The sequence below is a fragment of the Ursus arctos genome, unplaced genomic scaffold (genome assembly GCF_023065955.2).
Source record: "Ursus arctos isolate Adak ecotype North America unplaced genomic scaffold, UrsArc2.0 scaffold_28, whole genome shotgun sequence".
Classification (NCBI taxonomy): domain Eukaryota; kingdom Metazoa; phylum Chordata; class Mammalia; order Carnivora; family Ursidae; genus Ursus; species Ursus arctos.
In genome coordinates this window covers 9,234,230-9,463,424 of record NW_026622963.1, presented here as the reverse complement: position 1 = coordinate 9,463,424, position 229,195 = coordinate 9,234,230, and the positions used below count along the sequence as shown (strand labels likewise).

At 54.1% G+C, this 229,195-nt stretch overlaps 7 protein-coding genes and 1 long non-coding RNA gene across 20 annotated transcripts; 3 read left to right on the top strand and 5 right to left on the bottom strand.

Moving 5' to 3' along the window:
* The first annotated feature begins 12,525 nt into the window (after positions 1-12,525).
* On the top strand, positions 12,526-33,112 carry STRA6 (signaling receptor and transporter of retinol STRA6). 2 transcript variants are annotated; one of them, XM_057303685.1, is made up of 19 exons: positions 12,526-12,653; positions 16,185-16,251; positions 16,593-16,678; positions 17,914-18,053; positions 18,645-18,668; positions 18,845-19,011; positions 20,335-20,457; positions 22,738-22,805; positions 22,978-23,054; positions 23,313-23,374; positions 24,211-24,373; positions 27,576-27,651; positions 28,720-28,853; positions 29,992-30,109; positions 30,203-30,304; positions 31,061-31,224; positions 31,485-31,634; positions 32,241-32,412; positions 32,522-33,112. In XM_057303685.1, the coding sequence occupies exons 1-18, from the start codon at positions 12,547-12,549 to the stop codon at positions 32,387-32,389; spliced, it is 1,977 nt and encodes a 658-aa protein (XP_057159668.1). In that variant the 5' UTR covers positions 12,526-12,546; the 3' UTR covers positions 32,390-32,412; positions 32,522-33,112. The 2 variants fall into 2 exon arrangements, with proteins under 2 accessions (XP_057159668.1, XP_044247907.3); XM_044391972.3 differs by having other exon boundaries at positions 32,241-33,112.
* Positions 33,113-35,642: 2,530 nt separating this feature from the next.
* On the bottom strand, positions 35,643-38,776 carry ISLR (immunoglobulin superfamily containing leucine rich repeat). Of its 2 annotated transcripts, none has more exons than XM_057303787.1 (2): positions 38,473-38,776; positions 35,643-37,671 (listed from the first exon to the last, which is right to left on the bottom strand). In XM_057303787.1, exon 2 carries the CDS (start codon positions 37,661-37,663, stop codon positions 36,377-36,379), a length of 1,287 nt encoding a protein of 428 aa, XP_057159770.1. In that variant the 5' UTR covers positions 37,664-37,671; positions 38,473-38,776; the 3' UTR covers positions 35,643-36,376. The 2 variants fall into 2 exon arrangements, with proteins under 2 accessions (XP_057159770.1, XP_048078630.1); XM_048222673.2 differs by lacking the exon at positions 38,473-38,776 and adding an exon at positions 37,871-37,974.
* Positions 38,777-67,229: 28,453 nt separating this feature from the next.
* ISLR2 (immunoglobulin superfamily containing leucine rich repeat 2) lies at positions 67,230-75,617 on the bottom strand. 4 transcript variants are annotated; one of them, XM_026478495.4, is made up of 4 exons: positions 75,448-75,617; positions 75,030-75,125; positions 72,348-72,461; positions 67,230-70,960 (listed from the first exon to the last, which is right to left on the bottom strand). In XM_026478495.4, exon 4 carries the CDS (start codon positions 70,950-70,952, stop codon positions 68,712-68,714), a length of 2,241 nt encoding a protein of 746 aa, XP_026334280.1. In that variant the 5' UTR covers positions 70,953-70,960; positions 72,348-72,461; positions 75,030-75,125; positions 75,448-75,617; the 3' UTR covers positions 67,230-68,711. The 4 variants fall into 4 exon arrangements, with proteins under 4 accessions (XP_026334280.1, XP_044247916.1, XP_026334281.1 ...); XM_044391981.3 differs by lacking the exon at positions 75,030-75,125; XM_026478496.4 differs by lacking the exons at positions 75,030-75,125; positions 75,448-75,617 and adding an exon at positions 73,064-73,283.
* On the top strand, positions 74,892-77,542 carry LOC130541974 (uncharacterized). Its single transcript, XR_008956141.1, has 2 exons — positions 74,892-75,717; positions 76,012-77,542. It is a non-coding gene; the product is annotated as an uncharacterized LOC130541974 (long non-coding RNA).
* A 9,496-nt stretch (positions 77,543-87,038) lies between these two features.
* Positions 87,039-127,828, bottom strand: PML (PML nuclear body scaffold). Of its 4 annotated transcripts, none has more exons than XM_026478483.4 (9): positions 127,572-127,828; positions 125,150-125,616; positions 107,701-108,281; positions 106,142-106,212; positions 100,464-100,601; positions 99,825-100,083; positions 98,707-98,759; positions 90,699-90,849; positions 87,039-89,625 (listed from the first exon to the last, which is right to left on the bottom strand). In XM_026478483.4, exons 1-9 carry the CDS (start codon positions 127,704-127,706, stop codon positions 88,838-88,840), a joined length of 2,643 nt encoding a protein of 880 aa, XP_026334268.1. In that variant the 5' UTR covers positions 127,707-127,828; the 3' UTR covers positions 87,039-88,837. The 4 variants fall into 4 exon arrangements, with proteins under 4 accessions (XP_026334268.1, XP_026334270.1, XP_044247884.2 ...); XM_026478485.4 differs by having other exon boundaries at positions 87,039-89,620; positions 127,572-127,800; XM_044391949.3 differs by lacking the exons at positions 87,039-89,625; positions 90,699-90,849 and adding an exon at positions 96,862-98,065 and having other exon boundaries at positions 127,572-127,800.
* Positions 127,829-129,745: 1,917 nt separating this feature from the next.
* On the top strand, positions 129,746-141,176 carry STOML1 (stomatin like 1). 4 transcript variants are annotated; one of them, XM_026478479.4, is made up of 7 exons: positions 129,746-129,970; positions 131,661-131,767; positions 132,656-132,805; positions 133,121-133,324; positions 137,189-137,384; positions 137,798-138,010; positions 138,555-141,176. In XM_026478479.4, exons 1-7 carry the CDS (start codon positions 129,838-129,840, stop codon positions 138,746-138,748), a joined length of 1,197 nt encoding a protein of 398 aa, XP_026334264.2. In that variant the 5' UTR covers positions 129,746-129,837; the 3' UTR covers positions 138,749-141,176. The 4 variants fall into 4 exon arrangements, with proteins under 4 accessions (XP_026334264.2, XP_026334265.2, XP_026334267.2 ...); XM_026478480.4 differs by having other exon boundaries at positions 129,756-129,970; positions 137,801-138,010; XM_026478482.4 differs by having other exon boundaries at positions 129,772-129,848.
* Positions 141,177-156,339: 15,163 nt separating this feature from the next.
* LOXL1 (lysyl oxidase like 1) lies at positions 156,340-180,144 on the bottom strand. The gene is made up of 7 exons (XM_026478478.4): positions 178,631-180,144; positions 164,962-165,070; positions 161,935-162,072; positions 161,335-161,491; positions 160,723-160,818; positions 159,000-159,115; positions 156,340-156,677 (listed from the first exon to the last, which is right to left on the bottom strand). Exons 1-7 carry the CDS (start codon positions 179,796-179,798, stop codon positions 156,671-156,673), a joined length of 1,791 nt encoding a protein of 596 aa, XP_026334263.1. The 5' UTR covers positions 179,799-180,144; the 3' UTR covers positions 156,340-156,670.
* Positions 180,145-211,850: 31,706 nt separating this feature from the next.
* TBC1D21 (TBC1 domain family member 21) lies at positions 211,851-224,312 on the bottom strand. Of its 2 annotated transcripts, XM_026478612.3 has the most exons (11): positions 224,253-224,312; positions 217,893-218,000; positions 217,657-217,760; positions 216,338-216,432; positions 215,700-215,810; positions 215,485-215,585; positions 214,442-214,538; positions 213,971-214,071; positions 212,961-213,077; positions 212,258-212,341; positions 211,851-211,883 (listed from the first exon to the last, which is right to left on the bottom strand). In XM_026478612.3, exons 1-11 carry the CDS (start codon positions 224,310-224,312, stop codon positions 211,851-211,853), a joined length of 1,011 nt encoding a protein of 336 aa, XP_026334397.3. The 2 variants fall into 2 exon arrangements, with proteins under 2 accessions (XP_026334397.3, XP_057159796.1); XM_057303813.1 differs by lacking the exon at positions 217,893-218,000.
* Positions 224,313-229,195: the final 4,883 nt, after the last annotated feature.

Below are 229,195 nucleotides of genomic sequence, written 5' to 3'. Positions count from 1 at the left end.
AAAGCACATGTATGGATAGCATAGGTTTCATTCAAGAGTTCATTTGAAGTCACCTGGACAGGAATGCATTATTTCCATCAAGTAAAAGATAATCAGTCTAAAGATGGTATTGGCCAGCCCTGCTAAGAGTCCCAACATATGTGGTAGGCTTCCTTTGCAATGATCGGAATCCAGTTCCTTCAGATTCCCCCAGGGAGAACCTGAGGCAAAGAGGGTTTAGAAGACCAGAGTTCTAGTCACCTGACTTGCATGTGAACTTGGGCAGATCCCTTTCCCTCTCTGGGCGTCAGCGGCCCCATTTGTACCCTAAGTGTGAGTTGGGTGGTAAGTCTTCCCACAGCTCTGGCGGTCTGCGACTCTGTAAGTCATCGTGGGAAGGGCCGGAGTCTGGCCATCTGGGGAAGAGAGGCCACCTGGAAACCTTTGCCTCAATAGTTGGGCCTGCCCAACCAACCTGGGTCTAGAAGCCATGGTTTGTCCACGCTAGGTCTAAGGTCTTGGAGATTCAGTGATTCCATTGAAGTGGCTCTCTACCCTTACATGTTTGAAGTGACCCCCAGAGACGTCACAAGATGAGAGTCATTCCTTTCTGCCTTGGGGCCAACCTTTGCTCTGCACCCAACCCACGTCCCCTCGAGCAGATCCCATGCACACAACTGTTCTTTCTAGTCAGTTTACCCTGAGCCGCACCACCCGTCCCTCTTCCTGCTTTCCTCTCTTCTTTCCCTCCTTCCAGCTTTCTATAGCAGGTCTGAGGTGACCATGTTGGTCTCAGCATGGTTTGAGGCCCTCCACCCCTCCAACTTCCGGCCTCCCCTCCCCAACTCAGTCTCTGGGAAAGGCTCATTTTTTTGGTATGCGTGTGTGTATATTTACCTGTTAAAATGATGGTAAAATGTGTGTATATTTACCTGTTAAAATGATGGTAAAATAGATACAGTGTAAAATTTACCATCGTAATCATTTCTGCGTGTGCCGTCCAGTAGCGTTAAGTACGTTCACATGATTGCACAGCCCAGAACTCTTCTCACCGTCTAAGACTGAAACTCTACACCCAGGAAACAGCACCTCCCCATTCCTGCCTGTCTCCAGCTCCTGGCAACCGCCTTTCTACTTTCTGTCTCTGCGAATGAGACTGCTCTAGGCTCCTTATCTAAGGGGAGTCACACAGTATCTGTCCTTTTGTGACTGGCTTATTTCACTTAGCATAATGCCCTGGGGAGGCTTCCTTTTGCCCCAGGCCAGGCTTGCCCCGTCTCCTCTCCCCTGCCTTTGCAGGGCTCTTCTGCCCTGACTGCCACTGCGAGGCCACACCTGGTGTCACCCTACAAACCCTGCAGCCTGGCTAAAAGCCTCCTCCGGAACCGGGGCAGTGACTCCCTCCTCTGCCCCGCTCTGTGCCTTCCTCCTTCTGTCTAGAATGATGACTTGCCGTACTCAACTGAATATTCCTTCAGGGATCATGTCCCTGTGTCCAGGCCAGCGCCAAGCAAGGGCTAGGTCCTGGGGGACCATTAGAGCATTATTGAGTAAATGAATGAGTGCGTGAATCAATGAATGAGCGAATGAATGAAAGGGTACGTGAATGGATGTTCGAACCCGATCCAGCGTTTGCTTGTACAGAGAAGAATAAGAAACGGTTCTTTCGCTACTTCAACTGGATTGCATCTGAGAGAAGCGAAGACCATTTGGGGCTTTGGACTCATGCGTGGACTCAGAGATGCATCCTGGTGCCTCACTGGGCAGGCTGGTGTCCGGGAGGGAGGGCAGGGCTAAGTGGCAGGGCAGGAAGTAGTGGTTTCTTTTTTTTTTTTTTCTTTTTTCATCAAGACTTTTTTTTTTTTTTTAAGATTTATTTATTTGAGAGAGAGAGAGAGCAGAGGGGCAGAGGGACAGGGAGAAGACCACTGAGCACAGAGCCTGATGTGGGGCTCGATCCCATGAACCATGAGATTATGACCTGAGCCGAAATCAAGATTTGGACACTTAACCCACTGAGCCCCCCAGGCGCCCCAGGAGGTAGTGGTTCCTAATGCTCTGACTTCTCTGGGCCTGGCCTCAGTTCCACAGAGAAAGTCTGGAAATCTCAGCGAATTTCAGCAGGTCAGGGCTGGATAGCGCTCCCATTTTACAGATGGGAAAACTGAGGCCAGGGTAGCAGACCAGGACCAGCTCCCTACTCCCTTCCCAGGATTCTCTCTACTCCTAGCTGCCTCCGTGATTCAGGCTTCTGCGGTTTTCAGAAGATTTAAACTTCAGGCAGAGGCCTGACTCCCTCAGAAGTCAGGAAGGGGCAGGGTGTGGGTGAGGAGCGGAGGCAGCGCTGACTTCCAAGCCTCCCTCCTGGGCCCCAGCATGAAAAGCTTTAATGGAGTCCTCCAGTCTTCTTTCTTCCCTGGAAGAATGGCCACTCAGAGGCTGCTGGCTTTGTCTGGAAGATCCTGGCCTGTAATTAGCCCATCCCAGAGGGCCCCTTCCTGCTTCCCACAATGGCTCCTTTTAGCCTCTTCTTTTGACACCTGTGAGCCCTCAGACCCCCATCCGCATCCCCAAGGAGCTATCTCCAGCTCCCCCCCCAATCCCTGGTCTGTGCTCAGAGCTGAATCCTCCCAGCAGGGACATCTGTGAGTTCCTGGATCCACCCAGTAGCGCTGGCACAATGATCCCTTTCTACAGATGGGGAAACAGAGGCTCGGAGAGATCAGGTAGGGAAGTGAAGGGATGGACCTGGACCTCAGGCCTCCTGATTCCCAGGCCAGTGTGGTGATTTCAGTTGCCAGCCTCCCTCCAGCAGCCTCTCCCTCCTGCCCCTGCCCCTCCCCACCCGTGGAACACTCTCAGGCTCACTCCCTTTAAGTCCACAGCGCCAGAAACCTACGGGGGTGATAGAATCATAGACTCAGCACTGGTAAAGTGAGGCATGGCAGCCAGTCTCTCTCCATCACAGATAGGAAAACAGGCCGAGAGCAAGAAAGAGCCTCTTTGTGGTCACTCGGTAACTGGTAAAGGCAAAATTAGAAGTCCGGTTTCTCCCCTCCACTGAGAGTGGGGGTTGGGGCTGGGGCCTGGCTGCCTTGAGACTCTCCCTTTTGAGTGGTAAGTGCTCCAGTCTCCATGCCTCTGGCACCATCGGGCTGCATATCCTCCCCTTCCTGGCCTCCTGCTCTGGGCTTTGGCACGGAGCACTGTCAGGAGAGTCTCGGGTCATGCCTGCAGGCCTCTAGCTGGCCTTCAGCTGCACAGGAGCTGGGGCTGCCCCCGTGACCCCTGGGCTCGCCTGACAGCCCCTCTCTGCCAGCCGTGGCTCAGAAGGAATAAAGTTCCTGAGGTAGCAGAAAGGAGAGGGTACTATTCTCACTGGCAGCATCAGCAGCACCGACCTTTGCCTTCCATGGTCGCTCAGCTGTTCTCCCAGCTCCAAGGACTCAAACTCCTGAGCCAGGTGTCCGGCCTGCTTGGAGGCCCTGCAGACTCTGGGGGTTTGGAGCCCAGCGCCAGTCCTCCTCTGCACTGGAGACAGACAGGGCAGGTAAGCGGGGAGGGAGAGACAGGGGCGGGCAGGGGCAGCACCACATTAATACACAAGGCCCAGGAAAGGTGCTGCCTAGAACCTTTAGGTGGAGAGACAGACTTCACAGTCGGGCTCAGAGAAACAGAAAAACAAGACAAGGAGCAGGAGAGAGGAACAGAAAGGGAAAGACAGAGGAGAGAGTAACACACAGAAATTGACAGAGAGTAAGGCAGAGACAGAGAGGTAGAAGGAGACACAGAAAGGTGGGAGACAGGCAGACTGAGCCAGACAGGGTGAAGGTGGGATAAAGAGAGACAGTAACAGGGATGGAAAGAGAGACTGATGGACTGGGACAGACAGGCAGCAGAAGGACAGGACACAGAAAGAGGGAAAGGGGCCAGATGGGAGATACTGACAGACAGACCCACCACTAGGCACCAGTGGGCAGAGCTTCTGCTGCGTTCTCATCAGACAAATGCTGAGAGGTATGTCTCAGGTGGGCCACTTAACCAACTCTGGGGCCTTCGCCCAACTCCAGGGACTGGGTCCCAGACAGGGTCCCCAACCACAGAAGGGAGCAGAGTCCAAGACCTGGAAAGGGAGGTTTCTGGACAAAGAGCTGTGTGCTCTGTGTGTGCGTAGGGAGTGGGAGGAGGGAGGATCTCTGGCAAAACTTCTCCTAGCTCAGTCATTGCCTGGCACATCACGTGGCCTCTCTGGGTCCTCAGTTTCCTCTAGATGTGATGGTGAATATGGGTAGAGCAGGGGTCTCTGAGATCTCCTTCTGCCCTAAGATCTGACCTTGGCTCAGGCTCGCTCTTTGCAGCTAATTTACTGCTCTATCCTACTTAACTCATGACCTCTACCTCATAGTCCAAGACGGCTGCCTGAGATCCAGCCATCGCAATGTCATTCCAGCCATCTGGAAGGAGGAAGGAGTAAAGAAAACATCATTCTTTTAGAGAACACCTCTTTTCAGAAGTTATAGCCAACACTTCCTTTTCCATCTCATTGGCCAATACCTAGTCTCAGGGCTATATGTAAGCTTCAGGAGAGGGTAGGGGATGTGTGGCACCAGCCTGGGAACAGAATCCATTTCACACAGCTCAGTGATGACTGCACAGCAACTCTCACACAGCAGGCTTCAATTCAGCCTTACAGTGATTTCTTTTGATTTACTAGATAGATAAATAGATAGACAGATTGAGAGATTTTAAATATACATTTCAAGCAAATGAAAATCCCCCTTCATTTTCCCAAAGTCATTCTTCCCCCGAGTGTGACCACTATGAACAATTTGCTGTGTGTCCGCTTGATCCATTTCCTAACATATTTACACACACACACACACACACGCACACGCACACGCACACGCACACACATATGCATGCATACCTAGCTTAAAGGAACATAGAGTAGGACTGTGACTTACGTATAGCTCAGCAACTTGCATTAATGGTTATTATACTTGGCACTACGTCTTGGAGGTCTTACCATGCCAGGCCGAGAGCAAGTACCTTACAGCACAGACTTATCAAAGCTGATTCGTGAATATTGGGCTCCTTGCCCGGTTTTGCATCACCAATGGCCTTGGGAGCTGCAGGGCATCTTCCCTGCATATATATGCAAATGTTCTTTGAGGGTATATTTCCGGAAAATGGGCCAAAGGTGAATTCTCTCTTTGAGTTGTGGGTTCACCCCTTTCTAGGTCAAATCTCTTCTCACGGCTGTGCCCTCTGTTTGGGGTCTTCACCCTCATGGGAAACCAATCTCACATCCTAAAGCCTGTGTTCCTTAGGCTGCCCCACCCTTTTGTTGACTGTACCCCCTTCCTCCTTGGAGGAGGAGGAAGGTGCCTCCCCAGGTATCCTTCTCCTGAGGCTTTAGGACTCTGCTTCTGGTCCCCATCTTTATCCCATCCCTGCCCTTCCTGCTTGCCACAGCACAGCATGTTAGCATCTTCTGAGCCCCCTGCTCCTGCCCCAGTGCTGTTTACCCCTCCAGGGCACCCCCTCTAGGAGGGGGAGGAGGGGGAGGAAAGAATATGACCCTAAGCCCGCCTCCAGCAGACAGAGATGGGCCCACTGTGCCTGTGGCCTTGGGGGTTGCAGGAATGTGCTTGGGAGGAACAGCAGGCCCCAGAGCCCCCAGCCTTCTTCTGGATGGAGAGTGGGCCATGAGCAGTTAGGAGAAGGCTCTCCCCCTTGAATGGATCATTCCTGAAATTCAAGCTCCAAAGCCCCGCGAAAGCGTCACAAAGTCCCCCTTCCCATGGTCAGGGCCCTCAGCCCAGCTGGGCAGCAGCAGGAGGCTGATCGGGTTATTAAAAGCTTAGCTGGTGGTTCCTTTCTGGCTTGGCGCAATTCATCAGGCCATGGCCCCCCGGGAGTGATGGATGGTGACAAATGAGAGTAGGTAGGGGGTTCCTGAGCCCATCCGGGGCCACAGCTGGGGAAACTCAGCCATCAAAGCCCCGCACAGTCTTCTCCACCAGAGGTGACTCTGAGGGCCAGGGAGATCAAGTTTCGGGCAAATGGTGTGGGGAGGTGGAGAGGCTCCTCCAGAGACAAGCCGTTCTGTGTGCTGTGTGGGGCCCAGCCTGGCCGTGGGCCTGAGCTGGAGAGATGGGGGTGGGGTGGGCTTCTCTGATTCTGCTCGGGCAGGCGGGAGGGCTGGGGTGGGGGGCAGGAGGCCTGAGGGGTGGGAGGAGGGGCAGGGCCAGAGCAGGAGAAGGAGGGAGCCGCTTTTCTGGGAGAAGGAGATTAAACACCTTCTGCAGCAGGTGCTGGGGAGCCCGCTTGGGGCCCCAAGCAGCCAGCCCTCCGGATCCCGGCCAGAGCTGGTGCTGGCGCTTGGAGGAGGAGGCCTCGTTTGTTGGGGAGCACCCTGGGGCTGGAGCCGAGCCTCGCGGGCCAGGTAGGACCGGATGAGGTGGGGAAACAAGGACAAGGCGCTTCAGCAGAGACAGAGGCCCAACAAAGGCTTCGGAGGCAGGAAGGAAGGTGGAAGGATGGTAGGGGCAAGCGATTCTGAGGGATGAAGTTGGAGACCTGGAGATGGCTGTACCTGGGAGACACCGGGGGGGCGAGTCCCGGCTCCAAAGACAGGGAGACGTCCGAAGAGTCTAGTCTCACTAGGGTTTGCTGGGAGAGATTGATGGAGAGCCCTCTCCTGCGGCCAGCAGGGAACAAGGAGAGAGAACTCAGAGTAAGAGAGAGAACTCAGGGGATCTGCCCAACAGTCAGTTCCTCAGTGAGGAGGGAGGGCAGCACGAAGCCTACATCTCAAGGCCAGACCGTGGTGGCACCACGCCAGGAAGGACGTGCCAGCCAGGGAGAACCCGGAGCTCCTATAGCTGGGGCAATCTTCGTGGCCTTCTGGCCAGTCCTCTTTTGAAGGCAGGAAACCCTCTGTAGCATCTTGATGTTACCACCCTCTTCTTGATTGCCTCCCCTGATGGGGGGCTCACTCCTCTGTGAGGGTCAGAAAGCTACCTTTGTCCTGGGCTGAAATCTGCCTTGCTAGCTTTCCTCCTCTGAGTCAGTTCTAGCCTAGCTCTCTGGGAGGGGAGGGACATGCTGCTCCCTGGCACAGACGGCTACCTTCCTCCTACTCCTCCCCCGTGTCTACACTCGCACCAGAGCAGTCTGGCTGAAATCCCTCGTGTCCAATGGTGGTGGTGGTAAGGGGGACAGGAGAATTCCAGGAAGGGCGTGTCAGGTGACGCTTCTGGTGCTCCCTCGTGGCAAGGGAGGTAGGAGGTAGAGAGCCATCCACACTCTCCCCTCATAAGCTTAGCAGCCGACAACATGCCTTCCAGCCACTGAACAGGGTCCGGCTGGGTCTGGGGCAGGTTAGGCACCCATGTCAGTTGGACACACGGGCATCGTGTCAATGGGGCAGACCCGGAGCTCACTGGCTTGCATGGGGTTGGACCTGACTCGGCTGCCTCTCCATGGGGGACCCACGGGCAGGACCCAGCTGCACAGGCAGCCACCTCAGCCACCCGCCCCACTCCTGGACCAGACCGCCCTTGGGCGTTCTCGGCTGCAAAGCCAGGCATTAGGGATCGGGCTGAGGCTCTCTGAGGTGTCCCTGAAGTTTGGGTGTTGTGCAGCTTGGGGGGGGATGTGCCGGACTCAGAGAGCCCAGGGCTGGGCTGGGAGGGTGGCGGGCAATGGGGTCTCTGGACCTTCTGCCACTGCTCACCGTGGTTCCGACCGTCATGCCCCAACCCGTGCTGGATTCGCCCATGTCTGAGGGGCCTTGGAGTGTGACCAGGGTTCTGAGGTGTTTCAGAGGTTATGGTAGGATACTGACGCTCTGGGGGTTCGTGGGGGTGACACTGAGGTTCCAGGAATTTTTGTGGTGTTGCTGTAATTCTGGGGTTTCTGCTGAGATTCTAGAGGCGCGCTGGAGGCTCGGGGAATCCTTGGGGGTGTTTGTGAGATTTGGGGGTTGCTGCTGGCCTTCCCCCATCCCCTCTGGCCCACGGTTAGCTCCTTTTAAGCCTAGCACTTTGCCCTTTGAGGATTTTGACAACCACAGGCTGCTGAAGGAGCACACGTGGGCCTCTGTTCCTGGACGCAAACATTCCTCAGATTTAATCAACTTGAACAAAAACATGGGGAGGAAGGAAGCCCTGTCCCAAGGCCTCCATGGGCCAGCTCCAGCCCTAGGGCCAGAGCAGAGCAGCTTGGTGCCAGGCCCAGGTAGCAGATGGCTTTTGTCTTCTCGGAACCCAGAAGCTTTTTGTGACGCCCTCTCGGAGTGAGCAGGGCTTAGGCAGCCCCAGTCTGGGCGCAGCTGGAAGCCCTGCTGGCCTGGCCTGCCACTCGGGTATCGGCCCCAGCCTCTTCCAAATGTACCCACAGGGGCTCACGCAGGCCACAGCTAGGTGGCCCTGGCCCCTGCCCCGTCTTCTTTGCCTTCTGGACTCCCCTTCTTAGCTCTCCTAAGGCCCCTCATTCTTACTACCATTGCTGACCCTGTCTGACCTTGGGGCTCTGCTCCAGGCCCCCTCCTCCAGGAAGCCTCCAAGACTGTCTAAGACGTCTCCTTATTCCCCTTCCCCACCTGCCTTCTTGAACCTTCGGGCTGTCTCTGAAGGCCCTCCACTCTCCAGCGCCTCCTCCCCTGATGGCAGTACCGGTCTCTGAGTCTTCTGAGTGTGAGTCAATCTATAAAGCCAACTCCCGTGGGTCGGCCGTGGACCCTGCCACCAGGTGGAGAAATTCTTCAGGAGCACGTCATTACCATCTTTCTCCTGTCAGTACGTTTCCTGGCCTGCCTGCAGTCTGGCCAGGTGGCGTCTTTCCTAACACCTTGGCGCCAACCCTCCCATTTTACAGATGCAAGCACCAAGCCATTCCAGCTCCAAGAGGAGGAGCTACTTTGAGCTCAAGAAGTGGGGTCCCCCTCCCAGTCTGAGCCATGCAGTCACCCAGTATTCATGGATCTTCGACCCAGCCTGCCTCCCTCCCTGCCCCCGCCAGCGTGTATGGGGGAGCGGGGGTGGGGGAGCGGCAGTGGGGGACAGGAGGGGGGGTAGCAGACAACAGAGGACACCTGGGTAGTCACAGCCTCTGTGGCTTTGACCTTCTCTCTACAGCCAGTGCCTGGTATGCTGGCTCCACATTCTTGAGTCATGAAGTCATTGAGGGCAGGGAGTAGGGGCCCTGGAGAGAGCAGAGCCCACAGTCAAAAGATCTCCAGGGTGAAAGCCCCACCCCTCCTGGGACAGAGGAGGGCTTGAGACCCAGAGAGGCCGAGGGAATCCTTTACAGTCACACAGCCAGCCCCAGGGTTCAAACCCAGGTGAGGCTGCCTCCCCAACCAGGACACTTCCCATTGCCATGTAGGGACTGTGTTCTTTCCCCCTGGGCCTGCTCATCTCCGCTGCCAGCATGGCCCCCATCAGGGCACTGCCTTCTGTCCACCGTGCCCACGGCCGAGCAGAGGGACGAAGCTCCCAATTTCCTCACGTCTGGTTAGGGCCTCCCTGAAGGCGGCCTCTGCATCTCCCCAGGGAGGAGGGAGGTGATGTCATGGGCACCAGGGGAAGGCATGGGCAGCTGGAAGGCATCCCCTGGAAGTCCCTTTGGGGACAGAGCGGGGTTTGGTTGGGGAGAGGTGCTGTGGGGAAGGGACTGGGATGGGACTGGGTCTGGGCTCGGCTGGGCCTCTCCCTGCCAGCCTGGCTGCAGCCCCTAAGGCTGATCAAGGCTCCTTCTGGCAACCTTAGTGTCTTTCGTCAGTGCCCAGCTGGGTACCCCCTCTTCCTCCAGGTCTCTGCTCAAACATCACCTCCTCTGTGGGGCCTTCCCTGACCATCCAACCTCAAGCAGCCACCTCCCGCCTGTCTCTCTTCTCTTGCCCCCCTTGATTTTCCCTCTCTGGGCCATGACACATTTGTCTCCCCACTGCTCCCTGTACCCGTTAGAGTCCCTCTCTTGCTCATTGCTACATTCTCAGCATGCAGAACCCTGCCTGCTGTATAATTGGGATCCAATCAACATTTGTTGCATAAACGAATGAATGAACAAACCAGACCGGGGAGGCTTCCTCCAGGGAAGGAAGCAGTTTCTGACAGGCAGAGCTGCCCAGCAATGATCATCTCTGCCTTGTATAGAGGGAGTGAGCTCCCTGTCACAGACTGCACTCTAATTGTTGGAGGCATCTCTAGGGGGATTTAAGACCAGATAGAAGTTAGTTGCTCTCTAGGCTGGGGGTCCAAACCTCCTGAGCAAAGAAAGGAATGCGGGGCTCTGGTGTGGGAGCAGAGGGCTCTGGAATGTCTGGTGGGAGACATGCATAGTAGCCCGCGCAGGACAGGCCAGTGGAGGAGTGACGGTCACTAGAACAAGCAACGCCTCGGCCAACTCCAGTTTACGAAGTCCTTGTCACCCACGAGCCCCATACCGTGTGCATCAGTGGAATCAGGGAGGAAGAAGAGAAGAGGCAGAGTTCTGCCCCCAGGACCTCACAGCCAGGCTTAGGAGGCTGGATTTACCCCAAGTTCCCAGGATCAGACGGGCAGTGTGGGCTCCTGCATTGCATCAGGGAAAGTTCAGGTTCAATTCTGAGTCAGCTGCCACTGACAACTCTGCAGGGTGGGGGAGGGGTGGTCTGAGCCCTTTTCCTGGAAGAGGGTCATTTGGGAAGGAGGGGGAGCAGCCAAGGTTCTAATCCTGGAAGGCCTTGTGGGCCTGGCTGCAGGACTGGATGGGGAGCTTTTAGGATTTCAAGCTCTATCTCTGCTGAGCCCCTCTGCCACCCGGGGCTGTTCCCTCTATCAGGAACACGCTTCCTTCTCTCCCACTCCCATTCTCAAGACCCTCACCCCCCACACAGCTGACTTTTCTTTGTCCTCAGAGCTCTGTGAAAAGGTTTGTTTTTTCGGGAATCCCCCATTTTTTTCGGACTAAATTCAGCTCCCTATGGGGTACATCAGAGCATGCGGTGGCTGTCTCCCCTTTGTAGACAAGATGACTCAGACTCCTGATTATTTACCTGCTTCTCTGTGTCCCCCCCGAAGTGTAAACTCTCACAAGCCCGGGCCCAGAATAGTGCCTGCACTTAGTAGTTGTTCAATGAACTGATGTTATAAGAATAAATGGATGAATGCCTTTGGAAAAACACTTTGGAAGAATGCCTTAGCTCAGGAGGGCTATGGCCCAGGGCGCCCCGGGGGTATTGGAAAGACGGGGACCTTCAAATGTTCAGGGGGCCTGACCCCTACCCAGGGACAGGGGGCTGAGAAGGGCTTACTGTCTATCTGCATCTTGTCTCCCTTCTGAGCTGGGGCTCGGATGGGGAGGGGGTACAGCTTCTCAGGGGAGGGGGGTGGAGAGGAAGCCCCAGCCCCTGCCTGGGCCCTGTCTTCCTCTCCCTAACCCCGCAGCATGGGAGGAGCTGTAGGCAGGAGGCTCCTTCTTGCTTACCCGTGGGTCTGGTTTGTGTTTAAAGGACTCATCTCTGCCTCATGAGGGTGAGTTATCTCCTTGTGAAATCAAGTTGGAGAAATTAGAAGGTTTTACCAGTGAGACACATGTTGTCTCCTTCATGGGAACCCAGGGAAGGAGTGGACAGGCTCCCCTCCCCGCCTCCGCCCCTGGTCCAGCCCCAGCTGTCTCCTGGGTTGCCGAATGCTGGCCTGCGCGTGCGTGGTGCCCTGCAGATGCGGTGGGCAGAGGTGTGGGCACTCTGGGCAGGCGCAGGAGGCAGGTACGCGTGCGCAGCCAGGTTCCGGACCCTCCTGGCCACACCCCTCCAGGGCTCAGGCCACAGTGGAGCTGGGGCCTCCTACCCTGAGAGGGACACTTTGTCAGGACCATGATGTGATCCCATAGGCGAGGGCCAAGGGAGCCAGAGCGGGGCAGGCTAAGGCCGGGGGTGGAGGTGGGGGAGGTCCCAGGGGAGCTGGAAAAAAAGGGGGATTGGACTGACCCCTGAGGGCAGGAGGGACCTGGAGCCCAGCTGGGAGGGTCCAGCTGTGTTGGGCCCGCCTGCTGCCCGCCCACCCTTTCATCTCTGCAGCTCCTTCCTCCCTGCCCTTCCTTGAGTGTGTGTCTGTGGGTCCGTTTGGGTGGCTTTGGGGAGGGGGAAGGAAGGGGGGGATCTCTGTGGGCAGCTTGGATTGGACAAACTTTCTTTGAAAATGGTCCTTTGCACAGAGGCTGGTGGTCAGACGAACAGACAGGTGCTCCAGCAAGAGCCCCAAGGACCCCAAGGGGCGCACTCTTCCCAAGGGGATAACTACCTCCTACAGGAGCGGGCAAGACAGGGCGGGAAGGGACGGGAAGGGACACGAGAAGCCCTTCCCCTTTTCCCGTGCCAGCCGGTCCAGGCCCTCTCTCCCAGACCGGCTTTTCCCAGAGAGCTAAAAGCAAGAAAGTAACCTTTAGGATTAAAGAGAAACGTTTCTTTGTTTGGGTTTCTTTCTTTTTTTTTTTCTCCCTAAGCTGCTTTTCACATCTGTAGTGGTTTTTCCCCACTTGTCCAGGGGAGGGGGGGCAAAGGAGAAAAGCCGGAGAATGTCGTCCCAGGCCGTGGGGAACCAGACCTCCTCCGGGGCCACAGATGACTACTCCAACTGGTACATCGACGAGCCCCAGGGCGACCAGGAGCTCCAGCCAGGGGGGTAAGTCTGTCTGCCGCAGAGTGGGGTGTGGCAGAGGTCACTGATGAGGGAATGGGAAGCCCCTGGGCAACGACTGCTAAGATGAACCGGGCTGCCCATGTGCTGTGTGACCCTTGGCAAGTCACAACCTCTCTGGGCTTCAGACTCCTGTCACCTGAGAATAACGGCCCTTGCCCCAGTGTTGATCCTTGAGGTGTGGGATGTGGGCCAGGCTGTCACTTAAAAAGCACCGGTGTGGTTTGTAAAAATACAACTTCCTGGGCCTTCTCCTTGCAAATTCAGATCCAGCCGGTCTGGGGCAGCTCTGGCCCTTAGCTGGGACGCAGAGCGCTGGCTGAGTGGTTGAGGGAACCCTGCCTTCAAAGGGTTACTGGTCCCTGTGCTGACAATCCGGGGTACAGTGTTTGCCAGCTGTCAGGCTCTCTGGGCAGCCCGGGGCAGGGGGACCCCTGAGGAAGAAAGCCTGCGGGGAGGGTCCTTGAGGAAAGATGCTACCCGTCGCCTTTGGCTGGCTCTGAGTCTCCACGAAGATGAGGAAGCCCTTTCTCTTTTGCAGAAGTGCTCAGGCGAGCTCAGGGGAGGGAGGCAGCCTCGGACCAGTCCAGTACGGCCGGAGGCCTTGGCGCACGCTCCCTTTGCCAGACCCTATCTTTGTTTAGTCTGGGCACCCTGGCAAAGGGGCTGGGCCTCCCTGGGCCCCACATGCTGCCAAGGACGCCGGGCCTGTGTGGGCCCCAGAGCCCAGTTCTCCCCTTATTGTTCCCAGCCCTCGCCCCATCCCCCACCTCCATGCTCTGTCTGAGGGTTTGAGGAACTGGAAAGGTGAAGCTGGGGGGTGGGCGAACCAGATGTGCACACATCTGCTCTCCATCAACAACCGAAACTAGAGAAGGAGAAACTCTGGCGTGCCTCCCCAGGGGCTGGGGCTGCGGCCTGGCCAGGCTTGGGTCACCCGGCAGGGACAGAGGCCCCGTCTAGGCCTCCTGCGGGGAGGACTCAGGGTGCTGGCCACCTGGTCAACAGCTCTGTGTCAGCAAAGGGGTTCCCACCCCCTTTCCTGGCTGATCTAGACAGCCTGCGGGCTCCCCTTGTCCCTCTTGCATATTTTTGGAGTGGGAGAAGCAGCAGAGTGGGAAGGGGCCGGGGAACCCACGGGGATATGGATCCCGACCTGGGGCAAGACCTTAACCTGCAGCTGTGTCCTTGGGAGCCTCAGGGCCCGGGCCTTGGCTGGGGCCCAGCTCTTCAGATATGGACCCAGAATGGAGTGGGGTACATAGCAGGGCCTGGGTGATGGGGAGCGCTGCCTCTCATGCGTGAGGCATCTGGAATCCACAGCTGGCTTCTCCCACTGGAAGAATAAGGAGGGGTTTTTTTGACTCTGCTTACTTGGCCAATCCAAGTTGCGCTGCTTGCCCCCCAAGCCCCACCCCCAAAAGTGGAAGCTCAAGGGGAATCCCAAGGGGATAAACGTGGGCCCACCTCTCCCTGAGTGAGTCAGACACGCCAGGGAGATGGTGCACCGAAGCTTTGAGGAGCTCCTGATGGTGGACCCCCCCTGCACCTCAGGGTGCCCCAGCAGGCTGGGGATCGGGCTGGTGGGCACTGGTGACGGGCACTGGTGACAGTGGCTGGCCGGACTAAGTCTCCTGGTCACACTTGTCCAGGTGCCCTCATGGTGGAAAGACCTGGCTGAAAAGTTTGGGAGGGGAGTGAGTCTGAGGGGAGTGAGATGTGTCATCTGGGGTCTTCTGTGGGCACAGGACCGATCCGTGGAAGCCCAGCTGGCCCTTTCCCATGCCGGAGCCCCCCTGACCCGGTCATGTGCCCAGCCTGACATCTGCCCGCGTGTTCTCCGCTTATCACTAGTACTGAGCTTCTCAGCCAAAGCCTGGGGACACGAATGCCTGTGGCAGCTGTCCAGGATGACACTCAGCTCCCCACCACTTCAAAGGGCTGCCTGGGGAATTGGAGGCTTCCCTCCTGGCCTGCCCTCCCAGCATGAGGCCAACACCGGGGAAATCTGCAGGCCCTTCTGCCGTGGGGTTGGGGGAAGGGGGGTGGGTATCAGGGCCCGCAACCCAGACAGTTGGCCTTCTCCTCCCACCCAGAGGCATGTGCTCTGCCTTCCCTCTGAGTGGGGCCCTTTTTAGGCTCCTGCTCAGAGACTAACTTCTAGAAACAGTTATCTTGCTCCTTCTTATCTCAGTGTCCTCACCACTCTGCAATCTGGCCTCTGTCTCTGAGTGTCCGAGACCAAGCCTCACTTCCTTGGCTACATGTGATTGTGGTCCTCACCTCTCCTCTTGGAATAAGGACTAGAACTCTGCGGTCGTTCTGGAAACCCCCCTTCCCTCTGCTTGTCCACCTCCAGGCATATGCATTCTTCCTCCTGTATACCTCTGAGGTACAGCCTGTCATCTCCCTTCCCCAGCCACTGCTTATGCTTATGAAAATGCGAATTTTCAACTGTTTTTTTATGTACAGAAATGACACTTTCATATGGTTCAACTTAAAACTTCCTTCCTTACCTCCTTCCCTCTCCCCTCCTGGCCAGATGTGGGTGCTGGAGCCAGCCGACCTCAGTTCAAATCCTTACTCTGCTGCTTTCCTAACTGTGTGATTTGGGCAAGATACTTAGCTTCTCTGAGCTTTGGTCTCCTTGTCCACACAAGGGGGATAATAATAGCACCCACCTCGTCAGTGATACCTGGGTTAATACGTGGAACAAACAGCCCCTGGCACATAGTCCATTCTTAGTAAGTACCACTTACTGCTGTTATTATTCAAATCGAGCCACGGAAATCTCCCCAAATCCAGAACACTGGCCTGCTCCAACACCCTCAATGGCTCCCTAGTGCTTCCCATGCGGGCTGTGACCTGCTGCCGGCCTGCCCGCAGCCCCACAGACTGCAGTCAGACGGCACGCCTTGCCTGGCCCCAGCCACACCGACTGCTGCCTGTCACTTGGCTCCCTCACACTCCTCCCTCTGCACAGAGCTCCCTTTCCCCTTCTTTGTCTCAAAAGACGCTGACCATCTTTAAACTCCAATCAAATGTCACAGGGCAAATTGTAGGACCAAACGCTCGACTGTTCCACTCACGTAAGACGCTTAGCCACGTTCTGAGAAGGAGAGGTCTGTGAGGCCCGGAGCAGTCAGAGGCTTCCTGGAGGAGGGGGGGATGAAGGGGCCTTGAAGGCTAGGAAGAATGGGTGAGGAAGAAGAGGGGCCCGGGTTGAGCTGGCCCACTCTTCTTCTACCATGCCTTCCCCTGGGAGCCCCCCCCCCCCGTCTCCTTCAGCCCTGTAATGTCAGAGCTTGGCATGGGGCTGGCACACCCCAAGGGTCATGAAAACCCTAGAAAGAGCCTGAGAAGGTGGTGCTGGGCCAGCTTGCAGAGGAGAGATTGGAGGGATGAGGGAGGTGGTGGGTGGAGCCCCAGTGTAGACAGCCTGGAACCCCAAACCTGGCTGCTGCACCCCTAGGGGGCCCCTACAGAGGCCTGACCCAGCCTTCCCTTGCTCTGCAGAGTGGGGCCCGTCTGCCACCCCAGCATGCTGTCGGGTCTCCTCCATGCCTGCCTGGCCGTGCTGTCGGTGAGTCTACCCAGAGGCCGACCTGTTCGCCGCCCCCCCCCCCCCGCCCGGCCACCTATCACCAGACTGGGCAGGGGACTTGTATTCCCTGCTGGGGCTGGCGAAGGGGGACCCCAGGAGCCCCAACTCTGGGAGTTCTGCCAGGGTGGGGACCCAAGCCAGGATGCGGGCCAAGTCCATCCTCTCTGACTTCTGTCACCATTCTCTTGACCAGTCCCCAGTATGCCCCGTGATTGTGCCCTGGGTGGTAGAGGTGTCCTGGGCACTGAGGCCAAGCCTGCAGACTCAGCCCCTCGGGAAAGGCCTGGGCACCCAAGGCCTGCTCTGTGCTCTCCTTTCAGATCCTTGTGCTGCTGCTGCTGGCTGTGCTTGTGAGGGGCCGCCGGCTCTGGGCCCGCTGTGGGCACGGAGGGCTGGGACTGCCCAGGTTAGTGCCGAGGCCCGGGGGCCCCCACTCAGGTGGCCCAGCTGATGGGCCACTCTGGGACGGTGGGGGTTTGTTAGGTACCTAGAAGTCAGCTCTGGCCTCAGTGACACTCTCACTTCTTTTGGCCCGGGGGCTCTCGCTACCCCTACCTAGATCTCCAGGTTTAGCGGGAGCCCCAAAGGGAAGGGGAGGGCCCCACTCAGGCCCACCTGCTCCCATCCCAGACCCAGAGAGACACCAGCCCAACAGGGCCTGGCTCCAGGACGCATTTCCTCAGGTGGCCCATGGTCTGGACTGGCGATGGCCACCCCATGCCATCTTGACCCTCATTTCTCTTGAGGGCATCACCTGGACTCTGATGCTTAATGACAGATTGTGAGGGACTGATCTCCAGTCCCCATGGCTAGAACTTTCTTCCCTGGTCTCCTTCCGTCCTACAACCCCAGAGCCTGGGACAGGGATGACTGAGATGGAACTGGGCAGGCTCATATGGGAGAGACCAAGGGTTGGGGGAGGTGGCAGTTGGAGCCCCCGTGTAGACAGCTTGCACCCCAGACCCAGGCCACACACCAAGATGAGTGAGTCCTGCCATGATGGTTTTGTGGAGAACTAGCCTGGGTTTCTGTCACTGGTGGGCCCAGGTAAGTGTTGGTCCTGCCCTGGAGGGGTGGGGGGAGAAGGAAGCAGGATGGAGAAGGAAGCAGATGATCTCAGGGCAGGAGGTCAAGCTGGACAGAAGCAGAGGGTCTGAGTGGCCTGCCCTGAGCCCAGAGGGTGGATGCCTGGGACAGCTGTGCCCGCGGTCTGCCCTCTGCCCGGGGCCACACCCAGGCCATGGCCGTGGCTGTTGCGTAAGGATGTTGTGACTCTCCGAGCTCTCTGAAGATTTGCCAGCCCAGACAGACTGATTTGTGTGGAGGCAGCTGTTTCCTGGAGCTTCCAGGGTGGGCGGGGGGGGGGAGGGGTTGGGGGGAGCAGCGCTCAGGCTTGTTCCCGCGGTGTGCCTGTGTACGGGGTGGGGGCGGGGTAGTTCTTGAATCGCTTTGCCACAAGGCCCAGAACTTGGTACACAGGAGGCATGGCACAGATAGCTGTGGAGCGAATGGATAATGGGGCCTCAGTCTCCACCTGGAAAGTTTCCATCTCTACCTCCTTGATGTATGGAACATGGCGTGGGGGAAAAGGGGTGCCGGGCCCGGGCGACTCCCTCCTGTCCTGTCCTGTCTCTGCACCAGCCCTGTAGATTTCTTGGCGGGACACACGACCTGGACCGTGCCTGCGGCTGTCTTTGTGGTCCTCTTCAGCTCCTTGTGTTTGCTGCTCCCTGCCGAGGACCCGCTGCCCTTCCTGACCTTGGCCTCGCCCCCCAGCCGAGGTACCCAGCGCAGCCGTGGCCCTGGGGCTGGATTGGTGGGAAGGGCCGACTGGGAATCCAGAGCACGGGCAGGGCTGTTTTGTAGTGAGTCAGGTGGCTCCCATCCCCGTCACGAGCCACTGCCAAGAAGATGCTGTCCCGCGGACCTCCCAGCCACAGTGCCCAAAACCTGCCCTTCATTGGTCCCAGCTGTCGGGTCACTACTGCCCTCTCCTCCTCCTCTGTTCTTGTGCCAACCCCTCTCCCAGAACAGCGCAGGCCTCTGAGAATGGAAGAGGGGGGGAAGGAAGTAGGAGGGGTTCTGGAGAATTGAGCTGGGCTCAAGGAAGTGACGATCCAAGGACAGCTGCCACCAAGAGGGGCCACTGTCCTCAACATGACCTCTTCAGATCACCCGGTCCTCACAATGACTGCACAGTGTGGGTGTCAGCCTCTTTCACACTGGAGGATGCTGGGGGCCAGGAGAGGGGACAATAAGAAAGCCCAAGCTTAGTTTATTGACAACTGACTCAGCACCGACCGTGCCTAACACTGTATGTCCACCTTCTCCTTTGTCTTGGCTAATATACAACCATGATTTCCATTTTACAGATGGAGAAACTGAGGCTCCAAGAGGTAACTTGCCCAAGATCACAAACGCTGGTACTAGTCAGAACCTGAATGTGAATGTGGGGCTCTTGCTCACTGAACCAGCTGAGGGGCTCAGAAGGGGGAGACAGGGGAGGGGCCTGCAGGGGCCCCCATATCGGCCTCTCCATCACATGTTTCCCTCTGCCCGCCTTGCCTTCCAGGGCCTTGGAAGATACTCGCCCTGCTCTATTACCCCGCCCTCTACTACCCTCTGGCCGCCTGTGCCCCCGTCAGGCACGGATCCGCGCACCTGCTCGGCAGCATGCTGTCCTGGGCTCACTTCGGGGTCCAGATCTGGCAGAGGGCAGAGTGTCCTCAGTCACCCAAGGTAGCCACCGACTCACAACAGTCACAACAGGCCTCGGCAGAGAGGCACGAGCGAGTGGCTGCGTAAACCAGCGGGGCTCCTTTCCTCTTACTTAAGTGCTGGACTTCTCGGCTGCCTCCCACTGGGCACAGAGCTCCCCTCCTGGAAACACAGCCCCTTCCAACCTTGGGGCCCCTGTGGCAAGAGCAGGGGATGGGGCAGCTGGGCCTGCCGTCAGGAGCTTCCAGTCTGGGAGGGGGTGGGGGAGGGCCGAGGTGGAGGAAGGGGGAGCCTGAAATCCCTCCATTATTGATTCCCCAGCCTTCCTTTGGCCTGGCTGGAGTAGGAGGGAAGAGATGGGGGAAGGGGAGCCCTGAGTTGGGGGATGGTCTCGGAGGGCTGAAAAGAGAATTCGAGAACCTCAGAGCCTGCTTCACTGGCTGCTGGCTGGGAGTGCCCAAAGGGTGGAGACAGGCCTCAGAGCCAGACAACCTGAGTTTGAACCCAGCTTCTTCCTCCCTCCTCCCTCCCTTCCTTCCTCCCTTCCGTCCACAAACATATTTGAAGCGCATTTCTGAGGACTGGAATATAGCTGGGAACAGGACAGATGAAGTCCCTAGCATCCCAAGAGCTGCCATTCCAGAAGGGAAGATACAATAAATAAATAAATATACTGAGTGATGCCGGGTGATGCTAAGTGCTTTGAGGAAACTGTCACCACTCTGAGACTCAGTTTCCCTTCCTGTTAATGGAGTTGATAACACCAGTCCTCCGGGGTAGAGATGAGGATTAGTTGATTTCTTTGAGAGCAGGGACCTGGTTGGTCTTTTTCACCATCCAGAACCCGGCACACACTAAGCTCTCAGTAAAAACATATTGAATTAACAAATAAAAGAGCGAACGCAGAAGGAGCCCGATCCTGGGAAGGCCTCAGTGCCAGGGGGTTGGGCTTGTACTTCCCTGATGCCCGGGTCGCAACTGTACACAGTTAAATTAGGCCTTTGTCTGGTTTTCAGGGGCCTGTGCCCAAAGCCCAGGAACAAAGGAATATAGCAAGTGGGTATCTCGGTTTCAGACCCCACGGCAGCCCCGTGGGGCAGGGAGGAGGGGATTACATAACTTCCTCTAAGGCCTGTGGGAGTCCAGGAGCCCAGGAGAGGGGGGAGCACAGCAGCAGGGCCTCAGAAGGCGACTGGGGTGTTTGTGCTGAGTGACGGGTGGGGGGGGGCATGAGAGAACCCTCAGCCCGGTGGGAGTCAAGTGGGAAGGGAAATGGATCCTGGTCTTCTGTCGGGGGAGGAAGGCAGAAGGCGGGTGTGTCTGGCTGTCTGTCCATCTGTCTAGATCTACAAGTACTACTCCCTCCTGGCTTCCCTGCCTCTGCTTCTGGGTCTCGGATTCCTGAGCCTTTGGTACCCGGTGCAGCTGGTAAGAAGCTTCAGGAACGCGGCAGGAGCGGGCTCGGAGGTAAGGGGGCAGGGCTGGCCTGGGCTCCTGTTCCGTACCCGGGATGCCCTGAACTCCTGCACGGCTGTTGGTTCCCTGTGCACGGGCACAGCACACAGCAGGTGCTCAGAAAATATTTGCTGAGTCACCAAGTGACTGGTTAGTCCTCCCTCCTGGTGCAAAGGTTAGGCCAGGCCCTCAGCCAGCACCCGGGATACTTGGGGTACCCAGCTGCACGCACAGTGGGGATTCCACAGAAGAGGGGTGGGCCAGAGGACAGGGCAGTCCGAGCTCTGCTTCTGGAACACGGAGGCTCCAGCCGGAGAAATGAGACAGGCAGGAGCCTCGTGCCTCCTAAGAGCTCTGCAGGTGCCCACGAACTTCAGGACCCTCCCGGGCAGAGTCGCACTATGAATCAGTTCTGGGCTGGGTATGGTTGGATAAAGTCAGATAAAGGGGTGGGCTGGGACAACTGAGGCAGGCTGGGAGGGCTTCCTGGAGGAGGTAGACTTCAGTAGGGGCCCTGAAGGACAGGGAGGATCTGGAGTGGGGAGAGAATAAGGAGAAGGCCTTGCAGAGATAGGAAAGAGGGGCAAAGGGGCAGAGACGAGTTGTCTGTTGTGTTCATGTGTAATTTGTAGCACTGGGCAGGTCTTAGCACGTGATAGATACTCGGCAGATATTTCTGAAGTTTTAGATAGAGGTGTGGGTACCTCACAGTGAGAGAGAATTCCTACAAGACAAGGCAACCTTATTAAGAAGGCTTCTAAGGGCTTACCAGGTGTCGGGCCCTGCAAGGGATAGTGGCTTCAGAGCTCTTGACCTGTGTCTGGCCCCCAGGGGCTCCCGGGGTGCTGGGGGAGATGCTGGCAGCAACAGATAGCTACAGCGCAATGTGAGAAGTGCAGCCGGGCCCAGCCCAAGGCCATGGGTGAGGGCGGAGACAGGGTCAAGTACTCTTCTTGGCGGGAGAGGAGGAAGAAGGAAACCACCCCACAGAGGCCCTCAAAGGGAGGGGGACAGCCTCAGGAGAGGCTGAGGACACAATGTCAAGGGGCTGGGTTACCCTTCAGTCTGGGAAGTGAAGGCGAGGCTCACAGGGTGGCATGGAGGACAGACAGCAGCGAGCCGCTCGTGCTGGGTGCTGAGAGATGAACGCGGGATGTGGGCAGGTGAGGGGGGGCTGATGGGGACTCGTGGGGTTGTGGTGGGCAGCTGGACCGTGGGCCTGCAGCTCAGGAGGGGCTGGGACGGAAGCCAGAGAGGTCCCCGAGAAAGGAAGGAGACTGAGGGAAGAGAGGCCCGTGGGCTCAGGTCCTTCAGGGGCCACCCTGGGTCCTCCATGCGCCTCCATGTGCCCACCCGACTCTGGGTTTGGTAGCAGTAGGGACCTCCAGTACTGTCGCTGCTGCCCTCCTGACATTCACACTCCTCTGCGGAAGCCCGGTGTCCCCTCATTTTTATAGCTGGCTCAGAAGAGGGGAGCGGCTTCCCCAGGGTACCCAGTGCACCGGTCACACCTCTACCCCCTGGGCCCTCTCTCTCCTCCTCCAGCGATCTTCACTGCCTCACCTCTTGAGAAGTCCTGGGAGAACTAAAATTCTCCTTGGCCCTGGGGCAGAGAGGTTTAAGCCTCAGAGGACCCAGTCAAGCTTTGAGCTGACCCACACCTACTGTGGGTGGTGTGTGTGTGTGTGTGTGTGTGTGTGTGTGTGTGTGTGTGTGTGTCTGTCACATTGCCATGTCACCAGCAGATTACAGGCTTATATTTTCCTAGTGATCAAGGGCAGGGGCTCACCCCATCTTACCATGGGCCTCTGGCACTTGGCAGGCAGCTCACAGCCTGGAACGTGGCTGAGACAAATCCCGTCCTCCTTGGGATCTCCCTGGAGTAGCAGGACAGGCCTGGGGGATGTGACCCGGAACGGCCCCATCCTGTGCCCTGTTCAGGGATGTGCCATGGGACTAGGCTCCCTTTTGCCCCAGTCTTTGCCTGGGGGCCGGGGGGAAGCGGGGAGCAGACGTGACTAAGTGAAGCAGGAGAGAGTTGGAGACAGCCCTCAGGACGAACTGCTCAGTGCTGAGTATTCTTAGGAGACTGGTTAGTCTCCCAGTTGTGGAGGAGAAAGGGCAGCTTTGGGGGCATGGACCTCGTCCCCACAGGCTGGCCCTTCTCTGCACCCCACCATAGCCAAGAGGTTTTTACGGAGCCCCATGTGCCCACTGTGGCACCCCGAGCCAGGGTCCCAGGGATGGCTCCAGGCAGGTCTCATCTGCTCGTCCATCTGTCTGTCTCCACAGGGGCTACAGAGTAGCTACTATGAGGAATATCTGAGAACTCTCCTTTGCCGGAAGGAGCTGGAAAGCGGGTGAGGTCCTAGGCATCCCCTCTGGGCCAGTGGGCAGGGCTGGTTGGCAGGCTACTTTGGGGGGCTGGCCCCAGGCAGCTGGTGGGGCAGAGTGAGGAAGAAGCCAAACTCTGGGGCCTGGGCTCAGGGTGGGGCTCCTCCTGAGGGCACCTGCCTGCCTCCGTCTCTGCAGCTCCCACACCTCCAAGCACGGCTTCCGATCCTGGGCCTGGATCTGTTACAGAAATTACATCTACACTCCACAGCGAGGTACGGAGTGGGGAGCTGAGGTGAAGAGTGGCGGGCGACCTCACCCTCACCTTGCATAAAGCAGCTGCTGGGGAAGGCCGGCTCCCGTCCCCCAGAACCCTTGTCGGGAGGAACAGCCCCAGCTGGGGATAAGGGCCGAAGCCCCTGGCGCGGCTTTGGTGGTCTAGGGTCCTGCAAGCCCCAGCCCTGGGAGGGAAGGGGGGTCCCAGGCCTGGGTGGGGCTGGGGCTTACCATATCCCTCCTTTTGGGGACCGTAGGATTCCGACTCCCTCTGATGCTGGTGCTTTCAGCCACCTTGACAGGGACAGCCATCTACCAGGTAGGTCCTGCCCCTGTCGTGCCATTTGCCTCTGGATCCCTGCCCCCAACTGCCAAGCGTGGGACAGCGTGGGCCCAGCTCAGCGCTCCAAAAGCCCCAACCACAGTCCCGTCTGGCTGCTTCTGGACATCTGGGGAACTCTGGCCTACCCAGAAGAGAGGGGGTGTCTAAATCCTTGCTCCATTATCTACCTCCTGTGTGACCCTGGGCAAGTTATTCAACATCTCTGAACCCGTGAGCTCAGCTGTAAAATAGAGTAACTAGAATTACTTTCCTCTTTGAGGTTTAGGCAGATTTGGGTAGTTCGGAAATAATATGTGTTTGAGAAATGCTCCCCTCTATTGCCACCCCCAGAAAACCGAAAAGCCCAAGTCTTGGGAGGTGAGTATGATATTTCTCCATTCTACAGATGGGGGAAATTGAGGCTCAGAGAGGTGAATTTGACTCGGCCACGTTCCTCTAGCTAATACCTCAAGGTAGCCAAGATGTGAACCCAGGTCCGTCTAGCTTCAATGCCTGAGATCGTCTATAGGATACTTGGCTTTTGCCAACGTGGGAAATTGGAAATTTTACATTCCGCAGCTTAAATAGATGATCGATAGACAGCTCAGCTGGGGCCTGTTAGGCTCAAGTCGTATCTCTTTGCAACGTGCTGGTGAGGACGCTGCTTCGGGGCCGAGAACTCTGATGGGTGCTGGGCATGGGGACGCAGCCCGTGGGCTGCCGGAGTTTCCGCCCTGAAGTCTCCCTGTGAGCTGAGGACACGCTGCATCCGGGATGGGGGCCTGGTGTGAGCACAGCCAGGTCCTGGCACCTTCCTTGTGGGGCTTTTCCAGGTGGCCCTGCTACTGCTGGTGGGCGTGGTACCCACCATCCAGAAGGTGAGGGCGGGGATCAACACGGACGTCTCCTACCTACTGGCTGGCTTCGGGATCGTGCTCTCAGAGGACAGGCAGGAGGTGGTGGGGCTGGTGAAGCATCACCTGTGGGCTCTGGAAGGTGAGGCCTCCTGGGAGTCCCGGAGGGCGCCCAGTGGGGACACGAGCCGGACACCCGAGCTCAGTTCCAGCCCACCAGGGACATGTGGGGTGCTCTGGGCCATGTCCCTTCCTCTCTCTCTGGGTCTCGACTGCCTCCCCTCCAAACTGGGGTCATTGCAGCTTCCGGTTCCAGGTCTCTGAGACCTGAACGAGTTATCCGAGTGGCCCCTCAGCTCATGTGGTGTCTCCCACCCCCAGCTCCAGTGTCTTTGCTCAGCTCTCCGGACAGGGAGATGGGCAAGGCTTCGGGATGTGTGAGCTGAGGGTACAGCCCCTTGAGCTTTGCCGAGGGTAGGGAAGTAGGAGTGATGTGGGACACTGGGCCGGATTCTGAGCTAACCGCCATGGCCGGTGGGTGGGGTTGGGCAGGGCGATGCTTCCTCTTCCCCAATCCCTGTCCTCCTGGGCCATCTCCATTCTCCTTCCCTGTCTTGACAATGAGCCTCCAGGGCTAGGGAACCATACCAGCCTCCCCTTCTGGGGTCCGATGCCTCCTTCAGCCCTTCGTCTGGTCATCCACCTCCCCGGCCTCCCAGGCCCCCCCAGTGGCCCCTGTGGAGGAGCCTGAGAAGTGTCTGCACCTGACACGTGGGGAAGGATTTGCTTGGGGTCATAGAGACGGGCGGAATGGAGCGAAGAGAGGAACACGGTCTCCTGACACCTTGCTGGGGTTCTCTCCTTGAGACAAAGCCTGGGGGGTCAGGAGTCCTAGGCCTGCAGCCTCTGCTCACTGGGGAGTCCCCGGGAGCTTTCTCTAAGCTGACCGCAAGCCGGACCACAGGCAGGAGCTCACATGGCCCACCTCAGCCTGCATCCAGCGCCGACCTCCTGCTCACAGCAGCCCTGTTCCGTCGGCTTCATCGGTCCTCATCTCACAGAACAGGAAATGGAAGCTCAGAGGTGGGAAGTGAGCTGTCCGGGACGGTGGGCTTTGCTTCTACCCCCCACACGAACATCTAACATCGCACACTGCGGTTTCCAAGCCTCGAGGCCTCCACTTTGGATCTTCTCGGATTCGGGGGCCAAACAGAGCAATGTTTACTCTCCTAGTCCACAGATGAGGACAACTGAGGCCCAGGAGGATTAGAGCTATGCCAAAGCCACTCAGCAAGCCAGGGTTGGAACTGAGATTATATCCGTTTGGTGTGCCCTTAGTTAGCTTAGGGAGCTAATGTCTTCTGAACCCCGAGAGCCTGTTTCAGGCGGCCCACTGAGCACCTGGACCATAAGCCTGGCATCGCTCACAGAGGGCTCAGCCTCTGAGTCAGGCGGACTAGATTAGAACTCCTGCTCTGTCACTTACATGCTGTGTGACCTTGGGCAAGGCACTTCACTTCTCTGGACTTCCATTTCCCTACTGCCAGACTGGTATCGAAGCTACAAAGGCAGCCTCATCCCTGAAGCCCTCCATCCCACGGAGGAAGACAGATCTATCCATCAAGCGGGGTCCCAGAGGAAGCAAAGAGCAGGAAGATTTTATGGGTATCAGGGTTTGGAGAGACCCGCGTTTGGAACGAATTGAGGGAGAGGGAGCAGGAGGTAGATGGACGAAGATCAAAGGCCAGGCCTGGCGCCAAGGGGGCTGGCTTCACCCCGTGTTAACCAGTTCACTCACCGGCCGGCTCAGCGGGCGGGCTCCCCACCTGGCAGGAAATGGTCCAGAACGCCCTCTTGCTGGTGCCGAGCTGACTCCTGAAGGGCAAGCGGGGAGAGCAGAGCTGCACATGCCCAGTGCTCTCTTCTGTAGCGTTGTTCTCAACCCTGGCCGTGCCTGAGAATCGCCTGGTAACTTCCTGAAAATCCCGAGGCTCAAACTGCTTGCTGGACTCCAGAAACGCTGAGGGCGGGGGCCCTGCCTCTAGGATCCAACAAGCCCACCTGGTGATTCCGATCCAAGCCTAACTTTGAGAACCGCCGCAGCAGGCCCTCGATACCCGTCGGTGGGTTGGTTGATTTCAACCAATTGCTGATTGAAATGAATTACGACGGCTCTGTCTTTGGGAAGCCCCCAGCACAGTGGCTCTCAACTCAGGCTGAACACAACACAACAAAAGCTAGGGACTGGCTCCCACACCCAGAAAGTCTGATTGGATTGGCCTGGGGTGCCGCCTGGGCCATGAGGGGTTTGCACAGCTCCAGGTGGCCCCGCTGTGCTGCCAGGGCCGACCTCCCCCCGCCAGCCACTGGGCACCGAGGCTATGTGGGACTGGTGCGTGCCTCTCCACGTGTGTTTGCTCCCACTCCCGAGTCTCTGGATGGGACACAGGCACCAGCAACACTTCCCCGGGATGACTGAGGAGATCGGGGGGCAGGCACCCGGGGCCGATTCTGGGTGTGCTGGGAAATGGTGGCAGGTCTCAGCTCCTCACTTGCCAGCAGGGCGACTGGCGGGTCAGGCTCTCTCTCTGGGCCTCGGCCTCCTGGTTGGCCCAGTGCCTCTTCGGTGGGGTTGTTGTGAGGGTGTGGACTGAGGCAGGATGTGGATGGGGGGCTGGAGAGCTGCAGCCTCAAATCCCTGCTAGGCCTTAATAGCTCGGCGCTCACGACGCCCTGTGCCTTCTCCCCGGCCGCTGAGGCTGCCCCAAACTCGTTCGTGTAGGCATGGTCGGGGGGCAGGGAGCTGGGCAGCAGGGGCCACCCCCGGAGGAGGTGGGTAGCAGAGGTCACTTCCCTCCTTCTGAAGGACACAGACCTCACTGACATGGACTCACACCCTCTGCGGGCCCACACGGGCTTTTATGGCCCATGTCATGCTGGGAGATGGGCAGCCCCGTGTGAGCAAGCCGAGGCTGGGAGACCAAGGGGCCCCCTGAAGGCCATATGGGCAGGAAGCCGAGGAGATGGAGCCAGTTGCCAGGCTGGATAGTGTCTCTGTCTGGGGATCACACAGCAGTGGAAGCAGCAAGACAAGGGTGGAGACCAGGTCTGCAGCCTCGGAGCTGGCCTCTCCCTGTCCTGGCCACCATGTCGCCGGGCAGGACAGGAGGGCTGAGATCGTTGAGTTATACTTCATCTGAGAACGAGGTGGGCAGGGGGAGGTGTAAGGGGTCTCCGCTCAGGGCAGAGGGTGGGTATGGGCAGGGGTAACTCCCACCAGGGCACCACCCTGGGGGAGTTCACGGGCTCCCACCTCCCACTTTGCCCCCTCTCCACCCCTCCAGTTTGCTACATCGCGGCCTTGGTCCTGTCCTGCTCCCTCACCTCCCTCATGCTGATCCACTCACTGGTCACACACAGGTCAGTGGCAGTCTCCGACCCCCGGTGCAGATGTGGGGAACAGGTGCGGGAGCTCTGGGCCAGGAGGCCTGTGGGGCAAGCCCTGGGGCTGGATGAAGGGAGAGCCACTGCAGGCCCAGATTGTCCCTGGGTCCCCTCCGACCAGCTGCTCTGTGGTGGGTGGAGAAGGTAGGGCCTTCCTGTCTGGTGGGAGAGAAACAGGGCTAGGCTGCCCAGGGCTGGGGTGTGGACCTGGCTCTCTGAGAAGGGACCACCTGGGCGGACTGATTCAATGAGGAAGGCAGCCTGGAAAGCCAGCCCTCCCCCCGGGAACAGAGGAAGAGGCAAGAGCTGAGGGAGGGGAGGGCGCTACGGGCGGGAGGGAGGACAGCGTAAGGAGCAGCAGAGGGGTGAGCCTGCCACAGGCCAGGGTGGGTGTGGAGGGGACCCTGCTGGTGCTGGGGCGCTGAAGAGGTTGTGATGGGCCACTGGCTGCCAAACTGCCTTGCTTGCCCTTTCACGGGGAGTAATATGGAGCTGAGCTGTGAGTGGAGAGGAAGAAAATGTTCTAGTTGTGAGCAGGGGCATGGGAAGGGGAACGATGTCAGAGCATGCATTTGCCAGGCCTCAGGGTTCTTGCGCGGGGATTTCTTCCCACAGGGTTGGCCCTACTTCCGCTGGCCCTTAGGCCCTCAAGCCTCTGCCACCCTGGAACCTTGCCTCCTGCCTGGTGGCTGATCTGCGAGTCACTTTCCATTCCTACTGTTGTTTCCTCACTTTTCTGACTTGGCTCAGGTTTGAGCCTTCTGCCTGAACTTGTCTCCCTTGATCCCGGCCTTGCCTCTTACCTTGCTCTGAAACTTACTCTTCTTCATCCCTTAAGACTCGACTCAGACACCACCTCCTCCAGGAAGCCCTACCTGACCTCCCAGCCTGGGTTAGTAACCTCTGCAGGGCTCCCACAGCCCCTGGCTTTCCTGTCCGTGGCCACAGGTTGTAAGTAGACAGGGAGTTCCACCAGAGGAGGAATCTAGGGAGTGCGTGTGGGCCCTGAGATCCCTGTCTTCCTCACCCGCGTCCCCCAACCAGGGCCAACCTGCAAGCTCTGCACCGAGGGGCTGCCCTGGACCTGGGCCCCCTGCCCCGGAGCCCCCAGCCCTCCCGCCAGGCCCTATTCTGTTGGATGAGCTTCAGCGCCTACCAGACGGCTTTTACCTGCCTTGGTGAGCCCCCCTTGCCACCCCACCTGGCTTCAGCTGGCCCCGGAAACTGGCCCCGTTGGGGAGGGGAGAGTTCTCCACAGGTCTTGACTGCCCCGGGGAGCCTGCCTGTGCCGGGGCAAACTCCGGGGCGAGAGTAAGAAGAGGGACCTGGCCTTCTCTACCTTCAGGAGGCTCGCTCAGGTTGGGGGGGGGCAGATGCAGAAGCCCCTGGGATACCCCTCACGTGAGGACAGCCCCTCAGTGCCACCAGCTGTTTGCACAGAGGGCAGACCCAGGGCTGCAAGGTGGCAAGTTCAAGGAGGCATATTCCTGCTTGTATAAGGGAGCCTTATGCCTCAGTGGGCTGCCCCGGAAGTAATGAGATCCCTGTCACCGGGGGTATGCAAGCAGGGTTCTGTGGTCATTGTTGGGGCTGCAAAGGGGGTCCTGCCCTGAGGGACTCAGGTTAGATGAATTTCCAGGACCCCTCCTAGCTCCAAGTTTCTGATTCTTCCCAGGGCGGGGGGCAGGGGAATGCAGTGAGTAAAGCCGTCTGAAATGTGAGGGGGCCGGGGTCAGTGTTGCAAAAGCAAAGGCCAGATTCCCCTCCCTGACGGTTCCTTCAGTCCTCACCTCCCTGGGGAAGGAGGACAAGAATGATAAGGGAAAAGAGGAATGACTAGCATAAAAAGTTGTAATTCCTCAACTTGGTCGATTTTATTCCTTCCACGCCATGTAAACAACAAGCCAGTTGTTTCCGTAGATGGCTCTCTGGCGTCAACTGTGTGCCAGGCTCTGGCCAGTAGGAATGCAAACATTAATTTAAAATGCAATCTTGTCCCCAAGGACTCAGGGGCAATTGGGAGAAAATAACGTTTGCAGAGCACTTTGTGGTTTTCAAAGAGTTGCCCCAGACATTACACTGGATCGTTCCAACAAGCCTTCCGAGGGAGGGGCCACTACCCCATTGGACAGAGGAAGAACCGGGAGTTCAGAGAGGTAGAGTAACTGGCTCCGTTGGCACAGCTAGGCAGTGGCAGAGCAGGGATCGGCAACCAGGTTTGTGGCATCCCTAAGCCCTTGAGTTCCTGGGAGTGCCAGGGTGGGCTGGGTCCCACAGAGCCTGATGTCCGTCCCTCCGCACCTCCCCATCCTGCAGGGCTCCTGGTGCAGCAGATTATCTTCTTCCTGGGGACCGTGACCCTTGCCTTCCTGGTGGTCATGCCCGTGCTCCATGGCAGGAACCTTCTGCTCCTCCGGTCCTTGGAGTCTTCCTGGTGAGAGAGGCAAGGAGTCGAGGGCTCTGGGACCACTTCCCAGAGGGTTACTAACAGTGACATCTCCCCCACCACCACCACCACCACCTGCAGGCACTTCTGGCTGACCTTGGCCCTGGCTGTGGTCCTACAGAAAATGGCAGCCTACTGGGTCTTCTTGGAGACTCATCATGGACACCCAGAGCTTACTAACCGGTGAGGAGGCTCCTGGGCTTGTGGTCCCCTCGGGACCTCAGCCTCTTCTTTGATGTCTTTCTTGTTGTGTCCTTCTCCCTCCACTGCCATCTCTCCCTCTTCTCTCTCGGGAAGCCCAGTGGGAAGTAGGCGAGCTTGCCTTACCCAAACTGAAAGGGAACAGTGACCCAGGATAGTGGGTCTCCGGAATACCTCTCCCAGAATACCTCTCTGTTCACCTGTCACAGTGTCAGAAATATGAGCCATGAGCCTTTCCTGCTTTGGGGGTCAGCACTGCTCTCCCCTGGATCCTCTGTGTCCCCCAAAACTATGTGCCTCCCCCTTTGCAGGAAGGAGATTAATAGAAACATTTATTCCATGTTAGGTGGAAAGGCTGTGGGAGGACCTCAGCTCCAGGAGGGACTCAGAGTCAGTGGACAAGGGACCTAGAGGAGGGAGGTGAGAGACAGAAAGATCCAGGCCATAAGCCTCAGCTCTGCCACTGACTAGCCAGACAGCCTTAGCTAAGACACCCGAACTCTCTGGGCCTCAGTTTCCCTTCTATAGAAGGGAGTACCACCAGCTGTCTCCCAGGGTGGTGGGGGCCAAGCTGGCTTGAGAGAGCAGGCCCAGCACAGGGCAGGGTGCTTAGGACGTGTACTCGACAAATGGTAGGTAGTCAATAAACACACAGCAGCTCTGCTCATCCAGGTCTGAGCCTGAGCCTGTGTGTGTGTGGTGGGGGCCGGCCTAAGCCTTTTCTCTCCGCACCCCCAGGCGAGTGCTCTACGCAGCCACCTTCTTTCTCTTCCTCGTCAACGTGCTGGTGGGCGTCATGGTGGCTGCCTGGCGCGTGCTCCTGTCCGCGCTCTACAATGCCGTGCACCTGGGCCAGATGGATCTCAGCCTGCTGCCGTCCCGGTCGGCCACTCTCGACCCCGGTAAGGAGCAGCGGTGGCTCGGGCTGTGCAAGCCGCGAGCGAGGGACTGCCCTGACCTAGGCCACGTGGGAATGTGTCCCGGAGCCTGTCTGTGACCACGTGGGGCGGGCGTGGGCAGTGGGCCCACATGCCGGGCACACGCCACCTGCTCGAGAGGCAGGCGCTCACGGCCGGGGTGTGCGGGACACCCCCTGTGCGTGTGTTAGGGGGTGGCGGAGGGCCCTCCTCCCCGCAGCGCTGCCGTCCTCCCCCCACCCCAGGCTACCACACGTACTGCGGCTTCCTGAAGATCGAGGCCAGCCAGTTGCATCCGGCCACGACAGCCTTCTGTGCCCTGCTTCTAAAGAGCCGGCGGGCCCGGCCTCCTCGGGCCCCCCAGGACGGCCTCAGACAGGGGGAGGAAGAAGAAGGTGCACCTTCCCGGGGGGGGCTGGCGGGAACTGAGACCACCCTCTTCTCTGAGGGTCGAGGCACGCCTCGTCCCCACCACGTAGGATGCATGTCCAACGCACAATGGAGCGCGTGCCAGGCAAATGCTTACCTCCTCTCTCCCTCCGCCGCCTGCGGGAGAAAGGAAGTGAGAAGTTTCCTGGTTCCTCTGAGGCTAATTTTCTTCCCCGATACAAACACGCACTGTCTCCCTCGCCCCATTCCACAGGCAAGCACACACACCCCCCTTCTCACACACAGAACGAAATGTCTTCCCCCTTCCTCACGGACTGGAAAGTGTGTAGTAGGGAGGGGGCCCTCAGCTGGCTGTCCCAGCACTTCCTCCAGTCCTCTCCATAGAGCTGTCCCCTCCCTCTTCTGTCTGCCACCTGAAGGACGACATCCTGAGCCTTTACCGACCCCGCTCCACAGCCCACACTTCTCCCCACCTCCTGCTTAGTGAGCAGGCCCCGGGAACCCCAGGCTCCCCAGCACTGCACGTGGGATTTTCAGATGCTCAGGGCTGGTGCCAGGGGGGCGTGGCAGGGTGTTTGCTGAGGGACTCACAGAAAGTCTCGCCCTCCCAGGGATACAGCTGCTGCACACCAAGGACCCCACGGCCAGGGGAACAGGGCCCAGGGCCCGCCAAGGCAGAGTCCGCTGGGGGCTGGCCTACACGCTGCTGAACAATCCGGCCCTGCAGGCCTTCCGGAAGAGGGCCCTGTCGGGGGCCTAGGTCCACGGAGCCCAGCCCTGAGGGTGGGGAAGCCTGGTGTCCATGTCTGTGCTGGGGTGCTTCCCCTCCTCCCAGCCCCCTCCCTCCCAACTCCCCCAGCAGCCTCCCAGCCTCAGCGGCCTCTCTCCGTAGGGGGCAGCTCCGCGGCAGGTTCCCTGACCAGCAGCAGCCGCCAGCACCGGAAGCCAGGGGGCGCTGTGGCGGGGTGGAGGTCGGCCCGCCGCCTCTCAGGAGGACTCTGGTCTGCCCCCTTGGCCTTGGGAAGCCAGCAAGGGCTCTGGAGGAAGTACTGTGTGGTTTAGGCCCTTGGTCTGGGCATCAGTGGAGCTGGGGCGGCCACCTCCAGGCCCCTCCCCACACTGGCTGGGCCACCGGCTCACACAACCTTCTGACCGGGGTCGGTGAGTCAGGCCAGAGCAGCCTCACGCCCAGCTCAGCCCCACCTCAGCCTTGGATTCACCACCAGGGACCCAGACGCGGAGCTCCCTCTCTCCCGCAGCTTCCCCCTCTCCTCTCGGCCTGGGGCTTCCTGCGCGGCAGCCCAGGAGGAAGCCACGGGCTCCTACCAGGCCGCAGAGTCAGGGCTCCCGCCAGGCCCCACGCCGAGCTGGCCACACTTGAGAGCCTGGTGTTTTGGCAGTTGGCATGTCTTTAGACATTATGAAAGAGGGTAGTGTGCTCCCGGTAATAAACTTGTCCCTGAGAAACAGTCCTTCTCAGGGGGCGGGCTACGTGGGGGAAACCTGCCCCGACTGCCAGTAAATCAACACTGCGTTTACGCGGCTTGGGGGGATTGGGGTGTTCTGGTGGCACGTGGGGCTGGCCACGCGGTGCGGGGCAGAGGAGGACCCATAGCTGTATCCCTTTGGGTGGTAGAGGGACTGGAGACCCTATGGCGCCACCCCTGAGCTATGTGGACATGGGCTTTGGAGGTTGGACATTTTCTGGGTCGTCAAGAATGGGCGGGACTTGGGGAAGGGAGATTTCGGGGAAAACAGGGAGCATTATGAATAAAGGTGTGGAGGTGGTGGGGAGGCACAGGGCGGAACTGTCCTAAAAGGAATAGACCCCGTGTGTTGCGAAGAAGGACAGCTGGGGAGGGGGTCCCTTGCTGGGGACTGGTGGAGGGGCGGGATGTATGACTGAGGGTACGGGCTCCACTGTGGACCTGGGGGCTACCGAGAGTGGGGGAAAACGTGGCCACCCACAGATCGGGGTCAGTGGGGCCTTGAGAAATGTCTACATGATTAGTAGAGACCAACCTCTCTCCTCGCCCGCACTCCTGCACCCTCAGTACACCCTCAGATACACATGAAGTGAGGGGTGGGCCCGGGGAGCTCCCACCCACCTTTGAGGCTGCCCACGATGGGGCAAAGAGGGCAGGCTCTGCTCCCACTGCAGTCTATTGAAAAATATCTTCCTGGCCTGTGTTGGTGACTGATGGGGTCACAGGGATGAGAAGGCGGACTGGGTCTCTGCCCTTCACAAGGAAACGGACACAGGAGAGTGTGATCAGGCTGGGACCCCAGACGTCCAGGGCTGTGTGAGCCAGAGGAGGGGACCTCATCCACACTGGGAGGTAGTGGGTACGGCATCCAGGAAGGCTTTCTGGAGGAGGTGGTGCTTGAGCCAACTTAGCCAAGTGAAAAAGAGGGGGAGGGTGTCTGGACCAAAGGAGTAACATATGTAAAGCTGCAGAGGGTAACGCATCATAGACCACTGAGGGGACACTTAATTAGCAGGTCCAAGAGAGGCACAGAGCAGTGATTCTCAGCAGAGAATCAGGCAGAGGGGCGATGAATGGCTGGCTGGGGGACTTGGGCTTCACCCTGAGGGCCGGGGGAGCCACGGATGACTTTAAAGCAGGGGAGTCGCTAGTTCATTCAGAGCACAGCTGTTCCCCAGCTGCCCCTGACGCATGTCTTAAGCCCAGGCCCCACTTCCAGAAGACAAGCCTGTTCCGCTGTGAATGGAGCCACAGATGTCAGGGGTCCAAGCCTTAGATAATCAGAGTCAAGCGGACCCTTAAGCATCCTACCCGTCCTTTGTTTTCTGAGGAAACCGAAGCCCAGAGATGGGCAGTGATTTGCCCAAGGCGGCACAGCACAGGGGACTTGGCTCCTCCATCTCTCTCTCTCCCTTTCTCTCTCTCTCTCTCTCTCTCTCTCTCTCTCTCAGATGCGCATTCACCCCTGATGTGTGTTGCTGGTGACATCAGCTCAGTCAAGTGGTGAGCTGTTGAGGGGGTTGGGGAAGATGCTGCCTGGGGACCAGGAGGAGGGGGAAGGGGAGCTGGCCAGCCTCCAAGGCTCACAGCTACGACGCCAGGCTCCTTGGCCTCCCTGCCTCCACTTTGCTGGGCTCAACAGTCCTGAGCGCAGAGCTTAGGAGGCTGCAGAGCCTCTCTTGCAGGGAGTCTTGTCCCTGTGGGTAGCACCTTTCAGTCTGGAAAGAGGTGGGGATGGAGACACATCTCTGACTGGGCACAGATAGAGGGATCAGTCTCCAGGTTGTGACTCCGTGAACGTGCTCCCTCCCCACTCTATGAGACCCGAAGGTCACTGCCAGGACCTCACCACCCCCCCCCCCCCCAGTCAGTCGCTGATCCACCTGCTATGTGGGGAAGACTCCGAGGGCAGACTTTCCTCCAGGAATACCATTTCCTCTTCCTGGAAAGCGCTGCTCATCTCCTCTGGCTTTCCTCTCAAAGACGCTCTCTTATTCTCCATCTCTGGGTCTTTCTCTCTCTCCCCCTTCTGTCTCCACAGCCCTGTGTCCCCATCTCCTCCTTTCTCTTTCCTCTCCACCTTGCCTTGTCAGTCCCCCATTTCCTCTCCATTTCCTACCATCTCTTCCAGGAACAGGACCGGGAAGAGGGGCCATAATCCGGGTGCTCCCATTCCCGCCCCCTTTCCAATGCCTCCCCCCCACTGCTGGCAGGAAGCCCTGCTCAGGGTCACCAGGGCCCTAGGGAAGACTCAGTAATGGTTATCAGGCCTGCACCCGCATTTGTCCTGTGGGCTAGTTTGAAGAGAGGGAACACCTGCCGTCCAGCTCAGCTTGAGGCCCAGCCCCTGGCCCCCCACGTGCCCCTCTCGAGCTGCCTGCTCCTCGGCCTGTGTGCACCTCATGGGCCCCATCACGTGTGGACAGGCAGGCTGGGCATCCTGATTCTCCAGCTCCCTGTCCTAACCCCAACCAGGGTGCTACAGAGGGGTCCTAGATTCAGACAAAATGCCAGGCAGACACAAGAGAGCATCAGAAATGCTGTTTATTTCTCGGCCGCCCCCCAGGATGGCTGGCCTCTTCGGAGGGGCAGGCTACAGGTACATACTTGGAGAGAAAGGCAGGACAGGTGTCCAGGGTGGAGGGGCACAGGGTGGGAAAAGCTGAAGGCCATCCTGGATTCTCCAGTCCTGTCTGAGGTGAGGGCACAGATTCCTGAGCCCCCAAATCATCAGAGAATGCCAAGAGGCAGCAAGAGCTCAAACCGGTCACCAAGAGCCCAGAGCCACGCCAGCCATGGCGCCTAGACCCTATTTCTCTCTCCCGTGCCCTGTCTGCTTCAGGGGCCCTCCCTGCCGAGACCCCAGCCCCAACCCCGAGCCCCCAGCCTTGGCTAGCTTGTCGGTCCCAGTGCCTGGAATGCCGTCGGTGAAGCTTCACCCAGCTGGCTGGGGTCTCGCCCTGATAGGGGGGCATGGACACTGTGGTTAGCAGCACTTAGCACCGTAGACGGTGAGTATGGAATCAGATTCTGTTCTAGTCACTAGCTTCGAGCAAGTTCAGAAGTTGGGGTGGTGAGTGTTCCAGAAGAGATGAGAAAGGAGGTAGGAAGACATGAAGTCCCCCATGCAGGCCTCGGGAGTTGTCACCCTCAGCCCCTGCGCCACCTACAAGGAACATCTGCGGTGTCAGGGTGCGGGGGGAGTCAGGGTGGCCCTGGCGTGGCTCCAGCCTGGCCCAGGGTGGGGGCGTCGGGGAAGGCTAGAAGGAAGTGAGGAAGACGAGGAAGAGGCTCTGGCCCAGCAGGAGCAGGCCGGGGGGCTGCCGCCCAGGGACGCCTTCTCCTGCTACCGCAGCCTCGGGCCCCCCAGTGCGGCCGAGGTAGATGATGACGACGTTGTCCTCCGGCCCCGAGGGCTGCACCTCGTTGTCCACCGTGTAGCAGCCCTTCCCCTCGGCTGCTTTGCCGTGGAACCTGCGCCCCAGCGCGTCCTCGCCGCCCTCGCCCGGCGTGGCCAGCGCCACGTTCACCGAGCTCTCCGCGCTGCCCAGCTCGTTGGCGGCCAGGCAGCTGTAGGTGCCCTCCTCCAGCTTGCCGAAGTCCGGGACGAGCAGGCTGCCATTGGCAAAGGCCCGGAAGCGCGGCCGGCTGCGGGCCGCCGGGGCACCGGGCAGGGCCCGCCCGTCGGCACCCACGTTGGGGCTGGCGATCTCCACGGTGCCGCCGGGTGTCTGGATGTGCCAGTGAAGCTGGGGTGCCGGCTGCCCGTCCACGTCGCAGTGGAGGGCCAGCACGAAGCCGGGCCGCAGCTCGGCGCCATCCTGGCTGGGCTGGTAGGTGAGCTGCACGGAGGGCGCTGAGCAGGGCAGCGGCAGCAGGCGGCTCAGCGGCGTGCCCTTGAGCACGTGGGGCGACGTGCAGGTGATGTTGTCCTGCTCCGGGATGGACACGGCCGTGGTCAGGGCCCACGTCTTGAACCACATGATGCTGCAGGTGCAGTCGAAGGGGTTATCGTTGATCTGCAGGTGGGACAACGTGGTGAGCGGCGCGAAGGTGCCCTCAGCCAGCGTGTGCAGGCGGTTGTGGTTGAGCTGCAGCGAGCGCAGGGCACGGAGGCTGCGGAAGGCGTCCCGGGGGACGAAGGTGAGCTCGTTGCTGTCCATCTTGAGCAACTGGAGGGCACTGAGGTTGTGCAGGTCGCTCCAGGCAAAGTCAGAGATGAGGTTGTGGCTGAGGTCCAGGCTCTTGAGATGGCCCAGCATGGCCAGGGCGCCAGCAGCCACCGTGCGGATCTCGTTGTGCGCCAGCCACAGCGACTGCAGCAGGGGCACCTCCCTGAAGGCCCCCTCGGGCAAGCTCGGCAGCCGGTTGGCTGACAGGCTGAGCGTGGTCACGTTGGCCGGGAAGCCGGGCGGCACGGCCTCCAGGTCCCGGTAGGCGCAGTCGGCGATCTGGAAGCCGTACTTCTCCCCGCAGTCGCAGGGCTCAGGACAGGCGTGCGCCAGGCCCAGGAGGACCGCCCAGCACAGCAGACGCAGCTCCTGCATCCTACCTCCTGCAGAGAAGGGCATGCCGCCAAGGTGACCCTAAGGACCCATGCAAGGCCCTCGTCCCTCTTGGGACCCCAGCCAGACAGAGCTCTTCCCCATCAGAAGGTTCTGCCCCACAGAATCCAGCTAAGACCCAGCACCACCTAACCCGCAACCCATTCTACAGAAGGAGAAACCGAGGCCCAAAGAAGGGCCAGGACTTGCCCGAAGTCATGCAGCCAGAAGAGGCGAAGACGGGGAAGGAAGAGGACCCCAGCTCCTCCTCCGAGCAGAGAGCTCTCCCTGCCTCGGCCAGCTCGGAGCTGACTTTATGACTTGAAATCTGTTTTCAGCCACCCCCTCCCCCAGCACTCCGCAGAACCTCCCTCCTGCCCTCCCACATCCTGGCCACAGCCCCTCCCACCAGAGCCCCCCATAGGTGTGTTTTGCCCCGGCCCAGACAAGGCCCCTTGTGCAGTGCACACCACCCCCATCCACCCCGTCCGCCCCCCTCCTGCTCCTTCGGGCAATGACCACAGCAGACACCAAACCCTTTCTACAGAATCACACCCGTGGCCTGTTCCGTTCAAACTACGCCAGGCAGCTGCCTAAATAAACCCCCGCCAGGACCTTTCAGCTGGCTTGGGCAAGGCCAGGGCTCAGCCCAAACGCTGTTGGGATTTCCGGGGATGCGGTTGCTGGCGGGGCAGATGCCCCGTGCACAGATCCAAACAAGGGATTGTCCCAAGCACCCTGAACCGACAAGAAGGTAACAGGCGGTCCAGCCCCTGTGCCCAGCCGGCCTCCCCCTTTTCCCTCTGGCTTACCTTCAAACTACTCTTTCTTAGCCAAGTGGATCCTCTCCTAAGATGGGACCAAAGAGCAACAAAGGACAGAGTCAGCCCAGGGCCGGCTGCAGGGCCAAGGGTGCCCGCGGGAGGATGAGGAGGCTGGAGGAAGGAGCAGCCTGGTTCCTGCCCCACTTTCAAGCTGCTCACCCGTGCCCGCCCTTCCCCAGACAGGGTGCCTGGGGCCTCGCTGAGAGGAGGCTGCAGGAAGGGAGCCCAGGCAGCCTGGACACTCCCTCGTTCTAGCAAAACAACTCCTTGTCTGCAGCAACAAGGACCCGTGTTTCATAAGTGACACCAGAAACTTTAGGGGGAAAAGATGCCAATTTTTTTCTTTTTTTTCCCTCTCTCTCACTTTTAGCAGCTTCAACTTCCTTAAAGACACAGCACTAGCTGGACAGGACCCAATAGAAGATGGGGCTGGAAAGATTTTTATGGAGCCAAGAGTAAGAATCGAATCTCACGGAAGGTGGGAAACTTTTAACCGCACTTCGAACCAGAGAAAAGGCGGGACGGTGGGCAACTTCTCCAAGCTGGGGCCATAGGAGTGATCACGTATGCACATGTGTGTGACTTCTCGATGTGTGGGTGAGTGTGCATGTGGTTGTGGGGGTGAGACCGTGTGTGTGAGTCTCTATGTTTGTGAATGGTTGAGCTGTGCTTGTGTCGGCGTGAGACTGCTCCTTTGTGTGTTGTTTCAGCGTTTGCCCGGGTATATGTGAGTCTGTGTGTGTATTCGGGGTGGGGGTGTGTCTGTGTGTAGAAGTGTGTGTCTTTGTGTCCATGTGTCTGTGTGGGTGATGGTGTGTTTCAGTGAAAAGCTGAGAAGGCCAAAGTGTGTGAAAAGCCCGCCAGGCTCCAACACATCAGGAAGAAGCCAAGATGTTAGTCCTGTTTTTGTAAGAAAACATCTTCCTCGTCTGTGTCAGGCCTGCCTGCCGGCTCTGAGGCCAGGCTGCTCTAAACACATGTGGTCCAGAGAGGTCCCAAGGCGCCCAGGCGCCAGACTCGGCTCCCCACGGCGCCAGGTGGGGAGGGGTCAGGGAAGCAGGCAGAGGGGTGACAAGGTTCTGAGCCCCATCGCAGAAAACCCAGGACAGGAATCGGGTTGGGCTTCAGTTTCCCTGGCTGGGATTCTGAGATACCCAGGCTCACAGAGATAGTTCCATTACCCAGGACTGCCCACCCGACAGGCAGGGGTGAGGTTGAGGGCCTCACTCATTCCAGAATCTTCTCTCTGTGTCCTCCCACAGCGCTTGAAATCCCACCACTGGTGCTGCATGTCTGGGGGGTGGGGGCCGCGGCACTGCTCTCTGGGCTCCACTGTCCCCACGCTGTGTGGAAGGGACGTATGCCTCCAGGGTGAGGGTATGTGAGCTTTCTCCCCAAACAGAAGGGCCCAGAGGAGTGGGAATGGGGAGGAGAAAGAGGCCCAAAGAAAGAGAGAGGAGAAACCAAAAGATGAGAAAGCCCCCGAAAAGCACTTTGTAGACTGGATAATTTTGCCCTCCACACCATAAGCCTTCTCATGTCCCCTCAGCCCCTCTCCCACAATCTTCCTTCTCCTCTTGTCTGTTTACCTGGCTGAATTCTGCTCAGGACTCAACTTACCCTCCTGGCAGGGCCAAGACAAACAGTATTGCCTTGGGGCGAAAGCATCCCCCGGGGAGCCCTCGTCACAGCTCACACCCCCTTTCCCCTGTCACCAAGTGAGGCTGCAAAAGTCCTGGCAAGCACAGTGTGCCCCCTGCAAAGCACCCCAGTCTGATACCCCACTCAGAGAATGTTCTGGCAGTCTGAGTTCCATCCCACTGCAGGCAAAGCCTTGTCTGGCATCGTCATTATTGTGCTGGAGAATTTGGGGGAAAGTCCTGATTTTGGTGGGTCCGCTAGAGGCTGGAAGCACACACATCCAGAGTTTAATACACCAGAGGGGAGCATTAGCAACCTCAGCGTCAGTCATGGAGGGTTTCCTGGTGGAGGGGGCTTCGCTGTGCTTCTGTACAGCCCCTATACCACCTCACTCACACAAGGGCCGAGCCACCTCTGAAGTGCTCTAAGGAGCTGCCTCCACCCGGGCCAGAGTGTGAAGATCGCCCTCAGACCCTCCTGCTGTGGTTGGAACCTTCTGGCATTTCAGACTTCCATTAAACATCACCTCATTGGAGCAGCCCCTTCTGAGACCACTAAAGCTAAAGTAGTTTCCCCCATTAATCGTCCTTGTAGACCTCCCTGGTTTTTCTGTGGAGCTCTTACTGTCTTTCTTGACGACTCTGGTTTTCCCTGGGGTTAATTGTCTTTCTGGGTGTGGGAGGGGGGCTTGGCTTATGTTTTTGGTGCTTATCACTAATTCAACTGCCCGCTCTCCCCCAGTTGGGTAAATATAAAGTATTCAACGTAAGTAAACACATAGAGTACTCAACAGTTTTATCGTCGAGAATCTCTCCCTGAGCCCTCTGACCTGCTCCCATTCGCTTTATTTGGATGGCGGCTGTGCCGCGGGCACGGGGGATGGCCCACCTCCATTGCTCGGGGGTCCGTTACTCAGCTCTTGGGGCTGGGACCTCATGCTTCCTGGATCCCACATCTTCCCCTTCTTAGTTTATACTCACCCTTTGGCAGAACCCGCCTTCCAACAGAAAAGGTGCTGGGAGGGGTGTCGGGAGACCGGCCTGTCTCAACACTCTGGTGCCACCCCCGCCCCCCGCCCCCAGTGACAGTCCGGCTGGGTATAGAACCCCAGAGGGAGCTCTCTTCCCCAGAATGTTCACGGGGGCCTCCGTTTGAAGCCCTTGCTTTGCTGTTGCTTCCAGGGCTGGTGTGGGGGGCTCCACAGCTGCTGGGGCATCGATTCTCCGTGGGATGTGTCTTTCTGGAAGCCTGTAGGACCTGCTCTTTCCCCACGTGCTGATAATCCACCGTGCTGTGCCTTGCTGAGGGCCTGCCCTTTCGATTAGAAAATTCTTGTTCTCCAGCTCTGGGAAAGTTTTTTATTTATTCCTTTACGATTTCCTGACCTCCATTTTGTCTGTTCTCTCTTTCTGGAACCTCAGTTAACGAGACATGGTGCTTCCTGGAGGGACCCCTGGCTTCCTGGTCTTTCCCCTCCTTTGTCACATTTCTGTGCCTCCCTGTGCCTCTTTCGAGGAGGTCTCCTCTCTGTTACCATTCTACCCTTGTGATGGAGTGTTTGCTGTATACATGTTAAATTTCAAGGATTCCTTTTTATTTGCTGGATGTTCTCTTTAAAACATGCTGTACCTCGTTCTCGTTTCAGGGATACTATATTTGATTTCTGTGAAGATAGTAATAGCTCTCCCTTTTTTCTGTTTAGGCTTCCTTCTGTCTGCATGGCCTGTTCCCTTGCTGGCTGGCTTGTTTGGGGCTCTGTCTTTCCTGTTAGAGCTTTACTCAGTTACTTCAGTCGGCAGAAATCTATGCCAACGTGTTTAATGTGAGATCCCTCTGCTAGAGAGGAAGCCCGTTGAAGGCAGACATCTTGTCCTCTTGGTTGCTGTTAACCCCTGGCACAGAAAAGATGATCCATAAATATTCCCTGATTTGATGAATGGGTGAATTGAGTGTCCATCAAATGCCAGAAAAAATACTGTAGAGGTCACTTTCTCTACCTCCTCATTTTATAGATAGGCACTCAGGGTCCAGACTGGGATAGGGATGTCCCCAGCGTCACATGGTACCTTTGGATAGGGCATTCTAATACTATTTCACACAGCGTGGGAGAGCCACACTCTATAAGGTGGTTGAGAATGTTACCAGCTTTCCGAAAGGAGGGGAATCCTTGTACCCCCATTCCCCACCATCAAAGGCCTTGATGACGGCTGGACACTAGCCTGCCCTCGGAACCCCACTGTGGCACAGCCATGGGGGGCTGAGCAGAAAAAGTAACAGGGACCTGCCCACCCAGGCAGTGAGTCGACACACATTGGTCACTGACAACTCTTGCCCACTCTCCAGGGTGTGGCCATGCCCCACCTCCACCAGGAAGGACAATAGGACAAGGGCCACCACGGCCAAGTGGGCCTCAGCCAAAATCCAATCCTGCAAGATACTTCACAAGGCCTCACAAGACACCCCTGTAGACCTGAGGGGTGGTTGTGCACAGCTCCCAGATGCTCGTACACCTCCAAGGACGGGGGCTTATCACTTCCTAGGTCACCCCTCTCATCTCCCCACGGCTGTCAGAGGCTGAAAGTTCTTCCCAAAAAGCCCATGCCACCAGAGATAATGTGATCAGGCTGGAGACAAGGCCGACGTGGGCCCCCCTACCTCCTCCCAGCCAGGAGCTCTCTGGGGGCTCCTGGGCCACCATCTTCCCTGTCCTGGCCTCCTCTGAGCTGGGCTCAGGGCTCCAGAACTGGAGAGCCCTTCTCAGACCCTCAAATCCCCCACCATCCCCGTGTCCTCAGCAGCCCCACCACAGTGGAAGGGAGAATGGGGGGGTGGAGAGAGGGAGGAATGGGGCCAGGTTTGGGAGCCCTTCCTTCCTGTCCCAGCCCTGGCTCCTGTGGGCCTCAGTAGTTCATCATAGAGTGACCCACTGTCCCAGATTGCCTAGGATCGAGGGGTGTTCCCTCGATCTTTTGCCACTAAAATCCTGACAGTCCCAGGCACGACTGGTCACCCCAGCAGGGGAGGTGCTCCCTTCTTCCCACAGAGATTTGCTTTCCTGTTCCCCATTCTGCACCCCCTGCCCTTGGCAGAGGCCAGCCCTTTCTCCTCCCATTCCTCCGCCTCCCCTCCCAGGGGGCTCCCACCTCTCCCTGACTGAGGCTGGCTGCTACGATGGGACTCCTGCACGCTCCCCCGCCTCCCAAGAGGCCTCGCCCCCACTGGCTAGGGGGCGGCTGGCGGGGCCGGCAGCTTTTCCTGGAAGGCTAAGACAGATCCCAAAGAGAGGGAGAAAATAGAGGGAGAGGGACACAGCCGGCAGAGAGGGGCCTGGAGAGAAACTGAGACAGACACGGGAGGGAGAGAAAGCAGAGGCTCGCCCAACAGCCAGGGCTGGACCCGAGGTAGAGAAGGGATTCGAGACACAGGCAGGGGGAGGGGCAAAGAGGTCCGATGGGCCCTGAAGCAGGCTCCGGGAGGGAGGGGCTGGTGGGCGCTGGGACGTGGTCAGGGGTGCCGCTGGGGCTGTGGCCGTCCTGCTGCCACGGGCAGGGGCGTCTCCATCCCACCCCGTCTTCGGTCCACAGCTCCTGGGGTTAATTGCGAGGAAGCTCAGCAGCTCCTGGCGGAACTGGTTGACGTTTTCTGGGGATTTCCTGGGAGTTTCCTGGGAGGAAGAGGCCCACGTGGGCCCTTGACAAGACAAGGCTCTGGCGGGAACTCTGTGTGGGTGCGCGTGCGCGTGCATGCGTGTGCTTGCGGAGGGGATTGAGATCTGCCCACACCACCCGATGGTGGGATTTGAGAAAGTCCCTTCTTTTTCTGGGCCTCAGTTTCCCCGTCCTGTGTGGGAGCTGGACGAGATAATCTGATGTTCTGGAGCCCTGATAGTCTGATGAGCGAGGAGTCCGTGTGCGCGCGTGTGTTCACGTGCAATCAGTTCTCGCGCGCACGGGAGCCTCGCTGGGTTTGCACGTGTGACTGTGGGGGCGGCCCACGTGTGCGTCCAGGGGCGGTGTGTGCACAGGCTGAGGGGTGCGCTTGAGGTGTGGGCGGCGGGGCGCGGCAGGACCCGTCCCCTCCGCTGCCTCCGCCGCCCAGAGGCCCAGCCCAGGCAGAGGCAGCCTGGCCCCAGGCTGACCTCCGGCAGACGCCTCACTCCCGTTGCCTTCCCGCTCTCCACCTCCCTCTGCACACACGCCCCCTGACACTCAGATGTGCAGGTCTCAGTCTTCCACCTTGGAATCCAGGACGTGCCTCAGTGACCCGCCCCCTGGCTCCAGCGCCACCCGGCCTGCGGTGTCCGGCGCCTCCTTCAGTGGCTCGCACCTTGGGGCCGCCCCTATTGCTCTTTTCTCGAACTGGGCTCTGTCCCCTTGTATTTGCCGGGCTCACTCCCTCCTGTCTTGGGAGACTGTGTTCAAATGCCAGCTCCCCAGAGGAGCCTTCCCAGACCAGCTTATATAAAAAAAAGGCCTTGGCAGTCTTTCTCGTCGCAGGGCTTTAGTTGTCCCTTAGGAAGCTAAGACCTACCCCTGCCACATCTGGGAGGGCTTCTCCTCCGTCTTCCAAATCTGAATGTGAGCTCCATGCGGGTGGGCACTGGGTTCTGAGTGAGCGCTCAGTGAATTGCTGTTGAACAGAGGGATGAAGAATGGTCTTTGTGCGTCCAGCAGGAAGTCTCTGCCCCCAGCCCTCCTGCCCCTGCCCAGGGGCTCACCCGTTCCTCCCTTCTGTGCGTCTCTGCGCCCCCCTTGCCGGCCCCTCTCCAGCCAGTATTTCTGGTCCCCCTCCCAGCACCATCCTGGCTGCCCTCTCCTGACCTTCCCTTTAGTCTGCAGGGCCATTTTTAGCAGCAGCACTAACTGGGGCATATTTCATGAGAATTATTTTTGTTCTTCCCCAGGCCGATCCCACAATTTCCAGGAATCCAGACCTTGGCCACAGCCCAGGGCACATAGCAGATTCCAGTTTTCCACCCCCCCCCCTCCCAAAGGCGAGGGGTAGGATTGGGAGTGTTATGAATGAACGTATTTGAATTAAGGTTCTATCTAGACTGCGACCAGAGTTACAGGGTCAAGATTCCAGTCCCTACGTTAGCTGTGGGGCGCTCGGCATTAGACAAGGTCCGTTTGTTAGCTTGAAAGACCAGGACTAGATGTGGCTGCGGGTGTTGGGGGGGGTGGGGACAGGGGTAGTGCAACCCCGTGGGTGAAGCAGGGTCTGCTGTGTGGTGTGGGAGAGTGGCAATAGCCCCTGTGGGCCGTAGTGAAAGTGGAAATGGGGCAGTGTGCAGAGGGCAGGCAAGTGATGCGAAGAGAGCTGAACGGAGAAGCGGGGAGACAGGGCAGAGAGAGAGGAGCAGGCAGAGACTGAGCCATGAAGAGAATAGGGGTGGGAGAGGCCGGGGACAGCCAGGAGCAAGGTTGAGCCTTTCGCCGACAGCAGTTATCTGGCACAGCGGTCACTGCTTCTTATCAACAGGTCAGGCTGCAGAGAGGGTTCCCTGCCACACTGCTCCCCAACACCAATCAGAAAGAGGCTGCAGACAGGGCCCCCGGGCTTCTCCCAGCCCTACCTAGAGACGGAGGGGAGGAGCTCCAGCCAGGGCTGTGGACAACAGCGAGGGCAGACAACAGGCCATGCTGACCTCAGCCAAGGGCTATCTCTCGGGGGAGACAAGAAGAGGAGACAGGCGGCCAGTCTGCCCCAGGAGGTGACATCAGCTGCAGAGGCCACTGGGAGAGCCGTCCAGGCTGGACAGAAGGATGCACCTTATAGAAGGTCCTAGAAGAGAGGTGAGCGGTGGGGTCAGGAAGACTCAGGGAAAGGTTGGGAACTTGAATAACATTCAAAACTAAGTAAAGAACGCAAATGTTAACACAGGAAATCAAACGCCCCCTCTCTCCTTTCCCCTCCATCCATTCCCCAGAGGCAACAGTTTGGGATGGTTTCTGTTTTTAGCTCTGCTGTGGTTAACACATCAGGCCTGCCCTTAACATTTGCAGGGCCTGGGGCAAAGGACATTTGGAAGCACACATACCATATGTCTAAATATTTAAAAGTTATAAACCCCACAAACTGTGTAATACGTTTTATTCTCCTACCTTGACAAATGTCCTTCATAACCACTTGAAGGCCAAGTTCAAATTGAGAGTTCTTGGATTTCTCAGAGGCCCTCGCCAGAGCTAGACAGGCAGCCTCAAGCCCCAGCCTCCAACCTGCAGCTGTCCTATTTCTCTTCCCACCCCCGGCTCCATCCTGCACCATTGGGGCCCTGTGCATATAGGTAGGTAGGCAGCTAGGGAGACACCCCAGCCTCCACACCCAAGCTCTGTTCACATCCCCAACCTCCCCCAAACTGACACACACCTTGGTATGGTCCTCCCTAGGGAGGAGTGGTCAGGGTGAAAGGCTGACAGAGGCCCTGGAAGCAGGCTCAGGCCATTTCATCTAGGCAGAGAATTCCAGGGTCCCAGATCCTCAAAGGTTGGTTCAGAAATAAGGATGTAAGCTCTAGGCAGAAAGGTTCCCTTGGAAAGGCATGGCCAGGGTAGGATTGCCAGGTAAAAATCAGAACACCCAGTTAAATTTGAATTTCAGATAAAGAGCAATAATTTTTTACTATAAGTATGCCCCAAATATTACATGGGACATATTCATGCTAAAAACAAACTAATAAACAAACAAACAAAAACCCCTATTCATCGTTTATCTGAAATTCTACTAAATCTGGCAACTCTAGGCCAAAGGAGGGCCAGAGCAGAGCCCTCTAAAGCATGGGGCTCCGGGCGTAGGGGGCATTGACCTGCATAAGTCTAAATGATATGCATAGAGTACCATGTCTTAGTGTAGAAACTTGAGACAATATCTAGTGACTCTCTGTTACGGGTTGAATTTCATTCCCTTCAAAAAGGGACTTTGAAGTCCTAAACCCCAGTACCGCAGAACGTGACCTTACCTGGAAACAGGGTCTTTAAAAGAGGAATCAGTTTCTGTTAAGTCACCCAGTTTTTGGTACTTTGTTATGGCAGACCTAGGAAACTGATACAGGCGTCTACAAAATAAGCTTTTAGCTCACTTAGTGGTCCTATTCTTCCATCCCTTCGTTCCTCTGGTTTTTGCTAGTTAAAATATTCTTGGTTCTTCTATAGGTGACATTTGTGCTTTAAACAATGTGCCTTACTTCCTGCTCTGTAGAGTGGAGATGCTGTCTAATGCCTTCCCATCGTAGAACCTGAGAAATCTTCCACTCCCGTCTTTCCTCTTCCCCCAACTCTTCTACCTCTCAGCCTGTCTGTAATAGTCTTACCTTTACATTGTAAAAGATGATAATGTTTAAGCAAGTTTCAAAGTCAGAATTACAACAGTTGCATTTTGTCCATATATTGATTTTAAAAGTTAAAAAAAAACCAATAAACTGATATTACATTCTCATGCTTGTGTGAGTACAGAGCCAAGGAGTATGTACCTCAGGATTACATTTCCTGTCCTTCTGATCATTACATTTCCTGTCCTTCTGATGTCATGATGCCCAGGCTACTTGAAGGGTGACTAAAAACATATCAAGGTCAAATGTATCCAATTTTCTTATGCTCCATCAATTGCTCAAAGGCATACCACATTTTGTTTGCATGCCATGGCTCTTTGTGCAGCTTTTGATTTTCCTGGAGTTTCTAATTGCTTTATTATTATTATCAAAAGAATAACATGCCTCCGCCAAATACTAGAAACGACCCAGCTTTGAACATATCTCCTTACACTGACATTGCCTGATATTTATAGCCCCTGCTTTCCTTAATTACTTGCTTTTGACATATGAGTGTTTCTTCTGTTTATTTTTGCTTTTCAAGCAGCTGAAAGGCCTTTGAAACCCCAAAGCTTTCTCAGTTGTAGGACTCAGAATGAGGCTGAGTTTGCGAGGACATCTGATCAAAGAGCCCATTTGAAGCTTCATGCTCCTCCCCAACACGTGATCATAATGTTCCTTCTAGAATACTATCAATGCTGGGGAACTTCTATTCCAAGGAGGCCCATTGCTTTGGAAAAGTTTTGAACTCCCCTTTTTGGAAGATCTCCAACCATCATTTGTCTTTTCTGGTGGCCCCTCTGGCCATTCCTGGCTCAGTGACTGCCCTCAGGGAGCTTCTAATCAGGACCACATTCCATTGGTTTATCTTTTTTTTTTTTAAGACTTTATTTGTGTATTTGTCGGGGGGAGGGGAGTTGGGGAGAGAGAAGGAGAGAGGAAGAGAGAGAGAGAAAGGGTGCACACAAACAGGGGGAGCGGCAGGCAGAGGGAGAAGCGGGCTCTCAGCTGAGCAAGGAGCCCAAGGCAGGATTTGATCCCAGGACCCTGGGGTCACGCCCTGAGCTGAAGGCAGAGGCTTAACTGACTGAGCCACCCAGACGCCCATGTCGGTTTATCTTTATCTTCCTCCTTGGTGAGGCCCACACCGGAGGTGATCCCCGTCACTCACACTGGAGAATGAGAGTTCTCCTTTACTGGCTGGTCTTCCTAGTCTCTCCATTGTGCCCTCGGTCTTTTATCTCATCTCTCTCAAGGACGGAGGCTGGTCAGTGGGTAGGAAGGGAGTAGAAGGGAGTAGTGGGGAGCATCTTGACTGACCAGCTTCTAAGGTATGGGAGCTACTAGGGTGGGGGGGGACCCCAAATGCCAGGGAAAGAGCACTTTTCTGAGAGGCAGCAGCAGCCACACCTAAAACCCTATCTCTTCCAGACAGTTCCTCCAATGTTTTTAGGGAAGTATCCCCCAGTGTTTTGGCTGGAAGAGTATTAGGGAAAAAACTTCATTATCCCATTTTTAGCCCTTTTTTCTTTCTTACTCAAGGCAGAAATTACCAAAAATATTACCTACCGTTCTTTAAATACCTACTATGTGCCAAACCCTTGATGCATTGTATCTTCTTACAATCACACGAAAGGTGGCTATTGTTCTTGCCCATTCTAGAGAAGAAAACACTGAGGCTCAGGTTTAGGAATCTGTCAACATCCCCCTGGTGAGGAAATAAGGGGATGGGAGTTGAAACTGATGTCTGTCTGATTCTCCAGCCTGAGTTCTTGCATTCCATCAAGGGGCCTCACAGGCTGGATAGGAAGTGGCTTCAGCAGGAAAAGGTAGCATAGAAGACATGAAGGTGTCTTCGTGATGGTGAACGATCTGACCCAAAGCCCCAGCCCTGCAGAGGGCCAGTGGGAGCTGGGACATAGGAAGGGAGCAGGGCTTCTCTCCTGTGGGCACCGAGGAGCCAGTGTGGGGGCGTGGATGTGAGGCTACCGGGAAGGGCTGGGAATGGTGAATTCCACGCTGGTGCAGACAGGATAAGATAGAAAGTGGGGACATGGGGAGGGCTATCAGGCAGCTTGTCAGCGGCCCCAGAGGAGGAGCAGCGGGGCGGATAAGTGTGAGAGGTGTGAGGAAGTGACCAGATGGGCCACAAACTGGGCATAGCGTGAGCAGGGGGGCTTTCCCCAGGCTGGCCAGAAGCCTAGTCGCTGTTCCAGGACCGTGTCCATAAAGGGCGGGGGAGAGGTGGCAAGGCTGGCGGTCTAGCGACACTTCTTCCTCCATTCCGCTGTCTCTCCTGGGCTTGCGTCATGAGGCAGGCAGCCAGCCAGGTTCTGGGGGCAGAGCATGGGACAAGATTGACAGCAGATGGTTGGGCAGCTCCATTTCTTCCTTCCTCTTGGGAACTTCCAGGGCTCTGGTGTGAGCTTCTGGGGAGGAGAGAGTCTGGGTGATCCCCCCACTCTTACACTAGGTCAGCCAAAACCGGATTCCTTACCCCAAATATGCTCGGTGTCACACGCTTTCCCAGGCCCCTCGCCACACCTGTCCCATTCTCCAGCTCCACAGGAAGAATTCTCTTTCTGTTCTCTTTCTGTCTCCATTCCGTTTGACACAGTTGTGAATGTCCATCAAAATAGCTGCAGTGGAATCTTTAAATAAGGAAATACCACTGAACGTCTGTTAGAATGGCTGAAGAAGGGAAAACATTTAAAGTCGAATTATCCAGCGCCATCTAGAATATAGAGCAATTCGTCTTGCTGGTGTGAGGAACGCAAAATGGCAGAGCCCTTTTGGGAAAAAAATTTGAGAGTTTCTCACCAAGTGAAGCATACATTTACCGTCCAACATACCAGTCTCCGCCCAGGTAGTTACTCAAGAAAAAGGAAAACATATGTTCATACGGAACCCTACACGCACGTGATCACTGAAAAATGAACATAGCAAGAATGTCCATCAGCTCGTGAATGGATTAAAAAAAAATAACAGTGGTATATCCATCCTACAAAATACTCCTTAGTGTAATAAAAAGAATAGATCTATTGATAAACACAACTCAGGTGACTCTCAGAATAATGCTGAGTGACAAACAGGAGGACCAGCTTTAAGAAAGACAACCCAAGGGGCAGCTGGGAAGCTCAGTTGGTTAAAGTGACCGACTCTTGATTTCGGCTCAGGTTATGATCTCGGACTGTGCTTGTCTCCCTCTCCCTCTGCCCCTTCCCTGCTCTCTCTCTCTCTCTCAAATAAACACATAAATCTTGAAAGAGAAAAAAAAGAAAGACAACCCAAGACGCAGCCATGCCATGCCAGCCCACAAAAATCCATGGCATCATATATAACAAATAGTTAATTATATATGTGCTATTACTTTAATACAAATATACCATACAAATATGAAAATAGGTATTTACTTGAAATTACATATTACTCTGTACTTTTACTTTCTGTTACATAAATGCTATTATTTAAACAAAACGACAACAGTGGCAATTAGTACTAATAGAACTAATTAATGTGTAATATGTGTGAGAGAAATATAACAATATTTATATACTCTTTCTATCCTCCAATACTGTAATGTATTTTTACTTTTTAAACTGTATTGGATATTTACATTTTACAGACTAATAATGTATATTCTTTTTTTTTTTAAGATTTTATTTATTTATTTGACAGAGAGAGACAGCCAGTGAGAGGGGGAACACAAGCAGGGGGAGTGGGAGAGGAAGAAGCAGGCTCACAGCAGAGGAACCTGATGCGGGGCTCGATCCCATAACGCCGGGATCACGCCCTGAGCCGAAGGCAGACGCTTAATGACTGAGCCACCCAGGCGCCCCTAATAATGCATATTCTTAAGACCCATAGATGTGAGCCTTCTACAAAGGAAAATGTAAATGTTGTAGTATTAATTCAACAGACATTACCTATATTTAATAAGAAATGACAATGATGAGGGCTCCTGGGCGGCTCAGTCAGCTAAGCGTCGACTCTTGATTCTGGTTCGGGTCATGATCTCAGAGTTGTGAGATCGAGCCCCTTGTCAGGCTTGGCACTGGATGTGGAGCCTGCCTAAGATTCTCCGTCTCCCTCTGCCCCTCCCCCTGCTTGCTCGTGTTCCCGTGTTCTCTCTCTCTCTCTCTCTCAAATAAATAAATCTTTAAAAAAAATGGAAATGACAATGACGTGTTTCCTTCCGTCCTATGCTGCAGGTGGGTATTTTTACTCTTTCAGCTTCCTCATTCAGTAACACTTCTCTGAATCTCCTGCAGCCTTTAGAATATCCTTTCCTTTCATGTCGTGGTAAACCCAAATAGAGACAAATGTAAAATCCACATTACACGTGCTCCGCGTGTCAGTTCAATGTGATGACACCATGCTAAGCTGCTTCTCTACCGAAGGATTTGATCACAGAATACTTAAGATTTTACGTCAGCAACAGCAGCTTTTTAGACCGGTAGGGATTGATTTCCACCTCTCCAAAAATGCCCATCCTCTCTGTGCCGACAGGCTTGCTTTGATAGACCCATGGTTTGTCAGTCAGGTCCTTGCACGCATAAATTCTTCCTAGAAGCTATCCGTGTCTCAAATGGCCCTCATTTTAAATCCGAAGCACATCAAATGTCTTCAGAGGTTAAACTTCTTTTCTCGGGAAAAATGGTTTAAAACACAGAGGTAATTTGAACTTGCGAAATTGAAGTTGGATTTCAGATAAGTTATAGTTTTAGTAAAGAAACAGAGAGTTCCGTTAACTTGGCTGTCCTTTACTGGTGATAATTTTTTGAGTTCTGAAGCAGTCTTATTTCCAAGAAATGAGTCATTTTCCCCCACTGGGTGGGGTGTTGTCACACATAAACCTAAATGAAATTAGTCAGGTGCACCCGGTTCATCCTTCGGCACGGCCTCGCCAAAGGCCATCAAACGGTTTTGGAGAGACAGCATGTAAATTTCCATTTTTACAGTAACCCCCTTCTCCAGTCTCATCCCCAGTGTATTTCCAAATTAGAGAAATTTCCACACTTTGAAAATACCATTTTACAGCAGGCCAACGTTTTCACGTCTTTTCTACAAGACATCTTGTAGGCATATGTCTAAGGAGGCTATCTCCTTCCACTTCTATAAATAAGAAATCTCATTAAGTGCTTCTGTAAGCTTTGAGGAAACGGAAAAGTGACCAAAAATTTTGTCATGAAAGTCTCGATACCACAGGTAAACAAATTGCGCCTTTTTTTTTTTCTTTGCCGTGGTATGTCAAAGGTAAGATTTGTAAAACATGTTGTTGATGAGAAGTTCACAGACTGAGTAGAATTTTCCAAAACTTCTTTTTTGCACCATTTGCCACATATGCACATAGATGAGCAAAGTCTAGCTTGCATTTGGAAAAGATAGCAACAATCTTTGATTTCATATATGCTGTGATTTCCTTAAGATCCTCCTAAAAGTCAGGAAAACAATTTGAAGCTCCATTTTTCAGATCAAAATACCCAAGAGCTAGAGAGAACATGTTTTTGTTGCCACGTTCAACGCATTGCTTGAAATACTTCAGAGCCTCTGCTTCTGGAGTAGCTTTTGGAATGGGAATCCATTTGCAAAACTAACTCTTCTGGGGCTCCTGGGTGGCTCTGTCGGTTCAGTGTCTGACTCCTGGTTTCGGCTCAGGTCATGAGCTCATGGGTCGTGGGCTTGAGCCCTGCGTTGGGCCCTGTGCTCAGCGGGGAGTCCGCTTGAAGCTTCTCTCCCTCTGCCCCTCCCCCAACTCTCCTGCTCCGCTCCGCGGGGCTGCTGCACACAGCCCAGGAGGCACCAACCCATTGCAAAGAAAGCAGAAGGACATCTCTTGGAACAAAACAAGAGTGTGTCACCTCCCCAAACTAGAGCTGGTTTTCAGGGTGACTTTTCTAGCCCAGCGCACAGCTCTTCCCCTGGCGCTGGAAAGGCAGGAGGTGATGCTGTAATCATCATGCCTGCTTCTAGGCCTTCTAGTGACGGAGAGGTATGGGGGAGGGGACGAGTGTTGGGCACTGTGAGCCAGGGGAGAATTTCACTAACATGATATCCTCTCCTCTCTGTGCTGGGGAGGGGCCAGGAGAGTAAGCAGCTACAGCTCCCGGGATGTGGCTGAATTCGTGGCAGAGGGAGCATGCCAGGTGCACCGATCAGAGGGACCTTTGTCATCAGTTATCCGTGGGCGGGCCTCTGCTCCATTCAGCCCCCTTCCCGGGAACAAGCAGGTGCTCTGTCACAGTGGGATGGACCCGGCAGAGGTCAGCTGGTTGGAAAAGATTCCCGGGGAAGACAGAGGGCCAGGCCACCAGGCCACAGGTTAGCTACAAGCGAGGCCAGAGGGAGGAGATAAGTAAGGCTTGGCCTGCAGCCTGAGCCCCAGAGAGGACACACCAGGTCCAGGCAGAATGTCTCTCACTGTTGGATAATTACATTGTTTCTGAGCTTGTGGCTCAGAGAAGGAATCATCGCTAAAAATGGACTTAAGTGATTTTTTTGAAGGGAAGAAAGAGAAGAAGCCATCCAAATTAAAATCAGACCATAAAAAATGCTTGAAGATGGACCTCTCGCCACGGGGAAAACCAGGGCTGTTCAGCGGCTGGGGACATTTGTGTGTGCCCAAATTGCTTTTGACGAGTCTATTTTTGCCGCAGTGGGATGCTGGTTCTGTTGGACAATGTCGTTTTTCCATGCCTCTCAGAGTTACAGACACCAGGAAGCTGGCAGAGATGTGGGATTTGTCAGAGGACAGATACAGGATCCAGAAATAATCCAGGGCCGGTCAAGAGTGATGACAAGCTAAACAAGGCTGACAAAGCCACCAGGGGGTGGGGATGGGCCTTCGCCGCCGCTTCAGGGGAAGGGTGAGCAGATTTCAGTCGACTCAGCTTTGTCGGGAGCAGCTGATCGAACAGCTCGACTTCCTGCCTCAGTCACGCGGGCGGGTGGGCCAGGCTGCTGCGGAGACACGTGGAGACATCCAGTTGCAAGAAGCTGGGGCAGTAACCTTGGGGGCCAGCAAGGCAACGGTCGGCAGCGAGCTCAAGTCACTGGCAGACTGTTCTGTCTTTCCAACCAGTTGTTAGGGCTTCGAGTGGGGCTGTCACAGGTAACCGTGTGAGCTCCATTATCGTCACCCATTCACGGACTCTTGCGGGAGCAAGGACTTCTAGCGATCAGGTTCTAAACGAGGTAGTTCTGTTAGAGAAGTAACTCAAAGCCTCCTGCTTTCGACTGAACATATTTCCAAGGCAGAAGGATGTTTCCAGAATCCTTGGTAACTGGAACTATAAATGGGGAGAACCTAGCTTCTGGGGCAAAGAGGGGCCAGGCATCAAGTCTCCCGGCTGCTTTCTCCATCTCCTGAGTTGAGCACCTTCCATTCACTCGTTCATTCATTCATTCGTTCATTCATTCACAAAACACATAGTACCTGTTATGCTTCGAGGGCAGCCTATGTTCCAGCAAAGAGGTAAGGCCCTCCTGCCTGTAAGGAGTCTCCCCTCCCAGTTTCTGCTGTTATCCAAATTTTCAGTCCCAGCAAACGAGGATTATATCTTGTCAAATAAATGCAAATCCTGGCTTAGATAGGGAGAGACTTTCATTAGAAACAATATTGCAATAGGGAGAAAGAACACTCCCGACTCAGAAATGTGCAAGCATTTTAAAATCAAACGGAGGGGCGCCTGGGTGGCTCAGTAGGTTAAGGGGCTTTGGTTTCCACTCAGGTCATGATATCAGTGTCCCGGGATTCATCCCGGCATAGGCTCCGTGTTTGGCAGGGAATCTGCTTATGGATTCTCTCTCACCTTCTGCCTCTGCCCCTCCCCTCGCTCATGCTCGCTCTCGCTCTCTCTCAAATAAATAAATAAATAAATTTTCAGAAATAAATAAACAAAATAACTGGAAAAGGGTTTTTCTTTCATAGGGTAGAGGGGAGGCAAGCAAAGATAAGCAGAAACTTTGGAAGGGAATATGAACAAACAAGGGGAAATGCCAGTGAGGTCTGACCAAAACAATGTCCCACTGTGGTCAGCCGGTTTCCAGGAGAGGCTAGTAAGGGGGGTACATTCCCTTTTTCTTGTGCTTGCTCAGGCTTGGGTAAAGCAGAGTTCAAGGCCTGTAGGAAAGAGGGAAGTCTGCCTAAAATGTGGTTGAGACCAAGCAAAGAGTAAGCAATGGGCATTTGCAGACGCTTGGTCAAGCTCTAGAAACTGACACTTTGGTAAGTGTCAGAGGGCTGAGCAGGAGAACACTGCTGGTGAATCGCATCCCTCCACTATTTCCCAGTAAACAGCCGCACACACACCCACGCACACACAGCCCATAGGGCTCCTATCCCGCAGTGATTCTGATTGCTTTACTCTATATTTTATATTTTTCCATGCCACGAATAGTAGCTTCCCTTCCGTTGGGTAAAATTCAATTTAATTATGCCCAGAGCACACCCTATAGCCAAAGAAAAATGAAGAGACATGTTCAGATATATTCTTTTGTTTCCTCAATAGAAAAGCCGGAAGAATGGAAACTGAATTTCTACCTTCCAGAGCCCAAGAGGAAAACGACAATAAATAAAACTTGACCGATCTAACAAAAGGCAAGAAACAGGAGGCAAAAAAGAAACCCAAAAGCATGGTAGATAGGAAATTCAAAATAAGGCGATAGGAAGAGATCCACACATGTCATTCAGTACAATAAATGGTGAATACGTTGTTTTCAATGGAAAGAAAGGCATTCAGACTGGGTTTTTGAAAATCCGGTTATATGTGATTCACAAGTGTTTTCACTTATCTTTTGCTCCATGACAATTCACTCCAAAGCTTAGTGGTTAAAGACAAAAAAATGATTTTTCATTTTTCACAATCTTCTGGGTTGGTGATCTGAGCAGTTCTTCTGCCGGCCTTCCCTGGGGTCCCTCATGTGGCTGCTGTCAGCGGACAGCTTGACGGGGGCTGGAAAGTCCGGGATGTCCTCAGTGTTTGTACGGCAGCTGCTGCTGGCTGCTGGCTGGGGCTCCTCTGTTCACGTCCACGTGGAGGCTCACCCTGCTGGAGATTAGTTAGGCTTCTTCACAGCATGGTAATCAGGGTGGAAGGGAGGAAGAGGGAGCTACAGGTCTCTTAAGACCCAATCTCTAAAGTCACATGGCAGGTCTGCTACATTCTATCGGCTAAGGCAGTCACAATAATCCATACTGGTGGACGGATAGATACATAGATCGATGGAAGAGAGTAGAGAGCCCAGAAATTGACCCACACAAATGTGCCCAACTGATTTTCAACAAAGATGCAAATCGATTCAATGGAAGAAGAACAGCCTTCGCAACAATGAATCGAACACTACATCAAAAACTAATGATGTACTATATGTTGGCTAATTGAACATAATAAAAAAAAAGTCATCAGAGCAACTGGACATCCGTAGGCAATGTGCTCTCCACCTAAACCTCACACCTTTCACAAACATGAACTCGAAATGGATCACAGATGCAAGTGTAAAACCTGTAACTATAAAATTTGGAGGAAAAAATAGGAGAAAATCTTCAGGATCTAGGGCTAGGCAAAGAGTTCTCTGACCTGCCACCAAAAGCATGATCCATAAAAGGAAAATTTGAAAACTGGATTTCATCAAAAATGAAGCCTTCTGCTCTGTGGAAGACCTACCGAGAGGATGGAACGACAAGCTGCGGAGTGGGAGAAAATACTCACAAAACCACGTCTCCAACAAAGGACTAGTATCTAGGATATATAACAAAACTCAACAGTAGGGAAAAAAATCTGATGAGAAAATGGGCAAATGACATGAATACACATTTTGCTGAAAAGGATATGCAGGTAGAGTATAAACACGAAGAGATGCTCCGTGTCGTTAGCCACTAGGGAAACGCAAACAAAATCACAACGAGATACCACCACACACCAATCAGAACGACTCAAATAAAAAATAGTAATGCTGCCAAATGCTAGTGAAGATTCAGAAAAACCAGATCACTCATTGTGGTAGGAAGATTAATAGACTTCCAAAGATACACATGTCCTAACCCCCAGAACCTGTGACCATGTTAGTTTACGTGGCAGAGGGGAATTAAAGTTACAGACAGGATTCAAATTATTAATCAGTTGACTTTAAAATGGAAAGATTATCCTCGATTGTCTAGGTGGCCTTAATGTGATTGCAAGGATCCTTAAAAGTAGAAGGGGGATACAGAAAAGTGACAGAAGGAGGCATGATGACAGAAGCAGGGTCAGAGAGTCCAGAAAACCCCTCCACCACACACATATATGGTTATCTAACTAATGACAAAGGAGCCAAGGCTTTACAGTGGGGGGAAAGATCATCTTTTCAATGAAAGGTGTAGGGTCAACTGGATATTCCCATGGAAAAAAACCAAATCTTGATCCCACCTTACTCCATACACAAAAATAATGTCCAGATGGCTTGTAGACTAAGTGTAAAAGGTAAAATAATAATGCTTTTAGAAGAAAACATAGAATATTCTCATGATCTTGGGATAAGCAAAAATTTCTTAAGCATGGTCCAAAAAAGTTCTAACCATAGAGAAAAAAAATCAATAAATTGGAATGTGTTAAAATTAAGAACAGCTTTTCATTAAAAAAAACAACAACAACAACACCGTTAAAAGTGTGAAAATAGGGGCCTTGGGTGGTTCAGTCCGTTGAGGGTCAGACTCAGGATTTCAGCTCAGGTCGTGATCTCAGGGTGGTGAGATGGAGCCCCGGGGTCATTGAGCTCTGTGCTCAGCAGGGAATTGGCTTGAGATTCTCTCTCCCTCCCCCCCTTCCCCTGCATATGTGCATGTGCTCTCTCTCTCTCAAATAAATAAATCTTTTTCTTTAAAGTGAAAATAGAGGGGCGCCTGGGTAGCGCAGTCGTTAAAGCGTCTGCTTCGGCTCAGGGCGTGATCCCGGCATGCCGGGATCGAGTCCCACATCGGGCTCCTCCGCTATGAGCCTGCTTCTTCCTCTCCCACTCCCCCTGCTGTGTTCCCTTTCTCGCTGGCTGTCTCTCTGTCACATAAATATAAATAAAATCTTTAAAAAAAAAAATAAAGTGAAAATAGAAGCAAGCTATAACAAGGAAAAGACATTTTAAATACAAAGGACTCATATTCTGGAAAATATAAAGAACTCCTATGAATTAGTAAGAAAAGGATTCTTACACCAAATGGAAGAATGAGTAAAAAACACTACATAAGAGGCATCCAGATGGACAGTAAACAACAGTATTCGATGTATTAATAAAGAAATGTCAGTTATCACCACAGTGCAATGCTGTTCCACACCCAACGGAATGTCTACAACCCAACGCAGACGATGGCGAGTGTTGATGAGGACTGCCACTGCTGGTGCAAGGGTCAGGTGGTACACACTGCAAAACTGTTTGGCAGCATCTGCCAAAGCTAACCATATGGGTACTGTATGCCTGGTAATTCCGGCCCCTCAAAAATGTGTAAATTCCCCAAAAGACAAATACAGAAATGTTTACAACGGCATCCTTTCTTTCTTTCTTTTTTTTTTTTTTTTAAGATTTTATTTATTTATTTGTGAGAGTGAGCACAAGCACGGAGGAGGGGCAGAGGAAGAGGGAGAAGCAGGCTCCCCACTGAGCAGGGAGCCCGACACACGGGATGCACATGACCTGAGCCGAAGGCAGACACTTAACTGACTGAGCTACCCAGACGCCCCAACAGCATGATTGCTAATAGCCCCAAACTGGAAACACCATAAATGTCCAAAAATAGTAGTATGAATAAATGAAATCAGTATATTCACACAATGGAACATTATACAATAGTGAGAATGAGCAACATAAACGCAATAACGCAGTGCAACGTGCTGGACGCAATGACGCGGATGACTCTCACAAGCAGAATGTTAGCACCGGCAAAACGGATCGATGCTGTTAGAAGGCAGGAGAGGGGAGGCAGGGGGTGAGGGAAGAGAACAAGGGGAGGCTGCTAGGGCCTCATCATTTTCTTTTTGTTGATCCGAGGGCTGGTTGTACATGTTTTCTCTTTGTGAAAATACTTCTCTGTATGCATGTTATATTCCAATAAAAATTTAACTGCAAAAGAATACACCTTAGGACATTGCCTCAAAAATATACAGTGCAAAATGAGCAAGATAACAAAGAGAAATAGGCAAATCCACAATCATGGAAGGAGATTGGGGCACACCCTCCTCAGAAATTAATAGAGCAAGCCGAACAAAACATTAGTGAGGAAATAGAAGACATAAACAATAAAATTAGCAGACTTGACCTAATGAACACGTAATCATGAACCTAATTCGATAATGAACATTTTCTTCAAACATACATAAACCTTCACAAAAATTCACTACATACTATCCCTCAGAGCAAGATTTAATACCCTATAACCAATACCATACAGTCCAAATTCTCCGACAACACAACCAAATCTGTATCAAAAAACAAAAGTGTCAGGAAAAACACACACACATACATTTGGAAATTTAAAAGCGTGTGTCTAAATAATTCATGAATCAAAGAACAAATCTCACGAAATAAAATATTTAAAACTAAATGACAATGCAAACACTACCTATCAAAACTTGGGGCCTGCTGTTAAAATGGCACTTAGGGGGACATTAATAGCTCTAAAGGCATACATTAAAATGAATAAAGTTTAAAAATTAATGAATTAAGAACTGAACTCCAAAAGTAAACACGGGGAGTTGTATTGGTCTGAGTCAGAGGGAGCCCATGCCAGAAGTCGCTGCAGCGTTACTCAGAGAGAAAATTATTATGTTGGGACCAGCAGGGTTCTGGGCAACCTCACGAAAGAGGTCCGTGCGCCATTGTGGTGTGAAAGCAGCAAAAGACCTTTGTGAGCGTTTCCAGTGGGAGCTGAGTCATGCCTGCAGACCTCTCAGACTTCCCCCTAGCAAGCATCACCACCAGGCTGGCCCTGGTCCACAGGCTAGCTCTCCATACAGCTGGTACGGAGTAAACGCTCTGCTTAATTTACAGTCGGCCCCACACTCCAGGAGTACCTGACAGGAATAGCACCTGTCAGCTCTGCCCTGACACTGTGCTTAGTCCCCTGCCTGACTTGGCCCAGGTGACATCAGGTCTTACACTCTCCCAGGACCACCATTGCTCAAGATGAAGGGGAGTAGAGCCCTAGACCCCTGGTGGGGTGTGGATGGTGGAGATAACACCCTACACGTTCCCTTGGGGAGCCTGAACTGAACCAGATGGGAAGCTCTCCTGAACTGGGGTGTTGTTAATGACACCACTTTTATTTCCATACAGATATATGCATGTTTAGAAATGCATGCAAAAACGGTCTGAAAAGATACATGCTACCCTGCTAAGACTGATTACTCCTGGGGAGAGCTCTGGGATTGCAGGGGGGGGGGGTCAAGGGAAGTTTCATTGAATCGGTTACTCAATAATTTTAGGACAAGAAAACGCTACTTATGTAATATAACAACAATTCTGTAGAAAGAGACTGGAAAGAATGTAAAATGTTAACTATGGTTTTCATTGGATGGAGTTTATATAAATAATAAATTATTTTTTCTTGTTTTAAAGATTTTATTTATTTATTTACTTATTTATTTATAGACTTTATTTCTTTATTTCTCAGAGAGAGAGCACAAGCAAGGGGAGCATCAGGCAGAGGGAGAGGCGGACCCCCCATGAGCGGGGCTCAATCCAGGACCCTGGGATCATAACCAGAGCCAAAGGCAGATGTTTAACCGTCTGAGCCACACAAACGTCCCTGTTTATTTTAATTTAGAGGGAGACAGAGCATGTGCAAGTGGGGAAAGGGGCAGAGGGAGAGGGAGAGAATCTCAAGCAGACTCTGGGCTGAGCATGGAGCCTGATATGGGGCTCGATCTCATGACCCTGAGATAATGACCTGAACCAAAACCAAGAGCTGGACGCTCAACCAACTGAGCCACCCAGGCGCTCCAATAATCAATTATTTTTTCTATATTTTTCATTTTTCTATGACAACATTACCCACAGAACTTTCTGTGATGATAAAAATGTTCTGTATCTCTGTGGCCCAGTATATAGTAACCACTAGCCACATGTGGCTATTGAGCACTTGAAGTGTGGCTAGTGTGATGGAGGAACTGAATTTTTAATCTTATTTAATGTTAATTAATTAAATTTTAAATTTTTAAAAAAGATTTTATTTATTTATTTGACAGAGAGAGAGATAGCCTGCGAGAGAGGGAACACAAGCAGGGGGAGTGGGAGAGGAAGAAGCAGGCTTCCCCCTGAGCGAGGGGCCTGATGCGGGGCTCGATCCCCGGACCCTGGAATTACACCTGAGCCGAAGGCAGGCGCTTAAGGACTGAGCCACCCAGGCGTCCCTAAATTTTAAATTTAAATAACCACATTGGCCAGTGGCTACGTACTGGACAGTGCCCTTCTACCCCGAGTACATAATCTGTGGAGGCCTTATTTCCAAGGGTTATTTTTCCATTTTTAAAAATCGAGGTATAACAAGTATAATAAAGTGTACGAATCTTAAATCTATAGCTTGGTGAATTTTTACACCCATAAACACTCATGAAATCACCCCCCAGAGCAAGATGGAGAACATTTCCAGCACCTCAGAACACTCTTTTCGATGACCCTCCCAATCCTGGTCAGTACCTTCCAACACTTCTGCCTTCTTTCCCCCCAGATTAGTTTTGCCTGCCTGGAACTTCACACGAATGAAATCACACGTTACGTATTCTTTTGTGCCTGGCTTCTTCCCCTCAACGTTACGCCATCCATGCTCTTGTGTGTAGTTGCAGCTTGTTGGTGTGGGTTTTTTTCATTGCTGTGTGCTGTTCTGTTCTAAGGATATGCCACAATTTCCCCCCATTCTACTCTTGGTGGATATGTGGGTTATTTTCAATGTGGAGCATTGCAAATAAAGCCATTACGGACACTCTTGCACTCGTGTCCACCAAAAAACCCATTTGTCTTTTGACGGGCCTAAGTGCTCGCTTCTGTTGGGTAGATGCCCAAGAATGAAATTGCTGAGTCGTGAGCTATAATGTATCTTTCGCCTTGCATACTGTCAATTATTTTTCCAAAGTGGCTTTACGCACTTACATTTAATCATGCGTAACTTTTATAATTGGGAAAAAATTGCTCTTTTGAGAAATAAGAGAGACAGCAAGAGAAACTCTTTTTCTAGACTAACTTCATAAGCAGTAGCAAATTTAACAATATAGAAAATACACCCTGAAACTGATTTATAGAGAGGTATCAGAAGGAGGTTTGCCTTTGTGGCTAAGAGCTCTGCGGCCAAGTACAAACCTCAACCCTGCAAATCACCAGCTATGTGACCTTCAGCAAATTACTAACCCTCTCTGCTTTTTGTTTTCCTTGCCTAAGTTGGAATGATATTATCACCACACAAGATTATCATGAGGATTAACAAAATAATGCTTATAAATTCTATAGTATGTGTGTGCCTGAAATATGGTAAGAGTTCAATAAATGTTAGCCACTGTTGTTATGATTAATAAGTAATTTTAATTTAATTTAATTAATTTTAATTAATTACTTATTGTTAATATTTATTAGGTGACCATTAGCATTTTTAGTCTGTCTAAATACACAATAAGCCACTTTTACTAAAACAAGCATTGGTAATTAATTCTCCACTCCCATTCTTTCCCTATTTCAACACTGATCAATTCTTACAAGTTCCTCTCTGGTGTGTATGATTGTGGCAGTTTTCTTTCAAATGGTTGGACGCCTCGAATGGCTTTTAGACTCAATTTAAGGGCCAGTTTGTTGAATGTTGCTGAGAGAAAGTGCATCTAATTTGCCAAAACCAAATTAACTCCTAATACACAAGGGGACATGTTTAAGCAGTAAACGGTTGATAAAAATATAAACATTTATTTTCCTTATTCCATGCGGACGAAAACTTAATTATTAAACTTACATTCACATGTCCAGACAAAGCATGTGCAATTAGCACAATTTAAAAAATCATATCATCTTCAGATTACCTAAATTACTTACTCAACCAAGGGATGGTACGAAGTCTTTCCAACTGATTTAACCCAATGAGTTGGTTTTATTTTCTGCCCATCATGAGGTCTCTGGATGGCTTTTCAAAAAATCCATATCAACTCTCATTAGGAAAACTGGCCATATTTTGAATTAAATGCTAATACTGCAAGACATTTTCTAATTCAATCTCTTTTATATGCCAGTCACAGCAGATCTTCCATTTTCAGTATATTATTCTCTATTGAGTCCTAAGGCAAAATCATGTCATTGAACACATATTGCAGGTGGGTGTGTTACAAATGCAATCAATTAATTGACACATTACAACTGAAATGGCTCTGCTTGCTCCATCCCCAATTTTCCAACAGAATTGCTCTTGGCAATATCTTCGTGTTGGCGATTTACAAGGTCAAGGTATTTGTTAGGTCCGACTGCGCAATTTTTGGCCTCTACATGGGGCCTTCCTTAGGTCCTAGTCCCTGAGCTCCGCTTTTTGGGCAGAAAATGCACTTTATCCCTGAAAGGTAAAAGTCCCCCAGTTTCTCTTGCTGAGTTGCTCAGACGTCATGGTTCTTTCCCTGCGAATGATGCCCCCTGTTGTGCAGAGGGTCCCTCGGTCCAGGTGGAGTATATCCTAACTGGGGAGCTGGTATTAACGAATCTGAGGCAAGACAGTCGTAGCAAGATGCCTGCCACCCGCTTTCCTTTACCTGCCAAAACGCTTCGCCCTGAGATCAAGGAGGGAAAATCAAGGTTAGCATCACCACCAGGGATTAACTGTCCAAACATTTACTGACTCAAGTAATCTTTAGAAATGTTAGCTTTAGTTGTGGTTGTTATTCCATTGTCATGGGTGGAGGGCTGCATTCCAAACACAAGATTAGGAAACATTGGACCCCGTTCCAGATGCTTCTTCCTCAAAGAAGCCCTGTATCCCTTTGTCCTTTTGTATTAACGGACTTTCTCTAATGATCTTCAAGATGGTTCTCATTCCAGCTGATCTTTAGGAGACACTTTGGTGGGGGCCAGGGGGGGCCCTCCTTTCAAATCACCTTTCTGCAGACAGGTTTCCAATCTGATTCAAGGCCACATCCTGGGCATCTGGTTTCTGTAGCTCAAAGAATTACTGCTCCTGATAAATTGCCCTGAGTTCCAAGGCTACTGCTGTCATATTGTATTCTCTGAGCATTTTCCAGGTCCCCTCAATAAGGGCTTACAGCACAAACACACACACACACACACACACACACACACACACACACACACATACACACACACTCCTCAACCCCCTCAACCCATTGGACTCCATTCCCTTGCCACATCCAGGTAAGTTTTATGACAAAATACACAGGAGAGAGAGCTAAGCTAGCACAGGACCTGGAGACACGGGGCGGGGAGGGGCGGGATCTGCATTGAATGGAAAGCTTTACAGCCCCGGAGTGAGGAGTGGAGATGGGTACTATACTTGCAGACCTCTGTGGGTTCTCATAGAGATGTGCCAGGGGCAGAGTCAGGCCTAAGGGGTGGAAAAGAGGGAGAGACAGGTTTTAAACTGCTCAACAGTTGGTGTCTTGGGGAGACAGAGTGACTAGTGAGCTCCCCCTAGTAGAGGCAGACAGGCTTGAGCAATGGAATGTAGAAAGGGCTCACGGTGACCCCCTGGCTAAATACAGAAGGGCCCACCAGGGGACCCATCTCAAAATGTCCATAGGTCCTAACTGACCAGTGGGCTACTTACAACCAGGCACAGTTACCAAAAAGGGAAAATTCCACAGTCACCATATCGGCCCCTTTCCCCTTTTAAAATCTTCCCCCTTTTAAAACAGCCCCCACCCACTGCCTCAGTTGCAGACAGCCTCTCCCCTGGGGTCCTGCCCCCCCTTGCAGTAGACCCAATAAGACCCGATCTCCTTTGTTCTGCCTCAGATGAGTTCTTCCCCCTCCCACCCTGCCACCGGCTTCTACCCAGTCATCACCCCACCTTTGGGGACCGTCATCTGATCTGGACAAACAGCCCATGTAGACACCACACCCATCCCTGGATAAGCACTGTGGAGGTCCTACAACCAGCTGATGAGGGCTCTGTAGAAAAGAAGGAAGCCTCAACTAGGTTTCAGGGTTCCTTCCAACACTGGGATTTTAAGATTTTCTTTGAGGAAGAAATAAGGGAGACACGGGAAGAAATAGAGAACAGAGAGGAGAGATGGGGAGGAAAAGAAAGAATAAAATTTAAAAAGAAACAGGAAGGAAGGCCAGAGGCTGGAGACCATTCTGTGCATGTGCTAATCATTGGTCCCTACAGAAGCTGGTAAGGGCCCGAGGGGACTGGTATCCCCATGGGCAGTCAACAGAGTGTCACGGCACCCTGGTCCTCCGCCGCCAGCACCCACCTGCTCCTGTCCTTCGGGCCTAGCTTTGCCCTGAGAGCACCAGGCTAGCTCCTCGGTGTATGTTCATCCTTTAGGGAGCCTGGCCCGGGACAAAGGAGGGGCCGAGCTCTCAAAACTCTGCACATCCCCCCGGGGCACTCAGGATTCTAGCGGGGCTCCAGGAAAACCCCTAATCCTTAGGACAGGGAAGACAGGAAGGATCCCTTCTTTCCCCCTTCCCTCTATACCCATGACCAGAGAATTGGGTTAGGCCAAAACTGCTAAGCACTCCTCCGCCCAGCCAGGCCTCTGCCAAATGCAATCACGTGGGTGGATTCCTGAACCAGTTATAGAAATTGAGCCAGTCCCTGCCCGCTGCTCAAAGGCAGCATTTTCAAGTAAAACAAAGCTTTTATAACAAAAGATTGTATTTCTGAGCTGTCTCCCTGACAGTGAGGTGAGCTGCAGGGGCAGGGCTTGAGCTGCGACTCTTAGAAGGGACTTTTTCTCTGACACAGGTTTGCCGGGCTGAGCAGGGAACCAGGGCTCTGGCCCTGGGAAAAAACCACAGCCACCGCCTCTGCCAGGAGACAGGCGAGAAGAGGAGGTTGGGTATCTGGACTGGTCCAATTAGAAAGTCTTGATACCCACAGACAGGGTGAGGGAGAAGAGATTGGAAGCTGGAGAGTAGGGATAGAATCTTTATCTGCTCCCCTATTTCTATGCCTCTCCTCTTAGGCCTCCCTTCCTGGCCATGTTGTGGGGGGACTCAGCTGAAACAGACGGCCCGCCCAACCCCAGCACAGTGCACTGGTCAGGACCATAGCACCCGCTCTCCATCCCTGTTTGTTTCTGTTCTCCTCCATACAAGAAGCCTCACTTTTAGGACGATTAAATCAGTGTGCTTTCTACAGGGGTATCCACCTCGACCCACCCCAAGAGACTCACAGATCTTGTCAGTTGTCCATCATTCACTGAGCACCCCCTTCCAAGCACACACACACACACACACACACACACACACACACACACACCATCATAGCGACTGTGTCCACCCAAGGAGGATTTGGCACCTCCACAACACAGGCACACACCCCGGAGCTCTCCGCGATCAGTCTGCAGAGATCCCGCCCCCCGCAAACCCTCCCCACTCATTTCCAGCCTCCCCGATCCCACGTGGTTTCGCCCCCTGCATCCCGGAGTTGGAGGCACCAAGAAAGAGCAGGAGCCGGGTGTACACACCTGGCAAAATCACAGAACAGTCAAACCAACACGAAATTACACAAAGGATCCCAATGGGAGGATCCTGGGGGCTCCTTCCTTCTGCGGTTTCCTCCAGCATCCCCTAGGCTTCCTTCCTCAGTCCCCCGACAAAGAGTCACCAAGCCCAGTTCAAATCGATTGTTTTATTGACTGTTTACACACAGACGCCTTTAGAAAAGGGCGCAGGCTCCGGGGCGGGGGGGACTACTCCGCCCCGGGCCGCGCTTGTGCTGCGCTTCGAGGACTGGCTGGTCTCGACGCCCGAACCCCCGCCCCCCACCCCAATCCCGACGTTTACCTTCAAGAATGAAAAAAGGACCCCGCCCCAGTCGCCGCGCCGCGTCCACCCACCCGCCCCCTCCCTCCCCGCCCACCTGTCTGCCCGCCCGCCCCCCCTACACTACACGGTCACACTTTACAGAACACAGACTTCTCCTACAGAGCACGCTCGTCTAGGACTACACGCCAGGCAAATACTGTTCTCGTGGAAGGAGGGGCGGGGCGGGGCGGGGCGGGGCGAGGAGACGCGAAGACCGAGGGGCTTTTTTCTATCCGGATCCCGCCACACGGTCACGCGCAGGCTTCGTGCGAACCAGACCTGGCCCGGGGATACCGCAGTTGGCTTCCTTTGCCCCCCGCGCCCCTCGAACGGAGGTTTGGGCCACGTGCCGCAGCGGAAGCGGAGCTGTGGAGTGCTTCGAACTCGAAACCCACAACGAAATTCAGCCAGAACCAACCCCACGCTCTCCGCCTGAAAAGGGAGCGCGGTTCCGCGGCGCTTTAAGTTAGGAGAGAGGGAGAGAGAAGGCGGATTCCCCGCCCCACCCCCTCACTCACATCCAATTTTCCCAGAGGCTGGGAAGGGGGTGTTAGCACCAGACCCGGAGTGTCGCTGTCTTTGGGAAAAAAACAAAAACAAAAACAAAAACGAAAACATGAAAATCGGAGCGCGGAGCTGAAAGGCGCCCCAGGCACCCGGCTTGGCTCCAGCGGATCATAAGCGGTTTGGGGGTGGGGGGTGGGGGGACAGAAGGGTTTGTTTCCCAGTCGGAAGGGGGCTTTGAAACTAAAACTAGGAAGTTGCCACCGAGTCCTGGCTTCTGGGACGTGCACCCCGGAAAGGATGGAGTAGGCGGGACCCTACAGCGCTCCACGGAAGGGACATCAGCTGCGGGTCCAGGGCTGACCCCGGGCCACAGCGTTACCACCAGATATTTCCAACGTCTTCTCCGTTTCCTCTGGTTCCAGAGCCCACGGTGGGGCAGGCTGCAGAGCAGATTTCGCAGATAACAATTACGGCGGGAATGGAGAGGCGTGGATTTCAATGCTTCACGGTCAGCGGGTGGTGTATTATGGGGAGAGAGAAGAGCCAGTAACTGTGCTTGCCGTGGAAGGGAATTGAGCCCACAAAGACAATGACGATAGTGGTGGCCGGGGACTGGTGCAGTCTCGTCCCACTCCCCTCTAGAAGTCCCCAGTAGTGAAGGTTGGGGCCGGTAAAGGAGCAGAGTTAGTAAAGGTTGCGGGTGAGGTGGTGGGCGTTCGTCCTGCGAGCCCTAGGCTTCTGCTCCCAGGCACCCACGGTGGGGGATGGGAATGGGCGGGCCAGTCGGGCTGGGGGTTCAGCCTGCCGTCTGCCTGTAATTGCCATTAATTTCCTGGGCGATGTTGACCGCCTCGGCGCCCAGGGGCAGCCGATCACTGTACTCAGAGCCCGCCTCGAATTCCTCTTGGTTGGCCTTGGACTGGGACTCCACCAGCGAGCAGGCCACCAGACTCTCCTCCCGCTGCAGGTCCCCAACTGGTTCCCCCTGCTCCGCGTCTTCGTCGAGGCCCTCCCCGGGTGCCTCCTCTGGCTCCACGACGTCTGCCCCGCCGCCTGCGGGGTAGCTTTTCTCGGACTCGAGGTAGGAGGCACGCGGGTCGAAGTCGGCGGCGATGCGTTTCTCCATGGGGTCAGGGGCCTGTGGCCGCAGTATAAGACGATAGGGCTTACCCGGGTGTTTGGCCAAAAGATGGCAGCAGGCGGCGCCCAGCAGGGGCACGGTGGCCAGCACCAGGAGGAACACGCTCACCGCCACGATGACCAGCAGCGAGGGCAATTCCTTCTTGGTGGCAAACACCACTTGCACGTGGCAGGCCTCGCCTGCCAGCGCCAGGCACACTGAGTAGTTAGTGCCAGGCCGCAGGCCGCGGAACCAATAGGCGTTGACGCCCTCCTCCACGCGCGACCACTGCACTGCTGCGCCACCCCCAGCTGGGCACAGATAGAGCAGGCGCAGCGGCCGCCGCCCGGGCCGCCCGGCTCCCCCAGCCCCGCCGGGCCCAGATCCCCAGCGCGCCGCCAGCGGCGTCAGCTGCACCCGAGCCTCGCGCTCCGCCACGTCCAGCGCGATGACGCCCAGCTCAAAGACGTGCTGCTTGAGCTCTGCGCTCTGGTTGAATGCGTGGTTGGACACGTACCGCGAGGGGTCCCCGTGGCCACAGCGTTGCTCCTCCACCGGATCCGCAGAGACCTGGTCTTCTGCTTCCTCTCCCTCACCCGCGTCCTCCTCCTCGGGCCCCGCCTCCGTCTCCCCAAGGACGCTAACTCGGGCCACGCCTTGACCTTTGATTTTGCCCTCGGGCTTGGAGGGTAGAACGCTGTTGCCCCGGCCTTTGGCTGTGGACTTGCGCTCAGAAGTAGGGGCCTGCCCTTCAGAGTCTCCCCCAGCGCCAGGAGCGTGCTTTGGGGGCCCAGCCGCCGCCACTGTCACGCGTAGCGACGTGGAGTTGGCGCCCAGCTCATTGTGGGCACGGCAGGTGTAGACGCCTGCTTCCTTGGCACTCAGGAGGGGCACCAACAGGGAACCGTTTGTGAGGGCCAGGAAGCGCGGGTTGGCTGGGGGCGCGGGCCAAGCGGGTGCTGGAGTCGGGGTTGGGGCCTCCGTCTGCGTCGGCCCGTCCCCATCTCCTTCCTCCTCCCGGTCTTCCGCCCCATCCCCGGTGTCCTCCCCGCTCAGGACGGGAGGCTCTAAGACTATGGTGCCACCTGGGATCTGAAGTTGCCATTGCAGGCGGGGTGTGGGGTGTCCTTCGGCGACGCAGTGTAGCATGAGCGCCAGGCCGGCGGGCAAGGGGCTGCCTGGCGCCTCAGGCGGCGGCTCAGCACTCAGACGCACGCTGGGCGGTACGCAGGACAGGGCGGGCAGGCGGTGCACCGGCACCCCCTGCAGCGCGGGAGGCGAGGCGCACGCGATGGAGTCGGGCTCCGGTAAGGAAACCCTGGTGCTTGCGGCCCAGGCCTGCAGCCACAGGAGGCTGCAACCGCAGTGGAAGGGGTTATGATAGAGTTGCAGGTGTGACAGCGCGCTTAACGCATCGAAGGTGCCGGGAGCCAGTGTACGCAGGCGGTTGTTGTTGATGCGCAGGGAGCGCAGGTCGGGCAGCGCACCGAGTGCGTCCCGGGGCAGCGAGCCCAAACGGTTGTGGTTCATTTTGAGCAGCTGCAGCGCGCTCAGGTTACGAAGGTCGCTCCACGGAAAGCTGGATATGAGGTTGTGGCTTAGGTCGAGGTTCTTGAGCTGGCTCAGCACCGCCAGGGCGCCCGGCTCCACCGTGCGCACCTCATTGTGCGCCAGCCACAGCGACGTGACCTGCGTGACTTCGGCGAAGGCCCCACGCCGCAGCACCGTGATCTTGTTGGCCGACAGACTAAGCGTGGTCACGTTGGCCGGCAGTCCTTCCGGCACCTCGCGCAACTCCTTGTACGCGCAGTCGGCGAACTGGTGCGCGTACTTGTCCACGCAGGCGCACGGCTCCGGGCACGCTCTGGCCACTCCTAGCAGAGCCCAGGCTAGCCACAGAGCCCGCAAGGGCACCATCGCGGAACCTGCGGATGGAAGCCAGGGGAAGACAGGAGAAGGTGACTTAGGAACCCCCGCTTCCCTCCCCCTATTAAGCTCTGCCTCCGCAAACCCGTCTAGGGCAGGTCCTAGGGCTCCAGTAACCTTCTCCTCTGTGCCCAGGAGTCTCTCTTGAACACGAGTGGGGCTCAATAAAAGTCTCAGGATTCAATGCATGCTCTCTCTCGGGGCCCTGACTTCCTTTTCTAGCGGACTTGTACCTCGATTCTTCCCCCCTACCTGTCCGTTCAATCTGGCACTGGCCCTCCAGAGGCTCGGTGCTCACCTGTCTGCTCTGGGTCTGCCCTGACCCCTATTTGTGTTTCAAAGCCTTCGTTTAACTCCGTGAAAAGGATACACAGGAAAAGTATTTTTGTCCATGACCTGTGTCCTTCCTCGAACTGTTTGTCCCACGCACAGCACTGGCACACGCGCCCAATCACACAACAATACAAACACACGCTGGGCACCGCCATCAAACTGCCAACTTGTGCAGGGGTTTGGAGGTTCCCAGCACATTTCCTAGCACGCAAACGCAAAGACACCCAGACATGGACACACTGGAGACCTCATTGTTCTGTCAGCTGAACCTAGCATTCGTACAGCGCTCTCCCTCGCGGTGCTTTCCTGTTGTTCATTGTGCGAGCTGCCAGACACAAGGACACAGTCCTCAAGCGAACCGACCCGCACACAGGCACACAGGCGCGCGCTTGCGCATGCACAGAAGCCCTCCACCGAGACCGAAATCCCAGCCGATCGGCAATGCCCACAACTTGCGGCGGGAGGCGGGAGGCGGGACCCGGGGGCAGTAGACTCGCAGGCCCCCCTTCGTCAGACCCCGAAGCAGCCGGCCCTGGGCTGCAACTCCCTCGAGGGGAAAGCCAGGGTTGCTGTGTCAACTTCCGTCTGAGGAAGGAGGTCCTCCCCCATGCTCCCCAGGAGCATTGAGGGAGATGTCACTAAAGATCCTCCCTCCCATCCCCGAGGAACCCAGACGGCTCCCAGAGGGTCCCCAAAGGACAGGTCATGGTGCAGGATTCTGCCCCTTTACTGCAGCTCCACGATGCCTTAAACCTACCCCCCCCCACACGCCAACGGCCAATAAATCCTTATCCCCAGCCACACAAACGTGCTTACACGAAGACTCCCCGCTCCCACCTAGGGCTCCTGGCTGGTTGGGCAGTGCCCCTCCCACATGCCTGTCTTTGGGAACCCGGGTTCCTCTCGCCCCTTTGCTCCCGGGGAAGGGCCCCTCCCCACCCCACCTCTCTGTGGTCTCTCCCCCCACCCCACGACAGCACCAGCGGGTTATGGTACCCCAGGTGGGAACACCCACACCTGGGTCGAGGTTGTGGGGCACTCCCCGCGGCTTACCCGCTGCTGCTCGCTGACTCTCCGCGCACTGCCCTCGGGCTGCAACCCCTTCTCCAGACTTGAGGTCTCCGAGCCAGGACACTGCCCAAGGGCTCTTTCCACATCTGTTGCTGGCTGTGGAAAGGACAGGGGAGGGGCAGAGAAAGGGACAGATAAGTACGGGAACCTCCCTGGCCCTAAGGTCCCGCTTCAGTTTTTCCTTATGCTTCTGTTCCCCCCACGTCTGGCTGGCTGCAGACTGAAGACAGTCCTCGCGCGCTCCCGGCTCGGCAGGGACGCGCACAGCCTCTCCCACCTCTCGCATCATCCACATTTGTTAAAGCCGTAGAGGCTCTCCCCGAGGCTGAGACACGTTGGTCTCAAGGGGCGACCTCCACACCCACCGCCCTCGTCTGGGCTCTCCCCAGTTCAATGCACACCCATACCCCACCTCCCCCCACATTTACACATCTGCAGATGTTGCCACTATCACTAATCACACAGCCGCCCCCCTCTCCGACCCGCCACGTTCAAACACATTGGTAGACACACACAGACCTTCACACCCTCCACACGGTCGACCTTCACATGTTAGAATTATCCATCATCATGTAATAATAACCGAGTCAATGTGTTGAGGCCTCCCTATGTTCACACGCATTTCCAAAGGCACACCTTCACCCGGGACACTCTCTATTCTCCCCCTCCCGCACGCACACACATTCACCCTCACTCACCCTCACGCGCGGGTCCCGCCAGGGCCGGGGAGATTCGCTGCTAATTGAATGCAAGTCGCTTTTACGCCCCGCAACACGTGAGACAAACCATCTTTGAGGAATTTGGGGGAAGGCAAGGCGCACGACGGAAGGGGGGGCGTGTCTTTGCCTTTAAACTCTTTTTGCAAATGCGGGCTGTGGCACAGACAGACCTGAAGTAGGACCTGCTGAGCTGCGTGCGGCCGGGCTCGCACGGACCCTTCCTCGCCGCACCCCCCTCCCCACTAGCAGCCTCCTCCCCGAAGCCACGTTCAACACGATGCATAATTGATAGTGTTAGCAGAGCGCCTCACCCTCCCTGCTATTTTTGCTCGATCTGGGTAGATGCACGTCCTGGTCTACCCCGCCCCCTGCCAGTCCAACCCGAAGACGGGGGCGCACGACCCCGCGGGGCTGCGGGGAAGCAACGCCTGCACCCCCGCCCGCCACCGCCCCTGCCCAGCCTCTTAAGCCTTACTCTTTGCGGTCTCGTTTTTTGGTAGCTAAACCAAGCCCTTGAAGCCCCCGACCCAACACGCCGGCCTGTGCGCACAGTCGGGTGCGGGGGGGGCGCGCAGTATCAGCCTAGCCTCCCCAGAGGGCCGTCCTGGGCGCACCCAAGCGCCTCACCCTCGGGTCTTGCCAGCTACAGGAGAATGGGGCACCGGGGCTGTGGCAGGCAACAGCGCGGAAAGGGATGGTTACAAAACGTCTGTTCCTCCAGAGCAGTGTGGGCTGGGAACTTAAGGCCGGAGCATCTCTCTCCCTGTCCCTCCCTCGCCAACGTCTTCACAGCCTCACCAGCAAAGGCACCGTCAACCCCACACACTTAGCCCCCAAAGCCTCCGCGGCCCGCCACCGCCAGCATGTCTCACACCCTCACACAACAGCCGGCCTCAGCAGATTCGAATACTCGCTGTTCCCGACTCTCGCTCCCTGTCTCTGGCGAAAGCCCGACATTTCTTTTAGCGACGAGGGGGTGGAGACGCAGGAATGTCGAGGCATTTGGCTAAAACTCGATGTCTATCTCCTGCACTGCCCATTGCAGTCCTGGAGACAGGGTTGCTGGCCAAAATCGGGAAGGGAGTACAGGCTCCAGGAGACCCCCGGAAAGCCCCCCCCCCCCCCCCCCCCCCCCGCCTTCCCTGGTCCTTTCCGTAAACATTGAGCTCTCGGGGCACGCGCGGCCCCTAAGCCCTCACCCCAGGCCGGGGGGTCCTCTGGCGGTGGGTCGATGGCCCGGGTTTGGGGCCTCTGAGGAGATCAATCTCCCGATTTGAGTGTTGAGCATTTTAATGAGCTGGGGAAGTGGGGAAAGAGAGACGGACGAGGAGAGCTGCAGCTAAAGAGACTACCGACCGGGCGCTCCGAGGATCCTTTGTAAATTAAATATGAACCGACCCGCGCACGCAGCTCCGCATCCCTCCCTCTCTCCTACTCCTGCGGTCGCTGCAGGCGCCCCAGCTGGCTGGGACCAGCACCTCTCCTTCGGACCAGAATTGAGAACCCAGAACTTCACTCCTCCTGCCTGGGCTTGTGATTCCCCACAGACGACCTAGGGGGAAGGCACAGGGGCCCCCTGAGAGGGATGGTGTCTTCAAGGAGGGTGGAAGGGTGACAGCGCCTTGACTCTGCGGTGGGACAGCGCGAGCGGCGCCCTAGTCTGGGAATGAGTCCCTGCGGCTGGGCCAGGGAGGGGCGCGGCCGGCAGGTCTGGTACAACCTCTTTGTCCGCGGAGCAAGGGCGGGGGGCGTATTGAGAACGCCGAGGGGGGCGGTTCCTCGAGCCTCGGCCCTGGAAGAGGTGTCTGAGAGGCGAGGGAGCAGTAGCGAGGTTGGACAGTCCGGTTCCGGGCCTCGGATCCCGGAGACTTTCCTGGGCTCGGGGGAGCGGCGAGGGTCATAGAGGCGGGGACCGAAGCTCGTGGACCCTCCACCCAGTTTTCACCTTTTTTCTGGTTCTTTCTGCCTTCTTCGAGGAGGCGGAAGCTAGGCAGGCGGGCGAGGGACAACTTGGAAGCGTTGATGGACTAGAAGACAGAGGCTGGGGAGTAGAAGGGAGAATGGGCTCGCTCCTTCTCCGCGGAGAGCTTCCCAGACCCGCAGGGACCCGCCCCGCCAGCGTCCCGGGAGCCTCCGGGACCCGGGGGCCAAGTAAGACCCCTTTTCCTTGGCTCACTTGCCAGGGATGCAGAAGCCAGGGGAATTCGGCAGGGAGATAGGGCTCCGGGGGCCAGGAGGGCGGCTAAGGATGTGGTGGCCACCCAGGCGAGGGCTCGGACTCCCGCGGGCCCCTGCGACTCCCGCCCACTCTCCAACAAGCGCTTTTGTTCCCCGAGCCTGCCCCGGGGAAAGACAGCCCTTACCCCCGCCTTCGACCCCGGAGCGCCCAGTGCCTGCCCTGGCAGTGTCCGCCGAGGCCCGGGGTGGGAGCCACGACTCCAGGATCAGCCTCCGGGCTCAGCTAGGACAGCACAGCACGTTTCTCCCGGCGCCGCCAGGGCGCGCAGGAGCAGGTCTGATGTCTATAATGTTAATAATGGTACAGTTACTGAGGGGCTGGGGAGCCAGAGCGAACACACCACCCCCGCCGCCGCCCACGTCTTTGATCGTTAAAGAAACAGGCATCTAATCAGGTGCGTGGAAGTAGGTGTGGGGAGAAAAGGGATTCAAGGTTCTAAGCCGCCTGAGTGGGGGGTCCCAGAATCGGAATCTGTAGAATCCGGGCTCAGGCTTTTTGACCAGGTTGGGGTCCAGACCCTAGACAGACGCAGGAGCTGAGGGCTGTGTGGCTCCGGGCAGATTTTTGCGGATTGACTTTTAACTTCAACTTCTCAGACCCGGACGGTGCGGGGGGTGGGGCGGGTTGGAACCCAGTGGACCCGCGCAGTCTTTCCTGCGTCTGTGTGGACGCAAGATCTCTTTTCCAGGCCTGGTTCGTGAGCGCCCCCTGCTGGAGACCGCTTGCCGGGCGCAGAGGCTGGGGCAATGGCTGCCGGAGGCTGGAGCCCGAGGCTACGCGGTGCGCGGTCCCCTGCTCTGCTGTACAGCGGCGCGATGTTCCCGAGAGGCGGACGCTTACCCAAGGCACCGAAGCATTCCTTCTCATGCCCACTCAGTCTACGTCCCAGGAATCTGCAGCCTCCTCTCCCGTGCCCAACACCTGCACAGCCCCCGCTTCGCACCCCACTGTGTTTCCGGCACCCAGGGCACCATAGACACCCTCTGGATACCCGTTGAACGAATAGTCCCTGGCGCGATCCAATGAGCTCAGTTCTCCTGGGAGGAAACCTTCCTGAATGCCTTCCTCACCAACACCCCCACCCTCCCCGGGCAGGGTGAGCGCTTTCTCTTTGAGTCCCCTAGGAAGATTCTAGAACATAGTCCTTAGGTCTTATGACTTTGTCAGGGACCTAAAATGTCCGAGATCTGAAAAAGAAAATCTGTTGGCTCTAAGAGGAGAAAAAAAAAAACCCTACGAGATAGGAAGTAATAGATGTTTAATGAAAAGTTCAGGACATGTAACGCCGTGTGAACGATTCAGTTGCAACTGCTCGCCCTTGTATTTAGTGTGGCAGGCGGGTGATTTAAGGGATGTGGGAAAGCTTCAAAAAGTCAGAAAGCCCGGGCCCATGTGGGCATCACATACTCGCTGCATCGAAGCCGGCCCAGTCCTTCCTGCAGCTGCATTCCCGCAGGATCCCTGAAACACTCACGGCTCCCACCTTGCAGCTCTGCAGTCTGTCCCTCTGCCTCCCAACACACATTCACACGGTGTTCCTACCTCTCTCCCCAAGAAGCTGCTTTCTTTTTCCAATTTCTGGCAGAAAGCTCACCCTTCTGGGAAGTCAGTCCCTGTCTATGATAGCCCCTCCCACCTTCCATCTCAGCTTCCCCTCATACACACTCAATGGAGTAGTTAGGAGGAAAGGTTTTAGCATCAGACTACTAGCTGTGTGACCTTGGCCAAGTTACTTAACCTCTCTGTGCCTCAGGGGGGAAAAGGCATAAATAAGAATATCTATTTTATTAGGTTGCTGTGAAGATTAAAAGAGTCAATGTATGCAAAGCACCTAGTACCTGGCACTTAGTGCTCAGAAATGAGTTATTTTTTTCAACAATAGCCAGAATTAGCCATCCTTATTACCTTCCAGAGCTGGGTACAGATATGATGAGATGTTCTGCGACACTGCCCCTACATGCTTGTGCCCTGCCTCCCCCACAGGGAGAAGGACCTTGGCCCTGCCCCCACATGTCTCTCCTCACTCCCTCTCCGCACCACCCCCCATGGCACAGGCACAATCGGAATTACTATTACGTTGGTAAAGATCTCTAGTCTCAGATACTGAAACTCCGGTTCTCATGCTTGTAGCTGTCACCAGTGCGCCTGTTTGGAAAGAGACCTGCAGCTGTAACCCTGGTGGAAGGTTTTTCATTAAAACCACAATCTGTTTAAGTATTTATTGGGCTCTGTGACTTTAATTACTTTCTAGGGAAAAAAAAATCCACATTTGCATATGGGAAGACTGTTGATTTCAGAGGAAAATAGCAACCTGTGGCAGTTTGCTGGAGGCAATGGGAGGAATTTCCTGAATGGTTCAAATGAACCTCGACATTATTAATAATCTGGGATCCAGTCCACAACCTTCCTCCTAGTGCTTTCATGAAATTAGCTTAACGTGCTGGCAAGGCCCTTTATTGCCATCAAAATTAACGACAGCTCTTCCAGTGGCATCTCATGTAATTATCTGGGTCTGTGCTTGTCTCCCTGAAGACGGGGAACTCCTGCCTGGGAAGAGGCAACACTCCTGCCTGCGAGGGGCAACGTGCTTAGCTGTTCCACCCGGCCCAGGCAAGACTGGATGTCCCCAGAGTGGGGAGTCTTGGGCCGCCAGCCCCTCCACAGTAGGCTGAAGCAGGGTAAAGGACGGTTTCCATCTGCAGATAACAAAATTCCCCTCTCAAGTGTTTTAAACTGTATGGGTATCATCTCACAGGGAGGAAGCAGGGCTGGCTTCAGGGCTGGTTGATCCAGTGGCCCAGTGACATCAGCAGGCCCAGATTCTGTCTCTCTCCTCTGCCACCCTTAACGGGGCTTCTGCCTGAGACTTGTGTCCCTTGATGCCATTGGAGGGCTTCAGCAGCAGCTGGGGTGATGGGCTTGGTGGTAACAGACTAGTAGTGGAACAGAGAGACTGGATTCCCTTTCTAGAAGCCACAGCCTCTCCTTTGGTCTTATCAACACCTATTGACTCAGGACTTCTCATCTCTGAGGCAATCAGTGGTAAAGGGGATCGAATTGATTGGCTGAGAGTAATCAGCTAGCCCTGAAGTGGATGTTGAAATCCCAAGATGATCTATAGGCAAGAAATCCCCTTTAAAGAAAAGTGCTGGGGGGGTGGCATGATCAGAGTAATCTACTGTTGTGTCAAAATGAATTGAAATGAAACTGACCATAATTAGAACCAACCATATTAGATATCATATTAGACAGTAAACCACATGAGACACCGTATCTGGAGATTAGACGAGTCTATGTCCACCGTCTGTGACTAGGATCAGGGCACAGCGTGTGACCCGGATTAGGGAGCTCCCTGGGGTAGGTATCCATAAAGCTAGAGAATTCTCTGCTTTCACAGAATTCTTGAAATGATAAAAATTTGTTCTTGGAAATGCCTGTGCTGGGATCCAAAGCTATTTTGAGAGCCGTGGAAGCTTCAGTCTTCGGTTGGATATTTATGAACAGGAGATGTTTATGAACTCAAAGATGTTCCTACATGACTTCACATCCTGAGCTCGTCGCCTGGTCCCATGGCGGGGAAGAGAGGCACTTTGCTGTTGAGGTGGAAGACAGGAGGAAGAATTGTCCCCAGGTCTTAAGAATGTGGAGGCAGCGCAAAGCTGCCAGCTTCAGAAACTCCTTGTGTGACCTGAAGCGACTCCTGTCCTCTCGGCTTCTAGGTCTCCATGCTTGAGAAGGGAGGAGGGCGGGCTGCTGCGTGAGCTGGGAGGCCCTTCCAGTGCTGCTGATCTCTGAGATCCTGGAGCTTGGCGCTGTGGCTTTAGAAGGAGCCACTTTGCAGGTTAAGTTGGAGTATCTAGGGGGTCTCTGCCCAGGCTTCCTGCAGAGGGAGGTCTTTGGAAAGTCTGGGAACCCTTGCTTGCCTTCTTCCTCATGTCCCTGGACAGTTTCTTTGTTTTCCCTTCCACCACGCTGCGCCTGGCTCCTCTCTTGAGGTCATCAGCACGCCTGGGCCAGGAGCTAACCGCCCCCTCCCCAAAACTGCTGTGCAGTGCTCCGAGGGCAGGGGGAGTCCTCCTGCTACAAAACGCATCTTGAAAGCCTTTCACATAGCAGAATTCAGGGCGTGTGTGTGTGATCATTAGAAATTAAATCTGATCACTGAATATTTCAGGAGCCTGGTGTGTAGACCCAGGACAAATCACCAAGGTGGCCCGGGGCTCCCTGACCCGTAGGGGCGAGCAGAAGCAAGACATGACTCTTCTTGCAGTACTGGCCACTCCTCTCTGCTCTGCGACCCTCTGTTCTCTGTCGCCTGGTGCCATCAGTGGAGAGAGGTCACAGTAAACACTATTCTGAGACTCCCCCTGAGCTGACCCATGCGGCCCCCATCAGAGACCATAGGGCAGGGCCCAGGGGGGTGGGAGGCCCGTCCTCCTTCATGCTGCAGGCTGAAAGCTCCCGGAGGTCACCTGGAGCCTTCTCATCTGCTGTCCCTTCAGAGCCAGAGCAGTGCACGATGGGCACGTGGCAGCACAGCACACACTGGATTTGCTCTGGGGTATCTTTAACCTCTCACTGTCAGGAGGCTCTTCCTTTGTTTTTGGAAAAGGTTTCCCAGAAGCGAGGAGGATTCATGCCTAAGCCGTGATTGAGGAAATTTCTTAGCAGAAACTGGCAGGAGAGAAAGGAAGCAGGAGAGGAAGGGGAAGAAGCCAGGCCGGCGTGTGATTTCAGGAAGTCTCAGCTAAGGCCTGATGCCGGGGAGTTCTAGGCATAAATCACACCTCAGCATTTGCACTGACTTAGGCAGGGAAGCTCGGCCTCCGTAGACCCACAGCAGTCAGATGTTGACTAGGGGCTGCTCCAGGGATAGAAACTTCCAGGCGCGTCCCCCCCCTCTGTGCCTGTGGGCAGTCAGCTCCAGTGGCCAAAGGGCAGGCCTAGGAAGGAAGCCACGGATATAAGCTGTGAGAAGCCAAGCCCGCAGAAGCCAAGGCATGGGCATGAGGAAATGGGTCTGCTATGTCTTTCGTTCCACAAACTAGAATCAAGCCTCCTGCATGTTGCCAGGGGCTCTGCTGCCTTGGCATGGGGGCAGCTCGAACCAGGCCAACGCCCTCTCGGCCCTCCCCCGCCCAGCATGTTCAGGGCTTCTCAGGTGTGTGAACCTTGGGGCTTCTGGCATCCCAGGACAGGCTCCCTCTGCTCCAGCAGGCCACCTGCGGCCCAGACTGGAAGGTCTGTGAGCCTGCACCTGCCTCCGGGGGCGGGGGCGGGCAGACAGGGAGCTGTCCAGAGTCACAGGTCACCAGGGCTTGGGGCCTGGGTGCAGGTCCCCTATCCCTACCCCTTCACTTTACTGGAGGGAAGACAGGCCCAGAGGGAGGTCACAGCAGGTGGGACTAGGAAATGGCCCCGGCACGCAGCTTTTCTGAGATGCCCTCCCAGGGTAGTCTGGTCAAGGACAGGCCGAGCGTTGTGGCCAGCGCTGACCCTGCTGGGTGAGGAGGCCCTGGAGACTTTCAGGCAGATGCGGCCTCTCTGAAATGTGCCCCCACTCAGGTCTCCAGTGCACGTGGGCACCAGAAGCGGAGCCCTAGCATGTCTGGGAAAGACTAAGACTGTGCCCTCAACTGCAGCATGTCCCAACGACTAACAGCACGTCCTAGACAGAGAGCACCCCCTGCCAGGCCGCCGGCTGGGGCAGAGATGTGGAGGAAGGACAGCCCTCCCTCAGGCGGATCTTGGCATGTCCACTTCTGCACGTAGGTGAGGCCAGTTCTAATCATATCTTGGGGACGGCCAGGTACAAGTCCATGTAAGGGGGTCCAGAGCAGGAGACCAGGTTTTTTTTCCTGGTCTTTTCCACTGACTTGCTGTGAGACTTTGGGAACATCTCTCTTCCTTCTTCGCCTCAGTTTTCCTCGCTGTGCCGTGGGGCTAGACAGCCCTCTCCCCGCCTGTCTCAGCTGGGACAGGAGCTTAGATCTGTCACATTCTTGTTCTCAGGCCTGTCCCTACCAAATCTAAAAGAAGGAAGCATCCTTCCAGGCGACCTCCCAGGAGGCATAGCCCCCTCCCCTCGGTCTCTGCAGCGTCCCCTTTGAAGTGCCCCAATAGGTTTTCCCTGCGAGCCAGGGAACGCCTCAGTCTCATCTCCCTGAGCCCTTATCTCTAGCCCCAGCTGGGAACTTGACGTATTTATTTGTTTCTCCCAGGACCTCTTCTGTGCGACCCACATCTCTGCTGGTGCTGCGAAGAGTGAGCTTCCTGCAGATGGCTGTGTCTGGTCGCCAGGTGGGGGCCGAGGAGCGAACGTACAGCAGTAAATCCCCCCAGTCTTCAGTCTGCAGGGTGACCCCATTGTCATTGTCATTGTCGTAGGGGTAGAGGAGACGGTTGAGCCTTGGAGAGGTGGGGACAGAAGTCCTGAGAGAAGTAGTTGGGGATAGGGTCTCTCAGATCTTAAATGGGCTGGAATCAGGAGAGGGAGAAAGGGAGAGAAGGGGGGAAGTGAAGGAGAGGGGAAGGGGGAGGACAAGGGAGAGGGAAGGGAGGAGGGGAGGAGGAAAGGAGGAGGGGAAGAGGGAGGAGGAGGGCAGTGGAGGGGGAAGGGAGGAGGGGAGGGAGGAGAAAGGGAGAGAGGAGAGGAGGAGGTGGGGAGGAGGAGGGGAGGGCAATGAAAGGACAAGCCCATAGGGCTTTCTGGGGGTCAGCACAGAGCCTTCTCTAGGGTACTGGAGGTATAGACTTATTTTTTATTCAGCGTTGTCCAGTCACAAAGTTTAGTGCTTTATGTATGTTATCTCATGAGTCCTCATCATTTCTGGAGTATGTATTATCACCCCCAATTTGCATATGAGACCACAGAGGCTAAGGGGCTTGTCCAAGGTCACACATAGGATTATGGATCAGGTCTCTCCAAAGCTCATGTCCTAACTACCCTGCACCCTTCCCCACTCCCAAGCAGACTCAACAAGGAACTCCACCGTGGGCCCAGCCTCACCTGCCCGCTGCCTCCTCCTTGGCCGGGCTGATTGTAGAACCAGCCCACTCTGGTGCCAGCCAGGGCTGTATGGCTATAAAACTCCAGGAGTCTGCCCAGGGAAATTCTATCCGCATGCCCTCTGCTCAATCTGGTCAACAGACAGCTTCCGACAATCAGATAGGTGATACTGGATTTCACCGTTCGGTCCTCCCACACTGGTTTGGCTGGCTAGCTTTGTGGAAAATTTCTGAGGTTAGCTAGCTAGCTTTTGTAATCTGCTTGGCTATCAAGTTTGTGATATTTATATTTATAAACTGACTTGAGCAAAGTCCAGGCAGCTGGTCTTTAAAGAATTCCTCAGGGCTGAGTTTAAGGAAGTTCTTTGAGCCAAGAATGAAGGCATTTTCCCTCCACTTGTCAGCAAATGCGTTTTGTAAGGGTGGGTAGAGACTTCCAAACTTTCTGGTTTTTTGTTTTGTTTTGTTTTTTGGCTTTTTTTGAAAAGGGGTGTCTCCATTGAAATTCTAGACCTTTCTTTCAAATGAATTACCGCAGGCATCTGCTTTACTCAAATCCGAAGGGTCTGGAGCTGACACCGGATTTGAATACAAAAATAAATGTTAGCCCTGCCCCCTACCTCCCCAAGCCCCAGGCTCAGCCACCAGGCTCCACCCAGGACCAAGGCTACTCCAGGGCAGTGTGTCCTTACAGACCTCTGCTCATGTTCCCTACCATCTCCCCGCAGCCCCTTCCCACCTCATTCCCGCACAGGAACTGAGCCACATGGAGGGGTCAATACCCACCTAGGATGACAAGGACAACTTCTCACTTGCGTTGTAACTGGGGATGGAGCCTTACCCTAAATCATGCATTCTCAACGGGGGCAGTTTTACCCCACAGAGAATGAAAATGGGTTCGGGGGGGGGGTCCCACTAATGACCTGAGATATGTCCATGGTTTCTGACCCTCCAAAGGACCACAGTACATAAACAGATATAGAGTGCATGTGAGGAAGAAGTAAAATGATCTCTATTTGCAGATGACACGATTTTGTAAGTAGAAAATCCTAAGGAATCTACAGGGTATACGCAGTATTAAAATTTCACGGGGGGGGGTCATGACTAGGTATAAATATGTCTAAAGAGGCTCCTTATGGGGGTAATAAAAATAAAAAAGGTTTGAGAAGCACTGCTCTAAAAGAAAAAATATAGGATTAGTAGAAATTCAAGTGCTGGAACCAGAATGTTGGGATGTTAGCTTTGTAAAGCTTGAATTTCACATCTTGAGACCAACAGACCAGGAGGTTGCGGGGAAGGTGCGGGCAGAGAGCCGCCCCCGCCCCCCACCCCCCACTCCCTCCTCCCCCAGTGGCGCGGTAGTGCACCTGTCAGCTGTGGGCCACAGATGGCTCCAGTCTAGACACAGGCGCCCCGCTGGGCCGACCCCAATTCTGCCGCGTACAAGTTTAATGACCTTGAGCAAGGTGTGCGACCTTCCTGCTCCCTACCTCCACCCCCACCCGCGTTCATCTGCAGAAAGAGGGTGATGACGTAACCGCACAAGGTTACGCACCTGTGCTAAATGAGAAAACCCCCGGAGCACACAGTCACCTTCCAATTGTGCCCGCTGGGGGCAGTATTCACCAGCTCGAGCCGGAGGCTCTCACTCCCGCGTTGGATCACGGTTGTGCCTCCCCACCGGGGGTTCAGTGAGCTCAGGTGGAACCCCTGCGTTATGCTTTTATTTTATTTTAATTTTTAAAACGATTTTATTTATTTATTTGAGAGACAGAGCACGACCAGGGGGAGGGGCAGAGAGAGAGGGAGAAGTCCACTCCCCTGCTGAGCAGGCAACTGATGTGGGGCTCCATCCTGAGATGTGGGGCTCCATCCTGAGACTCTGGGATCACGACCTGAGCTGAAGGCAGACGCTTAACCGACTGAGCCACCAACGTGCCCCTGTGGGGTGCTTTCAGAAGAGGGTGCTGGGGAGGGAGGCAGACCACACTTAGGGTGCCCTATGAGGGGGTTCTCAGAAGCTCCTGTCCCTTTGTCCACAGTTTTATGGACTCTTCAGAGGCTAAAGTGACATAGCTATAGCCTCAAGAGTGACTCTAATTCTGTTCCTTTTGATTTTTTGTTTTTTTTTTTTATTTTAATTTTTTTGGTTTTTTTCTTTTGATTTTTTTAAAAAAATATTTTATTTATTTATTTGACAGAGAGAGACAGCGAGAGAGGGAACACAAGCAAGGGGAGTGTGAGAGGGAGAAGCAGGCTTCCCAAAGAGCAGGGAGCCCGATGCGGGGCTCGATCCCAGGACCCTGGGCTCATGACCTGGGCCGAAGGCAGACACTTAACGACTGAGCCACCCAGGTGCCCCAATTTTTCTTTTGATTCTTAATTCCATTGCTAATCTTCATCACCAAATGTGCCCCTAAATTTGATATAGCCCCAAATCCTAACCTGAGGCTTTACCCCAACTTCTAACCCCACCCCATCCTCACCCCAATTCTAACCTGGGCCCTGACCTAGCTGTAGCCCTCACCCTAATTCCACTGGTAGGCAACCCAGGATTTCCCCAAATTAAGTCACAAGTTTTTTTTTTTTTTTTAAAGATTTTATTTATTTATTTATTTGACAGAGATAGAGACAGCCAGCGAGAGAGGGAACACAAGCAGGGGGAGTGGGAGAGGAAGAAGCAGGCTCATAGCGGAGCAGCCTGATGTGGGGCTCGATCCCATAACACCGGTATCACGCCCTGAGCCAAAGGCAGATGCTTAACCGCTGTGCCACCAAGGCGCCCCTTAAATTAGACCTTTAAATAATCCACTTTAGCGTCATTCTGAACAACTATATTTCAGAAATCACCGTTTTGGTATGCTGGTTATATTTTTTTCAAATAGATGTTAAAATACAACACGGTTGACGTTTTTGAACCGCTTCTCCACGCACCATCTACCTGAAGCTACCTCCCATACCACCCACAGGGTTCGGGGCGCTTAGGAAAAGACTGAGCCCCACCGGAGCCTAAGCCCCACGCACTTCCACTCCCCACCTACGTGGAGCAGCAGCCTTACCGCCAGGCCCGGCGGGGCTGCAGCGCCCCCTGCTGGCCGAGTCTGAGAGCCGCTCCCGCTCGGCTCCCTTCCCTCCTCAGCTGTAGGCACAGGGGCTGGAGACACGTGGGGTGTGGGGCGGACACGAGCCTGAGGTCAGAGAATCCAGGAACAGGGGCTGGGCCTGCTGGGAGGGGTAAGGTGCAGGGTAAACTCAGAGAGGGAGAATTGTCAGGGTTGGGACTAGGGGTCAGAGAGAGTCTGGGTAGGAATAAGGATGAAGTGGGGTGGGTGAGGACAGGAGGAGGAGGGATGGGGGAGGGGGATGGGTACCAGGTAGCAGCTGGGTGTTGTACAGGTAGAAGGAAGAGCAAGGTTGGAATTAAAGCAGGTTTCTGAGCAACGTTCCTGGGGGTGGGTGTGAGCCCTTGGGCCTCAGAAGGAGGCACCGGAGCAGGCAGGGCTGGCCACAGCGAGCTGAGCTGTCACTGGAAGGCTGCTCTCTGCTTCCAGTATGCGAGGCTGAAATCCCCCATTTGGGGGGGGGGTGGGCAGAGCCACGCACTTCTCAACCACTCCAAGGTGGACTCCCCTGCTCTCCTCCCTGACTCCCTTGGACCCCCACAACTGTCTGCTGTGTGCCAGATCTTGTTCTTTCTTCCCTGAAGCCAAGCCCATGTGTATTTTTTGCTAAGACTAAGATCTATTAATTTCTTATAACTTACGAAGCAATAAAACTGTCATCTTGGTTGTCTGTAAAATAAGATCTTATATTTGTGTGGTTCTTCACATATTAAAAACCTATTTGCACGTTCTCTCATTGGTTCAAACAACAGCCTGTGAGGGAAAAATGATCTATGTGATCCCGTTAGACAGAGTCAGAGCCCGTGCATCAGTGAGCTTGACACACCAGACCAGTCAGAGCCTGGGGCCTGAGGATTGAAACTCAATGCCCCCTGACTTGGAGCCCTGCAAGTTCATGGTTAGCTGACATGGGTGAATCTGAGATTGTGTTCAAACATGAGGCACAGGGGACACACTTGGGCTTGCTCTTAGAGACTAAAACTCCAGGACTGGAATTTGGGCATCTGGGGTAGGTAGGTGGGGTTAAGGGTGGTGGCACTGATCCAATGATATCACCAGGCTGCTCACCCAGGCCTGGCGACGGCCAGTCCACCCACACTGCCTGAGCCGTGGGACTCCCTGCACGAACTAACATGGATTCCACTGGTGACACGCTGGACAGCGGCACGTTAATTACACATCCCTAATGTCCTGGGCTCCCCTCCCCTTGTTGGGGGTTTTACCACCTGTGACTCTGGGGACACACACAGGGGTGCAAGATTACCCAGCAGGGGGCAGAGATGAGGCTCTTATGGACACTGCTCTCTGGCTCCTAATGCCCTCTAGGGGGTAAATTGTGAAACTGGTGCCTCCATGTGCCTCTCCTTTGGGGAGATGATCTCGGTCAGGCCCACCCTGGGTCTCCCCCTTTGGAATGGGGAAGTTCACATCTGTGAGGCCCTCAGCACTGAACAACTCTGCCGAGTCCCAAAAGGACGTGACAAAGGGCAGCTGCTCCATGTCCGCGAGCGTACCCTCTTCCCCGGGCAAGAGGCTGCGTCGCGGCTCCTGGGGGGGTGAGCAGCGCTGGATCGGTGCACCAGACTTTGACCATTCACATCTTTATTAGAAGCTGGATAAATGCAGAGAGGGCAGAACAGCCCTTTGTTATAAAACCTGTGGCAAGCACTCTGCAGGGAGCAAGCGCTATGGGGCTGGAAGCTGGTGGGCGCTGCCCAGATCAGGGTGAGGCTGAGGGATGAGGATATGAGCAGTGGTCCAGGTGCTGCCTTGCAGTTGCCAAGACAGTCATCACAGCCAGGCTGCGGCCCCATCAGCCTGTTCCCACAGGAGCTTCTGAGCCAGCATTTGCTTTGAACGTGAATCCTATTTTAAATGCATCAGAATTCCCTGGTCGACCAGCACTCCCACCGTGGTAGCCAGTTCCAATACAATCTTTCAGCGCGTCTCCAGGGCTCCCGTTGGATGGGGGCTGAGGCGTGGGCACGCTCGTGAAAGCTCGGGCAATGGAGGCCGGAGGCCTGGGCTGTGTCCGGTGGCGGAAGCCAAGGAAGAGGGGAGGAGGGGAGCAGGGTGGGGACAGTGGTTCTCCTGGTCAGAGGGAAGGTGGTGACCTGCCTCTGTTCTGCTTTTGACCTCTGGTGTGACCACAAGGCTGGGGTTAGGGCTGAGAGCTCGGATTTAAGTTGAAAACCGTCCTGCCCACTGCCTCGGTGGCAGCGGTCCATGTCTAAAATCCCAGAACGGCAGAGCTGGACGGGAGCTCTGAGACCAGCTGGGCCGACTGGCCCATTGAGCAGGTGGGGACGCCAGCGCTCAGGGAGGGGTCTTTTCCCTAGGTCACCCTCTGTGTGCCGTCAGGACCAGGACCTGCCCTGCTACGGCACTCCGCTGTGCTTTCGGGGAGCAGTCTATCAGAGCACTGGTTCCGAGTCTTAGCGGGCATCAGAATCCTCTGGAGGACATGCTAAAACCGCTTGCTGGGCCCACCTCAGAGATGCCAATTCCAGAGGTCTGGGGTAGAGGCTCTCGGGGGATGCCAACACTGCAGGTCCCTGGTGTATGTGGCAAGCACAGCTGGGTTAGGGGACATTCCTCAGTGGGGCTGAGGCGGGCAGTGCAGAGACAGCAAGAGCCATGCTGAGAGGGGCTGGTGGTCTGAGGACCGAAGCGCGAAGCCTGACAGAGGGGGAGTGCCTGTGTGGCCAGAAGGAAAGAAGCCAGCTTGGAAGGGTCAGCCTTTGGAAGGAGGGGCAGGCATGGAGCAGCAGCTTCTGTCTCTGCAGGTGTGAGGTCCTTTGGGGATGAAAATGCATTTTCGTCCCCAAAGAAGTGAACAGAGAGCTGGCCTTCAGACAGGCAGATGGTGGGAGAACCCAAACTCATGACAGCGGCTTGGTTTGAAAGGCACTTGGATACCTGTGGGGTGCTGCCAGCAGTGTCTATGGGGGCTGTCAGCAGGTCCCCTAGGGCAGTGGCTGGAGGTCAGGGAGGGGCTGCAGGGACACTTACGGAAGTTTCGGGTTGGGTGGCTGGGGGCCATTCAGCCCAGAGGCCAGGCCTTCTCTACTCCCTGGTTTTGGCTCCTGGAGGAGAGGGGCCAGGGCTCGGGGGACCCAACCCATGGGTGCTCCCAAAGCCTGAAAGGGGATCTGGTGGCCCCTGGGGAGTCAGGACTTGGACTCGCTTGGACTCGGAACCTTCTCTGTGGGGTTTTTAGAGAAGGGGAATTTGGTCCCAGAGAATTGATTCCGGACCAAATGACAACTGAGTGCTGGGGCCAGGACCTGGGAATGCTGTGACAGGTGGGCCGGGGGTGGGGGCTGGTTCAGGGACCCCGTCCCTCCCTATCTCCAGAGATTCGCAGCCAGTCTGGGCCTCCTCTCAGTTCTGCTGGCACACCCTCTCTGCCAGGCTGCGGCCAGCGACAACGGCAGAGACGCCTTCTGCCCGGGCCGCGACGGGCTCCTTGGGCAGGCCTCTAAAGTAGGCGCTCAGAGCCTGGAGGCTGACGGCGTGCTGCGCGGGGGGCGACGAGGCGGACGGCAGGCTCAGGTAGCGGCTATACTTCCTCAGGCCCTGCTGGGGGTTGCGGCGGTGTGCGGCCAGCAGCTCAACGAAGCTCACGTTGTGGAGGGCCAGGAGGCGGGCCTGGGCGCGGGGCAGGGCGGCCGCCCGCACCAGCGGCTGCAGGGACGCGAAGCACTGCACGCTGCTGAAGGAGTAGACGTGCTGAGCTAGCTGGGGGCCCGGGCTGATGTCGAGGAGCCGGCACAGGTCCCGCGTGGCCAGCACGGCGGCCAGGGCGCTGCGTTCACTCATGTTTCTCGCCAGGTAGGTCTTGGCCAGACTCTTGAGCTTGAAGCTGTCGGCCCCAGGCACCTGCTCCCGGATGAGGGGCAGCACGGCCAGGAAGCCCGCGACAGCCTCCTGAAACTCCGACAGCCTGTTCATGTCTTCCAGGGCCTGGAAGAAGCTGGGGAGGCCGGGTCCCCACAGCTTATAGCAGGCCAGGATGGGGCGGCGCATGGAGCCCAGAAAAGCAAGGAAGTGCTGCAGCCCCACCTCCAGGGAGACGGCCTTGGAGTACGAGCTGAAGAAGGCCTCGGGCTGGATGAGCACGCGGAACTCACTCTCCCGGTTCACAGCTGCCAGCTGGCTAATCTTCTGGGCTGGGCAGGAGAGAAGGGCAGGGTGAGGCCCCAGGGGTGTCAGGGGCACAGGGCGGGAGCAGCGGGACCTCTCGGGCTGCTGGCCCCACACAGAGAGACCCCACCTAGGGGCCTGCCGGCAAGGAACCAGACATCAGCCTCTGAACGCAGCTCTACCCTGGCTCTCGTGAGGACAAGAGTCAGAAGGGGAGGGCTGGCTGCTCTCCAAACACCCCCACTCACCTGCCGGGAGTAGCTCCTCTGCCCCTGCCCCAGAATTTGCCGAACAGTTTAGATCCAGGTCCCTCTTGCCTGCCTTCAGTTAGCCTCACCCACCTATACTCGGGACCCCTCTTCGTCTCCACTGCACCCTCCGCTCCAATCCCATCCGTCACTGAGCCAAGACTCCTGGCCGGTCAGAGCCCTGGGACACAAGGCCCACCTGCCCAATCTACTCCATTCAGAACGTGGCTCAGAGCTGCCCTGTGAGGTCTGCACATGACTTCCCTGTCCTGGGGCAACAGCACCACTTCCGCCTGGCTGGGCTGGCCCGTGCTGGGGCTGTGCTGCAGGGCAGGCTGGGCCCTTCAGGTTCAGCGAAGGGCATTGTGGGTAAGCACCATGCAGAGCTGAGGGGCTTCTGGGAGAAGGGGTCATCTTTCTCCGTGATCTTGGCTGTCAGCCTCCCTGTGCGGCCCACCTGTGGAATGGGCTCTGTACTCAGAATTCTGCAGTCAGGCTTAAGGCCTTGCTTGAATTGCTGGCCTCATAGTGGTGACTTCGCACATTGCGTTGTTTCTGTTTAGAGGCGTGTTGCCAGGGCTCTCTAAGACAAGCGCTGGTCAGAGGTGAGCTCACGGAGGCCTCCTGCCCCTTGCTTTCAGGTGCTGGTTGAGACAGAAGTCTTTATTCCATCAGCCACTTGGGACAGCTGGAGTCCCAGGGGAGACGCAGCGCTCTGCCTGCTCTCTGGCTGCGGTCACTGGCCAGAGCTCTGGGCTCTCCCGGGCCCAGAACACAGCTCTGCCTGCACTTACTCTGGGGACTCGGAGCCTAAGCTAGAAAGGGGTGAGGGTGGCCATTGGAGAACCCACTTTCACTGTCAATCTTGAGGTCAAAGAAAACCAGGGGCCTGTCTTCTGCTTGGGGGTCGGCGAGGCTCTTGTCCAGGACCCTGAGGGAGCTGGGGCCCTCCAGCTGGAGGTCACTGGACTCGCTGCTGCTGTCATCCAGCTCTCGGGAGGACTGCAACACAGAAAAACCAACAGGTCAGGGGGCCAGAGGGCGAGGGCGCGTGTTGGCAATGCGAGCATGTGCCCGTGTGTATGTGTGTGTGTGTGTGTGTGTGTGTGCATGGTGTGAGTGTGGGGACACGAGCAAGCTGGCATGGTTGGGGCTTCTGCATGCCCATGAGGAACAGCAGGGTATTGGGAAGGGGAAGGTGTATGCCTAAGTGAGTGTGTGTGCATGAGGACGTGTGCACAGGAATGGACGTGTGTGTGTGTGCACGTGTAAGGGCCACATGTGAACCATGTAGTAGTGAGTAGGAGGAGAGGCTGAGATCACACAGGCGAGTGCGTGTGTGTGAAAGTACAAGAATGGGAATGAATGCAAATGTCCAATGTGTGTGCGTGCATCGGGTGTGAATTTGTGAACTGGTGTCGACCAGTGTGGGGGACTGTGAGCATATGTGACTGATGTGCACATGCGTGCATGGTGCTGGGCATGGAAGCTCGGGGAAAGGGCCATTGCTGTGGTGGGCGCGGCTGGAGGGGTCTACTGCTCCCTTCTCTCTGAACAGACTCAGAAGAAACACCATGAACTTGGGACGGGAGGAAGGAGGCTCATCTCAAACTCCAGAAGTTTCTCTGAAGGGGCCAGGAGCCTGGCTCTTCTTGTCCCCATGGCCAGCCTGGGCCCCAGTGTGCTACACAAAGGGGGAGGGGACGCCACGTCTAGGTGGACACTCAGAGCCCGGAAGCGAGAGCCGCGGAGAGAGAAGTCTCAGGGCCTGGAGTCCCTTTGACATTTAGCATCCGGGAGCCAGCTGTGCAGGGAAGCCGCAGGCCCGGGGCTCCTCTAGCCTGGGCACCCAAGGCCCAGCTCTCTCCAGCACCCAGGCAAAAGCAGTTCAAAAGGCCTCAGGGGTGGGGGAAGGGCTCCGACTCTGTGAGGCTCCCAAGGGGCTATGGCCGGAGGGTAGTAGAGCCCCTCCCTAAAGTGAATCACTCCTCATCTGCCAGCGGCCACACCCATTTGTCTTTGGTGGCCTGCTCAGAACTTCGTGGGGCTGCCACCTGGGATGTTAGCCAGAGACCAGGAGGAAACGACATGGCTGAAGCCACAGGGCCACGTGTCCCAGGGCTGGGGGTACTGCTGGGACAGAGTCCAGAGCAGACCTCGGGTCCTTCCTACTTCTGGACTGCCTCCAGCAGGGTGATGATGCTGGCCTCCCCTGGGGCTCTCTGAAGCCTCCAAGAACGAACGCTGGCTTCTGGCTAATGTCCCTGGCTCGGGAGAGAATAAGCATGGATTTAGGCCCTCTTACTCTCCAGGTGAAACATCTGAACAAAACTTCAGCCAAGAGTGAAGTCGTTACTAAGCACAGACACAATGTGCTGGATTTTCCTAGGAGTGGCTGATTCTTTTTGTTTTTCATAGCCCTACTCCAGGCTCACCAACTTCCTCCCAGTCGCTGATAGAAAGACATTCCCTGTGAATCCATCCAGAGCTGGTCTTGCTTACAGAAGCCTCGGAGTGTGGGGATTCCATACATCAGGCCCTAATTAAAGTCTTTGTCAAAGGCCTGGCATATCCGTACCCTTGATTTGGGCAAGTCAAAGGTTTATTTCGCATGCCTTGCTCGGAGTCTTTTGTCTCCAGTCCCAGCTCCCTTTCCTCCCTGTAAGGAGCCCTCTACAGGTGTCTTCCTCGAAGTTGCTGGTTGGTGGACCAGAGATGCCACTTTCCTCCTCCGAGGGAAAAATCCAGGTGTTTTTTTTCTCTTCAGCCTTCCAGACCTTGCTCTTGCGCTTGGGCTCTTGGAAAGAGCTGGACGCCTCTTGCTGTGTCCTCCCTGGAGCTGAAGAGCTGTCCCTTTTCCCGAGTCCTCTCTGCTAGCCACTGACATGGCACGCCGAGCTTTCTCTTCTTCCTTTCTCTTTTTGCTCCCAACATAACTGCAAAAGTCCGTGCAGTGGCCCTGAGTGCCTCCACCTGTCTCCTTCCTTCTGGAATGTCTTCTCAGGCCTTAGAACCATAGTCACCTCTTCGGATATTCTCTTCCATGATTTGAGCTCCCTACCAGAGTCATTTATGACAGCCATCAGAATCTCATTTTTAGGGCCTCCCGTTGTCCTGGGGTCATTTTTTCTTTTATAGTGGTACAATGTCTTTTGTCCGGCTCCCTTAATGAAAGGACACCCCCAGTTCTGCTGAGCTGATCAATGGTGGGAAGGCTGGAACTTCCAGCCCTTCCTCTTCCTCCTTTCAGCTTCCTCCTCACCCTTGGGGACTCCTGTCAAGTGCAGGGGATGATCTCGCCAGGCCTTCCACTGAACTCCAGCCAGCCCATCCACTCATGTCCCTCTCTCTGTCTTAAATCCCAGCAACATGGCCAGGAAGTACCGGCGCGCTTACCAAAGACTTTTCTAAAGACCGAGGTTTCACAGAAGGGCAATCAGCACGAGAGGTTCTGGTGCAGGCTGTCCTCCCACCCTGCCCCGCTCACGAGAGGCGCGCCACTGCCGGGCTTCCGTCCACAATCAGGGTAACTGAGTGTGCGGGTGGGGAGCGTAGAGGGATAATAGCAGAGACCTGGACCCAAGCCAGGAAAAGGCCTTTTGTTGGAAAAGGCCTGAGATTTGCTGGGAAGGGAAAAGGAACGGCAGAACGGGAAACATGAGTGGGGAAGATGAGAGCCCGTGTACACGGCCTGGAAAGCGAGAAGTGGGAATCTCCAAGGAACAAGGGAGTGGGCATGATGGGAGCCGAAGAAAAGGGGAAGAGGACTTGAGGACGTGCTGCTGGGAGTTGGGAGTCAAATCCCCTTTAATATTCTTTGAAAGAGGCAATGCTAGGCTTTATTTCTTTATTATACTTGGTTAATGGACTATGTTTCTTTGACTGCAGAACTGTGCTCCACGGAGCCACGGGGAGCCCACGAGGTTTCCAGAATACACATGTAACTAGGAGACACATGCAGTCTGGCTCGTGAGCTACAGTTCACTTGCCTCCAACACAGATCCACTCAGCAGGGCAACTGCATTCTGAATCCACACAGCGGGTCTACCGGCCGCCCCAAGCAATACCCATAGGAAGCAGCTGGGTTGACATTTTCATCACCTTCCACAAGTCTAGGAGATTTCTCTGGGAAGATCCAGGGTCCCCACCTCCCCTGCTGGATCATAGCCCATGTCCGTACAGGTCAGCTCCATTCGAGGCTGATACATACACCAATCACAGACATGCGACTGAATCCCCCGATCCAGTGGTTCTCTCCTTTTTGGCTGTGCAATAGCGGCTTCAAAAACTCCAGATGCCGGGCTTGCACCCCAGACCAATTCAATTACAATCTCTGGGGGTGGGACCCAGGAACCTGTCATTGGTAACAACCCCCACCCCATTCCCAAGATTTCAGTGTGCAGCCAGGGTTGAGAACTACTGTCCTACCGATTCACTCCATGCTTGGTCAGCAGCCACTCAGACAGGAGCCAGACTCTCTTGATATTTAGCACCCGGTCACCTGAAGTTGTCTAGACAGTGCCCACCATTCATTCTTATCAAGAGTCCCCAAGTTCCTGAGGAACCTTTTCAGCTAACCCAAGCTTCAGTGACAGCTGGGATTAGCTTGGCAAGAAACAGGCATTGCTCTTTTATGCAGACACAAAACTCCAGCTCTTGCAAAGTCTGGAAGCCCCGAAATCCCTCCCATGTATCTGTGAACTGGGCCACCCTATGGCCCCTGCTGCACTCTGCCCACTGCTCCAGCCCCTCTGCAGGCTGCTGCCCCTCGGGGACCATGGCTACCATCTTCTCAGACAAGCACCTGTTTCTTTTCCTGATACCCTCACTCACCAGCGTCACAGCCCGTCCCATGGATCGGCCGGCTGTCCCCCACAGGCCTCCCTCCTACTGCTGGCCACTACTGCCACTTTGGCCACGGACCACCCCCTCCTGCTTCCACTTGGTCCTGCTCCTGCAGGACACAGGGGCCAGTCACCTGTCATAAGAGTAGGTGAGGGCATTCTATTTTTTCCTGCCTCAGACCCTAACACGGGGCTCATGGCAGAGGAACGGCTGACCCACTGTCAGGCCCGGCCCCTCCACCACCTCTTCCAGCTCACAGATGTCTCTTCCTGCGCAAGCAGTCTCTCCCCAAGCCTCACCCTCCTGGCAAGGCCTGTACCAGAGCCCTCAGGAGTGTCTCACTAGATTCCAGCAACTGACACGTTGCAGCCTGGGGTGGGGGTCCCTACGTACCTGGTACACTTGGAAAATGTGCCCTTTTCGTAGGCCAACTTCACACATGGCAGGTGGGACGAAAGCCAGAGGGGGAGTTCAAGGGTACACAGGAGCCTGGAACACCTTGCGAAGGATGCCCTGCTCCCCAGGCAAGGCGCTGCGGGCACCCTAAGAGCACCAGGGCTCTGGAAGGGGGCACGGGCAGTGGGTGAGAAGCGCACGAAGGGGCCCTCATTGGTTTTCTTTTTAAAGGTACGTTTTTTAAAGTTTGGGATTTGTAATGGTTAATTTAAAAAATGTGCTGTCTAGGGACACCTGGGTGGCACAGTCAGTTAAGCGTCTGCCTTCGGCTCAGGTCATGATCCCAGGGTCCTGGGATCGAGTCCCACATCCGGCTCCTTGCTCGGCGGGAAGCCTGCTTCTCCCTCTGCCTCTGCTGCTCCCCCTGCTTGTGCTCGCTCTCTCTCTGACAAATAAATAAAATCTTAAAAAATAAAACAAAACCGGAAAAACCGTGCTGTCTGAAGAATACCAACACAAAAGCAGTGGTCCTCCGGCTCTCCCCCACTCCAGAGCTGGTCTCCTGCTTCTAATTGTTTTAACTCTTCACGACCTAAAATGAGCTTCTCCCTCCTTCCGTGAATAACCTCAGACATCACCTAGCACCTCCCTGCTGACAGCTGAGGCTTAGACTGACACCCGCCTCCCAAGACTGCTGGTTTTGATGCCTGCACCCGATTCGTGTGAAGTCTGGTGAGACCACCGGCGTTGCCATCCTTTCTCACAGTTTCCTTCCCAGGCTTCCACCTCCACCCTGGGTCAGTTCTGTTTTACGAGGTTTCTGGAATGGAAAGAAGTGCCCAGGGTTCAGAGGAATGTAGACTGTAGAAAGGCTAAGACTGAGAATCTGACCAGCACTGAGGAACGATCGAGAGGGGCCTCTGCGCACACAGCCGGGCAGATGGTGTGACGACTGAGAGGAGATGCAGAAAGACGAGTCAGAGGGATCTAGGGGCATCCAAGCGCAGACCCTGGAGGTCCACAGGCGATCGACCCTGGTCTGGCAGCGGGAGTGAGCGCCGCACATCCCCAGCCTGTAGACACCAGCTGAAGCCACGGGCACGGCTGAGACCACAGGGAAGGACACACTAGGAAGAGAAGAGGGGCCGTAGCTGGAAGAACGATGTGGAAAAGCACAGGCCTGAGAGGAAGGAAGATGAGGAGCAGTAGCCGGAGCTATGGGAACTGGGGCCGGGAGGACAGGGGCCCTCGAAGTACCTGAGAGCTCGAGGGACAGGACGCTATGGTCAGAGTCCCTGTGAGTCAGTTCTCGGCATGGTGAGGTGCAGGGGTTGGCCATGGGGCTGGTGGCTGTAATGGAATGGGGTAAAGACCCCGGAGAGGCCAGGGTGCTGGGTGTTGAAGTCACCCAGAAAGACGGCTGGCCCTGGCTCAGGAGAGGCCCCCTGGGGGGCAAGGGCTAGAGCCTTCCCTATGTGAGGGGAGGCAGGAGGAGGCATGAAATCATCTGGGGAAAGTGGGGTTCCCCTCAAGACCTGGAACCTCAAGGCACAGAGGACCTTACCAGATGGGGGGACCGACACAGTCCAGGAGGCACAGAAGGCCTTGACCCACCTCCCATGCTGACAGTCGCAGGGTGTGGGAGAAGAGGGGATGTGGTAACCCCAGCTGAGAACCCAGTTTCAGTGCAGGGAGGACACGAAGCTGCCTGCAAGAGAAGAGCTAAGTCCAGCAGGGACTGTGATGGTCATGGAAGAAGGGTTTGCAAGGGCAATCTTTCAACAAATATTTATTGAGCAGCCGTATCTGCCAGCTCCTGGGATCGGTACCGTCCCTGCCCTCGCGGGCTAAGGTCCTGGCAGAGGCCCAGTGGAAAGCCTTGGGGTGGTGGGATGGGGCAGTGGGAGGTGCAAAGGGCAACAGATGCTTCCTAATGTTGGGCAAAGAGGCCCGGGAATGTGAGGAGCAGTGGCCTGAATCTGTCGTGCCCTGTCCAGGGAAGAGGGCTGACTTCTCCCTGCTGAGTCCATGCAGCCATGCCTTCCTGGGTCTGTTCCCTGACTACACCGCACCGAATGTCCACAGTGTGCGGGGCCTCGGGTGCCTGGGCCAGGCTAGGTCAGGCAGCGCGGTGGAGCGGGGGCCGAGTGAGTGGCCACACGGTTCCAGGAGGATGGTGGCCAGCGGCTGTAGAGGAGGGAGGTGCTTGAGGCTCTCAAAGTCCTGTCTGAGGGGGGCCGGGCTGGTGTGGGAGCCTCTCTGGAGGGCAAGGGAGTAGGGACGCAACTGGAGAGACCTCCAGTGGGACCCGGACTAGGGGGTTCTCCACAGGGGCTGTGTCAGAATCCCTGGGGGAGAGTCCTGCCCTAAGAGTCTGGAGTGCTCTGCCCCCCCCATCCCCCCTGCTGAGAGAGGTGTCAAGCTGGGCAGCCGCAGAGGAGAGAGGAAGGGCAAAAAAGTTGTTGAGCCACTGGGTTACGTTGGGGGAGCCCCGGAGGGAGTAGCTGAAGGAGCGTGCTGCTCCTCGAGCCCGGCGGCGGCGGCGTTGGCCCATGGCCCTCTGGAGGGGGCAGGGACCCTCCTGGGCACCGGCAGGATGACTGCGAGACCCTCTGGTGGCAGGGGTGGTGGCCTGGACCACAGGGGGAGGGTAAGTCCACAAGGGTTTACAACACACTCTGAGGGGCAAGCGGAAGACACGATGAAGTCGGGGGGTTCTTTGTGCTCTACGTGGCGGGAAGCTGGTCCCGAGGCGGGGGCGGCTGGCAGCATCCTCCTGGTAACTGGCTGGCTGGCTGGGAGACGCGGCCTCAGGGACTGCAGCTTGCTCGGCGGGACGGTGGGAAGACCAAGCCGGGAGGCGGCCTGCGCCATGGAACAGACGGAAGGCCCGGTAGAGGCGGTACGCTCCTTGTGCTCTTGGCAGGGGGTGGGCTGGCGAGGAGTGTGGTGCAGCGGTCTCCGAGGGCTCCATGCACTTTCCAATACAGAACCTCAGACTGAGGGCTGGAAGGGACCTCAGGGGCCACCCAGTCCAACCTTTCACTCTGTTCAGATCCCCTTGGCCCCAGCCTCCATTAACCAACCTCCAGGGACAGAAGGGTCGCAACCCACAAAGGTACTTGTTCCACTGGGGGATGGCTTTAACGTTCTTTCTTATGGAGTGAACACTCGCCTGTCTGGGCCCCGTACGGTGCTGCCCATGCCCTCACGGCCCTGCACTGACCCTCACTGGCTGCGGGTAACTGGGGTGTGGGTTCTTGTCCACCCTCCTCATCGAGGACTTAGAGGTTAGAGAACACGTAAGGAAGCCCCAGACAGAGGCATTAGCTAGTCCAGAAACGAGACAGGGCTCTGGAAGGAAGCATTCTAGCAGCATTTCAGAGGAGTACATATGGTTACTGAAGGCTCCTGCCCTGGTACGGAGGGAGGGCTGGTGTGGTCCAGGCCCGCAGCTGGCATTTGGAGACTGTCCTCAGGACAGCTCAGAACTCACTGCCTCGCTGGCAAACTCCCCAGGCGCAGGGCAAGTCTGAGAGTCACCTGCTGTGGCTGTGTCCCCTGGGACCTGGAATGGGGGGAGGCAGGAGTCCAGGGCCGAACTTCTGGACCACTCACCGAGTTTTCAGCATCTGAGTCTTCCGAGCTGCTGATCACCACGACGCGTTCCTCTGAAACGGGGAAGAGGGGATAGCATTAGGCCCTGCCGGGAGGCCCAATGGCTGGGGCCCAGGTGTGCTCCGTGGGAATCCCTGTGGGCCAGTGGATGGGGTGGGCCATGTGTGCCCTGCGAGGTGGAGGGCGTGGGTAGGGAGGGGTTGGGAGCATCCACCGAGTGTGCTGCTACGCATCTATTTATTCAAAGGGCTTTCTGTCACGCCCACTGTGCCCTGCGCGTGAATACTTCATTCAGCTCTTGGCCCTGAATTCGGAATCTGCTCCCTGTACAGGCAGCCTGGCAAACAGCCCCTGGTTCGGAACCTTCTGCAATCCTAAAGAAGCACATTGGTTTGTTCCAGTCCTCAGCCTCATGAACTGAGGTGTTCGAATTAAAAGATACTTTATTTGGTTAATCAAAATCTTTTGATTACCAATAGCATTGTGAGCAAGGAATGTCGGTCAGGGCTCAGTGTGCAAGCAGGATCAGGGCTCAGTCTGGGACCTAGAATGAAAACAAAGGGGGCCTCTGGGTGAAGCAGATCTCGGAAGAACTGTCTTGACCATTCCAGAATTCTATTAGTTGACCTCAACTCATGCCCAAGGACTCCCTGTCTGGCAGTGTCCATAAGAGATATCTAGGACAAATGAGGTACTCAACACAGCTGACCTCTGCAGACAAATTTGGGAAGTGGTAGGTGTGGACTTTCCCCAAGGTTTCTCTGGGCACATGCTAGGTACCCACCAACACACACCTGGGGAGACCCGCCTGTGCAAGGGTGCAGTGCTGGGCACTGTACGGGTGTGTTGGGGAAGGAGCTATGGAACCGTGGGCCTTAGCCTCTCATGCTCCTCACACTGGAATCCCAGCAAACCACCTGGTAAGCTATCCATTCGCACTCCCTAGGCAAACTGTGCGCTTTCCCTGCCCCATCTGGTGGCAGCTGAGAGCATGACACAAGGGGATGCTGTTGGCTTTGGGCTCCCTGGGAGGGGTGAGGGTGCAGAGGAAAGGTCCCGTCCAGCCCCTGGAAGACAGCACGCAGGCCTCAGCCTCTGCTGCCCACCCACCTCCCTACCTGCCTCCCCGGGGTCGCCGGCCGCATGGTTGCTGTTGGGCAGAAAGACCTCGCTTCCCACGATGGGGCTTTCAGGGCTGGAGGGCCCATCCAGGTGGGGTGGTGAGACTGCCTTGGAGGTGCTGGGCCTGGGTTGCTCGGGGGAGCTCCGGGCCAACCGTATCTCCCTCTCCTCCTCAGACTCCATCTTGATGGCCTTCCTGGAGCACTCAGTCTGGCAGGACTTCCTCTTCTGGGGTGTGACAGTGTTGCAGACCTCCTATGCAGTGGGGAGTCACAGGGCCGGGTTAGCAGCCTTCAGGGGTGCTGGGGGGGTGGGGAGAGACACGGACCTGGATGGCAGGGGCCTGTGGCCCTCCCCCTTTGCTCTCCTCCCATGCAGATCGTGTCTCTCTCCACATAGGACACTCCCTGGGCCACCACGCACACTGGCTGTCTGCTGACCACCGGCTCTGCTGGCCTTGGCCTGCCCTGGAGTGGCTCGTGCTTACAGGGGAGCTTCCTGGGGCGCAGCCAGGAGCAAGGGAGAGAACAGAGTAGGAGCTGATTAAGGCCTGGATTCTCACCCCAAGCCTACCCTTCCTGCCTCGTGGGAACTGGGCCTCCAGGGATGGAGGTGGGGGGTGGAGAGAACCTTACCTCTCCGCAGGAGGCGTCTTTGATGGAGTAGGCGTGTACCGGCACCGGGTGTACCCCGGGCACCGGCTGCACCAAAGTCACAGTCTGGGTCTCAGCCAGCCCTGGGGCCTGGGCCTGAGTCCTTTGCATCTCCTCTGGCTGTGAAGTCCAGAAACAAGAGAGACGGAAATGAGCATGTGGCGAGCCCGGGGCTGAGAACCCAGGGCCCACTGGGGACCAGGAGTCCTCCTCACACCCTCCTTGCCTTCACCTCCTCCTGACCCTAGGGTGCTGGCATCCAGGGCACTTCAATTCCTGGGCATCCTAACGGAGCCGGAATCCGGGATCAGACGGACCACCAATGCCTTCAGGCTTGCTCAACAACTAGCTCCTGGAACAGTGCTCACTCCCGACGGAAGCCACTCCCACTGCTCTACAGGTGCCTCGTTAGAAGTGAGGAGACCCTTCCAGGGAACTTCCCCGTGACCTTCACTCTGCCCCTGGGCCTCACCTCCACCTGGGTCAGAACAGCAACTCCACACCTTGGACACATCCCTCACAACTCCCCAGGCCTCACACCCCCTCTGTAAACTGGGAATAGCAGTAATGCCCGTCCCACGGGTGCATGTGGGTAAGTATGCTGAGCCTGGAAGAGCAGCGGGTACTTAGGAAGCACCACTGACGACGCTGGTGTTAAAGACCCTTGCTGACCACGCAGCGCCCGGCACGGTGCGAAGTGCTTCCCGCACCCATCCCGAAAGGAGGTACATGGGGCAGTTCCTCAAAAGGTTAAACATAGAATTTCCATATGACCCAACCATGCGGCTCCTAGGCAGAGGCCCAAAGGACTGAAAACAGATGTTCAAAGGGAAACCTGCACGCGAATATTCACGGCAGCCAAAAGGTGGAAACAACCCAAATGTCTATCATTTTTTTTGGGGGGGGGGTAAGATTTTATTTAGTTATTTGACAGAGAGACACAGAGAGAGAGTGGCAGGCAGAGGGAGAGGGAGAAGCAGGCTCCCCGCTGAGCAAGGAGCCCGATGTGGGGCTTGATCCCAGGACGCTGAGATCATGACCTGAGCTGAAGGCAGGTGCCTAACCGACTGAGCCACCCAGGCGCCCCCCAAATGTCTATCAACCACTGAGTGCATAAACAAAATGTGGGACAGCCACTCAGTGGTGCATTATTTGGCCATAAAAAGGAACGAAGTTTTGTCTGCGGAACTTGTAAGAACCGTGCATGCTACGTGAAATGAAAAGAAGCCAGCCACAAAAGAATACACATTGTATGGCTCCATTTATATGAACTATCTCTGTGAGGGCTCACTGCATAGGCACAGAGAGCAGACTGGACACCGGGGTGGGGGTGGGGGAGATGGGGAGTGGCCACGTTGTGGGGACAAGGTCTCTTTTCAGGATAATGGGAGTATTTTGGAACTAGGTGTGTGGGGTGGGTGTACAAGATTGTGAGTGTACTAAATGTCACTGAACTGTACCCTCTCAGATGGTTCAAATGGGGAATTTTCCTATATGAATTTTACCACAATAAAAAAACAGTATAAAGAAATAGGGACCATCCTGTGATTATTGCCCATCTACAGAGAAGGGTCAGAGGCGCAAGAGGTGAAGCGACTGATTTTCCAAGGTCCTGGGCCAGGGTTTGAATCTAGTGTTTCTGAAATGCAAGTTCCCTTTTCTTTAGTCACTGTCTCCCCTCCACCCCTCCACCTTTCTCTAGACCACGTCTGCTGGAGACAGTTTGCTGAAAGTAAGCGACAAGTGACGTGGGAAGTGTCCCTCAGAGAGGGGAGGCCCAGACTCTGGGGCTCGGCTCCAGGGACCCTGGCCTGCTGTTCCTGCCTCCAACCCTGTGCGCGCAGCAGAAGACCACGAACAGGGGCCTGCAGTGGTCTGTGCGGGGAAGGAAAGGGAACCGGACACTACTGAAGGGGGCGCTTCCTCAAGCAGAGCTGCACTGGAAAAGCCTGGCACTGGGCTGTGAGACTAGGAGGCCAGGGACATGCTTTCCTCACAGGGACAAGCTCTGTCCCTCCCATGTGGTAGAGGAGGCGTCAGGCCCACGCTAACAGGGGAATCCGGGCTGGGGGCAGGCAGGGGAAGCCCAGCACGACTGGGGCCCCGTGCTGGGACAGGAATCCCCCAGACGGGGCTCTTCTTGGTACCGAGCACTCTGATGTGGGATGTGGGTTTCCACATCATTTACTATCATGGACTGACTTCCTTTTCCCCTCCTTCCCTCCTGGGTTTCTTTTTCTCAACATCTTTACAGAAAGGAAGGAGGGTTGTCTCTCTGGATCAGAGCAGAGTGGATCTGGGGGAAGGGGGGACAACAGATGATCTCCTGGGCCTCCAGGAAAAATATCGCCACTGAGTGCTCTACACCAGTGGTTTTCAAACTATAGTCTGTGACCCATTAGCAGATCATGGAAGCAGTCCAGTGGGTCACCACTGGCATTTTTTAATATTATACAGAATAGTACAGAACAGAAAGCATTAGAGTACGTCCCGTGTAACGAGGGTCATTTATCCTGCAAAACTTCCATTTCGGCTACAGGTATGCATGTGCATATACAAGATACAAAATATATTTCTTTACCGGGGGTAGTGGTCAAAAATTGAAATCACCTTGCACCCATTAGGATGGCTATTATTGAAAGAAGTGTGGGTGAGAATGTAAAGCAATTGGAGCCCACTGTTGGAGGGAGCACAGAATGGCATAGCCAACCGTGGGAAATTGCATAGTGACTCCTCAAAACACTAAAAACAGAATTACCATATGATCCAGCAATTCCACTGCCAGGTAAATTTTATGTTATGTGTATTTTATCACCATGAACCTTTTTTTAAAGTCGAAAGGTCCTTTTGTGTCTGATCTACAAATAGCTGGTGAAAGACCCTCATTCCACGTGGGCTATGAACTCCCCGCAGGTGGGCCTGGGCTCCTCTCTCTGCCTCTGTCCCACCCATGACACCCCCACTCCCAGGTTAACGAAGCAGGGGACACACAGGAGGGTTCTCTGAAGACAAAAAAATCATGATGACTGATTTCCAGTTGTTTTATAACTTTAAAATGTTTTATTTTTTTTTTCATTGAAGTATTTTAACGACATTACAAAAAGAGCTGAGACGAATACAAGGAAAATGCCTCTAAGCTGGGCCGTCCTAGTCAAGCCTACTGCTGTTCTTCTCATTGCCTCTGCGTGCGCACAGGACTGCAATGAAAGTAAACCAACCACTTCAAGAGGGATCAAGTGTTGGTGCCAGAAAGCCTAGCTTCTGCCTCCTAAGGCAGGGGCACGGGCCCCAGAGTGGCCTTTCTCAGGGCAGAGCTGATGGACCTGACTTTGACTTACCCCTGGGACAGCCTAACCACGCCTGCCTCCCAGCCTTGCTGGAGCTACTCCACTGGTCCCTTGGGCTCACAGTGTGAAACCTATTCCCCTCCCCCAGCTCCACTGGCCTGCCTCCTCCAGCCTGCTACCAAAGCGAAAGCAAGAGGCTTTGCAAAAAAGAGCATTCTTCTGATGCTCCAAGTTCAAACTGCTTAGTAGCGGATAGGATGGTGAGAGGTCATGTAAAGACAAAGACCCGGCAAAATGCTGTTAATTAGCCAGCGACTGGCACCTGGAAGACAGCCGAGCTCCATGGATTGGGGGGGGGGGGGCCACTTCGCACAATTATACAGAGGATTTCTATGGGGACATTACTCATCCTAGCATTGTTAATACCAAAACAACTTAAATTGGCAGGGAATTGGCTAAATAAAGCATGCTACATCCCTTCGATAGGCTACTTTGCAGATGCAAAAATGCATCAGGAAGCTCCCTACCTACCGACAGTGCAAAAATTCCAGGTGATTCCAGAATACTTCCGTGGGTGAAAAAGCCTGGGCACAATACTCTGAATATATGGTATTATGCTACCTTTGTACAAAAAAAGAATGGAAAAACCAATTACCTGTAATCATATTTGCTTGTAATGACATTGAGAAATTCTGGAAGGATATGTAAGAAACAAAGATAGGTATATGGGCATAAGAAGTGGAGAGATACGGATGAGACTGAGTGAGACATTATGTATCATTTTCTTTCTTTCTTTTTAAAAATCCAGATAATATATGCACAGGATCGGGGCAGCAAGGTGCCACATGTAGGGTGCTATGTGAAAATACAGACTAGGCACAATGACAGTCTTACGTTGCACAAGAAATCACTGCGACGCTGACTAATGGGAGAGCTCAAGTGAGGAATGGGGTAGGGAGAGATGTTAGGTGAGTGTCCTCCCCATCTCAAAACAGTCATTCTCAACTGAGCTACAAATTTTTGTCTCCTGGGGATCAGAAAAAAATTTTTTAGGTACAATTTATATACAGTGAAACGCAGAAACTGTAAGTGTACAAATCAATGACATTTTAAAAATTGGGAGTAGAGTTGACATACTTATCACTTTCTATGTTTTTACTTCTGACCATGTGATTGTATTACTTCTCTAAAAAACAAAACACAATGTCCTTTTTTACTTGTCAAGCTGTACATATGGGGATGCAGTACTCAAAGCAGTTAGGAGTTGGCTTCTAGTCCTACCCCTAGCTTGCCGTGTCATGTGGCTCTGAGTTAAGTCACCCTCTCTTTGGGCCTTAACTTCAGCTTGTGCAAAAGAAGGGGTTAGACTCCATGTTCTCTCCTTGCTCTAAAACTCTCAGAGCCTAAATCCTGCCTCCTCCAGGAAGCCTGTCCAGATTGCCTCTGTCTACAGGAATCTATCTCCTAGAGGCCATGGATGGCAAAGCTAGGAAGGCTCACCACCTGACTGCTACCACCAGAAGACCTGCTTTCCATGCAGGTCTGATCAGTCCGGGGCCCACATCCTTGACAGGCAGGCACCTGCAAACCTGGATGACCACGACGCCTGGTCCAAGAAGGAACTCAGGAAGCTTAGCCCGAAGCGGAGGAACCATGCATGCAAGCACCCAAGAGGGCAAGCCAAAGGGGTGCCACTGCATTTTCACCCTGGCAAGCAATCTAAGTCAGAGCAGTCCAGAGACGGGAGTGGCTGCCTCAAGAATGAGTGAGCTTCCTGTTGGTGGAGGTGTGTGTGTGGACAGCCACAGGTCAAGGGTGCTGCAGAGGGAATGCCATCATTAGATGGGGTATGGACACCTCCCAATCCTGAGAAACTGTGGTTCTTGCATCTATGCTGGTCCTGAAATCACACCAATGAAACCCAAGCTGCTGGGACTGAGGTCTGACTCCTGGCCTCCATTCTCCTCTCCAAGAACCACGTGTGGGGAAAGAGAAGGGGAAGGCCCCTATGGTGATTCCAGGAAAAGGCTCACATCTCTGGGATGGGGTACAGGGTGAGAGAGAGGTCATCTACCACATCTGTCTGGGCCACCAACAGTGACTGCCTTCTTCACCTCCTGACGACTCCTTCCTGAACCCATCAAGGGCTACTCTGGCATCAGGACCCAGAACCAGCCAGTTTGTCAGCTTTTCCTTTACTCCCTCCCACCGAAAGCTCCAGTCCTGCCACTCGCTATCCCTCTCAGGCCCTCTCCCTCCTCTGCCTGCAGACATGGCGACAAGACTCAGTTTCCCTCCCGCCACAGGGGAACTCTGAACCCCCCTGACCTGCCGGACCCTACCACTTCCCCTTCACACCTCAACCCATCTCACCAGGTCAATGTCAAGAGAGTCCCTGGGAGTGCTGGCAGCTTCTGGGCCGGCTCGCCTGGGCACAGCTGCATCTGAAGAACACAGAAAAGGTCACAGGCAGGTCAGGGACATGCCTGGAGAGAGGCATCTTGGCCTGGGACAGTGTTGGAAGAAATATCCCCACTGCTTTTCCTGGAGACTCAGGCTTCAGGGCCTCTCACAACACCGGGGTAGCTCCATGGATGGGCCGTCATTTGGAAGGAGAGCTCCCTGATTTCAATAAGCATGAGAACGTAGCCAGAAGGGGGAGGGGAGGCAGCAGAGTGCCAACCCCAGGTGGCCACCAGCAAGGCAAAATGTGAACAATCCTAAGGTTGTCATTGCTCGCCGACTTCTCTGCATACAGTGAGAACTTCATGATACTCTTATGACCCACAGCCTGATGTCTATTACATGTAATCTAAATCTCTCACGCTTCAGAAAAGAGCTCCTTGCCTTGCCACTGCCCAGATATGATACCGAAGACAAGCCGTTTAAACTCTGTGGGGTCATCTCCTGTAAACCGAGTAACATTCACTGCTCCGTGCAGAAGGCACGAGTCCACGTCCACTCTAGGGTTATACTTTTACGAGCCCACGTCCCTCAGCTCCGAGCGCAGGAGTGAGTGAGGGAGCCCCCATCACTGGCTCTTGCCCAGATGCCTTCAGATTCTGCTGAAACCCACCCCTTTCCCGGTAAGGGCATCCTCACACCAGTTTATCTATCTAGAGCTCAGCCTAGAGGTTTTGTCAAAGAGCTTTTAAAGCTTCCTCACCCGGGAGGCCCTTTGGGGCACTCCTTCCCCCAGTGTCTCGTGAAAGCTCCCCCTGACGTCACCAGCTCATACAGAGCTGCTACAACTCCTGCATTGGGACTGCAGAGCGAAGCACCACCTCATTCTCCAGCTATGGGATGTGCTCCCATCTGTGTCCTGGTTGGACTGGACAGCTCTCGAGGTCAGGAACTGGTCTGCTGTCTACTTCCCAAGTGTCCAATACCAGGCAGGGCCCACAAAGGGGGGCAGCTGGTCCAGATGACAGGCCATGCTGGAGGCAAACTATCTCCTCCACTGAGCCAGAGCGTGTTTTGGGTCAACATCCAACCATCTCTGGGGGTTTCCTCAGCCCCCTTCTGCTCTAACCTCACATTCCAGCTGACTTCTCTGTTGCTAGACATGGGGCTTCAGTGAATTTCCTGGAGTGGGTACCCTCAGGGACTAAAATGATACTGGGTCTGGTTCTCTATTTTCTTAACTTCTCCAAGGGTCACAAGATCACAGCTAATCCAAAGGGTCTTATAAATTAGTAAAACCTAACCCCTCTGGGAGGCTGCAGACCCATGTCAGGGCCTCCTCTCCTCCTTACCCTGCACTCTAGAATCTACGATGTGAGCATCTACCATGTTTTTTTTAAAAACCCACAGTTTCCTTTCCTGTCACATGTAAATGATCTTTTTCTGCCCATCCCCCCCAGGGAACAACAGCAAACTGCAAGCCCTTAAACAATAAAGGGGTTGGTCACGACGGTGGCTCGGGCGCTTACCTGCCCCCTGAGTGATGCAGGAGACGAGTTCCTGCAGGCGCACTTGGAATTCGTCGAAGCCGTCGGTGCGCACAGTGGTCTGCAGGTTCTGGGGCTCCTCCTGGCGCAGGCGGCTGAGCGCCTCGCGCAGGAAACCGTGCAGGTCCAGCACCTCCTGGTCAGAGGCGTAGCGCTTCATCCTCTGCACCAGCGAACCGCCCGTGCGGATGCGCTGCAGCACAGCTTCCAGGCGGTCCAGCTGACCCGCTATCTCTTCATAGCTGCGCTGGTATTGCGCGTTCACCCCCTCCAGCAGCTCTTGCTCCTGGGCCAAAACGTGCGCCACCAGCTGGCGCACGCGGGTGTGGATCAGCTCCTCGGTGTCCGCGCGCACGCGGCCAAGCTCGCTGGCGGCCGAGCGCATGCGCGTGTGCGCCGCGCCAAAGACGCGTTCTTGCTCCTCCAGCGCCTGCGCCATGGCGTCCAGCTCTCCCTGGCGCAGCTGGATCTCGGTGCTGATGTCGCACTTGAGCTCGCTGTGGCCGTTATCCAGGAGCGCGCACGAGCAGCACAGCGGCTTGGAGCAGCCTCTGCAGTAGATGCTGCGGACACACAAGGCCAGCCTAGTTTAGGGCTCCCCTGCTCCCCGCCTCCTTTAAACTTTCCTAATTAAACTCCTCTTCAAAAATTACAAAACTTTGAATCCTCGTCTGTTTCTAGGTTCGTGCTCTTCCCAATTCAGTTTGTGGGTTCTTTTTTTTTTTTTTTTTTTTAAGATTTTGTTTATTTGAGAGAGAGAGAGCATAAGCAGGGGGACCGGCAGAGGAAGAAGCAGGCTCCTCGCTGAGCAGGGAGCCGCATGGGGGGCTCGATCCCAGGACTCTGGGATCATGACCTGAGCCGAAGGCAGGCTTAACCGACGGAGCACCCAGGCACCCCTCAGTTTGTGGTTATGGTGCTAGTCTGCAAGCTACCAATTAAACATTAGAACATAAAAAAGTTACTAAAGTAACAAGAGCGAGCCTCCGTCTGTGAAACAATGCACAGATACACAAAAAGTCATCTCTTCACACCACTTCTGAATTTCCTTTCCCCTCCTCCGAGGCAACCAGATGAGCATCTGGGGTGCATCCTTCCACAGCTCTGTCTGCTCAAACCACCTTACACAAATAGTCAGACTAGCTTGCAGGGTTTTAAGGACTTGATACATTTCATCCCATGTAATGCTGGGTAGAGTTTCTGTGGGGAGAATTATTGTTATCTTCATTTCACAGATGAAGAAACCGAGACATTCAGAGCTTAAATAATTGGCTCAAGTATCTACAACAATTTTGGTGGGTTGATGTTTGTCTTTAAAAACAAAACAAAACAAAACATGAATGAGATCATGAGTAATGACTTTGTAACTTCCTCCTCTAATTTAACTTTTGTTCAGGACATTCCTGGAGGTCTAATAAGTATAGATCTAATGTACTCTCTTTAATAGCCCCTTTAAATTCCATATGTACCACAATTGATCCAGTTATTCTCCACTGTTTTCCCATTTGTTTATTTTTTTATTTTTAAATATGTCATTTATTTATTTGAGAGACAGAGTGCGAGACAGAGAGCACGAGCGGGGTGAGGGGCAGAGGGAGAAACAGACTGAGCAGGGAGGCTGATGCAGGGCTCATGAAGCTCAATCCTGGGACTCCAGGACCATGACCTGAGCCCAAGGCAGACACTTAACTGATTGAGCCACACATGCACTCCAGTGATTTCCTATTTGTACATTTGTGGGGTTTTTTGTTTTTGTTGTTTGTTTGTTTTGTTTTGTTTTTGCCAATATGGACAATGCTTTATGTGGCCTAACACATGGATGTTTTTGTTTCTATGAAATAGGTTACAAATAATAGGAATGCTAAATCAAAAAGTGTGTATATTTTTATTTATTTTATTTATTTAATATATTTTAATATATTTTAGCTAGCAGACACTTCCATAGCATTTACTGTGTCAGACACACATTTGAGAAATATCAACCCTTTTAATCCTCCTAATGCTCCTACAGAGTAGGAATTATTATATCCCCATTTTAAGGATGAGGACACTAAACAAGAGATACAATAACTTGTCCAAGGTCACACAGTTAGTAAGTGATAGAGTCCAGAGGTGAACTGGAGTAGGCAGAATAATGTACTGGTTCCCAGAACCTGAGTATGTTACATTGTATGATGGTAAGGACCTAGTACATGTGACTAAGTGAAGGATCCGGGATGGGAAGATTACCCTGGATTATCTGGGTGAGGTCCTTATAAGCAAAGAGAGGGAGGCAGGCAGGTGTGAGGAGGAAGATGTGATCATGGAAGCAGAGGTCCTGTGATGCTGTCCTGCTGGCTTTGAAGATGGAAGGGGGCCATGAGCCAAGAAATGTAGGGAACCCCTAGAAGCCAGAAAAAGCAAAACAGATTATCCCCAAGAGCCTCCAGAAGGAACTCGGCCCTACTGACACCTGAATTTTATCTCGGTGAGACCCGTTTCTGACTTCTGACCTCCAGAGGTATGTAATGATACATTCGTGGTAATTTGTTACAGCAGCGATAGGAAACTAATAGAAAACCCCAGACGGCCTGGCTCAAGTCTGTGGTCTGAGACACTGCAATGCTGCCTCTTCAAACGGTCCCGGGAAAATACTGTTAGTCACTTTCCCAGAAAGTTTGCTGTGACTTACTCTCATTAGCAGTGATAGCCCACCTGAGGCCAGGAGAAAGGACTTAGCTGGAGCCACTTTGCCTCAGTTAATGAGATCGGTTTGTTCTGGAACGGCCAGTGGAGACCCTGCTGGTCAACCTGACTCCAAAATTGTGGCACCAGGCCCTGGTCCTTGGCTTTGCCGGCTCTCAGCCTCCCCAAATCACCCAAGAAGGCACGGCCTCAGAGCTTGAACCTCTTGATCAAACACAGGACACTTATTCCAGGCCAGCCGAGGTTTCCTGGAGAGCCCAGAGTGTGAGGGAAGCATGTGGGCTGCCACTGGGTCAAGAGCATTCAGCTCCTCCAGCCTGGGGAAATCTGATGTAAGTGACAGAGACCCATCACCACGAGGCAGGGCCGGGGACTGAGGTAAGCGGCAGTTGAAGCAGAGCCAGGCAAATGTGGATCTGACCTCAGCTCTGTGCCCTTGGCAAGTCACTTAACCTCTTTGCACCTTTGTTTCTTATCTGTAAAACAGGGATAATCCCCAACTCATATGGGAGTGTTATCATGCGAGGATCAAATGAGACAAGTCCTACATAAATGTTCTCAACAAAGGCTTCGATGACTGTAATCGACTGTACTATTAATACTCACCAATGATACTATTAACAAGAAATGCTGAGCGATTATGGAAAGAACCAATAACTCTGCAGAGGGCAGCTTGGCAATAGCCATCAAAATCACCGATGCATTTATCCTCTGACCCAGCAATCCCTCTTCTACGTATCTATTCTGTAGCTCTATCTCTACCCTGGCACGATAATATCTGTACAATGCAAAACAGTATGTAAGAGCAAAGAACAGAAACAACCCTAGGCAATGAGTTTTATAAATCAGGATGTGTTCCATACAGTGGAAAGCTATGCAGCTGTAAGAGCTCCAGGAAGCTCTTTATATGGAAAAATCTCCATGGCAAAATGAGGATAGTAATAGGAGAAACAGAAAGATTAAATGAGTTAATATATATATAAGGTTAGAATAGTGACTAGCATACAATGAGTGTTCAATATTTGAATTATTATAATGTATATTTTAAATAAAAAAACTTGGGGTGCCTGGGTGGCTTAGTCGGTTAAGTGTCTGCCTTTGGCTCAGGTCATGATCGCAGGGTCGCAGGATCGAGCCCTGAACTGGGCTCCCTACTCAGCCGGGGAGTCTGCTGCTCCCTCTCTCTGTGCCCCTCCCATTGTTCATGCTCTCTCTCAAATACATACATACATAAATAAATAAATAAATAATCTTTTAAAAATAAATAAATAAATAAAATCAACAGGATGCCACCTATTGTGTAAGAATGAAGAAAAGTTAAGAATATATTCACATTTGGTTGTATTTGAATAAAAACATTTTAGAAGGATGCACAAGTTAATGAAAGTGGTATGGATGGGGCAGGGCAGAGGCGGAGTGAGACATTTCACTGTAAGCCTTTTAAATTGCTTCCATGTTTGGGGTGCCTGGCTGGGTCGGTCAGTTGAGCGCGTGACTCTTGATCTCAGGGTTGTGAGTCTGAGCCCCACATCGGGGTAGAGATTACATTAAAATATATTTTTTTAAAATGAAATCTCTTGATTGCTTTCATGTTTGAACCTTGTGAATGTATTAACTATTTTTTAAATGAAGCAACAGAATACTAATTAATGTGGGCAACTATACAGCGTGTAGAAATAGGGGGAATTAAATAAAACCTGCTGTCACTTTCCCTGCTTTGGACCCATGGGAAGGGCTGAGTCTGAAGTTAGCCTCCCTTCTTTAGAAAGAGTGTTCCAAGCCTGGGAGGGGTACATGTAGGGTAGCCTGGCTGGCGGGAGAGCAAGACCTTCTGGGTTGACCATAGTCTCTGCTGGGCCCTATTCCTAAGCCCCGTCTGCCCTAAATGGGGTCTCCCTAGGGAGAGTGGCTCCGCCACTGGCTGGAAGCAGCATCTCTGTGAGGTGGTTGGCCGGCATCAGGGGCCCTGGGTCTGAAAGCCCCCAGCCTTCTGATAAGACTGAGGGGCAGACCATAAACTGGAGTGACCCATCAAGGGGCTGCCACCCGGGACCAGGACAGAGTTCCTTGGCCTAGGAGTCCTTCACCCTCACTCGAGGAACACTCACTGAGCCCCAGCTGTGTGTGTGGCCCCTTGTGGGAGGCAAGGCGAGGTGGGCATGTGCCCCCAAGGAGCTCCATGGCCAAAGTCCGAACTTAACACAGACATAGAGAAGAACAGCTCTAAAGCAAAATGACAGTTGTTTGCTCCTGGACTACTCAAAAGAATGAACTAAAATAGCATAGAATTAATAAGAAGTTGCTCCAGAAAGTGGCTGGAATACACCAGAATTAGGAGTAGAACATTGCTTAATTCTATCCCAGCAATCCAAATGAAAAGAAATATGGAAAAAACTTCCACGCTCTCATTCACAAAAAGCAATTTTCAAATGCTTAAAAAAAACCCATAGACAAAATTCTAGCAAAAAATATACATATGGGAAAAAAAGACAAAACTCCACTAAGAGAGAAAGTCTAAAAAACAGAAAAATGTACCAAGGTCCCAGTTGGAGAGGCTAAATATTATGGTTATCAATTCTTCTCAAGTTAATATAAAGGCTTAAGATAATTTTATTTTTTTATTATTTTTTTAAGATTTTACTTATTCCCCTGTCAGAGAGAGAGAGTGAGAGAGAGCAAGCGAGCGCAAGCAGAGGGAGTGGCAGAGGCAGAGGGAGAAGCAGGCTCACCACTGAGCAAGGAGCCCTGTGTAGGCTCGATCCCAGGACCCTGGGATCATGACCTGAGGCCAAGGCAGACGCTGAACAGACTGAGCCACCCAGGAATCCTGGTTTAAGGCAAGTTTAATCAAATTATAGATAAGATTTTGAAACTTCACCAACTGATTCTAAATTTCACAGGATGGAATAAACAGATCAAATAGTTAAGAAATTTGGGGGAAATCTGTGTCAGGAAGGGAAATTTTCTCTGCCAGATAACACAGGATAGAGCTACCATTTTTAAAAGAGTATGTGTGGGGCGCCTGGGTGGCTCAGTCGCTTAAGCATCCTACTCTTGGATTCAGCTGAGTTCGTGATCTCAGGGCCGTGAGATGGAGCCCCATGACAGGATCCACACTGGGCCTGCTTAAGATTCTCTCCCTCTCCCTCTGCCCCTCCCCCCAAAGCACATGCTCTCTCTTTCTCGAATACACACACTCTCTCTCCCAAATAAATAAATCTTAAAAAAAAAAAAAAAGAGTATGTGTGGTGCTAGTCTCAGAGGAAAAAGAAAGATCAGCAAAACAGATCATATAGGCCCTGGTATCTATAAGAATGTGACAGTTTATGGCATAAAGAAAGCATCCCACATTAATGGACATTGAACAATTCCATTCAACAACTGGGATGGAGAAAACTGGCTACCAGGGGGCAAAAAGCAAGTTAGAGCTTGCTTCATACATCACACACTCCAACACTCTGATGGGTCACAGAGTTAAATATAAACCGTGGCACCATAAAGATATGATCGTTGACGATTTACTTATGATGGTAAAGACCTTATAGCCACTGAAGAAATGGAAGAGATCATACAATCGACAGTTGCGACTACCTAAAAATTCAAAACTACGTATTTTCTGAAAAGACATTTACAACTTCCTATCATGAGAAAAGCAAGTTCCGGAATGCTACGTGCTGTTTGTTTTGTTTTAGATGATTATAGAGATTGCCAGAAGGAGAGGAAACAGTCTGTATTCATGGGAGTTAGTTACTTCTTTCTCTTTCTCCCTCCCTCCCCCTTTTATCTATTTAGATCTTCCAAAAATTTCCATAATCACTCGAAGTGAAGGAGTTTGGACTTTAACTGGGAGGCAATGGAGACCTCAAAAACATTCCATCTAGGAATTACAAAGCTCTTCCTCTTCCTCCCTGAGATGGATTGCTTCGCTTACCCGTTTATGACTGTTCAGTGAACTATGTTGTTGATATCTTAATAAAAGCCTCCACACGTTTCCTGGGTTCTCAGTCTCCCCATCTGAAAGCTGCCCATGTCTGAATTGCTGTGCCAAAGGCCATGGGACAGCAGGAAGGGTATGGGTTCTGGAGGTGGACAGCCTTGGGCCTCAATCTGAGCCCTTCCGATTCCAAGCGACACGGCCTTGAGTAGATGACTTTCTCTCTCTAGAGTCGTAGCTTCCCCATCTATAGGGCTGGTAAGGACACCTCTCATAGACTGTTGCAAGGACAAAGATGGGCTGGTGGATGTGAAGTCACCTGCATAGTGCCAGCTCCACACTGGACATTCTGGAACCATGGAAGAAGGGGAGGCGTTAACTACACGCGTACATACAGCAGGGATAGCCCTGCTATTGGTGCGCGAACCTCTCAGCCTCAAACATCCCACTGGAAACGCACAAAGGCAACATCACACTGAGTGTGGTCTCTGGGCTGCCCCCTTCCCACTGTGGTCAGGCCACTCCAGTGCAGCCACGCCTCCTGCAGAGACCACAGAGGCATGCCACTCCCACTGTTCTAGGAAACTGGGTAGCCTGGACATGCGGAAAGCAAACATGCTATGAAAATGGGACCTGTGGAGGAGAGCTGGCTCCAGAGCAGGACTCCAGGGCAGGGCTCGGCTTTGCTGAATGGCAACTGAAAAACTCTCGCCTCTACCACCCTCCCTCCCTCCCTCCCTCAGAGCCGCGGGGAGCTTTCACTTTGGTGGAGCAGCAAAAGCAGCAGCCTCCCCTGTAGATTCAAATGATAAGCTAGAGGCCAAGTGAAGGCGCCCATCAGTCATTTACACAGGAGTGTGAATGCATTTAATCAGACTGGTTTCCTGCTCTCTGCCGGCGAACAGAGTCGAGGAAAGATCTCTGAAGCCGGGAGAGGAGCTGGGTAATTGCGGAGCCTGGGATACCGAGTGTGAAAGCATTATTCCTGATGACCTCCCCTCCTCCAACCACTCACTGGTGGAGAAGGTGGTGGCAGAGATGGGAGAACCCGAGGGCTCAGAGAGGAAGATACTAGAAAAGCAGCAGCAAGGAAAGGTGAGAGGAGAAAGCCTTGTCTGTTTCACACTGTCGTCTTACGCCGACCCCACACTGGAGAATGATGAAGTTAGTGCTTTTCCTTCCCACTCGTTTCCAGGCAGTCCCTGCTCCAAGTCGGAGGGCTGGCATACCCACGCTGGACCGTGTTCAGAGAAGCCACGTCCCTGCCCTGTTTATGGCAGTGAACGGCACTACCACTGAAAGGCCACTCAAGCCAGAGACCAAGGAGAATGCCCCCCTCCAACTTCAACAACTTATCATTAATTTTGGTTGGTTCCTTTCATTTACCCAAAAAAAGATTATTAGGTACCAACTATATGCAGGCCTGGCGCTAGGATGTAAAGGCACTCAGGGTAGAGTCCTGGTTCCTAAATTTGTCCCATCAGTTCCCATTGCTACCACCTTTGTTCTAGCCTCAGTCACCACTTCCCTCTTTTGGCACTGTCCCCTAAGGCCTCCCTGCCTCTGGTCTCTCCAATCAACCCTTCCCAGTGCCACCATTATGGTATTTCTAAAATGTGATGATCACTGGGGCGCCTGGGTGGCTCAGATGGTTAAGCGTCTGCCTTCGGCTCAGGTCATGATCTCAGGGTCCTGGGATAGAGTCCTGCATCGGGCTCCCTGCTCAGCGGGGAGTCTGCTTCTCCCTCTCTCTCTGCCTCTCCCCCTGCTTGTGCTCTCTCTCTCTCAAATGAATAAACAAAATCCTTAAAAAAAATAAAAAAATAAAAATAAATGTGATAAGCATCATACACTGAGATGATGACAAGGGCACCCCTCAGAAGTACAGTCAAAACGGTATTAAGTGCAAGACATTTTTATTTATTTTTTTTATTATTTTTTTAGCTTTTAATGTTTTTATTTTTTTTTAATTAAAAAAAATTTTTTTTATTATATTATGTTAGTCACCATACAGTACATCCCTGGTTTCTGATGTAAAGTTCCATGATTCACTACTTGCGTATAACACCCAGTGCACCATGCAATACGTGCCCTCCTTACTACCCATCACCGGTCTATCCCATTCCCCCACCTCCCTCCCCTCTGAAGCCCTCAGTTTGTTTCCCAGAGTCCATAGTCTCTCATGCTTCATTCCCCCTTCTGTTTACCCCCTTCTTTCTTTTTTTTTAATTTTAATGTTTAAGACATTTTTAAACCATCACATGAGTTAAATGTTAATAAAGGAGAGTCAATTTTTGGAATAATGTTAGATAACCTGGGGGAATTCACTGAGTTTTATAATAATGCACTATAATTATACAGTATTGAATACTAGTGAACATGGATGAGATAGGAATTTACGTGCCAGGGAATGCTGCATGACAACAAGACAAGGTTTATCACACGGACAAGCACAGTGATCGTCAAACTATTTAAATCTGATCCAATTCGGGGTGCCCGAGTGGCTTAGCTGGTTGGGCATCCGATGCTTGGTTTCGGCTCAGTCACCCTCTGCCCCTCCCCCTGCATGTACACACACTCTCCCTCGCGAGTGCTCTCTTTCACAAATAAATAAATATGTCTTTATATCTGATCTAATTTCAGTAAAGGAGATGGCAAAAGAGATGGAAATAGCTAAAAGAATCGATTAATTAAAGCCATGAATGAGAAAAACACTATTTGATGATTAAGCTAGCAATAACTTAATACTCTATGAGTGCAGTGACATATGGTACAAAGAGGCAGCTCTTCTACTCAGTCATACCGATCCTGAACTCCAACAGCTTTGGCAGAACAAATCCAAGTTGTAAAAGACGCCAAAGCAGGAATTTGTTACAAAATTCAAAGACTAAAGTTAATCATTAAATGTTAATAGAAGCTGGTAAAACAGAACACAGGCAGTAACTCCTTATGTGCGGCAAACACTGTTGACAGTTCAAGTACTTCCATCAGCACGTGTACAAAATGATTTTATGTAACCCTGAATGCACATGTGGTTCTGATCTTCATTACTCATTCGGTGATCATTAAATACATCAGTTCCCCCCAAACTGTAGTAATACTGTTAAGATTATGAATTGGAAAAACCTGGAAATAATTAAAAATCGTAATATAGTGATGGTGATAGAGGAAAAAGAGGAAAATGAAGAGGAAAAGAAAAAGGAAAAAAGAGAACGAGTAAGAAAATTTCACTGAAATAAAGAGAAGGATTATTATTTTCTTTTCTAAGATTTTGTTTATTTATTTATGAGAGAGAGAGAGAGAGGGAGAGGGAGAAATGCATGAGCAGGGGGAGGAACAGAGGGAAAGGGGAAGAATCCCAAGCTGACTCCATGCTGATTTGGAGGCCGACGTGGGGCTCAATCTCATTACCACGAGATCATGACCTGAACTGAAATGAAGAGTCAGATGCTTAACTGACTGAGCCACCCAGGCCCTCTGAAATAAACAGAATTTTTTGGTTGAAGGAGCCTGCCGGGTTCCAGAATAATTTGATACAAAATGCTCAACACCAGCACAGTTTGGTTAAATTAATAAACTTCAAGAATGAAAATATCTTTAGGTATCAAGACAGAAAAAGGAAATAAATTTGGCCTCAGGCCTCTCCTCATGAACATTTGATGCTGGAAGAGAACGCAGCAGTCTACAAAATTCTATAGGCAACAGTGTGACCCAGATATATTATACCCAGCGAAGGTATCATTCAAACAGAACGGCAACTGATAGACGTTTTCAATACCAAGAGACTCTAGAAATTTGGACTGCTTATTGACAACATCCATCCAATTAAGAGCTGAATCAAAATAAAGGATTTGCAAGAAGGAGTGCCAAAGTACAAGGGCCAGGGCCATGCACGAGAGCCATCTTAACAGAACCAAGATAGGTAGATGGGAGTGGGCCATTCTGATCTCTTTCAGCAGAGACTCCATTACTACTGTCTAAAATGGAAGTGTTTCATTAAGAACAAACTATAATGACTCCAACCTCTTTAATGTATCAGCAATATATATATATATATTTTTTACTCTTAGGTATTTCAGGAAACATTTTAGGATGAAGAAATATTTCTTTGAAGTTCAGTAAGTCCAATTTTATTTCAGTATCTTCTGCTTTTGTTAAAGTCAAGGGAAATTAAATTTATTACTGCTTCAGTAGCATGCTTCCTTTTAATAATCCACTTCTGAGGGAAAAAAAACACTCTGAGTTCTAAACAAGCAACTTGCAGACTCCTTTTTTGCACTGCAGCCTGGTTGTGAGGTGAGGACTGGCTGAACGGAGAGGCCAGCAGTGCCAGGAAAGGCACACATAGTTTGCAGTCAGGAAACCCTGCACCCGTTCAGGCCTTGGCTCGGACAAGCTCTCCTATTTGGGTTAGCTCCCATTAACGCACTGGCCTCTTGCCTCATTTGTACAATGGCAACAGTTCTGTTCCTCAATAATCTTTCAAGAAGGTATGAGAATTAAGATGACAACCCAGGAAAAAACAGCTCAAAAGACAGGCAAGTACTTTTATATTAACAATATGTATATTAACTCCAACCAGAAGTGCCCGTTCTCTGCCCAGACAGGAAAAGGGAATGCTTCTGTTGGAAAGGGACTGCCCAGGGGCCAAGGGGTTGGGGAGCTTCACTGGAGGCTGGCTTCAAACCTGTTTCCTGCACAGACAGGTAGCTGATCCAGTCAGAAACACACTCAAACTAGGCCTAGAATTCGGGAAGCGATTCTTGCTCCCTCCTGCTGGATTTGAGGATGAGGGTGCCTACAAGGGCCTCTGGAGCTGCTGTAATCACCTGGCACGCCGTAGGGAGAAAGCCTTCTGTGAATGGAGCTGACTTGGAGGAAAGCCATGGCCCCAGAAATACAGAGAAAATAGGTCCTGGTGCCAAAATTTGAATATCTAATCAAGTAGGGTCAGAAGCCAGCCACAGCCCTCTTCACCTCTTACAGAAGCCATTCATTCATTTTCGCTTAAGCCACGAGATAAAAATTTGTTACTGATTTACACATTTGTTTCAGTTGGAACTCATACAGACAACCCTCCGCAAGGTTCAGCTCGCATGTCCTTTTATTCACACATTCAACCAAATCTACCTTCGAGCTCCCCCCCTCCACCCCACCTGCCACCATGAAATGAAAAGCAGTTGCTCTTGACGATGAAAACAAGTCCCTTGGTGAGTTCATAGAAAAACTTAGAAATGGATTATTTGACTGTGTCCTAACTCCTGGCAGGAGCCTTCCTCCTGTCCATGTGGTGCTCCTGGACCAGCTCTCAATCCCAGTAAGATCATCAATCCCCAAGAAGATGCAATTTACTGGTAACTCCTACAGAGGGTACCGGGAAGGCCCAGGCAGGGCCGGGACTAGGCCAGCCAGACACCTGTGGTGCAAACTTTCGGGAAGCACCTGGCTTCGTTCATGAGGTCAAGGGGGCTTCTTAGAGTTGGCACCTGTGGCATCTGGCTTTCATCAGGATGGCCCATCAGGATGTCTTTTCCATTTCCTTCTCACTTAGCAGCCCTTCCTTGCCACCAGCTCTGCCACTGCACGCTGTCTGCCCTGGACCTTCCCCTGGGCTGTCCAGCCTGCTTCTCCCTGACCCGTCGTGAATCATTCCAACTTCCGGTCTTGGGAACACTATCCCCAGTATATGATCTCATCACACCTTTCAAACTGGATTAATAGGTCTTTTGTTTTTTCCACTCAACTAATTCAAATGCTTTCTGGCTACAAGCTTTGATGGCCCTGGACTAATTCCCCTACCCCATCCAGCCAAGCTTTGGGATCTGACACCCAGATATGGGTCTCAGCTCCACCTGCTGTCCTAGACCCATAATACTCTTGGGTGGAAGGCACTCCCCAGCACTCCCAAATACACATGATGGAAAGGCTGGCAGTCCCCCTGACCTCCAGGTCAGGCAGGCCCTGGGAGTGTGAGATTTGGGCCTTTTCCCCAGCCTTCCCCCTCCGCATTCTTGCAGGCCTCATCCCACCCGGACCACGGCCTCCATCTCCTAATGGGGCTCCCTTTCCCCTGGTGCAGATTCTTTGCTTCAGTCTCTGCTGGGTGCATATACCCAACAGTATGGTGGTCAATCTCCTCAAATTCTTTGTGGAATGGGGTGAAATGTAAATAAGCATGCAGACAAACAAACAAATGCTGGCCTCCTGTCTCCCAAACCTACCGGCTTCACCGAACCACAGTGCAGAGAGAGAATCTGACCCTCCCACCCTCTACCTTAATACCCATCAGTGGCTTCCCACAGAACCCCTCCAGGGTCCCCTTCAAAGTACGTTCTATAGGCCATTCACTGGTAAAACAAGGACTGCATGAAGAAAGAGCAAGCTGAGAACATTCTACGTCCCAGAAATGAAAAGAGAGAGTCCTAACTCCAAGCCCCCCATGTCTGCCTCCAGCTCCCCCTCCCAGCCCCTGCCTTCAGGCATACCCTTTATTCCTGAAATGCAGCAGACTTGCTGGTGCCTCTGCCTTTGTACCTGCTGCTGGCCCACCCCACCCTGCCCCCCATGCCATTTGTCCTTTCTTACGTATCAGGCTAAATGTGACACCCTCCTGGAAGCTGCCTCCCCCAGCCAATGTCTTTTCTAGACGACTCGCTTTTGTGCCTGCGCTCCTCCTGCTTTCTGCCCTTAACAACTGACAGAGCCCAGACACCGCTGTGAGCCCTGTGCCGGGCAGAGATACGAGCAAGGAAGCGCAAGGTAGAGGACAGGGTGAAATCACACAAGCTCAGGGTGAGTAGGTTTCCTGTTGGCAGTTGACAGCCTTGAGGGCTAGTTGCAGATCTGGTTCTTCTACCAGACTGTGACCTCACAGAGCGCCAAGCTGTATCTGTTCATAGCGATACCCCAGTGCCTAGCGGTCGGCCTGCCACATAGGAGGAAGTAGGCTGAAAAAATGTACTCCATGGAAATGGCAATCGATCGATGGATGCCAGTGGCCCCAGGGCAGACACTCCCAGGCTGAGTTCTAAGTCTAAAGCCACCTCCGGTGCTGCTTCCCAACCTGAGTCCTAACTCGGCTCTGCGTCAAAGGATGGAGTGGTTTATTACTGCACTGTGACCTGAAGAAAGCTGTCGGTTATTTATGGCACTGAAGTTTTGTGCAGAAAACAGAAGTTGAGGGTTTCCAGTAACCACTGGCAAATTGTGAAACAATGTGAATTGTGAGTGTCTATATGTAATTTTTTAAAAAATATTTTAGTTTTTTACTTAGAGAGAGAGAGAAAGAGCGTGCGCCCCTGCGAGCACAAGTGGGGGTGGGGGGTGGGAGGGGCAGAAGGAAAAGGAGAGAGAGAATGCCAGGCAGACTCTACCTTGACCGCAGGCTCGATCCCACGACCCCAAGATCATGACCTGAGCCCAAACCAAGAGTCAGACGCTCAACCAGCTGAGCCACCCAGAAGGCCCTCTGTGTATGATTTTTACGCAATTTTTGAAGCCATCCACCTTGCTCAAAGGAGTGGAATCCTGCCCTCTTGGCTGGACCAGCCTTGCCCATTGTACCTAGAGAGGAACCCACTCCAACCCCTACATCAGACTCCTTGTAAGCTACTAACATCTTGCTTAGAAATAAGAAAGGGGGCACCATGAGAGGTATAAAGGAGATTTTTAAGAACTCAGGATGAATGGGAAAATTTTCCAGAAAATCTGACTCAAGACCCATAACACAGCAATACCAGGGAGAAAATCTACTCTTCAAAAAAAGTACTAGTTTCAGATAGTTTCTCAAGAAACTTCTATAAACCCAAACTATGTATGTTCTTTAGCTGTTCTAGAGCAGAGCAGAGCAATTATAAGAATAGGAATTTAACGCTGACTTAGTACTTAATATGTGCCAGGCACTGTCCTAAGCAATCTGTGTGTATGTGTGTGTGTGTGTGTGCGTGTGTGTGTTTACCATGTAAAAAAAAGCTTACAAATTCACTGAAAGAGATTAGTATAAAATAGGTCAAAAACCTTGAAAGAGATCATAAATATTCATAAAAATTGATCCCATTTATAAATATAGATAATAGCCAAAATAAAACAGCACTGAATGGAATCTAGCTATGAATTAAAATAATAGTATATTAGGACCAAATAGGGTTTTTCCTCCTGTGAGTCAAAAAAATGCCTCGAGGGGCGCCTGGGTGGCACAGCGGTTAAGCCTCTGCCTTTGGCTCAGGGCGTGATCCTGGCCATTACGGGATCGAGCCCCACATCAGGCTCCTCCACTATGAGCCTGCTTCTTCCTCTCCCACTCCCCCTGCTTGTGTTCCCTCTCTCGCTGGCTGTGTCTCTCTCTGTCGAATAAACAAATAAAATCTTTAAAAAAAAAAATGCCTCGACATAAAGAATCACTGCTATCTAATTCATCGCACTGAAAGGTCAAAGGACACCTTCATAGAATCCCAAAGAACACCCATCCCTGAGTTAAAAATAAACATAGCAGCCACAAAAAACTCTTAAGCTAGAAGTGGGAGGCAACTTAATGAATGTGATTTTGTAAAATTATCTGAGGAAGCCAATAATAAACAGCGTAGTAAATAAGCAAAACTCTCATGAAAGCTAGGAATAAGATAAAGTTGCCTTTTCTTTTCTTTTCTTTTCTTTTCTTTTCTTTTCTTTTTTTTAAGTTGCCTTTTCTAACCACTTCCTCTCACTCTTCAGTATTGTTCTGACGGTTCTAGTTAATAAAACAAAGCTACAGGGGGGTAACAAGTGTAAATCCTGGCGAGAAAAAAGTTCTTATTATTTGCAGATGACACGATTTGTTGACCTAGGAAATCCAAAAGAATCAATTGGAAAAACTTACAAGAATAAAAGAGCTCAATCAGATGGCTAATATAATAAAAGAGAATTAGAGGATGTTAATGATAACCAGCTAGAAATGGTAATGGAAAAAGATTTTATTCACAGGGTCATTAAGTATTATGAATTTAACTATAATTTAAAAGTTCAAGAGGTATGTCCATAAAATATAAAACTCAAAAGATATAACCAAAGATGAGGACAACTCTCCCCAGATTTAAGACAATTTCAATCAAAATCCCAATGAATATGTAAATTCTGAAACTGCATCAACTGTAAGAACATAAGAAAAGCAAAATCACTTCTGGAGAAGAATGGGAATTTGCCCTACGGAATTCCCTATGGCAGTAAGGATTAGCACAGGAACAGTCAGATCACCAGCACAGAACAGATATTTACAAACATACCCGTGATTATTTGGGCATTTAGCACAGGATGAAAAGGGCATCTGAGATGAAGGCAAGAGTGGATTATCCAATAAAAGTTGTTGAGAGAACCAGCTCTCCATGAGAAAAGTAAAGTGAGGAATCCTACTTTATACCACAAAGAAAAATAAATTCCATACGAATTAAAGATTCAATTAGAAACATAAAACCATGAGATTATTAAAACAGAATATAAGAAAATATTTTTAACATTTGCCTGCGGGAAAAAAAAATCTCTCCTAGAATGATCAAAGCAGGACACCATTCAGGAAGAGACGAATGAGCTGGATTCTACAAAACGAAAAACTTAAACATGATCCCTCACAGGAAATGAAACGACAAAGGTGGAAAGGAGAAAACGTTTGCACTGTTAGTGGCTCTTGAAATTACAGACTAATTTCTTGACGAAAAAAACCCAAACAGGCAAAGGGCCTAAATAGGCAATTCACGAATGAAAGAAAAAAACAAGGGCCAATAAACATATAAAAAGCCACTAAATCTGAATCTTAACAACAAATGAGAAAATCCCAATTTTGATGTCTGTCTGTTGAGGAATGTGCTGGAAAGGCATTCTGGTAGAGCAGGTGGTAAAAGTCGAGCAGGAAGCAAGCCACACTCAGTTTTAGGAAGAATGCAGCTCTGAGTGTGTCCCCAATGGGCAAAGAATAACTTAGCTACACAAATCCCCAAGGAGCACCCCTAAGAACCTTACAGGAGCAATCTGTTGAGATCGGGAAGAGTTCACACAGGTATGCTAACCTTTTTGGCTAAAAAGGGGAAACTTAGACTTTATAAGACTATATACCCCTACCTGTGCATATATTCACAAAGAAACCCTGGAGACATTCAAAACTGGTAACAATGATGAACTGTGAATGGGGGAGGGAGAAGTGGCAGGGATTAAGCCGATGGGGGCAGAGTGAAATGGAGCCTTTGCCCCCTCTCTTTACAAACTGTGTAATTTTTTGAACCATACAAATGTATTATCAAAAATACTGAATTAAAATCCTTTGCTGTTCAATAAAAATAACTTTAAGTGGATTCAATTTTTTTTCCATACAGACATTCTGAGATAGCACGGTGCTATGGTTTTGACTTTTCAGAAACTACCTGCATCTCATTGAGAATCTAACCATATACCCACACTCCATGGCCATGCCACGGAAAATTCCACTGTAAGACTTTCTAAAGGGCAGTTTGGTAACATGTATAGAAGAGTAAAATTTTTATACCCCTGCAATGCAATGGCATGTTCAAAATTCACCCTGCAGAAATTACTGGATAAGTGTGTAAAGATGATTCTGCAGCATTATTTATTACAGGGAGAAACTATTAACGATTACTATCCATTCGCATGGGATAACATAAACTGGTCACGGCCCCAGATGCTGCTAGTCTGCGGACCACACACTGACTTGCAAGACCCCAGAAGCTCCTTACCCCACATTCCCCGCTGTGTGACTCTTTGGATCTTTGCTCACCTCACCTTCTACCCGGCTCTCGGATGTGCCACCCCACCCTGGGCCGGCGGGCTCACCTCGTCAGCATCGGGGGACGATGGTTGGGGTTGGAGCAGAAGATGTTGTTGGTCTTGCGCGTGCCATCTAGGAACTCCCGCACCGACTGGCTACGGAGCTCCGCCAGGGGCCGGGCCTCGTGCTTGAGGAACCACTGGTGCGCCTCGAAGCACTTGGCACAGAAGAGCTGCTCGCACTCGAAACACCAGAAGTCCGCAGATTCTTTGCAGCGGGCGCAAACGGCCTGCGCGTCCACGATCTGCCTGTACACCGACAGGCGCCGCTGTAGACTCTCGAAGAAGACGTTATCCAGGGCCAGTGAGTCAGCGCCTGGGGGCCCGGGCGCCTGGCAGATCGGGCACCGCATGTCCGGCGCCTTCAGGCATCCCGAGCACAGCGTGTGCAGACAAGGCAGCAGCTTGGGGCACTTGGCTTCTGCCTGGCAGCCCTGGCAGCGCAGGAACTGGAACTCCTCCTCAAAGGCTTGCTGGGGGACCAGAGAGGTGGGGGTGAGGCCTGAAATCCAGGAGCCCCCACCCACCAGACCGGCTCCCGAGGCTGGAGGTGGGAGTGGGACTCCATATTCCATTCCACGCAGTCGCTGGATGATACAAAACCTGGCTTACCAGGACCACACTCCCCCACTTACTCAGGCCTTCCTGCTCTCACTCCACAACGTACTGGGCATCTACTTCCCATAAGACACAGGACTAGGCCCTGAGATCCACGGATGGATAGGCTAAATCCCTGCCTTCCTGGGACTCGGTTTAGAAGGGAGCTCCATTAAGTGTGTCTCCTGTAACAGCACATAAAGTGCTTAATGTGGTTTGGTGGCCCCTCAAAAAGTGAAACAGAGGACTACCATATAACCCGGCAATTTCACTCCTAGATATATTTCCCAAAATAACTGAAAACAAGTACCCAGATACTTGTACACCCATGTTCAAAGCACCGCTCTGCACAAAAGCCACAAGGTAGAAACAACCCAAGTGTCCATCAGTAGATGAATGGATAAACAAAAGTGGCTGTCTCCGTTGGTGGAGCATGTGACTCGATCTTGGGCTTGCGAGTTCAAGCCCCACGTTGGGCGTAGGTTACTTAAGAAGAAAATCTTTACCAGTAAATACATACATACATACATACATAAAATGAAAAGGAAGGCCATTCTTATACATGCTATGAGAACCTTGAAGACATTATGCTAAGCAAAACAAGCCAAACACAAAAGGATAAGTATTGCATGGTCCACTTACAGGACATCTGGATTAGAAATCCACAGCAACAGAAAGTAGTGTAGAGGTTACCAGCAACTGTGACAAAGAGGAAATAAGGAGCTACCTACCGCCTATGGAGTACAGTTTCTGTTGGGGATGATGAAAAAAAATTCTGGAAATAGATGGTGGTGATGGTTACCCAACATTGTGAATGTATTTAATGCTGCTGAAATGTACGCTTAAAAATGGTGACGTTTTTGGGGCGCCTGGCTGGCTCAGTCGGGGGAGCATGCAACGCTTGATCTCTGGGCTGTAAGTTCGAGCCCCACACTGGGAGTAGAGATTACTTACAAAAAATAAAATCTTTAAAAACATGGTAAATTTTATGTTATGGATATTTTACAGCAAAAAAAAAAAATAAAATAAAAAGCGCTTAATACAGTACCTGGCACATGAGGAGTGTTAATAATTAAGTAATATTACTCCTAGTTGTAATAATGCAAGTAATAAAAGTTCCTGAAAGAGGGTGCTTTCATGAAGGGGAGCCAAAGGGCCTGGGAGAACATAGAGCAAGGGATGTAAGCAGCTCCTTTGGGGGAGAAGGGCAGCTGGGGAGTTTGTCCGGGAGAAGACTGAGGCAAACTTCCAGGAGGAGGACCTAGTAAGCCCCTTGCGGGGGGGGGGGGGGGGGGAGAGAAGGGGGGGCTGGGCACGCAGGGTGTTCCAAGAGAAGGATCCTGGAGGTATCCTAGCAGAGAAACCACCACAGGAGCTCTGAGGCCTTAGCCGAGGCACTTCTCTCGTCTGGGCCAGTTTCCCACTTTCTGATCTGGGAACTTGGGTTTTGGCTTTCCACACCTGGGACATGCCCCTGGCTTCAGGCCTGCGCAACAGGCTACTCCCGCCATTCTTCCTAATCTGTGCAGGGGGCTTAGGGGGCGAGTCGCCAGGGTGGGCAGAAAAGTCCAGGCCCAAGTGTCACGGACCCTCAGCGTCTTGCTCCCCGTTCGTGGAAAATCCCAGCCCGGAGAGGCTCCCCTAACTCATCCTGTTGACCTTTTCTACTCTCACGTACCCGTACCCCAGCCAAGAGGGTTAGGACCCAAAGTCTGGTTTTCTCTGTCACTCTTTAAGGTCCTTGGTCAAGTTGCCCTCTCCCTTCCCACCTCTCCCCGCATCGTAGCACATCAACAAAGCCTAAACCCCATCTCCCCAAACCCAGTAGTACCTCCGTGGGGCTGTGGCTGGGGCTGGGCTGGTGGCCTTCGGGGACGGACTCCGGGGGAGGCATGGTGGGCGTGTGGGGCACTGCGGGGTCTTGCTGGGGACCTGGAGATCGGGCGGGTGCAGGCTCTTGCTGCATGGATCACAGCACAGTTTCGATTCTCGGCTTTGAGCTACGGGGGCGGGAGGGGAAGCGGAACGAGAGGCAGGCGCCCGACGCCAGAGTCTCCCCAGCCTGTCCGAAAGGGGCGGTGCTCACTCAGGGCCCGCCTCCCGAGAGGAAGTGAGACAGAGCGGAGGGGCGGTGCTAGGGGCGGAGAGGCCGGCGGAGGGCTTGGAAGACACGCCCAGAGGCGGAGGGAGGATTGGGAGGAGACAAGACGCTGGGGGTAAAGGGATGGTGGCGGAGCCGAGCGGGCGGGAGGCAGAGGGCGCCTTCGACTTTGAGCCCGGGCACAGAGAGGAGCCACAGGTGGCCCTGCTTTGGAAGAACTCCAGGTCTAATGGAAGAGCAGTTACCCAAACAGAGGTTTTCACACAGTAGAGGGACTGACGGGAGAGGAGATCCTCAGCTGGGACTTGAAGGAACTTGGGGTGGGGTGGGGAGCGCTTGGAACAGCACGTGCGAAGGCCTGGAGGTTTGAAACAGGAGAGTCTGTTTAACAACTAGTTTTCGTTATTTTCAGATTTAAGAGGGGAACCATGAGCGGGATCAGGGCTAAGGAGATGGACCAGTTCTATGGGTGACAGAGACTGAGTTTAGAACCCAGAAACATGACCCAGCATGTATGTTGGGACGGTCACTCTGACAACTAGGACAGGTGGCCTGGTCTAGGACAATGACTGTGGGATGCAGAGGAAGGATCTGAGTCAGAGACACTCTGGGCGGACACTAGGTGGAGATGAGGGGAACAGGAAGTTGGAGAGGCTGGTGAGTCTGAGGCAGAGGGGGCAGGGAGGGAAGGGGGAGAGCTGGTGAGCAGGTATGAAGACAGTGAGGAGAGAGCAAGTTAGCTCTTGGTCAGAGGAGAAGCATGCCAGCTCCCAGCTGGCGAGGGAAGAAAACACAACTCCAGGCAACTTCACTGAGCCAAAGGCCCTGGCTTCAAACATCAAACCATCCCAACCACTGTGCTAACTGCTGGGTACAATTCTGTGCTCAGTTCCGGCTTGGAGCAGACTAGGGATGGTGATGGGACCTTGCTCTTGTAAAGCTTATCATCTGGGCTGTGTGGGGAAAGGGAATGGCCGGAAGGGCCAATTTCCCAGGACTGTGTGAGGCCTCAGGGGCCTTGTCCTACCCTCCAGCCTGATCAGTACCCTCAGGGCTTTAGAATCAGGCCATCAAACTATGAAAAGCCAAAGATGGTGAGCAGCAGCTGCAGAAGGGACCTAGGAAGGGTCACATCTGGGGGTGTGACGGGTCTGAGGAGGCAGGGCTGGCATGTGGCTGAGACAAGGAAAGCTTTACTAATTTCTTTGCTCACTTTGAAAGACATCCTGCCTCAATTCCACGTTGAAAATCAGTGCTTCTCAGAGTAAATTTACCATTTACCTTCAGATTTTCTCAAGCCATGGAGAGGCAAGTTACCTCTAGGTCAAGTTACCTCTGGATCAAGGTGTGGTGTTTCTGGACCTTTGTGATGCTCTGGAGGGCCGGCTCAGGGATGCTCTGTGCTATCCCCTCCTTCCTCACTCTGCTGTGCTCCCTGAGGTCTGCACATGAAATTTCTCTTTTTGTGCCAAAGTTCAGGCCCTCCCGCCCCACCTTGACCACGGTGAGGCTGGCTAGGGCTTCATTCAACAAATAAGTGTTGAGATCATTCTGTGCCAGGCTAGCGAGGCTGTGGGGACACAAGGAGGAAAAATTTGCTGACCATGCCCAGGAGAAACCCCAATTCTAGATAAGACATCCCACACACTCCCACCCCAGTATGTGAGTTTGCAGCGGGAGTGCTGAGAAGGCTGGTAGCATTTCCTTGATTCTGGAGGAAATTCGGCTCCTGAGAACCCACTCACAAAGCTGCCCTTGCCTTCCAGCTCCTTTTCCAAGGCCAGACGGGAGCCGGGAGGCACGACTCCTGCGGGCTCGGTCCTCCCGGCGCAGGGGGCGCTGTGGGGTGGCGGGAGCTGGGCCCGGCTAGCCGCAGCCCCCTGAGCCCGTGGCCAGCGAGACCGGAAGCGGCGGCCGGCAGGGGCGGGCCCGGTAGCGGCCAGCGTCTCTGGCCTGGCACCGCGGGGGGGCGCGGGGCGCGCCCCCGTCAAGAGCCATGCTCGGCAGGTCCGGGTACCGGGCGCTGCCCCTGGGGGACTTTGACCGTTTCCAGCAGTCGAGCTTCGGCTTCCTGGGCTCGCAGAAGGGCTGCTTGTCCCCGGAGCGGGGCGGCGTGGGGCCGGGGGCCGGTGAGTGGCCGCCCAGCACAGCGGACCCGGGGCGGGGACCGCCTGGTACCCTCAGGAGTCAGCCGGTCTGGCGCCCTCGCACCCTAAGAGAAGGCACCGAGAGTGGCCACGATGTGGAGAAGGGCCTGGACCGGGCGTGGGGATGCTAGCGCTCATCCGCCCTCCCTAGGGCTACTGGGCTGCGGGCTCGGAGCTCTCTCATCTTCTAACAGGCCTCATCCCCTCATTTCTCCTCCTGGCACTTATCCGCCCTTTAAGCCTGGGAAGGGATTTCAAGTTCCCATTTTGATTTATCTCTTTATTTGAGAGAGCGGGAGGGAGGGAAGTAGGGTGGGTGGAGAGGGACAGAGGGAGAGGGAGAGAATCTCAAGCAGTGGGGCCAGATCTCAGGGACTGAGATCACGACCTGAGCAGAGACCTGCAGTTGGCAGATTCACCGACTGGGCCACCCAAGAGCCGCCTCAAATTCCCATTTTGACCAGAAAGAACCCAGAATTTAGGCATGGGAGGTAACCAGCGCACTAAGGTTTGGCCACAGAGAAATGGCAGAATCTTCATCCCAGGGGGGCTACTTCTAGGTGCCTGAAGCTTAAGCATCTGCCCATTTCCTGGTGGATATGGGCAGGCCCTCAGTTGCCTGTTGTGTCAGCTTTGGTCATCCCTTGCTCCAGAGCCTCGAGGGATTCCCTTGGCCCTGGGGCCGGATCCCACATACCTCAGTCTGACAAGCAAACACTGGAGGATTTGGTCTCTCCTGACCCTCCTGTAATGACAGCTGACCTCTCCAAGGCTTCCTTTCCTGCAGGGGCCATGGGGGTCAGAGCCAAACAGGAAAGTGCCCTGGGGCTTGGAGAGCCCGGATGGCATGGCGTTCCTGGGAGGACTGAGAAAAAACTCCTGTCTGCTTCCTGCCCAGGCTTGGGAGGGGAAAGAGAGCAGAGGATAGCTGTGCTAGATTCTGGGGCTTTCTCAGCTCTGCTTTCATCCTGGGCTCTTGTTTCTCCAGGGGCCAGGACTTCTGTCTCAGATGAGGCTTATCTTCTTAGTTCCCACCTCCTACCCAAGGGACTTCAAGTAAAGCATTTGATAGTCCTTAGGGCATTAAAGGACCCGGGGTGGTGGTGGTGGTGGAAGGTGAGTTGTGAGCTAGGGAAGAACCTCTTTCCTCTCACAGGTTCCCACTGAGCCATTAATGCTTTATCCTTTTAGGCTAAGGCATTATCTCCAAAAGGATGCCCTGAAAGCACACTTCTGGGGCTGCTGGTAGAGGAGGGAATGTGTTCTACCACCAGCATTGAGTTCAGCCCAGCACAGTGTTTACAGATGCCCGGGCGCTCCTGGCTCTGTGCCAGGTATGGGAGGCACTGTATATCACACAAGAGAATTGATCCAGATACCCGGTGAGGAGAGCATCACATGGATTGGCTTCTCAAATCTAATGGCTGTTGCCTAGCAGAGACTCGGCCTTGTGGAGGTGGGACTTGAGGCAGATTAGTTTTGATGTGTGGGAGGAGGGAACATGCTTAACTAGCATCTGGCTAAAGACAGAAATTAGGGAAGCAGGCAACAGAGACCCCTGAGAAGGGACGAGCCGTTGGAGGGGGAGGTGGGCAAAAGGTGCACTTGACCAACTTCACTCCTGCCAGAACCAGTTGGCGTTCCTTGACCGCTTCTGCTCTCTTGTCCCCAGATGCGCCTCAGAGCTGGCCTTCCTACCTCTGCCACGGCCTCATCAGTTTCCTGGGGTTCTTGCTGCTACTGATCACCTTCCCCATTTCTGGCTGGTTTGCCTTGAAGGTAAGGCTGGCTGGGTCAGACTTCAGGGGGATTGGGCCCCACTCTCCATCCTCTGTCCCCTTCCCCTAAAAATTACATTATCACCTCCCAGTCTGGTGCAGGATTGTTCATTCATATCTTTCAGATGAGGAAACAGGCTCAGGCTTGTCCAAAGTCATACTGGGAGCCAGTGAGTGGTAAACAAGCCTTCCCAAACTCCCCAAGTCCTGGGGTCTGGACACTGGCTTTAAGGTGCACACACATATCTTTGCCACATCTTCCTTTCTTTGGGTTAGCCTAAATTTGAACTGAAAAATACTCCACTTGGCCCAGCAGGTAATGAGTAATAGGAATTCAGGCCTGGTTTGTAGCAAGGGCTGGTATAGAGGGGAAAGCGTGAGCTATACTTAGGGATCATATCTGAGAGCTACAGTGAAGTTAGAAGCCCAGACAGGCCGTTCCCTTTGTGTGGCCCTAGGCAACAGTCAACTCTTCTAGAAAGCCTTTGGGTTTGGTGTGGTCTGGAAGGAAGACTTTAGAAGGTGCTAAATCCTAGTCCTAAAACTGCGACTGAAACAAATACTGTGTGACCTTGGGCAAGTCACTTTGCCTGTCTGGGCCTTCATTTTTCAATCTGGACCTATTTACTCCTAAAGTTGACAAAGCCCTTTGCTTGGGATTAGAGTCATTCAGAACTGCATTCAAATCTTGCCTGTTTCACTTGGGGGCTGTGTGACTTTTGAGCAAATCATTTAACCTCTCAGAGCTTTGGTTTTCTCTTCTAAAAAGATTTAAGGATCGCTGACACTGACCAAGGCAAAGGAGAGAGAGGGGAGCGGAGTACCTGGGCAGACGCTGTTGTCAGCCTCGGCCCAGTACTTTCGCCCCTTTCCTCACCCTCATGAACAGATTGTGCCCACCTATGAGCGGATGATCGTGTTTCGACTGGGCCGGATCCGCACCCCTCAGGGGCCTGGCATGGTTCTGCTCTTGCCCTTCATTGACTCTTTTCAGCGGGTGGATTTGAGGACACGAGCTTTCAATGTCCCTCCCTGCAAGGTGAGGAGCTTCTTGGCTCCCCCGGGCAGAGGGAATTGGGGGGGGGGGGTTTGTGCAGAGTGATTGTGGGATCCAGTACCTTGGTGTATGAGTAGCCATCAGTGCAGGGTGGCGGAAGAAACCAGAAAGTTGAGGATGGAGGCGGGGAGGATGTCCTTGCTCAATGCACCTAATGACATGCACTTGGGGACATGATTTTCCCCTTGAGGAGCTAGGTACCAGGAGGGTGGGTTAAGCTGGCTGGTCTTGGTGGGCCTGACCTCCCTGCAGCACCAGCCCCTTGAGTGTCTCTTCTTTCATGACGTCCCCCAACAGCTAGCCTCTAAGGATGGGGCTGTGCTGTCCGTGGGGGCCGATGTCCAGTTCCGCATCTGGGATCCGGTACTGTCTGTGATGACTGTGAAGGACCTGAACATGGCCACGCGCATGACGGCCCAGAATGCCATGACCAAGGCCCTGCTCAAGAGGCCTCTGCGGGAGATCCAGATGGAGAAGCTCAAGATCAGCGACCAGCTCCTGGTAGGCAGCTCCTCACATGGTAGAGGTCAGTGGTGGGCTCCTGGGCCTGGCTCTGCCTGCCAGGGCACTTGGAGCAAAGCACCAGGTTGCTCTGGGCCTCAGTTTACCGTATGTTCCAACCTTGGAAGAGCCAGCAGTCTGGGTGGGACTGAGGAACAGAAGATGGGTGCAGACCATAGTGGTCTTGGATAGGCCTGTCTTGGAGAGGCACAGGGGCCCTGAGAGAGGAGTGGCTTGACCGAGATTCTGGGGCCCTGCCTAACCGCTGCGGTTTTACCCTTCCTTCACTGCTCTGCAGGCATTGCCATGACAACACTGGGCCTCACAGGCGGGTGGGTGGGTGAAAGGAGCAGGGGCCCTCCTGACACAGTCACCTGGGGAATTCCGTGCTCCACAGGGCAGCGTGTGCATTTTGGGAGCTTTGAGTTCCTTGTTCAGAACAGAACAAAGAGACACAAGGGCATTTGGACCTTTTTCCTGCCTCTCCATGTGTGAGTAATTATCTACGCCGGAATTCCCCTCGCATCCTTTCTGTGAGAGGACGGGGTGGAAATGTGGCATGGGTCACACATGGCAGCGTGTCCCTTGCTCCCTACACTCACCTTGGGCTTATTGCCGTGTCCCGGTGGACCCTGAGTGAGGTGTCCCCTTAGTCCCCTTGGCTCTGTTTGCCCCTGGGGTCCTGGGGTTCCAGGATGGGAGGGGTGGGGTAACGCCAGTCCCGGAGGTCCCAGTCTCTTCTGGAAGTGAACCACCCCCGTGAGAGAAGCTCCTGAGGCGACGCTGCCACGTGGTGACGCTAGCTCTCACGTGCGGGGTGTTTCAGAGTTTACAAGTCCTCTTGCTGCCCACGTGTACCCACTTTACTTTTTGCTGTGAGAGGGCCAATGTTATGGTTTAATTCTGGAGGGAGGAAGCTAAGGGCTCAGAAGTTATTTGTCACCCCCCAAGAACCATGGTCAAGGGCAGAGCTGGCCCAGAGCCAGATCACCTGCCCTCCCGCCCCCCTACCCCTCAATTCAGTGCTCCGTCTTCTACAATTGATGACAAATTGATAACAACTTTTATTTATGAAACCACAATCCATGTTAGTGTACTTTTCAGAGGAGAAAGCTGATCTCAGCCTTATTGTTGTCAGGGGCGAGTCGGGGAAGAAGCCAGAACACCAGGCGTGTTGTGCAACAAAGCTGAGAGAGGCAGTTTGGGGAAGTCGGTCCCACACCAGGATGTTAGTCATTTAGGGCCTGTTGCCTAGATGGAGTTGGCGCCTGGTAGAGTGGGGTCAATGCCTGTGGTTGCAAAGAAGTCCCAGGAACGCCAGCTTGCCTCCCGGAAGCCCCGGATCAGGAGTGCATTTCTCATTCTCACGCCCCTTTCTGCCTCCTCCTCCCTGGAGGGACGCAGACCCCCCACTCTCCCTTGCTGGACCCTCCTTAGCTGCTCACTCTTCCCCCAGGCTGCTTGCTTCCCTCCACTGCCCACCCCGCTGCAGCCTGGCCTCTCCGTCCTCGGGGTGGGGGGGGAGCAAACACTGGGACAGGAACCCTTTCAGCTACTCCAGCGTCACCCCTTCAACCTCCTCACCATGTGCGCTGTTGCCCCAGCCTCACTGCAAGCAGTGCTTCCTCAGAGGCTCCTCCCTGTGTGGGCAGTGCTCGGTGCTCAGGCTCGACTCCTGCTCCGGTAGTCCTCCCTCCTCTCCTTTGTGCGTGGGCGCTGTCTCTGACTGCACCCCAGCCACTAACAGCTCACCCCCGCCTCTCCCCGCTTCTCCCCGGCCCTGCCCACCCCTGTCCTCCATCTAGGTTTCTCCAGACTCCTAAGATGACAACTTGACCTCCCTCCTGCTAGCTCCCAGCACTTCTCAGTCCTACACTTGCTTCACCTGGTGGGAGCCTCTGACTGTGTACGCCCTCTCCTCTCTCTCTCTTTCTCTCTCTCCCTCTCTCTCTCTCTCTCTCTCTCGGATCCTCTGCTTCCCTTGGCTTCCATTATTCTGCTTTTCCTTCTTCCAGCTCACTCCTGGTTACTCCTTGCTCTCCTGCCCTTCGGTTTCCAAGTTTCCGTCAGTGGCCTCTTCTTGGCTAGGACCTTCCGGGAGGACTCATCTGGCTGTGCTTCTTGCTGCCTCTGGACACTGATTATTTACAGCCCCCTGTTCCAGCCCTACTCCTGTGCCCTGGACCCCATTTATCCAAGTTGCTGTTGTATAGACACTTCAAGCTGAATATGTTAAAAAAAAAAAAAAAGTCCTCTTCCCTCCCCTGGCCCCCCTCAGGTGTGTGTCTGCCTGTGTGCTCGCTGTCCACGTGAGCACCAGGTTCATGAGCCACGCGGGAGGCCACACCAGAAAGCCGGCCCCTCTCCGCCCTCCGTCACTGCACAGCCGGGCAGCCGCCACGCTTACTGCTTGTTTCCCTGGTGTCTTGCTGTAGCTTAATATAGTTGACAGAGTTGTGCTCTGTCCTCTGCATATCTTGACTTCACAGCCACCTCTCCGTCTGACACCCAGATCCGCCTCATTTCTGCCTGCATTTGAAACAATGGCCCACGTGGTCCGTGTCTCCACCCTCAGCCCCCTTCAATCCACTGTTCACAGAGAGGCCAGGAGGATCTTCCTAACGAGGGAGTCTGCTGTCACCTCCCTGCTAAATTCCTCTCTGAGGCTCCTCGTGTGTCAGAATAAATCCAAGTGAGCCGGAGCCACCCACCTCTGAGCCCTCAGTTGTCCCCAGTCTCCCAGCCCACGCTTGAGGGACTAGCTAAATGGAACCGTGGTTACCCACACTTCCCCAGACAGTCTAGGTTCTCCTGTCCAGCCTTTTGTTCATGCTGTTCCTGTTGCCTGAAAGAGTCCTTCTTGTGGGGTTCCCGGACCCAGTTCCAAGGTGGGGAAGGGGGTTTCCACACACACAACACCAAGCAATTTTCAGACACCAGTAGGTGTCCCGAGAATTCAACTCATTTCTGACACTGTCTACCCAGAGACAGCATCAGATCCCATGGGTTAAGGGCTCAGTCCCACAAGGCTGCCTCCCACCCCTCACTAAAGATGCCAGTCACAAGCCCCAGGCTGTTACTTGTGCTTCTGACCAACCAGCTCCAGATTGGGGTTCCAGCGACCTCCCTGGGTCCTTTTGCTAGAGTGGCTCACAGAACTCTGGGAAACACTTACGCTTACTAGTTTATTAAAGGATATGATAAAAGATATGAATCAACAGCCAGACAAAGAGATACACCAGGGCTGCATGCCCTCCCCAGGCACCCTGCTCTTTGGCATTCACCAGCCTGGAAGCTCTGGAACCCAGTCCTTCTGGGAATTTTATGGAGCTTCTTTGTATACTGAGGACCAAGTCATTGGTCATCACTGAGGGTGGGACTGAAAGTTCCAACTTTCTAATCACAGTTGGTGCTCTGGCAGCCAGTCCCCACCCTTCAGTGGGGTCCAAAAATCACCTTTCTTACCATCACAAAAGACCCCTTTATCAGTCTTCTCCCAGGCAAGGGTTGTAGGAGCTGAGTCAGGTGCAAAGACAAACACATAGAAGTATATTTTATCAGTTGAATGATCAAATGCATATTTCTTATCAATCACAACATCGCAGTCTTCTTCCTGCTCTCCTCTTTGGCTGGGATGACCCCGCTCCTCCTGCATCACCGCCCCCTCCCTGGACCTCCAGGGGGTCAGGCCCAGTCCTAGTTGCTCACACTGGCTGTCAGCGGCTGGGTTGTCATTGCCCTCTGCCTGCATTCCCCGGGAGGGAGCCTGGCCCTGGAGGGAGGCCGTGGCGCCTCCAGCCCAAAGAAGGTGCTCCCAGAATAGCTTGTCGATTTAATTCCATTTCTCCGCACACTGTTTTCCAGCTGGAAATCAATGATGTGACCAGGGCCTGGGGGCTGGAGGTGGACCGAGTGGAACTAGCAGTGGAGGCCGTGCTCCAGCCACCCCAGGACAGCCCAACGGGGCCCAGCTTGGACAGCACCCTCCAGCAGCTGGCCCTCCACTTCCTGGGAGGAGGCCTGTCCTCTGTGGCGGGAGGTGCCTCACCCCCAGGGCCAGGTGAGGAGCCCCCTGGGAAGAAGGGGAGGTGCTTCCTGGGCGCTCAGCTCCTGCGCAGGCTCAGCTTTGCTCCCCGTTCCCTTAACTGAGCTGAGCATCTCGTGCAGTGCACCCCTGCCCAGCTGCTCAGGCCGGCCCACTGCTGGAGCCGACGGGAGCTGAGACAGTGAGTAGAGCCCTGCTGTCTGAGTGGGTAGAGGCTTTCCGGGAGCCTCCGTGGGGGGAGGGGACAGCACCCAGGGGGTGAAAGCTGAAGGGCTGCTGCTTAGCTGAGGAGGGACTTGAGCTCAGGCCTGAAGGGCGAATAAGAGGCCACTGCCATGAGAGGTGCAGAGGTCACAGCAAGCCTGACCTTGGCCGCACACTGACTTTTTCTCTCTGCTTCCTTCCCCAACCCTGTTGGCCACCCCCAGCAGACACCTTGGAGATGGTGAGTGAAGTTGAGCAGCCTGTCCCTCACGTTGGTGCTGGGCCCAGCCCAAAGCAGCCCGTGGCCGAGGGGCTGCTGACTGCCCTGCAGCCCTTCCTGTCGGAGGCCCTGGTCAGCCAAGTTGGCGCCTGCTACCAGTTCAATGTCATCCTGCCCAGTGGGACCCAGAGCATCTACTTCCTAGACCTCACTACAGGTGCCGCTGCCCTTTCCGCCCTCGCCTTCCCAGCCAGGTTGCTTGTAGCCACCCGCTCCCCGTGGTCCTTTTTTAAATTTAAATTTAAAATCCCTCTGCTCCTGCCAGCAGTTTAGAGTGAACCCATAGCAGCCAGGGGCTCAGATAGCATGGGCAGACAATGAGAATCCGGGCCTTTGTCTCCCTGCCCTGTCCCCGTGAGCAGGACGACTGCGATAGCTGAGCTCGCCGCATGCAGCCGGAGCCCCGCACACAGTGCAGGCCTCCTGCGCGCCAGGCTCTGTGCTGAGCACGTGCGGTGCACGATCTCACCTGCTTCTCACCGAGAGCCTCTGATTCCGGGATGATTGTCCTCCCCATTTCACCAGTTTGGAAACTGAGGCCCTGAGTGGTCACACAGCCAATAAGACTTGAACTCAGGGAATGAGAACCTGAACACTTAACTATAACTTTCCACTCCTCCCAGTGGGACATGCTAACCGGGTCTTCCCCCTGCTGCATAGCTGTCCCCCTACTAATGCTCAATTTTTCTTTCCCTCCACAGGGCACGGGAGGGTAGGACACGGGGTGCCTGACGGCACCCCTGATGTGGTGGTGGAGATGGCGGAGGCAGACCTGCGGGCCCTTCTGTGCAGGGAGCTGCGGCCCTTGGGGGCCTACATGAGTGGGCGGCTAAAGGTGAAGGGGGACTTGGCCGTGGCCATGAAGCTGGAGGCTGTCCTCAGGGCCCTGAAGTAGCAGCTTTGGCTGACTGTCTATAGCCCAGCCCCGAGTCTGGCATCGAACCAGGGGTCATCGTGGAGGAGGTGGCACTGGTGCCACACCTTGGATTGTTGAGGCCCCGAGAAGTTTCAGGCTCAGCCAGGAGCCAGTGAATGGAGGCTGGCAGACACCAGAGGCTGGGAGAGACTGGTGCCTTGCCCTTCTCACTTCGAGTGCTTCTCTGGACAAGCCTTTGCCCATCCTGGTCCCCAGCTGCATGCTCAGCCCTGAGCTGGGTACACAGTGTGTTGACAAGAGAGCCAGGCCTGCTCTGCTCTGCTGGCTACCTGACTGGAGAGGCAGGGCCTACAGAAACAGCCTGACCGCAACGGGTTTGGTCCGAGTGTGAGGGAGCCAAGCATGTTTCTCAGGTCCCAGCTCCAGAGTGGGGATCAGAGTGGTCGAGTGGGGGAGAAGGAAGGCGGCCACCAAGAAGAGTCACTGCAGGGCAGGGATTCGGGGATCGAGCTGGGCCTGCCTTCCTGGTTGTCGTTTAGGCCCAGGCCAGTGGGCAGTGGGGATGGAAAAGCGTGGGGCCTTCTCTGCCTCTGGCCCTGCTCCTGAAGATGTCTTGGCTCATCTCTCAGCTCCGTTTTGCATGCCTGACGGGCTGGGGCCCAGGGCAGCATGTAGGAGAGCCCTGCTGTTCCTGTGCTTTTTACCAGAGGTTTGCAAACCACCAATAAATGTGCTGTTTACAATGTATTGAAGAGAAGTGGGGGCATGGGGGTGGGTTGGGGGGGCCCCCCGAGGCCATGCCCCTATTGCCACCCAGGCAAGGACCAGGGCTGGGAGGCTGACGCACCCTTAATATATGCGTGTGAATCACCCACAGTTCCCCTTCCTGCCAAGGGTTTTAGAGACCCTGGGGCAGGTGCGGGCTCTTCTGTTCCTCTTTGGGGTAGAGGTTCACCAGGAAAGAGAGGGTATGGGTGTGTCAGGGCTGGTCCTGCAGACACCCTCCCAAGGGGGCAGGGTGGGGAGTCTGATCACATTCAGGAGACGAGTCAGGGCTGCTGTTAGCTCCCCGTCCTCTTTCCCCCAGGGCCCCTGTTTCTCCAGCAGAAGAACGGAAGGAACAGAAGGAACTGGGCCTGGAGGCCCGGCTGGGGCTTTAGCCCTGGGAGCCCGGCGTGGGTTTCTGCTCCAGTGCTTCAGCCCAAACCCCAGGGACCCTGGGAAGGGGACTTTTACTTCTTCAGCCCTAAGAAATGAATCTCACTTCCTGGAAAGGCTTGTGAAAAAAGAAACCCACAGAAATCGGGACTTCCCCTTTGCGAAACAGCCCTGGGCTTGTCCTCTGGCACCAGGCTGTTCCCCTCGGGGCCTCTCCAACTCCCCTGGCACCAGGCCCTGGCAGTTTTTCCCCTTTGTTCCTGTGAGTGCCTGCCTTTCCCCTCCTCTGGTAAGTCCTTGTAGCATGGACTGCGTGGCCTTGGGGTTCAAGTTTCAGCTCCAGGGCCCCCATCTTGGAGGGCCAGAGCCCTGGCCAGCTGCCCCCGCTCTGCCCTCAGCTGGAGGCCGCCTTCCCTGCAGTCCCTCCCGTCCCCCCCCCCCCCCAGCCACTCTCTTGCCACCCTCCAGGCCTAGTGGGGCACGGGCCTCTGCTCTCCACTGGGCCCCCCTCCACACTGGGGCTGTTCCCCACTGTCTGCGTCACCGTTCCTTGCATCGGTGCCTGCCCTACCTGCAGGACTGTGAGCTTCATGCGTGAGCTGTTCATCCATTCCTCCAAGGCAACACGCAGTGTACCGGGAGTTTATGGGAAAGCCCCATGTCTTCATCATGAAAACGTAGGAGAAATCGAAACTCAGATTATCTTTGTGGGTGTGGGAGGATCAACATGACATTTACAGGAAACTGAATCTTCTGGATGTCTGTATAGCTGGGGAGTTAAGGCCTGCCACTAATTGCCCCTGTTGAGGGACACTCATTCCTTGATGAGGCCAGCACTCCAGAAAGGGAGTTCTTTCCCACAGGTTCAAGGGCCCGTGGGCTTCTGAGGACTGAGAAGTCCTTGCAGTCTGCTGGGGAAGGCAAGGGGCACTTAATGGGGCTAGAGTGTGAGGAGGGAGGGAGAAAGTGTCAATCAGAGGAGGCTTCCCCGAGGAGGTGATGCCCTTGCAGCCACAGGGCAGGTGATGAGAGAAGAAAAGAAATGGGGCAAAGCATGCCACAGAAGGGCTAGCCCCTGCGAGGACACAGCCAGAAGAGGCAGCTGAGCGCCTCTAATTTTGGGAACTGGAACTTCAAGTGTGTGTGGGGGGGTGCATGGATTTGGGGGAGAGGGGATAGAAAACAGTAATGGCATACCATGTATGTGCCTGTGCTGAACTAGACTTGCTGTATGTCATTTTTTCCTCAAGGTAACCTTGTGAATACTGATAAGTAAAATGCTCACGCTGATGTGTGTGTAATGTATTATTTTGATGTTATTTAAAAAATAAGTAAATTTTGAATAGCTGGTACAGTCATGTCATTCACAATTTTTTGGATTAAAAATGCATACTATTAAAATTGTCCCTCACACTCCTGACTCCATCCACGTATTTCCCACACCTTCCTCCAAACGGATCCGCCGATACTAGTTTGTTGGTTATTCTTCCAGAAGTTTTTTTAACGCATATACAAGAAAATCCAAATAAATCCTCTGAATTTTTTAAAAAATACAAATGGCAACATAGCAAATATAATGTTGCTTTATTCACTTAACATTACACTTTTAGGGTCTTTCCATAATAGCACACAGAGATTTTTCTCACTGTGTTTTGTAGTTACATAGGATTCCATTGTTTGGATGTATCATAATTTATTTAACCTGTCTGCACTGATGGACATTTAGATTATTTGGGGGGTTTTGCTATTTCAAACAATGCTGTAGTAATAACCTTTAACATACGCTTCGCCTGTGGTTGAGTTTATCTGTGGGCTAAAATTCCAGAAGGGAAATGGCTAGGTTAAAGCATTTGTAATTTAACAAATATTGCCCAAATGCCCTCTTTAAGGGATTATTCCAATTTACACCCACATCATTAGTGATTTAGAGTGTGCTTTTCCTCACAGCCATGCCAACACAGGGTGTTATTAAACTTTTGGATTTTTTGACAATCTGGTAAGTGAAAAATTGCATCTCAGTGCAGGGTTTTTATTATTATTGTCCAATTGTTCATTGTTCTTTAACTTGGGTTTTCAAAACCACAGGGTTTTTGCCGTCTTCCCCCAGCATTTACTTTTTAAAAAGTATACTACAATGAAATGCACCCATTTTAAATGTAGTGCTTGATGTGTTTTGACAAATGTGAACACTAACCATCAGCCAACACAATCAAGATACAGAACATTTCCATCAACTCACAAAGTTCCCCCACGGGTCCCTTCCCCAGCCCCAGCCCCAGCCCCAGGCCACCACTGATCCGCTCTTCCATTGCTATGGATTAAATCTCACTTTTCTAGAACTTCATAACAAATGAAAGCATGCAGTAGGTACCCTCCCATGTCTAGCTTCTTCCTCGCCCTGTAGTGCTTCTGAGTCATCCATGGTACCCTGTCTAGCTGTAGTTTATGCCCGCTCACTGCGTCTCCCACTATATGGAGAGCCGCACAATTAGTTATTCATTTGTAGTTTTCCATTTCTGATGATCAAATAAAGCTCCTTTGAACATCTATATACAAGCCATTGTGTGGACATATGTTTCATTTGGGTAAACACTTAGGAGTAGAATTTCTCGGTCAAGGAAATGCCAAACCAGTTCCAAAGTGATCATGCCAACACTTGGTGTTGTCAGTCTTTTTACTGTTAGCCATTCTCGTGGGTGTGACTGATGACGTTGAGCCTCTTTTTAGATCCTTACTGGGCACGTGTCTTCTTTTGTCGATATCTTTATTGGCGTCACATTATTGTGTGAAGAAACGCATAAAAAAATCACAATCGTGATACTGAGTCTACGGATCCATGACCATGGCCTGTTTTTCAGTCTTCCTTTGTGTTCTTCAGAAGTGTTACAATGTTCTTCATATTGGTCTTGAACATTCCCTAAGTTTGTTCCAAAGTACTTTATCTTTTCTGACACTACTATAAATAAGGTCTTTCCTTCCATTATAGTATCTGATGAGGTTGCAATTGATAACGCTGGGAATTTCGTCCCTCGCTAACTTGCTGTATTTTTCTTTAGAACACTTCACCTTCGTACACAGTGGTCTGCAAATGTGAAAATCATCTCCTCCTATCAAGGCTTTAAGATGCTTTCTCTGGTCTAATTGCATTGGCTGGCACGGAGGAGGGCACTTGGAAGAAGGAAGTGAGAGGTAAGATCCAGTAGGAAGAGAGAAAGAGGTAGGGGCAGGGAGGGCAAGAAGGGAATGGGACCTGAGCCTGGTGGAGGGATTAGCTGTGGACAAACAGAGTGACCCCTTACCCTGGAGAAAGAAGGAGGAAATAAAGATGGGGTAGATATCTGGGCGAAGGTAAGAAATCTATAGTCCATCCCACCTGGGGCCCTAACCAACACATGGGTAGGTGTGGCTGGTGGGAAGATCTTGGTCATTGCGTCACTCACTCAAGGCCTGGGCTTAGCCCCTGGTGGTGCGCCCAAAACCTTGAAATGAGAGTGATGAGGAGGTGGCCTTGGGGAGATTTCTGTATGGGAGGGATGGGAGCTGAGAGGAGGACACTTCTGGCTCTTTCTAGTGAGTGGTTTCTGGAAGGGAAGAGAGGGGAAGGGAGGGGAGAGGGAGGAGGTAGAGGGCAAAAGGGGCTCACCTACCACAGTCCTCCTCTGTTGGGAGCTGCTTCCCCTACACTGGGACTCTGACTTGACTTCACTGACTTTTCACTGACTTTCCTAGAGCTTGGCGAAGCCCCTGCCATATAATAGTCACCAGCAATTTTTTAAAAATTTTATTTATTTAGAGAGAGAGAGAACAAGGTGGGGGAGAGGGAGAGGGAGAAGCAGGATCATGAACTGAGCCGAAGGCAGATGCTTAACTGACTGAGCCACACAGGTGCCCCCTTAGCAACTGGGTTTTAAAACTAACTTGTTGAGTGAGGTGGAGGAGTATTAGATTCGTTGAGGAAGATGGAGGTAGGTGACAGACAGAGAGAATGGGGGGGGGGGTAGCTGGAGAGAGAGGAACACAGGGAGAGGGAGACGGGAACAAGGAGAGACAAACACAGCTGGGAGACTGGGGCAGAGAAGCAGCAGGAGTCAAATTGTTGTGCCTGCCGCAGTGGTGAAAACAAAGTCAGGAGGTTCACCCCGGAGGGGCCAGAATCACCCCGGGGAAGGGCACCCAGGGGCTTCCCATCTCCGTCTCCTTGAAGAGAAGGCCACAGAAACTCAGGCATGAGCTTGTGGCACCACCTGGTGGCGATCTGGGGGATTGCTGGTTTCCTCCTTCCCGGTAGCCATCCAGGGATCTTAGGAGACAATGGAACAACCTGAGGGGTGAGCAAGTGAAGCGGGGACCAGAACCTGGGAAATATATACCTTGCCTGACCACACACACACACACACACACACACACACACACACACACACCCTGTGTGTACCCAGGCCCAGGGTGGGCTTGTTGGTGGGGGGCAGATAGGAAGGCGGGACGACTTGGCCAGGAGAAACTGGGGAGGTTGACTAGTGGGACCAGGAAACTGCAGAGCATAGAGTTAAATCTGTAAAATGGGGCTAATTATATCAAGGGCCATTTTAAGACCTTCCTAGGATGAAGTACTATTACTCTTGGAAGTTCCTCCCCAAATCAATTATTAAAATCACAGACTTGCTATTTTAAATATAACATATTACTGTAAAATAGTATGAAGTGATTTTTGTAAGTCTGCCTTGGAAATTATTTGGCTACGAGTAATTCATTTACAGTATAATTACCTGAGAGTTCTCAGAGCTCTTGGGTATTCATTTGCACTCTTCAAGTGCTCAGAGAATTTTTTTAAAAATCTAATCTACAAATTATTTCCAAATGTAATGAAATTCTTATGAACACTACATTTAATAATTAAAGAAGTTGACACAGAATTAATGACATAAATTAACAGTTGATGACATTTTGTAGACATTTCATTAAACATTTATTAATTTGGGTTATTGTATAGTTTTTGCATTTTGGAACCAGGCCTCTTCTTGGGCTTTAGACTTTCATGTAGGTCTCTGAGGAGCTCCGGGACTCAGTACTGTTTCCCTGGGACTACCTTACTTGGACACAAGTGGCCCTGATAACACCCCGCATAAGAGAGTTATAAAGAATAAAAATGGGATAATATATTAATGCACTTAGCACAATGCGCAGTAAATTCCAAGCACCTGATAAAAAGTAGTAGATTTTATTAAATATATCTGCACACTCATACTCACGTATTAGTTCACTCATTCATTCAAAAAAAAATTGTATCATGCACTCACCCTGTGCTGGACGAGGCAATGTTCTAGGTGCTGGGATAGAAGTCGAAATGCCAATCCAAACTCGCACCCTCATGAAATTTCCACTCTAGCTGGGAGGGCTAGACATAAACAATGAGCATGAAAAATAAGAAAGTCACGCAGTATGTGAGAAGGCCATAAGTGCTTTGGAGGACGGCTTGGCATGTTCTAGAATGGCAAGGCGGCCAGTGTGGCTGGAGTGGAGAGTGTGGGAGAGAAGGAGGAGGCTAGAGGGGGAAAATGGGGCCAGGTCATGGAGGGCCTTAGAGGCCATTGTGAGGACTGTGTGCAATGGGGACCCGCTGGAGAATTCTCACAGAGGGATGTGAGAGACTGAATATACGAGCTGACAATGGCCAGGGTACCTATAAAAATAGAACTCTGACCTACACCTGCAGCGACCTGCCCGGAACCAGCCCCTTTTCTACAACAGCCAGCCCAGGAAGCCAGTGTGTCAGGCTTGTGGGGAGCCAGACCTCGATCTCTAGGGACGATCCAGGAAGCCAAACGATAACTTCTGTAACAATTGGCCCCAAATGGTCACTAACTCACAGGTTCTCCACTTTTGGTCCCTCCTCCCAACTTAGGATCAACCAGAAAAAAGCCAAATATGCACTCCTAACCCACCACACAGGATGTCCCGCTTCTAGTCAACCCACCTACAGCTCGCCTGTTGCCAGCGGCCTCCCACGGGGGCACACCTGAAGCCTCCCCGTTTTCCTCCAGAAAGCCTTCCCACGCCTCCGTCTGCCTTTGAGTCTCGGCCAAACACAAGGGATGGGGGCTGACTCCCTTCCGAAGCAAGTTTCCGATAAATAGCCTTTGCTTTTCTCATCTGGTTAGTCTTCATTTATTTCTATAAATGATGCAAATTGCCTTCCATTTTAGAAGATGCTCTTTTTTGAGAATAGACTGTATGTAAAAGCAGGAAGACCCAGGAAGAGATGGTTGCAATAATGCAGGCAAGAGATGATAGTGGTTTGGACCTACCTTGTAACAGGGCAGGTGACTGGAAGGGGGAGGATCCTGGGTATATGTGTTTTATTTTTTAAAAAGATTTTTATTTATTTATTTTGGAGAGAGAGCATGAACAGGGAGGAAGGGTAAAAGGAGAGGGAGAAGCAGACTCCCCTGCCAAGAGCAGGGAGTCTGACGTGGGACTCCATCCCAGGGCCCTGAGATCATGATCTGAGCTGAAGACAGACACTTAACCGACTGAGCCACCCAGGTGCCCTGAGTGTATGTATTTTAATTTTTTTTATTTTGAAATAATTCTAGATTCACAGGTGGGTGAGAAAGAACACACAAAGAAGGCCTGTGCAGGTCTCCCCCAGTTCCCCTCCCCACCGCCCATAACCCCAGCACAGTAGCAACACCGAGAAATTGACATTGGCATCATCTAGTTTACTCCCATGTTACCGGTTATACGTGCACTCACTTGTGTGTGGGTTTGTGTGTAACTCTACTCAATTTTTGTCACATGTGAGCCCAGAGTAACCACCATGACAATCAAGACGTTCGACTGTACCATGGCCATGAGCTCCCTTGTGTCACCCCTTTTTAGCCACATCCCTCCCCTCCCCTCCCGTTCATAACCTCCGGCAGCCACCAATCTGTAGCTCTGTAATTATGTTACCCACAATTGTTACATACATGGGGTCATGCAGTATGTGTTCTTCTGAGACTGGCTTTTCCACGCCGCATAATTCCCTGGAGATTCACCCAAGTCTTCTCCTTCCCCTTTGCGGCCAGGTAGCGCTCCGTGTACGGAGGTGCTGTGGTATGTCGAACCATTCACCTTTTGAGGGACATCTGGGTAGGTTCCAGGTTGGGGCTATTACAAATAAAGCTGTTCAGGAACAAATTCCTTGTGGACAAGTCCCTCCATGGAAAGCAGTCTTCATTCCTCTAGGCTAAATGCAATTGCCGGGCCCTTGGTAAATCCATTGTTAGTTTTGAAAGGAATTGGTTACATTTTGAAGACAGAGCCACAGGATCCACCGGCAGATCAGATGTGGGTGTGAGAGAAAAGACAGGAGTCAGGCAAGGTTTGGAAGGAACGAATACACTTAGAGCAGGGCGGGGGCATGGTAAGGGCTCACGTCCGCCAGGCAGCGGCTACACAAGTCACAGCAGACAGCAACTCAAAGTCTGGGGAAATGAGAAAACTCGTGAGATGCTGTAGGCCATGGGCACCAGAGAGTCCCTCAGGGGCAGTTTGTGCTTGGGGAGCCCTTTGATTATCTGCACGTATCAAAAGTGAAAGAGAGAAGTTCTGCCTTCTCTCGTGATGCAGAAAGGCCCAAGAGAATGTCACTCCCATTCTAACAATCTACAAACCGCAAGTTTTAAAACCACCAGAGAGCTGAGGTCATGAGCAACCAAGAGAACTGAATTCCAAAGAGTGACAAGTGCCTCTTAGAAAAGATAGGACAACAGTTTGCCTTGGGAGCTCATGCGGGGGGCGGGGGGGGGGGCAAGAGGGAGTTGCCCTCCCTTTCCCAGGAGGAAGACGAGAGGCAGAGTGGGAGGAGCAGGAGAGGGGAGAGATACCCCCCCCCCCCCCACCAGCGCGAGCTGCTGCTGGAGGCAGTCCCTGTGACCTCACCTGTTTTTCAAGGAGGTTCTTTCAAACCTCTCAGGTGGGGCCGGGGAGGGTGGGGGGCAGCCAACTCTGGTCCCAGGGCTGCTGGAGGAGAGGCAGAAACTAAGATCCTCTGTCGCTGGGGAAGGATAAAGATCAAACGCCGCCGTTTGCCCTTGTGGGAGATGCAGACCTCCCAGCAAAGTAGGGTTTTGTCTAAAACCCACTAAAAGGCAGCAGGTGGAGGTCAGGAGCACTGCCAGGGCCCACCCCCTGAGTCGCAGGGGCACAGGTTCTGTGAGGCTGGGCCTGGAGAACGGAGAAACAGTAACAACAGTCTACCACTAGGGGGAGAGCAAGAGTACACAGAGGGACAACTGGGTGGTGGAGTCAGGCAGCGACCTCTGAAGGCTGAGGCTGGAACAGCAACAGTGGGGACCCCCCGCTCCCCCCTTGCCATGAACCCCAGTCTGCCTACAAGAAAGCCACTTTAAATATAAAGACCTAGGTAGGTTAAAAGTAAAAGAATGAAAAATAGACATGCCATGCAAACACCAGTCCAAAGAAAGTGCCTAGACTAACGTAAGACAAAGGAGACTTCGGAACAGAGAATACTTCCAGGAATAGAGAGGGACAACATACAAGTTCATTAAGAGGAAAACCAACTTCAGGGTGGAGAACAGACCCCCAGGATAATTACAACCGACAGAACTGAAAGGAGACATAGACACATCCACTTGTCTCTCAATACTTCAAAGAACGAGCGAGTAGACAGAAACTCAGTCTGGATGTATAACCCTGTTAACTGACTAAACCCGGCTGACATTTATAAGACACTCCACCCAACAACAGTGGAATACACATTCTTTTCGAAGCGCGTGGAACTGCCCCAACATTGATCGTATTCTGAGCCATAAAACAAATCTCAACAACTTAAAAATAATTAAAATCATACAAGGATGTTCTCTCATCACAATAAAATTAAACTGTAAATCAATGACTGAGAGATATTGGGAAAATTCCCAAATATTTGAAAATTAAACAATATACTTTTAAATAACTCATATTTCAAAGAAGGAACCACGAGAGTAATTAGAAATACTGTCATTAAATAAAATAACACAACCTAGAAAAATCTGTGGGATAAAATTTAAAGCAGTGCTTAGAGAGAAATGACAGCATTACAAGTTTATATTAGAGAATAAAGGAGACTATCTCGGTGACCTTGTTTGGGTAGGGATTTCTTAGAACAAACAGTACAATCCATAAAAGAAAAACACGATTATATTGGCGTTCACCAAAATTAAAAAACTTAGGCTTTTCCGAAGGTACTAGGAAGAAAATGAAAATACAAACTCCAGATTGGGAGAAAATATTTGCAAAACACGTAACTGATAAAGAACTTGTGTCCAGAATAGATAAAGAAGTCTTCCGACTCATTAAGAAGACAGGCAAGCCACTTAAAAATGGGCAAAGGATTTAAAGGGAGACTTCATCAAAGATGAGATATGATAGAAATATGTACCTGAACAGATTCTTACCATTATTTGCCTTTAGGGTATGGCAAATTAAAAATGTAATGAAATACCACTACATACTTATGAGAATGGCTTTAAAAAAAAAAAAGGCAATCCGAAGTTCTGGCAATAACCACTTTGTGCAGCAGTAGCCACTTTGTTTTTTTGTTGTTGTGTTTTTTTTTTAAGATTTTATTTTATTTATTTATTCGACAGAGATAGAGACAGCCAGCGAGAGAGGGAACACAAGCAGGGGGAGTGGGAGAGGAAGAAGCAGGCTCATAGCGGAGGAGCCTGATGTGGGGCTCGATCCCAGATCCCACAACGCCGGGATCACACCCTGAGCCGAAGGCAGACGCTTAACCGCTGTGCCACCCAGGCGCCCCAGCAGTAGCCACTTTGGACAACAGTCTGGCAGGTTCTTGTACAGTTAAACATGCCCTTATCATATGACTCAGTAATCTCACTCCTGGATGTTTACCCAAGAAAAATGAAGACGTATGTCCACTCAAAAGATCTGTTTGTGAATGATGACAGCAGTTTTCTTCATAACGGCGCCAAACTGGAAATGACCCAAACATTCATCTTCTGGTAAGGGGAAAAAAAAATCTGCGGTCCCTGGGATGGGTTACGACTCCACAATAGAAAGGAACAAGCTATGATACATGCGACAACAGGGATGAATTTCAGAAGCATTCTGTTGAGTCAAAGACAACAGATAAAAAAGGCCATGCCCTATATGATTCCATTTATATAAGATTCTCGAAAAGGCAAACCATAGGGGCAGAAAGCAGATCAGTGGTGGCCAGGGGCTGGAGGTGGGAGTAGAAAACTGGCCACACAGAAGCATGAGAGAACTTCCAAGGAAATATTTTATGTCTTGATTGTGCAGTGTTGGTTGTTTGTTTTTTTACAACTCCACGTACTTATCAAAACTTACCAAACTGGGTGAATTTCACTGTGTGCAAATTATTCTTTAATACATCTGAATTAGTTTAAATGTGAAAGGGACAGTTGCTGTGAATCAGAAGCGAAGTGGCCCTGGCTGTCACATATCCTGGAAACAGAGTCCTGCCCCCTCTGGTGGTGTTCGGGGACATTACAGTCTGTTTTCTGGCTGAGAAGCTCCTGGACGGCTGGGACCCCAGACAGAGGCCAAAACCCCCGTCTCTTGTCTGGCACGGGTGCACTGCCAGTTGGATCAAGGCCCTTGGCCCAGGATTAGGTTGCCCAGGTCACCGCAGGCACCGCCCCTGAGCTTTGTGGGGGTACGTATATTGATACCGCAAAGAGGGAATTCCTTCAGGACTTGATTATTTAATCAGATGTTACCAAGGCCAGCAGGGAGAGGACAGAGGATGTAACCTATTTAAAAGCAAACAAGCAAAGACTTAAGAACTTCTCAAAAAGAAAAGGAGATGACAAATTGTCAGCCCCGCAGGGTATTCCGGCTGACCGCAGTTTCCAGCAAGTTGTAGTGACTCAAGTTGTAGGCTTTTTGTATCGTTACAAGCGTTGCATACTGTCTCTGCATCCTGAGAGGGGCACTTAAGACTGGAGGGAGTGCCGTGTCCCTTTCGTTTGGACCCAGACGTCAGGGTCCAGTTTAGCCCCAGCACAGATCAGGGGTACGGGAAAGCATTCCGCACACTGGGTGTTGGAAAATTGTGGACAACACTGACTGCATTAGGTAACACGATAATACAGGGTTCCATTTGCTGGCCTGTTACCCAGGACTTTGGTATGCCCTGCCAAGAGTAAAACTGGTCTGTGGTTATCATCAGGAGGGCGGGTGGGGTGATACAGTTATCTTTGTCAGATTTGGGTGTCAGGATTATGTGAAATGTATAAAATCAATTCAGAAACATACCAACAATCTATAGTTTCCCCTATACGTTTTGGAAGAGTTTAGCATAGAAATGACCTGCTCCCCCAGTTTGAAATAACTCATTCTAATACTCTCTACCTGTGATGTCTTTTTTAGAGATAACTTTTTTTTAAAGATTTATTTATTTGAAAGAGAGAGAGCACGAACAGGGGGAGGGGCAGAGGGAGAAGAGAGGGGCAGAGAGAGGGAGAAGCAGGCTCCCCGCTGAGCAGGGAGCCCGATGAGGGGCTCAATCCCAGGACCCCAGAATCATGACCTGAGCCGAAGGCAGACGCTTAACCGACTGAACCACCCAGGCGCCCCTAGAGATGATAACTTTAAATTTTTTTTCTGTAGTTATTGGCTTTTTGCTCTTTGAGTCAGTTTTGGCAATTTACAAATATATTCCTAGAATACTCTGATTCAGTGTTGAAACACTCTAATTTACAAGCATGGAGTTGTACATACTACTCTCTTAAATTTCAAGAATAATCTCCATGTGTTAATATTCCCTTTCTAATCTCATATTTTGTATTATTATTTTTCTTGACTAGACTAGTTGATGGCTTGTCTATTTTAATTCGTTCCTACCTTCCCCTGCCCATAAAGCACAATCTAAGTAGGAATTATACTGCTTCTAAGAGGAATTTTGCCTCTCACCCCCAGCCACTTTTTGAACTGCTGTTTCCAGGAGTTCTGATTCCAGAGAGCTGCAGAGGAAGGAGATGAAGGTCTGAACAGTGGTCTGGCTGTGCTTCAAAGCACAGGCATATGGCTTTCTGTCTCGTCCCAGATGCCTTTGAGGATCTGGTGGAAGCCACGCCCCTGTCTCCAGAAATGTGGCTGCGTTTGAATCCTGGCTCTCCTATTTACTAGCTGGGGGAAGTGGGGCAAGCCGCATGGCCTCTCTTTGCCTCAGCTTCCCCATCTGCAAAATGGGAATACTAACAGCACTGCCTTCATAGGGTCATTGTGAGGACTGAAGGGGAATGTTTGTATAGCAGTTGGGGCAGAGCCTGGCACAGGGCGTGTTCAAGAAGTTAGCTTTCGTTAGCATCATTCCTGGTGTTCTCCTGCAGGGTCTCCCCCCCCCCGCCCCCCGCCAAGGTACAAGTGCTTCCCCACCCCAAGGGCCAGATCTGAAGTGGCTTCGTGAACCAAGGCACACTGTGGGGGTAATGGAAGGTTGCCCCAAACAGGAAGAGGAAAGGAGGGAGGAATTGGGGAGGGCGTGGTGGAAGCAGGCAGAGGAAAGAGGCAGGGAGAACGTCCCCCGGACTAGAGAGACGGGGCTGTGCCTCCGCTGGTAGCAAGGACAGTGTTCTGCTCCAGGCAGCGCCCCAAAGATGTGGTGAACCTCCAGGGACACCGCTGCGTGGTGTCCTTGTGCTGCCCCACAGGGCTCTGTTGGTGCGTCAGCCTGCAGTGCCTGGAGTGGACTGAAGACCACAGCGACCCTCCCTGTTGTTCTGGACCTTTTGAAACCCCTAGGGTAAACCAACTAGTAGCCAGGGGCTTGAAGCAGATTAAATTTGATTTTGAAGAATTAAAAAAAAGAAAAAAGACATGATTTTACATAGCCAGGGAATGTGGAAACCCAAATAGATGCCTGCTTCCCCTGCCTTCTGTATTTTGAGTTTCTCTGGGAAAGCTTTTCCAGGACCTTCTCATTCTCAGAAAGTTCCGCTCCAATGTCCAGGGTGACGTGTGTCACCCACACGCTCCAGTGAGGGTCCCAGGGTGTGGGCAGTCCACTTATTCTCCCTGGCCGGCTGCTGCCAACCCTGCCCCCGGGCACCGTCTGCACGACTCAGTCTGGGGAATGGCTGGGGGTTTAGTGTGGGGGGGGGTGCGGCACTTTCCAGCAAGTGTTGTGGTTGTAGTATGTACCCGGATGCAGCCATAGTGAGGGGCAGCTGTTCAGGGCCCAGCCCCGTGAGCAACCACACGGCTCAGCGGCTGTGGTTGGACAGTGGGTGGCGGGCTTTGGCCTCTTGTCTTGAGCAGGAGGGGGAAGAGATGCTTGGCAGGAGCTGGGAGGCAGGGCCCCCACCCCAGGCTGGAGGGCAGATGCTATCAACCTCGCTCAGTCTGGAATCTGCAGGGCGCACGGGAACTTCCCTTAGGAGGCTGGCCCGATGGGTGGCATCAGGGGTGAGGTGGGTGCTGCGGGCTCAGGCGGAGAGACCTCCAACGCAGAGAGCTAGGGGCGGGCCCGCTGTTCCCCGTCTCTTTAGGGTCAAACCTAAAGGTTTTGTTTTCATGAAATCGGTAAATATCAAGTGCTCTCTTAAGGGCCAATCTTGCGGATTGAGAAACTCCTTGCCTAGAAGTCAGGAAGGATGTGAGCCCGCTCCGCCGCTCGCACTGTAGTTACCAGAGGCTTCCACGACCCAGGCCGAAGTAGCTTCTCACAAAAGGCAGGGTTTTTGTGGAGTCGGGGGAGCCAGGAGGGGTTTTCTCCCAGACCCTACGCGGAAGGCAGAAGGCGCTGCTGCCCTGGGGAGGGGCAGGCGGGGAACTAGGTGCATAGGTGGCGGGGGAGGGGCGAGGACCAAGGCTGTGGCCAGGATAGCGGAGGGATCTGGGTCTGAGTGGGCCTCTCATCAGAGACCCTGCGCCTGCCCCCCCAGCCACACCTCCCCCTGCCCAGGGCCCACTGTGAGCCTTTCTGAAGTTTCCAGCTGCAGCCTGGTTTGGCATCCGATGCCCGCACTTCAAGCCTCTGTCTGTGGCATCCCCCAAGCCTGATGATGCCCCGGGCCCCCCGCAGGCTGCAGTCTCTCCCCTAGCTGCCCTGCTCTGAGTCCAGCAGCGGTGCCCTGACCTGACCCCACGCAGCCTGGGCCTTGCATGTCACTTCTCCTCTCCTTCTCTCCCTCCACTCTCATCTCTTCTGCCCAATTCCGTGGAAGAGGAGGAGCAGCATGGGAGCCCAAGGCGCCCCACCCCTCGGGGCACAGATGGGGAGATCGAGGCCCAATGGCCGGGAGAATTAGGACCACAGCCAGTCCCCTGCCACTTGCATGGCGTCTGTTCTCTCTGCCCTTCCTGCTTCCAGCCACGCCTTCCCCAAATTGTTGGTACTTCACAGATGCTGACAGGAGGCCCGTTGTACCCCAAGATGTTTCTCACAGCATGGTCTGAGAGCTGGTGAGCTTCTCTGCCCTGGGGCTGAGCAAGCCCGGGGTGGGGGGTATTGGGCAGGTGTCCAGGAGGCCCTTTGCGACCTAGGTGGCACGTGGGTGCCCAGACGTGCTGGTGGAGCCCCTCTGGGGCTCTGAGCCCTGGAGTGAGGTGCTGAGTCGGGGGTGGAGATGGCTCGCCCACCAGGCCTCCCTTCTTCCCGGGAAGGTCCTGTATGGGGCTGAGTGCCCAGCTCAGGTGGGGCACACAGGACCAAGAGGGACTCTCTGTTGGGCCCTGAGGACCTCCCTGACCAGTCCAACCCCATACTGTTTTCTGGGAATGTGAAGGAGTCCGGGGGATCACCTGTCTCGGGGCAGGCCGGGAAGGTGATGCCCCCCCTGCTGTGGTGTTGCCCCCCCCCACCCCTGGCCCCTGAGCGCTGAGCCTCCTAGGGGGCCTCCTTGAGCTGAAGGCATGGATCCCCCCCGCCGAGCACAGCAGCACACCCCTGGCATTTGGCCCTGGCCCGGGGCTGAAAGCACAGGCTCAGCCCTGGGTCTGTCTTGAACTCACCTGGGGCCTCAGACTAACTCCCATTCTGGGCTTCAGCTGTCTGACCTGGGAAGTGGGGACTTTGGACTTGACTTCCTAGGGTCCTTCTTGTCTGAGACCTTCCTTGCTCACTCTGGGGGCATCCAGGAAGGAGGGGGGTGGGGCTGGAATCGGGACAGTGTCTCTGGGGCACACATGGGCGAGGCCACGGCAGAACGGGGAGCCCTGGATGACAGCCTCCTGCCCACACTCCTCCTCGGTCCGTCAAGCAGCCCTTCTCCAGCGCCTCATGGAGAGTGGCAGGGTCTCAGCACCCACCCTGTGCCAGGGAAGAGTGGAAGCCCAGCACGACTTGGTGAGGGAAGGTGCGAGGCTGCGGCCAGGCTTCACTCCGTCCTGCTGACTGGGCGGGGGAGTGGCCCCAGGACCCTTCTGGAGGAACTGCTTGGCTCCAAGAAGCCCTGCCTCTTCACCCCATTGTTGCGGGGTGGGGGGGGGCGGGGCATGAAGAGTGTGAGAGCCAAAGTGAGGTGGAGAGGTGGGCTCAGAGGGGCTCACGGGTTCTGTCAGCATGTGAGCCAGGCACAAGGGCATTCCCATTTTATGGATAGGGAAACCGAGGCCCAGAGCAGGACTTGCCCGAAGTCACACACCCAGTGAACAAGGAGAATTGGCCTTGGCCCCTAGAGCCCTGGTTCTCACCAAGTGCCTTGCCTTTTCTCACTAGTGTTAATCCCCTAGGAAGGGAGGAAGCTGGCAGGGGCAGGTGGGTGCACAGATACCCTCAGGCCTCGTGCGAGGGGAGGAGGAGAGGTGCCCTCCTTCTGCTTCTTCCTGCCCCAACCCAGTGCCCGGGACCTCGGGGATACCACGGCCGGGGCAGGAGAGGGAGGGCCGCGGCAGCCACGGGGCCTCCCTCCATCTCCCACTCCCACCCCCTTCAGCCTCAGCCAAGTAGATTCTTGTCCCTTCCCTTCCTGGGAGACGTCGCCTGCCTTCTGAAGGCTCTCCCATTTCCCAGGGTCTCACTAGGCGCGGGGAACACGCTCCTCCCTTCCTTGTGAGCTCCCTGAGGGCCAGACCCAGGCGCATCCAGGAAGTACTCAGTACGTGAGTAAGGCAGTGCGTGGCTGGTGGAGCGAGGGACGGTGTGAGAAAGGGAGGGGGTGGGAGCGTGAGGCTGCAGGAGGAGGGGAGCTGGAGGAGGGGGACCCTAAGCAGGGGTGAGAGGGCTAGAGCTGCCCCCCCCCCCCGGTCCCTCCCTCAGGGATGTGGGCCCCTTGCCACATAGCGGGCTCGGCCTTGGGATAAACCCACGGAGTTTCCACATTGGCCTGGATGCCCTCTTGGTCAAGCTGCGGTCCTGACAGGTGGTGGCCGTCCTTCCCACATTCTGCTAGGGGAAGGAGGAAGCCCGAGGCCGTCCCCTGAGCCCGCCCTCGCTCTGGCCAGCCCAGCCGGCAGGCCACAGTGCAGAGCCACAGCGTAGAAAAACCTTGTTTTATTCAGCCCAGGCCTGGGCAATCTTGCTCTGTGATATGGCCAAAATATAAAAAATAAAAACCAACAACCGGCAAAATACCGTTGTAGAGAAGAGTTAAGTACAAAATTGGGCCTGGCATCCGGAATCCCTGTGGTTTCGGTCTGCGTTTGCTCCCTGAGGCCGGCAGGGAGGGATGCCTGTGGCTTCCAGCTGCCCCTGCCTGTGGGGTGCGGGGGCTGGGCCCCTCAGGCCAGGTCGGTCCTGGCAGGAGGCTTCCTGGGGAGCCAGGCCGGCTTTGGGAAGTGGGGAGATGGGCTGTTTGTCCGTCCTCTGCGAGATCAGGATCTAAGAAAAGAAAGCCTGCAGGTCAGTGGTGGGGTGCAGGGCAGGCCCCCTCACTCAACTGTCAGCCTGGCCCGCCACTGCGTGCCCAGCGGAGGGCTCCCCTTCCACCGCCCGGATCCCACGTGGGAAGGAGGGCAGGCGCGGGTGGAACCCTCAGCCCCAGCCTCCAGAAGAGGGGTGTCCCGGCCTCCCCCACCATTCAGGGGCCGTCTCAGCACCACCCCCCGCCCGTGCCCTGAGTCCACAGTGTTCTCTAGGCCATTAGTAGAGCTGCTACCGTCTGGGAACACTTTCTTGTTTTTTCTAACAAAGTACTTTTTAAAAAAGCCTCCTTCCTCCTCTTCAGAAACATGATCGAAAGCCACAGGCGTCAGTCCCGTGGCCGTTCTGGGAACACTGCGTCCGGCTTCCTGTGCGCTGGCCCGGCCGCCCGCCTGCGGTCAGGGTACCAGAGACGCTCTAATAAGACTTGAGCCTTTCCAAGCACTTATGTAAAGGGCTTGGAAAGAAGGGCCTCCGCCTTCCCTGGCCCGCAGGCCCCCAGGGGAGCCAGAGGGGGGCAGGGGGCTGCTTCTCTGTCTGCCCTGTTGAGGGGCCTAGCTCATGGCATGGCCGGGAAATGGGATGCTGTTTCAATCCACCCTTCCCAGCGGCGGGCAGGACGAGAGAGGGATGTAGGCCCCCTGCCTCCCTGCATACCCCCTGGCCCCCTTTTATTCTTGTGTGCCCCTTCCTTCCTTCCTCCTTCTCCTTCCATGGACTTGCTTCCCAGAAACCCTCTACCATTTAGGTGACCCCTGAATTGGGAATGGCTGAATGAGACAGGCCCTGAGGAGGGAGTAGGTCAGAAACCCAGGTCTACGAAAGAGCCAAGGTGCCAGGGATGGGGCAGGAGTCAGTTGTTTTAAACATACTCTGTGACCTGGACAATTCTGATCAAATTCAATTTATGAGGAATCTAATCTCTGAACTGAACTAGAAGCTGCTATTCTCATTTTTAATATACATGCGGGTGTGTGTGTGTGTGTGTGTGAACAGTCAGCTTAGAGGTAGCAGCTGAAGGGTAAAAGGGCTGTCTCTAAACGGGTCCTGACTCTGATCACACACTGAGCCCTAATCCTGGTCACACACTGAGCCCTGACCCTGCTCAGACAGAGTCCTGACCCTGGTCACACACTGAGCCTTAATCCTGGTCACACACTGAGCCCTGACCCTGCTCAGACACTGAGTCCTGACCCTGGTCACCCACTGAGCCCTAATCCTGGTCACACACTGAGCCCTGACCCTGCTCAGACACCGAGTCCTGACCCTGGTCACACACTGAGCCCTAATCCTGGTCACACACTGAGTCCTGACTCTGCCCAGACATTGAACTCTGACCCTGGTCACACACTGAGCCCTAATCCTGGTCACACACTGAGCCCTAATCCTTGACACACGCTGAGCCCTGAACTTGGTCACAGGCTACACTTCATACCTGTCAATCATTCATAAGCATACACTTTTGTTTCTCTGGGCCTTGAAATCTCTGCCCTTTGTCCCCCAGCTGATGGACTGAAGTTCTAGGACTACTCCTGTTTTGTTTTTGTCTTAATGGAAAGGAGTTGCTTTGGGCTGACCCGCCATTGTAAATTCCCGCGGAGCGGGGTGGGGTTTCACGGTGAGTTTGTAAGCAGACGGTCCCTCTGCAAAGTACTTCACGTGGGGAATCAGGAGACAGGCTGAAGACACACGGCCTGGGGAGCCATGAGCCAAAGGCCTGGGCCGGAGTCCTTCAGCTTCGGGTATGGCCGGGCCCCGGCCCTGGGGACAGGTCATCCCAACCAGAGCGAGTTCTAATCTGGGACTGTTTCATTTAATCCCCAGGACAGAGACACTGCCGCTCACACAGCTGCCATCCCCGAGCACCCCTGGGACGGCTCTCCAACCCCAGACATCAGGCCTTTCAGTCTTTTCATCTCACAAGGCTACACGGGAAGGGCCTCTTTTGTAGCTGAGAAAAGTGGTTCAGAGAGGTGAGGCGACCTGCCCGATGTCACGGGGCAAAGAAGGCTCGGAACCAGGACTGCAGACGTCCCCCCAGCTGTGCTGCCTCCTGCTGGCTCCCCCTGGAGAGTTTAGGGGGCCGCACAACCTGGCCCCGGATCAACAGCCCGCGGCCGGGGCCCCACCATGAGCGCTCAGCTCGGGGTTGGCATGGACGGGGCTCCCCCCCGCGCCACCATGTTTGGCTGGGAAGGTGACGCGGGGCGGGGCGCTGGCACCCTGTGCGGTTCGCACGGCCGGCGCGGGAAGCGGGGAGGGCGGTGGGTGAGCGCTTACTGGACAATTTTGCAGTTTGTGGCAGAGGCGTAGCGGCCTGTGTAGTGGATGCTGCATCTCACCACGTTGTTGGTGAAGTCTGACTCCAGAACGATGTACTTCGGGTTCACGTGCACCTGCCGAAGGAGGGAAGAGGGATCTGGTCAGGGGGCTGCACTTCACCGGGGCCCCAGGGCGGGTGCTGGGGGCACAGACAGACATGGAGGTGACAGAGAGGAGGAGACAGGAAGGTGGAGAAAGACCACTTGAGACCAAGAGCTATGGAGACAGAGACCCACTGATGCAGAGACACGGAGAGATGCGGAGACAGGAAAGAAGAGACAGCTCGTGGTCGAAGAAAACGTCACCAGATCACTCCTATTGGAAGACAGAAAGCTGCCCAGAGCCAGAGCCCAGGCCAGGTGGGCCCTGTGTGGGGCGCTCAGGGTCGGAGAGGTGGAATCCCTGCCCCGGGGAACACCGCAGTGAATGAGGGGCTGAGCAGGGGCCCCAAGCCTGGTCTTCCCAGTCCGAGGCTGGCACCCTTGACCACACACGTCCGCTGAGGTGACCCAGGCAAGAGCTGTCCGCTGCCAGGTGGCATCTCCTGCCCTGGGCCCAGGGATGCCTGACACTCACTGAGATGTTGGCCCAGGTGTAACCTGGGCCTTTTGTCTGGAGAAGAGCTGTGGGGACACAAGGAAGCCATCTGAATGTGGGATTAACTGGGGTGGGGGGGGCTGCACTGGGGTAGGCTACACCCAGAATGATAGCTGCAGAACATCTAAGGACATGTTACTTTTGAATCCTTTACACACTCGCCCAGGGCAGGAAGTGTCATTACCGATGTGGTTTGAATTCCGAGTGCCTGGAACTCAGAGGGGCCTTTGTACACCTGTGGTGAGTGGATGAACACAGGAAGGGGAAGAATACCCCTGACAACCCTGGCGCCTGGGGCTGAGGCGGAGCAGGGGGCCCACTGAGCCTGCTGGGAGGCATGCAGACGGCCGTAACCAGGGGCTCCCGGGTTGCTATGTTCCAAATGCAGCTTTCCCAGCAGGCCGTGTTCATGCGGGTCCAAGCCCATCTCAAGCCTGTCTTCATGCTCACTGCTCCATCTTTACCGCCCTTGGGTGTGGAGCAGGGGGTCCCGGGGCAGAATGGTTTCCCGCCCTGTCTTCGCACCTGCACGCAGGAGGCCACGATACGCCGGTGTCTGCGCGGCCGGCATGGACGAACCACACTGGGCTGTGTGTCCTTGACATGCTTTTCTACCCCCCCCACCCCAAGGGAGGTGGCACCGGCACGAGTACACATTGGAGAAGGGGTTCAGGCCAGAAGGGACTCTTGGTCCCAGGAGCCCTTGGCTTTGCAGGGGTCCCTATGAGGAGCAGAGGGTCTCTCTCAGAGCACGGCAGGGTCCTCTTGCAGATAGCACAAAGCCTCCCCTGTCTGCAGACAGGGGGGTGCACCGCAGAGCTTTCCAAGTCCTCTGTCGCCTAGGGAAGACAGCGTCACTACCTCCCCTAGCATCGCCACACCCGGGCCAAAGCTTCCTTGTCTTTACGGAAAGGGAGGCTCTGCCTGCTTGAGGCTAAGACCCTCCAACGGGAAGAGGAGACCTCTGCGTGATGTCCGCAGCCGGGGAGGGGGGAATGTCCCAGAGGCTGAAGTGCATCCCAGAGGCAGGGACACGGAGCAGGAGCGGCAGGTGGGAGGGGGCGCCCCAGACCGGGAGACCCACCTTGAGGATGTAGTTTCCGGGCTGCACATCGGTTATGTCAATCCACTGGCAGTCGATGTCCGCGTTGTAAGTGTCATAGCAGCCGGGGCTCAGGCCCTGGGAAAAGGGACAGGAGTCAAGGCTGGGGTGCTGGGCACTCCTCAGAGCCACCCAGCCACTCCAGCAATCTGGGCCCCTCCTTCCTCCCTTCTAGAGCCTGCTGGTGGAAGGATCAGACTGAAAATAGGGAGGCGTAACAGCCAGGTGGGAGGGACTGAAGGAGGGGGATGCCTGGAGAGTTGGATGGAGGAACAGATGAAGAGACAGTCAGGACAGAGAGACGTTCCGTGATGCCTGGCCAGACCGACAGAAAGGTGGATTTGGGTGGACCAACAGACAACAGAACACCATGCCGTCTAGACTTCGTTGGAATGCTCCTTTCTTTCCAGCGGCAGACATGCCTGGGAGCAATGCAGGAAGGGACCCCGTAGCGACCTGATGACTGGTGAGAAGACCCTTGCTCCCACTGAGCGGAGCGGCCAGGAGCCCCGGCACTGGCCCAGCCGCTCCCCTGGGCAGCGCTTCGTCCCCACACTCCTGGGTCCCCACCCTGGCCCTCGCACCCAGCCGGACCTGCGTGTGAGAGGTGCACGCGTAGCGCTTGAGGTTGCCGAAGTCACAGGTGCTGTCCTCCAGGCAGAAGCTGGCCTTGTGGCCCTCAGCCACCTTCTTGCCCGTGGCTGCATCCAGCAGGTCATAGTGGCTGAACTCATCCATGCTGTGGTAGTGTCTGGGGGCACAGGACAGGGGGAGGAGAGGGAAGGGGGCCTGGTCACGCCTGGGCTTCCTGAGACGGTCCTGGTAAGCCTGCGGTGACATGGCCACCTGACCAGTCTGTGCTCCCGGGGCTCCTTGGTCCCCTGTGTCCCCCAGGGCAGGGTCTCTGGGGCTCCCCAGCTAGCCAGATCACCCTGGGAGAGCACCTCCTCGGGACTCCTCACTTCCTTGTCAGGCTCCCACCTGGACTAGCTTCCTGTGGGCCATTCCCTGTGTTCTAGACATTTCCATCCCTGAAGACCCATCCTCTTCCAGTCGAGCTTTTGCTAAAGAGCTCTTGCCCCCGTGGTGCAATCACGGCAGGTCCTCCCACCAGCACGTGCTCCTCGCAGAGCACCAGCAGGGGGAGGAGCTCAGGCACCGAGGTGCCCGGCCCGCAGGAGGGGCCCCACTCACTGGTGGCAGCTGTGCCACTCCCACGTGTGCCGCGGCCGGTTCGGGAGGAAGTCCGCGGTGCCCTGGTTCTTCACGCGCTGGGGGAAGCGTAGCAGCACCCGCACGTCGTAGTCGGTGGCCTCGGGGGTGTAGGCTGTGCTGCAGGGACAGGTGGGAGACCGGAGTGGGGCTGGGTCCTGTGACACCAACACCCAGAATGGGCCGACTTGTCCCTGAAGATCCTCTCAACGGACTCCCCGTCCTGTGGCCGAGGCTTAGGCCTCTCCCCATCTCTCCCGAGCACCTGGGCCGGCCAGTCCCCTCCTTTCTGGCTTTCAGCACGTGGCCAGCAGCTACCAAGGAAGTCTTTCTGAAGTGGCATTGGGCCCAACAAGGACAATCACACCTGCAGGTGACTCTCTGCTGGTGACAGCCTGGGGGGGGGGCATATCAAAATCTTTGGAGGGCTTTTTAAAAGTGGCCCTTATCCAGGAGATTCTGATAAGTGGACAGAGCCCTGACTGTTGACCAAAGTACGCCACATCTCATGTACGGGCCTAAGAAACACGCTCGGGCTCTTCAGTGTCAAAGCCTCTTCACTTTCCTGTTCCTGTCCGCCCTGCTGCTCCCCACACATCCTGGGGTTCCGGCTCCAAACACTTTCTCAAGCAGACTTCACTCCTGCTCATCTGTACTGCTGCCTGTGCTGTTCATTTGACCCGGAACTCACCCAGCCTCCTAGGCCTAACTCAGGTTCCCTCCTCCAGGAAGTCTGTCTTGATGGCCTCAAGTAGAGGCATCTTGACTGCCTGTGAACTCTAACGGCACCTCCTGTGGCCCAGCCTGATACCACAGGCCCCCTGAGCTAGGCAGTGTGACTAGGCCACCTTTCCCTGACTGCGTGGCTGCCGGCCAGCGACCTGCCCTTTTCTGTTTGGGGAGCTGGGGTCTGCTGCAGATGGCCTGCTCACAATGTGCTTTCCGACCCCTAATTCCCAACTGAGAGGGGCTTTGCGAGAAGAGGAGAGAGAGAGAGGAATGAGGGGCAGCAGCAAGGGGAGACAGACAGACAGACACACACAGACACACACGTGCGCAGCAGCGACTGAGGCTCCTCCCTTCCCCAGAGGACTGCTGACAGCTGTCCTGGCCGGCCTCGGGGCACTTCCCTGGCACTCGGTAAGGTCTGGGTCCTGAAGCCAGAGGCAGGAGGCGGCCAGTTGTAGGGATTAGCTCTCTCTCCGAGAGGATGTCTGCACAACAGGCGTGCGGGCTCCTGTCTGCCAGGACGTAAGGCCCTTGGCCTTGTCTGGGGGAGGCTTGGAATCTGTCTGTGTCTGGGTTGGAACAAAACATCCTCCTTCCCTCTGTTCAGTTCAATCCTGCCCTTCTGTTCGGCTCAGCACACCGTGGGAACCCATCAGGGCCGAGGTTCGAGGCCCAGCTTGGCCACAGAGTCGCGGTGAGACTTGGAGCGAGACCCTTGCCTCGTCTGGGTTCTGCCGCGGTCTGGGCACTGGCAGCTCTGCGGCGCGTACTTTCGACGATCTCAGAGGGCCCAGCCGCCCCAGCCGTGGTTCTGCTGGGGCTGTCGGTCTGTGCCCCGCGCCCCGCTGCCCCTGCTGCCCGGCCTGGCAGGGCCTTTCCTCCTCTGACCATTCCCTCCTCGGACCTCCCCTGACAGCTCCGGCCTGACGGCTGCTCACGCCAGCTCTCCTCCCACTCTCTGCGGCTGGGTCCTGTCATCAGGGCGGCTGAGGGGCCCCGCTCCAGTGGACCAGGACCGGGACCAGGCTGCCCCCTCCCCAGTCTGTCGGGGAGCTCAGGTCTGGGCCCGCAGGATGCTCTGTGAAGACCAGAGCGATAATCTGGCTTTGACTCAAACACCTCGAAACTCGGCCTCGGTGGACTGCCGTGGAGGCTGTGAGGTGCTCCCTGCTGGGGGCGTTGTGGCGGCAACATGACCACGATGCTCTCTTGCCAGGGACAACTGACGAGACCAGACCTGACTGCACAGGCTGGCTGAGCGCTACAGTGGACCCCCATCCGCGGTCTCGCTTTCCGTGGTTTTGGTTACCCACGATCAAGGGCAAGACATTCTGGCCAAGGGAGCAGCGAGCAAAGCTACATTCTGGTGCAAGTGCCTGATCTTGTTATGGCTAGAGAAGGCCCTGCGGGGGAGCTACTCTGAGGGGCGGCAGTTCCGGAAGCGGGGAAAGGCTGAGATTCCCAAGGGCTTCCCAGATACTGAAGAGTAAAAGCAAATAAAGACTTAAAATGCAAAAACAAACAAACGAAAAGGCAGCAAGTAATTAAGAAAAATAGGTGCTGTCCAACACAGAGGGATGTCAACAGACGAGGCAGGACAGTGTCATCTTTAGCTAATGCTTTTAGCACAGGGGGATGTCCCGATGCACATGTATTTGACCAGAATATTTGAGGTTAATACATTAGAAGCGAGCTCTGCAGGAGGGAGAGTCACCCAGGAATAAGGGGGAGCTGGCTGGGCTCCCCTTCTGAGGTCTTGCAGACTGGTCTCCTCGCCCTCTCTCTCCACTGCCACACATCACTGAGGCCTCTTTGTCACCGTGTCCCCTGGCCCGCCGGGAGAGCCACAGCTGTCCTCCGTGGAGACGGTCCCGCACTCCTGCCCACTATCCTGAAGGCTATTCCCCCACTGGACTTCCCTGGGTCCCTGTGGGAGCACGTTCTCATGGGGCAGCTCGGAGTGGGAAGGTTCTAGTTCCTCTCTTTGCTCCTCAGCTGCCTGACTGGAAAAGCACATACCTTCAGGGCTGCTGCGAAGGTTCAATGCCATGGTAAAGTTCCCTGTATAGTGACCTGAACAGACATGCTCGCTTGTCCCCTTCCCCTCCCGGCTCCCTGGGAGCAGGTGAGACTCACAGACGAAGATGTCAGGGTACCGAGGGGCTCAGGGCTTGGCCAGGGTCATTCGGCTTGTGTGCAGCCTGGCCGGCATGAGCGCGGGTTCTGGGTGACCGCCCCGAGACTGTCCCTACATCCCCCACCTCAGCCTCAGCCCCTCACCTGGCCAGACACTTCTCCTCCGCAGCACAGCGCAGGGAGTACAGATGGGCTCTCTGCACATAAGTGGACGCTTGCACGTAGTTGGGGTCCGGGACCAAGTCAGGGAGGCCTGGAGATGGAGTGGGAGACACGGAGGAGGGGGCAAGAGTTGGCGTCAAGGGGTGTCAGGCTGGCCACGGCTAATGCCCAGAGACCTCCCCAACCCCAAGCACCCTTTACCATTCTCCTTCCTCTATACAGGCTGTCGCCTCCTCCGAGAAGCCTCCTAACCTGAGCAAGGGGTGTAATTGGAACAATTCCCTCTGGGCTCAGGTGTGGGCCACGGAGGTCAGGGAACGGGGGCTCACTTGTGGAGCTCTGTGCTGTAGGAGCCCCTGAGAATCCCTGGAAGAGCTGGGACAGGAGCGAGGTCTGGGAGGCAGGAAGGAGTCTGGTGAGCCGGAGAACAGGCAAGGGTATAGTTGGCAGGGCGAGCTGCGGGAACAGGGGCCTGGAGGCAGGACTGAGTGAACCAAGCAATTTCCTGACAGAGGCACTCCCTCCATGTCCTCGTTCCCCAGGCCTTGGACACCAGCCCCCGGATGCCCTCTGCAGCCAGCAGTCTTCCTGAACCACCAGGAGAGCCCTGGGCTCTGGCCGCAAGTGGCTCCCAGAAAGCTCACGGGCAGAGCCAGGTGGATGTTGGTCGGCACAAGCGGGCGCGCAGGAAGGGAAGGGCAAGCAGGGAAACACATCCCTAGAGTAGGCTGCTGACAGGGCAGGATTCTCGGCCTGGGCACCCAGCCCGACCTTCTCAGAATTCTTCCTTCTTGCCATCGGCCCCCAGACCTGACCGCACCCTCCCCTGTCTGCATCCTCTGGCCTCCAACCTGAGGGGCCCGGCTGCCTCCCCTGCAGGGCCCTGGGGAAGTCTGCAGTCTGCTCAGGCCCTGTGATCACTCGCTCCCCGGGACGCGCTAGAGCCAGGGGCCTGTCCACGCTGCACCTCCCTCACCTCCGTGTCTGAGTTGGTCCCAGGGAGCATGCGTTATTAGGAATTAGCAGAAACCAAACTCAGGTGTCCGGACCCTATCCGCACTGGAAGAAAGAAGGAACGATCCGAGCTGGTTGCTGGGAGTGCAGGAGGGATGGGGCACGGGATGGGGGAGGACGTGGGCAGGGGGACTCCAGAGCACTGGGCTCTCCCCCAGCTTGGCCACTGACCTCAGGGTGAGTGAGCCTGGGGCCTCTCTGTCCCCTCACCCTCAGGCTCCCAGGACTCTGGCAGTTAAGCAAGGACATGTGGCTACCGGTGGCTCCCCAGTTTCTGTCAAGCCCTCTGCTCTTGGGGGGCAAGTAAGGTGCGGAGACTTGAGTCATGCAGACAGCATTCCAGACCCTCTTGTTGCTGCCAAAACCCTCTTGTCAGCTTTCGGGTCCTGAGGGTGAGGCAGACCCTCCCACACACATCCCTTGGGCTCTGAGACCCCAGCCCGGCTCACCCTGGGCCTGGGCCTCATGCCGGAGCCTGGTCCAGGCAGCCAGTGTGATCTCACCTACTCGGAATGAAGAGGAAGCTTGGAGCACAAGGGTGGGTGAGGATGGGGGGCCGTCTTGGCCAGCCGAGGTGCCGTTACTCAAGCTCCAGGAATGCCTGCAGTCATTTCCCCGGGGATCCCTGGGCCCTCAATGCAAGGGCCCACCTCCCTGCCAAGCTGCTTCTCACCCTCTGGTACCTGGAAGCCTCCAGCGGGGGGGAGGTGAGGAAGACAGGAGTGGTCCCCTTCCCCATTATCAAAGTGCCTTGCCCGCAGCAACGTGTGGGGGTGGGTGAGCTGGGCCGGAAGCCTCCTGAGACCCAGTATTTGGCACCAGGCGGCCTGCCTCCCCCACCCCAGGCCCGGTTTCAATAAACAATGCACAGATGTCTCCTCAAAGCTTTTCTGGCCCGACCCTTCCTCTCCAGGCCATTCCATGAGCTGGCTCTACAGTCCGGGGACGGTTGGAGAGCCAGCTGAGTAAGAGGCCAGAGATGCAGAGGGAGGGCGAGGGCTGGTGCCCCTCCTGGCCTATGACTGAACCCCGACCCTGGTCCTACGCTGACTCCAAACACACCGAGGCTGGATACCATCACCAACTCCGAACCGCGACCTCATTGTTCGTCCCGACTGGGTACTGAAAACTCTGCCCTGAAAACAGTTTTTAAGGAATTGCTTTGACATCATGAATCCTTTTTTACTCTGAGTGGGTGGGTTTTGTTTTGTTTTGTTTTGTAAGCTCCAAAGGCCATGCGGGAGGGGCATCTATACCGTCTACATGTGGGGGTTCGGGAGGAAGACTAGGGACAGACATCTCAGAGCTGGTCCTCACAGTCTGAGCCCTGGCCTTGGCCACAGATGACCATCCTCCTCTTACTGTTGAGGAATCACAGGTCCACACACAAGCCTCCTGCTCCAGGAAGTCCTCCCTGCCTGGCAGTGACATTCCAGGCCGCACGTATGTCTGTCTCACCACTAAATCCGTCTTGATCCATAAGTAGATTTCATTGTGTTTACCTGGGTCTACTCCCCTCCAGACTCTGCGCTCTCGGAGGGCAGGGACTAGGTCCCACTCACCCCGTTAGCAGGCAACCCACCATGCTTTGGGGCTGACTGACTGCCCTGTCACATTGGCCCCTGTCAGGCAAGTTTCTTTAATGATTAGTGGCTAGATGCTTTACTGTTCCAGTGATTTGAGCGTGCTCCGCAGCCCGTCCCCCACAAGGCAGCAGGGCACACGGGGGTGCTGGAGGGACCAAGGCTCAGAGAGGGCAATGAATTTGTCTGTGGTTGCACAGCGGGTGGGAGCAGCCCTCGGAGACGCTCCCCACCTCCTCCTAGGACTCCACTTAATACTCTTTTTATAAAAATGAACTCTTTGGAAGTATAATCTATACACAGTCAAATGCAGACTTACAGTTTGGTAAGTTTTGACAAATGGTGCACACGGTGTGACACCACCATCAAGCTACACATTGTTTCCATCATCCCTGAAAGTTCCCTCCCGTTCCTTCCCAATAAATCCCCCTCTCCTCCTCCACCACCCCAAGTAACCATTACTCTGCTTTTTAACCACTGTAGGTAGTGATGCCTTTTCTAGACCTTAAATGGAATCACTCTTATCATTATTTTATTTTCTCTGTTTTGTATCTCTGGCCATCCCAGGGGTCCTGTGTCCCCCCTAACTGGCTCCCCCTGGCCATGCTCCACCACTGTCACACTGGGGGAAGCCGCTGGAAAAGAGAGTAGCCTTGGGAGTTCAGGCTGGGTCCCCCTACCCTGGTCAGAGGAGGGGACCCCCTGCAGAGGTCCCTGGGCACCGCAGGCCCCTCCCTCAGCTGGCATGATGCCTCCTTCTCCGCCTGCTCTCCTACAAGGTATCCCATCAGCTTCCATCAGCAGCGGACCCCCACGCTTGGGCTCTCAGTCCCAGGGGGCTGGGACTTGGGGGGCACCCCTGTGTTGCTAGAAGCAGGGGAGGGAAGGCGTGAGCAGGGGCTTGCAGACGTAGGGATAGGGGATTGGTTTGCTGCTTCCAGCTTAGAGGGTACGACCAGGCCCTCCAGGCAGGCTGGCCCATGTTGCCCGAAGCACAGCTACACAGCGACCATGTGCCCACCCACCATCCCGAGAAGTGTGCGGAAGGCCCTCGAGAGTGGGTAAGGCTTACTCAGAAAGCAGGGAGAACACCCAGTCGTGGGGATGTCATTCTGAGGAGGGGCTGGAATCTTTTATCCAGAATATATGGAATCATCCAGCCCTGGGACCTGGCACTGGAGACTCTATAGGGGGTTCCAATGAGAACATCTCCCAGAGACCCCCATTTCTCTACCTGCGGAGACTGAATTAATTATAATTCTCATGTCAGAGCAAACTAACCATTATCGCTGGTCTGGGCGAGGCCCCTCTCTTGGAATAACGTGTTTTTTGACCTTCACTGGTGTCCGACCCTCCGATATGTCCTTGCACATTTGTGTCTCTATAAAATCTGCAGTGTGTTGGAGGTGGGCATGCATTCTTAGAGCATATAAATGATATTGTCTTAGAATCTCATTCGTTTCTTGATTTTTCAGTCAATGTATAAACTCTGAAAGCCGACCTAGCCCACGATTTGTCATGGCTAAACAGGACTCCACAGTGTGTGCCCTCCATGGCTAATATGGCCGGTCTTGTGGGGTTGGGCCCCCAAGGTGGGGCCAGCCACAGAGAGTCCGGGTGCATGGTTTGCTCAGGCTGCCCAAGGAGTTGCTGGTCACCATCAGCATCTCACCTTCCCCTCCCAGGAGGGAGACAGGAGCCTGGCTTCTTACCCTCCTCTGTCACAGACTTTCTGTGAGACCTGGGGCAGACCTGCCCCCCCGCCAGGCCCCACCGCCTCCTTTACCCAGCTCTGACTGTCCTCTACCCCACTCTAGGCCTGGAAGAGCTCTGGGCCAGGCCCCGGTGGGCACTGTTCCCCAGAAGCCAAGTGCTGACCAGGGGGGTTGGGCACACAGGGATTCAGGCTGCACAGTCTGGGCCAGGGCTGGAGGGACCCAGAGGCAGAGGGCAGTAAAGGCCCTGGGGACGGCTGGAGCCAGGCTGCTCTGCTGGGGAGGGGCCGGGGGGTAAGGGAATCGGGTCCCAAGGGCATTCTGCAGGCAGCCTTGGAGGGGTCCCGTCAGACCCTCCAGGGCAGCGAAGACCCAGAGCCCCGGATAAGGACCTTCTGCACTCCGCATTCCTGCTCCATCCCTGGATTTTCCTCTGAGGGGGATCCCGGCCCCTTCACGAGGCACTCAAGCCCAGCCCGCCATGCTCCCCACCCTAGGCTGGCCCACATGTCGGCCCACGGGAACCGGGGGCCTGTCTCCCTCTTCCACGGCCGGACCTGGGGCCTTCTCCGGGAAAGACTCCAGAAGGCAAGTTTGCCACCTCATCCAATTCCCCGGTGTATAAACCCTTCACTTTTCTTAGGCTCAGCTTCCCCATCTGGACATGGAGAGACAACGCTAACCTGCGGTGAGCGGTTCGACGCCTTCAAAAACAGTTGGAGATGAAAACACTTTTCAGGAGCTAGTCAGTCTCTTCCCTCACCGCGGGCAAGAGCCCAAGACCTCTTACAACCTCTACCGAGGGTACTTCAGCAGCCAGGAAATTCTCCCACTGTCTGACCTAAATCCTTCCGGCTTCAGAAGAACTCTGGTCCCTCCCACTCAGCGGCTCCTGGAGGCCGCCCAGTGCGGTTACATTCCTGTCACTTGCCCACACCTCACCTGTTTCCCTCTTGGCTTCCCCCCTTTCTGTGGGTTCCATAAACCTCGGCTCCTTTGAACTCTTTCCTCCCCAGGCCTCCGGCTCACAAGCAGCTGATGAAGGAAAGCGGAGCGCCAAATCGCCCTCATCTCATGAGCCTGGGGCTGGAGGATAAACCAGGTCCAGCAGGAAGCGGTCAGCGGGCTGTGAGATTTGGGGGGGGGGGGGTTCAGCTCATCAGCCAGACTCCAGAGGAGCCCTTGCCTAGGGCAAGCAGCAAGCTCATAGATCTCGGCCTTGCATAAAGATGAGTGGCCAGGGCCTCCAGGGCGGGAGCTCGCAGCTCCGAGCCCTGCGACATCATCTCATCATCAGGACATTAAAATGTCAGGGCTGACCCAGTGGGGCCGCACCTGTGCCATGAGCAGGTTGGCAAGGTGGCTGCGGGATTCGCCACAGCCTGACGCGAAGCGGCAGTCCTAGCCCAGGCAAAGGAGCTGTGATGGCCATACTGCCAGGCCCAGAACCTGCAGGGGCTCCCCACTGCCTACAGAATCGGGCCCAGACTTCTCAGGGTGGCAGCTAAGGCCTTCTGTGGTCTGGCTTTAACCCGGCCTTCCAGATCTCATAGCCCTAAGGGCCAGGAGTCAGCTCCCTCGCACACCAGACCTCTTCTGCCCCGGCCTCTGACGCCATTGGTGCCTTGTCTTGGAATTCTACACATGCACACGTGCGTACACACACACACACACACACACACACACACACGGCCTTGCAGGGGTTCACAGTCTTTAGGCCCCAAAGCCTACCTTGTCAGTCCTAACCACCGCTCTGCCAGCACACGTCTGTTGCCCCCTCTCGATGGGCAGAGACAGTCCAGGGGTGGCGACTGCCTCACCCCCCTGTGCGGCAGGGGCCAAGTCCGAGGAGGGGATCTGTGAGTGTTCAGTTCAGTGACAGCCCGGGACGCAGGCTGGGCGGAGCCGGGAGCAGGCCGCTGTGAACCTTTGGGGAGGTCAGCTACCCTCCGCCCTGGCCAAGCCAGTCTGCTGCCTCCTTGCACGCGTCACTCCCTCGCACTCGTCCGCGCTGTGAACCCAGGCCCCTGCTGCCCTCCGCTCCCCTGCGGGCCCTGGCAGATGCTTCCCCTGGGTCCCTCCTTGGCCCTCAGGCCCTTCACAGTGACTTGAACTTTCATCTTTCTTAGAAACCCTGCTCAGCCCCCTGTCTTCCCATCTCAGCTCGTGGCAGCTTCATCCTTCCAGCTGCGCACGCTACAAACCCTCGTGTTGACCCGTCTTCCTCTTACACCCCACTTCCAGCCCATTGGGAAATCCCGTCAGCTCCATCTCCAGACTAGGTCCTGAATCTGACTTCCCACCGCCTCCGTTGCTATCCCCGCCTGCATCTCCCTACCAGCCTCCCCTCAGTCTCCTGCCTGCCTCCCCACGCCCAGCCCAGCGTAGTGGTCAGGGACCCCCTTGCAATGTCACTGCTCAGCTCACAGCCTGCAGTAGCTCCCCAACGCAGGGAGAGGAAAAGCCCAAGTCCTCCCAGGGGCCTCCACGGTCCTGCTCCCTCTCTGGCCAGCCTCCTCTCACCCCCCTCCCCTCCCGTTCTGCTCTGCTCTAACCAGACCAGAACATACTCGAAACCCCCAGGGAATTCCTGCCCCGGGGCTTTGCACTGGCTGTTTCCCCTTTCTGGAATGCTCTTCCTGATCGCAGCACGCCTCACTCAATGCCTCCTTTGCCTCTCTCAAATGTCACCTTCAGGAGGCAGGCCTTAACCAGCTTTGCAACCTGCCCCCCCCCCATCTTAGTTAGCTCTACTTTCCCACAGGCCTTACCACATTCTATTATTTCCCTATTTATTAGGTTTATGCAGGAAAATATAATGTCCGCAAAGGCAAGGGTTTTGTCTCTTTCTTTCCGCAAAGGCATACTCAGCTCCAGCCTGGGCCCAGCACGCAGTAAGTTCCTGAATGGATCAATTTCCTCCGAGAGGCTATCTGCTCTCGTCGGAGCCCTGGGGGTGGGTGGGACTGTCCTTTGCCTGCTGCCCAGCTGTGGGCCCAGGTGCTGGCGCACAGCAGGTGCGAGCAGGAGAGACTGGTGAGATGGTGGGGGGCTTGGGCCCCTGCAACCCGGGGCAGAGACCTCGGTGAGGACAGGCCTGGGTCTGGCGCACCGTGACTTCTCTGTGCGCAGCTCGGGGGGCCTGGAGCCTGCGGGCCCCGGGAGCACAGGCGCAAACACCTGTGGGGTCTGGGGGCCTCTGCCTGCATGTGCGGTCTTCATTATCAAGCAAAGGCGGGGACTGATTCCACAAGTCCTTTCTTCTGAAAAAGGAGTAGCTTTGGAGGTGGAAGACCCATGGTTGCCGTTGGTCTACAAGGAGGAGGAAGGGTGGGTTTTCTCCTGAGGCTTTGATGGCAAAAGCCTCTGGGACCTCGCCTTCCCCGCCTGAGTCCCTTCCTGCTCTGACGTTCTGACACCAGCACCAGCCCATTTCCAGGTGCCACTGAGATGCCCGTTGGCTGAGTGCTCGTCAGCAAGGGGGCGAGGGAGCCAGGCCCAAGCCGGCCCTGTAATCCTGAGTCCATACAGAAGGGCCCTCTGGGTCCAGCTGTCTGTGGCGAGGAGGCTGTTAGGTCAGAGCAGGGGAGGGGACCAGACCTAGCCTCTCCTTCCGGCCTCCGAGCCGACCGCCGCTCCGCAGGAATGCCCGGCACGGGAATTGGAAGCAGGTGTGGGCTGCCCGGGCGGACCACCCGTCTCCTCCTCCCCCCACCCCCTGCCATTCCAGCACTGCCCTGGGGAGTTTTCCATGTGTTCTTGGCTTGGACAGGAGTGGGGTGGACTCAGGTTGGGACTACTGGCAGTGTGAGTGTGTGTGTGTGTGTGTGTGCGCGCGCACGCGCATGTGTATCCGCACCTTCAGAAATGATAGGATACTGAGATGGGGACCCCTGGGGTTAGGAAAGAAGGGAGGAGGAGGGACACCCCTAAGGCCCTAATGATCCCTCACCCTGCTCTGCTACCACCCCAAAGGCCTGTGGGGCCTGCAAACTCAAGGCAAAAGTCCAAATTTGGGTTTTCCAGGGTTTTAGACCTGAGAGAAACAAGAGATAGCCTTCCCTGAGGGGCAGGGGCAGAGAGGCCGGGCCGTCTGGCAGCACAGAGGGCCCAGAGGGCTGGCCTGGCTCCCAGCCTGGCTGCTGATGCACTGAGACCTCAGATGAGTTACTAGGCTTCTCTAGCCTCGGGCTCCTGGTCCTTATGGCGGGGGTGGGGGGTGGGAGTGGGGTGGGGGTGTAACACTATCTCCCTCCCGGGGCTGCTGGGGGCACTAAATGAGAAAACGAAAACCCAGTGCTTAGCACGGAGTCTGGCGCACAGTACAGTGTTCAAGAAATACCAGCTTCTATGACTGTTATTTCAAATAGGAGCCGCCTCTTTTTGCAGGGACGGTCCCTTGTGAGACCAGGGGAGAGAGGATGTGGCTTTGCAAGCGGATGATAACAGAGGAGACAGGAAGTCTGCCTGAGATGCGGCTGCTGGGGACACAACTTGTTTGTTCCGACACTAGTGACCTTCAGCCAAACAGGGGAGCAGGAAGATGACCCAGGTCCCTCTGTCTCCATAGCTCGTCTGACCCCTCACGACAGCTTCCTCAGCCTCAAGACTCCGTTTCTTTCTGAAGAAGCACCCGAGACAACCTCAGGGAAGGAAGAAGGGAGGCTGAGCTGTGATTCTGGCTCGCCAGTCACCTGTGATGTGACCCTGGACAAGCCACTTAACCTCTGAGAGCCTCAGTTTACTCATCTGCAAAATGGGGATGGTAAGTAGTATCTAGGGTTGCCCGAGGATTAATGGACTCCAATCATAAAGCTCCAGGAAGGGTAGAAGACACTGAGAAAGCACGGTGTAAGTGCTTGTGACGTAAGTCTTCCAGAGTCTGGAGTGAGAATGGCAAGTCTTCGCAAACACCACACGGGGAAGGGGCTCTGCTTCCCAAGCCTTGCAGATCCGCCGGCCCAACTCACCCTGTCACAACCCATGCCTGGAGCACCGTGAACAGGCGAGTATGTAAAGGAGCGAATAAGTGAGGTGTGCAGCAGGAGCCAGAATCCATCACGTTCAACAAAATTACGTCTGATGGTCAAGGACTCAGTATGGGGGTTCATGCAGACTCACAACCTGGTTTCACGACTAAGAGGCCGTGTGAACATCAGCAAACGAGCCTGTCACCTTATGAGACGGGACAGAGAACAGTACCCGGCTTGTGGGGTCACTGTGGAAATTAAGGGCAGTGATGCGTAAAGTGCCCACAAATGCTGGCGTCATTCTCCCTCCCCTGGCTGCAGCTGGGGAAACTGAGGCCCAGAGAGCTGCTGGAGGAGGCCGCAGCGCTTGGCCCGCCCCACCTGGCTCACAGGGAGAGTGTGGGTCCTCCTAGGGTCGTCTGGGTGCAGGGCAGAGACGACAGGCTCGGCCGCGCCAGCTGAGAGACCTCCCTAGGTCTCTGCTGTCTCCGCACCAGAGGAGTGCCGTCCCCAGTCCCCGCCTCTCCAGGAGGCTGTGAGGGTGATAGACATTGCACATTTCAGCGGCCCGGCTAGGCGGGTGCTCTTCAGCAGACGGCGGGGTTGTTACTATCATCCCCATCCTGGGGCTCGAACTCTGGACGTTTTTTGGGTACGGCCAGCTTCTGTCCTTCCCTGCATCTACTCCAAGCCCCATGGAGGTAGGGAGGTGACCTGGAGAAGGGGAGGCGGGGGTGGGGAGCTGGCCCAGGTGTAAGGATGGGGGCAGGGAGTCAGGGCTGCTCTCAGGGACAAAGGGGTCCTGTCTGGCTTCTTGGGTGCGGGAGGCTAGATGGAGAGGGAAGTACACTAGGAACACCTCTGGGTGTGCAAGGAGGTGACACCTCTGGGTTGGGGAGCTGCCTGGTTGCCGTCAGGCTGTGGAGATGTGAGACAGGGAGAAGGAAAGGAAGGCAGTGCCTCTGCTTCTGGAGCAGTGGGCTAAGGCATTTATTTTGTCCTGAAGGCCTTCGGGAGCCATAGAACGTTCTTGAGCAGGAGAATAATACGATCAGCTCTGCAGGACTTTATCTGCCCCACGTGTAGAGGGACTGGCCAGGGAGAGGCTGGGAGCAGGGGACCAGCGAGGAGGCAGCCAGAGCTTCCTCCTGGGCTCTGATTGGCCATGTGAGGACGGGGGTGGAGGACCACGCCAGGCAAGGCTGGTGCAGCCATCAGCAAGCCCCGGGAGAATGGCCAGGGAGGCTGCTCCGTGTTGCTTTTACGGGGCTGCCAGGGCCGGTGAAGCAGGCAGGGGCTGGAAGGGGGAGCCCTGGGGGGGAGAGCTGTGGTCTTCAGGGATCACGAGTCACCTCAGTCCAAAGCTGAGGCAGGGGGCAGGGGTAGGAGAAGGGATAGGAGGCCAAGAAGGGAGGGCCTGGCCGTGGTGGAGGGAGAGGCACAGTGGAGGGAGAGGACACAGCTAGGCCTGGGAAGCCGTCGGCTACCCTCCAGGCGTCTGCACGGATTTGCTGAGAGCCAGGCAAAGTATGTGACCCTCTCTGGGCCTCTGTTTCCTGGTCTTCTCTCCAGTTACAAGTTGCAGAGTTGGAGACAATGGGATTGCAGGAGGCCTGGGCAGCCCCAGCCCTGGGTGGGAGGGAAGAGGGTGCAGGCGCCAGAGGAATAAACCGGGCTCTGGACAGACGCTTGGAAACTGCCCAAACATGGAGGGACGTGGGCGGAGCGCACATGTGTTTGGTGTTGTGAGGACACATCCACGCCCACACACACACAGGCTGCCAGCACCAGCCTCAGACCCCTGGGTGTGTGGCCAGGAGGAATGAGGTCAGTCCCAGAGAATCTGCCCTGGACTCCCACACCAGGCCTGGGGGTCTGATCTCAAGCACAAGGCTTGGCCTTCTCTTAACTGGGATTTTCCATGGTCTGGGCCTAACAGGGTGGGAAGGGGGAATCAATGATGGGATGGAAGGTACTGCTCCTTCTCTGGTCTCTCTGTGAGCCCCACACTAGCCTGTGCCTCCACATTCCCTCTCGCCCTCCCAAGCCCTCCCCCCCAAGACTAGGGGAAGGAGTGACTGGAGGGTGCCGATGGCCAGCGACGCAGTTACCTCCTCCTCTGGGAAGTCCTCTCTGAGCCCCTAGCCCCTGACCGGGGAGGCCCCTCGTCTGGGCTCCCTAGCTCATGCTTCTAATGCTTGCCCATCACGGCACTGATGTGTCCCCTTTGCTATGCGTCCTCCAGGGCAGGGGCTGGATGTGATGCTTACCGGCACACTTTTAACCCCAAATGTACACTTTTAAGCCCAAATGGGGCTGAGGCGCAAGACCAGAGACTCTGGGCACCCCCACTCCAGACATGGCCTTGCCCTGGCCGGTCGCCTCTGCACTTTAAGAACTGTCAGGCCAAAGAGGGGCCCTAGAAAACCTCACTGACTTGGCACACAGATGCTGAGTCCCTGGCCTACCGAGCAGTGCTGTGGTCCTGGAGGCCTCAGATTTCTCCCATGCCCACAAGTGGGGCACTTCCGGCTGAGCCCTACTCTGAGGTCATGGATCCTAAGAAAAGCCACCGTGAAAGCTTAGCACCCTATAAGGTGGGATGCCCTCTCCTCCAAGGAGCTCTAGGAGCAGACGATGCCCAGCTTAGATGGGCAGGAATGTAGCAAGTCTCAGTGAGGACCAGATGTGGGTGAGGCCATGGTGGGCAGTAGGACACATCCTTCATCACATTGCAGAAGGGCCCCCCATCCGGCTCCTGTCCCGAGGCCCTGCAGGTTCTCCAAGTGGGATTCAGCATCCAACTTGAGTGCTATGTCGTGGATGTGAGGGAGTGGGTGCTACCAGTGGGGAAACTCCTCTTCCCTAGCCTTGGGCTCCAGCAGCCCCGACAGAGACAGACAACCTCCCCCACACCCCCAAGCAGCAGCCTGTCACCCAGGTCAGTGCGGCTGGAGACCAGGCAGCAGTCCCTGAGCTGACAGAGGCAGAGAGAAGCAAAGGCTGGGGCTGTTGTGCCTGTGCCCCTGTGTCCTGCCGGGCTCAGCCCTCACCTAGCGAGCCTGGCCTGGCAACCTCGGTGTGGAGCAGAGAATTGGGGCACTGATGGCAGCCTGAAGGGACTGAACGGGAAACCTTGACTGAAGCTGACTTCGGACTTGCAGACACAGAGGTAGAAAGGGGAATTCTAGGACAGCAGAGGCTGGGCCTGTAGCCATCTAGCCTTGGCTCTTCCCACGGTAGTCCGTCTGAGAATGGCATGTGTGGAGTTGTTCGTCCGAAGAAGGAAAGCTGCCCCTTCGCTGTATTCTCCTGGACAGATGGCTTGGGTCGTATCTTCATGTCCCCCCTCCCCCCAGAAAATGCCGGAGGGAGGCCTGCCTACAGCTCCCTCCTGGGGCTCTCCCCCAGGACCAGGACTACAGTGAGCTGAGTGAAATGAGCGAGGCACTGGCCTGGACACCAAAAATACTCGGTAGCCAAGAGAAGTAGTATTTGCGGCAATACTTTTAAAAATCAAAATCAGTGCCAGAAAAATCTGTGATGAGCAGAATATCAAAATTTCAAATAACGACAGGATCAATTTGCCTCAGGCTCCGATATGGCTTAGCGTGGCACCATGACTAATTCTACTTAAAAGCTGGATATTTTGTTCATCACAGGGTTTTTTTTTTTAGATGTTTGCATTAGTTTTGACCTAAAAGGCATTAAAATATTACCTTTTTTGATTTCTGAGCTTTTGGACCGTAAATTCTGCACCCAGGCCAGTGCCTCACTACCTCGCCAGTCTGGAAGGGTCCCCCTAACTGAACTCCTGTCATCTAGTCTGGACTCCGGCCTGGGGCAAAAGCCGCCTCCCTAACCTCCTGCTGATCCAGGCCAAGCTCGCAGGTGCTAGTGACTGGGACCTTGCCACACCTCCCGGGGCAACCTCTAAGGCCTTTCTGACCCTGAAGACCCAGGTTTCTGATGCTGATGCTCCCTGCTTCACCCTGTGAGGCTGGCATAGGGGCACCTCCAGGGGTGGACGACGTGCCCTACCGAAATGAGGGAGGGGCAGGGAGAAGCACTCCTTCCCTTTGTCCCCAGGTGACCCAAAAGAGGTCTGGAAGGTGCCTCCTGGCCAAGCCCAGCCAGTCCCTCTGCTCCCAACCCCTCCAGCCAGGGTCAGAGCCTAGGCCCGCCTGGCCAAATCCTGCCACTAACGGTGATGCGTGGACCTGGGGAGGCTGGGAGGAGAGATGCACACAGTGGCTGTCGAGGCGGGTGGGGGATTCCTTACTTAGCTCAGGGGAGGCCCACGGACGGCCGTGGCAGTGGCCGTGGCCGTGACCCGGAGGGTGGCCGGCGGGCGCAAGACAGTACTCACCGCGGCCGTTCTGGTTGGGCCGGTACACGCTGCCCACGCTGAGGCGGCCCTGCTGCGCGCCGCCGCGCTCCCCACCTGGCGGGGGCGCGTCCGAGCTGCGCACCGGCAGGTAGGGCGGCTCCAGCACGCGGAACGGGGGCTGCGGCTCCACGGCCCGCGGGGGGACGTAGGCCTCGGGCGGCACGTTGGCGTAGGGCGGGTACCAGCCGAGGCGGGGGTCGGCGGCGTAGGTGCTGCCGGCGCCGCCGCCGGTGGCGGGCTGCGCGTCGGGGCCCGGCTCGGGGTAGGCCTGCTCGAAGCCGGTGGTGCCCTCGTGGTACAGGCTGTGCGAGTAGCGGCGGTCCAGGCCGTCGGCGGGCTGCGGCGGCGGCGGCGGCGGCGCGTAGGGCCTCTCCGGGGCCGGGTAGAAGGTCTGCGGCGGGTACTCGGGCTGCTCCTCGCCGCCGCCGTACTCCTCGTAGCGCGCCCGCGGCTGGAAGGGGTAGATGACCCCGGCCGAGGCCACGGCCGCCGCTGCCGCCGCGCCCCCGCCGCCTCCGCCGCCGCCGCCGCGGTAGTACACGTAGCCCTGGTCGTAGGTCCGCGACGCCGGGTCGTAGGTCTCGTACTGGCTGACGAAGGGCGCCTGCGGGTAGGGGAACTGCTGTGGGAAGGAGGGCGGCTGGCGGTAGGTGGTGGCGAAGGCCGAGGCCGAGACCGAGGAGGCGGAGCCCCCGTGTCGTTGCTGGGAGACGGAGGTGCGGACCCGGGCCATGCCTGTGCTGTCCCCGACGGCCACCTCGCGCCAGTTGTCGGGCACCTGGCCGAAGCCGAACGGGTGCCGCGCCTGGCCGCGCACGGTGTCCGAGCCGACGCGCCCCGGCAGGGGCAGCGACGGGGCCTGCCGACGCCGGAGGCCTCCCTGGCTGCGCCGCTGCGGGGCCTGGGGAGCGCCGGCCAGCAGCACCCGGGAGCTACTGTCGGTGCGCGGCGGCCCGGCCGGCACGTACTCTGACCCGGAGTTGAGCAGGCTATACACCTGCCCGTTGTTCTCCCACTGAATCAGCTGCCGCCAGCGCCCCGGGTCCGAGCCCTGTCCCGGCCTCGCCTCCTGCCCGTGCACCAGGACGCAGAGGCAGGCGCCCCACACCAGGGCCCCAAGCTGCCAGCCAGCTCGGGCTAGAGCCATGGTGGCCCCTCTGCAGAGGCCTGGCGGACCGAGAGGCTCTCAGGAGTGTACTCCTGTGCGTGCTTCTCTTCCCACGGCCTCGAGGACAGGACGGCTCCTTGCCTGCCCCAGCTCTAGCTTTGTCCATCCTGGCCTTGTCCCGAGCGGGACGGCTCCTCCGATGACAGCATTTCGAGGCCAAGGGGTCAGGGCAGGGCAGGGGCGGTGCCCAGGGCTGCACGAGGCTCTCTGCAGGGCACCGGACAGGCAGGACTGCCTGGGGGCCTTACATGGCCAGCCCGGTACTGGCTCGCCGCTGGGCTGGCGCTTTCCCACTCTGAATGAATAAGCAACAGGCTGGGAGCGTTGGGAGGTTTCGGGCAGCCTGGTCCGCCTGCTGGGGCCTCCTCCGCGGGGCCCTATGGCCCGCCGGGTTTTAGCTATGTTGCCTGTCCCACAGCTGCTGTGCTCCCTCAGTCCCTGGAGCTTCCAGCCAAGCCACAGACCTGCCTCTGAGGAAGGGAATGGAGCAGGGAGTAGAAGGGGGCCTCTGCGGGTGCAAGCAGAACACGGCTGGGGTGTCAGCACCCCTATGGCCATTTCTCTCAGCTTTGGACCCGGCATCCCTGATCTCACCTTACCGGCTTCTCTGGGCTTGAATAAGCCCCAGCCTCTCCCCAGGACCCCCCTGAGCTCCCCTTCCCCAAAGCCAGTGCCAAGAGACACCCTTCTTGTTGGTGGGCCTCCCTGGGGAGATGCTGAACCTAATTATGGACCCCTGGGGCACCTCAGTTCCTAAGGCCTCTGAGTACAAAGGGGCTGGAGCTTCAGCTTTTCCCCCTCTTGGCACACTTCTTGGCCTTACTCTCCCACTCTGTAGAATGGGGGTATGCCCTTGTGCTGAATAGAACTTGTGAAATCATGGGCGAGGTCAACTTCTTATGCATCGCATGACAGAGGTTTCGGTTCTGTGTCTCTTGAACCAACATAGCCTGGCAGTAATCTGAGTATGCCCATGGGTAAAAGGCAACCCAGGGTCTGTCTTTGATAGACATAGAACAGCAGAAAGGGGGGTTCGGGAGAGTTAGGCCTAGTCCTGGTTGCTATGATTAAGTCACTGGGTGATCTTGGGCAAGCCCCTTTTCCACTCTGATCCAGTTGCCCCATCTGATCAATGGAGGATTAGACCAGATGGTCCCCAAGAGTGCTTTGGGAGTTTCTCTGTCCCCCCTGAGGACAGCAGAGATAGGAGGGGTGCCAGAAGTTTGAATATCTTGGTAACCAAGAAGTCACCCTCTGGATGCCTCCCCTGGGCTGCCTTCTCCCACCTTACTCGTGAACCAGAGGGCAGAAATTTCCCTCTTGTGCTTATACACCAAGTCGGAAGAACTTGCCCCTAACTTGGCCCCTGCAGGTTCCCCTCTACTTTGGAAACTCCTGGAGCCCACCTGGGAGAAGCAGCCAGAGTGGACCTTCCTTGGGGACCCTGGAGCCTCGGCGCTCAGCCTTGCCAGCCAGCCAGCGTTTGTTCGCCCCTTGCACTGTGCCTCAGGATGAGGCTTGATTCAGGTGACTGTCGACCCTCACAATCCAGCCGGCGACCATTCAACACGGCCCCTCAGGTGCCCCCTGTGGGGTTAGGTTTCAGACTCCAGGCAGGACTGCTGCAAGGAGTGACTGGTTTGTCCACCGCCCCCCCCAAGCTAGATGCAGAGCCAGGCTCACGGAGGGGGCCGGGACCTGGAGGGTTAAGCCTTCCCTGCCTCCTGCCTGCCCCCTGCAGTGCTGGCCCAGCTGCTTGGAATCCCTGGGGTCCTGTAGGGCCCTCCCGCCAGCCAGACGGGCAGCAGCTCGGGAGAGGAGGAGGAGAAGTGGAAACAGGCCTCAGGGTACCCCCAGTCGGGGAGGGGGAGGGAGGAGGAAGGATGGGGGGAGGACAGAGGATGGCCATGAGGTAGGGGATGGCCAGTGGCTGAGAGTGGAGAAGGCGGGACCCCTCTTGGAGAGCCAGGCAGAGGGCCGCTGGGGCTTTGGGGCTGCGGGGAGATGGGGCACAGGCTGGCGTGCTCAGCTGCCCTCGGCCTCAGAGCCAGCTCTTGGCGTGAAACCTTCCCCAGTGCCGGCTCCTCGGCTCCTCTTTCTTTTTTTCTTAATAAGGTCGAATCAGAGTGAGTCAGAGGAGCCAAGTTTCCTGTTAGGCTCTGTTTGAATAAACTCTGCTCTGAACAGAGCTTGGGCCTCTGCATAGGTTCCCGGGGCCAGGGCCGTGGCCCTGCCAGCCGTCTCTGCTGAGACCAGAGAGCTGGGGTCCCGAGGATGACCCTGCCAGGGACCTGGCCTGGCCCTCAGCCATTCCCTGGGGAAGCCTGTTCCACTCGCAGAGCTTCACTCTTCATCTGTGTCTTGGGGGTGAGAATACATTTCTTGTGGTAAATTGGGGCAGATGAAATGGGAAGGTTATGAAAAGTGGCCTGCACGTGGCCACAATCTTTCCTCCTCCCGCACCGGTGGGAGGTGGCGGAGCTCCTCTCCCACGGGTGTTCCCCGCCTCCCATTTTCTCTGTCCCTTTCCTGTCTGGATCTGTCTCCAGCATCCTTCCTAGTCCAGGGGGAACCTTGTGTGGGATGGGGGGGTTCCTGAGCGCCACCCCCTTCTTTCCTCCTCTTCACTCCCTCCCTCAACCTCCTTCTCCCTTCCTGTCTGCACCTCTGTAGCTCTGTGAACCCAGGGGAGCCTGCCCGGCTCCCCCTCTCCAGACGCAGGGCCAGGCCTCGCCTCAGTAGCTGGAGGTGTCTTGGCATCCTTCCGCCGAAACCTTCAGAGTGGCGTTCTGAAGAGACCTGGCCAGGCCGCAGAGGGTGCAGAGCCTGGTGCAAGTGAGGCCATTGAGTCACCGGGCTGGGCTGGGCCTGAGCTGTCGGGACATGAGGGGGTGGCGTGGGGGCTCCTCTCGAGGCCTTGTCCTTATAGGCTGGGATTCACACCCACGTTTGTAAGATCTAGCCATATGGTTGAGGCTTGTTGCCAGTCCCTGCCCTGGCACTAGGAACCAGGCTCCAGGGACCTCGGAGGGCCAGCGATATAGGGCTGAAAGCTTGTCGGTAGCGCATGACTTCACTAAGACCTACCGTGTGCTGGGATCTGGGCTGGGCTGCTCTGTTGCTGGGGCTCTCGTGGAGCAGGCAGTGTCCGGTGACCCTGTGATGGAACTCCAGGTTCTGGAAAATCCACGCAGGAGTGAGGAAGCATCAGACCTGACCAGCAGAGGTTTGGGGAGCAGAGGAGGGATGCCTCACTGCTTTGCAGAGGGAAGGACCAGGAGGCCTGTTGGGGGTCTGAATGTTTCTGTGATTGGGGGGGGGTAGGGATGAGGCAGGCTCCCCGTGCTCCTGTCCTGGGTCTCCCCCTCCTCCTGTAATCACTGGCTGCTAGCTCAGGCCCTGGCACCTGGGTGGGCAGCTCAGGAAAGGGCATTGACAGGATTTGTGTTGAATTGGGATTGAAAGCCCGGCCAGCCTTGAACTATGCACCCCGGCACTGCTTCTGGAAAGGGGGCTGAAGGAAGTGCTGAATGAGGAGGCCTGGTGAGCTGGCACAGAACTTGCTGACTCTGCAGGGAGAGGGCCACTGAGTGACCACTGCCAGCTGAGGCCCGGCGCTGTCCCCTCCCAGGCAGCCACATCTGGCACAATGGTTGGGGAGGCAGGGGCGCTTTGGTCCCCAGAGCCAAGCCAAGGGAGGGGCCCATGGAGGGGACTGCGGCCCTTTGGTTTGGAGTGTCTCTCTTCAGGGAAGGAACTCTGGAGAAGTCCGGAAGTGGGGGAGTGAGGTCAGGACCTTTTCAAGGGACAGATGGGGGAGGGGGGAAGGGGAGGGAAGGAACCCACCCTTCTCTAGGACCCAGAGGAATTCGGTGGCTCTGGCTGCCTCCCACTCTGCTTTCCCTCCCAGCTCTCTGCAACCCCCCACAGGGTTCCCTGGGGAATTGGAAATACCGGAGCTGAAATAACAGTCTGGGCACCGAGGCAAGTCTCCACGGCTCCACGGAAGCAGGAAGCCCCCTCGGGCCCCCTGGGCCACCAGCCTGGCCAGCTTCTCCCTTTCCTAACTTTCTGCCCCGATCAAGAGGCAGGCATGGCTGGGGCCTGCTGAATGGAAACCTTCCCCTTTCCCACCCCCCACCCCTCCACCCTGGGGCCCAGAACTGGTAGAGGCCCAGCGGATCCTCAGTGCAGGAAGGAAGAGAGGGGATCTCGTCCCACGGTCTGCCTCAGTGGAGGGATTGTGCCAAAGCTGTTGGCCGGGGCCTGCTGTGTGGAGAGCCTCTTAGGTCCGGGTTGGGGGGCAGGTGGACCTCAGCCTGCATGCAGTGGGGAGAAGGAGGGAACAGAGTCCCCTGCCCAAAGGAGAAAGCTGGCAAGAGCCAGAGGGGTGCCAGTCCCTTGGGTTACAGCCCTGTAATTCCTGAGGAGGGAAACTGAGGAAGGAACCCAATGATACCAACTAATAACATCCTGGCAAAGCTAAGGGACCCCTGTCTCCTCTCCTCTCTCTCTTGTTTTCCTGCCTCTGTATCTTCAACTTTCATTTGGGTCTCACTAGGTTTCTCTAGCTTTTGTTTCTTTTTCTCAACACCCGCCCCCCATCTCGTCATTCACTCATTCAGCTCCTGGTGCCTCCATTTCTGTGGCTTGCGGGCTCTTCCGTCTGTCTGTTCTTCCACTGGCTAACCCACTCACTCCGTCTCTGCTGCTGGCGTTTCTCCCAGCTATTCCTTCATCTGTCTGCACGGTCAGTCAGCATGTCCCCGGCATGCCTGCTGAGCGCCAGGCCCCGGGGCTGGCGGCGGGGGTGACAGAAGGCGCACCTGGCCGGTCCCCGAAGAGTCGCCGTCTGGTGAGGGCAACACAATAGGCAAGACCAGAGTGCCGAGCCCTGAGCGGAGGCGGGGACGTTGTGCCAACTCTCTGTGACCTATGAGAGAATTTGTCTGTCCATCTGTCCGACCGTGATCCCCGTCTGTGTGTGACTCTGTCCTTGCCTGTGTCGCCTTTGTGAGGTGGCGTACTTTGTTTTCTGTGGAGCACGTACAATTTGCTCATTTCCCTCTGGTGGGGGAGGCAGGGGTGCTGAAGGGCCAGTGTTCTGGGGCAGGGGGCCATGGGGCCGAGGAGGGCACAGGACCCTCGGGACGGCGCTGACAGTGGTGCCCGCTCCCGGGCTGCCTGGGGCTCAGGTGCGCTTGGAGGGGCTGAGTCTGACACTTGGGCTTCCACTCTTCTACTCGAACGGTGTTGTTTTGCAGACAGTTCTGGCTAAGATGATATGATGATCATGGGTATGGATTAAGCTCCTACTGTATGCCACAGGGCTGGACAAAATAAGGTTCTTCACTGATGGTATGTCCTGTAGTTTCGTGTGTGTGTGTGTGTGTGTGTGTGTGTGTGTGTGTGTGTGTGTTTGTGACCCCCCTCCCCCAGCCGTCCCCCCCAGGAGGCCTCCAGGAGTTCAGTTTTGCCCACCTGGGTCCTGGAAGTGGGGTCACAGGGTATGAAAGAGGAGTGCAGACAAGATACCAGCAGTCTCTCCCTTACATGTTCTATAGCTTTTTATTTCAACTTACAAAAGAAACACATCAATTACAGGAAATTTAAAATGTAGACTAATAAAAAAATAACTCTGTAACGTAGAGAAAACTACTTTCTTGGGATCCCCCCTCCCCTTTTTTAAAATATTGAGATCATACTGCATATGTTGTCTTATAACCTGCTTTGTTTATGTAAGAATATTTGGTGACCATTTTCCCATGTCAGGGGTTATAACCGTCAAGACCTGCTTCCCTTTTCTGTAGTCACATGGATCACTGAGCTCCTGCCTGCCCAGAAGAAGAGGTGAGCAAGCCTTCATTCCCTCTATATGCCCTCTGGGTAGGACCTTGTTGGGGGGGGGGCTGGCTCCAGCCTCCACCCCTCCCGTTAAGCCCTCACCCCCTTTAGGCTGAACCTGGACCCTGAGGCTGTAGTCAGACCTCCAGGTTCACTCGGTCAGGATGAGCTCCGCTCTAGGTGGGGACATCCTGACCCATTAGTGTAGATGGCAGATGGAGCGGTAGGGGTTGCCTTAATTTCTGTCTGCCCAGGAGGCCAGCCATTTCCTTCCTTCGCTCCCCATGGAGCAGGTGGTGGTTACCAGCCTTATGCCTACATAAGGGTTAAAAACCTGTCTTTTTGGGGCGCCTGGGTGGCACAGCGGTTTAAGCGTCTGCCTTCGGCTTATGGGATCGAGCCCCACATCAGGCTCCTCCACTGTGAGCCTGCTTCTTCCTCTCCCACTCCCCCTGCTGTGTTCCCTCTCTCGCTGGCTGTTTCTATCTCTGTTAAATAAATAAATAAAATCTTTAAAAAAAAAAAAAAACCTGTCTTTTTTTTTAAGCTGCATTTCTTTGATTGGTTGTGTAGGCATAAGGCTGTGGGACTCTGGGGACCTCAGAAGACCTGCCCCACAGACGTTTTTTGTGTTCCCCAGAAAGAGAAGCATCTGGCAACTTAAACTTTTAAAAGTAACGTTAACATTTTTTACTCTAATATATACATGAGAAAAGCATGCAAAGTGTGCAGTTGGATGAATGATCATGGAACGAGCACCGAGGTCGAGAACTGGAACATCCCAGCAGCCAGCCACTGCTAGCAGGAAGCAGGAAGCTCCTGGAAGTTCTGCCTATGTCAGCACTTGGCTGCATCTAAAACTATTTTTCTTCAACATGATTTTTAATGACTGAATTATGTGGATAAATCATAATGTAATTAATAACCTCCCTTTGTTGGTTTCACTTTACTTTCTTAGCTCTTCTAAGTGGTGCTATAATAAGCACCAGAATCTTCGTGTCGGCTCGGCTGTGTAATAGCCTGAGTGCCTGGGTTTGCTTCCAGCCCTCATTTGTGAGCTGCGTGACTCCCTCTGCCTTTTTTCTTTCTGTAAAATGGGAAGAATGGTAAGGATTTACGTGAGGTGACATATCGGGTGTGCTTAGTACGCAGTCCCGTGCTTACACTCGAGGAGCAGCCTTAGATTCATTTATTAGAAGTTGGATTTCTGGAGAAAGGGTTTGAAGGTTTCTAAGGTTTTGACCCAGGTTACTCAGCTGTTCCAGAAAGGCGGTCTCCGTTGACCTGCCCAGAATGCCTTGGCTTTTATCACCACATTAAACATTGGGTAGGGTTAAAAACCTGTCTTTTTTTTTTTTTAGCTGCATTTCTTTGATTACCTGTGACAGTGAGCCTTTTCTCTTGTGTTTGTTGACCTTCCGTATGGTTTCCCTGCCTCTACCTTTGTACACAAGTCTATTCTAGGACGGTCGCCAGAATGGCCCTTTTAAGACAGAAGTAAAAATTTCTCTTTTCTGCTTAAAACCCAGCAATGTTTCCCCATTTCACCGGGAATAAAAGCCGAAGCCCTCTTAGTGGCCTCTGGGGTCCTCACCAATTGGACCCTCGCTCTCCCTGCTCCAGCCACACAGGCCCCCTCCTTCCCTCCAGCACCCCCCCCGCCCCCCCCCCCAGCGCTCTGAACTTGTTCAAGCCTTTGCTCAACTGTCACCTTATCAATGAGACCCCAATGCCTCACTTGTGATCTCCTTACTTACTCTTCTTTTTCTTTTACCGCTAGTACTTCTAAAATACAATTTACTTCTCTTCTTTGTTTGCTGCCTGTCTGTTCCCCTAGAAGGTGTAAGGTCCACAAGGGTAGGCACCTTTGTCTGGGTCACTGCGGTATCCCAAGTACCTAGAACTCTGTCTGGCACGTCAGAGGCACTTGGTAAATATTTATTGACTAAATGAATAAATGGTGAATTTCCCGGTCATATTCTTCGACTATTTTCTATCCTAACATCCATCTGTTTAGTCTGGATTTATAAGATGTCGTATATTTAGCACCTGTCCATGTATAACTCTTTGAAACATCTTGTGCAATGAATTTTTGAGGTTTGCCGTCTGCATTAGTTTTTTTTAATACTTTACTGATGGGCCAAAGTGGTTCATTTTTAAGCTGTCAAATTATTCATTTCCCCTTATGATCTCAGACTTTGTTGTGTGGCCTTTTGCCTTCACCAAGAATATATACATTTTCAATTAAAATTTCTTTCATGATTTCACTTTTTTTTTTTTTTAAGATTTTATTTATTCATTCGACAGAGAGAGACAGCCAGCGAGAGAGGGAACACAGCAGGGGGGGTGGGAGAGGAAGAAGCAGGCTCATAGCAGAGGAGCCCGATGTGGGGCTCGATCCCATAACGCCGGGATCACGCCCTGAGCCGAAGGCAGACGCTTAACCACTGTGCCACCCAGGAGCCCCATGATTTCACTTTTTAAACAAAGATTATTTATTTTAGAGAGAGAGAGAGAGTCTGTGTGTGTGCACGTGTGTGCATTGGGGGGGAGGGGCAGAAGGAGAGAGAGAGAATCTCAGTTAGGCTCCCCACTCAGTTCAGCACTGAGCCCCTCTCCGTGGAGCTCGATCTCAGCCCTGAGATCATGACCTGAGCCGAAACCAAGAGTTGGCTGCTTAACTGACTGAGCCCCCCTAGGTGACCCCATTATTTCCCTTTTTAACTCTTCAACCTACTTAGTCTTCGTGTGTGGTGAGAAGTAAGAACATAACCTTAAAACAAATTAAGCAACTATCCCAGTATGGGTCATAAATGAATCAATCATTTTCTAGTCCTCTAAAAGGCCATTAATCATCTACTGAATATATGTTATGTGTTTGGGCTTTCTGTTCTGTTCCATTGGCCTGTCAGATCATTCTTACACTGAGATTGCCCCTTTTAATAATCGTGACGGTTCCCTTTATTATTTTTAAATTATGTTTTGCTGTTGTCATTTATATGAACTCGAGATTTTTTTTTTTTTTTTTGCCAAGGTGAACAAAATCAAAACAATACTTGTGGGAATTGGAATTGGATTAAATTTATAGATTAATTTAGTGACAACTTTACACCATTGAGTGTTTCCATCCAGGAACATGGTGTCTCTTTCTATATTGAAGGTCTCTTTTATTGTTATTCTTTGGTGAACTTTTGTTCTATAGATGAGTGTGTTTTGTGCTTCTTTTCATGAAATGCAGAAAATGTGTCTGTGGTAGGCAGCTTCTGAAATGGCTCCCAGTGATCCCTGGAAGTCCTCACTTGTATGATTCCCTCCCCTCGTCAGTGGGCTGGACCTAGTGACTGGCTTCTAATGAGTAGAATGTGGCAAAAAGAGATTATGTTGTAAGAAACTGACTTTTGTCTTGTTAGAACTCTCTCTGGCCCTCTCACTTGCCTGCTCTGATGAAACCAGCTGCCACGTTGTAAGCCACCTTCTGGGAAGCCCACGTGGCAAGGAACTGAGGGTGGCTTCCGGACAACAAGTAGCAAGGAACTGAGGCCCTCAGCCCCAACAACCCATGAGGAATGGAATCCTGCCACCAACCACACGGGTGGTCTTCCCCAGGTGAACCTTCAGATGAGACCACAGCCTTGGCTAAGAACTTGATTATAGCCTTGTGGGAGACCCTGAGACAGAGAACTCATCTAAGCCACACCCAGATTCCTGACCCACAGAAACTGAGATGGTAAATGTCTTAAACCACTAAGCTTTGGGGTAATCTGTTATGCAGCAATGGATAACTAATACAGCATCTTTTGTTTTATTTTGTTTTGTTGTGTACATCATGTTTTCTAACAGGTTACTAGGAAGTAGAAAAGACATTAACTTTTCTGTAGTTATTTTATAACTGGCCATTTTCCTAGAATCTTCTATTCTGATAATTTTGTATTTTCCTAGTTTTTCTAAGAAGACCATTGTATTTACAAGTACGTTATGATTTGTTCTCTTTTTTTCTGTCTAACTGCATTAACTAGGATCTTTAGAACAATGTTGAATAACAAAATAGTAGAAATCTTTGCCCTGTCTCCATATTTCACGAGAATGCTTCTTGACTTCCACTCTTTTGGTGCTGCCTGTGGGTTTGAGAGTATTTTTTGTCACGTGAAATAAGTATACTTCAATTTCCAGTTCACTAGAGCTTTTTAAAAGAAAATCAGAAACGGATGTTGACATTTACTAAACATCTATTCGGCATGTAAGATGCTCTTTTTCTTCTCTGACCTATTGCTGTGGTTAATCAGCTTACTGCATTTTTGATATGGTATCATCCATGCATTCCAGGAATGTTTGCTCGTGTGTATTCTTTTAATATATTGTTGGACTTACTTTAGACTTAATCTGATTAAACTTTTATTAGGACTTTACATCTATATAAATGAGACAAGTGTATGACTCATTCGTGCATTCTGTCTTTCTTTGGTGCCAGTTGTTGGGTTTTAATACCAGGGTTATTCTGGCTCTACAAAAAGGATTGAGAAGTGTGTGAGTCAGGGTCCTGGCATGAAACATTCTCCCAAAATGGTTTAAATAAAGAGACTTGAATGAAGGGACTACCTATAGCAGTGTGAATAAGGGGAAGGGAACAGACAAGGGGTGGTGAGGCACCCGGAGACTATCAGTGACCGGGAGCCATTACCATCCCCAGGACCACAGGGACAGGGGAGGAATTCATATGACTGGAGCACGGAGAGAACTGGAAGCTTAGAAAACCAGAACTGAGGCTGGGGACATTAGTGCCCAGAGAGAGGGCACTAAAGTAGGGAGGGAGCAGGAAGGATGTACCAAATACTTCTCTCTTCCCACCCTCCAGTCTCCTGCCCATGCCTCCTGTCCTCAGAACCCAGCCAGAAGCTGGTGGACCAGGGAGCCTCTGGGATGAATGCAGTTTGGGGGGGTCAACCTCCTGGGGTATGGGACGAGGCAGGGAAGGATGTGGTTTCTCTCTCATGATTGGACCCCAATGGATTTGTACAGAGCCATAGTGTCTAACAGCTTTTATTTTTATTTTTTTAAGAAGATTTTTATTTATTTATTTGACAGAGAGAGAGAGAGACAGCCAGCGAGAGAGGGAACACAAGCTGGGAGGGGGTGGGAGAGGAAGAAGCAGGCTCCCAGTGGAAGAGTCCAATGTGGAGCTCTATCCCAGAACTCCAGGATCACGCCCTGAGCAGAAGGCAGACGCTTTATGACTGAGCCACTCAGGTACCCCATAACAGCCTTTAAATATTCACTTCCAGGTCTTTTATACAGATTTTTAAAAAATTTTGTTTCACTATGATTTTGCTTATTTTGGGCTCTCTCCTGCTTGCTAAGAGTGCATGGCTGAGTATTTTTTCCCCATGGAAGGTAGAGCTGTGCATGATATGTGTTCTAAGTTCTGGCATGTAGGCAAATCTTTCTCTCTTGTCTTCATGCAAGAATGCACCCGGCAGATTGTTGCAATTTTAGGTCACAACTGTGACCTCTCAAAATGCTGTAGAAGAGTTGTTCCCAAAGTGTATTCCATTGAGCACTCATCTGACCGCATGGAAAAGGGTTTCGTTGTCAAATAAATTTAGAAAACCGTGCTTGCTAATCTTGCTAAGTTAACAATATGCACAAACATTTTAAAAGCCCTAAGGAAGCCTCAGTCTGGGATTTTGTCTTTTTTTTTTTTTTTTTTTGCTTCATTTGGCATTTCTCAAGTTTGTTTTACGGCAGAAGCTCTTTTCTCCAACAGAAGCACTTCCTAACATTTGATGAAATCTCTCTTCCAATTATACATTTTCAGAAATATTGTAGATGCTTCCTGCATTTTTCCCTCTCCATGGGTGCTTACAGGATTATTTCTTTACCCTTAAAATGGACAAAATCCTGCATGGTATTTCCAAGGATGCCTTTGTTTTTACTAATTTGACTTAGATAAGAAGGAACCTTTTAACTTCATAGGCTCAGGCTTTTCATCAGCCTTCTTTCTGCTTTGATTCTTGCTTTTGTATGGTTTCTTCTTTGTGCCTCAATGTCTGTTATGTTGTCTTCTATTGTTTTTATCCCTTTGAGCATTCTTGGAGAACTCCTATCTTCCATATTTGCAGATTCGATTTTCTGTGGTTTCGGTTCTGTTCTTTACCATCAAAATTCAAGTTCTAATTTTGCTGCTGCTTTTTTGTTTTTTTTTTTTTTATAGATTTTTGGGGGTATGGTTTGCTTTTGATTTCCACCTGCTTCCCAGCCAGCAGCCTTCTCGTTTCATTCTTTCCATGTTGTTTCCCACTCTCCTTTCTTAGAGTTCATATTTTAATTAAATGAATTGAGTACAAAGCAAATGTGGCCTGAAAGTTACTTATGTTTCTGTGATAAGCCTTTTTCAACAGAATTATTTTTCTCTGTCTTTTGAGGGACATGATCTTTTCCTTTCATGATACAGAATCTTTCTAAAGACTGTGTTTGCAAGCATGTGTGTGCCTGTGGGTGTGTGCCTGTGGGTGTGTGTGTGCTTTTACTCCTCCTTCAAAAAATGAGTATTTTGTAAAATCTGATTATTTTCCCCAAAACAAGAGGCAAAGAATCTCCTGATTCTCTTTAGCTCACCAATACCTGGATGTTTTTCCAATTGTCCCACCATATTTTAGGCTGAAGGACTGATTAATGCAAACACAGGTCACTGGATGGCTGTGACTACAAATTGTCTGTGATGTATGTCACCCCTGTTCATTGCCTGAGTCAACCTGTGGGTCTCACTGGCTCCAGGGTGTGTGTGTGTGTGTGTGTGTTGTGTGCACATACACACTGTTTTCTCCACTCAGTTCAAGGCTTCCAAGGGACATTAAGAGCTCAGGGATCTAGTTGAGGGCAAGGGGTGGATGTTGGCAGGGGGCAGGCTCCGTGGGGGAACTTTGCCTGTGCACCAGGGCAAGCCGTATGTCATGCTCTTCCTCTAGGTAACCGACGAAGCCATGACAAGACTTGTGCCCACCCTGTCGGGACAGGAGAGATGAGGCATCAGGGAGACACTGACCCAGGGAGGAGCTTCCACCAGTTATCTACTTGGCCTAGCAACTATGGACACCCCAAAACCTCCCAGTGAGCTCCTCCCAAGTGCTGTTGATCCCCAGCACTGCTACAGCTTCCAAATGACATACTGTCTGCAAGCCCCATGCTTCCCACCTGCCCTCCAAATTCAGGGACAGCCAGCAAATGCTATCAGCATCTCATCTACTCGCTCCTTATGAGGGAATCTTTTGTTTTCTCAGAAAGTGGAATTGTGATCCAGTCCTTGGGGGTCTCCCTTCAATCTGGATCTTGGCCCTTTTCCACAGATCGCCAGCATTCCTGGCACGGGATTCGCTTCTCCTGGCTTCCAGGCCAACACAGGCTTTCCCTTCTTTATATTCATCTGATCAATTCAGCTGGGATCTGGGCAGGAGGAGAGCCCCGCACCAGTGTGACAGGATGTTGCGTGGGACTTTTCCTTCTGTTCTGGAATGCAGCTAAGACCCAAAACTGAGTACAAACAACACGAGGGACCCTGTGTCCCCACACTCAGAGAGTTGCCAGCGAGCAGCAGAGCTGTATTGTCTCCCTGCGGCAGGGCTCTCGAGGGGGCTGCACTGGCCCCTCTCTCATCACCCAGCACCGCCTCCCACAGGGAATGCAAGGAGCAGGGGTGGGGGAGTCGTCTGCCGTGTGCGGAGTGCCGTGTTCATGGTGGGGCCTCTCTCTCCCTTCTTCGGGGGAGGGCTGCTCTTTCTCCCTGAAGCCACAGGGAATTTCCAGTAAGGCAGACCAGCATGTCATAGCCCAGGTGGGTGTCTGCGGACTCTGTGATACACTTCCGAACCGTCTGAGTTGGGAAAGGCGAATGGGAGACAGACGGCAGGTGGAGAGAGCCGTGTGTGCCGGCCAAGCGCAGGTCCGCACACACACTGGTGCCCAGCCCAGGCGGACCTTGTGCGGGGCTTCCAAGGACGCCTTCACGGACGGGTCCTCCAGAGGGAGCCAGCTTTTGAACAGAGGGTGAGACGGATGAGCCACAGGAGCAGTGACGATCCACCCACGGGAGGACAGTCTTGTGAGATTTGCTTCCCCACCTCCCTCTCCTGCACCCCCCCCCATGTCCCAGGGATCCCCGGAAGAGAGAGTGGGAGGATGGGTGTAGCCGGATTCCCCTTGCTCTGGACCGTGCCTCTGGGGGTCAGCGCTCTCTGGCTGAGTAGAGGTGGGGATGCCGGCCGGGGGTGAGCAGGAACCCCTCTCGGTTCTGGTTACGGAAACTAGATTGTTCCAATAGATGAAGAGAGCGGGGAATTGTGTGCTGCAGCCATCACTGAGAGCCCGGCCGCCCAGCAGGAGAAGGGATTTCAGCGGGGCCGAGGGCGGCAGGAGGGTGGCAGTTAGAAAGCAAATTTATACCTCAACACATCGAGACTCAAGGAAATGTGTTACACTTGAACAAAATCTTTCTTAAAAGCAAAAGGGGCATCTTCAACAGACGAATGGATTAAGAAGATGTGGTCCATATATACAAGGGAATATTACTCAGCCATCAGAAAGAATGATTACCCAACATTTGCATCAACATGGACGGCACTGGAGGAGATTATGCTAAGTGAAATAAGTCAAGGAGAGAAAGACAATTATCATGTGGTTTCACTCATTTATGGAATGTAAGAACTAGGAAGATCGGTAGGAGAAGAAAGGGAAGAATGAAGGGGGGGTAAACAGAAGAGGGAATGAACCATGAGAGACTATCGACTCTGGGAAACAAATTGAGGGCTTCAGAGGGGAGGGGGTGGGGGATTGGGATAGGCCGGTGATGGGTATCAAGGAGGACACGTATTGCATGGTGCACTGGGTGTTATACGCAAATAATGAATCATGGAACTTTACATAAAAAACTAGGGGTGTACTGTATGGTGACTAACATAATATAATAAAAACTTTAAAAAAAATAAAAGCAAAAGGGGAAAAACCCAGCTTTCCCCTTTTAGGGTAGGGAAGGTACAGAAGTGTGGGATGGGAGGAGCGTCTGTGAGTGAGGAGGGAGAGAGGCAGCCACGAGCAGGGGCACCAAGGGGCCGGAGGAGCACGTCCTTGCCCTTTTGCTTCCAAGTGACAGAAGTCTCGTTCACACCAGCTTCTGCCGTAAGTGGGATTTATTGGAAGGATCCTGGAATCCCACAGAATCTAAGTAAGAGTCCAAGAGTGGAGTGGGAGGAGGGGCTGGGCCACAGGCGTGTGTGAGCGACATCAGGAACCGGGGGTCTGTGAGCCCCAGGGCCTCTGCACGCCCTCACATGTCACTCGTCCTGCAGGTCAGCCTCACTGTCCCCTCTCACCGACTGGTCTTCTCACAGGGCAGAAAACATGACACTGATGGCTTCCAAGGATCGTGACTTGGAGGTTCCCCCACAAGACAAGACTGCCTCTTGGTGGCCCCGGAGGAGGCCTGGACCGTCGGCCTGGCCCAGCGAGGGCCGCTCCGAAGACAAGCCGTGAAGGGCCGTCCCAAGCGAGAGAGCGCTGGTGTCCATCAGGTGCTCGCTCCTGGTGTTTCTGGCAGGAACCTGACAGTCTGTCGCTGGCCTCCTGCACAGACGTGGCTCCCATTGCAGAGGTTCTGACGACACCGTGCCCTCAGCCCTCAGGGGGCGCACGGCAAGGGACATGACCATAGTGACAAGAGCAACCATTAATTGCATGCCCACTATGTGCCAGGCCTTGGGCTGCGCTCTGTATGAAATTTCACTTCCTCCTCACAGAAACTGTATTGTCTCCACCCATTTCGGGGTTGAGGTTGCGGCAGCTTGGAGAGGGTAGGAGCCAAGGTGACAGGGCCAGTGGGGGGCCGTCCTGGCACCCTGCCTGTATCTATCTGGCTCCCAAGCCCACCTTCTTCACCATCAAGCTCTCCTGCCTCCAAGACTGAGCGTCTGCGCCTCGGCATTTCCAGAGCAGGAAGAACAGTCTTTCCGGCCCGGGGTGCAGTTCTGTCGCATGGACTTAAAGCCTGGGACACTCGCTGGGGCCTGGCTGTGTCTCCTGAGCTCTCAGGCGGTTGTTCTGAGCATCTGAGATGATTCTACGGTAAGCCCCTGCTGCGGTCAGGGTAGTGGCTGCGTAGCCCGACCCTCTGTCCTGGCAGCTTTCAGGGCAGAAGGGACCCAGCTTCTGGTTTTCCCTCCTCCTACACTGCATGGAGGGCAGTCCTTGTCCCTGTCCCCACCCCACGGTTTGCTGCGCTGGCTCTAGCTGGGTCCCGTGTGGCCTGCGGGCCACACGATCCTCAGCAGAGGGCGCCAGAGCCTCTCCACACACCCAGACCTGGCCCCGGGAGCGGAGAACAAGAGAGGCAGGCAGGTGGGATGGGTCACTACGCTCCCTGCCCATTCCTCCTGCCGCAGTGGGCCTTCGGTCTGTGCACCTGCAGCCTGAGCTGACAGACAGATGTGCGCATGCTCTCGTGTGTATGTGTGTGGGGGGGCAGTCAGTAGAGGGGGTTCTTCCAGGAACCACATCTGACAGCCCCTGCAGTGTCTAAGAAGGCCAGAGTCAGGGCATAGGGGCAGATACTCTGATTTTACAGATCCCGAGAAGACCCATTTTCTGGGCAGGCATTTCAGTTCTAGTTTCTGTCCTACTGTGGGACCGGCAAAGAATGACTTTGCATGAAGGGAGGCTACCAGCCAGCCCACTTCCCTGCCTGCCCCCCGGTCCCTCAAGGTGGGTAGCTCCAAGGCCACCAGTTCCCAGGACTCAGCTTCCTGAAAAGCCAGGGGAGCTATAAATAACAACAGAACTGCTCTATATGTAGAAATAACACCAACTTTCCGGGACTCTCTTAGGCTAGCAGAGAGGCCATAGGCTGGAGCCCAGGAGACCAGCCTGGCCCATCCCATCCGTGTTACTGGTGACCTAGAGCCGGCCACTTCACTTGGCCGGCCTGGGTTACCCTGACTGACACGCAGGGTTCTCTGAGGTTGCCTGTCGTTCGGGCCAGCGCCCTTCCCTCCAGACCATACTGCCTTGAGGGGAGGCACGAGGACCCACCCCGTGCTGCCACTCAACCTCCCCCCAAGGCATTTGCTCTGCCCCTTGAGGCAGGCTCACACCTGGGCCCTGAGCAAATGCCCGGCTCCAGCATACCTGGGAGCCAGAGATTGGGTGGTGGGGGAGGGGCGTGAAGGAACTCACCTGAAGGAAAAAAAAGAACTGGTTTGTAGCAGCCGTCAATCTCCAGAGTGTAGATACGCCCTCCCCTCCCCCTGGACTAATTTCAAGCTACCAGCATGATGCCCCTGCTTGCAGAACTGGGAAAAGGTGTGCAAATACTGTGCAAGGACAAGCTGACTTGGGCACAGCACGCGAAGGGGGAGGGGGTGAATCTGGGGACCCTGCCCTCGAGGATGCGCCCAATCCCGTGGGGGAGAGCCCCCGGGCAGATCTGTCGATCTACATGTCCCTCCTCTGGCTGGTTTACAAGGCGGGAATTAAAAACTCAAGGGAGCATCATGAAGGAATTTCTTTCAGAAATAATCAAATCACTTCTCAATTTAATTGCCTAAACATTTTTTACCTAATTTAAAATTGCTCGTCATGTGAGTAATTGGGCACTGCATTATTGAATTATGGAGGAAGGCAGTGCCTAAACTGAAGAAGCCATCAAACGTTTGCATCTTCGGGTCAAGTAGTTGCTCGACACCCCGAGGAGGTGTCCATGCGGTGGCTGTGGCCGGGCTCCCCCGACCTGGCCGCCCTCCCCGCCTCCCCTCTACTGCACTTAGCACTGCTCCCTCTCCCTCCTGAGTTCCCCTTGTTGTCGCTGGATTCTTCTCTTGCTGCCCTGGGCTTTCCGGGTTCTGTCCTTCTCTCTTCATCAAGCTGTCCTATCTCTCTGCTCCGCCTCGTCTCTCTCCCTCGTCTCACTCTCTTCTCTCCCCCTCTGTGTACGGCATTGGCTTTGTCCGTTGGCTTTCTCTCTCCACGTCTTTCTCTTCTCTCCTGGGCTCTTCCTTGCTGTCCCTGTTTTTCTTAAGTGTCTGTTTTTCTTGGAGTCTCTCTTTTCTACACAGACACACAGACACACACACACACACACAGGCACACATGCCGACAAACAGGCAGGTACAGACACACACATGTGGACACAGACACACATGTAGATACACAGAGATTCACAGAGAGACACACAGACACGCATGTAGGCACATCACAGAAACACAGACGTAGTCCTCCCACAGAGACACACACACACAGAGACACACACGCAGACACACATAGACCCCCTCCCCCTGCCGACAGACACACAGACATGCACAAACACCCCCCCTCCCCAGGCCCTTGTCTTCCACTCCTCCCTGCTCAGCTTGCCCCTCACCAGGCTGCACTCTGGTCCCCAGCCCCTGTCCTCATGCATCCTGGCACCATGCTGTGCATGGACCCCCCCCCCTTCCTGCTGATTCGGCCCTGACCCTTGAGGGAAGCCCAGAGCAGGGGCCCTTGCTGGGAGCCCACAGACATACCCAGGCGTTCGTCGCACCTGGGAGCCACGGGCTGTGGGGCACGGGAAGGGGCACGGGCCACGAGGGCTCTCTGAAGAACACGGAATCCTTGATTTGCAGCCTTTGCCAACTTCATGGTGTAAATACTGTCCCCGTGGCTGATTGCAAGCTACCGACCCAATGTCACTGACGCAGAACTGAGAAGAGATGTCTTTGGTGCTCCCGAGCCAGTGCCGGCTGACTTCAGCCCACCACCCAGCAAGGGCAAGGGGCTTCCTTGCTGCCCGCAGGAGCCGGGGCTTGGCTGACAAGGCTGACCACAGGGCGGCCACTGCGGTCTCCCTGAGTGTAAAGCAGAGGTGCTGGAGGGGGCAGGGGAAGGGGCAGGCCAGGCAGAGGGCAGAAGCCTGAGTGGATCGGAACAGCGCTGCTGTGGGTGGTGCAGGCCACCGTGAGCAGGTCCGTGTGGCCGGAGTCCAGGGAAGGTGAGAGGGGGTGCAGGAGGGGCAGACGCAGCCAGGGCCACGGAGGGTCTTGAAGACTGAATGGAGGAGCCCTTCTGGTGGCCAATGACGGGGGGACATGATGCGGCCTCAGCCCGGCTTCCCAGCAGACAGGTTCGTTGGTAAGGATTTGGGTGAAGTCCTTTGTTTGGGAGATGATCCCGGGAAGCAGGCGAGGGGGTGGAGCAGGGAGACCAGGCAGAGAGGACAACCATGACGGGTGTGTTACTGCTTCTGCTGTGTGTGTGTGTGTGTGGGGGGGTGGCGGGCACCCTCTGGCTTCTGGAGCAGCCTTAGAATCGTCCAATCAAGGGGCGAGGAGCCACCAGTCCTCATCCCTTGTTGGTTGAGGGTCGCTCCTGGGGTGTTAGGGCCCCTGGCAGCCCCGTCTGACCCATGTGGGGGCCAAGTTCAGTCCAGGGCCAGAGAATGCCCTTATGAAGAGAGACCAGGAAGCCTAGGGCATGGGCCCCAGGGTGGGAAGCAACTGAGAAGCCTGTTCTGGTCAGTGCCTTTTGAGTGACGCCTTTGGATGAGGTGGCCCAGAGGCTGCTGGTGACTCTGCGAGGGCAGTCTCCGTATGATAACGGGGCAGAAGCCAGAGAGGACGGACTCATGGGGAGAAGGAGAGACAATGTGGAGATGACAGACTATTCTGGAAAGTATGGACAATGGGAGCACGGCTGGCAGGTCCCTGGGACTGGGGAGAAGGTGAGCTGGGAGCAGGTCGGCAAGTTGCTCGGAGGCAGGGAGAGCCAGCAGGTGAACCGACAGGAGCAGCCAGCTGCCAGCCCCAGACCGATGCACGCGTAGGTGGGCCCTCGCCGATTCACATGGAACCGCCAGGGCATGGAGCTGACACCTTATACTTCCGTTTTTCTCCTCGGGAGCCACGGATTGGCTTGGCATGACCCAGTTCTGCAGGCATTTCTCTGATTGAGTGGAAGCAGACAAGGCCTCTGCCCTCCAGGGGAACAGATCCCATGCCAGGCACCAACGGGGGGTGAGGAAGTGAGGAAGACCTATCTTCGTAGTCTGGGGATGTTGCAGATGTACCACGACCGACGAACGCAGCGGGCTGGGGGCGTGCACTGGCGGGGGCACCAGCGAGCAGTGGGGAGGCCCAAGAGGAGGCGGCTGCTCTGCCGGGGCTGGGGCAGCTGAGCCTCGAAAGATGACGGATGTGCACAGCTAGAGAGGCTTTCCCGGACTCCGAAGCCTTCCCAGCCTGCTTAAGCCTTCTGGTGTCTGGTTATCACACCCCCCCGAGACGAGCCAGCCAATGGCGGTTCTTCCATAGCCAGACCCTTGCCACCATCCTCTGACGGAATCAGACTGCGCTTGTTGGGGACATGGGAGAGGCCAAACAGAAGGTGGTCGGAAGGAGGTGAGCAGTGTCACCATGGGCCTCCAGCTTAAGGGGAGAAGCCTGCTTGGGTAGGTTTGGTTCCTTGGCGTCAAAGGCTGAATAGCCTCCCCCCCCAAAGATATCCAGATCCTAATCCCCAGAACCTGTGAATGTTACCTTATGTGGCAAAAGGGACTTTGCCGATGTGATCAAGTTAGGGATCTTGAGACGGGGAGATTCTCCTGGACTAGTTAGGTGAGTCCCAATATCGTCCCAAGGGTCTTTGGAAGAGGGAGGCAAGGAGGTCAAGGAGGACATGGGAGACATGACCCTGGAAGCAGAGGTGGGCCAAGGATGCTGGTGGCCTCTGGAAGCTAGAAAAGGCAAGGAAACAAATCTTCCTCAGAGCCTCTGCATGGAACCAGCCCTGCCAACACCTTGACTTGAGCCCGGCTGAGGCTGATTTTGGCCTCCTGGTCTCTAGAACTGTCAGAGAATAAATATGCGTATTTGTGTGTAGGTTTTAAGCCACGGAAGTTTACGGTAACTTGTTCCGGCACCGGAGGAAGCAGGCTCGGCCATTAGATGTGCGTGCCCTTGGGGTGTGCTCTTGGGGGGTGAAGCGAACAGAGAGGGGCAGAGGGGGCGGCTGAAGGGTGGGGAGTCATAGACATCCCCACGCGCAACTGTCTCAACCTCAGGTGGAAGCATGAGCCGTTGGCACGTGACCCACACTCACAGAGTGGGGCTGCAGGGGGCAGGATGTGTGGCCTTGGAGGAGAGCAATTCCTGCGGAGGGACAGTGAGCCCTCCGCAGGCCACGCTCGCCGGGTCCTGAAGGAGGTGTGGGCTCAGTGTCCCCATAGCCGTGGACGGTGCCCGCTCTGAGCCTTCTTCCTCCGGTCTGCAGGCCTGGTACTTGGCCTTTCTACCATCCTAGACTTCTTCGTCTACCAAGGAGCTCCGCAGTATGTCCACACCTTTCCCTGAGCCGGGCATTGGGGTTTTAGTCCCAGTTTCTACAACTACCGCTGAGAGCCTTCTAGGCACTGCTGTCTTTAATCCTGGGAAGAGCCCTCGCTATCATTCCCATTTTACCAATGAGCGAATAGATACTCAAAAGGGCGAAATGAATGCCCAAGTTCAGGGCCAAGATGCTCCCGAGGTCTGCCTGGTGCCTCTTCACTGCTCTGTGACCTTGCCTCCCATCGCTCAGCATTTGATCAGTAGTACCATCGTCAGAAGGCCCTTCAACCTCTTTTGGCCTCAGTGAAACCCTGTCCCGCCTCCCTTCTAGGACTGTTTCCGCTTGGCTCCAAGGAGACAAGATGGATCAGGCTTTGTAGGAGGGCTTGTGACCTCGTTGCTCTGACTCCCTGGGTCCTCCCTCCTGGGGCCTCTCCCTCATCTATTCCTGATAGCTCTGGGCCCTGATCCAGGGGAGAAGGAGGAAGCAGGGGGACAAAGGTCTCATCTCTGGCTGCCTGTGATTTTCAAGTTCGACTTGTCCCCTTTGTTCGGTTTCCCTTAATGCTGGGAATGATGCAGGACAGCTGTGTATGCCCATATGGTTTGTGTGCTGGGCCTCGCAGACGGGGAGGTGCAGGGCTGAAATCCAGCCATGGTAGGCACCTTTTGCTTGGCACAAAGACACCACCTGCCAAGAGGCTGCGTCTACCCAGAGGGGACAGCCTTTTCAAATTGTCACAAAAGCCCAGCGTTGGTTCACAGCAGGCGGGGATGTGTTGGCTTTGCAGGAGGAAGGCTGGTGTTGCAGCTCAGACCTCAGACCCTGGAATCCAGAGTAGAGAAGGGAAGTAAGGAGCAAAACCCCACCCAACTCACTGGGGCAGAAACGGAAGCCACTGAGATCCCTCTGTGGGCGCCGCTCAGGCCCTCCCAAAGATAAGTGGAGGGAGCCTTGGGGCTCCGGGGTTGCCCACCTCCCAGCCTTTGCCTCCTCTCTCCGCATACCTCTGCACTGGAGGCCCGCGCCCCCCCCCCCCCCCCCGAGCCAAGCCCGAAGGGCACAAGTCCACATTAACTACCCTGGGACAGTTACTTCCCTCCTCACTACTCCCTTCCCGGTTGGTCCTCTCTGTCGGGGCTCTGGACTGCTGTGCCTCAAAGCCAGACTTCAGAAACTTCCATGGTTCCACCTTATCTAGACTGGCGGTTAGTGCCCATCTCACACAACACGCGCACACACACGCACACACACGCACACACACCCTCATATACTCTCCAAGGCCACCAGCTGCTCCTTTCTCTCCCCTCATTTCCCCTTGGCTCCCTGCCATCTCCTGTCTGCCAGAACCCACCTCCAGACCTTTGCACAGACTGTGGCCTCTCCCGAACTCTTTCCTTATGCTTTCCTTTCCACCATCTATGTATTAACATCCCTTCCGTGCAGCACAAAGCCCCTCCCCTCGGGCAGGGCAGAGGGACATCTGGCATCAGCTGAGCGATGGGCCAGGACAAGGGGGCTCTGGGAATGTGGCTTGGTGCCGTGAGTGCCCTGGGGACTGAGTTTGAAGAGCACTCCCGGTGTGCCCTCTGTGGGGCCCGCACCAGATGGCAGCCCCCTGTGATGGGGGGGGGGCTCCCTGGGCAGGGCTGACGGCCCTTCTGGCTGTGAGCAGGTTCCAGGCCCCCAGGAGGCTCCCAGCACCCCCTCCCCTGCCCCCCGGCTGTGAGAACCAAAAGTAGAGAAACCGGAGCTCATCAGGCCCCTCGCCCTGCTGCTGTGGGGATTCCCAGGAGACCGCCAGTTTGTAAGCCAGTCAACACAAATTCACGGAGATTGGGGACCGGAAGATGTCCAGGGTGAGTGGCTAAGACGCACTGTCCCCTACGGGAGCCACTACCACGAGTGGCTACTGGGCACTTGAAATAGAGCTCACCCTAATTAAGATGTATGCGCCAAAATTGTAAACTACACACCGGATCTTGAAGAAGACTTAGTAGAAAAAAAAAAGAATGTAAGAATCTCATTAATAATCTTTATATTGATTACCTAGTTGAAACAATAATGTTATGGATATATTGGGTTAAGTAAATGTTTTCACTTTTTTAATGTGGCTATTAAAATAATAAGAGATGCATTTGTGGCTCATTTGTATTTCTTTTTTTAAAAAGATTTTATTTATTTATTTATTTGACACACAGAGAGAGAGAGCACAAGCAGGGGGAGTGGCAGGCAGAGGGAGGGGGAGAAGCAGACTCCTGGCTAAGCAGAGAGCCCGATGTGGGGCTTGATCCCAGGACTCTGGGATCATGACCTGAGCCAAAGGCAGAGGCTTCACGGACTGAGCCACCCAGGCACTGCTCACATTACATTTCTACTGGACACTGCTGGTCTTGGTGTAGAAAACAGGGGAGGGGTCCTTGGATAGTTGTTCACACTGTGAAACAGGTAGTGTTTAGAAAGTGGGTAGAGAAAAGAGAGGCAGCCTCCCACTCCAGCCCCACACGGGGCCCTGATGGCAGCTGGTGCCGAGCCCTGGCCCCGGATGCTGGTCCCGTCGTGGGAGGGCAGGGCTGGGGCAGTTGCTCCCTATGCAGGCATGTCCTGGGGCAGAGCCTTTGCTAGCGGGACCAGCAGCATCCTGGGTGTGCCAGAATGTGGCATGTGTGGATGAAGACCTGGGGCCGGGGGAGGAGGCTGACAGGTCCTCTCCGGGTGGCCCTCATTACCACTCCGAGATGACTCTGCTAGGTCCTGCTCTCATCAGACCACCCTGCGTAAACACAGGCCATCAGGACGACTGTCATCAATCACAGGGAATCATGCTGGACCACCATGTGTGTGTTTGGGAGGGGGGTGGGGGGAATTCCCAGTCAAAGGGGGCATGGTTGAGAGTGTGGTGCTCACTGCACCTGCTCACGGGGCTCTGGAGCTGTCAAGAGATGCTTCCAAGGGTATCCCAGTGGCTCCTCCGTCCCAAGCTAATGGCCGGTTCTCAGCTAATCTGCAGCCAGGGTGGAAGGCTCAGGACCTCTGAGAGCCAAGAACAACAGATCCCTTCCCTCTGCTCCCCTTCCAGTCCCCCAGAGCAGCTGTGGCCCACGGGACCAGGCTTCCTCCCCTGCGACCCCTCCATCTAGCCAGAGAGGGGCTGAGATGGCAGAGTGACCCTGGGCGGGTTGCCTCCTCGCTGGAGCAGCCTGGCCTTCAGGGTAGAGTCCCGGTTCGTGGAGGCGGGGCGCCCTCTGCAGGACTAACGTGCAAGTGCAGGTTCCGCAGGAGGGAGGAGGAAGGGGCTTATCGCAGAGGCTTAGGGCTGTGGGAAGTCACAGGTCCTGGAGATCCCTTCTCTCCTGTGGCTACTGCTTCTTGGGTTAAAGAATAAATGATAATGGGTGCTCCTTACTCCTGCAGTGTCTTCCCGACAGCTATGGGTTCTCTGAGTTGATGTTTGCTGGGCCAGATGTATTTATAGACATCTTACTATAATCCGTAAGGTATCTTTATTCCTAATTTATAAGTGAGGAAACAGAGGCTCAAAGAGGCTTATGTCCAGCCTCACCCGACTACTGCCTGGAATCCGACTTCGGAGCCCACGGACTAAAGCATTTCCACTGTGCCCGCGTCGGGGGTGGCCTTTTAGGAAGGAACTAGAGCTGGGAGGCTAGTGTCAGGCAGACAGCTCTGGAAGCCTTCCCTGAAGGGACGGAGCTGCGGTGAGAGGGATGGAGAAGAGCAGAGGATCTGACCATGGGGTAGGAGCGACACCAGGCATTTCCGTGCCCTCCTGCGGAGACACTTCTCAGTGTCTCCGAGCCTCAGTTAGCATGTGCTCTCTTCCCCGACACTCACCCCTCCTTCCCCTCCTTCCCTGACGCTCAACCCCTCCTTCCCCACTCAACAAGGTCACCTCATTCCTGCATGTCACCTTGCCATCAGCCACAGGGGTCTCTGAGAACAGGGCCCCTGCTGCCCCAGAAGGAGAGAACAAACTCACCCTTCACTTGGGTGTCACACTTCCTCCATTTCAGAGAGGAGACGACCGAAGCCCAGCGGGGGCTGCGATTGCCCCAACCACGGCTCACCTCGGTCACTTGCATGCTTTGGACCTGAGTGGCATCACGTCACCCTGCCTGAGTGGCACGGGGGTTTGTAGTGGAGTCCTTGCCGAGGAGAGAGAAGTCGGGGTCCAGGTCTGTGGTTAGGGGCCTCGCCCCCTCCCGCAAGCACAGCAGACCTTGTATCTCCCCTTCAAGTTCCTTCCCTGTCCCCCTGCCTTTGTCTGGCAGGTTCTTCAACACCCTCCCCTCCTGAGGTTAAGAGTTCTGAGAGCCCACCTTCGCCAACTCCTCTTCCATTGTCACCTTCTCTGTCACTTCAGCTCTCATTTCATACTGGCTACTACGGTGACCGTCACCACCCCCGCCCTCCACCCCTGCCTCTGTTACTGCACCATGGCTGTCATCACTGGCCACTGCCCTTCTTTCTCTCCCTACACTCCCTGCATCACTGTGCCCCTTCTCAGGACTTCCACAGCCTCCCATCCTCTCCCTCATGACTACTGGTTTTTTTTTTTTTTTAAGATTTTATTTATTTGACACAGAGAGAGAGAGACAGCCAGCGAGAAGAGGGAACACAAGCAGGGGGAGTGGGAGAGGTCTGAAGAAGCAGGCTCCCAGCGGAAGAGCCCGATGTGGGGCTCGATCCCAGAACACAGGGACCACGCCCTGAGCCGAAGGCAGACGCTTAACAACTGAGCCACCCAGGTGCCCCATCCCTCAGGACTACTGTTAACATGACCTCTGTCATCACCACTTTACCCACAGTGTCGCATGCGATATTGCCAACGCCATGACTGTCCCCACCACTGCCACTACTGTCCCCTCCCAGCCCTTTTCCAGCCCCGTCATCACCCCCATTACGAGAACCTTCACCACCCTCACCTCCTCCCCTGCCATCCCCTCAGCTGTGTACTATTTCCATCCCATCCTTTCCACTGTCACCCCTCCCACTGCCTCGTTCACCTCCACCGTCCCTGTCACCACCTCTCTCTTCCAGAGCTCACGGCTGACCTTGAACCTGGGACTTGGGCAAGGAGCCAGTCTGGGAAGAACATCCCCCTGCCTGGCAGACCCCTCCCCCCATATCCCCCCCCCACCGCCCCGCCCCGCCCCGGATTTCTCAGAGAAGACCATCAGCAGGCCAGGTGTCAGAACAATCGCTCTTGACCCTTCCTCAGGATGCTTCTGACAGGAGACAACTCAGCCCTCCCTGTCAGCCATGCCTGTACCTAAAGAGACAGCTGCTGCCGGATTGAAGGATCGAGGCCATTAATCCGGGGCTGCCCTTGTTTGCATAATGATTGCATACATTTGCATTCCATTTGCTCCCAGCTTCAGAGCGAGGCACTGTGGGTGTTCAGGTGCCATTTGCATATCACTGCAGGTGAGGGTCAGGCCTTTGAGACTTGGGCACTTATTAATTCCCTAAAGAGATTCTTTTATGTGCTGGTGCAGAAAAGAAGTTGGAATGCTTAATTCTAGAGTCATGCAGCTGCAGGGCTGTGTGGTGGGGAGGTAGGGCGGGGGCGGCTGGAGGCTTCTGCGTGGTCCAGGATGGGACCAGCGTGGGGGGTTGGCTGCAGAGACCCTGTGGACTTTGAGCCACAGTATCCATTCAGGATAGTGCCCTGCACAGCCACTCCTGTCCTCTCCAGACCATAAGCCATTGCTGTGTGACCTTGGGCAAGTCCCTTCCCATCCCGAGCAGAAGGACGGAGTTAAGCCACCAATCCCCCTCCAGCCAGCACCTGCTCTGAGCTCCAGGGTTCTCACTCCTGACTGCACACTGGAATCTCCTGAGGAGCTTTTTAAAAAACACCCGCATCCTGGCCCACCCGCAGAGATTCGGATTTCAGCAGTGGGCCTTGGGCATGGGATATTTTTAGTCGCTCCCTGGTGATTCTCCCGCAGCCAAGATTCAAAGCTACTGCTTATCACTCTACCTTCCTACCCTGCCCCCAGCCTCCCGCCGCCTCCCTTGACCCCCCTCCCTCATTTCCGGTTGCTGCTAATCTTCTCCCCACTCTAGACTCACTAGCCCCGGGCTCTGGCAAGACGGTGTGGCTCTTAGTGCTTCTGTTCAAGGTTTTGGAAGTAATTCCTTTCCCTTCCCGGGTGGTGTGGCCCATAAGCTGCCAGCACTTGGCACCGTCGGGAACTTCCCCTCTCCCCACCTTGGTCTTCCCCCACCACCCTGCCAGGGGCTCGTCCAGAGAGGGGCCTGCAGGCGCTGGGGTGGCAGAGGGGACTAGTTCTGTGCAGCTCTCCTCCACGCTCCTCTCCCACACTCACAGGGCTGGCTCATTCTAGGTGCCCAGGCTTTGCTGCCGCCATTTCGTGCCTTGCTGAGAAGCACAGCAGCCCCTCTTGGGTCCTTACACTCACCCGTGCACACCGACGTCCTGATAACTCCAGAGCCCCAGCTCAGCCCCTGTCCTGGAGAAGGAAGGGCCAGAGCAGCCTGAACTTTGTTGCAAAACAAGACGTGGTAATAAACATGGCTCCGATGGGCCTTCTCCAAACTTCTGCGGCAGGATAAGGGAGGTGGGACAGGGCCTCCTGCACGCTCCTCAGTAGTCCGGCCCTGGAACATGTCAGCCCCCCTGTGGGTCCTCGGTTGCCAAGGGCAGGGGTGGCTTGTGCGGTGGGGGGTCTGCCCTGCAGAGCCGCAGATGGGGACCTGGGTGTGCGCGTGGGCTAGAAGGCGCACCTGGGGGAGGCTGCGAGCCGGCTGGAGGGTGGACGGGGGGCTCCCCCGGAACCGCTCCCAGGGTAGTAACAGTGTGGGCTCTGGGCTTCGCCGGTCAGCACTCAGACTCTGACTCTGCACCCCGCACCTGCGGCTCCTCAGCAGGAGAGACGGGGTACTGGTGGCGTCCGTCTTCTGCATGAGGTTCTGGGAGAGGCGGCCTGTGAAGAGCTCCGCACAGGGCTTGGGGCACAGCACTGACTCAGCAAGGGCGGCTGTGAGGACTGGGTCAGGGCCACACTGCCCGCCCCGCTCCTGACCTCCTGGAGCTCCGGCCCTCTCCTCATTGTGCCGACCCCTCCCTCTGGGCCTTCGGGTTCCTCAGGGGTCCTCGGGAAGGTGGGATTGGGGAAGACGCTGCCTTGTCCTGTGGGGGTGGGGGCTGCAGCTCCAGAGCCCGGGGCGGGCTTCTCAGAGGCTTCTCGGTGGGGATCTGGCTCAGGCCTCAGGTCTGAGCAGCTCTGGACTTGCAACCCCCCACCTGCTTCCACCCAGAGGGAAGAGGGTCAGAGGGCAGGACAAGCCACCTACCCTCCCCCAGCAGCTTCAGAACCAAGCAGCTGGTCCATGCAGGGGGACCACTGGCAGGACTTGGTGATGAATTGAAGTGTGTGTGTGTGTGGGGGGGGGTGGGTGACGAGAGCAGTCAGGAAGAAGGAGTAGCAGCAGCAGCCTTGAGGACCGGTTTGTCACTTTGCCATGTTCAACCCCCACCGCTGGCTTTGTGGATGGTTCTGGACGTGAGTGACCACCTTTAGTTAGCTGAGGAAGAAAGCTCACATGCCCTCCTATTTCACTACTTCCTTCTTTCACTTCTTTCTCCCCGTCTTCCTTCCTGTCTTGTCCTCTTCAGAGGCCAGTGCTCCAGCCTTGAGTCTGGTCAGTGAGGTTGGGTCCTGCGCTGTGGAGGCCCCGTCCCCTAGCTGGGGCCTTCCTCCTGCAGGTAGGAGGAGCCTTTCCCCCTCACTGGACAAAGGTCTGGAGCTGTAGGCCAGCCTGGGTTTCTGAGTCTGACACACAAAGGCTCTGTGGCCCAGAGAACTCGAATCTTTATACATACGGCCTCTGCAAAGCTCTTCACAGTAGAGAGCCATTATCCTGGCCCCGGAATAAAGAGTGGGCTTGGGGTCACTGAAGGTAGTCAGAGAGGGAAGAAGGAATCACCTCTGGAGAAGAGGCCTCGAACAAGAATGAAAGGAGGAGGGGGGGTTGGTGAGGTCATGAAGAAACACAGCCGGTCCAAGCTTTTCTATCAAGCTCAGGACCCAGTGTTGGAGAGCTTGGATAGGGCCCAGGGGCTTCTATTTTTCTTTATTCCAAAGCTCATGGCCACCATGACTTATTTAAAAATATTATATTTAGGTCTTACTCATGGGAAGTGTGTTAGGAATAAATTTATCACTATTTTCATCTCTGCCATGATGGATTGCCGTCACCACCAGCATCAACACAGAGCTGCCATTGGAGGTACTCGGTAAGTTTTTGCTGACAGAACGGAAGTCTGAACCATCACCGCCACCACTGCCAGATTCAACGTTACACGTCTGCCACCAGTGTTACCCATGACATCACCACTACCACCACCTCCACCATCATCAATGACATCACACCTCTGTCACCATCCGTACCATACCACTGGAACCAAGAACATCACTGACAACCACCAACCTCACTGATGTCCCGGTCATCATCACCAAAGCTTATCCTGCCACCTACACCACGATCACCTCGCCATTAGTACCACTATCCTCATGTGACATCACCACCATGACCCTGACATTGCCAGCACCACCATGACATCACACCCTCATTGCTGACATCACCAACACCACCACTAATTGTTATCTTCTCCCATAGAACCATGTTCCTTTCCTTCAAGGCACAAAAAGGAAATGTGCAATTATACATTCTTTAAGGTGGTTATCTGGTCCTCACTCAACTCTACGTGACCCGGAATTGGGAATTGTGTCTCTCTTCACCCCACTCTTGAGTTCTCAGTGCCTGGACAGTGGGCAGCTCACAGTCAGGATTCAATAAACGTGTGTTGGATTAGAAAATGATTTAAACCAGCACGGTCTCTACGCTAAAGGGAACTTAGGCTCTCGGATTTCAAAGCTTCCCATAGTTCTCTCTCCGGACTGGCCTTTACTAGAAAAACATGACACTGGGTGATAAAGTGATAAACGAAGTGAGGAGAAGCCTGGGCTCAGCAGCCCTGTGGGAAGATTCTAATCTGCACTCCACTGGCCAGGGGTGCTGTGGATGAGCCGGGAGAAGTCTGCTCTTCTAAGATCTCTGCTCCCATCACTACCCTCGCCTGACATTTAGCTGAACCTGGGTCAATTCAGTGTCAGGACTTAATCGAGCTCATGCTGAAGACCAACAGAGGTGTCAAACATGCTCCCAGGAGGCCAGAGTTTCTTTGGAGGTACCATAGGGAATGACGTGAGGTTTGGGGTGGGGTTTGAGGGGGATCACAGGAAGGAGGGCCTTGGGTTCCCCACCCCCACTTCGAACACGGGGCTCCTGAGAAAGATTGTAAAACTGTAGTTTTAGCAGCACACGATTTTACAAACAGATTTGAAAACCATTGGTCTAGAAAGTGAGTTCTCAAATTTTTAAGTTTTGGAATAGATGTCTGGCATGGTGTATATGTCTCAGCCAACAATCATAGGCCAACTGATGCCACCAGGCCAAAGGATGCCTTAGGAAAAGCACATCTGACGTTTCCCTGGACTCTTCCCAAGGCCACAGTTGGCGCACCAAGTTATCTTTTACTCTGGTTCTTTGGTCAAATGAAAACAAGGTGTTGTTCTTAGAGAACGTACGCCACACAGGAAATACTGTCTTGGGAACATAAGCCAAGAAGGGCAGTAGCCGAACTTACCCACGTGCCTTCCCGCCTGGAAAGTGCTGGCTCTTTAGCCATGCAGGAAAGACCCTGGTAGGGGGACCAGGGCCCCACTCCAGCAACACCCCGTCCAGCACGTACACAGTGGCCAAGAGACTCAGAGCTAGCCATGGATGGGGACCGTCACTTGAGGGGAAGGAGACCAGACACTAATTGGGAATGTAGTGCTTTTTGAGTGACGGTCACTGAGAGTGACAGGATGGGAGCAGAAAGGGGGGCAGCTGGGGAAGAGGGAGAAGGATGGTTAGGCCTCCTTCTGAGGGCCAGGGTCACAACAAAACCAGGGGATCCTTCCTGCCCATCCGTCAGCCCCTCTGTAAAGGTGTAGCCACTGGGCTGGTGTGTGTGTGTGTGTGTGTGTGTGTGTGTGTGCTTGCATGCATGTGTGCACAGGCAGAGCAGAAATGGGGGCACCTGGCCAGCCCCGGCCCTTCTGTGAGTTCAGCTCCTTCTGGCCAATCATCACGTCTGCCCCGAGGCACCCTCGGAGCACGAGCAGGCTGGGCAGGGGGTTCTGGGCTGTGGCACCATCTGGGAAGGGTGGGCCCACACAGCCTCTGCCCAGGGGGGGCTACTGACGTGCCTGGGCCAGGGACCGGGGGGCGTTCTCCGGAGGGACTGAGTAAGGCTGAAGGAGAGAGTTTAGTCCGAGGAGGCATTCCAGGCCGAGACGTGAGGGTGTGCTTGTGAGGCTTTGAAACCAGGAAGGGAATGGCCTGCGAGCCAGAGACCTGGGCCGTGTCCTTCCACAGACTGCGGGGGAAGCCCTGGAAGAACCACTGAGCGCGTGACCACAGCGTCGGGCATAAGGGGGAAAAGGCGGAGTGTGTGCAAAGCCCTGTGGTCAGGGCCTCTCCTCAAGACTTGGCCCAGGGATGGAGCAGGGGTGCCTGCCCCCCTCTAGCCTCGCCATCTCCCTGCTCGCCCACCAGGCCTCCCTTTGTATCCAACCGTCCCCTCTGCCTGCACGCGTCCCCAGGAGACACCCTGCCCACCACAACCTGCGACTCCAGACGGGTAGGTGTGGTTGTATTACCTACTCCCTCACCCAACGCCCTGTCAGACTTCACGGCTGAGGAACCACCTCCGTCCTGTCCGTCGAGGGCATCTGTCCATTGCGAGAGTCCTCAGAGAAAGAAGTCCTTTAATGGCTGAGGAACCTGGGCAAGAGGAGGGTTCCGGCAGGTTGAGGTGGACAGACGTTGGTCTGTTGCTCTCATTCTTCAGTCTGTCCAGCCGGGTGACATTCCACTGAACCCCCGGGGGCCCAGCCCTGTGCCCGACCCGCTGGGATGGACGCAGGGAACAGAGGGATGAGGGCCCCGTCATGGGCAGCAGGGTCTCCCTGCGGAGGGCGGGAGCTGCATATGCAAACAGCAAGGCCACCGTGCCGAGCAGCACCCATGGGCTGCGGCAGAGAACGAGGCACAAACCCTGTCTCTGAAGCCGAATAGCCTGCCATGTGCCGGAGCTGGGCTTGGAAAATCCAAGGGGGCTTCTTGGACGAGGAAGACAAATAATCAGGGCCACTTACATCTTTCTGGATGAGCTCAGCATACACCAAGCAGGCAGCAGAGATCAGCACGTCGGCGTCAAGGTCAATGAGGTTGTTGCAGGCCTGTGCCAGGAGAGGAAGCCGGGAGGAAGCAGGTCTCCCTGGGCACAGGCGGCTGCCTGCTACTTCCCGGGGGACAAGGCCACTGCTCACGGCAGTCACCGGGGCCACCTGATCTCTTCCCAACCAGCCTGGCACGAGTGCCCGAATTTCACCACTGGAATGTGGTATTGGGGGGGAGATGGTAAATGTCGTTTTCGTACGGGGCCCTAAGGAGTACCAGAGTTCCACTGAGGGTCTCAGGAGTTTCTAAGGAGAACTTTTTCTATAATTGGGCTGTTGCCCTAGATTTTTTTTAACCTAGACTCCAGCTGCTTTTTAGAAATGTCAGAAAACCCTCGGTCCTTTTGCACAGGGGACCCTAAGGCCCAGGGGGGTTAACTGTGAGGCAGTAAACCTAGAGGTTAAGAAGCATTCAAGGCCTCGGTTTCCTCCTATGCTAACTCGGGGTGCTGCTGTGGTGGTTACGGTCCCTCTGCTTCCGGCTTGTCACGGGCTTACGTGAGCTGGTCTCTATCAGCACCAGCACGGTGCTCAGGGCATCACAGTTCCCGCCAGGGGCCAAGGGCCAGGGTGGCGTTGAGGGGGGCTGGGGGGCCGGCGCAGCCCGAGGTGCTCTCACCAGGAGGATGCCGTCGCTGGTCATGCTCTCCTGCAGCACCTGCTCACGCACCATCTGCAACATGCTGTAGGCCACCAGCACCTGGAAGTTTCTGCAGGGTTTCCCTGTCAGCAGAACCTGCAGGCGGCCCGTGAGTCTCAGCCCGGGCCTCCTGGCCCTTGGGATGGTGAGGCCCACTGACCACAGCCCCGCCCCCGGGTCAGCCGGCCCTGGGCCTCGCTGCTGAGTCCCCTCATTCACTCAGGCAAGTGCTACCTCTGGGGATCCCAGGCATTGTGCTGGCTACTGGGGGACTCAAAGAAAAAGCTGCAGGGACTTCATTAGCTCGATGGAAGGAAGAGGGGGAGAGGAGGAGAGAGGGAAGGAGGGAAAGAGAAAGGGAGAGGGAGGGAGGAAGGGGAAAGAGGAGAAGGAGGGAGAATGACCCCATGACTATCCAAAGCATTTGAGAGGAGCCTTAGCAAAGCAACAGTTGATAAGCCCACCATCCAGGGGTGTCCCCAAAGGTCTGGGGGTGGCCATGGACTTGGGCATGGAAACCAGCAGGCCATGAGGGAGGGTAAGGTGGTTGGGAGTTGACTTGTGGGGCGCTGAATCCTGGGCTGAGTGTTGGGCTGGGCCAGAGCAGAAGTGGGTAGTGAGTCTCTTCCCAGGGAGGTTCATGGACTGATGGCCTCGGATCAAAGAACTGCACCTTGTCCTGCCCTTGGGGGGGCCCCTCCTTCTCCAGGGGTGAGGGGACGTGGAGCAGAGGGAGGCCTGCCTGGGCAGGGTGGCAGGACAGCAGGCCTGGCCTCCGCCTGCAAGGGCTGAGGGGCCCTCCTTCTGCCCTCGCTTCCCTGCAGAAGGTCCTGATGCGACTGGATGACAGATGGACGCGCTCACTTCCTCACTTCCCCCAATAAACCCCAACCAGCTCAACTCCATCCCAAGTCGGGAAACCAGGAAAAGGGCTTCCCCCGCCCGCTGGAGGGGTGGGGGCCTAGCCCTTCCATCCAAGGAGGACTCACCTCCCAAAGCCTCCAGACGTCGTCGAAGGACTTGAAGGCACGCTGGAAGCAGAGGCAGAACCAGGGGAAGAGGGACTGCACGGCTCCCGCCCCCTTCCCTCCTGTGGAGAGAGAAGTGGGGTGTCAGCCTGGAGGCCCAGGTCAGGAAACGGGGGGCAGCGCACGTGTTAGAGCAAAAGTGCACAGACAGGCCGAACGGCAGAGCACGTGAGCACACGGGGGAATCCAGAATGCCCGCTCTCACGTTGCCAACGGTCTTCCGAGAATGTTTGGGGGTGGATTTTCAACTGTCCAGATTCAACCCCATCTGGATGAACCCTCCTCCCAGGGCCCAGAGAGAAGACCAAAGTCCTGCTCCCTGGCCGCCCGGATGGGGCACTGCTGCCTGGGGCTGTGTTCTGGGCCCTTCTCATGCCTGCTCTGTGGAGGGAGCTGTACGTTTGCAGGAGGTTGAGTCGGGGGTCCACTCACTCAGGTGCTCAGCAAACACGGGGTCCAAGAAGTCGATCAGGGTGCTGAGCACGTCCAGGTTCTTGCCTACGCCGATCTTGATAACACAGCTGTTCTCCTGAGAAAGATGGGTCCGACTCTTTCTCTGCCTGAGGGCCGGCCTGCTTCACCGACAGCTCAGTTCAGAGGCCGTGTGTGCGGCCGGCTCCAGGCGGGGCTCGTGTCTCTACGAGCCTGGGCGTCTGTGTGCGCACGCTCCCATCACGTCTGTGTCGATGTGACCTGTGTGTGTAGGTGTGTTGGTTTGTAGGTGTGTATGCCCCTAAGCGTGTGGTGTATGCCCCTAAGCGTGTGGGGGTGGGGATCCAGAGATGTCTCGGGTGTGGCTCACAGTGCCGTGAGCCCAGCTTTGCCTCCGCACCCACGCCGCGGGTCAGAACCGTGCGGGACGGGGAGAGCGGCGAGCACAGTGTTGCAAGGGAGGAGGGTCGATTCTGGACAGCCTCTCACAGATCCTGAGGAAGGGCTTTCCCGGGAGGGTGTTCCGGGGAGAAGCACCTTCAAAACCCCTCAACCTGATCGCTGTGGGGTGCGTCTGGGGAGTCCCGAGTCCCCTGGTGGGCCTGAAGCGCGGGTCATGTGAAGGGAGCAGCAAGACGCAAGGCCAAAGATGTTCCCTGAATGCCTGGCCAAGGTTGTTGGATTTTGTTCCAGAGGCGATGGGGAGCCATGGAAGATCGTGGGAGCAGAGCCATGTTTTGGGAGGGGAATGCCAAGAGAGGGAGCCATCCCTGGGACTGGCCAGTTACACTCTTTCAAGGTTTGGCGAGAGCTGGACCCAGAACACCCTTCCAGCCCCCTCCTCAACTCGATGCCTGCAACACACACAGCCCACCTCCCATTAAACTCACTGGGGTGAGTGCTGCCTGCCCAGGATCCTCTGGGACCCAGAGGCTGTTTCAGGACTGGAGGAAAGAGCTAGGGCTCCCATTGCCTGCCTAACCTCCAGGGGGTGTCTGGGGAGTGGCAGGGAGGTGGTCCCTGAGCTCAGGCCCAGCCCTCACCGTTTTCTGCAGGAAGAACTGGAAAAGCCAGAAGGTCTCGTGGTCATGTTCTGCCATCAGCTGGAAAAGCATCACCATCTCGTGGAAGCCCTGCTGGTACTCTGGGGTGGGGGTGGGGACAGTGAGGACGGGTGAGCCGGGGCTTAGGCGGGGAAGGGATTCCAGGAAGAAATGGAGAGGAGGGGGCTGAGCAGAGGCTCGGCCCTGCGGCGCACCTGCCTGGGTATTGCAGACATAACTCAGAAGCAGGATTTTCTCCAGTCTCTTCTTGTCGATAAGAACGTTTCCTAGGGGGTCTTTGTCGTAGAGTTTCTGAATGTCATATGCTAGGTTGGGGACAAGAGACAGGTAGGTGGAACCAGATCACCTCCAGCAGAGGGACCATGAATGAGTTTCTTCCCCGGGAGGGCAGGACCCAGGGCACCCTGGGAAGTGGATTGTAAAAACAGCATCAGCCCAGGAGGCTCTGCCCAGCACCACACCCTGAGCTGCCTGGCTTTGTCCCTACCTCCAAGTCTTGGACTAGGCCGTACCCTCCGCCAGGAATGCCCCCCATCCCCGACCCCGCTCCACCGGTCCCGTCCAACTGAAATCCAGCCTAGTTCAAGGCCAGAGGGGAGAGATGAAGACAAAGCAGCAGGAACAGCGTGCACTCGGGGGGATGTGCCACTAGGCATGGAGGAGTCCCTGGGAGAGATGGTGCACGACTCACCAGGGTTTGGCTGCAGAATTCCAGAATTCAAGGCAGCTCCCAGGAACCAGGGAACCATCTGCCCTGGATATGACTGAGGAGCGGGCAGGCATGGCCCTGGCACTCCCCACTGCCCAGCCCTGCCCTCCCGACTCTGCTCACCAATGGTATTCCGAGTCTCCATAAAGTTCCGGTGCAGGTTTTCCAGAAGCGGCTGAATCTTTTTATACATCTCGCATAAGGCCTCATAGTTCTTCCTGTGCACACAGAACTGAGGCTGGAGGAGGCTGCCTTCTCCCCGCGAATCAAGGGCAGTCTAAGCCGCGCTCTCCACAAGGCTGCCCCCCCGCACCCCACCTGTGATGCTTTCCCTCATCTCTGCACCAGCCCTAACCATGTTCTGGCCCTGGAGGGCGGTATGGAGGTGGGTTCAGTCTTGTGGCCCTGGGGGTCCCACAGCTGCTCCTGAATCCTGGCTCCGCAAATTAATAACTGGGTGTTTGCAATGAGGGTGAGGCCTGGGGGACATCACGATCCCTCGCTAAGCCTCAGTTTCCTCTTCCGTAGAATGGGGATAATCCCGGCACCTCCGCGTTAGAATTGGAAGGGTTGGATGAGGCCGTGTCTGGTGTCCGTCATGAGGACGTGCTTAGGTGCTGTAGGAGGCTGAATGGTGACCCTTCAAAAGATAAGTCTAGGCCTTAACCGCTGAATCCTGTGAATGTGAACTTATTTGAAAAAGGGCCTTTGCGGATGTAATTAAGCTAAGGAGCTGGGGATGAGATCCATCTAGATTATCTAGGTGAACCCTGAATCCAATGACAAGTGTCCTTCTAAGGACGCACAGAGATAACACAGAGACAGAGGGAAAGCAGCAGGCCACATGACCACAGAGGCCGAGATCGGAGTTGTCCCCGGAGCTGGCAGAACCGGAGGCAGGGGAGGACTCTTCCCTAGAGCCTTCAGGGAGTGTGGCGCTGCGGGGATGTGCTCTGGGGCCTCTGGCTTCCAGAACCGAGAGAGTAGATTTCTGCTGTTGCAAAGTCCTGGTTTGTGGTGCCTGTTACAGCAGCCTCGGGGAGCTAACACAGGCTCTTGTCAGGGCTCTGGAGCTTTCCAGGCTGGCCCTCTGTTCCCCTACTGCCCTGAATGCTTCTCCACTGGCCCTTTGTGCATGAATCTTCACCTCAAATAGGCTGTGTAGGCCCTAGGGAAGGAAGGGAAGGGATGCCGGCGGGAAGAGGAGCTGTTGGGATCAAGCCCATGCCGGGCAGTGTGTGCCCTGCTGAATGGAGCTGGGCGGGAGGGTGTTGGCATCTCCTGTGTTCCGGCCCCTGGGTCAGGAGCACATGGGGTTTTGTCTCTTAGGTTTTGTCTCTTAGAATAAGAAATGCATCTAGGGGAAGAAGACAGCACTTGTCAGGCTGGGGTGGGCACCCCCCTGCTTTTTCCCTCCCCTGACAAGATCTGGAATGTTCTACCTCCTTGTGCTGTCCACGGTGAGCCGCTCATCCTGGGAGCTCTGCCATGAGTAGTAGCCCGTGAGGAACTTCCAGGCTTCTGTCCTCACGAAGGGGTGCAGACCCTGGGGGTGAGGGCGAGAGTTGAGAGGTCATGGGACCTCCAGAGGCCTGCCAAGAGGGTGTCTCCAAATGCCATGCCTGCCCCTTGTCCACCCATGCCCTCCAGTGCCAGGGCAAGGCCTTGGGGACCGTACCCGCTCCAGGATGTTGACACAAATGAAGTCTCGTGACTTGGCCAACAGACCGTTCTCATCAAAGAAGCCATCCCATTCTGTCTTGTCAATGGGTGGTTTTCTCTTCACCTGGCAAAGACAATCACTTCAGCCCTCTGTTAGGAACCTTTGGCTTTTCTTTAAGTGTGATTTTTTTTTTCCCATGCTATACTCTGGAGTTTGCAATATGAATCAAGTTCCCTGCCTCTGACTCACTTCTGGAAATCTATCCTGAAGAGATTACTGCAAAGTTATAGAAAAATGCTGAATGCACAATAATTTTCATTGGGCATTACTTACCAAAATGAAAACCACACGTGCTGTAAACATTAAGCAATAAGGGAATAGTTAAATAAACTATGATTTATATGCTCAATGGAATATTGTGAGGCATAAAAAATGATGCTTACAGGGAACAAATAATAACCTGGAAAAATTAAAATGTTAACGGAAAAAAGCAGAATACAAAATTATACATTCAGTATCTAGTCTCTGTCCTCTCTAAGCACTATACCTGTTACATATTATAAAAACTACACCTTATATACTCTAGTGAATAGTGAATTAACTCCTATAAAAATCCTGCTAGGAAAAAAACTGAAAAAAAAAAAAAAACCCCCACCAAAAGCAAGAGTGATTTCTTTGAGAAATAGGGTCCTACATAAGCTTTTCCTTTTTCTTGTGTTTCCAAACTTTTTTGTAATAATGTCTACTGCTTTGATAGTGGAAAAATATAAAATAAGCACTAAACACTCCATGAGCTACCTTTTGCCTTTCTTGGAAGAATGAAACAGTTCATCACAAGAAATGGTTTCTGGTTTATAAGAGAGGGGTGTGTGTGTGTGTGTGTGTGTGTGTGATGGGGGGAGGTGAGTACACTGCATGCAAAATAATTAAAAATGCTCATTAGACAGTAACCAGGACATAAGAGCTCCTGTCAGACTGGGGGAAGCTTCCTAGAGGAAGCCTTTATTGGAGAGAAGCCGTCTTGCAGGCATGAGGATGTGCTGATGGACAGAGCTTGGCAGGTGACTAGACATGTCTGATAGACACACTCCCAACTCCCCATTGATATACACCTGGATATGCACACGTGTGACTCAAGTTGAATTTGCTTACGAGTCACCTGAGAATCTTCTTCAAATGCAGATTCTGACTTAGAGGGTCTGGGGTGGGGCCCAGGAGGACATGTTTCTAACAAGCTCCCAAGAGATTGTCATTGCCACTGGTCCACTGACCACGAGAGAGGCAAGCTGTTAGAAATTGCTTTAGCACTGGAAATAAAAAACTAAGAACCCACGGGCCAGATTTGGGATAATTTCCACTAACTCCACATTTGATAGGGATGGATTGAGCCCCTTAGTAACTCATACATGCTCTATCTTCTGAACCGAAGTAGGACACAAGAGCCCGAGAAGATACCAAAAAAACCTCCACCCTCATCGCTGGCCTGTCGTTGGACATCGTTGGGAAGTGGGGCCTGTCCTGATGCCACGCCCCAGTTGCACAGACACTGTCGTCTGAGAAGAGCAGAGCAGAGCCCGGCTTCTGTCCGTCCCTCAAGCTGCCATCATATTCTCCCAACCTATATTCAGACTGCAACACTCAGAATGCACTGTGGCAGGAAGCAAGAGAGAAGACGCAACGTTGCGCTGTGTCCTGGGGTCCTTAGTTATGAAAGGGAACTTTGGCAATGCATTTCCATAGAAATCTTAGCCAATTGATCAATGTCTATGGTAAAGACAGCTGTGGTTTTGATGGGGACTGTATTGAATTTATAGGTCAAACTGGGGAGAATGGATAATAACATTGAGCTTTCTGACCCCTGAACATGGTATATTTATCCATCTATTTAGGTCTTTAATTTCTCTCAGCATTGTGTCATAGGTATATAAACTATTCATATATTTTATCAGATTTATCCCCAAATATTTTGGTTTGGGGAGGATGTTATGGTAAAGGGTGTTATTTTTAAACTTTCAACTTCCGATTGTTCGTTGCTAGTATATAGAAACACAACGGATTTTTATACATTGATCTTGTATCCTGCCGCCTTATTGACCTCACTTATTAGTCCTAGTAGCTCTTGTGGATTCCAGGGGGATTTATCGTAGAGGCCAACAATCAGCAACCCACAACCCGTAGGCCAACTCTGGCCTGTAACCTGTATTTTTTTTTAAATAAAGTTTTTAAATAAAGTTTTATTGGCATTCATTCATGTATTGTCTATGGCTGCTTTCATGCTAAAATAGTAGAGCTAAGCAGTTGCAGCAGAGACGTATGGCACACAGACTAACGTACTATCTGGACGTCTGCAGAAAAAGGTCACCAGCCCTGACACAGGGGACCATGTTGTCGCTGAATAGGGGCAGATTAACGTCTTCCTTTCCAATCTGGGTGCTATTTATTTATTTATTTATTTATTTAACTGGCTGGAACTTCCAGTGCAATGGTGAAGAAACTTGGTGAGAGCAGGCATCTTTGTTACCAATCTTAGAGGAAAAGCATTCAGACTTTCATGATTCGGTATGATGTTAGCTGCAGGCCTTTTGTAGCGTCCCTTTATCAGGTTGAAGAAGCTCTCTTCCGTTCCTGGTTTACAGAGAGTTTTTTTTTTTTTTATAATGATTTTTTATTATATTATGTTAGTCACCATACAGTACTACGGAGAGTTTTTATCAAGAATGGCTACTGGCTTTTTTCAAATGATACTCCACATCTGTTGAAATGATCGTATGGTTTTTCATTTCTTAGTTTGTTAATATGGTAAATGATATTGCATGGTTTTGAAGGTTAAATCACCCTTGCGTTCCTTGGCTAAACCCCGCTGGTGGTATGTTATCCTTTTTATACATTATTGGAGACTCTGCTACATTTCATTTAAGATCTTTCTTTGCATCAATGTTCACGTGAGATATTGGTCTATAATTTTATTTTCTTGTAATGTCTTTGATTTTCAGGGTAATGTTGGCTTCGTAGAAAGAGCAGGGATGTATTCCCACTTTAAAATTTTTAAGGATAGTTTGTGTAGAATTGGTATTATTTCTTTCTTCAATATTTAGTATAGCTCACCAGGGAAGTCATCTAGGCCTGGAGTGTTTTTTGTGGGAAGATTTTTAACTACAAACATTTTTTTATTCGATTGAAGGATGGAGTCAGAAGGAAAAAATTTTTTTTACTTTAAAAATTAGAGATTTATAGGAACACGGCATTTTCCTTCAAATTCACTTTTAGAAATCAAAGCAAATAATACAGGAAACAACAAGAAATTCTTAAAGCATAAAGCATAAAAAAGGATAGAACCCCAAATAAATCAATTATGAAAATAAATGCATTAAATTCTCTGATTGGTTGTAAACACTTACAAAGCATTGGTGATGTGCCAGGCACTGTCCTAAGCACTTTATAGTCATCATTTAATCTTTGCAACCCTACGAGGTAGCTGTGGTTATTACACTGTTTTACTGATCAGGGAACTGAGGCTGGAGGAGGATTATTTAGTATATCTGAAGTCATACAGTAAATATCAGGGCTGAGATTTGAACCCAGAGCTGTTTGGCGCAAGAATCAGGGTGTTTAGCCCTAATTCCATGCTACCAGGGAGAGTAAAAAGTAAGGATTTTCAGTTTGAATAAAAAATATACATTATTACAAGCTATTAACAAAAGGCATACCTTAAAATCTATGCCAGAGAAAGATTTAAAAATAAATGATGAACGAAGATATGAAAAGAGGGTCAACAGAAATGAAAGGGTAGCAAAGTAAATAATATGCACAGAAACCAAAAAAAAAAAAAAAGATATGACATCAACATAATAAGGCAGAGATAATCAGAAACATCACATGAAGGCATTTGCTGAGTGCTCGGTGAATTTACAGGACTAAACCTCTACCTGCAACTAATGGCCATCTGCCTAACTTTGCCGGGGCTGAATTCACTTATGAAAAGTCGCTGACTTCCCCTTTCAGGAAACTCAATTTCTCTAGTTCCACCACTTCTGTGGGCAAACCTAAGCAAACGAAAGGCCAACCACAGGAACATCTAAGACGTTTGCTGGCAAGCCAAGGACAAGCACAAGCACAGGAAGCCTGTTGACCTGGGAATATTTCCACACAGAAGTCCTCCGCCTCTCTTCTCCAGTCCATTCACACAGCCTGTCTATGCCAGAAATCGTAGAATCTGTGTCTGGGGTCCTTTGAAGTAAGAGAGATCGTCAACTCAGTGGGCTCTCAAATCCATCTTCATCCTCCCATAGTCCCCCATTCCTTGCTCCACTCACCTACGAAACCCCTGCACCACCATCTGGGTACAAAGACCTGGAGATTCAGGATGGGGTGATATCTAGTCCATGAGGTGCTGGATACCCTTCAGCTCTGCTATAGCTTTTTTCCCCTAGTCTCTTAGGAAGAGTACGTCTAGCAGTTGTGAAAGTCTCGCATCTTCGTGGTGGGCTTAACCATGTTAAAGCTCTCCCCCAGCAAACCTAGCGACACCATGGCCATGTTTCCTCCAGAGTAGGGGGGCCAGAAGTAGGAGTCCTGAGTGGTTCAGTCGATCTAACACCTTCCTGCTACCAGTGGGCTTGGCTGCAGACATATATCCCCCACCTTCTTCTATTCTGCATCATTAGGTTAAGGATTTTCTCTAATATTTTAATTTTTTTAATTTTAAAGATTTATTATTTATTTGAGGAGAGGGAGAGCACACAGAGGGAGAGGGAGAAGCAGATTTCCAGTTGAGCAGAGAGCCCGACATGGGGCTTGATCCCAGGACCCCGGGATCATGACCTGAGCCGAAGGCAGACGCTTCACCAACTGAGCCACCCAGGCGCCCCCTCTAATATTTTTAGTAAAATAGGAACGCTACTGGAGGATAAGGCAAGCTTTTCCAGGAGGGTTTTTGATGCCATGTTGCTCTGAATACAACAGAGCCCCCCAGGAGGCCTGGGAAGGGTCACTGGCTGCTTATGGTTCTCAACCTTTTCTACTCCAGTTCCCTTGAGGGACAAGATACACCCCCAACAGTAAGAATGGCTCATTACATCAGTGACTCTCAGCCAGGGGAGAGCAGGGTGGCCCAAGGAGGGAAGGAGTATTAAAATTGGGGTCGAGGAGGCGTATGTGTGACTTGAAAGTTACCTGGGTGATTAGCACCATCAGTATAGCATAGTGATTAAATGAATGGTTCAAAACAGCGGTTCTCAGAGTTAGCTGCACATCAGACTCACTTGGAGCACTCGTTCAAACACAGATCACTGGACCCCACCCTGAGAGTGTCTGGTTCAGAACACCTGGGGATCAGGAGTCTGCATTACAAGTTCCCAGTTGATGCTGATGCGGCCGTTTTGGGCACCACACTTTGAGAATCACTGATTTGGGAGATGGACTCCACAGTCTGGGTCTAAATACCAGCTCCGCCACTTACCGGCTGTGTGACTTTAGGCAAGTGGCTTTGTCTCTGTGCCCCAGCTTTCTCCTAAAATGATGCTAATAGCATCATCCACCTTGTAGAGGGTTATGGTGAGAATAAATGACTGTAAATAAAGCATTTAGAACAGCTGCGGTACATACTAAAGGCTATGTGACAGTTATTTTATTATTATCACTTTATAATTTCAGAGAAATGAATAAAGATATAAAGAAAATCCAAGTCAAGACCTGTTGATAATTTGCAATGAAGCCATAACATTTAAAACTCAGGGGGAGGGGTGCCATTTTGCCTTTCTGCTTTCTTATGTATCACTCCTTAATCAATATGATTAATGAGATTTGAGATTGGTTAAGGTCATTATAATTAGTTATTATGATTTTGAAAAATACACCGTGTGGAAAACTTATGACTGAGGCTGACATTTAATGAATAGATGTATCTGATTAAATGGGCTCAAAACCACCTACTAACAAAGGCATTACTGCCACCTGGTGGCAGCATACCAAAATTGTTGGCAAAAACACCAAGGAAAATTTATCAGCATCTTCAGGACTGACCTTGCAAACCGAAAAGTCATTAAAGTTAGAATGTCACATATGGGGAAAGGTAACTGGCTTAGAAAGAAGAGTGTCCCATCCAAGTACTAACCAGGCCCGACCCTGCTTAGCTTCTGAGATCAGACGAGATCGGGCGCGTTCAGGGTGGTATGGCCGTAGACAGAAAGAAGGGTGAAAGGGAGCAAGGGGACCTGTGTTTTTCAGTCCTGATGTGAGATCCAGGTACAACTTACCCTGCTCAACCTTGTAGGCAAGCTCAGGGTTCTAGTCCTTCCCACCCCACTGAGGAAAGTGGCCCTAATGCAAACCAGAAGCTGGGGAGGGAGGGACTTGGAGCTGATGAAGAACACGCACCAGGATGAAGGAGGCTGACCACCTGGCAGAGAGGCTGTTTTCAGGAGAGAGGGTGGTCATGGCCCTGGCTGGACGTCTTCAAAGCAGCTTCTGACCAGAGCTCACTTGGAGCCTAAATGATGCTTAATTAGCAGGGGAAAGTGATCTTCCTTTTGGGGGATGAATTTCATTCTCGGGAGGAACTGGGCCTCTCCTTAACCTCCCACAGCTGAACAGAGCCAGGCAGCGTGTGTCACAAGGCCCCTGGAACCCTCATCACAATGACCATGGAACATGGGAGTCCTCAGCTCCAGACGTAACACACACCCAGGAGTCGACTAGATCTACCAGTCAGCCAGAAAAATCGCAGGACACACAGGATGTACAGTGGAGGTTGGGGCTGAGAACAGGCAGATCAGTGTGCTGGGCAGGTCAGGGGAGGCTTCCGAGGAGAGGTAGGCCAGGGAGCCTTCCTCCCTATCTCTGGGCTATCCCTCCTCTGGGCCCCCTCCCCTTGTTATGGCACAGATCAGTACCAAACGCAGATAACACCTAGAATCTGAGCTGCCGGTGTCTTGGGTGTCAATTTCAGATTCAGAATCAGTTGTCTGGGCTGGAGACCTGCGGGACTCTCTTTTGAAAAACTCCCTGGGTGATTCAGTATCAGTATGTGTGTTTGACTGGTAGCTCCTGGGGTTAGAGACCAGTCTTACCTATCTTTATATCTAGAGCACTTAAGACAATGCCCGCATGACTGAATGAAGGACTTAATTGAATGGAAGAATAAACGAAGCTTAGATCTCATCCCACTGTCCTCTCTGAAGGTATTACAGAGATTCCACATGTGCCTTGTCTCCCCTCCTACCCTCGGTTCCTCAGGCCAGGGGCAACGTCTGTCCCTACAGCCTGGCACTTGGCAGGTTCTCAGTATTTGTTGAATGAATCAGAGATGTTGGCTCCTCTTGGCTCCGGCCTCACTGGTTCTCTACCTTAAGCATTGCTTGCGTTTCTACCTAGGTCCCGGCCATCTGGCTTGAAAGCATCCATAGTCATTAAGAGATAGTAGTAATTAGATGAACCAATTTGAGATCAGGAGCTTGGAGATGGAATTTGGACTCTGACCTTAAATTTGGATGGTCCCTCCTTCTGAGCCATGGGTCCCGCAGCCATGAAATCAGAATATAGTCAACCTCCAGCTCTCACATCCTTATTAACATAATGAATCAGCATCCACGTGGAAGTCTTCGGTGGACACAATGCATTGTCTCATTTACTGTTACTGTTCTGCTAGCTTGCGCCACTGTGGGGGTCCTTTTAAATCAAAACACCTTATTCTCTGCCTACCTCCACTACCTCATGCCAGCCTAGGAAAACATTATAGCTTCATCCCCTCAGTCCTAGGTCTTCAAGGAGCAGGAGGTGGGTGGCTTTGAGCAGGACGGGATGGAATGAGGATAGGGCAGCCTCCCACAACAGGGTTCCTCTATTCTGCGGTCTGCAAGAAGCTTCCAAAGCAAATGTCCAGAGCAGGAGACATGGCATGGGCATTACTCACCATTTGGGATTATCTATGCCTCTGTTCCCCCACATTAACGACGTCGACAACTGAGAATTAACTGCAATTTTTCCCTAAGAAGCTCAGGATCAGGCAGGGAGTTGGAAAAACTGTGTGTTAAATTGGACGTGGCTTCTAAAATGAACACGATGGCCATAGATCATCACTTGAACTTCCTTTCACCTCTGGCTCCTTGTCTGTAAATTGTAGATAATAACCCTGGCCCAAATTAGCCAGCATGGTTTGGTCATATTACAAAAGCCTCAGAGCAACCACATGGAGGCTTAATATTCAAATGGAATTGCAGGATACCGAAGCAAGAAGGGTTTTGGATCCCTTTTACTCCTTTTGCTGAAACTTACAAGGGATTTACATGTGTCAATCTCATTTCTTCAGGGCTGACTGGTTCTTACCATGTCCATTTATTTACATAATTCCTCTAATTCTTTACATTCCCCCCAATCATTTGTCTTTTACGCATTTCCCCCTCCTTGATGGCAGCCCAGTTTTTCCACTTTAAATTTCTGTACATGGGGGTTCTTCAGGGCACAAGAATCCCAGCTTTTCAAATATTATTCTTGGTATGGGAGTATGGGCAAAGTTGGAGAGATATAGAATTTGCATTAAAGAAGTCCTGGGAGGGAGCAACCCTCCTTGCCCACCTTTTTTGGGGGGAATCTGGGTTGTCCCCTGGCTGAAGGGTGTGGCGGTGAGGCAGGAGGGTGGCGGGGAGGCTTGGAAGGGGCCTGGGGAAGACCCTTTCATCCTCAGAAGAGCACGGCTCACGCAGTGAGAAGGCTCATGGGCTTTGGTGCCAGAAAAACCCAAGTTCGAATCCTGACCATGCCGCCCAACCAACCATGCGACCGTGGTCCCACCTACTGTGAAAGGCATGCCATCTTTCCACCTGTGCGTGGCCACTCAACAGTAGGCCCTGGGCCTGGGACACTTCCTGACTAAGAGACAGGGAGTCCTCACAGCCTGTGCTGGATTTATCCCCTCCTGTGGGAATGTCTGTGCCTGTTCCAGATTCAATGTGCGCTCCTTTGTTCTGCTCAAGTGTGTGCGTCAAGTGGCGCCTGGCCAATCCCGCCGCTGAATCTCTTCCCAGCAGGGCGGGAGCGGGGTCCTTTGTCTGCAACCCAAGAGGGGTGCATGCAGATCAGAGCCCTGTGTTGGCTGCGGCACGAGACCCACTGGCCACAGTGGACTAAGGCCCACTCCTGAAGTTGGTCCCCCTCTGTCTCTTTGCATGAACACAGCCTTGTTCCCTCCGGGGCCTGTGTGAGTAGCGTCTCTCCTGGTGATGCCGACACCTGCAAACAACGGAGCGGATTGGCATTGCGGGACGCTGTGCCTGGTGCTGGCCATTGCTGTGCTGCTCGCTCTCGTCCACACAGTGGGCCTCCTCCCCAAAAGGTGGTTTTGCTTGACACCATCTCTTACCCTTCTGGGGGGTCAGGGGAAGGGAGAGGCGTGATACTACCTCAGGGAACTGAAAGGTGAGTGAAGCCACGTGCGTGAGGAGCCTGGCCTGAGCCTGGAGCTCGGGGCCGCCCGGTGCATGGTATTTATTATGCACCTCAGTATCCCTGTTTTTGTTACTGGTGCCGGATGTGTCCAAAAAAATCACTATGAACTAGACTTGAGTCAAGGGGCTGCCTGCTTCCGTGAGGCTTGTCGAAACATCCGTGTGAAAGTTCAAAGATCCCGTGGGCCAGACAGTTTCCGCTTCTCTGCGTTTCTCCGAGAACCTGAGGACCCGGATTAGTATCCAAGCAGGCTGAGACTAGTATTAGAAATCACGTTCCCTCGAGCTCCTTATGTCAATGCAACACAACACAACTCTGTGCAATGCGATGGGACCGTGTCCCTGTGACCGTGATCTGCCAGCCCCTTCAAAGGGCATCTCCCCATGACTGTCAGCGTCTGGGCCATGCTAGTTCTTGGCACAAATCACGCGCATTTCATCTCATCGTAAAGTGCCAATGATCTTTTATGCTAAAGCTGTATTTTTCTCTTTGCCCCTCATTGTGAGAAACCAGGATAAGTTTAGCTTTCCCCCAGCAGGTTTCCTGCCCTCGCCCCCGTGGAGCACGGTATTTCTGACAAAGCTGGAGACAGCTGCACATCATGTGTCACTAATGTGAGGGAAGCAGGGACCGGGGAGCTGGGGATGCAGATGGCTGTCTTCTGAGCCCTGTGGTAGTTGGAGTTCCCCAGAGAAACAGCCGGCCACGCTGGAATCCATTAAGCCAGTTGGAGTGCCAAGGGGTTAGTCGCTGCACATTGGGTCATTGTCAAGATCTTGGGGAGCCCACACTTCCCCCCAGTCAGTTGAAGATGATACGTCTATCACCCCCCATCCAGCTGTCATGCACACCAGAAATAACCCGCAGGAGCAGCTCTGGGCTTCGAATCCACCAGAATCAGCAAAAGAGAGGCACTCAGCCCTGGGCAGCTGAGCCTGAGTCCCCGTGAACTCCCTCCTGCTCTGGAGGGGCCTTGCCCCTTGGGGGGTCCTCATCATGGGTCTCCCTGACCCCTGACCTCCAGCCCAGTCTCCCAGAGCACCAGCAAGCACTTAGCTCTGAGTCTCCCTGAGCCATGGCTGGATCTTTTATGTTGTCATGTCTACCGATCCTTCGGCCCCCAGAAGTCCCCTGTTGTCCTCAGATGCCCAGACCACAGGGTATTTGCGTCTACCTCAGGTGAAGCCCTTTACAACCATCAGTGCTGAGCTGGACCATCCTGTGAGGGCGGCAGAAGCCCAGGGAGGTTAAGTTAGCTCTTGGCATTGCCTAGCGAGTATGTGGGGGAGCCGGGAACCTCTTGCCTCCACCCAGCTTTGCCACGAGCCGGGCTGTGTCATATTGGCAGAAGCGGGTATCTGTGAGCCCCTTGCTGGCTCAGGGGACTCTGATCCCACAGCCCAGGGGGGAGGAGGGAGTCTGTCATCGCTCCTTCTCCAGATTCTGAGCTCAGTATTCGGTCCAGAACCAGAGAGGGTGGTGACGGTCACGGGAGGGAGGCCGGGGTGCTACAACCTAGCTTATAAAGGCCATGGAAAGAGTGAAATGGGGAGGAAAAAGGACAAGAAATTCCAGCAAACTCCAGGGACTGCTAATGGAGAGAAATAATGTGGCTAATTACATCTCTGAAGGCTATCTGTTCCAAAATGAATTTTTAATGAAAAAATAATGCATTCTCCCTGCTGCTTGCATCAGGGAGGGAAGGGACGGAGTAGAGGCTCCCCGGGCAGGCCAGAGCAGCCCTCCCACCGCTTCACCTGTCTCTTCCTAGCATCCTTGTCCCTGCATTGCTCAGGAAGCAGCCTCTCCCCGAAGCCACAGAACCAGCTGGGGGCCCCTCCTGTGCCCTGGGCTCCAGGACCACCAGCGTGGACGAA

What these genes read in the sequence shown, in the direction of transcription:
- STRA6 (XM_057303685.1), top strand. Translation starts at nt 12,547, where the DNA reads ATGTCGTCCCAGGCCGTGGGGAACCAGACCTCCTCCGGGGCCACAGAT. An exon ending in CGGAAGGAGCTGGAAAGCGG is followed by an intron (nt 22,806 to 22,977) that starts GTGAGGTCCTAG and finishes CCGTCTCTGCAG; the next exon opens with CTCCCACACCTCCAAGCACG. An exon ending in CACTCACTGGTCACACACAG is followed by an intron (nt 27,652 to 28,719) that starts GTCAGTGGCAGT and finishes TCCCCCAACCAG; the next exon opens with GGCCAACCTGCAAGCTCTGC.
- ISLR2 (XM_026478495.4), bottom strand. Translation starts at nt 70,952, where the DNA reads ATGGTGCCCTTGCGGGCTCTGTGGCTAGCCTGGGCTCTGCTAGGAGTG.
- PML (XM_026478483.4), bottom strand. Translation starts at nt 127,706, where the DNA reads ATGCAGCAAGAGCCTGCACCCGCCCGATCTCCAGGTCCCCAGCAAGAC. An exon ending in ACTCAGATGCTGAAAACTCG is followed by an intron (nt 90,850 to 98,706) that starts GTGAGTGGTCCA and finishes TCTGTGTTGCAG; the next exon opens with TCCTCCCGAGAGCTGGATGA. An exon ending in CCTCAAGATTGACAGTGAAA is followed by an intron (nt 89,626 to 90,698) that starts GTGGGTTCTCCA and finishes TCTCCTGCCCAG; the next exon opens with CCCAGAAGATTAGCCAGCTG.
- STOML1 (XM_026478479.4), top strand. Translation starts at nt 129,838, where the DNA reads ATGCTCGGCAGGTCCGGGTACCGGGCGCTGCCCCTGGGGGACTTTGAC. An exon ending in CGGCGTGGGGCCGGGGGCCG is followed by an intron (nt 129,971 to 131,660) that starts GTGAGTGGCCGC and finishes TCTTGTCCCCAG; the next exon opens with ATGCGCCTCAGAGCTGGCCT. An exon ending in CTTCCTAGACCTCACTACAG is followed by an intron (nt 138,011 to 138,554) that starts GTGCCGCTGCCC and finishes TTCCCTCCACAG; the next exon opens with GGCACGGGAGGGTAGGACAC.
- LOXL1 (XM_026478478.4), bottom strand. Translation starts at nt 179,798, where the DNA reads ATGGCTCTAGCCCGAGCTGGCTGGCAGCTTGGGGCCCTGGTGTGGGGC. An exon ending in GAGGAGAAGTGTCTGGCCAG is followed by an intron (nt 162,073 to 164,961) that starts GTGAGGGGCTGA and finishes CTGTCCCTGCAG; the next exon opens with CACAGCCTACACCCCCGAGG. An exon ending in CGTGCACCTCTCACACGCAG is followed by an intron (nt 160,819 to 161,334) that starts GTCCGGCTGGGT and finishes CCCTTTTCCCAG; the next exon opens with GGCCTGAGCCCCGGCTGCTA.
- TBC1D21 (XM_026478612.3), bottom strand. Translation starts at nt 224,312, where the DNA reads ATGACCACCCTCTCTCCTGAAAACAGCCTCTCTGCCAGGTGGTCAGCC. An exon ending in GTGTCAACATCCTGGAGCGG is followed by an intron (nt 217,761 to 217,892) that starts GTACGGTCCCCA and finishes CCTCACCCCCAG; the next exon opens with GGTCTGCACCCCTTCGTGAG. An exon ending in AGTTCTTCCTGCAGAAAACG is followed by an intron (nt 214,539 to 215,484) that starts GTGAGGGCTGGG and finishes CATCTTTCTCAG; the next exon opens with GAGAACAGCTGTGTTATCAA.